The 281,272-nt window shown below is 37.0% G+C and overlaps 32 protein-coding genes, 3 long non-coding RNA genes and 4 pseudogenes across 58 annotated transcripts; 20 read left to right on the forward strand and 19 right to left on the reverse strand.

Annotated features, from left to right (window-relative positions):
• Window positions 1-36,750: 36,750 nt before the first annotated feature.
• LOC103980473 (FRIGIDA-like protein 4a) lies at window positions 36,751-39,472 on the reverse strand. The gene is made up of 3 exons (XM_065102425.1): window positions 39,289-39,472; window positions 37,548-37,720; window positions 36,751-37,369 (listed from the first exon to the last, which is right to left on the reverse strand). Exons 1-3 carry the CDS (start codon window positions 39,470-39,472, stop codon window positions 36,824-36,826), a joined length of 903 nt encoding a protein of 300 aa, XP_064958497.1. The 3' UTR covers window positions 36,751-36,823.
• A 110-nt stretch (window positions 39,473-39,582) lies between these two features.
• On the forward strand, window positions 39,583-40,431 carry LOC135608906 (squamosa promoter-binding-like protein 17). The gene is made up of 2 exons (XM_065101966.1): window positions 39,583-39,980; window positions 40,165-40,431. The coding sequence occupies exons 1-2, from the start codon at window positions 39,646-39,648 to the stop codon at window positions 40,295-40,297; spliced, it is 468 nt and encodes a 155-aa protein (XP_064958038.1). The 5' UTR covers window positions 39,583-39,645; the 3' UTR covers window positions 40,298-40,431.
• Window positions 40,432-42,774: 2,343 nt separating this feature from the next.
• On the forward strand, window positions 42,775-50,904 carry LOC103980137 (65-kDa microtubule-associated protein 1). Of its 2 annotated transcripts, none has more exons than XM_018825519.2 (11): window positions 42,775-42,857; window positions 43,786-43,853; window positions 43,942-44,030; window positions 44,126-44,329; window positions 46,371-46,628; window positions 46,706-46,921; window positions 47,625-47,780; window positions 47,907-48,218; window positions 49,063-49,150; window positions 49,950-50,098; window positions 50,198-50,904. In XM_018825519.2, exons 3-11 carry the CDS (start codon window positions 43,959-43,961, stop codon window positions 50,501-50,503), a joined length of 1,761 nt encoding a protein of 586 aa, XP_018681064.2. In that variant the 5' UTR covers window positions 42,775-42,857; window positions 43,786-43,853; window positions 43,942-43,958; the 3' UTR covers window positions 50,504-50,904. The 2 variants fall into 2 exon arrangements, with proteins under 2 accessions (XP_018681064.2, XP_009394695.2); XM_009396420.3 differs by lacking the exon at window positions 42,775-42,857 and adding an exon at window positions 42,872-43,107.
• Window positions 50,905-51,876: 972 nt separating this feature from the next.
• Window positions 51,877-56,307, reverse strand: LOC103980136 (ADP-ribosylation factor GTPase-activating protein AGD12). Of its 2 annotated transcripts, none has more exons than XM_009396418.3 (9): window positions 56,174-56,307; window positions 55,238-55,316; window positions 54,479-54,563; window positions 54,159-54,234; window positions 53,575-53,738; window positions 53,358-53,487; window positions 53,148-53,270; window positions 52,966-53,061; window positions 51,877-52,388 (listed from the first exon to the last, which is right to left on the reverse strand). In XM_009396418.3, the coding sequence occupies exons 2-9, from the start codon at window positions 55,275-55,277 to the stop codon at window positions 52,107-52,109; spliced, it is 996 nt and encodes a 331-aa protein (XP_009394693.1). In that variant the 5' UTR covers window positions 55,278-55,316; window positions 56,174-56,307; the 3' UTR covers window positions 51,877-52,106. The 2 variants fall into 2 exon arrangements, with proteins under 2 accessions (XP_009394693.1, XP_018680931.1); XM_018825386.2 differs by having other exon boundaries at window positions 55,238-55,323; window positions 56,174-56,215.
• Window positions 56,308-58,857: 2,550 nt separating this feature from the next.
• Window positions 58,858-60,018, reverse strand: LOC135609506 (nuclear transcription factor Y subunit C-6-like). Its single transcript, XM_065102846.1, has 2 exons — window positions 59,892-60,018; window positions 58,858-59,650 (listed from the first exon to the last, which is right to left on the reverse strand). The coding sequence occupies exon 2, from the start codon at window positions 59,596-59,598 to the stop codon at window positions 59,083-59,085; it is 516 nt and encodes a 171-aa protein (XP_064958918.1). The 5' UTR covers window positions 59,599-59,650; window positions 59,892-60,018; the 3' UTR covers window positions 58,858-59,082.
• Window positions 60,019-60,977: 959 nt separating this feature from the next.
• LOC135609507 (subtilisin-like protease SBT5.3) lies at window positions 60,978-66,408 on the reverse strand. Its single transcript, XM_065102847.1, has 11 exons — window positions 66,239-66,408; window positions 66,027-66,142; window positions 65,847-65,944; window positions 65,589-65,753; window positions 64,949-65,057; window positions 62,763-63,294; window positions 62,570-62,667; window positions 62,231-62,476; window positions 62,038-62,152; window positions 61,739-61,952; window positions 60,978-61,675 (listed from the first exon to the last, which is right to left on the reverse strand). Exons 1-11 carry the CDS (start codon window positions 66,338-66,340, stop codon window positions 61,116-61,118), a joined length of 2,355 nt encoding a protein of 784 aa, XP_064958919.1. The 5' UTR covers window positions 66,341-66,408; the 3' UTR covers window positions 60,978-61,115.
• Window positions 66,409-72,488: 6,080 nt separating this feature from the next.
• LOC135608907 (vacuolar protein sorting-associated protein 32 homolog 2-like) lies at window positions 72,489-75,814 on the reverse strand. Its single transcript, XM_065101968.1, has 7 exons — window positions 75,686-75,814; window positions 75,501-75,600; window positions 74,387-74,486; window positions 73,565-73,650; window positions 73,380-73,471; window positions 73,012-73,126; window positions 72,489-72,928 (listed from the first exon to the last, which is right to left on the reverse strand). Exons 2-7 carry the CDS (start codon window positions 75,570-75,572, stop codon window positions 72,737-72,739), a joined length of 657 nt encoding a protein of 218 aa, XP_064958040.1. The 5' UTR covers window positions 75,573-75,600; window positions 75,686-75,814; the 3' UTR covers window positions 72,489-72,736.
• A 1,308-nt stretch (window positions 75,815-77,122) lies between these two features.
• On the reverse strand, window positions 77,123-81,887 carry LOC135581781 (peptidyl-prolyl cis-trans isomerase FKBP16-1, chloroplastic-like). 2 transcript variants are annotated; one of them, XM_065102849.1, is made up of 8 exons: window positions 81,733-81,887; window positions 79,835-79,999; window positions 79,627-79,661; window positions 79,417-79,510; window positions 78,335-78,395; window positions 78,132-78,177; window positions 77,628-77,698; window positions 77,123-77,448 (listed from the first exon to the last, which is right to left on the reverse strand). In XM_065102849.1, exons 1-8 carry the CDS (start codon window positions 81,795-81,797, stop codon window positions 77,371-77,373), a joined length of 615 nt encoding a protein of 204 aa, XP_064958921.1. In that variant the 5' UTR covers window positions 81,798-81,887; the 3' UTR covers window positions 77,123-77,370. The 2 variants fall into 2 exon arrangements, with proteins under 2 accessions (XP_064958921.1, XP_064958922.1); XM_065102850.1 differs by having other exon boundaries at window positions 79,627-79,668; window positions 81,733-81,868.
• Window positions 81,888-82,580: 693 nt separating this feature from the next.
• On the forward strand, window positions 82,581-85,492 carry LOC135609509 (pentatricopeptide repeat-containing protein At5g64320, mitochondrial-like; annotated as a pseudogene).
• A 10,733-nt stretch (window positions 85,493-96,225) lies between these two features.
• Window positions 96,226-103,507, forward strand: LOC103980555 (plant cysteine oxidase 3). Of its 5 annotated transcripts, none has more exons than XR_010485799.1 (8): window positions 96,226-96,373; window positions 97,071-97,231; window positions 98,181-98,343; window positions 99,948-100,148; window positions 100,915-101,033; window positions 101,123-101,445; window positions 102,111-102,263; window positions 102,806-103,507. XR_010485799.1 is itself a non-coding variant. In XM_065102851.1 (6 exons), exons 1-6 carry the CDS (start codon window positions 96,253-96,255, stop codon window positions 101,210-101,212), a joined length of 855 nt encoding a protein of 284 aa, XP_064958923.1. In that variant the 5' UTR covers window positions 96,226-96,252; the 3' UTR covers window positions 101,213-101,540. The 5 variants fall into 5 exon arrangements, 3 of the variants coding, with proteins under 3 accessions (XP_064958923.1, XP_009395266.2, XP_009395267.2); XR_010485800.1 differs by having other exon boundaries at window positions 102,166-102,263; XM_065102851.1 differs by lacking the exons at window positions 102,111-102,263; window positions 102,806-103,507 and having other exon boundaries at window positions 101,123-101,540.
• Window positions 103,508-104,820: 1,313 nt separating this feature from the next.
• LOC135609510 (protein trichome birefringence-like 19) lies at window positions 104,821-107,428 on the forward strand. Its single transcript, XM_065102853.1, has 2 exons — window positions 104,821-105,662; window positions 106,430-107,428. The coding sequence occupies exons 1-2, from the start codon at window positions 105,072-105,074 to the stop codon at window positions 107,249-107,251; spliced, it is 1,413 nt and encodes a 470-aa protein (XP_064958925.1). The 5' UTR covers window positions 104,821-105,071; the 3' UTR covers window positions 107,252-107,428.
• A 551-nt stretch (window positions 107,429-107,979) lies between these two features.
• LOC135608908 (uncharacterized) lies at window positions 107,980-109,649 on the reverse strand. Of its 2 annotated transcripts, none has more exons than XR_010485641.1 (3): window positions 109,350-109,649; window positions 108,839-109,279; window positions 107,980-108,491 (listed from the first exon to the last, which is right to left on the reverse strand). It is a non-coding gene; the product is annotated as an uncharacterized LOC135608908 (long non-coding RNA). The 2 variants fall into 2 exon arrangements; XR_010485640.1 differs by having other exon boundaries at window positions 108,810-109,279.
• A 4,544-nt stretch (window positions 109,650-114,193) lies between these two features.
• On the forward strand, window positions 114,194-115,821 carry LOC135609511 (uncharacterized). The gene is made up of 3 exons (XM_065102854.1): window positions 114,194-114,405; window positions 114,513-114,579; window positions 114,755-115,821. Exons 1-3 carry the CDS (start codon window positions 114,334-114,336, stop codon window positions 115,609-115,611), a joined length of 996 nt encoding a protein of 331 aa, XP_064958926.1. The 5' UTR covers window positions 114,194-114,333; the 3' UTR covers window positions 115,612-115,821.
• A 5,409-nt stretch (window positions 115,822-121,230) lies between these two features.
• Window positions 121,231-137,240, forward strand: LOC135609512 (centromere/kinetochore protein zw10 homolog). 4 transcript variants are annotated; one of them, XM_065102856.1, is made up of 15 exons: window positions 121,231-121,893; window positions 121,980-122,117; window positions 122,549-122,722; window positions 123,514-123,672; window positions 126,046-126,279; window positions 126,390-126,506; window positions 127,584-127,676; window positions 128,074-128,169; window positions 130,622-130,750; window positions 130,828-130,905; window positions 133,503-133,661; window positions 133,742-133,898; window positions 134,020-134,102; window positions 136,208-136,335; window positions 136,843-137,240. In XM_065102856.1, exons 1-14 carry the CDS (start codon window positions 121,333-121,335, stop codon window positions 136,289-136,291), a joined length of 2,262 nt encoding a protein of 753 aa, XP_064958928.1. In that variant the 5' UTR covers window positions 121,231-121,332; the 3' UTR covers window positions 136,292-136,335; window positions 136,843-137,240. The 4 variants fall into 4 exon arrangements, with proteins under 4 accessions (XP_064958928.1, XP_064958929.1, XP_064958930.1 ...); XM_065102855.1 differs by having other exon boundaries at window positions 121,233-121,893; window positions 126,363-126,506; XM_065102857.1 differs by lacking the exon at window positions 134,020-134,102 and having other exon boundaries at window positions 121,232-121,893; window positions 126,363-126,506.
• Window positions 137,241-137,580: 340 nt separating this feature from the next.
• On the reverse strand, window positions 137,581-143,375 carry LOC103980560 (uncharacterized). Its single transcript, XM_009396999.3, has 5 exons — window positions 143,073-143,375; window positions 142,576-142,648; window positions 140,706-140,770; window positions 138,843-138,952; window positions 137,581-138,011 (listed from the first exon to the last, which is right to left on the reverse strand). Exons 1-5 carry the CDS (start codon window positions 143,241-143,243, stop codon window positions 137,813-137,815), a joined length of 618 nt encoding a protein of 205 aa, XP_009395274.2. The 5' UTR covers window positions 143,244-143,375; the 3' UTR covers window positions 137,581-137,812.
• A 1,462-nt stretch (window positions 143,376-144,837) lies between these two features.
• LOC135609514 (ethylene-responsive transcription factor 3-like) lies at window positions 144,838-149,295 on the forward strand. The gene is made up of 2 exons (XM_065102859.1): window positions 144,838-145,806; window positions 148,846-149,295. Exon 1 carries the CDS (start codon window positions 145,132-145,134, stop codon window positions 145,759-145,761), a length of 630 nt encoding a protein of 209 aa, XP_064958931.1. The 5' UTR covers window positions 144,838-145,131; the 3' UTR covers window positions 145,762-145,806; window positions 148,846-149,295.
• A 1,487-nt stretch (window positions 149,296-150,782) lies between these two features.
• Window positions 150,783-155,522, reverse strand: LOC103980563 (protein TIC 21, chloroplastic). Its single transcript, XM_009397001.3, has 4 exons — window positions 155,179-155,522; window positions 153,816-154,073; window positions 151,981-152,187; window positions 150,783-151,319 (listed from the first exon to the last, which is right to left on the reverse strand). Exons 1-4 carry the CDS (start codon window positions 155,470-155,472, stop codon window positions 151,206-151,208), a joined length of 873 nt encoding a protein of 290 aa, XP_009395276.1. The 5' UTR covers window positions 155,473-155,522; the 3' UTR covers window positions 150,783-151,205.
• Window positions 155,523-156,453: 931 nt separating this feature from the next.
• On the reverse strand, window positions 156,454-161,547 carry LOC135609515 (D-3-phosphoglycerate dehydrogenase 1, chloroplastic-like; annotated as a pseudogene).
• Window positions 161,548-162,758: 1,211 nt separating this feature from the next.
• Window positions 162,759-163,998, forward strand: LOC135609316 (peroxidase 40-like). The gene is made up of 4 exons (XM_065102426.1): window positions 162,759-163,019; window positions 163,094-163,285; window positions 163,361-163,526; window positions 163,604-163,998. Exons 1-4 carry the CDS (start codon window positions 162,759-162,761, stop codon window positions 163,996-163,998), a joined length of 1,014 nt encoding a protein of 337 aa, XP_064958498.1.
• A 1,456-nt stretch (window positions 163,999-165,454) lies between these two features.
• Window positions 165,455-170,502, forward strand: LOC135609516 (protein PHOX1-like). 2 transcript variants are annotated; one of them, XM_065102862.1, is made up of 3 exons: window positions 165,455-167,770; window positions 168,820-169,039; window positions 170,143-170,502. In XM_065102862.1, the coding sequence occupies exons 1-2, from the start codon at window positions 166,384-166,386 to the stop codon at window positions 168,966-168,968; spliced, it is 1,536 nt and encodes a 511-aa protein (XP_064958934.1). In that variant the 5' UTR covers window positions 165,455-166,383; the 3' UTR covers window positions 168,969-169,039; window positions 170,143-170,502. The 2 variants fall into 2 exon arrangements, with proteins under 2 accessions (XP_064958934.1, XP_064958935.1); XM_065102863.1 differs by lacking the exon at window positions 170,143-170,502 and adding an exon at window positions 169,854-170,126.
• Window positions 170,503-171,397: 895 nt separating this feature from the next.
• On the forward strand, window positions 171,398-186,788 carry LOC135609517 (probable adenylate kinase 5, chloroplastic). 4 transcript variants are annotated; one of them, XR_010485801.1, is made up of 20 exons: window positions 171,398-171,648; window positions 171,740-171,844; window positions 174,337-174,465; window positions 174,541-174,675; window positions 176,436-176,582; window positions 177,572-177,646; window positions 177,730-177,835; window positions 179,201-179,241; window positions 179,353-179,481; window positions 180,868-180,903; window positions 180,969-181,049; window positions 181,139-181,277; window positions 184,159-184,238; window positions 184,322-184,387; window positions 185,141-185,170; window positions 185,256-185,365; window positions 185,954-186,091; window positions 186,238-186,264; window positions 186,357-186,433; window positions 186,506-186,788. XR_010485801.1 is itself a non-coding variant. In XM_065102864.1 (19 exons), the coding sequence occupies exons 1-19, from the start codon at window positions 171,463-171,465 to the stop codon at window positions 186,379-186,381; spliced, it is 1,785 nt and encodes a 594-aa protein (XP_064958936.1). In that variant the 5' UTR covers window positions 171,398-171,462; the 3' UTR covers window positions 186,382-186,788. The 4 variants fall into 4 exon arrangements, 2 of the variants coding, with proteins under 2 accessions (XP_064958936.1, XP_064958937.1); XR_010485802.1 differs by having other exon boundaries at window positions 186,527-186,788; XM_065102864.1 differs by having other exon boundaries at window positions 186,357-186,788.
• A 3,206-nt stretch (window positions 186,789-189,994) lies between these two features.
• On the reverse strand, window positions 189,995-191,201 carry LOC135609522 (probable CCR4-associated factor 1 homolog 7). Its single transcript, XM_065102868.1, has one exon. It carries the CDS (start codon window positions 190,857-190,859, stop codon window positions 190,050-190,052), a length of 810 nt encoding a protein of 269 aa, XP_064958940.1. The 5' UTR covers window positions 190,860-191,201; the 3' UTR covers window positions 189,995-190,049.
• A 951-nt stretch (window positions 191,202-192,152) lies between these two features.
• LOC135581812 (actin-related protein 2/3 complex subunit 3) lies at window positions 192,153-196,875 on the reverse strand. 3 transcript variants are annotated; one of them, XM_065102869.1, is made up of 5 exons: window positions 196,748-196,875; window positions 196,281-196,335; window positions 193,021-193,129; window positions 192,650-192,919; window positions 192,153-192,502 (listed from the first exon to the last, which is right to left on the reverse strand). In XM_065102869.1, exons 2-5 carry the CDS (start codon window positions 196,281-196,283, stop codon window positions 192,360-192,362), a joined length of 525 nt encoding a protein of 174 aa, XP_064958941.1. In that variant the 5' UTR covers window positions 196,284-196,335; window positions 196,748-196,875; the 3' UTR covers window positions 192,153-192,359. The 3 variants fall into 3 exon arrangements, with proteins under 3 accessions (XP_064958941.1, XP_064958943.1, XP_064958944.1); XM_065102871.1 differs by having other exon boundaries at window positions 196,728-196,827; XM_065102872.1 differs by lacking the exon at window positions 196,748-196,875 and adding an exon at window positions 196,599-196,689.
• A 677-nt stretch (window positions 196,876-197,552) lies between these two features.
• Window positions 197,553-203,193, forward strand: LOC135609519 (E3 ubiquitin ligase BIG BROTHER-related-like). The gene is made up of 7 exons (XM_065102866.1): window positions 197,553-197,809; window positions 197,926-198,217; window positions 198,301-198,341; window positions 199,265-199,306; window positions 199,390-199,511; window positions 199,601-199,709; window positions 202,886-203,193. Exons 1-7 carry the CDS (start codon window positions 197,615-197,617, stop codon window positions 202,931-202,933), a joined length of 849 nt encoding a protein of 282 aa, XP_064958938.1. The 5' UTR covers window positions 197,553-197,614; the 3' UTR covers window positions 202,934-203,193.
• A 176-nt stretch (window positions 203,194-203,369) lies between these two features.
• On the reverse strand, window positions 203,370-204,885 carry LOC135609518 (aspartyl protease family protein At5g10770-like; annotated as a pseudogene).
• Window positions 204,886-205,028: 143 nt separating this feature from the next.
• On the reverse strand, window positions 205,029-206,218 carry LOC135609521 (probable CCR4-associated factor 1 homolog 7). The gene has a single exon (XM_065102867.1). It carries the CDS (start codon window positions 205,892-205,894, stop codon window positions 205,085-205,087), a length of 810 nt encoding a protein of 269 aa, XP_064958939.1. The 5' UTR covers window positions 205,895-206,218; the 3' UTR covers window positions 205,029-205,084.
• Window positions 206,219-209,946: 3,728 nt separating this feature from the next.
• Window positions 209,947-212,701, reverse strand: LOC135609523 (large ribosomal subunit protein uL14x/uL14z/uL14y-like). The gene is made up of 4 exons (XM_065102873.1): window positions 212,619-212,701; window positions 212,236-212,520; window positions 210,487-210,528; window positions 209,947-210,222 (listed from the first exon to the last, which is right to left on the reverse strand). The coding sequence occupies exons 1-4, from the start codon at window positions 212,629-212,631 to the stop codon at window positions 210,140-210,142; spliced, it is 423 nt and encodes a 140-aa protein (XP_064958945.1). The 5' UTR covers window positions 212,632-212,701; the 3' UTR covers window positions 209,947-210,139.
• Window positions 212,702-216,118: 3,417 nt separating this feature from the next.
• On the forward strand, window positions 216,119-219,824 carry LOC135581823 (reticulon-like protein B21). Of its 2 annotated transcripts, XM_065102874.1 has the most exons (13): window positions 216,119-217,013; window positions 217,099-217,161; window positions 217,239-217,301; window positions 217,382-217,444; window positions 217,524-217,586; window positions 217,661-217,723; window positions 217,817-217,919; window positions 218,013-218,087; window positions 218,172-218,316; window positions 218,418-218,487; window positions 218,568-218,633; window positions 219,110-219,232; window positions 219,312-219,824. In XM_065102874.1, the coding sequence occupies exons 1-13, from the start codon at window positions 216,353-216,355 to the stop codon at window positions 219,509-219,511; spliced, it is 1,758 nt and encodes a 585-aa protein (XP_064958946.1). In that variant the 5' UTR covers window positions 216,119-216,352; the 3' UTR covers window positions 219,512-219,824. The 2 variants fall into 2 exon arrangements, with proteins under 2 accessions (XP_064958946.1, XP_009395290.2); XM_009397015.3 differs by lacking the exon at window positions 217,239-217,301.
• A 1,223-nt stretch (window positions 219,825-221,047) lies between these two features.
• LOC103981544 (ubiquitin-NEDD8-like protein RUB2) lies at window positions 221,048-221,513 on the forward strand. The gene is made up of 2 exons (XM_065102427.1): window positions 221,048-221,316; window positions 221,372-221,513. The coding sequence occupies exons 1-2, from the start codon at window positions 221,048-221,050 to the stop codon at window positions 221,511-221,513; spliced, it is 411 nt and encodes a 136-aa protein (XP_064958499.1).
• Window positions 221,514-222,958: 1,445 nt separating this feature from the next.
• On the forward strand, window positions 222,959-225,994 carry LOC103980576 (uncharacterized). The gene is made up of 3 exons (XR_671340.3): window positions 222,959-223,118; window positions 223,224-223,353; window positions 225,787-225,994. It is a non-coding gene; the product is annotated as an uncharacterized LOC103980576 (long non-coding RNA).
• Window positions 225,995-227,433: 1,439 nt separating this feature from the next.
• On the forward strand, window positions 227,434-229,276 carry LOC135609524 (aspartyl protease family protein At5g10770-like). Its single transcript, XM_065102875.1, has 2 exons — window positions 227,434-227,913; window positions 227,994-229,276. Exons 1-2 carry the CDS (start codon window positions 227,763-227,765, stop codon window positions 229,232-229,234), a joined length of 1,392 nt encoding a protein of 463 aa, XP_064958947.1. The 5' UTR covers window positions 227,434-227,762; the 3' UTR covers window positions 229,235-229,276.
• Window positions 229,274-235,099, reverse strand: LOC135609317 (E3 ubiquitin ligase BIG BROTHER-related-like; annotated as a pseudogene).
• On the forward strand, window positions 234,937-246,686 carry LOC103980579 (coatomer subunit delta-1). Of its 2 annotated transcripts, none has more exons than XM_009397017.3 (12): window positions 234,937-235,041; window positions 235,487-235,540; window positions 237,418-237,457; window positions 238,872-239,095; window positions 239,415-239,657; window positions 240,648-240,816; window positions 241,417-241,718; window positions 242,219-242,405; window positions 242,478-242,631; window positions 244,774-244,836; window positions 244,936-245,032; window positions 246,332-246,686. In XM_009397017.3, the coding sequence occupies exons 2-12, from the start codon at window positions 235,538-235,540 to the stop codon at window positions 246,419-246,421; spliced, it is 1,572 nt and encodes a 523-aa protein (XP_009395292.1). In that variant the 5' UTR covers window positions 234,937-235,041; window positions 235,487-235,537; the 3' UTR covers window positions 246,422-246,686. The 2 variants fall into 2 exon arrangements, with proteins under 2 accessions (XP_009395292.1, XP_009395293.1); XM_009397018.3 differs by having other exon boundaries at window positions 234,953-235,061.
• A 676-nt stretch (window positions 246,687-247,362) lies between these two features.
• Window positions 247,363-250,577, forward strand: LOC135609525 (protein indeterminate-domain 5, chloroplastic-like). Of its 2 annotated transcripts, XM_065102877.1 has the most exons (5): window positions 247,363-247,498; window positions 247,615-247,636; window positions 247,742-248,072; window positions 248,228-248,624; window positions 249,297-250,577. In XM_065102877.1, exons 3-5 carry the CDS (start codon window positions 247,916-247,918, stop codon window positions 250,297-250,299), a joined length of 1,557 nt encoding a protein of 518 aa, XP_064958949.1. In that variant the 5' UTR covers window positions 247,363-247,498; window positions 247,615-247,636; window positions 247,742-247,915; the 3' UTR covers window positions 250,300-250,577. The 2 variants fall into 2 exon arrangements, with proteins under 2 accessions (XP_064958949.1, XP_064958950.1); XM_065102878.1 differs by lacking the exon at window positions 247,615-247,636.
• A 5,366-nt stretch (window positions 250,578-255,943) lies between these two features.
• On the forward strand, window positions 255,944-256,571 carry LOC135608909 (RING-H2 finger protein ATL8-like). The gene has a single exon (XM_065101969.1). The coding sequence runs from the start codon at window positions 255,968-255,970 to the stop codon at window positions 256,520-256,522; it is 555 nt and encodes a 184-aa protein (XP_064958041.1). The 5' UTR covers window positions 255,944-255,967; the 3' UTR covers window positions 256,523-256,571.
• A 1,356-nt stretch (window positions 256,572-257,927) lies between these two features.
• On the reverse strand, window positions 257,928-265,069 carry LOC135609526 (uncharacterized). The gene is made up of 11 exons (XM_065102879.1): window positions 264,810-265,069; window positions 264,689-264,732; window positions 264,526-264,606; window positions 263,423-263,530; window positions 262,703-262,794; window positions 261,286-261,360; window positions 260,998-261,067; window positions 259,475-259,576; window positions 258,703-258,814; window positions 258,543-258,605; window positions 257,928-258,240 (listed from the first exon to the last, which is right to left on the reverse strand). The coding sequence occupies exons 1-11, from the start codon at window positions 264,973-264,975 to the stop codon at window positions 258,149-258,151; spliced, it is 1,005 nt and encodes a 334-aa protein (XP_064958951.1). The 5' UTR covers window positions 264,976-265,069; the 3' UTR covers window positions 257,928-258,148.
• A 438-nt stretch (window positions 265,070-265,507) lies between these two features.
• On the reverse strand, window positions 265,508-268,294 carry LOC135609527 (uncharacterized). 3 transcript variants are annotated; one of them, XR_010485805.1, is made up of 4 exons: window positions 268,154-268,272; window positions 266,660-266,722; window positions 266,360-266,560; window positions 265,508-266,250 (listed from the first exon to the last, which is right to left on the reverse strand). It is a non-coding gene; the product is annotated as an uncharacterized LOC135609527 (long non-coding RNA). The 3 variants fall into 3 exon arrangements; XR_010485803.1 differs by lacking the exon at window positions 266,660-266,722 and having other exon boundaries at window positions 268,154-268,294; XR_010485804.1 differs by lacking the exon at window positions 266,660-266,722 and having other exon boundaries at window positions 268,066-268,278.
• Window positions 268,295-268,346: 52 nt separating this feature from the next.
• Window positions 268,347-270,668, forward strand: LOC103980585 (uncharacterized protein C24H6.02c). The gene is made up of 2 exons (XM_009397024.3): window positions 268,347-268,550; window positions 270,014-270,668. The coding sequence occupies exons 1-2, from the start codon at window positions 268,463-268,465 to the stop codon at window positions 270,490-270,492; spliced, it is 567 nt and encodes a 188-aa protein (XP_009395299.1). The 5' UTR covers window positions 268,347-268,462; the 3' UTR covers window positions 270,493-270,668.
• A 1,548-nt stretch (window positions 270,669-272,216) lies between these two features.
• Window positions 272,217-277,535, reverse strand: LOC135609528 (uncharacterized). Of its 2 annotated transcripts, XM_065102882.1 has the most exons (7): window positions 277,230-277,368; window positions 276,958-277,117; window positions 276,111-276,325; window positions 275,810-276,014; window positions 275,579-275,664; window positions 275,193-275,284; window positions 272,454-272,857 (listed from the first exon to the last, which is right to left on the reverse strand). In XM_065102882.1, exons 2-7 carry the CDS (start codon window positions 277,045-277,047, stop codon window positions 272,592-272,594), a joined length of 954 nt encoding a protein of 317 aa, XP_064958954.1. In that variant the 5' UTR covers window positions 277,048-277,117; window positions 277,230-277,368; the 3' UTR covers window positions 272,454-272,591. The 2 variants fall into 2 exon arrangements, with proteins under 2 accessions (XP_064958952.1, XP_064958954.1); XM_065102880.1 differs by having other exon boundaries at window positions 272,217-272,857; window positions 276,958-277,535.
• Between the last annotated feature and the right edge of the window lie 3,737 nt (window positions 277,536-281,272).

Consider the following 281,272-nt stretch of genomic DNA (forward strand, 5'->3'; position numbering starts at 1 on the left):
CTTGGTCTACGTGGTGATTGCTCAATCCATTATTGACTTTTATTTATCATCATAGCCTCTTCATAATTCAAAAACAAGATAGTGAGAAGGAAAGAAGAAAATAATACAGCAAAATTTTTGAAAAAAAGAGTAAATCATCAAAACTATGAAAGAAGAAAAAAAAAGGTTGGGAGAAAAGAAGCAATCCTCTTGAATGTATTATTTCTTTCCCCAATGAAAATGAACTGTATATCCCCTAAATACCTCAATTAAATAAGAACCCTAAATTGGAATAAAAAACTAAAGAATGATTTGCGTCAGACAATGACCATTTTACATCATCAAGCTTAACCGATGCTTAACCAATGGAAGGGCAACAATGTCATCAATATAATAGCAATCCCTACCACCTAAACAAGCATTTGTATAAATAGTACAAAGAATCATTTGTTGCATAGGACATAGTATTTAATTCTGAATAACAAACAAGTACAAACAGTAGCATGACAAAAAAAAAAAAAAAATATCTGAAATAACAAGAATAACCACAAAACCACATAGTTCACCCTCAATAAAGATGTACCCCAGGACAATGTAAATAAAAAGGACTTCCCATGGTAGATTCATTTTAAAAAGAAAATCGAAAAAAAAGCTGATAACGCACCCCAAAATTATACCCACACTAAGTTCTCACCATAGATGGTTTGCTGAAGGCAAACTCAGACTTACTCTTATTGGACCAACTGTCTGATTGCCATTTTTTTTTATCAAATGATTTTTAACAGTGTGATAATAATTCTTAAAATACCTAAAATTAAAATAGTGTGAAAGATAACATGTAAACGTCTCATAAAAATTGATTCAAATAAGAGGTAACAATTTATCTGACATGGCAAGAACAACCCCAATAACCACATACGCACTCCCCTAGATGCTTCATTGCTTCAAACAATAACGATTTACCTAGACATGAAAGTGTTTTGCAAGTATAAATCCATGATAATGTGAGCAAAAAGGATCTGTTCATTTTAAAAAGAAAACCTTCTAAGTTTCGAACCCCAAATTGCACCCATACAAAGTTCCCAACAAATACAGTTTGCTGTAGCAAAACTCAAAGACTTTCTTTAACTGGACCAATTATCACATTGCCATATTTTTTTCCTCAATTGATTTTTAACATCTGATAATAATTCTTAAAAGTACCAAAATTAACATAATGTTGAAGATAACATGTAAACTTCTCATAGAAGCTTAAAGTGATCCAAATCTCAGATGAACAAAAAAAAAACTTGAAACAAAATTATGAAAGCACACCAAACTTGTTAATATTTAAAAATATCATTTTGGTTGAAAAATAATTTTTTTGTGATGTCTACATCAAAACAATTCTCAGAAAAATTAACACCACTTAAGCAAATATACCATGAGTACATTTAAAATAATTGAAACAAGAAAAGAGAAAAAAGGATAAACATATATAATAACCCTTGATCAGGCATGAAATGATTTTAAACATTTAAATAGTAAATATAATCAAAAGATCCTTTAGAAAATAAGATATAGGAGGCCCAGATTCATCTTTTGTCAATCACAAGAACAGACCATAGGTCTTCCCTCTTCTTGCCCAAATCCCATCCTAAGAGATAGACATGGCTGTAGTGGTTGCCATGAAGGCCATCCAAACTGTCTCGCCATCATCCTATTAAGATTGGAAAATCGAGCATTGAAAGAGACCATAAAGCCTTTATGCTTCATACAAATGCATAAGAATTTGTGACTTGCCAACACCATCGAGAAACAATCTTGCGTTTAAAGGCCCAAATGGTGATTGGTCAAATCCATCATTGACCTTTATTGATCATCATAGCCTCTTCGTAATTGAAAAGTAAGATACCGAGAAACAAAGATAAAAACAATACAGTAAAATTTATAAAAATAAATAAATAAATCATCAAAGCTATTAAAAGATAAAAAGAAAAAAGGTTGGAAGAAAAGAAGGAATCATCTTGAATGTATTATTTCTTTCCCCACACCAAAACAAACTCCATATCCCCTAAATACCTCAGTTAAATTAGAAACCTAATTGAGAATAAAAAACTAGAGAACTATTTGTTTTTACGACAGACAATGATCATTTATTATTATTTTACATCATCTAGCTTAATCAATGCTTAACCAATGCAGGGGCAACAATGTCATCAACACAATTGCAACAACTACTACCTGAACAAGAATTTACACAAACGGTACAAAGAATCATATGCATTATGGGGCATAGGATTTAAGCCCGGAATAACAAACAAGTACAAGCAATAGTACGACAACAAACATAAGAAACAATTTATCTGACATGGCAAGAACAGCCCAAATAACCACATACGCACTCCCCTAGAAGCTTCATTGCTTCAAACAATAACGATTTACTAGACATGAAAGTGTTTTGCAAGCATAAATCCATGACAATGTGAGCAAAAAGGATCTGTTCATTTTAAAAAGAAAACCTTCTATGTTTCGAACCCCAAATTGTACTCATACAAAGTTCCCAACAAATATAGTTTGCTGTAGCAAAACTCAAAGACTTTCTTTAACTGGACCAATTATCACATTGCCATATTTTTTTTCCTCAATTGATTTTTAACATCTGATAATAATTCTTAAAAGTACCAAAATTAACATAATGTTGAAAATAACATGTAAACTTCTCATAGAAGCTTAAAGTGATCCGAATCTCATATGAACAAAAAAAAAACTTGAAACAAAATTATGAAAGCACACCAAACTTTTTAATATTTAAAAATATCATTTTGGTTGAAAAATAATTTTTCTGTGATGTCTACATCAAAACAATTCTCAGAAAAATTAACACCACTTAAGCAAATATACCATGAGTACATTTAAAATAATTGAAACAAGAAAAGAGAAAAAAGGAGAAACATATATAATAACCCTTGATCAGGCATGAAATGATTTTAAACATTTAAATAGTAAATATAATCAAAAGATCCATTACAAAATAAGATATAGGAGGCTCAGGTTCATCTTTTGTCAATCACAAGAACAGACCATAGGTCTTCCCTCTTCTTGCCCAAATCCCATCCTAAGAGATAGACATGGCTGAAGTGGTTGCCATGAAGGCCATCCAAACTGCCTCACCATCATCCTATTAAGATTGGAAAACCGAGCATTGAAAGAGACCATAAAGCCTTTATGCTTCATACAAATGCATAAGAATCTGTGACTTGCCAACACCATGGAGAAACAATCTTGCATTTAAAGGCCCAAATGGTGATTGGTCAAATCCATCATTGACTTTTATTTATCATCATAGCCTCTTCGTAATTGAAAAGTAAGATACCGAAAAACAAAAATAAAAACAATACAGTGAAATTTATAAAAATAAATAAATAAATCATCAAAGCTATTAAAAGATAAAAAGAAAAAAGGTTGGAAGAAAAGAAGGAATCATCTTAAATGTATTATTTCTTTCCCCACACCAAAACAATCTCCATATCCACTAAATACCTCAGTTAAATTAGAAACCTAATTGAGAATAAAAAAACTAGAGAACTATTTATTTTTACGGCAGACAATGATCATTTATTATTATTTTACATAATCTAGCTTAATCAATGCTTAACCAATGCAGGGGCAACAATGTCATCAACACAATTGCAACAGTTACTACCTGAACAAGAATTTGCACAAACGGTACAAAGAATCATATACATTATGGGGCATAGGATTTAAGCCCGGAATAACAAACAAGTACAAGCAATAGTACGACAATAAACATAGGAAACAATTTATCTGACATGGCAAGAACAGCCCCAATAACCACATACGCACTCCCATATATGCATCATTGCTTCAAACAATAACGATTTACCTAGACATGGAAGTGTTTTGCAAGCATAAATCCATGACAATGTGAGCAAAAAGGTTTTGTTCATTTTAAAAAGAAAACATTCTAAGTTTCGAACCCCAAATTTTACTCATACAAAGTTCCAACAAATACAGTTTGCTGTAGCAAAACTCAAAGACTTTATTTAACAGGACCAATTATCACATTGCCATTTTTTTTTTCCTCAATTGATTTTTAACATATGATAATAATTCTTAAAAGTACCAAAATTAACATAATGTTGAAGATAATAATTTTTTAATATTTAAAAATATCATTTTGGTTGAAAAATAATTTTTCTGTGATGTCTACATCAAAACAATTCGCAGAAAAATTAACACCACTTAAGCAAATATACAATGAGTACATTTAAAATAATTGAAACAAGAAAAGAGAAAAAAGGAGAAACATATATAATAACCCTTGATCACGCATGAAATGATTTTAAACATTTAAATAGTAAATATAATCAAAAAATCCTTTACAAAAAGAGATATAAGAGGCTCATATTCATCTTTTGTCAATCACAAGAACAGACCATAGGTCTTCCCTTTTCTTGCCCAAATCCCATCCTAAGAGATAGACATGGCTGCAGTGGTTGCCATGAAGGCCATCCAAACTGCCTCGCCATCATCATATTAAGATTGGAAAACCGAGCATTGAAAGAGACTATAAAGCCTTTATTCTTCATACAAATGCATAAGAATCTGTGACTTGCCAACACCATCGAGAAACAATCTTGCGTTTAAAGGCCCAAATCGTGATTGGTCAAATCCATCATTGACTTTTATTTATCATCATAGCCTCTTCGTAATTGAAAAGCAAGATACCGAGAAACAAAGATGAAAACAATACAGTGAAATTTAAAAAAATAAATAAATAAATCATCAAAGCTATTAAAAGATAAAACGAAAAAGGTTGGAAGAAAAGAAGCAATAATCTTGAATGTATTATTTCTTTCCCCACACCAAAACAAGCTCCATATCCTCTAAATACCTCACTTAAATTAGAAACCAAATTGAGAATAAAAAACTAGAGAACTATTTGTTGTTTGCGGCAAACAATGATCATTTATGATTATTTTACATCATCTAGCTTAATAAATGCTTAACCAATGCAGGGGCAACAATTTCAGCAACACAATTGCAACAGCTCCTACCTGAACAAGAATTTGCACAAACCGTACAAAGAATCATATGCATTAAGGGGCATAGGATTTAAGCCCGGAATAACAAACAAGTACAAGCAATAGTACGACAACAAACATAGGAAACAATTTATCTGACATGGCAAGAACAGCCCCAATAACCACATACGCACTCCCCTAGATGCTTCATTGCTTCAAACAATAACGATTTACCTAGACATGAAAGTGTTTTGCAAGCATAAATCCATGACAATGTGAGCAAAAAGGATATGTTCATTTTAAAAAGAAAACCTTTTGGAACCCCAAATTGTACTCATACAAAGTTCCCAGCAAAACTCAAAGACTTTCTTTAACTGGACCAATTATCACATTGCCATATTTTTTTTCCTCAATTGATTTTTAACATCTGATAATAATTCTTAAAAGTACCAAAATTAACATAATGTTGAAGATAACATGTAAACTTCTCATAGAAGCTTAAAGTGATCCGAATCTTAGATGAACAAAAAAAAAACTTGAAACAAAATTATGAAAGCACACCAAACTTTTTAATATTTAAAAATATCATTTTGGTTGAAAAATAATTTTTCTGTGATGTCTACATCAAAACAATTCTCAGAAAAATTAACACCACTTAAGCAAATATACCATGAGTACATTTAAAATAATTGAAACAAGAAAAGAGAAAAAAGGAGAAACATATATAATAACCCTTGATCAGGCATGAAATGATTTTAAACATTTAAATAGTAAATATAATCAAAAGATCCTTTACAAAATAAGATATATGAGGCTCAGATTCATCTTTTGTCAATCACAAGAACAGACCATAGGTCTTCCCTCTTTTTGCCCAAATCCCATCCTAAGAGATAGACATGGCTGCAGTGGTTGCCATGAAGGCCATCCAAACTGCCTCGCCATCATCCTATTAAGATTGGAAAACCGAGCATTGAAAGAGACCATAAAGCCTTTATGCTTCATACAAATGCATAAGAATCTGTGACTTACCAACACCATCAAGAAACAATCTTGCGTTTAAAAGCCCAAATGGTGATTGGTCAAATCCATCATTGACTTTTATTTATCATCATAGCCTCTTCGTAATTGAAAAGCAAGATACCGAGAAACAAAGATGAAAACAATACAGTGAAATTTATAAAAATAAATAAATAAATCATCAAAGCTATTAAAGGATAAAAAGAAAAAGGTTGGAAGAAAAGAAGCAATCATCTTGAATGTATTATTTCTTTCCCCACACCAAAAGAAGCTCCATATCCCCTAAATACCTCAGTTAAATTAGAAACCTAAATGAGAATAAAAAACTAGAGAACTATTTGTTGTTTGCGACAAACAATGATCATTTATGATTATTTTACATCATCTAGTTAATAAATGCTTAACCAATGCAGGGGCAACAATGTCATCAACACAATTGCAACAGCTACTACCTGAACAAGAATTTGCACAAACGGTACAAAGAATCATATGCATTATGGGGCATAGGATTTAAGCCCGGAATAACAAACAAGTACAAGCAATAGCACGACAACAAACATTGGAAACAATTTATCTGACATGGTAAGAACAGCCCCAATAACCACATACGCACTCCCCTAGATGCTTCATTGCTTCAAACAATAATGATTTACCTAGACATGAAAGTGTTTTCAAGCATAAATCCATGACAATGTGAGCAAAAAGGATCTGTTCATTTTAAAAAGAAAACCTTCTAAGTTTGGAACCCCAAATTGTACTCATACAAAGTTCCCAACAAATACAATTTGCTGTAGCAAAACTCAAAGACTTTCTTTAACTGGACCAATTATCACATTGCCATATTTTTTTTCCTCAATTGATTTTTAACATCTGATAATAATTCTTAAAAGTACCAAAATTAACATAATGTTGAAGATAACATGTAAACTTCTCATAGAAGCTTAAAGTGATCCGAATCTTAGATGAACAAAAAAAAAACTTGAAACAAAATTATGAAAGCACACCAAACTTTTTAATATTTAAAAATATCATTTTGGTTGAAAAATAATTTTTCTGTGATGTCTACATCAAAACAATTCGTAGAAAAATTAACACCACTTAAGCAAATATACAATGAGTACATTTAAAATAATTGAAACAAGAAAAGAGAAAAAAAGGAGAAACATATATAATAACCCTTGATCAGGCATGAAATGATTTTAAACATTTAAATAGTAAATATAATCAAAAGATCCTTTACAAAATAAGATATATGAGGCTCAGATTCATCTTTTGTCAATCACAAGAACAGACCATAGGTCTTCCCTCTTTTTGCCCAAATCCCATCCTAAGAGATAGACATGGCTGCAGTGGTTGCCATGAAGGCCATCCAAACTGCCTCGCCATCATCCTATTAAGATTGGAAAACCGAGCATTGAAAGAGACCATAAAGCCTTTATGCTTCATACAAATGCATAAGAATCTGTGACTTACCAACACCATCAAGAAACAATCTTGCGTTTAAAGGCCCAAATGGTGATTGGTCAAATCCATCATTGACTTTTATTTATCATCATAGCCTCTTCGTAATTGAAAAGCAAGATACCGAGAAACAAAGATGAAAACAATACAGTGAAATTTATAAAAATAAATAAATAAATCATCAAAGCTATTAAAGGATAAAAAGAAAAAGGTTGGAAGAAAAGAAGCAATCATCTTGAATGTATTATTTCTTTCCCCACACCAAAAGAAGCTCCATATCCCCTAAATACCTCAGTTAAATTAGAAACCTAAATGAGAATAAAAAACTAGAGAACTATTTGTTGTTTGCGGCAAACAATGATCATTTATGATTATTTTACATCATCTAGTTAATAAATGCTTAACCAATGCAGGGGCAACAATGTCATCAACACAATTGCAACAGCTACTACCTGAACAAGAATTTGCACAAACGGTACAAAGAATCATATGCATTATGGGGCATAGGATTTAAGCCCGGAATAACAAACAAGTACAAGCAATAGTACGACAACAAACATAGGAAACAATTTATCTGACATGGCAAGAACAGCCCCAATAACCACATACGCACTCCCCTAGATGCTTCATTGCTTCAAACAATAACGATTTACCTAGACATGAAAGTGTTTTGCAAGCATAAATCCATGACAATGTGAGCAAAAAGGATCTGTTCATTTTAAAAAGAAAACCTTCTAAGTTTGGAACCCCAAATTGTACTCATACAAAGTTCCCAACAAATACAATTTGCTGTAGCAAAACTCAAAGACTTTCTTTAACTGGACCAATTATCACATTGCCATATTTTTTTTCCTCAATTGATTTTTAACATCTGATAATAATTCTTAAAAGTACCAAAATTAACATAATGTTGAAGATAACATGTAAACTTCTCATAGAAGCTTAAAGTGATCCGAATCTTAGATGAACAAAAAAAAAACTTGAAACAAAATTATGAAAGCACACCAAACTTTTTAATATTTAAAAATATCATTTTGGTTGAAAAATAATTTTTCTGTGATGTCTACATCAAAACAATTCTCAGAAAAATTAACACCACTTAAGCAAATATACCATGAGTACATTTAAAATAATTGAAACAAGAAAAGAGAAAAAAGGAGAAACATATATAATAACCCTTGATCAGGCATGAAATGATTTTAAACATTTAAATAGTAAATATAATCAAAAGATCCTTTACAAAATAAGATATATGAGGCTCAGATTCATCTTTTGTCAATCACAAGAACAGACCATAGGTCTTCCCTCTTTTTGCCCAAATCCCATCCTAAGAGATAGACATGGCTGCAATGGTTGCCATGAAGGCCATCCAAACTGCCTCGCCATCATCCTATTAAGATTGGAAAACCGAGCATTGAAAGAGACCATAAAGCCTTTATGCTTCATACAAATGCATAAGAATCTGTGACTTACCAACACCATCAAGAAACAATCTTGCGTTTAAAAGCCCAAATGGTGATTGGTCAAATCCATCATTGACTTTTATTTATCATCATAGCCTCTTCGTAATTGAAAAGCAAGATACCGAGAAACAAAGATGAAAACAATACAGTGAAATTTATAAAAATAAATAAATAAATCATCAAAGCTATTAAAGGATAAAAAGAAAAAGGTTGGAAGAAAAGAAGCAATCATCTTGAATGTATTATTTCTTTCCCCACACCAAAAGAAGCTCCATATCCCCTAAATACCTCAGTTAAATTAGAAACCTAAATGAGAATAAAAAACTAGAGAACTATTTGTTGTTTGCGACAAACAATGATCATTTATGATTATTTTACATCATCTAGTTAATAAATGCTTAACCAATGCAGGGGCAACAATGTCATCAACACAATTGCAACAGCTACTACCTGAACAAGAATTTGCACAAACGGTACAAAGAATCATATGCATTATGGGGCATAGGATTTAAGCCCGGAATAACAAACAAGTACAAGCAATAGCACGACAACAAACATTGGAAACAATTTATCTGACATGGCAAGAACAGCCCCAATAACCACATACGCACTCCCCTAGATGCTTCATTGCTTCAAACAATAATGATTTACCTAGACATGAAAGTGTTTTCAAGCATAAATCCATGACAATGTGAGCAAAAAGGATCTGTTCATTTTAAAAAGAAAACCTTCTAAGTTTGGAACCCCAAATTGTACTCATACAAAGTTCCCAACAAATACAATTTGCTGTAGCAAAACTCAAAGACTTTCTTTAACTGGACCAATTATCACATTGCCATATTTTTTTTCCTCAATTGATTTTTAACATCTGATAATAATTCTTAAAAGTACCAAAATTAACATAATGTTGAAGATAACATGTAAACTTCTCATAGAAGCTTAAAGTGATCCGAATCTTAGATGAACAAAAAAAAAACTTGAAACAAAATTATGAAAGCACACCAAACTTTTTAATATTTAAAAATATCATTTTGGTTGAAAAATAATTTTTCTGTGATGTCTACTTTAAAACAATTCGTAGAAAAATTAACACCACTTAAGCAAATATACAATGAGTACATTTAAAATAATTGAAACAAGAAAAGAGAAAAAAAGGAGAAACATATATAATAACCCTTGATCAGGCATGAAATGATTTTAAACATTTAAATAGTAAATATAATCAAAAGATCCTTTACAAAATAAGATATATGAGGCTCAGATTCATCTTTTGTCAATCACAAGAACAGACCATAGGTCTTCCCTCTTTTTGCCCAAATCCCATCCTAAGAGATAGACATGGCTGCAGTGGTTGCCATGAAGGCCATCCAAACTGCCTCGCCATCATCCTATTAAGATTGGAAAACCGAGCATTGAAAGAGACCATAAAGCCTTTATGCTTCATACAAATGCATAAGAATCTGTGACTTACCAACACCATCAAGAAACAATCTTGCGTTTAAAGGCCCAAATGGTGATTGGTCAAATCCATCATTGACTTTTATTTATCATCATAGCCTCTTCGTAATTGAAAAGCAAGATACCGAGAAACAAAGATGAAAACAATACAGTGAAATTTATAAAAATAAATAAATAAATCATCAAAGCTATTAAAGGATAAAAAGAAAAAGGTTGGAAGAAAAGAAGCAATCATCTTGAATGTATTATTTCTTTCCCCACACCAAAAGAAGCTCCATATCCCCTAAATACCTCAGTTAAATTAGAAACCTAAATGAGAATAAAAAACTAGAGAACTATTTGTTGTTTGCGGCAAACAATGATCATTTATGATTATTTTACATCATCTAGTTAATAAATGCTTAACCAATGCAGGGGCAACAATGTCATCAACACAATTGCAACAGCTACTACCTGAACAAGAATTTGCACAAACGGTACAAAGAATCATATGCATTATGGGGCATAGGATTTAAGCCCGGAATAACAAACAAGTACAAGCAATAGTACGACAACAAACATAGGAAACAATTTATCTGACATGGCAAGAACAACCCCAATAACCACATACGCACTCCCCTAGATGCTTCATTGCTTCAAACAATAACGATTTACCTAGACATGAAAGTGTTTTGCAAGCATAAATCCATGACAATGTGAGCAAAAAGGATCTGTTCATTTTAAAAAGAAAACCTTCTAAGTTTGGAACCCCAAATTGTACTCATACAAAGTTCCCAACAAATACAACTTGCTGTAGCAAAACTCAAAGACTTTCTTTAACTGGACCAATTATCACATTGCCATATTTTTTTTCCTCAATTGATTTTTAACATCTGATAATAATTCTTAAAAGTACCAAAATTAACATAATGTTGAAGATAACATGTAAACTTCTCATAGAAGCTTAAAGTGATCCGAATCTTAGATGAACAAAAAAAAAACTTGAAACAAAATTATGAAAGCACACCAAACTTTTTAATATTTAAAAATATCATTTTGGTTGAAAAATAATTTTTCTGTGATGTCTACATCAAAACAATTCTCAGAAAAATTAACACCACTTAAGCAAATATACCATGAGTACATTTAAAATAATTGAAACAAGAAAAGAGAAAAAAGGAGAAACATATATAATAACCCTTGATCAGGCATGAAATGATTTTAAACATTTAAATAGTAAATATAATCAAAAGATCCTTTACAAAATAAGATATATGAGGCTCAGATTCATCTTTTGTCAATCACAAGAACAGACCATAGGTCTTCCCTCTTTTTGCCCAAATCCCATCCTAAGAGATAGACATGGCTGCAGTGGTTGCCATGAAGGCCATCCAAACTGCCTCGCCATCATCCTATTAAGATTGGAAAACCGAGCATTGAAAGAGACCATAAAGCCTTTATGCTTCATACAAATGCATAAGAATCTGTGACTTACCAACACCATCAAGAAACAATCTTGCGTTTAAAGGCGCAAATGGTGATTGGTCAAATCCATCATTGAGTTTTATTTATCATCATAGCCTCTTCGTAATTGAAAAGCAAGATACCGAGAAACAAAGATGAAAACAATACAGTGAAATTTATAAAAATAAATAAATAAATCATCAAAGCTATTAAAGGATAAAAAGAAAAAGGTTGGAAGAAAAGAAGCAATCATCTTGAATGTATTATTTCTTTCCCCACACCAAAAGAAGCTCCATATCCCCTAAATACCTCAGTTAAATTAGAAACCTAAATGAGAATAAAAAACTAGAGAACTATTTGTTGTTTGCGGCAAACAATGATCATTTATGATTATTTTACATCATCTAGTTAATAAATGCTTAACCAATGCAGGGGCAACAATGTCATCAACACAATTGCAACAGCTACTACCTGAACAAGAATTTGCACAAACGGTACAAAGAATCATATGCATTATGGGGCATATGATTTAAGCCCGGAATAACAAACAAGTACAAGCAATAGTACGACAACAAACATAGGAAACAATTTATCTGACATGGCAAGAACAGCCCCAATAACCACATACGCACTCCCCTAGATGCTTCATTGCTTCAAACAATAACGATTTACCTAGACATGAAAGTGTTTTGCTAGCATAAATCCATGACAATGTGAGCAAAAAGGATCTGTTCATTTTAAAAAGAAAACCTTCTAAGTTTGGAACCCCAAATTGTACTCATACAAAGTTCCCAACAAATACAATTTGCTGTAGCAAAACTCAAAGACTTTCTTTAACTGGACCAATTATCACATTGCCATATTTTTTTTCCTCAATTGATTTTTAACATCTGATAATAATTCTTAAAAGTACCAAAATTAACATAATGTTGAAGATAACATGTAAACTTCTCATAGAAGCTTAAAGTGATCCGAATCTTAGATGAACAAAAAAAAAACTTGAAACAAAATTATGAAAGCACACCAAACTTTTTAATATTTAAAAATATCATTTTGGTTGAAAAATAATTTTTCTGTGATGTCTACATCAAAACAATTCTCAGAAAAATTAACACCACTTAAGCAAATATACCATGAGTACATTTAAAATAATTGAAACAAGAAAAGAGAAAAAAGGAGAAACATATATAATAACCCTTGATCAGGCATGAAATGATTTTAAACATTTAAATAGTAAATATAATCAAAAGATCCTTTACCAAAATAAGATATATGAGGCTCAGATTCATCTTTTGTCAATCACAAGAACAGACCATAGGTCTTCCCTCTTTTTGCCCAAATCCCATCCTAAGAGATAGACATGGCTGCAGTGGTTGCCATGAAGGCCATCCAAACTGCCTCGCCATCATCCTATTAAGATTGGAAAACCGAGCATTGAAAGAGACCATAAAGCCTTTATGCTTCATACAAATGCATAAGAATCTGTGACTTACCAACACCATCAAGAAACAATCTTGCGTTTAAATGCCCAAATGGTGATTGGTCAAATCCATCATTGACTTTTATTTATCATCATAGCCTCTTCGTAATTGAAAAGCAAGATACCGAGAAACAAAGATGAAAACAATACAGTGAAATTTATAAAAATAAATAAATAAATCATCAAAGCTATTAAAGGATAAAAAGAAAAAGGTTGGAAGAAAAGAAGCAATCATCTTGAATGTATTATTTCTTTCCCCACACCAAAAGAAGCTCCATATCCCCTAAATACCTCAGTTAAATTAGAAACCTAAATGAGAATAAAAAACTAGAGAACTATTTGTTGTTTGCGGCAAACAATGATCATTTATGATTATTTTACATCATCTAGTTAATAAATGCTTAACCAATGCAGGGGCAACAATGTCATCAACACAATTGCAACAGCTACTACCTGAACAAGAATTTGCACAAACGGTACAAAGAATCATATGCATTATGGGGCATAGGATTTAAGCCCGGAATAACAAACAAGTACAAGCAATAGTACGACAACAAACATAGGAAACAATTTATCTGACATGGCAAGAACAGCCCCAATAACCACATACGCACTCCCCTAGATGCTTCATTGCTTCAAACAATAACGATTTACCTAGACATGAAAGTGTTTTGCAAGCATAAATCCATGACAATGTGAGCAAAAAGGATCTGTTCATTTTAAAAAGAAAACCTTCTAAGTTTGGAACCCCAAATTGTACTCATACAAAGTTCGCAACAAATACAACTTGCTGTAGCAAAACTCAAAGACTTTCTTTAACTGGACCAATTATCACATTGCCATATTTTTTTTCCTCAATTGATTTTTAACATCTGATAATAATTCTTAAAAGTACCAAAATTAACATAATGTTGAAGATAACATGTAAACTTCTCATAGAAGCTTAAAGTGATCCGAATCTTAGATGAACAAAAAAAAAACTTGAAACAAAATTATGAAAGCACACCAAACTTTTTAATATTTAAAAATATCATTTTGGTTGAAAAATAATTTTTCTGTGATGTCTACATCAAAACAATTCTCAGAAAAATTAACACCACTTAAGCAAATATACCATGAGTACATTTAAAATAATTGAAACAAGAAAAGAGAAAAAAGGAGAAACATATATAATAACCCTTGATCAGGCATTAAATGATTTTAAACATTTAAATAGTAAATATAATCAAAAGATCCTTTACAAAATAAGATATATGAGGCTCAGATTCATCTTTTGTCAATCACAAGAACAGACCATAGGTCTTCCCTCTTTTTGCCCAAATCCCATCCTAAGAGATAGACATGGCTGCAGTGGTTGCCATGAAGGCCATCCAAACTGCCTCGCCATCATCCTATTAAGATTGGAAAACCGAGCATTGAAAGAGACCATAAAGCCTTTATGCTTCATACAAATGCATAAGAATCTGTGACTTACCAACACCATCAAGAAACAATCTTGCGTTTAAAGGCGCAAATGGTGATTGGTCAAATCCATCATTGAGTTTTATTTATCATCATAGCCTCTTCGTAATTGAAAAGCAAGATACCGAGAAACAAAGATGAAAACAATACAGTGAAATTTATAAAAATAAATAAATAAATCATCAAAGCTATTAAAGGATAAAAAGAAAAAGGTTGGAAGAAAAGAAGCAATCATCTTGAATGTATTATTTCTTTCCCCACACCAAAAGAAGCTCCATATCCCCTAAATACCTCAGTTAAATTAGAAACCTAAATGAGAATAAAAAACTAGAGAACTATTTGTTGTTTGCGGCAAACAATGATCATTTATGATTATTTTACATCATCTAGTTAATAAATGCTTAACCAATGCAGGGGCAACAATGTCATCAACACAATTGCAACAGCTACTACCTGAACAAGAATTTGCACAAACGGTACAAAGAATCATATGCATTATGGGGCATAGGATTTAAGCCCGGAATAACAAACAAGTACAAGCAATAGTACGACAACAAACATAGGAAACAATTTATCTGACATGGCAAGAACAGCCCCAATAACCACATACGCACTCCCCTAGATGCTTCATTGCTTCAAACAATAACGATTTACCTAGACATGAAAGTGTTTTGCAAGCATAAATCCATGACAATGTGAGCAAAAAGGATCTGTTCATTTTAAAAAGAAAACCTTCTAAGTTTGGAACCCCAAATTGTACTCATACAAAGTTCCCAACAAATACAACTTGCTGTAGCAAAACTCAAAGACTTTCTTTAACTGGACCAATTATCACATTGCCATATTTTTTTTCCTCAATTGATTTTTAACATCTGATAATAATTCTTAAAAGTACCAAAATTAACATAATGTTGAAGATAACATGTAAACTTCTCATAGAAGCTTAAAGTGATCCGAATCTTAGATGAACAAAAAAAAAACTTGAAACAAAATTATGAAAGCACACCAAACTTTTTAATATTTAAAAATATCATTTTGGTTGAAAAATAATTTTTCTGTGATGTCTACATCAAAACAATTCTCAGAAAAATTAACACCACTTAAGCAAATATACCATGAGTACATTTAAAATAATTGAAACAAGAAAAGAGAAAAAAGGAGAAACATATATAATAACCCTTGATCAGGCATGAAATGATTTTAAACATTTAAATAGTAAATATAATCAAAAGATCCTTTACAAAATAAGATATATGAGGCTCAGATTCATCTTTTGTCAATCACAAGAACAGACCATAGGTCTTCCCTCTTTTTGCCCAAATCCCATCAAAAAATAAGATATATGAAGGCCATCCAAACTGCCTCGCCATCATCCTATTAAGATTGGAAAACCGAGCATTGAAAGAGACCATAAAGCCTTTATGCTTCATACAAATGCATAAGAATCTGTGACTTACCAACACCATCAAGAAACAATCTTGCGTTTAAAGGCCCAAATGGTGATTGGTCAAATCCATCATTGACTTTTATTTATCATCATAGCCTCTTCGTAATTGAAAAGCAAGATACCGAGAAACAAAGATGAAAACAATACAGTGAATTTTATAAAAATAAATAAATAAATCATCAAAGCTATTAAAGGATAAAAAGAAAAAGGTTGGAAGAAAAGAAGCAATCATCTTGAATGTATTATTTCTTTCCCCACACCAAAAGAAGCTCCATATCCCCTAAATACCTCAGTTAAATTAGAAACCTAAATGAGAATAAAAAACTAGAGAACTATTTGTTGTTTGCGGCAAACAATGATCATTTATGATTATTTTACATCATCTAGTTAATAAATGCTTAACCAATGCAGGGGCAACAATGTCATCAACACAATTGCAACAGCTACTACCTGAACAAGAATTTGCACAAACGGTACAAAGAATCATATGCATTATGGGGCATAGGATTTAAGCCCGGAATAACAAACAAGTACAAGCAATAGTACGACAACAAACATAGGAAACAATTTATCTGACATGGCAAGAACAGCCCCAATAACCACATACACACTCCCCTAGATGCTTCATTGCTTCAAACAATAACGATTTACCTAGACATGAAAGTGTTTTGCAAGCATAAATCCATGACAATGTGAGCAAAAAGGATCTGTTCATTTTAAAAAGAAAACCTTCTAAGTTTGGAACCCCAAATTGTACTCATACAAAGTTCCCAACAAATACAACTTGCTGTAGCAAAACTCAAAGACTTTCTTTAACTGGACCAATTATCACATTGCCATATTTTTTTTCCTCAATTGATTTTTAACATCTGATAATAATTCTTAAAAGTACCAAAATTAACATAATGTTGAAGATAACATGTAAACTTCTCATAGAAGCTTAAAGTGATCCGAATCTTAGATGAACAAAAAAAAAACTTGAAACAAAATTATGAAAGCACACCAAACTTTTTAATATTTAAAAATATCATTTTGGTTGAAAAATAATTTTTCTGTGATGTCTACATCAAAACAATTCTCAGAAAAATTAACACCACTTAAGCAAATATACCATGAGTACATTTAAAATAATTGAAACAAGAAAAGAGAAAAAAGGAGAAACATATATAATAACCCTTGATCAGGCATGAAATGATTCTAAACATTTAAATAGTAAATATAATCAAAAGATCCTTTACAAAATAAGATATATGAGGCTCAGATTCATCTTTTGTCAATCACAAGAACAGACCATAGGTCTTCCCTCTTTTTGCCCAAATCCCATCCTAAGAGATAGACATGGCTGCAGTGGTTGCCATGAAGGCCATCCAAACTGCCTCGCCATCATCCTATTAAGATTGGAAAACCGAGCATTGAAAGAGACCATAAAGCCTTTATGCTTCATACAAATGCATAAGAATCTGTGACTTACCAACACCATCAAGAAACAATCTTGCGTTTAAATGCCCAAATGGTGATTGGTCAAATCCATCATTGACTTTTATTTATCATCATAGCCTCTTCGTAATTGAAAAGCAAGATACCGAGAAACAAAGATGAAAACAATACAGTGAAATTTATAAAAATAAATAAATAAATCATCAAAGCTATTAAAGGATAAAAAGAAAAAGGTTGGAAGAAAAGAAGCAATCATCTTGAATGTATTATTTCTTTCCCCACACCAAAAGAAGCTCCATATCCCCTAAATACCTCAGTTAAATTAAAAACCTAAATGAGAATAAAAAACTAGAGAACTATTTGTTGTTTGCGGCAAACAATGATCATTTATGATTATTTTACATCATCTAGTTAATAAATGCTTAACCAATGCAGGGGCAACAATGTCATCAACACAATTGCAACAGCTACTACCTGAACAAGAATTTGCACAAACGGTACAAAGAATCATATGCATTATGGGGCATAGGATTTAAGCCCGGAATAACAAACAAGTACAAGCAATAGTACGACAACAAACATAGGAAACAATTTATCTGACATGGCAAGAACAGCCCCAATAACCACATACGCACTCCCCTAGATGCTTCATTGCTTCAAACAATAACGATTTACCTAGACATGAAAGTGTTTTGCAAGCATAAATCCATGACAATGTGAGCAAAAAGGATCTGTTCATTTTAAAAAGAAAACCTTCTAAGTTTGGAACCCCAAATTGTACTCATACAAAGTTCCCAACAAATACAACTTGCTGTAGCAAAACTCAAAGACTTTCTTTAACTGGACCAATTATCACATTGCCATATTTTTTTTCCTCAATTGATTTTTAACATCTGATAATAATTCTTAAAAGTACCAAAATTAACATAATGTTGAAGATAACATGTAAACTTCTCATAGAAGCTTAAAGTGATCCGAATCTTAGATGAACAAAAAAAAAACTTGAAACAAAATTATGAAAGCACACCAAACTTTTTAATATTTAAAAATATCATTTTGGTTGAAAAATAATTTTTCTGTGATGTCTACATCAAAACAATTCTTAGAAAAATTAACACCACTTAAGCAAATATACCATGAGTACATTTAAAATAATTGAAACAAGAAAAGAGAAAAAAGGAGAAACATATATAATAACCCTTGATCAGGCATGAAATGATTCTAAACATTTAAATAGTAAATATAATCAAAAGATCCTTTACAAAATAAGATATATGAGGCTCAGATTCATCTTTTGTCAATCACAAGAACAGACCATAGGTCTTCCCTCTTTTTGCCCAAATCCCATCCTAAGAGATAGACATGGCTGCAGTGGTTGCCATGAAGGCCATCCAAACTGCCTCGCCATCATCCTATTAAGATTGAAAAACCGAGCATTGAAAGAGACCATAAAGCCTTTATGCTTCATACAAATGCATAAGAATCTGTGACTTACCAACACCATCAAGAAACAATCTTGCGTTTAAATGCCCAAATGGTGATTGGTCAAATCCACCATTGACTTTTATTTATCATCATAGCCTCTTCGTAATTGAAAAACAAGATACCGAGAAACAAAGATGAAAACAATACAGTGAAATTTATAAAAATAAATAAATAAATCATCAAAGCTATTAAAGGATAAAAAGAAAAAGGTTGGAAGAAAAGAAGCAATCATCTTGAATGTATTATTTCTTTCCCCACACCAAAAGAAGCTCCATATCCCCTAAATACCTCAGTTAAATTAGAAACCTAAATGAGAATAAAAAACTAGAGAACTATTTGTTGTTTGCGGCAAACAATGATCATTTATGATTATTTTACATCATCTAGTTAATAAATGCTTAACCAATGCAGGGGCAACAATGTCATCAACACAATTGCAACAGCTACTACCTGAACAAGAATTTGCACAAACGGTACAAAGAATCATATGCATTATGGGGCATAGGATTTAAGCCCGGAATAACAAACAAGTACAAGCAATAGTACGACAACAAACATAGGAAACAATTTATCTGACATGGCAAGAACAGCCCCAATAACCACATACGCACTCCCCTAGATGCTTCATTGCTTCAAACAATAACGATTTACCTAGACATGAAAGTGTTTTGCAAGCATAAATCCATGACAATGTGAGCAAAAAGGATATGTTCATTTTAAAAAGAAAACCTTCTAAGTTTGGAACCCCAAATTGTACTCATACAAAGTTCCCAACAAATACAACTTGCTGTAGCAAAACTCAAAGACTTTCTTTAACTGGACCAATTATCACATTGCCATATTTTTTTTCCTCAATTGATTTTTAACATCTGATAATAATTCTTAAAAGTACCAAAATTAACATAATGTTGAAGATAACATGTAAACTTCTCATAGAAGCTTAAAGTGATCCGAATCTTAGATGAACAAAAAAAAAACTTGAAACAAAATTATGAAAGCACACCAAACTTTTTAATATTTAAAAATATCATTTTGGTTGAAAAATAATTTTTCTGTGATGTCTACATCAAAACAATTCTCAGAAAAATTAACACCACTTAAGCAAATATACCATGAGTACATTTAAAATAATTGAAACAAGAAAAGAGAAAAAAGGAGAAACATATATAATAACCCTTGATCAGGCATGAAATGATTCTAAACATTTAAATAGTAAATATAATCAAAAGATCCTTTACAAAATAAGATATATGAGGCTCAGATTCATCTTTTGTCAATCACAAGAACAGACCATAGGTCTTCCCTCTTTTTGCCCAAATCCCATCCTAAGAGATAGACATGGCTGCAGTGGTTGCCATGAAGGCCATCCAAACTGCCTCGCCATCATCCTATTAAGATTGGAAAACCGAGCATTGAAAGAGACCATAAAGCCTTTATGCTTCATACAAATGCATAAGAATCTGTGACTTACCAACACCATCAAGAAACAATCTTGCGTTTAAATGCCCAAATGGTGATTGGTCAAATCCATCATTGACTTTTATTTATCATCATAGCCTCTTCGTAATTGAAAAGCAAGATACCGAGAAACAAAGATGAAAACAATACAGTGAAATTTATAAAAATAAATAAATAAATCATCAAAGCTATTAAAGGATAAAAAGAAAAAGGTTGGAAGAAAAGAAGCAATCATCTTGAATGTATTATTTCTTTCCCCACACCAAAAGAAGCTCCATATCCCCTAAATACCTCAGTTAAATTAGAAACCTAAATGAGAATAAAAAACTAGAGAACTATTTGTTGTTTGCGGCAAACAATGATCATTTATGATTATTTTACATCATCTAGTTAATAAATGCTTAACCAATGCAGGGGCAACAATGTCATCAACACAATTGCAACAGCTACTACCTGAACAAGAATTTGCACAAACGGTACAAAGAATCATATGCATTATGGGGCATAGGATTTAAGCCCGGAATAACAAACAAGTACAAGCAATAGTACGACAACAAACATAGGAAACAATTTATCTGACATGGCAAGAACAGCCCCAATAACCACATACGCACTCCCCTAGATGCTTCATTGCTTCAAACAATAACGATTTACCTAGACATGAAAGTGTTTTGCAAGCATAAATCCATGACAATGTGATCAAAAAGGATCTGTTCATTTTAAAAAGAAAACCTTCTAAGTTTCGAACCCCAAATTGTACTCATACAAAGTTCCCAACAAATACAACTTGCTGTAGCAAAACTCAAAGACTTTCTTTAACTGGACCAATTATCACATTGCCATATTTTTTTTCCTCAATTGATTTTTAACATCTGATAATAATTCTTAAAAGTACCAAAATTAACATAATGTTGAAGATAACATGTAAACTTCTCATAGAAGCTTAAAGTGATCCGAATCTTAGATGAACAAAAAAAAAACTTGAAACAAAATTATGAAAGCACACCAAACTTTTTAATATTTAAAAATATCATTTTGGTTGAAAAATAATTTTTCTGTGATGTCTACATCAAAACAATTCTCAGAAAAATTAACACCACTTAAGCAAATATACCATGAGTACATTTAAAATAATTGAAACAAGAAAAGAGAAAAAAGGAGAAACATATATAATAACCCTTGATCAGGCATGAAATGATTCTAAACATTTAAATAGTAAATATAATCAAAAGATCCTTTACAAAATAAGATATATGAGGCTCAGATTCATCTTTTGTCAATCACAAGAACAGACCATAGGTCTTCCCTCTTTTTGCCCAAATCCCATCCTAAGAGATAGACATGGCTGCAGTGGTTGCCATGAAGGCCATCCAAACTGCCTCGATCATCCTATTAAGATTGGAAAACCGAGCATTGAAAGAGACCATAAAGCCTTTATGCTTCATACAAATGCATAAGAATCTGTGACTTACCAACACCATCAAGAAACAATCTTGCGTTTAAATGCCCAAATGGTGATTGGTCAAATCCATCATTGACTTTTATTTATCATCATAGCCTCTTCGTAATTGAAAAGCAAGATACCGAGAAACAAAGATGAAAACAATACAGTAAAATTTATAAAAATAAATAAATAAATCATCAAAGCTATTAAAGGATAAAAAGAAAAAGGTTGGAAGAAAAGAAGCAATCATCTTGAATGTATTATTTCTTTCCCCACACCAAAAGAAGCTCCATATCCCCTAAATACCTCAGTTAAATTAGAAACCTAAATGAGAATAAAAAACTAGAGAACTATTTGTTGTTTGCGGCAAACAATGATCATTTATGATTATTTTACATCATCTAGTTAATAAATGCTTAACCAATGCAGGGGCAACAATGTCATCAACACAATTGCAACAGCTACTACCTGAACAAGAATTTGCACAAACGGTACAAAGAATCATATGCATTATGGGGCATAGGATTTAAGCCCGGAATAACAAACAAGTACAAGCAATAGTACGACAACAAACATAGGAAACAATTTATCTGACATGGCAAGAACAGCCCCAATAACCACATACGCACTCCCCTAGATGCTTCATTGCTTCAAACAATAACGATTTACCTAGACATGAAAGTGTTTTGCAAGCATAAATCCATGACAATGTGAGCAAAAAGGATCTGTTCATTTTAAAAAGAAAACCTTCTAAGTTTGGAACCCCAAATTGTACTCATACAAAGTTCCCAACAAATACAACTTGCTGTAGCAAAACTCAAAGACTTTCTTTAACTGGACCAATTATCACATTGCCATATTTTTTTTCCTCAATTGATTTTTAACATCTGATAATAATTCTTAAAAGTACCAAAATTAACATAATGTTGAAGATAACATGTAAACTTCTCATAGAAGCTTAAAGTGATCCGAATCTTAGATGAACAAAAAAAAAACTTGAAACAAAATTATGAAAGCACACCAAACTTTTTAATATTTAAAAATATCATTTTGGTTGAAAAATAATTTTTCTGTGATGTCTACATCAAAACAATTCTCAGAAAAATTAACACCACTTAAGCAAATATACCATGAGTACATTTAAAATAATTGAAACAAGAAAAGAGAAAAAAGGAGAAACATATATAATAACCCTTGATCAGGCATGAAATGATTTTAAACATTTAAATAGTAAATATAATCAAAAGATCCTTTGCAAAATAAGATATATGAGGCTCAGATTCATCTTTTGTCAATCACAAGAACAGACCATAGGTCTTCCCTCTTTTTGCCCAAATCCCATCCTAAGAGATAGACATGGCTGCAGTGGTTGCCATGAAGGCCATCCAAACTGCCTCGCCATCATCCTATTAAGATTTGAAAACCGAGCATTGAAAGAGACCATAAAGCCTTTATGCTTCATACAAATGCATAAGAATCTGTGACTTACCAACACCATCAAGAAACAATCTTGCGTTTAAAGGCCCAAATGGTGATTGGTCAAATCCATCATTGACTTTTATTTATCATCATAGCCTCTTCGTAATTGAAAAGCAAGATACCGAGAAACAAAGATGAAAACAATACAGTGAAATTTATAAAAATAAATAAATAAATCATCAAAGCTATTAAAGGATAAAAAGAAAAAGGTTGGAAGAAAAGAAGCAATCATCTTGAATGTATTATTTCTTTCCCCACACCAAAAGAAGCTCCATATCCCCTAAATACCTCAGTTAAATTAGAAACCTAAATGAGAATAAAAAACTAGAGAACTATTTGTTGTTTGCGGCAAACAATGATCATTTATGATTATTTTACATCATCTAGTTAATAAATGCTTAACCAATGCAGGGGCAACAATGTCATCAACACAATTGCAACAGCTACTACCTGAACAAGAATTTGCACAAACGGTACAAAGAATCATATGCATTATGGGGCATAGGATTTAAGCCCGGAATAACAAACAAGTACAAGCAATAGTACGACAACAAACATAGGAAACAATTTATCTGACATGGCAAGAACAGCCCCAATAACCACATACGCACTCCCCTAGATGCTTCATTGCTTCAAACAATAACGATTTACCTAGACATGAAAGTGTTTTGCAAGCATAAATCCATGACAATGTGAGCAAAAAGGATCTGTTCATTTTAAAAAGAAAACCTTCTAAGTTTCGAACCCCAAATTGTACTCATACAAAGTTCCCAACAAATACAACTTGCTGTAGCAAAACTCAAAGACTTTCTTTAACTGGACCAATTATCACATTGCCATATTTTTTTTCCTCAATTGATTTTTAACATCTGATAATAATTCTTAAAAGTACCAAAATTAACATAATGTTGAAGATAACATGTAAACTTCTCATAGAAGCTTAAAGTGATCCGAATCTTAGATGAACAAAAAAAAAACTTGAAACAAAATTATGAAAGCACACCAAACTTTTTAATATTTAAAAATATCATTTTGGTTGAAAAATAATTTTTCTGTGATGTCTACATCAAAACAATTCTCAGAAAAATTAACACCACTTAAGCAAATATACCATGAGTACATTTAAAATAATTGAAACAAGAAAAGAGAAAAAAGGAGAAACATATATAATAACCCTTGATCAGGCATGAAATGATTTTAAACATTTAAATAGTAAATATAATCAAAAGATCCTTTACAAAATAAGATATATGAGGCTCAGATTCATCTTTTGTCAATCACAAGAACAGACCATAGGTCTTCCCTCTTTTTGCCCAAATCCCATCCTAAGAGATAGACATGGCTGCAGTGGTTGCCATGAAGGCCATCCAAACTGCCTCGCCATCATCCTATTAAGATTGGAAAACCGAGCATTGAAAGAGACCATAAAGCCTTTATGCTTCATACAAATGCATAAGAATCTGTGACTTACCAACACCATCAAGAAACAATCTTGCGTTTAAAGGCCCAAATGGTGATTGATCAAATCCATCATTGACTTTTATTTATCATCATAGCCTCTTCGTAATTGAAAAGCAAGATACCGAGAAACAAAGATGAAAACAATACAGTGAAATTTATAAAAATAAATAAATAAATCATCAAAGCTATTAAAGGATAAAAAGAAAAAGGTCGGAAGAAAAGAAGCAATCATCTTGAATGTATTATTTCTTTCCCCACACCAAAAGAAGCTCCATATCCCCTAAATACCTCAGTTAAATTAGAAACCTAAATGAGAATAAAAAACTTGAGAACTATTTGTTGTTTGCGGCAAACAATGATCATTTATGATTATTTTACATCATCTAGTTAATAAATGCTTAACCAATGCAGGGGCAACAATGTTATCAACACAATTGCAACAGCTACTACCTGAACAAGAATTTGCACAAACGGTACAAAGAATCATATGCATTATGGGGCATAGGATTTAAGCCCGGAATAACAAACAAGTACAAGCAATAGTACGACAACAAACATAGGAAACAATTTATCTGACATGGCAAGAACAGCCCCAATAACCACATACGCACTCCCCTAGATGCTTCATTGCTTCAAACAATAACGATTTACCTAGACATGAAAGTGTTTTGCAAGCATAAATCCATGACAATGTGAGCAAAAAGGATCTGTTCATTTTAAAAAGAAAACCTTCTAAGTTTGGAACCGCAAATTGTACTCATACAAAGTTCCCAACAAATACAATTTGCTGTAGCAAAACTCAAAGACTTTCTTTAACTGGACCAATTATCACATTGCCATATTTTTTTTACTCAATTGATTTTTAACATCTGATAATAATTCTTAAAAGTACCAAAATTAACATAATGTTGAAGATAACATGTAAACTTCTCATAGAAGCTTAAAGTGATCCGAATCTTAGATGAACAAAAAAAAAACTTGAAACAAAATTATGAAAGCACACCAAACTTTTTAATATTTAAAAATATCATTTTGGTTGAAAAATAATTTTTCTGTGATGTCTACATCAAAACAATTCTCAGAAAAATTAACACCACTTAAGCAAATATACCATGAGTACATTTAAAATAATTGAAACAAGAAAAGAGAAAAAAGGAGAAACATATATAATAACCCTTGATCAGGCATGAAATGATTTTAAACATTTAAATAGTAAATATAATCAAAAGATCCTTTACAAAATAAGATATATGAGGCTCAGATTCATCTTTTGTCAATCACAAGAACAAACCATAGGTCTTCCCTCTTCTTGCCCAAATCCCATCCTAAGAGATAGACATGGCTGCAGTGGTTGCCATGAAGGCCATCCAAACTGCCTCGCCATCATCCTATTAAGATTGGAAAACCGAGCATTGAAAGAGACCATAAAGCCTTTATTGTTCATACAAATGCATAAGAATATGTGACTTGCCAACACCATCGAGAATCAATCTTGCGTTTAAAGGCCCAAATGGTGATTGGTCAAATCCATCATTGACTTTTATTTATCATCATAGCCTCTTTATAATTGAAAAGTAAGATAGTGAAAAGCAAAGATGAAAACCTTACAGTTAAAATTTACAAAACAAAAAAAAATCATCAAAGCTATGAAAGGATAAAAAGAAAAAGGTTGGAAGAAATGAAGCAATCCTCTTGAATGTATTATTTCTTTCCCCACCCCAAAACAAACTTCATATCCCCTAAATACCTCTATCAAATAAAAACCCTGAATGCAAATAAAAAAAACTAGAGAACGATTTGTTGTTAGCAGCAGACATTGATCATTTCACATCATCTAGCTTAATGGATGCTTAATAAATGGATTAAAGAGGGCTACAACATCATCAACACAAGCACAATCCCGACTACCTGAAAAAGCAATTATGCAAACGGTACAAAGAATCATTTGCTATATGGGACATATAATTCAAACAAGTATAAGCAGTAGCATGACAGTGAACAACTATCATGCATTCTCCCCTGGATGTCTCATTGTTTCAAACATTAACAATGTACCTGGACATGGAAGTGCATCGCAAGCATAACTCCATGATAACATGAGAAAAAAGGACCTCTCAAGGTAGGTTCATTCAAACAAGAAATCCTACTAACGAGCTTATAATGAGCCCCAAATTCTAGAACTATCCCTTTATGGATGAGGCAAATGCAAAAGACAATAAACACTGTAAAACATCCAAACTTAACACGGTGATAGTTTGTACCATCTTTAATGCAGCATAACTGTACATGAACTTTCAAACAATAAACATTCCTAGAGAATATCCATAAAAATGTCAAAATCTTACACAGCAAGAGATCACCATTTTAACGTAGACACAAACCTTTATAATATGTTACACAACATTGCAAGCCTTAAGTACAGCAAGTGACAACCTCATATATGCTGAAAACAAATAATGATGATTGTTCAATGAAAAATGAACAAATAATTAGAAAATAAACATGGATAATAATAAAAATCTACAAAGAAATAATAAATTACAAAATCTATACCTATATTATTCATTTTTAACTTGCAGCAGACCATACAAATCTAAAATCTGGAATCCAAATTATTTTAGTTTCCTATAAAAGCAAGCAACTAAATGCTTTGGAAAAGTATACACAACACTACAAAGTCCATATTTCCAGCAACTAGTACACCTTTTGCAAACAGATTCTTGGAACACACAGTCTTCCGCTATTGTCATCATTCTGTTTAGGATTGCAATATCAGACTTCAAAGAGTCGGATGACACCGCAACATCAAGACATGGGAATAAGGTTATGAAGAAAATAAGATGTAACTACATTCAGATACACCTGCTAAGGGTATGAGTATAATCTCTACTAAGAATTTTCCAGATCACGTCACTCAAAATTACAGGTACATGATTGTAAAAAAAAATGAATGCTAATCAAAACCAAGAAACTAATAACATTGTGACCTGAGATCATTTAAGGTATTAATGACGAACATCATTATTTCTAACTAGGGTTTCATTCAGGATTAATTACTGCAATATATACATTGCAATCTCCGCCAACAAGATAGAATGCACGCCCCCAAGAATCGTGATATCAGTGACTTGGGAAGTATACGATATGCTACTCCGAAACTTACCTTCAGATGAGCTCCACATCTGTAAATACTATACTCAAATACATCTTCCAAAGGACTACTGGAAAATGCCCGACATCACCATTTAAAATTGGTAAACCGAGCATCGAAGAAAGTAAATGGAGTTTAGGGTCAGGATCAAGGTTATACATATGCATTGATAATCTGCGATTCGCCGTCACCATGATCGATCCAAACGCGCCAAAATGACAGACGATCAAATCCGTCAATAAGCTTCACAAGAAAAGAGAAAAAAGGAGAAACATATATAATAACCCTTGATCAGGCATGAAATGATTTTAAACATTTAAATAGTAAATATAATCAAAAGATCCTTTACAAAATAAGATATAGGAGGCTCAGATTCATCTTTTGTCAATCACAAGAACGGACCATAGGTCTTCCCTCTTCTTGCCCAAATCCCATCCTAAGAGATAGACATGGCTGCAGTGGTTGCCATGAAGGCCATCCAAACTGCCTCGCCATCATCCTATTAAGATTGGAAAACCGAGCATTGAAAGAGATCATAAAGCCTTTATGCTTCATACAAATGCATAAGAATCCGTGACTTGCCAACACCATCGAGAAACAATCTTGCTTTTAAAGGCCCAAATGGTGATTGGTCAAATCCATCATTGACTTTTATTTATCATCATAGCCTCTTTATAATTGAAAAGCAAGATAGTGAAAAGCAAAGATGAAAACCTTACAGTGAAAATTTACAAAACAAAAAAAAATCATCAAAGCTATGAAAGGATAAAAAGAAAAAGGTTGGAAGAAATGAAGCAATCCTCTTGAATGTATTATTTCTTTCCCCACCCCAAAACAAACTTCATATCCCCTAAATACCTCTATCAAATAAAAACCCTGAATGCGAATAAAAAAAACTAGAGAACGATTTGTTGTTAGCAGCAGACATTGATCATTTCACATCATCTAGCTTAATGGATGCTTAATAAATGGATTAAAGAGGGCTACAACATCATCAACACAAGCACAATCCTGACTACCTGAAAAAGCAATTATGCAAACGGTACAAAGAATCATTTGCCATATGGGACATATAATTCAAACAAGTATAAGCAGTAGCATGACAGTGAACAACTATCATGCATTCTCCCCTGGATGTCTCATTGTTTCAAACATTAACAATGTACCTGGACATGGAAGTGCATCGCAAGCATAACTCCATGATAACATGAGAAAAAAGGACCTCTCAAGGTGGGTTCATTCAAACAAGAAATCCTACTAAAGAGCTTATAATGAGCCCCAAATTCTAGAATTATCCCTTTATGGATGAGGCAAATGCAAAAGACAATAAACACTGTAAAACATCCAAACTTAACACGGTGATAGTTTGTACCATCTTTAATGCAGCATAACTGTACATGAACTTTCAAACAAAAAACATTCCTAGAGAATATCCATAAAAATGTCAAAATCTTACACAGCAAGAGATCACCATTTTAACGTAGACACAAACCTTTATAATATGTTACACAACATTGCAAGCCTTAAGTACAGCAAGTGACAACCTCATATATGCTGAAAACAAATAATGATGATTGTTCAATGAAAAATGAACAAATAATTAGAAAATAAACATGGATAATAATAAAAATCTACAAAGAAATAATAAATTACAAAATCTATACCTATATTATTCATTTTTAACTTGCAGCAGACCATACAAATCTAAAATCTGGAATCCAAATTATTTTAGTTTCCTATAAAAGCAAGCAACTAAATGCTTTGGAAAAGTATACACAACACTACAAAGTCCATATTTCCAGCAACTAGTACACCTTTTGCAAACAGATTCTTGGAACACACAGTCTTCCGCTATTGTCATCATTCTGTTTAGGATTGCAATATCAGACAACAAAGAGTCGGATGACACCGCAACATCAAGACATGGGAATAAGGTTATGAAGAAAATAAGATGTAACTACATTCAGATACACCTGCTAAGGGTATGAGTATAATCTCTACTAAGAATTTTCCAGATCACGTCACTCAAAATTACAGGTACATGAATGTAAAAAAAAATGAATGCTAATCAAAACCAAGAAACTAATAACATTGTGACCTGAGATCATTTAAGGTATTAATGACGAACATCATTATTTCTAACTAGGGTTTCATTCAGGATTAATTACTGCAATATATACATTGCAATCTCCGCCAACAAGATAGAATGCACGCCCCCAAGAATCGTGATATCAGTGACTTGGGAAGTATACGATATGCTACTCCGAAACTTACCTTCAGATGAGCTCCACATCTGTAAATACTATACTCAAATACATCTTCCAAAGGACTACTGGAAAATGCCCGACATCACCATTTAAAATTGGTAAACCGAGCATCGAAGAAAGTAGATGGAGTTTAGGGTTAGGATCAAGGTTATACATATGCATTGATAATCTGCGATTCGCCGTCACCATGATCGATCCAAACGCGCCAAAATGACAGACGATCAAATCCGTCAATAAGCTTCACAAGAAAAGAGAAAAAAGGAGAAACATATATAATAACCCTTGATCAGGCATGAAATGATTTTAAACATTTAAATAGTAAATATAATCAAAAGATCCTTTACAAAATAAGATATATGAGGCTCAGATTCATCTTTTGTCAATCACAAGAACAAACCATAGGTCTTCCCTCTTCTTGCCCAAATCCCATCCTAAGAGATAGACATGGCTGCAGTGGTTGCCATGAAGGCCATCCAAACTGCCTCGCCATCATCCTATTAAGATTGGAAAACCGAGCATTGAAAGAGACCATAAAGCCTTTATGCTTCATACAAATGCATAAGAATCTGTGACTTGCCAACACCATTGAGAAACAATCTTGCGTTTAAAGGCCCAAATGGTGATTGGTCAAATCCATCATTGACTTTTATTTATCATCATAGCCTCTTTATAATTGAAAAGCAAGATAGTGAAAAGCAAAGATGAAAACCTTACAGTGAAAATTTACAAAACAAAAAAAAATCATCAAAGCTATGAAAGGATAAAAAGAAAAAGGTTGGAAGAAATGAAGCAATCCTCTTGAATGTATTATTTCGTTCCCCACCCCAAAACAAACTTCATATCCCCTAAATACCTCTATCAAATAAAAACCCTGAATGCGAATAAAAAAAACTAGAGAACGATTTGTTGTTAGCAGCAGACATTGATCATTTCACATCATCTAGCTTAATGGATGCTTAATAAATGGATTAAAGAGGGCTACAACATCATCAACACAAGCACAATCCCGACTACCTGAAAAAGCAATTATGCAAACGGTACAAAGAATCATTTGCTATATGGGACATATAATTCAAACAAGTATAAGCAGTAGCATGACAGTGAACAACTATCATGCATTCTCCCCTGGATGTCTCATTGTTTCAAACATTAACAATGTACCTGGACATGGAAGTGCATCGCAAGCATAACTCCATGATAACATGAGAAAAAAGGACCTCTCAAGGTAGGTTCATTCAAACAAGAAATCCTACTAAAGAGCTTATAATGAGCCCCAAATTCTAGAACTATCCCTTTATGGATGAGGCAAATGCAAAAGACAATAAACACTGTAAAACATCCAAACTTAACACGGTGATAGTTTGTACCATCTTTAATGCAGCATAACTGTACATGAACTTTCAAACAATAAACATTCCTAGAGAATATCCATAAAAATGTCAAAATCTTACACAGCAAGAGATCACCATTTTAACGTAGACACAAACCTTTATAATATGTTACACAACATTGCAAGCCTTAAGTACAGCAAGTGACAACCTCATATATGCTGAAAACAAATAATGATGATTGTTCAATGAAAAATGAACAAATAATTAGAAAATAAACATGGATAATAATAAAAATCTACAAAGAAATAATAAATTACAAAATCTATACCTATATTATTCATTTTTAACTTGCAGCAGACCATACAAATCTAAAATCTGGAATCCAAATTATTTTAGTTTCCTATAAAAGCAAGCAACTAAATGCTTTGGAAAAGTATACACAACACTACAAAGTCCATATTTCCAGCAACTAGTACACCTTTTGCAAACAGATTCTTGGAACACACAGTCTTCCGCTATTGTCATCATTCTGTTTAGGATTGCAATATCAGACAACAAAGAGTCGGATGACACCGCAACATCAAGACATGGGAATAAGGTTATGAAGAAAATAAGATGTAACTACATTCAGATACACCTGCTAAGGGTATGAGTATAATCTCTACTAAGAATTTTCCAGATCACGTCACTCAAAATTACAGGTACATGATTGTAAAAAAAAATGAATGCTAATCAAAACCAAGAAACTAATAACATTGTGACCTGAGATCATTTAAGGTATTAATGACGAACATCATTATTTCTAACTAGGGTTTCATTCAGGATTAATTACTGCAATATATACATTGCAATCTCCGCCAACAAGATAGAATGCACGCCCCCAAGAATCGTGATATCAGTGACTTGGGAAGTATACGATATGCTACTCCGAAACTTACCTTCAGATGAGCTCCACATCTGTAAATACTATACTCAAATACATCTTCCAAAGGACTACTGGAAAATGCCCGACATCACCATTTAAAATTGGTAAACCGAGCATCGAAGAAAGTAGATGGAGTTTAGGGTCAGGATCAAGGTTATACATATGCATTGATAATCTGCGATTCGCCGTCACCATGATCGATCCAAACGCGCCAAAATGACAGACGATCAAATCCGTCAATAAGCTTCACAAGAAAAGAGAAAAAAGGAGAAACATATATAATAACCCTTGATCAGGCATGAAATGATTTTAAACATTTAAATAGTAAATATAATCAAAAGATCCTTTACAAAATAAGATATAGGAGGCTCAGATTCATCTTTTGTCAATCACAAGAACGGACCATAGGTCTTCCCTCTTCTTGCCCAAATCCCATCCTAAGAGATAGACATGGCTGCAGTGGTTGCCATGAAGGCCATCCAAACTGCCTCGTCATCATCCTATTAAGATTGGAAAACCGAGCATTGAAAGAGACCATAAAGCCTTTATGCTTCATACAAATGCATAAGAATCTGTGACTTGCCAACACCATCGAGAAACAATCTTGCGTTTAAAGGCCCAAATGGTGATTGGTCAAATCCATCATTGACTTTTATTTATCATCATAGCCTCTTTATAATTGAAAAGCAAGATAGTGAAAAGCAAAGATGAAAACCTTACAGTGAAAATTTACAAAACAAAAAAAAATCATCAAAGCTATGAAAGGATAAAAAGAAAAAGGTTGGAAGAAATGAAGCAATCCTCTTGAATGTATTATTTCTTTCCCCACCCCAAAACAAACTTCATATCCCCTAAATACCTCTATCAAATAAAAACCCTGAATGCGAATAAAAAAAACTAGAGAACGATTTGTTGTTAGCAGCAGACATTGATCATTTCACATCATCTAGCTTAATGGATGCTTAATAAATGGATTAAAGAGGGCTACAACATCATCAACACAAGCACAATCCCGACTACCTGAAAAAGCAATTATGCAAACGGTACAAAGAATCATTTGCTATATGGGACATATAATTCAAACAAGTATAAGCAGTAGCATGACAGTGAACAACTATCATGCATTCTCCCCTGGATGTCTCATTGTTTCAAACATTAACAATGTACCTGGACATGGAAGTGCATCGCAAGCATAACTCCATGATAACATGAGAAAAAAGGACCTCTCAAGGTAGGTTCATTCAAACAAGAAATCCTACTAAAGAGCTTATAATGAGCCCCAAATTCTAGAACTATCCCTTTATGGATGAGGCAAATGCAAAAGACAATAAACACTGTAAAACATCCAAACTTAACACGGTGATAGTTTGTACCATCTTTAATGCAGCATAACTGTACATGAACTTTCAAACAATAAACATTCCTAGAGAATATCCATAAAAATGTCAAAATCTTACACAGCAAGAGATCACCATTTTAACGTAGACACAAACCTTTATAATATGTTACACAACATTGCAAGCCTTAAGTACAGCAAGTGACAACCTCATATATGCTGAAAACAAATAATGATGATTGTTCAATGAAAAATGAACAAATAATTAGAAAATAAACATGGATAATAATAAAAATCTACAAAGAAATAATAAATTACAAAATCTATACCTATATTATTCATTTTTAACTTGCAGCAGACCATACAAATCTAAAATCTGGAATCCAAATTATTTTAGTTTCCTATAAAAGCAAGCAACTAAATGCTTTGGAAAAGTATACACAACACTACAAAGTCCATATTTCCAGCAACTAGTACACCTTTTGCAAACAGATTCTTGGAACACACAGTCTTCCGCTATTGTCATCATTCTGTTTAGGATTGCAATATCAGACAACAAAGAGTCGGATGACACCGCAACATCAAGACATGGGAATAAGGTTATGAAGAAAATAAGATGTAACTACATTCAGATACACCTGCTAAGGGTATGAGTATAATCTCTACTAAGAATTTTCCAGATCACGTCACTCAAAATTACAGGTACATGAATGTAAAAAAAAATGAATGCTAATCAAAACCAAGAAACTAATAACATTGTGACCTGAGATCATTTAAGGTATTAATGACGAACATCATTATTTCTAACTAGGGTTTCATTCAGGATTAATTACTGCAATATATACATTGCAATCTCCGCCAACAAGATAGAATGCACGCCCCCAAGAATCGTGATATCAGTGACTCGGGAAGTATACGATATGCTACTCCGAAACTTAACTTCAGATGAGCTCCACATCTGTAAATACTATACTCAAATACATCTTCCAAAGGACTACTGGAAAATGCCCGACATCACCATTTAAAATTGGTAAACCGAGCATCGAAGAAAGTAGATGGAGTTTAGGGTTAGGATCAAGGTTATACATATGCATTGATAATCTGCGATTCGCCGTCACCATGATCGATCCAAACGCGCCAAAATGACAGACGTTCAAATCCGTCAATAAGCTTCATGTCGCATCATCGCCGCTTCTTAGATCGAAGGCAAGAGAGAAAAGTGAAAACAAAGAAGTAGAAATGCGAGGTAGATCAGGAAAAACAAATCATCGGCATTGGAGAGGAGAAAGAGAGAAGGGAGAGGAGGCGTACCTATCTCGTTCCCCCCATTGTGCCTCGAACTAACTGGGATGGAAGTCTCTCGATCCCGGGAATTTATAGGCGAGCCGCACCAATTTTAAACGACTTGGGTCGGGTTTAAAGGCCCTCGACTTGTCTTGGTCCGTTTACCTGGCCCGGTCTATTTGCCTGCCCGTTAGCCTGTTATACTATTCGTTTTGCTGATGTGGATGTCTTTTAGTTTTATATTTAAAAAATTACAACATTATCTCTACCCACCACCCCATCCCCATCGGGTGGGTCCCACGTGTTCCCTTGCCTCGCTACCATCTCTGCACGGGTGTGAAGGACGGCAAGGCTGAGGACTTCCCTTTCTTTTTCTTCATCCCTCTCGAATAATTCGTTTTCCCTTTTTATCCCCATCTTATTAACGGCCTTTGATACATCTGCTTTTATTAAGCATTTATCATAACAAAAGTTTCAGTTCTACGGCACAGTTTTTATTTGATTTCTGCAAATCTACAATTTGATGCTTTAAAATTAACTCAAAGTTAATTTCTTTTTTACTTCCATTTAGGACCAGTTTCTGATTTAGTGTTTGATTTTCTACTTATCTGTCATCCAGAAAAAAAAAAAAAAAAAAAAAAACTAAAAAACTAAAAAACTAATTTCTCACCAAAATATCAGTCAAGATGGAGGTATAAGAATCCCACCCCAAAAATAATTTGGCTACTAGTGGTAGAAGCTGAGCACCATACTTTGTTTCTGAAAACAAGAATTGTCACCCTCAAACTAGTTGACAAGTTGAATAAAATCAGTCAAGATGGAGGTTTAAGAATCCCACCCCAAAAATAATTTGGCTACTAGTGGTAGAAGCTACCATATTTTGTTTCTGAAAACAAGAATTCTCACCCTCAAACTAGTTGACAAGTTGAATAAGATGCCATCCTATAGACTCTTCCTATCAACCATAAACTGAGCATCAAAGAACCACAAACACATAGTAGGTTCCCCTAGGAAGACCAACACAGCATCACAAATTAGAAAAAAGAGAACTAATTTACCAAGAATCTATCGTGACTGGAGGGGATCATTTATGAACCATTTGCAGGACGAAAAAAAAAAAAAGACTTAATCCACTTATCTAACATCACCAACTAAGAAAAACTAGTGTTGGATCAAGATACCATATCAACCTTCACAACATTTTGAGTAATTTGATGCAAAAGGTTTTCAATAACAAAGGATTTGAACATTTTGAAAATTGTCCTATATAATCAAGATGCCATATGGGCCTCTACAACAGTAATAAAGTAATTTGATGCAAAATTATTCAACAACAAAGGATTAAAATATTTTGAAATTTTTGTCCAATATAATTTACATACAGTAGGTGAAAGCAGAATACAGCTGATCTAAACAAGTTACTAAAAGCAAACCATCTAATAAGCGCACACATCCTACTAATAAGCAAACAAGTTATTAGTGATTATGTCATCCAGCCAGGTCAACTTGTTGAAGTCTTGATACCAACCCTACCTGTAGTAAGCCTGTTGATAGCCTGGTGCCACTCCATTGTTGTATCCTCCCAAGGGATTGTAATTTCCATAGACTGGATAACTCATAGGTGGTGAGTGGTATGGCGCACCAAGTGCGACAGGGCCTACTTCGGCTGGATATCCATAGGAGTCCCTGATGACCGGAGGGCTCCTGCTACCATAGACACCGTGCCCTGCTGGACTATCATAAGGATAAGGTGCTGCCGCAGGGTATGTGGTATGGGCAGATGGTGACCGTACAAAGGCAGGAGCAGCAGGGGAGGAGACGTGCACAGTGTTTGTTAGCCGACCAGCCTTGGCAGGAGGCATTGGTCCCCCATTATTAGCTCGTGTTCGCTTGTTGGCAGGAGCTGCAGGACCACCACCAGAAGGTTTTTTCTTCTCCACCTTGGCCTTCTCCAATTGTTCAAGTCGCTTCTGAAGGCTCTCTAATGGAAACTCGGCTTCAAGCTTGTGTTCTTGAATACATTTTATAGCAGCCCGAATAATTAATTGACTGTTCCTTGCGGCCCACGTGTAATTCTGCAATAGAACAGAATGAGCACCATTGACTTTTACATACATGTCAAACATTAGACAAACTACAGAATCACATGAAGCATTTCAAATCATTACCAAGATTAGGGATCCAAAAATGTCAGTGTAAGTTATACGATGTGACAAATTAAAAAGTAAAAAAAATCAGGAATGAGTAGGTTACCGTGGTTTGCCCACCACCGTTGTGATCCTCAAAGGTTGAAGTTGCTTTATTTGAGTCTTTCAGGAAGGATTTTAGCAGTGAAACAGGAGTAAACTTGTCCTGAAGGCCAGCCTCATAGGCAAAGTTTATTGCATCCAGCTGATGTCCCTTGCTCATTAGTTCCTCGATAACACCTGCAAATGCAAAAAGTCCTTAAGTGAAACAATAACCTTGTACAAGTGACAATAGCACTGATCCACCATAAGCAGCATTTTCTTTTCATGCAGACATTAAACAGAAAGAAAGCACAAATAGCACAGATAATGAGCAAAAACAGGAAAAGACAAAAAGTATGTGGATTTGTACAAATAAATTTTCATATAAAATATCAAAAACAAGAGGATACACGTTTCTATGTGATAACCATCAATCAAAGTCATACCAGAAAATGATGCAGAAGATAAGTATGATTATGGTCACAATATGATAAATCTGTTGAATATAGGGTCGATCCACAGACAAGAGTGCCAAGCTGAGCTAACATGACTTTCCAAGCTAGTTCATATTGTTTATAATTGTTGCTCTGCAAAAATAGCATTGGAAGTAATAACCCGTATGTAATTGTGAAAGAACAAAACCTTTTTTATCCTTTTCTTCAGAACAAAATAACATGAAACATCAACTAACCTTTTCCCCTTTACCTTTTCTTTGACAGTCCCCCATTTCAATAGAAGCAATAGTGCAACAGATGGAGCTTAAAAAATATATAAAGTCTTGCAATGTCTAGCCATTAAATCACCACTTGGAAATAATATATAAATGGTTTGACTAAAATTTATGCTACCAATGCCAGAAATGAAACGGAGCTTCTATTAATTAAAATCAAAAAATGAACATTGCAATCTATCCACAACAAACTTAATTAACACTTTCAAACATGATTTGAAATACCATTCAGTCTACACCATAGTTGACCAGTATTTATCGCTCCAAGCAAGGGCTAATGTTGGACCATATGAGACAATAGTGATCGATATTAATTTTTCAATATTTTTGTCTATACTGGGTGGTGTGGATCGATATGCTTGATATACTGGTACCATACTAGATCCAGAACAATCATTTGACCAAGATTTAAATCCATGCTTCACTCATGATAAAAACAGAGCATAGCATTTTACCAGACTATTAATATCATTGTTCTTCTAAGTGACTACATAAAATTCTTACACATAGAAAATAACAGTGGAAAGATGATACTGTTAGCTTATAGTCTCAAGTATAAGAGAAGTCATAAGATACACTATATTAATTGATTATAAATTTGATTATAAATGGTTATAAATTTGATTTCTTTTAACAAAACGAAAGAAAAAAATATTGCATTAAGCTATTGGCATTCAAGATGCCAAAGAATACATTATAGTTGGAGTCCTAATAGTTCAAAGAATTGAAAACATTGTGGATTATAGCATAATGAGCATCCTTGTTTTGGGTTCAATATAAAAAAAACATCGTTTTACATTGTTTATTTGATTGTCAACCAACAAACTGTTAAAAGGATAGTGTCTTCACGTTTGTTCAAAAATTTGATAGCTTTAAATAATCAACCCATAAATTACAATATCCAATCCTAGTTGTCATTTTAACCAGTACAGAGGATCTCCCGTGTCTGCCACCAGAAGAGGTCAGCAGACAAACCCAAAGCCTCATGCAATCTGAAAGCTCACTCCAAAAGATTCTCCAGCAGTCAGAATCCAACCTGCCCAGCACTCAATTATCATGTCAATCCTTTTCTCAGCACACTTGCGCATCCCTCGAGGGCTCAGCTCAGCTGCAACCTGTACGAAAAGCAGATAGAACTCGATGACAATATTGCTGTTAATATGACGTGTTACGAACAAAGAACTCACTGGCTGTTTCATGAAGATTTCAGACATCACCATAAGTCCCAGCAAGAAGACAACAACAATTGACAGTACTGTTTGATGATACGAGAACTAGTTAACGTCACATCGCTGCTTGTCTCTCTTCTGTGACATGACAGGCCATGGGGAGTTGCCTGTTGGCTTCTTTATACCAGGCGGGGAGAGAAGGCACTGGGAGTCTGCAGCAAGAGATGAATCCGAACTGCTCAAACGTTGCTTCCAGTGCCTGTGGCTCGAGCGATTCCACCCAGGGGCTCAAGATTGGAAGGAAGACGTACTTCGAGGATTTCTCTGTCTCATCCTCTTCGTTCCCGGTCGCACTGCCAGCACCTCAGAAGAAGGGGAAGGGGGTGGCGCAGGTGGGGAAACAGCAGCAGCCACCCAGGTGCCAGGTCGAAGGGTGTAGTGTGGATCTCACCGGGGCCAAGGCGTACCACTGCAGGCACAAGGTGTGTGGGGTGCATTCCAAGTCCCCCAAGGTGCTGGTGGCAGGGATGGAGCAGCGATTCTGTCAGCAGTGCAGCAGGTCAATCACTTTGCCCCCTTTGCCTGCTCTTCTTGTTCTTCCTCTGCTTCACCTTTTCATTTAGTACGTCAACCACTCTTTTAATTTGTTGTGTATGATATTAATCCTCATAAATTAGGTCTAATCCTTATAAATTCATGTATAATCTCACTCATTGATGTGAGACTAAATCCAAATCTTACAGGTTCCACCAATTGCCTGAGTTCGACCAAGGGAAACGCAGTTGCAGGAGACGTCTGGCCTGCCACAACGAGCGGCGAAGGAGGCGACCTCTATCAGCGCACGTCGCATGCATGCCATCAGTCTTCCATGGTTAGGTCCTGAGCTCATCTCCAAAACTTCTTCTGCACCCACTTCAAGATGTTCTTCTCTGCCTTCAGCCTTTGTTTCTTCTAACCCATGTTGTAATCTCGAAGCAGAAGGCAACAACAGGTTCAGAGGGTTTCTTGTGGACTTCACTCACCCCAAACTCCCTTCATTCCTGCAAAATGCATGGCAAATAAATCAAAGTGGCTTAGGAGTTGCATCAGCTCCAGGAATTCCACATCTTACAGCAGGTTCAGATTCAAGCCGTGCTCTCTCTCTTCTGTCAGCTCAACCATGGGGTAGCACACTAGTTGCAGACTACATGACCAGTTCTCGGGGTTGCAGCACCTCATTCGAAGTGAGATTGAATCAGGTTGGAGAACCTGATGACGGCCATTTTGCAGGTGAGATCGAGCTGGTGCCTCAGGGTAAGAGACAATGCATGGGTGTTGATCCCAGTGTGAGATGCAGGTTTTCTGATGATGCCATCCACTGGACTCTGTAGTCCCGATTCTTTTTGGGTGGTGGTCTTTTTTAGCTCTCTATCAAGCTTCCCAAGGCTGTTCCAGTGTTTTGTTAGCATGAACTTTCTTCTTTCTTTTCTTTCCTTTTTCTTTTTTTTCCTTGTCAGATCAAACTAAACCTGAAATATTCTGTTAGATGCATTAATCCCTTTTAGAACATGTCCCTAAAATAATTATTTTTTTATTGAAAAATATTAATTCTTATATATTTCTCACTGAAAATAAAAATAAGAAAATGATCTTTCTGATATAAAAGTGGATTACTTTGATGAAAATCAATTCAAGTTATATTCGATCATAGATTTAACAAAAATGATATTGTTCGAAAAAATAATATTATATATCAAAATAAAAAAAACAATAGTATATATCTTAGAATCATGTTAATACTTATTGGGATTCGTTTGATAAAAATGAATGTGAATTATACTTGAATGATCAATGATAGATTTAATAAAAAAAATATTTATTTTAAAAATTAATTATTTTTAAATTTATATAAGAAAAATATACTAAATATATTAACATCTCACCCAAAGTTTTGGATGAGTTTGGATGAAAATTCAAAAAGTGATACTTGTGTTACACATGATCACAAATTAAATTTAAAAATATATATTTTTAAATTAATTATACTAAATATATAATAATAAATATAATATTAAATATACTATTATCTCAGACTAGTTTTAAAGAAGTTTGGATGGATTTAGTAAAAAATTAATTAGTTATATTTATCATAGATTTAATCCAAAAATATTTTATTTAAATTTTTTTATTTAAAATTATATTAATTAAAAATATACTAAATATCTGATTAACTTGATGAAAATATTTTGGTTACATTCGTGTTATATTTGGATTATACTCATTCTTAGATTAATCAAACTCGATTCACGATAACTTGAATGTTATTTATTTTAAAATTAGTAATGAAAATATTATTTTTTTTACTCATCAATTATTTTTAATTATCTAAATTTGTGATCCTTTAAAACCTTTCAATCTCACTAGGAACATCATTATAATTAATATATATTTTCATCCTCTTCATAGCCTTCTTTAGGCCATTATTTCTAATTTAAAACTTTAAACATTTATTGGCAATTACTTAATGGTCTTTAACTTCGATTAATATAAACACTTAACATTTTTACGCTATTATATAATTTGAATGTGGCCCAAATAATTTTAGTTTATTACATGAGAAAAGCTGTATTTTCAACATCCTTGCTCTTACGGGATCAAAGATTCATGGAATAAATCTCATAGTATCATTTTTCCAACACCTTTTACCAAAAGCTTCTAATTGTTTTTGAAAAATAAATCTCATAGTAATAACTTTCTGTTGGATTGAAAATATTAAAAATTGATTTATTTTTCAAAAACAATTAGAAGCTTTTGGTTTATCTTAAATTAATTATTTTTAATTGTTATTTTCCTTTATGTTAAATATATCCAATATTTTCTTTTTTTAAAATATTTTATTAATTATTTGATTAAACCACTGTCGTTACTAAACGCAATTGACCGTCTCTTCCAACCGGCCTTCGAGTCCTCCGAGGACTCGGATCTCTTCCAAACACACTTGTACTTAGAATAATTCGATCCCACATGTCCACCGTGAACGTATCTGAGCTGTCGTTTTACTGGTGATTTGGACGAATCATCAAGGTTTTTTATACGGTTGACGCGAGTGCTTCTTGGAGGAGATCCTCATCGTTCTTGACCTCATCACATGCGCAGCAGCAGATAGAAGTTGGACTTAATCGGCCCCACCCGGTCTCCTCGACAGAAAAATGCTAAATCACCCCTAAGATATCGTACCCAGAAATGGCCCCTAGTGTTTTCCAATGAAAAGACAGGCATGTGAGACGAGTAAAACGCGGATAAACTTTTGGGGTGACAAATCTGGGTAGGAAAGGAACCGGTCCCGGCTGCTTCTCCTCTTGCCTTGTCCTTTGTTTCCCTCTCCCTCAGCCTCGCTGTCTTCGCACTATCCGAGTACGAGAAGGCGCAGAAACCCTAGAGCTCTGCCGCTCTTCAGGTAATAGCCTCTCGCTTCCTCTCTCGATCGCGTTCCTTGTGACTTGCAGCTGGCCCGCATACCGTGAATTCTCGGGAAATGCCACTCTTCGGGCCTCGAACGGTCTCGATTTGTTGGAGATCGAGATGCATTGGTCTCGGGGGTTTGCTGAGGGCGGTGCCACAGTGAATACTGGTTTTCTTCGATGGACTTCCTCTGATGCAGTCCAGGGTTCTTGGTCTTACGCCACTTGGTTGGAGTGAGATTATGGGTAAAGATATGTCATTTGATTGTTGTTATTGATGTCTCACTTGGATTTTGTCTTGAATGTGGGAAAGTGTTTAGGTCTTTATGGGTTATCGATTTGGGATCTCTTCGCCATTTTTGTGTTTTTGTTCTTGAAACATAATTTTCTCTTACCATTTAAAGAGGTTAGATTATGAGATTTTTTACCCCAAAGTCCGTCTTTTTTAGCTGGAAAGTGTCACTGTCTGGAGCTAGAGATGTACAGTTGGCGTGAGGAGGACTGGTGATATGATCGGCGGAAGAAAAAGCTGATCCTACTAAAAGAAGTTAGAGGTGTTTGTATTCTTTTACATGCAAAAGTTGAGCTTTGGTTTTTCAGTATGTGTGGTTCCATCTGGAGATCAATTTGGAAGATATTATTGGTTAAGATGGAGGAATTGAGTATCAAGTATATTGATCTTTAGTGACTGGACTTGTTGGAAGTAATCTCCAGGGATTCTGAGACTACTGGAGGTTACGACCTAGTATTTTCTATTGGAAAACATTAAGCAGTGGTATTAGCTGTTGCTACCAATTATTCATCGTTTTATATTTCTAATACATGATGCACAATCTTTGCTTCATCCGTTATACAGTTATTTATTTAATTTTCTGTTGTTTCTGTAACCAAGAAAAATAGCTGATCATAGCTCTATACTTGTAGAAGACTGAAGGCAATAGGTGCATGTACTATCACCATCTGCTAGAGTTCAGTCTTTTCTCGTCTACAGGGTATTCATATATGATCCAATCACTTCTTGACTCTCTTTAACCATATTGCAATGACAGAAGTGCATCTATGGACCATTTTGCATTGCAGGATCTGTTAAGCTATAAATGGCAGTTACCGGTTCTGAGAATCCATTATTAGGTGAAATAACATGTGGGTCTCTACTGCAACAGTTGCAGGTGGTTCTTTTATTTCATTTATTTTTCTTATTTATTTTTTGAAACTTGCAATGAGACGATATGAAGTGGACTGACCAATTGGCCTTCTAATTCAGATAATATGGGATGAAATCGGTGAGAGCGATGAAGAACGAGACAAGATGCTGCTTCAGCTGGAACAGGAATGTTTGGATGTTTACAAGAGAAAAGTCGACCAGGCTTCTAAGTCAAGGGCACTCCTACTCCAATCTTTGGCTGATTCGAGAGCCGAACTTGCCAGACTTCTTTTTGCACTCGGAGAGAAGTCTTTAGTTGACATAGTGAGTTCATATCCAAACTATTCAGTTTCTGTGTAATTGTTGAAAAATCTTCTCCTTCTCTGGATAGATAAGAATTCACCACTCATTTTTCTCTGCCTCTTTGAACATGTCTTTGTATACTAGTACTTTTACATTTGTTTCATTGAGCAAAGTGACTAGAACGAATTGCACATAAAATCTTTTGTACTTGAGGTGCGTTTATATGCAAGGAAAAATTAATCGTTGGAATGTTTGCCTGAGGTTGTATATCAAGTGAAGAAGATTTTGATGACTTCTATGCTTGACAGTGTTGATTGAATAATAAATTTTGCATATCGTTTGTGCCTTCGGAACTAGTTCATCCGAAGGCATTCTTGAGGTTGTTACTGAGAAGTGAGAAATACCATATAAGATAAGATTTGTAATTGACACTTTGAGAGTTTCTATGCCTAGTGGGATATTAACAATGAGTGCGCATCACAGTTCCTAGGGTGCCTCTACTCCTTTAGATCCATGATTGGGGCTCCTCATCTTGAATTATGATACTTTTGCATCCCTGATCACAATTGTACGTGATCCAGGACACTGAAGTTATGGATCTATCTCATCAATGCTATTCAATTTTATGATAACAAACCAACCAAAGAAAAATAAAATTGAAACTTATTTCTCCTCTATAAACTTTCAAAAGAAGTTTGAAACAACAAAAATGCCAAACATCAATGAAAGAAAAATAAATTTATAATCTTTTGTCATCTGCTAACATTTGTATGACCTAATTAGGTGCATAGCTATTTACTTAGTATAACCAAAATAACTTATTTTAGTGTAGCAAACAGTCTATGTTGTTAACCATCATCCGTTGATGAACAAGTCTCCATATGTAAGTTACAACATTTTTCAAATTAACTAAGCAACTAATTCTATCCCTTAAATTAAATAAAAAACTGTCTTTAGCTTATCATGAACTAAGCTAAATGGCATAGGTTGTAACTGTACTACTTATTCCATGACCCAGCAGGCTCCATGTTGTTGGTAACAACTGTGGTCCCAATGTCCATCAGAAATTTTTTTCTTGATGCATCATGATGAGCATGTATTTACCTGCATTGTACAACTGAAAATATTTTTTCCTAAATTCATAGTGGTAGCTAGTGCAATCTAGTGTCAAGAAACCTTTCAACTATTTATGTTGACGTCTTGAAAAAGGACCAGTGGTGGTAATTGTAACTGTAGGCTCAGGAATGTTTCCTATGATGAAAAATTCCCATGGCCTTTATATGAGTTGCATCTAATGTTAATTGGAGTTACTCTCTACATGTTTTGGAAGTAGCACACAAGTTTGCCTAGCCATATCAGAGATGCTGTATCTATAGGCTGGAATACAAAAGGATCTTGTATTCCAGCCATTAGGCTTGAAAGGCACCTCAACTGGGCTGGACTGTGGTCTGCAATATTTGGTCCATCTTCATTATCGAAGGAGGCCTGGACTTCTACCTATCGATGTTTTTGTATAGACGTGAAAGTGCTATGCGCGGAGACCTTTTCCACACTACTCTTGTCTTCAATGATCAGAGTGACTGCTACAACTTTTTGAAGGTCGATATACTTCCTGTTGTGAGCACCGCAAGAGGGAGCAACCATTTTAAATGCATTAGACCTCTGTACCTCAGTAGCATCTATTCCTTTTTGGAGAAAGCATTTGATAAAGTTTCCTTGATCAAATAAGATCTACTGACCTTCTGTGTTTTATACTATATAACTCTGCAATATCTAGTATCTAGTGTTTACAAGTATTTACAAGTAACAACTTGAAAAAAAATGCTACCGAGTTGCCTTTTTTTTTCCAACTTTATTGCTCTAAGTGGTTATACAGCATAGCAGAAATCCATTGTACTTTGAAGTATGGAATTTGGTCTACACTACCAAATGCCACCCATAGGTTAGAAATGCAAACACAAAAAAAAAAAGTAATTGCAAAAGTTATCTATATTCAATTAATGGCATTTGTGATACAGGTTACTTTAGCCTTTGATGCTGATTCTTATATGGTCTTCCGCAGCAAGATCGGTCCTCTGGTACAATCAAGGAGCAACTAGTAGCTATAGCACCAGTTGTGGAACAATTATGCAAGCAGAAAGAGGAGAGGATAAAAGAATTTGATAATACATTATTACAGATTCAGAAAATACGTGGGGAAATATCTGGTACTTTAAAACTTGGTGAGCAAATAGAGACACCAGTTGTTGATGAGGAAGACTTGTCACTGAAGAAGCTGGATGAGTACAAGTTACAACTTCAGGAACTTCAGAGAGAAAAGGTTCTCTGTTATATTATCTTCTGTAATATGTTTTGAGACCATGATGTGTGCTAAAATCTTTGTCGCTACCTTTGCAGAGTGATAGACTGCAAAAGGTTCTTGACTTTGTCAGCACAGTGCATGATCTCTGTGCAGTCATGGGCCTGGATTTCTTCAGTACCATAACTGAAGTTCATCCTAGCTTAAATGACTCTGTTGGAGTGCAATCGAAGAGCATTAGTGATGGTACTTTATCCAAGCTCTCGGGAATGGTCATTGGACTTAAAGAGGATAAAAAGATGCGACTACAAAAGGTAAAGCCAAGGAGTCAACAATGTTTAACACTTTAAGAACATGATTTTGAATCAAATTCATGCAGATGGTCAAATTTTGGTTTATGCTATATTGGATTTCTTGTTGTATCTTTGGTATTTATGCAGCATTCTTTTTTCTTTTTTGTTTCTTGTTAGTTGTATATACTTTAGATTAAGACAACTCCATTAATATGTAATAAATGTATTCATTTTTGTATTCTTTTGCTATGAATATTCATATACTTCATGGCTAACTGTCTATTCTATCACAACCTTCATTTAGCTATACCTTTGGTTTTTTTCCTAGTTTTTCTTTGACCTTTTAGCTAAATTTAGGTTGTCTTCTCTCTTTAATTGGCCTTCCTCAAGCAAGGGGTAAATACTATAAAGTATATGGGTTGATCTATTAGAGAATCTCAAAATGTTAAAAAGGTCTGATTTAAAATTATGCCACTGTATCATTTTTCAGACAGAGATCAGTTGAAATCTCTACACTTTTCTTTAAAAGAAATATCCAAGGCGCATGGGCCACTAAACATAGAGAATTTGATACTATGATTTGTAGACTTCAAATTGTGTATTTTTCTCCTTAACTATGCTTTTCTGAATCTATCACCCAAACATTTCTGATGGGCAGTATGGAACTATAGATATATACATATTATAAATTGACATCTGCTCACACTATCACAATGATTCTCAGCTTCAAGAGCTTGCTGCTCAGCTACATGATCTTTGGAATCTGATGGATACACCAATGGAGGAACGGAACTTGTTCAGCCATGTTACGTGTAACACTAATTGTACAGTGGATGAGGTTACTGTTCCTGGAGCTCTGACCCTTGATCTAATTGAACAGGTTAGTTAATTTCATGAGTTGAGAATTTCTGAAAATATTAAGGCAATGCTAAATTTATCTTTCTCGGGTGATAGAACACCTAGAAATTACTTGTTTTATTGTATGGCTTTATATTAATGTATGAAGGCTGAAGTTGAAGTCGAAAGATTAGACCAGCTAAAGGCAAGCAAGATGAAGGAAATAGCTTTCAAGAAACAAATTGAACTTGAAGATATTTATTCCCGTGCTCACATTGAGATAGATTCTGCAGCTGCCAGAGAAAAAATATTGGCTCTAATTGATTCCGGAAATTTTGAACCTTTGGAGTTACTAGCAGACATGGATAATCAAATATTAAAAGCCAAAGAGGAGGCCTTAAGCAGGAAAGATATATTAGAAAGGGTTGAAAAATGGATGTCAGCATGTGAAGAAGAAAGCTGGCTTGAAGACTACAACCGGGTACTTACATAATATCTTATTAAAGTCTATATAATCTTGGCATTCTGAGGCAGTCATGCATTTTTATCTTGGATGCTATGACATGGGTTTCTTTTATCTAGGATGTTGTTGTATATCATGCTCAGTGCTGCTGATTTGCAAATTATATGCCTTCTTTGCTGTTAATGGGATCCTTATTCTTCTAGTCAAAACTGGTTCACTTAACAGTGCTCACTATATGCCATGCACATTGTTGCCTGCACACACCAAATTCCTAATATTTGTATTTTTATGCTGTACTTTTATATTTCTTATATTGTTTGACATCTAGAAACCTAGTTGATATTCCTTTCTTTTCTATTTTTCGTTTGATGAGGTGAAAAATACACCAGCAACCAATCAGCCCCAGCCACCCCCCAAAAAGAGCACTATCCCTACCACATGGGATAACCAGTGGGAACTCCTTTCTGATTTCATAAACTTTACTGGCAGGCATTCTTTTTTCCTTTTTTTTTTTCCGTTGATACTAATATATGGTAATCTATTTTCTCTAGCTAATAGTGTCACTTTACAGTTCAAGTGTATGTATAATGAATAATTTGACAAATGTATAGCTTTGTTACAATTTGCTAGGGTCTAGTGTTGAGTATCAGTATACATACATGCTTTAGTCTAAAATTTTATTTTCCAGAATCCAGCCTACTATTCCATTTAGCTTTCTCCAAGAATTGAAATTGAGAAGTTAATTGGAGTAAAGAAGATTTTTTTGCAAGAAACTCATTTTCGTAGCCCAGGCAGTTCTCTTGATTCAGGCATGATATTCCACCAAATTCTGACCCCCTAATTTGTAGTTTTACTTTTCCAGGATCAGAACAGATATAATTCAAGCCGTGGTGCACACCTTAACCTCAAGCGTGCAGAAAAAGCTCGCATATTGGTTAATAAAATTCCAGGTATTTCAGCAAATATGTTCAAATAAATCACCTTTTCCTTTTTTCTACTTCCTCAAATAAGATGGCTGTGTATCAATTTTTCTGACAATAATAGTAAAATAAAGAGAGTACATGCATTTCCTGAGGCAGGGAAGACAATACATGCTTTGCTATAGTTTGATCATTGACATTAAATAATACATAAAAAGATCTTTCATGTTTAGGATCCTTTTTAATCGCAACAAACATCTCTTACAGACCAGGTGCACTATATTTCTTTATTAATTGGAATAATCTTAGTGTTGGTGAATGCTTTTTTTCATCACAGAAATGTCATATGGCTCCTTGAGTATTTATGTTTCAAACTATTCCAGCTTGGCTTTCCAATATGTCAAACTTGTATTCTGTTACCGACTGCCAAGCAAACGGATTAATTTGGAGCTGACCCCTTGTATCTTTAGTACGTTGTCTGTTCCCCTCTCCTTGCTTCTTGGCTGTCGAACCAAATAAGAGATTAGTTTTTGATGTAATAGAAAGCAGAAAACAACTGTTCCATTTGTTTAAAAAATCAATGATGATTCTGATGTTTCTTCTACAAGTTGCTAAGAACTACTGTGGTAATAGGGCAATTGTGCTGAACAGGGCTACTCTGCTTCGCAAGCAAAAGTATCCTGGTAGTTACCTAATACAAGAAACATGACATATGGTAGATATTTGTTGTGCTATAACTTTTACCTTTAACTTCTGATGTGTAGTTTAACTTTTGTCTAGCTGGTTATGTTACAGTTTTTAAATGACTGATGATGCTGTGGTTTTTTAGCTCTTGTTGACACACTAGTTGCAAAGACCAAGGCGTGGGAGCAGGATCACGACATGTCCTTTATGTATGATGGTGTTTCCCTCCTTGCAATGCTCGATGAGTATAACATGCTAAGACAGGACAGGGAGGAGGAAAAACGAAAACAGAGGGTATGATTTGGCCCATTTGATATTAGGCAATCTTCATCCCTTTCTATGTTCAGACAAAACTCATGAGGCCCCTCTTTCCTTGATGTCTATGTTTTCCAGGATCAGAAGCGTTTCCACGAGCAACTTGCCACAGAACAAGAAGCCATGTTTGGTTCAAGGCCAAGCCCTGTCCGTCCACTTGGTGCCAAGAAGGTGATCAGTCCACGTTCTAATGGAAGTGCACCAAATGGAACCGCTACACGAAGATTATCTCTCAACTCCCATCAGGGTGGCAGCAGTGGTTCTCCATCTTTAAGCAGGGATGGGAAGAGAGACAACAGTAACAGGCCATCTGCTCCGGTGAACTATGTTGCCATTGCAAAAGAAGATGCAGCCTCCCCTATCCAAGTTAACGCTTCACCATGAGGATTGTTGACTGTGAGTTCTCTGTATTTGAAATATGCAGTGGAGATCGGCTGAAGGTGGGGTTAGATTCTAATTATACTTGATAAGTATTCCCTATTATCGAGAATTTATCTGTGGAGTGGCTATGGCATCAGATCCTTTGACTACTATCATAAGTGTAAGATTGGTCTCTATTTTCGAACAAGCTATTAGATTAGTAGAAAGTCAGGTATTTTCTATTTGGCTTGATCCTTGTTCCTGAAGTTCCATCTTTGGTCTATTTGGCTTGCCCAGTAATGCGAGTTCTTATGTGGCTTTGTCTCTTCTTTGGACCTCATTCAAAGAATCTTTGTTATCATGGTAGTGTGATGTATGAACTGCAGCTTTATAGATCAATATAAGCAGCACATGTTTATTTGGAAGTTGTAGTTTGGCATGTGATATACCCACTGGCAATTTGATCAACAAACCTTCATCTTATTGGCTGGGACTTTTGATCATTCATCTTATTGATACTTTAGGCATGCATGCATGCATTAGCTCATTGTACTATGTACACATCATTTTGTTGATCTATTATCGATTAGAGTATTAAAATTTAATTAAATCTAAAAAAAAGGAGAAACAACACCACTCAATAAACTAAAACAAAAGAAACATTACATTTGGTGTAGAGTAGGATGAAGATGACCGGTGGAGATATGGTCCGAAGGATGGTGAACCGAAGATGATTAGTGAAGGAGAACGGTCCAGTGGCCATTGCACAAAGAATCGTCCAATAGGGCACGTGGCAGGTCGTCCGTGGTCCTGCCTTTGATTGGATCGCGCATTGCAATCCACGGAGGTGTGCTTCTGCGGCCGTCGAAAGTGTTGCGGACGGCAGCCGATTTGCTTCAATCCCTCGTCAAACATGTCGATTTACGTAGGTTAATGACTGCTTTAATTTTAGGAATATATATATATATATATATATATATATATATATGATCGGAAAAAAGATCGGCAATTGATGGGACATTTTAACATGAAAACTTTTCTAATGATATATTTGTATGTGATCTTTTTTTTTTCCAAGCAAGAGATAAATTTTATTTCTTCAAAATTTAAATAAAGATCTGTGAGTTGAAGTTTAATATCATGTCCAAACCAGAAGGCCAATTTTTCTTTCAGTATACATTTAGATTTTCAGGTAAAATTAGCTAAAATTGACTGACCAATTAGCTGGTCTATTCCCCTCCATAAAAGTATGTACTACTTTAAATATGATCTTTATCCAACAAAAATTAATAGGTGAATTGATGGACACAAGATTTCTTTGTTATCAATTTGGGATATGCATGGCACAATATATATAACCAGAATTGACTAAATATAGATTACCATTTGCCGGCGTATGAAATGAAGACAACATTCATGGATGGCTTATCAAGCTTATCTTTGATGGTTCTAAAATTGTTACCGACAGACAAAATATATCCAGGATGATCCAAATTGAGACAGACAGGCACAGAATTATCGGAACAGAAGAATGAATCACCATTTATGCATGTTACAGTTCACTATGCAGCAGTCGCAAAGTCAAGGAAAATGGTGATAGATTTCGGATTATGATAGTGTTAGTGATTTATTGGGCCAAGGGAATCCATTCCAGTTCTAGATCGATCCCTCCAGATTCAACATTTTGTAGCTTCAGTGACACCTCCTGTTTAACCTTCCCATCAATGATGTTGATGGTGCTATCTCTGATGAGAGCATTGTCATTTGACTGCAGCCACTTCCCAATTTGCATGTCAGCAAGCAAGTCAGGATCACCGAATGCTGTAGCGGCTGTGATCATCGGCTGGAGGTTCACATCAGCTTCACCCATTATATCATTGGAAGAGAGCACGTCTTGATCAAATACTTGCTGTTCAGTGAACAAAATGGAATCAAGAATCTATATTTGTTGAAAAAGACATCTTACTAATCCAGTCAGATGCATCACTCCATAAATCTTTATAATTTTTTGTGCTAAGCAGATTGGAATATAGCTGACTTCTGAATTAATATTAAGCAAGACAGTGTTTTGGATCAACATTAGAAACACAAACAAAAAGAAAAGCCAGTGAATTGGTGTATTTTAGCATATTATACCATGAACTTTGTGAGCTCATATTTTAGGGTGAAGATATAACATGTTAGTGGTTTTTATTTTTTGAAGAAAAACAATTGGACATCATTGGATCATGTTACACATTTCAGATTTGTTGTGGAATCAGATTCTAGTACGTAATATGATTGGTCATCTGTCAGCATTAGACTATCTTAAAGTCCTACATTGAATCATATATTGAGAAGCTCATGAATGCAAGGATGAACTCAAAAAGAGCAATATTTCCTCAAACTACTGAAATTGACATCTAAAACCTAGTAAAAAATCTGTCTGAAAATTGGAACTTGATCTGTGTGACATGATGCAGAACCGAAGCAGAGATAATTCTTACCACTTTCAGGGCTCCATAGTTTTGAGGAACTGATAGCTTAAGCTCCTCATTCCAAACTGGATTCAGGTCGCTCTTAATAACAGCCGTCTGGGCTCTCTGCAGAAATCCATCATCTAATTAACCTTAGATAAGAAAAATAACTAAACAAATAAACGTTTTCATGCTAACAATTGAAAACTCACCTGTTGTCCAAGAGTCAAAACAACATAGGGGTCACTACTTCGCACATCTCTAACTGCTAAATTAGTGCCTTTAATCACTTTAACATTCAGTATGCCAATGAACTCCACCATCCCTGCCTGAGACTAATCCAGGATCATGTTGTTAAGGTAACGTAGATAGAGGAATATATTTTTTCAATTTTATAATAGCATGATATGTTTAGATCGTACTGTTTTATTTACACTTGCAGAACCAGAAACACTGTCACTGTCCTTCCCAGAACCACAGGTTGTTGAAGTATTTTTTGAAGGAACAATACGTAGACTTGGTTTGAGAAATTCTTGCAACTCATACTTGGACCTGTTAACTCCAGAAAAGTTGTTTTGCTTGAGGGCTCAATCACTCTGTGGGAGAAACATTACAAGTCGTCCTTTTATTATCAATTACCTAATGAAATTTGCTCTTTCTTCATAATTGGAATCTGAGTTAGGCTTGGCATATCCCTCAGGAAGAAAAGCCTCATAAATTGCATTGGCACAAGAGTTTCCACCAACTTCTATCATAGAGTTGATTTGCACATCAGACCATTCATCTAATGTTACGGACAGAACCTGAGTCATGATCCCGACATAGTGGAAGAATTAAGAATGAAGCTTTAAGAAACAAAAAGCAAATTGTAGAGTCATAGAATCATCTTGATAAAGTAGTGTTGATAAACTGAGATCGAGAACATCTCCGTTGCTGATTGGAAAAGAATAATGTCAAACAACATATTTGAAGATGTACATATTTTTTAAAAGATAATAACTTTCTAGATTAGATGGATGGATTTTTACCAATAAAAGAACCAAATATGCATGCATAGTTAAAAATACAAAAAAAATCGAAAGCTTGACTATGTTGTGTCATCAGTACTCAATTAGTTGATATTAAAACATTCATGCATTTTCTGAAAAACAAAAACATTAGTTCATGGAATGTGAATGATCAACTAGTATTCAAGTATCTATGTCATCAATACTGAATGCTACCTTTGAGATATGTGTGCCCAGGTTTCTATGTACACCGCTACATTTTAGGCATATAAATACCCCAATATTGGCAGACCTGTAGACACAAGCAAAATATTATGCATAGAATGGGCTTTACTTAACTCATCAACATGCCTATGAAAGTATATTGCAAATATGTGAATACCAGCTTTTAAATCATTATTGTTTCATATATATATATATATATATATATATATATATATATAATATTAAGAATATTGAGATTTGAAAGCCCACAATAATATTGAGGTTATAAGAAAACAAGATGAATTAAGAGTAAATTTGCAGTCATGACTTACGCCCACTTCGGATCAGGGGCACCACAGTCAGCACAAATACGGTTATCACTTTTAAGCAACAACTCCTTCAATTTTTGCCTCTTACCTGTTACAAAAATAAGATTAGTCCTTCATATCTCATAAAACCAGCAGAAGACTGAAGCATAATTTTCAGACAAAACAATCTCAAAATTTGGAGCATAAAGTCCTTTGGCTCATAACAAAAGCCTTTGGTAAGAATATTCAAATATGTATTTCATATATAAAGTTGTCAAGCAGTATACTCAACCATGTGAAGAGATATCTCTTTTCCAATTCATGCCTCATGAAATAATTAAATTGTCTTTTTGTGTGTAGTGTATATATATATATAATTGAGCAAGTGTGTCCAGACAAAACTACAGATAAAAAAATAATCATATATAATTCAATATAATATTCCATTTGTAAAAGAAGCAAATATGGTGCTTAGATAATTAATTGATCCAGTATAATATGTAAATGATAAAATGAATTGAACATATAGAGAAAATAAGATGAGTTGTAAACTATCTTGTGGTCATATGATGGCTAAATCTCCTTCCAAATATCTTGAAAGAATAAATCAGTCTTATACAATTTGCATCCTGGTCTCACAAACATAATGCACTTTTTGATAACTTTGGAAACTTTATCTACATGGCATTTCCCGTCAATACAATATCCATGACAAGTATAGTTTGAAGCAATCAGAAAATTTCAATGTAAAATTGATTGATCAAAAAGAACTATTATCTTTACTCGAGGTAGATTTCCCATGATCATAGTTGTGACCGCTCATCCCTGCTTCAGCAAATTTTGATCACAGATTTCTCTTGACCTACATTCTCAAGTCATTAGAAAAGAATGAATAAGATGAGTAAGTAATTCTATTTGAGCCCGTTCATATATATGAATGTGATCTCAAAGCCATTCAAAGTCTTAAACACAACAGAAGAAAACGAAAGCATAACTGCATAATCCTAAAACATTTGTTTTCAGAGACACCACAAAGCCCGAAGAAGATGACTCTTTTTCAACAGCTGAAACAACCATCAGAAGTCAAATGAGTTCATGCAAAATGTAAGAAGATCAAACTACAATAATTTGTACTGTTATAGTCCCGGACTATACCGAACAATTTGAGCTAAATCAAAGATAACTGGAGCTAAATAAGAGATCAGATAAGCCTGAACACGATCAGGGTAGAACATTCTAATTGGTACATCATTCTCAAAACAATCTAGCACTACCTTGTCATTAATCGAAACAACCTTTTACAGGAATGATGGTCGACACAAACCGTTACGAAATAGGTAATAATTTGGTTCCAAATCGACGGTAGATGATCGACAAAGCACAAGCAACATCGAGAGCCCAAACGACAAATTCATACAGACACGAGCATATTCTGATGGTGCTTAATCCGAATCTCCAAAGGAAGGAAATGGGGCAAATTTCCTCGAAATTAGAAACAGAAAAAGGGTCAAGAATCGGAGTCTCAAAGCACAAAAACGCAATAGAAAGATCAAATCTTTACGAAATAGCAACAAAAACCCAACAAAAGTCAAGCCTTTCAACCAGCGATCAAGAGAACAAAGAGGGAAACACCGAAAGTTAATAAACGCCTCCCGAAGGTAAGCACGACATCCAAAATGCGATCGAGGGATCAGAGCATGGAACGATCTCTGTTCTCACCCCGGGTTTTCGAGGACGAACCGATCCAACGTAAGCTTCGAGCAAGCCAACGAGATCGCCGAGGCCATCGACCTTTATGGATCAGCTTGTTTCGACGGGGTAACCGGGAAGCCGAGCCGCGTCGTGAGATCGCGGACCCAAGAGGTGGGTCCCACGACGATGTGGCGGTCGATTTGTGTTTTCATATAAGTCCTCGATATTTTTCCTATTTCTTCGTATTATTTGATCTTTTGACGGCAACGATATTTTTATTCTCTCATGACTGCGTTGGATCGATGTCCACGTGGCCCGACTGGGTTTTGTCCACTCATCGTTGACTGTATTGCCATATATACTATCATATGCTGAGTCAGAAAATCGAAAAAAATAAATAAATCCTTAATCGGTTCAATTAACTAATTAGATTGAAGTCTAAAATCTATTTGCTTGGAAATAAAAATACTGTTCCGTAAGACAAATCATTCAGATTGGTTGGTTAAGAAGACTATAGAGAGCCTCTTAACACCATCAAATAACAATTTGGGTAATCTACCGATGTAATAGAATATATATACCAACAGCCAAAAACAAAAGCAAAGAAAAATGGTACCAATCCATATGCCGGATATAAGGATCAATATTGAGACCTTTGGATCTAAGCACAGGATTCAAGAACATGCTTGCCATGAGTTACACAAAAGGTCATGTCCATCACATATCATGATCAACAAGTTCAAGTCTCCATTTGGAGTTCTACTCACAAAGGGCACAAATAATGCATATCTCACCGCCGCAAGATCAAGAAAGTAGAAAGCATGCATGAATAAAAGGGTCAAACAAAAGAACCGTCGAAGCCGCAAAAGAACATATTCCAACAACAACAAGTTCAAGTCTCCATTTGGAGTTCTACTCACAAAGGGCACAAATAATGCATATCTCACCACCACAAGAACAAGAAAGTAGAAAGCTTGCATGAATAGAAGGGTCAAGCAAAAGAACCCTCGAAGCCGCAAAAGAATATATTCCGACAACAAGAAGTTCAAGTCTCCATTTGGAGTTCTACTCACAAAGGGCACAAAAGATCAAGAAAGTAGAAAGCATGCATGAATAGAAGGGTCAAACAAAAGAACCCTCGAAGCCGCAAAAGAACATACTCCGACAACAACGAGTTCAAGTCTCCATTTGGAGTTCTACTCACAAAGGGCACAAATAATGCATATCTCACCACCACAAGATCAAGAAAGTAGAAAGCATGTATAAAATAGAAGGGTCAAACATAAGAACCCTCGAAGCCGCAAAAGAACATATTCCAACAACAACAAGTTGTGTTTCAAAATGAAGTTAGCAGGAACTTTTTTGAAATTATTGACACATACTTCTCAATGAGATTAATGATATCAGTCAAACAACAACATACCAAAGAAAGTTTTGTTCCAATTACAAAAGACCAAATGACTGGTTCATTCAAACTTCATGGCATTGCTTGACGGTCGATATTACCACATCCAACTAAGCCTTGAAACATTTGAACTTCAGAACTTGAACAATTACTGCAGTCCATAACTTTAACTTCGCATCTCACGGGGACTATCCTGCATGGCCTAGTTTCCTTAATCCTCCGTATGCATTAACATTACCACAATATTCCCAGGAAAACTAATAAACCCAGTGATGTCAAGAGAAGAAACTGAAAGAAACAGTGCAAAAACTACATGACCTGTTCATAAAAGATAACATTCTCATCTACCAAAAACGAGTATACAACATAAATGACTTCAGTATAAACAAACAAGAACATGTACACCTGTACCAAACTGAGAGAGTCAATGGATCATTGGCACATCATCACCTAAGAACTGTCATTGTTTTTTTCTTTTCCATTTACTTAAAGGCAGAGCACGATCAGTTGCAGGTTTCACTTTTAAACCAAATTAGGTTCCAAAAAATCAGCTAAAACCAATAAAATTAAGAATAATGTTCCAAACCAGTGGATAATATAAAGAAAAAAAGGGCATATGCTCCAGAACACAACAACCCATAAACTCAGAACAAGGTACTGATTCTCCAATATGAAGATGCTAACAAGAGAATGAGCTTCGTTGACTAAATAGCACTATTATATCCAGTTTTCATGATTTTTAAGTTTTGAATGCGGAAACCATTCCTCCCTTACTTGAATTCAAGTGTAAATTATCCCACATTTGACACATCTGTTTCACCAGATGTCCATACCATACTTCCTACTCTATCCAAGAAAGGAACATGGACATCAACATCAGCTAAATATAGAGGATACTGAAACAAGGAAACAAATTGCTTTAGCAAAAGCAATACAAACACCACCTGAATTACATAGATCAGAAAGATAACATATCACTCATTTCATGTGTGGAAGATTATATAGAGCAGAAAGATAAGATATCAGTGACTAGCTAATTGTCATACTCGTCATGAACATATAGATAGTTCTAACACATTCGACAAAGAAAAGTAAAGAAAATGTGTAAGCAAGTTTCTAATTCATATCATTCGTGGTGTGCTTGCAAGTGCACACATCACATACACTAGTGATAATATCTCTCAAGCTCCTTATGTCAACTAATTCTTTGCTCAAAATGCTTGTGCAAGTAAATGTTCCGTTGATATCAATCTAATGATGCGATTCTAGCTAATCCACAGGTAACGAACCTAAAAGAATCAAGATCTATAGCAGCACATCAGATAATATATGCTTGTCATAAAATTACATGCAATAAAACCACCACCAAGAACTAGTCACCAGCCATGGTAAGCAAGTTCTAGTCGAAATTAGATTTCAGTTAACATCATTACAACAGGCTTAACCCCATAACCTAAGTCTATAATCACACTAATCCATTCATGCAAACGAGAATGCAGAGGGATTACTCAGATTCACATTGCCTCCGCTGCTACTTTGGGACATAGTAGTAGGAGAGGGGGTCAGAAGGTGGGGCTCCAAGAGCGTGGGCAACATCTTCCTTCCCTTCCTCCCTCGGCACGATATCGATGAGAAAATCAAACACATCAGTGCGGCTAATTGCCGCCGCAATGTCATTCTTTTGCAGCGTCCGCCGCTTGTTCTCCTCCGCGTGAGCCCACGACCTGTGGGTGAGTTCCAGGATGAACATCTCACAGGCTCGGGCGAACACCACGGGAGCCTCGGCGGCGATCATGCGCACGTCCTCGTCGGCCTTCATGATCTTCTTGATCCGGGCGAGCGGCAGGCTGTGGTTCCGGAAGTCGGTGGTCTGCTCGATCTCGCGGTACTGGTCGGCCCAGAACATCTGGAGCTGCTGCTGCTGCTGCTGTTGCTGCTGGTGGTAAAGGTTCTGGTAAGCCTGGTAGGTGCCCGATGCGGCGGCATAGGGGACCCCGGTGGCGACGCCGATCACCGGAGGGGCGGGGTGGCCAGGCTGCTGATCCATTCCCGCGGACCAAAACCCTAGCTTTGGCGCAAACCAGATGCCAAGATCTCACCTTTTCAAGAAAAAAACAAGTCAAAATCTGAACTTTCAGCAACGAAACATAGAAATCTCAAATTTTGATCCGACTGATATCAAAAGGGGGAAGAGAGGGAGGGATCTGATGGAACGTATCAAGGGAAATATTGCAGGCAATCGGCGAGTGGATCGCGAGGGGCAAGGAATGTCACAGAAGAATCATGGAACAAAATCCAAATGAGAAACATGATCTTGTGCAGAGGAGACGGAGTGATTACCTGTTGGAAGGGGAATCGAAGCGGAAAATAGAACACAATTGGGAAGACATGGCAGAATAGGTGAAGTTTTCAGGAAGAGGCCGCTTGTAATCGGGTTCGGGTTCGGGTTCAGAAATCTCCACCAATGCATTAATCTGTACCCGACCCGTAGGGTGGACTTGTTTGGCAAGACAACTCATCATGGTTGGGCCATGAAGCCATTACTAAACTTGTTTGGGTTTTAATGCGAAAAAGCCCTTTATGATAACTTAATTTTAGATCCGACGGTTTTGGTTCTACAATCTACGATTATGATTCTATCGAATTTGGAATAGAAACTGAACTGATTTTTAATATTTAATATTTAGTATTTAATTTCAATTTTAATTTTTTTTAACAAAAAATAATTTTAATTTTTTAGTTTTTTAAAATACTCTTTCGATTAACTTTTTATCATCATGTTGTTGGAAGGAGGAACAAATTTATTATTTACAGAGATGTTTGATCGATTCAAAACAGAATCAAAATTATTTGTTTGAGTTATGGTTTTATATTAGCCACCACAATAAAAACACCATCAAATCTGCTCAAAAATACTATTAAATGATCCAAATAAACTCCTATTTCCAATTATAAGTTTAAAAATATGATATCATAATAGTCCAAAGATGTATAATATGACATCACTTATAATATTTTTCAATAACATTTATAGTATATTTTAGTGTTTTCGGTACACTATAAACGCTATTGAAAAATATTATAAACGAGCCAGATGAAAATACTGTAATAATTTACAATTGATAAAAAATAAATAAATAAAAATTTAAGAGTATTTTAAACATTTTTAAATAAAAATATTGTTTGTGGAAAAAAAAATAAAAGAAGAGTACCAATCGAAGAAAAAAAAACTCAAAATACAAGCATTTTATTTAAAAAAATCAACCAAATTAAAAATTCTCTCTAAAATAACCTTTAAAGTTTAAGTAGTATTTATTATATGTATATGTTTTCATTTCTGTCTTATAAGTTTCTTTGTAATATACTTCCATTCAAATATTACATACACATCATGTGTACCAGACAGAAGAAATGGTAGAATTCGGCTAAAGCTAGATCTTGTGAAGCTTTATTCATCTTCCAATGAATCCAACCACCAGACTGGCACAAATCCAGTGCACAAGAATCACAAAACCACAAGAAAAGAATGCCAGAATCCTACTACTATCTTATCCCTTGTCGTTCTCAAGGCTCCCATGAGCCGCTGGAGCACTTCACCACCAGTGGACTTCTCACATAGTGTTTGCCATCCGACCATATCAGCCCACCAAACACATACCCTCCACCATCTGTCTTCCCTTCTTTGATCCCCGCAGTGACTTCAAATCTCTTCTCCTCACCGACCTTCTCAAACGTAAGGCTTGCCGGGCTCACGGTGACCGAGACGCCTCTCGGTTCCACCACCCGAACCACGTACGTGCCCGGTGGGCCAACGTTTTTAACCACGCGAGCCACCTTCGTGGAGGATTGCAGGTCAGGGATGGTGATCGACGGATAGTTCAGGTCTCTGATGTGAAGCGGCGTGGAGGGGCACGCGTACGGTTCGCCGTTGAACATGGCGAGCTGGGCGGTGGTGTAGCCGAGGGAGCACAGGAAGTCCAAGTAGTCGGCCGTTGTCATGTCGTAGACCAGGCCGGGATCCATGGCGTGGTTCGGCCGTACGTGGCCGGAGCCGTAGCCGAGCGGGGTGGCCTTGTTGAAGGATGAGTTCAGCATCGGCTCCTTCATGTTGTCCCGTGTTCTCGCTGCGTCGAGAGAGAGGAAATCAAGCTTGTGGCAAAGGTAGGAGGATTACGCAGAATCCTTACCGGTTGTCATAATTGCAGATTTGATCGCAGCGGGACTCCAATCTGGATGGAGAGTCTTGAGGAGGCCTGCAACTCCAGATATGTGGGGGCAGGACATGGAGGTGCCGGACTCGGCGTTGAAGGCAACACGACGACCGTCGAAGACAAGACCCGTAGGCCCGACTGCGCCAGAGTAGGCAGCAAGAACACTCACACCTGGTGCAGTGACATCAGGCTGCACGCAATGGGGAAGGTGTTCGTTCAGCTAAACAATGGAATTAACCGGACTGCATCACCAACCATGAGAAGAAGGTACAAACCTTAAGGATCTCAGGAGTGATGGTATTTGGGCCTTTGGAGGAGAATGCTGCCATGAACGGTGCTGGTTTTGCTCCGAGCTTTGTCTTCGGCCTCGTAATGTAACCCAGCGGTGACCTAATTGCAGAACATAAGTTTCCAGACCGTCAAAGTTACAAGACTATGGTTCATTGCAGAGGATGAAGGAAGGCTTACTTGGTGGATCCGAGGTAGGAGAAGAGGGTGAGGCCATCAGAGTAGGTGATGTGAGTTGCAGGGAGGACATGCGCGTCGGCTACAATTTCATTCCCGTTGTCGACATCATTTGCAAGAACCATTCCAATGCCACCAGCCTGATGAACTGCCTCTCCCTTCTCCACTCTCGCAGTGATGCCGCGGAGGCATACAACAATCTTCCCCTTCACCTTTGCTGGATCCAGAGATCCCAAGTAGCACAACCTACTGCAGAATCGAAAGAGAGAGCATGTAAATTTGTAGTTGCTACATTTTAACGATCATGTTGCATCGAGGAGGACTTTATGACTGTTCACTTACGCCTGCCGTGCTGATGCGTTGACCAGTTTGGCTTCTGCAGAGCTGATCAATGGGTAGAGCCTTTTGCCTGGCAATCCCTTGGGTGATAGGCTCTCTCCCTGTGAACACGGAAGAAAGAGTGAGACGGGTGTGCATGTCAAGGACATGTGATGATCTGGTGAACAAAAGCAGAGTCGATACGATGGAACACAACCTTAATCCTCTTGTCGTCGAAGACAATAACAGAGGGGAACTGCCTGTCCATGGTGCTTGCTCCCACAGTAAACATCCAAGGAGACAAGTTTGAGACGGTGGCAAGGTTCGGCCCCGAGTTGCCGGCGGAGGAGACCACCGTGATCCCCTTCTTCACAGCGTGGAACGACCCGATGGCCAGCCCATCCTGGAAATAGTCCACCGGGTCTCCACCCAGCGAGACGGAGATCACGTCGATGCCGTCACGGATCGCCGCGTCGAAGGCCGCCAGGATGTCGGCGTCGAAGCACTCGCTGCCGTTCACCGGCGGCCAGCATACCTTGTACGCAGCGACCCGGGCCCAGGGGGAGCCGCCCTTGGCCGTGCCGTTGCCGTAGCCGAAGATGTTGGCGCTCGGAACGAACCCGCCGCCAGCGGTGGAGAGGGTGTGCGTCCCGTGCCCGTCGTAGTCTCGCGGAGACTTGAAGGTGGCGTTGAGTGGCCCAACCAGGGCTTCATAGCCCTTGTTGAAGTACCTCGCTCCGATCAGCTTCCTGCATCCAAGAATTCGAGATTGGTAGAGATGAGAGAAGGCCTCACAAGATCGATCATGTGTTGCAACGAAGCAGAAGCTGATCCAAGTGACAGATCCATTGTTTCGATCGAAGCTGCCATGATAGTTTCTACAATGCTGCATGCGTGAATGCAGCAAACATGTAAGAGTATACATTATGTACACGTGTACGTGTACATGTATATATAGCGTATATGAGTAAGCTGATATGTAGAATTGTCTTCTTTGTCTTCTTCTTCGTAATATCTTCTTACTGGAATTACTAAAATATGTGTGATTGGATGGAGAGATCTGCCGATCTAAAGTCAAAGATATAAAGAACAATTAATGATAACTTAGAAATACTTGGATCTGGAACATGGAGTGCTGCTTTCCAAAGTAGAAAAGAATGGTATGGTGGATTGTGCAGACCCTATGGAGTTGTATTCTATTGGGAGACCAAGCTGGCTCCTGTAGACATGGACAAATGGTAAGGGTTCCTTCTTTGCTGCTATTCTTGCAGCAGGAATGGATCCACATTAAAGCAATGCCACATGAACCATATTATATGAAGGAAGACATTGAAGGTTCTTTATGGATCTCAAGTTACAGCCACCTTCCTTGGCCTCTTTGCGGACTTTGAAGAAACAGACAATTCTTAAAAGAAAGGGAAATATCATCGGAAATAGACATAGGACTTGTAAATATTCTCCAAGTGTTGGAATATTTTCACAACTGCAACAATAACTCATTGTTGCTTCACAATCTTTTTGTTTTTTGTTTTCTTATCTTCTGACATTTAGCTGGAACAATTGAACATTCATAAGTGCTAGCAGATGGATTCTAATATTGTTTCAGTGAAATAACAAGAAGAAAAAAAAGCTGAAGCATCTGAACTGGATACTAACTTTGTCATTCCTAATCATTTTTCTTTCAGTAAGGTTCTCTTGTGCCAGATATTTCCTGGAAGAAGTGCTTAGGGTTAGAGACAGATTTGGATACATTAGGATGGTATGTACTTGTAAACGAAAAGAATGATTGACTCTGATATGCTGTAGCTGACAAGAATTTAACTCACTTTGATGGCCTAATGATAGGAGTACTATATCATAAGATTCAGAAATTAAAAATGTCCAATGCAAATAGAATGCCACTTTGCTATATGAAATCTTCTCCCTCCTGATAAAGGAGATGAACATTTTAGGTTGATACGGCTAATTTGGATGACTGAGATCATGGGAATCCAGATAACTGTGCATATTCATGATGCTTTATACATTTATAGGAGCTTTCTTGCCCCACTGTCTACAAAGAACAGTAATACCTTGACAGAGGTGCAGAAACAGCAAAGCCTACTTGATTTACTACTGTTTACCTAGAAAAATATTGAACTAACAAGATCAATACAATTACTGGAAAAGACTCTTGAGTAATGTGATGCTAGTAAGACATAATGAAGAGAGGAACAAAAAGAGTTCATAAGCTGTTCATTATATAGTAGTAATATGGTTCTACTCTTTATCTCTCTACAAGATTTTAAGATGAGGAAAGACAGGGAGAAGTGGTATGCACCTACTAGAAAGGGCAGTGCCTTTACCAATTATTGGTCCAGAATAAATTCTAAAGCTGAGGAAGTAAAGACTGCAGAAATAGACCTGTTGCATGAAAAGCTTTCATCAAAGTCATTCTGGCAGATTCCTTTCCACTTTGATGGAATTGGTCCCAAGCCATCATCCTTGAAGCTTTGAGCCTCCGGCCACACACCTACACATCCAGAGTTACAATCAAATGGAGCTCAGAAGATTTAGCTTGCAGTCCATATGAGTGATGATGCCAAACCAAAACCAGTAAAAGCTTGCATTGGTAGAGCATTTAATCAGTGAGTTCTCCTTTGACAAACGCCAAGTTTTGTGAAATCGATGACCAGCATGTGGGCTTCGCATCTCAGATTGATAGAACATGGGTTAGATTCAGAATCTGGATTAAAATACTTGATGTGAAGGACTCGAAGTAGATGACAATTAATGCCCCCTCGACAAATCAAATGCTTTATCTTATCTAGTTGCAGCAAACGAAAATTCTGAGCATCTTAGACAATAAACCAGTGAATTATCTATCGTCAAAGAAGGAAATAGAAGGTAAAAGATCCCATCAATGGCACATGAGGAATGGCATTGTGATGTAGACGATGTGTAAAGGACAACGATTACAGAAGCTATGAAAGAACTAGTTATTCTGGCAGTAGGGATGAGAGCTTTTCAGCAACAAGTCAAAGCTAGAACCGAATTGTGATACCGCTATCAAGATTTGCAATGATAGTGTCCTCGCCGAACCGAGCCTTTCTCCACAGTGATTGCTTTGGAACTCTGCCATCCCTCTCGAGGCCCAGGAATTCCCACGAATGGGTGGTGTGGAGCTTGTATCCTCGATTAGGAAACACTGAAACGACTCCAGGATACTCTACGACAGGAACAAAAACCAATGTTGGAATGAAACCATATAAAGATCTGAAGAATACCGGAGAAGGAAATGGGGTAGGAAGCGAAATGCTACTCGATATCTTCAGTGCCACTTGCTCCTCAAGGTAAGCTGCAAAGCCATTAATGTTGTGGGTGTAGGAGTAAAATATTGCGTCTTGGACCTTCTCCTTGCTGTTCTCGATCAACAACATCATATTCCAATCAGAACAAAACAGACCAACCAAAATCCAAAATTTCTATTAGAATTGCTTACTCCTCCAGCACTGAACCCAACAGCTCATAGTGAGACTCGGTTGCTCTCTTGGAACCTTCCCAGGAAGACGCTGATCCGGACCCGTGCGAGTGCTCGCCGAGGTACACCACATACGCCTGCGTCAAAGATTCGTCTTCAGAAGGCGAAAGGCAAAGAACCAGAAAAATACGATCTTTCGAGGAACGAGTGGGAGAAGAGAGTCAAGAAAATGCCTTCCTGGCAGCAAAAACGGGTCTTTGCAGTAGGAGAGAGTACAGGAAGGCAAGACGAAGAAGAAGAAGCGGAGCGGAGCTCCTCCTCGCGATGATCTCCATTTCTCTGGCTCTTCTGCGATCGAGAAGACTAAAGAGCGTGCTCTGTTTCCCCTGTTCCGGTTTTATATCTCTGAGAGCGAAGCAGCTTCCGATCATACTATTTATTGGTAAACGCCACGCCCCCAAAATCTCCTCCTTTTTTATCTTTTGGGCTAAATTAAGTCGGAAAAATTCAATCGGAACCTAACACGAATCAAATTGTGCATCTCTGAAGCCTAATTCCCGATTTGAATCGGCCAATTGTGACAATTAGGTTCATAATTACGATAAAAAATCAAGGATTATGAATCCGGTTCGAGTCGAGTCAATCATACATCATTTTGGAGTTCAATCCAATCAAAACGATTCGATTCAGAATAATGTGGCGATTGAATAGGTTAAGAACAATTTTCGCATGTTGTTTTTGGTTTGTTAGGATCGAAAAAGGTGGCTACTTGATGTTGAATTCTGTTAGCCATTTAATACATTTTTATCGTCCCCAATTAAAAATGTCCATAGATAATATATATATATATATATATATATATATATATAAAGAAAATAAGTAAATATAATGGCTACAAGCAATAATCTATTTTGATCCACTACGTGTCGTTTCGCATTAAGTATATCTGATGACGACTATTAATGAATATAAATAAGTATATATAATCCACATCTCGTTTTGCATGAGAACTGAACGTATGTCATTAAAGAAGTAATATACAAACGATTGATCTGTGAGGGATTTGAGGAAGTCGATTATGTTCTAATGATGTCATTTGACACACATTATCCTTGTAATTAGAGAATACGACTATATCAAAAAAGAAAAATGCATTTCTATACCCCCCCACACACAATAAAAAGGGCTTCAAAAGGGACCCACCCTTGGTCATGTCAAACATCCCTTTCACCTTGAAGGAGGACCCCACTGCCCATGATCAATGCCACCTTTTGTGTTTTTCCTGCTCTATCCCTTTTTTGAGTGTCTAAAGTACCATTCCAATGTATAATTAGAAGAAAATAGTATATGGACTCAATCATCGAGTAGTAGGTTTTTGTGGTAAGTCAGGAACAAGATTAATGGTGGTGTGGCTGCCTGCTTATAAGAACATGAATAATCTAAGTATGAGGTCTCTATTTTTGTTTGGCAAACAATGATCGCAGAATTCCAAGAAAGCTGCACGTAAAGACTTCAAGAACCACAACAAGAGCTTTGTTGATGGCGAACGTACGTACTTCATGTTCTTCATCATGCAGCAAATGAATCAGATCAAACGCATGAGAAGTTTTCCCTCTTCTATCTGTTCTTCGTCTCTATTGTTTCTGGGTAGGACTGTCGGATCTCCCATTCGCTGGACAAAGAGCTCCTCTACTCTACGCTCTGATCTCTCCACGTCATCCCCTCGTGAACATTACGTGTATGGAAAGCTTGTCAGAGTGCGGCAATGCAAAGCAGACACACTCTCTGTCTCTCTCTCCGTGCAGTGGCCACCTACCACTGGCCACGCCCACAGTGCCATGGCTGCACAATTCCTCATGTTGTGGGCACCAGAATAATGTCGACAAGCGTTACTGTGGAGATCTGTTTACTGAAAGCAACAGTGTACAAGGAGGGCCTGTGCTTCATCTGCCTTTGTCAACAACATGCCTTAGTTGTTGGTCTGTGTGAGCAAAGGTCTAACTTAGTCAAAGTCGGAAGTGGACAAAGGTCTAACTTAGCTTTAAGTATTAATATGAGCTTAAATGTTTTTGAATGAATGATTCAGACTCATTATCTGGTAGACTCCTCCTCCTCCTCCTCAAGAGAATTTTGAGCTTGATTCGAGATACACAAATGCTAATATCTTCTTTTATTGGATATAAAGGAATATTATTTTCAATTGGTTAGTCCTTTTTGCTCATGCCACCAAAATAGTTCATACTTCGACCAGAGGTTGACCTTCTAAACTTGATTTTTGGGTGTTCGGTCATGTACGGCCGTGTGTATTTCCGTCAAAATTTAGATTTTTTTATTTAGAGAAAGAAATCTGAAACATGCAGAATGATTCAGTCCAAAAAGCTTTCTGAAATGACTTGCTGGAGAATCCGCTTGAGCTGACACAGTTGGCTCATTCATCGTCAAGTTATATAGCACCTCAAAGTTGCTTAGATTGGAACCATTCCTAACGTGCAGAAGCTTGGCAAGCTCATGCAATGGTGGGTGTTCAGAGTAGAAAATGGAAGGATAGCTAGGGTTACTTTGTATACAGGCCAAGGATAAGTCATCCAGCCATTGGGTAACTCAGATATGAAGCAGCAAAACAGCTTGTTTTACTCCGCTTCTCCTGCAGATCACATGGAAGTAAGCTCTTGCTGTAAGTTAATGGACAGATATCAATGTTGTTGAGCAAATAAATGGAAGACAAAACAATGGAGAGACAAGGTGACTTCGGGATTGGTGATAATTAACCTGCAGTAAGTGATGGATTCAGCGGGAAGCATCATCCACATGCAATGGGCACACAGAACTGTGGAGAGATTTAGAGAGAGAAGGGAAGAGCCCTTGAAGTTAGGGTTGTGAAGAGCTAGTATACATCATGAATGAATAATAATGGCCTGAGTTCATTGGATTGAGTGTTCTGCATGGGATCAGAAGAAGGATAGGTCTCTTCAACCCTAAGCAAAGTTGGCAAAGAAATGGATGTATAACGCATCAGATGGGAACTTCGATGACGGCATGTGGCAAAGAGATTGAATCCAGATGTACTTAATGGTATATCCATAAAAATATAGTGAAGTGTTTATCTTCTTTATTGCATTTGCTTAGGTAAGCGTCGATCAAGTCTGGTCCACAGCATTCAATCGGAAACTTGGAGGGTAGCTAATGCGTTAGCTCCTAGGGATGGATTCCAGTGGTACAAAACACTGAATGAGAGGAACGACACAATGCCGTGAGACTATGCTCCGATGTCTCCTTTGATGTGCAACAAATTAATCTTGAATTGTTGCCAATGGGAAGTATCACTTTCAGAAAATGAATTGTTTAGTTTCATGCACACCAAAATTTGAATTTAGAAATAAAATTGTATCCAAGGAAATTTTTTTACATAGAAATTATTAAGGAAAAAATTAACATCAATGCTACCTTAGCGTAAATTTATTGTCAGAAGAATCTTGTTGACGTGTTGGTTAGCTTGATATAGTTTAAACATGTGCGTAAGATTATCCAAGATGAAAATATTGCACTTTCGAGGATCTGCCTTCATGAAGATCGAGGTCGGGAGAGGTTTCTCGATCCGATCCCTCTGAAGTTCAAGTTAGTAATCCGATGTTCCCAAATGTGAGTTTGAATAGTTTGAAAAAAGAGAGCCTCCCCTTATTTAAAATATATTTTTATACAAATGAGAAGAAAGTTTGGGATTGTCTTTCTTGTTATAAAGAAAAATAAGGAAGTTTTTAATTACCTTCCTTATCATAATGAACGAGAAGGAAGCTTGTGTTTTCTTGTTTTAAATCTTCATCCATGTAGGCACATGGGTGGACGGTGATTTGGATCTCACATGACAACCATATGTTGGCTAACAATAGATTTTTTATCATTTGTCTCCTCCCCAAAGGTATATTGCGGAGCTCTTACGAGATGGGTTCGAAGCATGCCATTTAGTTCATATGATTAGGGATCTCATCTTATAGGTCGGATTTTCTTGATTCAAGTGTCTTGGGTATGTTGGCCCTATGTTTTTGCGATAACGAATTTCACTTCGTGTAGGTCAGATTTCTCTGACTTGTACACCTTAAACATATTTTGTCCTACGTCTTTGTCATGATGAATTTTTCTTGATGTGGGTCGGGTTTTCCCAACATATACGTCTCGGGCGCATTTGGTCTTGCGTCTCCACTGTAGCAGATTTCTTTTTACACGGGTCGAGTTTTCGGCTTATGTGTCTCGAGTGTATTTGGTTTTGTACCTTGTTATAGTGGATTTTGGGTTGAGTTTTCTCAATTCACGTATCTCGAACGCATTTGTGCCTATGTTGCCATGACGGATTTACCAAAACCCAACTCATGCATCTTTGGCTCATTTATGTCTGTGCCTTTGCCATAGCAGATTTTTCTTGGTACGGATCAAAATTTTCTAATTCACAAGTCTCAAGCCCATTTGGGCCTATGCTATCGTCATAGTGGATTTTTCTTCACGGGTTTTCTTGAGACATCATCATAGAAACAATCACTAGTAGCAACATCAAGCCGCTATTACCTAGTAGAGCATCGCATGCAGTAGCCTCTCCTATGCTGATGACAAGCTCCGGAGCTTCTGACGCCTTGTGAGCCGTTGTTGCTTCCACGATGGTGTTCCTTCCCGCTATTGATAGATATTTTAGTATTTTTAAACTTAACGTCTGTTAATTATAGGGGTTAAAATGAACTTTAATTATAAATTATATATGTTATTATATTAATGATTTATTATGAGTCAGCATACAATGTAAATAGAGTCTAACGTCTATTAACTTAGATTTAATAAAAAATACTTATATGTTATATTTTTAAAAATATATGAGTTATTTTAGACATGAGTAAACTATAAGAGCTTAAGAGATCTATAACCAAAATCAAAGGAGTTAAATTGGATCTTAACTTAAATATCTAACTTATCAACTCAGTACAAATCACGGTCGAGAATTAGTGCAGGAGTATTACACATCCCCTCACCCTTCATCCACATTTTTCTCATTATTCCTGCTAGAAATATGCCAGTTGATTGGGTTGTAATTTTTAAGGTCTCATAGGCCTTTTTGTTAAATGTCATGAATGAAAAACTTGTCTGTCCTTAAGTGAGTGATATCAGACTACAACTACAACAGGACAAATATAATCTGTTCTGCAACAATGTTGGCTGTTATTCTCTATCCACACATCCAACCTAAGCTCCAAGATGTCTGAGAACAATCATCAATCTAGGAGTGACACTACAGAAGAAATCACTATAGAGAGCTTGCAGGGCCTAATCAGGTGGGGAAATCTCCCGCAGAAGTACAGTGAAGGATGAATGTGTCATTAAATGCTACCACAGACTGCCCAAGGAAGCCAAAAACATTCATCACTGTCATCCCTGTGCACATTATTTTCTTCTATAAGAATAGGATGACATTTATGTGCATCACCAGATATCTGATTAAAAATTGATATAATTTTCTGCAAGGAAGGACCTTTTATTAGATGATGATATGAAGACCAGAAGCCTGTTTCTTTCTGCTCATCAACAGCTGAAACTTATACACTGAAAGACAAATTATCAAGGGAATATAGACACCACTATTATAGAACAACAGATCATTTTTAAAAAGTCTGATCTAAGATGTAACTCAAACTTTTTGAATGACAAAATTATCGTTAGGACAACAAACTTATTAACTCGATGAGATTAATTTAGTAAGTCTAAACAAATAACGCGAGATTAATATAACTTGGAATCAAACCGTCGTATGATGTATGTAAGGTTACTACTTCTTGTAACAATATAGTCTGATGAGCATTAACTTGACGAATCTAAACACATTGATCTAAAATGCTTAAACTTAAATCGATGATAGTAGATCCATTTAATCCTATAACATTCAACTCAAATCTTCTTCTGCCTCCAATTCGGGATTAATTTTGGGTGTTACAAAAAATAAAGTAAAGAAGGAAGAAATATCACTCTGGAAAGTAGTAATTAACATGCATGTAAGAGAAAAATGCAAGGTAAATCTTAACTCTAAATGGCATCTTAATTGTTCCTTTTCAAGAGACTTCTTTTAGAAAAATAGACACAATTGTAGAAAAGCAATTAACTGTAGTAGCAGAAGAAGTAAAAGACTTTCAGATGCCACAACAAGCCAGTAGCTTTCTCCAAACAGAAAAGCATATCTTACAGTAGTAATAATTTGTGTCCATATTTTACTTGGCTCAATAACACAAGATAAACACACACTATAAGGATAAAAAAATTACATTTTTTATCGTGTGCCAAATCTAGAAACTGCTAAGTGCAAAATGCAAAGTGCAATCTATAAAAACCCCAAGAGAGAATGTATTATGCACCCACATCCAAAGTCCACAATCAAGTTCATTGAAATAGGATTTAGCATCTGTAACATTTCAAAAATTGCTCAAAGTTTATCAACCAGTCAGACCCATGCCCTGGTGTGTAAACAAAACTAAGCATGCCAAGTACAGTGTACATTAGAAGCAAACTAAGTTGTCACTATCTACTGAAAATACTAAGATAGGCAAAGAAGAAAAAAGATTTGTCTATTTTCACAGGCTCCTCAGTTGAACATGGACTTACTATACGTTTTCCATGAGTAGATTTTCTAGAAGAGTTCCATCAAACAATTTTATCACCATGAATTGCAAAGTCTTTATCTTTTCGACATACACACATTCGTCCTACATTGCCATCTCAGCTTGTAATGTTGCAAGTTCATCTTCTTCAGTAGTATTTTTCTGGTCAGCAGGCCTAGTTGGAGATGGAGAGGCAGGAACATGCACTGGAGGAAGAGGAGCAGTTGTAGCTGGCTGAAGCAGCTGCTCTTCCAACTCAGCACCCTCCAATTCTTCAAGTTCTGCTTCCAGTTCATCCTGAATCCCAATATGATTTATAAATCATCATGCAGGACAGCAAAAAGAAGTTGTAAAATGGACATAGTTTGAAGGATGAATACTTCATCAAAGTCAGTCGCAGGTCCAACTGGAGCAGATAATGCTTCCTGAATCTGTTTCATGTTTTCAGTCTGCTCATTAATTTCACTCAGTGTCTTGTCAACATCGTCAATATTACTGTAACAGAAAGCAATATCAATTAGCTACACATTTCTTCTCAGAATTAACATGTCAGAATCACAGAGCTACAGTTCGGAGCAGAACAAATAGTGATCAAATTTAACACAGGAAAGGAGTGACATAAAAACATATGCAACAGATAAGACATGCTCCAATCTACCAAAGCAGTAATGATAGGAATCTATGCAGGAAAACATAATATGACATGTCCAGTCAACATATATTCCAGGTAAACATCATATGCACTCACGTTGCCTTCTGCAGAGCCTTCAGAGCTGCAGTTCCAACTCTCATCGCATCAACAGTCGCTGTTGTAGCTTTTGCACCTTCCAACATTATCATCTGACAAAAATCAAACCCACAAAAACAAACTATCATAAACTTTGCTTGTGAGACACTCAGGAAATGCCATCTTTAATTGGAAAAAAGAACAACCTGATCATGAATCCGCAACTGGAAGTTCCCAAGCTGCTCAACTTCTTGTTCATATAGCCTTTTCCTTTTCAAGCATTGTATAGCAGCTACGATGTACAAAATAAAGATTTTCAACAATTATGTTTACAAACATATGATTGTTTTTACAAGTTATTCTCTAAATATATTACAAAAATGTATTATGAAATACATCAACACTGCTAAAATTGATGAGAAGATGCATGTGCGGTAGCTAAATAACATATAAAAAAAATCTTTCATAGGAAACTTCTGGAAGACACACGAGCTCATTTACATCAACTTTCCATTGATAAATTCACAATATAATAAATAGCAATCGGGTTACAGTACAAATGAAAATATCAAAACTGAATCAAGTCTAAATCATCAAGATGATATAGAACCACACCTCTAGAAGTTCAAAGCATGCGCTGCATGTATTGATCAATATAATACTTTTTCAACTCATACAAAAAAGATACCTATCAGACCTTGACGAATGGAAGCAACATAAAAATGGTCATATAGTAACACACCCAGTTTCACAAAACAATGTCTATAACATCAGTTATGTAACAAACATTAACTTTAAGACTAGTAGCAGAGCAGCAGTAATATGCATGAAGATGTACACATAATATCCTGGAAATAACTTAAGAGACAACTTTTGATTTCTAAGCAACATTTCCATAATGGTTCTGGTTTCAAGGAAAGCCATAACTAGATAGATCATTCTTCCAATTTAGCACCATTAGAATCATGGACAACTAACATAAGTAAGTAACCCACATGTGAAATCCAATAGCAAGTTGTAATAGCTACCTCTCTTGTTCTTTACTTTGGTAAATTCCTTGGCCTTCTCAACCTCAGTGGCCATCTTCTTCAGAAGAACTTTCTCTTTTTTCTCTAGCATCTCAAGTGTCTGAATTATGTATAACACCAGGAAGGAAGAGGTCATGTATCGGAGCAACTAAAATAATTTATATTTTACAAGTCACAATAAATAACCAAATCTGGAAGGGAAAATGCATAAACTCATGCAAATTGATGTGACAAACTATCTCTTCTTGTTTCATGCATCTAACATACAAATCTGTGAATATAACAAAGTTGAAAACACAAAATGATGGAACTTTTACATTGGATTGCTCAAACTAGTGTTATTAGCAAAACGTACCCCTAACTCCTTTTCATCCTACAGTCATGCTTCATGCACTATAATGCTACTGCATTTGTAGATGTTATGTTCAATAAATAGCATAGTTCGCTGATTAAATTTGTATTGCTATCTTGTAGCACAAGATTAAAATAAAAGAATATTCTGAAGAACTGCTCTCTTGTCACACACGCTTAAAATAAAACACAAATAACGAAGATATTCAAAGCCAACAACAAAAGTTCAAACTTTTCCAGCAAGCCTTCTCTTGCAAGTTCATACTAAGAAATTATAACAGGATGATTAAAGGATTAATAGAGCATCCCAAGCGCTGATGAATCAGCCACAAACACAGGTTTGGCCAGTGTAGCCCTCATGAGCAGGAAAGTGGGACATCGACCATCTCCTTTTGCCTCCTAGTTTATGTAATAACAAGCCTCCCTTCTCCTTTCAGTAGCTAAAAGAAAATCTTTCTTCTTTCTAATTCATCACAGCTTCACTTGTTTCTTCTTCTTGGAAGGATCCTTGACTTGCCAGTGAATACATCTTTCTAATTTATAGGATATGATTAGGGTTGCTTCTAATTCTTTTTCATTTATCTGCATCAATCCTTACTCCCATTCAACATGGCACAGTTTATTATCTACTACGAAAAATCTACCCACGGATGAAATCCAACAAAATGACATACTACATGAAGTTAAATCCACCATCTAGCGAGCATCACTCTTCAAACAAATAATCATCGATGACCAGCCATGAAGGGCAAATTAAAAGTACCTCATTCAGTTTATCCAGCGTAGCCAACGCATTCGGCTGCTCCTTGGGCTTTCCAAATAGCCTACCAAGCATCGTCTACTTCCTCCAGAAAACCTACAATCTGTGGAAAAGACGAAAATTTTGCAGCTTCAGCCCTCAATTTCCCTCCCCAAAGATCTCACTTTGAGCGATTCGAGAGACAGTACCGCGATAAATCTTCTGCCGATCGACACGAATCGCATAAAAACGCTGTGTCGGAGCTGCTTCGTCTCCGATCATGGTTGGTTGATGGTATGACCATTAGGGAAGACCGGCCAACTACTTATCAACTCGCGTGAAGACCACCAAATATTAACTTTTCCTTTACCTTCCATTATATATTACCACTGCAATGTATTTTCTTTGGGAGGGTAAAAAAAATAGAAGTTATTTATTTAGGACAAATAATACCTTCTTTGGTTTATTATTTGGCTTGGTGATTTATCTAGAAAAAAATTGTATATTTTCAGCTTTTAAACACTTAAAATATCCTTAAAAATATATAATTAATATTTTTATTTATTTATTTATTAGTAAATGATAAGCGATAAATGTGAATCTTATGATGATTTGATAAAGTAGCTAAGTTAGTCAACATCTTATTATCTTCCTTCTATATATGTTGACTAGCTTTAACTGATAGAATTTTTGACGATTATTATAAGATTTCGTGTTTGAATCCTATTTTTATCATTTATCCTTGTAATAAAAAAAAATAACATCTTCGAAATAAATTTTTGAACCATAACTCTCATTTTTGAACCTTAATAACTATCACACCGATATTTAAGATTATTTATTTGATCTTTATCCACTTTAGCTTCTAGATTGATTCAAGAAAAGGGTGAATTTTAGTTTTTTGGAGATGTAATTAAAATTCTAAAACAAAAATAACTTGGTGTAGATATAAGCTATGTACGTTGCTTACAAGTTTATTACTAGATTTGATTCTTTTTATTGCTTTAGATATAAATGATATAATTATTATTATTATTTTTAATCTATTATAATATGTTATTTATAATTTTATCATTTTCTTTATAACTTTATTTATAATTTATCTAAGAACCCTCCATCTTAATCCTTTGAATTTGTGGTAATTGAGAAAATTATCAAAAATAACTTTAAGGTGATCATTAAGATTAAACCCATTAAAAGGAGTCTCAAAACCATTCACTTTGATAATTTGCATCACCCAAACAATTTGGGATAAGTTTCTTTCTCTTTTGTATGAAAACATTTTTTTATTTATTTCATTCCCAAATAACCCAATTCATTGTGTAGGTACAAAGCAAAAGGGAACATGTGATCAAGATAGATTTCTTATCTCTATGCCATACTGATCACACACCTCTCATTTGATTCTTGATACATCAGTCCATCTCTGCTGAATTACCAATTAGGACTAGTCATGATGAAGCAGGTGCATCAGTGATCTAAAGCAGAGTGCAATTAGGACTAGCCATTCTCTTTCTATGTATTCTTCTGGGAAACCTCTAGGTCCTTGCAATTAGAATGGGTATTTGCATTACCTTGCATGCTTTCCTTCCTGTGATTTGTTTCTTCGTATATAACTGCAAAAAAGTATGAACAAACAGCTGATCTGATCAGAGCAAGCAAACTTTTGAATAGTATGGTGGTATATTTTTGTGATAGTTCATTGTTGAGAAATGCAACCAGTTGAAGACTGATACAATCTTAACAATTTTCTTGGAGAATACGAGAGAGGATCCCCTCACAACACCTATAATTACTCCAACTTCTTCAGCAAAAGGATCAGAAAGAACAAGTAGGCCTCGGCGATGTTAGAAGTTGTTAGAAGTTTCTGGAACAGCCATCGAATGCTAGGGAATCAGAGCACCTTCAATAGCTGAACCTCAAAAACCAGTGGCTCATTCGCATGAGAAAGCAGACTCCTCCGCGGACCAAACTGCAACATGAAATATGTATGATTATTAAAGAATAATGATTGGCATCTGAGAAAAAGTGTTTTCTGTGATTCAGTTGGTTACAGATTAATGACTTAATCCTTAAATCTTATATAGTCCATGCCTACATAGATGTGAAGCTACTTTAACTAGTCAAGAGAAGACAAAGGAGAAAACATACCTCATCTGGGATCGGTTTCAGGTTCTCATTGACATATCCCACATCAGGAGGGATTAGAGCTCTCCGCTTTCCTGAAAAAAAAAAAACTCCACATAAATTTCAACATAGCAAAAAGACAGACCAGACTGATTTAGAGAAAAGGTCTAGAAAATTCCACAAGCACAGTTGTATGTTTACTATACTATTGATCAAGGACAGACAACATTTTGTATTGTGCAATTGAGCCATAATCTTTGTCAACGTCACCCAAAGTTTAAAAATCCATTCCTATATATCGTAAGAGCAGTTTTCAGTAGATGAATGCTGCAATCTGCAACCCACGTTTGTATGCACGTCACAACAGTTGTCTTTGTGTCCCTGTAGGCCTTGCCCAAGGCCACTCATGTTATGAGGGTAGGGATAAGGTTTGCACTTTCACTTCAAGGATCATGAGACCATTCAATTGGGATATACAACATAATCAAGTAAATATCTTTATCATAATTCAAAATATGAATTGCTCACCTCCAGCCTTCATGCCAACTATAACATCTTTGAGGCCTTGTATAATCTGTACAGACGGTGAGAGATATCATTCTTTCACAGAATCAAATAATAGATTTACACATGTAAATACTAATGAAAACGGTTGAAAAGTAAGTGTAAATCATACCTATAGTAATCTCATTTCAAGAAAAACAATTGGTATGACACTCAAGGAAATTAACCTGTTTTTCATCGAGAGGAAGCACCACAGGTCTGCTCTCCCCACTAAATTGGTCCACTGTGCTACAGATTGGTTTTAGACAGAGTATTAGATTGAATGTACACATAGACATGCAAACTGATATATTAATATTCCATTGCAAAAGCATTACAAATTCAATAGGCACTTTGATTTAAATTAGGTAAGACAGATGAAAAATATAAGGTTAAATAATGAGGCATGGAGGAACAGTGACATCCCCCATTTCTAGATTCTTGGGATACTGGAAAGTGTAAACCATGGTTCTCTAGACTGGCATGTACTAGATGATACATATCGGTCTGATAGCTTGTCAGGTTGGTGACACAGACAGACAAATGCCTCCCAAACACCGTGGATACTCAAATTACAAAAAAAATGCATGGCACGTTCTGGGTATAGAGACACTGGACTTGTACTGGTCTGGCCGGGGGCCAGAACGGATCCAATCCCCAAATTGTCAAACCATACTGTAAAAATGATTTTTCAACTTAAAAGAAATGTCTTCAAGAAGAAGGGAGAATGACCTAAAAAAGCCTCCCACTTCTCCTCTCTCCTGTCTTTTACAAACTGCAAATGAGGATATCTTAAAGACCGCGTATGAGAACAACAAAAGATCCAATACTATCAAGTTCTACAAAATTTCGTGTCTGCTAACTGAGATAGGATAGCAAGGTTGGTTTAACCTTGTGCTAAAATGTATATGTTCATGATCCTACGAGTAGATTAAAAAACAAACAGCTAATTCAAATATATAGTTTCAATACCATTGTAAACCGAGCACACAGCACTGATTCATTCTGATACTATTATCTGTATACCAGTATCAATTTGTTGATCGACATTAACACAACAGTCAATTATTCCTATATCTCGTATTGGTGCACTGAGGCATACAATACATACTAGTAAATGTTTACCAGTCAGATAACTATTCTGTTTATTGTTCCAATTACTATCTACCGGATAATTTTCAGAGAATGATCAATATTTAAGACCTTATAAAAAACCCATTGGACCTGGAAAATGTGCCATAGTAAGTAGAATAATCAATCCAATATTTACCTATGGACGAAATATCCGTTGGAACGTCGGCAAACATAGTTGAATTCAACCAGATCTCCTTCATGCGCTTCTGGTCCTTCCCCTTCAATGATATCTATAAATGGAGAAAAAAACATTAGTAGGCACAAACTACAAAAAGAGATGATCCAAGCATCCTGATGCTGATAACAATCCAGAAGCTACACACACACAATTATGTGGAAATACTACCTTGAATTTTCACACCACCATCTAGCTTCCGATACCTGGATACTTCAGAATAAGATATATATAATCAGTTTAAAGAAGTCAGAAATCACAATTAATAAACAAATAGTTTACTGTTTTACCTGAGTATTAAAGTATAAAAATGAAGAATCATATGATCCTTGACATATGAATTCACTGGAATAATATTCCGAATGCTACCTAATATTACCTGATTGTCTCAGAATCCTCTGCGTCTTTTGGTGGTAAAGAAAAAGCAGGATTAGCATAAACCAGAACACCAATTCCAACAAATGTCCTCCTTGATATTCTATATGATGTCTGAGGGATGAGACCTCCATATGAGTTTTTCACCCAAATTGCTCTTGCATCACATCTGTCCATATATCATTTTAACACATGATTGAATGAAGAGTACATACATTTTATACAATTGACAGTTAAGATTGCATAAACCATTTCCAAAGCAGCCCTAATTTCATAAGTTTTAAAGACATATAGTAAGTTGAATCGCTTGATCAAATTGCAGTCATGACCAGTGAATCAGCCTTTTTTATATTAGTATCTGTGAACCACCCAGCAATCCTCCCAGATTTCTGAGAAGCAATAATGACCAGAAACAAAGGGAAGTTGCAAATAAATTAACTTCAGTTAATATATGCCTTGTAATCAGAATGACGATTGTATAAATTATTGAGTTCGAGATTACTCACTATCACAAGTGGAAGTTCCAGTGAATGTAGAAGCATACGTAATCAGAAAGGCTAGGAAATGCCAAAAAGCTACAGAAAAACACATAGCAATGAGTAAACAATACTACCACCTGAATATCTGAAACTTTCACCAGAGTAAACTTCCTCCTGCTACTCCTAAGAGAAATTGGCCATGGTCCTAGAGCTCCAACTTCTTCTATGGTTTGATCCAACATCTCACACTTATTCGAGTGCCATTGTTGAGTATGTACTAGCAAGTGGATAGTCCATATGAGAAATGGAATGACCATGAGACACATGACTTATTGCGTTAATCTTTTGGGTCAATGGTGTTCCTTAGATGTGTAGAAGCCCTTTTCTATTAGGTGGTTTATGCTCGGATATTCCCCAACAAGTGGTATCAGAAACCATGATTTGAGTTGGGCTAACAAGAGGAGCTAGCTAGATATGCCGGCTTAAGATGATTTAAGTCAAATGATGTGGTTGTTACTGTCAAGTAGGAAGACGAAGATGGCCAGTCTCGAGAGACCTAAGGTGTGATGCTAGTGTAAAAGACAAAGTGTGATGTATATGTAGCAAGGTGATAATTTGGCTACTCTAACAGCAATGATGGTATATGTGTGAGGTTTGGTGCATGGATGAATCAAGGTTGCATTACCAAGTTGTTGGCAATGTGATTGAATTGATAGCATGTGATGTATAAGAAGCTTTGATCAAAGACTCACAAGCGAAAGGGAAGATGGATGGATATTCAATTGTTGATGGATGGAGCCACATATGGAGAAGAGTTCACCAGGGGAGAGGGGTGAATCTGGTTATTCATTGATGAGTGGATTGTCGAGTGGGTTATTCCCATATGGTATAGTTGCAAAATATGGTAAAAGGACATATGACATATGAAGGTACTGTGCTTGGATTGGGTGGTGTTTCTCATGCTTATCCCATTCATCCCAAACCTATTCAACTAAAAGATACCCCCTAAACCATTCCAAATAACTAACAGAACCAATTACCAGGAAGCAAAAAAAGGCAATCCATCTGAAATGACCTCTAAATCTTCAAACCAAAACTTGTTGGGCTCGCTAGCCATATTGGAATGGGCATCCACGACTCAAACACATCAGAGAATTCCCAAAGTTCACTGTATTTGGATGAACCTTTTCCAGCATAAACATGATGAATTACTTGATGCGTTCGTGTAACACCAGTGCATAGCAAAGCGAAAAGAAGAGAGAGACCCAAAGAAAGATCCCCAATTTCAAGCCCAGCTCTCGGCATCGTACCCAAAGGTCGACAGCACAAAGACTTAAAGAAAGAAAGGGAACGAGCAACAGCTGAGCAAGAAAAGGGAGACATTCCGGACGAGAAGGAAGAATCGAGAGACAGGAAATCCTACCTTGGAGTAAGAGAGGTGAAGCTCATCATCATGGAGGCCGGCATCCAAAGCGGGCAAGCTTTCATTTTTTTCCTCGGGTTTCTCCTAATTTTTCTGCTCCCTGCAACCACCAAGTGGCAGAAGAAGAACACGGGACTCGTCCCAAAAGATAGTATTGCATAGGACACCCTATTTTTCTCTTTTGTCTTTTTTTCTTTTTTATTTCTCTGGATTTTTCGTTAAGCTTCCTATACCGTAAATATAAATTAATGGGTGAATTTTTTAAAAAATATTTACATTTGTAAATTTTGTTCAGAGCACCCAACTTTAAAATAATTCTTATAAATTAATTTTTATAAATAATTATTTTTATCATTAACCTTGTTGGAGCCATCCTCGTCTCTATCCTGTGTTACCTTTGTCTTACTTGCTCATGGCTTGTAACTCTACCGTGAGAAACGAGGAGTACGAGACCCTGATAACCCTATCTTCATCGACCCTGTCAATCTCATCCTGCATGTCTCGTTCGTAACTCTTATGTAAGAAAATATAAGACACACAGGCTATTGTTATCTTTGCAGACTTCACTGATCCTCGTTGAATTTATTGTTCATAACCCTTGTGTAAGGAAAGAATGGTGGTTTTTGTCGGTCCCATGGTTGTGCATCTTGCTGATAGACATTATGCGAGGAACACCTAATTTTTTTATTTTTTATTTTTTATTTATCTTGATATACTTAGTCAAGCTTCGTATATCATAAATTATTATACAAATATAATCAGTTTCAATCCTATTGGGTCGGATCCGACCGACTTCAAATTAGAATTCCGGTCAGCTTCATAAGACACCGCTGCACATTATAATCACCGGTTCGCCATCTTATGTCCCAAACCTTCGCCATGGTCTAAAGCGCAGCAAGTCTCTACATGCCGCCGTCTTCGGTGTTTCGTTTCCCATGCCATGGATTTCCGTTTCCCCTTCCGCAGCATCCCGCTCCTCCCGTGCCCGCCGTCGCACCGTCACTCGCCCACCTGCCCTCCGCGGCCACCGCCCGTCCACCACGTCCCCCTCTGCCCAGAAGACCCTGTCTTCCTCCGACGGTAAGCTCTCCGCCTTCTGCGCCGCCGTCGCCGAGTCCGCCCGGCGCCGCATCGCCGCGCCTCTGCTCTCACCCGGCTCCAGCCCCTCCCGTCCCAGCCCATCCGCCTACAACGCTCTCATGAAATCCTTCTCCCGCTGCGGCGACGCCGACGAGGTCCTCCGCCTCTTTCACGAGCTCAGGCGCTCGCACCGCACTCCGAACGCCCTCTGCTACAATACCCTACTCAACTCCCTCGTTGTCGCCAACCGCCACGGCCATGCCGAAGCCTTGTTCGACGAAATGATAGCATCAGGTGTCGCCCCTACCACTTCCTCCTACACCATTCTTATAAAGTTGTTGTCTTTCTACCCGAACCTCATCGATTCGGCATACGAGGTCATCCGCTTCATGGTCCGGTCCGGCTGCCAACCGGACGCAATCACCTACTCGACCCTCGTAGCAGGGCTCTGCCGAGCAGGGAGAATAGAGGAGGCTTGGGGTGTTTTGGATCAAATGATGGAGGACAAGTTGCTGCCGACCGTCCAATCTTACACTTGTATCGTTCAGTGTTATTGCTCGGAAGGTAGGATCGAGGAGGCCAAAAGACTAGTTGGTGTGATGGAGAGTGTTGGATGTCAGCCAGACGTTGTAACTTATAGTGTCTTAATTGGGGCATTGTGCCAGGCTGGGAAATTTGGCGAGGTTGAGAAGGTTTTGAAGGAGAGCGAGGAGAAAGGATGGAAGCCAAATGAGTTTACCTATAATATCTATATGAATGGTCTTTGTAAGGCAGGTAAATTTGACGAAGCATTTCAGCTGTTAGAAGTCATGCGGGCAAGTGGATTGCATCCTACAATAGATACTCTCAACATACTTTTTGATTGTCTCTGCCAAGATTCTAAGGTTTGGGAGGCAAAATGTTTGTTGGAGAGGAGCTCTGAATTAGAATGGGATGTAGATGTCTTCTTCTATAACACCTTGATGAGTAGGTTTTTCGAGATAGGTGAGTTGGGTACTGTTCTGAAGCTGTTGAGCGAGATGTTAAAGAAGGGGATTGATCCTGACACTTGTACATTTACCATTGTGATCCGAAGCCTTTGCAAAGCTGGGATGCTTCAGCAAGTTAAATGCATTATCAACAATAAGGGTTTTGTTGCTGATGTTGTCGCCTTTAACACTGTGTTACATGAGTTTTACATGTTGGAAGAGTTAAATGATGTGCGGAAAGTTTATTCATATATGATAGCTGAAAATGTTACTCCAAATAAGTTCACATACTGCATCATGATTGATACTCTCTGCAGTGAGGGGAACTATTTGGATGCTATTGATCTCCTTCTTGGATCTTTGAGATTTGGGTTCTTTCCTGACCTGGTTATTCGTCTAAATAACTGGCTGGTGAAGTCTGGAAAGCTGAGAGAAATTTTAAACCTCGCTGAAGAAATATTGAGCAGAGGTCTAGTTATAAATGTTTCTATAATCACTTCGCTGGTCAGGGTATTTTGCAGGGAGGGTTATTGCAAAAGCAACAATGTTTACAGAGTTTGTCTAGTACTTGACAAAGTGCTGGGGATGAGATAGTTCATCTCAGGACTATATCACACATTTTTTATGAGTTTGCCTCATTGGACATCATTAGCTTACTGAAGGTACTGTCTTTCTGAATTGCAGAGCTCATGATATTGGACTTTGCTGTCTCTTTTATAACTTCAATTGATTTTAGCACCTTTCTTCATTCAATATTTTGTTTTATCTTGTAAATGATTACACACTAATATGATGGATTGATCTATTTTTTCAGGATCATACACTTTGCCTCAGTTTCTGTGTATTAGGTCGAGTATATAGAAAAATATAATGTCTCATGGGAAATTAAGATACAGAATTAAAAACGTAATTTAATCGTTTGTTTCGTCAAATAACCCATTCACCCTAGATGATTTTATATTATTAGCTACTCTTTAGTTACAGCATCGCCCTGCCTCATTCAAGTTTTTGGTTTTTCTCTTTTATCAGAAATAGAAACCTACAGTGAGAATACTTTTACAAGAGAATATCGTAGACAAAGTATTTGATGATGTTGTATATGCCTTAGAGGCCATAATTTAAAGCCTTAAAAATAGAGCATAAGCTCCATTGTTTTGATTAATAAAAGTCATATGTGCATAAGAAAAGATATAGATGATATGGAAATCCCAGTGAGATCTAGTACTTGGTTGGTAGTGCCTTATCAGTTGGCACAAGTGCGCAAATCTTATGTTAGAGAGGTACAAGCACTTAACATTATTGTCTTGGTGGACAAATGCCAAGGCCAATTTTTGACCTAACTAGGTTGGCACAGTATCAAGCCATGCATGAAAAGTATTGGTAAGCCCCTGGGTCAGAAAAACAACATACATTAGGTATTCAGATGTATTATCATATTCTTTAGACACTTATTGCTTAGCCTTAGATCAAGATGAGAATCGTTACGAGTAATTCATAAACAAGGTAGGAATTTGGTATATTTTCTCAATTATGATCTTAGCTCTCGATGTACATCATCCTGTTTTGTTTTGTTCTATTCTGTTCTGTTCTATCATTGTCATATATCACTCTTTCTTATACCTTTAATAACACATGATCTTCTTGTATTTTTTAAATAAAAAATGCAGGTACAAGCTTGACTTGGACTTCATACTAATTACTGAAATGTTTGTTACAAGAGAGAATTTTCAGGATTCTCAGCTTCAGGGGGTTTTTGAGATACATATTTCTTCTAGAAATAAAGGCTAGTTCTCAATTATTTGAGAAATCTTTTTTTTTTTTTTTGTATCTATCCTTATTTTGAAACAAAATTTCTCATTTTATCATCTTTCTTGTTTGTTAGAGTATTAATCCTGTTTAGTGTTTGCAGGGTATATATGATGACATTGTGGATTCCTCTTTTGTTAAATTGATTTTGCTACTGTTAAGAGGAGGTAATCTATTATTTCCTCAGTTTTTCTTTTTGAGGATGCTTCCAGCAACAATGTTCCAATTCAAATGCAGTCATCATCCATTCTGCGGCTACCTTCTGCAGGAATATGTGCCTTCTTATACAAGTTCTATTTTCCTTGCGCAGGAGATAATGGACTATTGAACCAAGAGGTTCGATCTGCTGCAGTACAAGTCTTGGTACTGATCATACTTTCCATGTAATCCATGACCAGAAGATCCTCAGTTTCCTATCTTTTATATTTGGAATGGTGTCTTCCTGAATAGGTAACTGAACTGGCATTCTCAGAGTGTGACCTGATTTTTTGCTGCAAGTTTTTAAGCATATGTTAAAATGATGATTATTATGATTATGATTATTATTGTTATTGTTTATTATTATTATATCTGAAATTAGATGGTCATGCTAGAATATATATATATATATATAAGTATGTAACACTGTGAATTGGATGATTTTAAATAATTGGAAAAGTGATTTACTAATATTTTTAGTACCTGTGGTTTGCATGCTTCATGAAGTGTATTGGATGATAAATAGTTTTTTTTTTAAATTAAATTGCTTCAGCTGGCGGTGTCAATTATTACACAGTACTGTATTCCTTAAGAGTCACCAAAGCAGATGATAGGTAATATTATCACTGCTGTTATAAAATACACATTAATCAATCAATTGCTTTTTTGCCTCCATAAAGACTGTTTGTACCTCTGCAGTTCACTTGAACTATAATCATATTTCAGGCTGCATGGAAGAATGATCAAAGCAGCATCAATCCGAAAAAACTGTGGATTTATTGTATGATACTGCTCTGATTTCTCGTGGATTCTCTCTGTAAGTCATCTTGGCTTCCTCACATTTTTTGTTTTCATAAAATTACTGCTTCTTTTTGCTTGTTCCTAACGATCAGATTTGATTTGGCCTGACAACCCTGCTGAATTGGGAAACAAGATATATGAGATGATGGTGATCAATCTCAGCGGAAGATCAGGAGATCAGAATCAGAATTAAGTGGTAGAAGGAGTTGACCAGGAGGCAAGAAGCTCTGAATCTGGATCTTCAGAGGTGACAGTGGTGGATGTGGTTTGAACCATCGGAAGTGAGGATGGAGGATGATCCATGGAACGATTAAGCATCTTCTAGTAGGGAATTAAATTTTTGAGGATTTGGTTAAAGGAGTTGACAAGGGATTTTTATGTGTAGGATGAGGGCATCAGTGTAGTCAGTAAGATGAATTCGACAGGTGACATTTATGAGAAGGATGCAGCCGCTCTTGTGCTGCATGTATTCATATTGTAGCCTACAGCTATTTACATCTCAAAACATTAGATAATCATTTTGGAAGAAAATGGTGATGGCATCTTCCAGGAATCTGACCTTGTTATTACAATTTTGAGTCCTCTGCTTCATTGCATCATACTGATAACTACTAACACCATGTATGACAAATGTCTGGTGTGATCCAAAGGCTTCTCACTGAGTTACATGTCAGTGAGTTAACAGTAAAATAGATGTATTCTTTTTTACTATGAACTTTGTAGATAATAAAATTCAGGTGGGAAATATACATAGCTGATGTTGATTTGTGGTTGCTTAATCAGTTTAGGAGTTTGATGCCTTGAGATAACAAGAAAATCTTCAGAGGATTTGACACTGAGAGTTGAATCAACTCTGACCCCATTTCAGAATCTGGAATATGAATATATATATATATATATATATATATATATATATATATATATATATATATATATATATATATATATATATATATATATATATACAACTTTTGAAAATGTGCTATATTGGCATTCTTTAAAAGGTTGTCTTCAAACAATCTTGACCTGAGGGTGTGTTGGGTGTTGGGAAGATCCCAGTGTAACTTGATTCAACTGCAGACAGATGAGACCTCAAACTGGTCAAAAATCTCCACTGTTGCAAGTCTATTGACAATGCAAAGTTTTTGGATACAACTTTTTAACTTGTACTAGAAGTGGCACTTGCATGTTAATATGGATCTTCTATGGTTCTCTATGATACCTCAACTCAACTAGCTAAAGTTGCATCTTCCTCAACTTTTTCTGTTCTATTTGTGAATTGAGAAGCAGTTCTTTTATTACTGCAACATCCTGATATTTTCCTTATTGATGTAGTTCATGTTAATTGGTGAACATCTCAGATGATAAAAGTGAACTTACACATTTGTATTATTTCTTTCTTTTTGGAACATCTGTAGTCTCATCACTTTGTGCATTTAGTTCAATAAACTGAGTCATGTTTGTAGTCATATGTTCGGTCTCAATGGTCTTTAATCTAAAACTTCTATCTTCTAAAGTTTGTCTTTATTACTCAAATTCTATCTAAACTTACATCAATCAGATCAAATATGATCAATAATAAAAGTTTCGATATCATACCCCAGATGAATAAGCTAGATGATTTTGCTAGCACATTGACGGTCAATGTAAAACTAAAACATTGCAAGGATCGATATGCGAAATGCGCTTAAGAAGATTTTAAGCTTCTAACAGAAGATTAATATTCTATTTTGTATGTAAAGAATCAGTAATAAGAAAAACAAAAGTAATACATAAGATGCTGTTGTTCACATATGAACATCTCTTTGCTCAATAAAAAATGATACATGGACAATTCTGTTGGCTGCTTATAGTTGGATTAGGCATCTCTTTTGGCAATTAATACTGAGCTTTTCTGGTATCATTCCACTGATAAAAATCTATCAGCACTAAGGATGAAACAAGTTCTTCCAAGATGAGACACTTCATTGGATTGAAGCCTATTGTTATTTCCAGGCATTTTCTCTTAACTGTAGGAGGTAACATATTGAGGAATATGTGAAGGTTAATAGGTTAATTTCTTCATCTGTGAAAATTATAGCAAGCTAATCGTACATGCATGATTTACAATTTTATGAAACCAAGCTTTCAGTAGTTTTCTTTCATTAAAGAGAAGGAACATGGTGCAAGCAATTAATATATTTTTACTACTTTTGTCTTGTTCTTTATCACATCAATCTTCAACTAGATAATGAAGTTAAAAAAATACAGGAAAAGAACCTTAATGCTTAAGAATCATGACATCAGATAAATAATTGTTCTGATGTCTTATGGAAATTTATCTCATGTAAATTAAATTGTTTGGGATGTAAGAACAAATTGTAACATTTCTACAACAATATAATTTTCTATCAGATAGAGTTATTACCTATCTTGTTCATGTCACCATAGAAGACAAGCTTGAGAGTATGGCAACAGGAAAGATTTGTGAAGGACCAGAAACAAAAGCTCATTAATCCAAGCATCAAAATTTGGTTTACCTACAGACTGTGTAGGTCAATGAACAAAGCTTTTATGTAATGGAAAACTCATGCAGATAGCAGATGAAAGATCTTTCTTTGGCGATCTCAACTCAAAGTTTACACTCAATTGGGCTTTTGCCGAGACAAAACTAAGAGGGAGTACAGAAGCAGAAAAGAGAAGGGAAAGATCAACAGTAGGGCAACAACATAAGTCATCAATGATCACGGCTCTTGGCTGAGAGAACTTGGTGGGATTGATGGCTTTGGTGCATCCCGGACCAAGGAGAAAGGCTTTGCTATAAAGCTAGGCTTGCTATCCCCAGCCATTACGACCACGAACTTTGGCTCCATGTCTAAATGCACAATCACAGGCTTCTCCGGTAGGCTCGGCGACCGCGAGTTCTGATCTCGAGACGATCTCCAGTGTGAGATTGCTAGTATGATGAGAGCAGCTGCTATAAGGATCATTGCTGCAGCAAGACCTCCAAAGAGGTAAGGAATTGGAGTATGCCACAGATTGGATGCACTCATACTTGACAAGCTTGCAGGCCTCATTCCTCTCCTTTGATCTTATCCTTCCACTTCCTTTCTGTAAGGTTTCTGGTGTAGACATTAGAAGCTGAGATGTGGGCTATTTATAGATGACAGGTGGTGGTGGTGGTGGTGGTAGTGGTAGTGGTAGACACAGTGGAAACAAGTACTTTAGCATGGAATGGATGCTTCCACTTAGTTCTTGTTTACATTTTACCTCAACCTCCAACTAATCCTTTTGTGATGTGCTCATTAATTTATCCTTTTTGTCACTGATTTGCAATATCTCTGTGAGGTCATCCTCTCTGGTGGATGCTTGCATGGACTGCAACAACATAGTGCATAATATTCTCTTCAAACAAAAGGGAAAATATCTATTGCTTGATGCAAGTCCACACCAGTGCATGTACTTGTGTAGTTAGAACACAATCTTCAGATTAGTTCCTTAAATATGCAGGTGACTGAAACCCAAAGAGAGTTCACCAAAGCATCAAAGCTTTAGGATGAGTAGCTTTGGTTTATCTTTATTGTCACTCACAAAAGCAGCTCACTAATTCAAGTCATCTTTCTCACTGCACAAACTACATTCAAGCAAACATCTGTCTGTGTGTCTGAGTTCTTGTGTACAGTTCGCAGCTCACTCATGGACTCGGTGGAGAGCAATAGTTCATTTCTCCATGGTAAGTTGGACTGTTGGAGAGTCATATCCTTGTTGTCCTGGAAGTTAGCATATAGAGGGTGCACAAAGCCATGGCTGCAACTATTTCTCTCCTTTGAAGTTAGCAGAAGACTGTTGAGGTAACGCCATTAATGCGTTCTCAACAATAATAGAAGCCACCACAGAGAAACCGGATAGCCTTATCTTGTTGCCATATCCTGGCATCATCATCACCAGAACCCCACTCTACAACTTCAAGCCTCCGCGTCCAACGACCCATATCCAGTAACTCAATCTTTCCCTTGTGAAGGATTTAGATGGTGCTAAGCTTGAGGAAAGGAATATAGAATAGGAGACTCAAGTGCAAAGATTCTTGCCTCCTGATGTCTTTTTAGCTCATGGAGGAAGGTCTTGTCTCCAAACACTCACCATATGTGACTTGCAACCCTAGTTAAACTCTTAAAATAGATTTTTGGCTGACAAATAATGAAATCACTAACAATTCATAAGCAGCATTCCTTTATATATAAAATAGTCCTACTTGGATCCATTTGGCAGTTGTTCAGTGCATTAGATGCACTAATTTGAAAGCCAAACATAACATAATACTCTAAAGATTAATGTTTTGGAGGACTAAAGATCAATCATCTGAAGATAAACAACAGGTTAAAGCATCTGCTTTTTTAGAGAAGGCACATATTCTGAAACTGTTGCACTTCAAGAAGACATGCATGCCAGGATGACAAGATCTATATATCATGGCTCTACATGAAAACTAGATTACTGGTACTTTCACTAGAATATAATACTGTCACTTCTTAAAGTAATCCCTTGAGCTTATCTCCAAGTAACAAAGGCATCAAAGCTTTAGATTATTAGAGAGTATATGTTGCTTTTCTTTTGTCTAGAATGGCTGGTAGGTGTCTTCTTTATCTCACTTCCTAAACTTACTCATGGACTTGGTGGAGAATAGTTTACTGCAGGCTGCTATTTTCCACCTTCGAAGATGGCAGGACTGTTGAGGTAGCTCCATCGATGCATCCTCACCAAGAACAGGAGTACATGCAGAGAGCACTTGTGTGCAGAGTAACATAGGGAACCAAAAAGCCTTATCTTGTTGCCATACCATCATTACCAAAGCCACTTTACAGCTTCAAGCTTCCGCGTCCAACAACCAATGTCCAATTAAGCTATCATTCTCTTGTCAAGGATTTAAAGGTGATGCTAAACTTGAGGTGGGCAATTTAGAAGAGGAGACTTGAGGAGGAAGGCTTTTGCCTTCTATAACTGGCCCTTTTATCCTGTGGAGGAAAGACTTATCATTAAGAAACTTCAAGTTCTTTAGCATATAGAAATTTTCATGGACAATAAATTTTAAGGGGCAATCCATATCCATCATAATCTTTGTTTTATAGAGGTATATTTAGTAATTATATATATGTAGTAATGAACAGATTTATGTCATATCTAGAACAGATCCACATGGATGATATTATTTTGATCATTAAAAGTTTAATTAGGATTAATTTAGATATTTTTACTGGTGCCTCTGCTATTTAATATTAACAAGTTATTAAGCATATAGGAATTTTCATGGATACAGTGTTGCCAAACTTGATCCATTATAGCCCACAGATGGTGCAATATAAAAGATTCCCAAAAGGTGATCCATATCCATTACTACATTAGTTTCATATGTAAAAGGGAAATATACTAAATAATTATATTAATTTGATAAAAGATATGTATGATATAATGATTTGTAGTGTTAGGATTGTACGTTAGTAATAAACAAATGTTCTTGTCATAGGTGGAAAATATCCCCATGATTTATATTATGTCATATTCACGATATTATTTTGATTGATAAAAAATTATTTGGACTTAATTTTAACTTTAGCTATCAAGATAATTTTTGAAAATAAATGTTTTAGGCTAAGAAGAATCATGACCAAATACATGAAATATAATCTTTGAAATACTATTAAAAAATAAGGATGTATTTTAAATAGATGAATAAAAAAATATTGTAATATTTTAGTTATCTTAGATGCATCATTCGACAAAAAAAAAAATAATAATGATGAAGATATTATTGATAGAGAAAAATTTAGATGTAAAATTTGAGAGAGGCAACAGAGATATTTTGATTTATTTATATTCCCCTTAGATTTAAAGAAAAAATATTAAATAATTAAAAGGTCAATAATTCTTTATCGATCAAAGTGCTGGGATTAAAAAAATAATATTTTTCGAAGGTTAGAAATAAGATTTAATAATATAAAAGATGGTCTCATTCAAAAATAAATAAATATTGCTCTAATAGAGAATAAAATGAAAAAATATATCATGTAACAAATTATTCAAAGAAAATTAGTATTTATTGTGGTTAGATGATGCAAGTTGATTAGGATTAATAAGGTGAGAAGAGTGAGTTCACTAGGAACAATAAAAAAAAATTATTTATATAGAGTTCAACAATTGGAAGGAAAAATAAGGTTGTTATATAGAGGTGAGGTAATAATGACGGGACTCCCATGAGTCTCTCTTGACTACTCCAACCCCAGAGTTTGGTGGAAAACTTTCAAATCATGTAGTAAATCAAGATAACTATACGCAAACAATTGAGGGTTAGTGACCAATGATTGTATTATAGGCGAATAAAATATCGAATGACTAGAAATTTTATCTTCATAATTTTAGAGCAATCATCAAATCCAAAAGTAATATACAAATCTAGGGAGTTATGGAATCTCACTAAAGCCAATGAGTATAGAGGAGATCAGTTGGAAGTCATTTATGCTTAACCCCGATCTTCAAGAAAGCATCATAGTATATGATATGTTGGCATAACTTCCCGTGTCTACTAAAATTCTTTTTATCATTACATTGGTGATCTTGAGGTGACCACCATAGCATCATTATGATGAGGATCAATGTGCTCAATCTCTTCTTCCTTAAATATAATCGGAGGATCTCCTAAAGGGCAAAATCTTTTATATGGAGGGTCCCTCACATAATTATTTTTGGATGTGGAATTGGTTCTCTAAATATAGGTCCCCACACAATGATATCCACCTAACACTCAATTGAGCTTTGTAGGGGGAAGGCTCTCGCACCCTATGTAAGTAACGATTAAGCTTCCCCTTCTAGATGAGCTCCTTGATTTATAATTTTAAATCGTAATAATCTTATGTGTCATGCTCATAATCTTGATAGGAGTAATAGTATTTTGAATGACTTAGATGAGTTGGAGGACCCCCGTAAAGAGTGGCGGGTGTGAAGCAACCTCTTCTCTTTTATCTGCACGAACACTTCGGTATGCAACGTATTCAGTGGCGTCAAATCTCTACAAGGGGGTCCCAATCAACCCTTGGTTTGTCATTGTGGGGGGCACTCCAAATTGCCCACTCATGAACTCCTCTCCTCCCTTGGGACTTTCTTAGGTTCAGAGTTTCTTTTTCTTGTAATTATGGATTATACTATGATATGACGATTGGCCTCCAGCAGGAGCTCTAGAAAAATGGTCAGCAGTCATATGATAACTAAATAAAAGAACTTCAAAAGTTGATAGTTGTCGATATAAGCGTTAATCAGAACAGATGGATTTAGGTGAGTCACCGGTCTAACTTCATCATGAAATCTTTTTATATAACTAGCAAGGGACTCTTTGTTCATTTGTTGAATTTCTAAGAGAGAGATAATTGGTTTCTCTTAGAAATAGTTAGTTTCTTTAGTATCTTATAGCAAATAAAATTTAACTAAAATTCTTTTACTAGTTATCCAAAAGATGAGATGAATTTAGGTGAAAACTTTGAAAACCATTTCCTTGCTACACCGCTAAGAGTGGTCGGAAAAGTTTAGCACATAAAAGAGTTGGCCATCTCAAATAATATCATTTGGGAAGTGAAAGCCTTGGAATAGACTCTTCCATTATGCTCTTGACAATTGAGGACTTAAGATAGGTGTAGATTTCAGGTTACTTTTCCTGTCTTATATCTCTTTTAATATCCTCGAGCCACGGACCTTAGCATCCTAGTACGGTTGAGGAGGTGGAACTTATGAGGGGTGAATTGAAGAGTAAATTTCTGGTTATGACTCGACCGTTGGTGGGCCTGACTCTACCATCATGCTAGGGGTAAGGATGGGTGGAAGCACCGGAGCAACGAAATGAGGGGTATGAGGATTTTAATGTGTTCCTTATTACAATAATTAGGTTCGTTAGGAGAGATATAGAGCAAGAGACTAGAATACCCCTATCAAGAACTAGACTTGCTAAGTTAGACTATAAAAAGTAGAATGGTGATAGTTTGGGCAAATGGAGCTGTTGGTTGGAAAAGAGGTGGGTTAATTGGTGGATCCTAGAATAGTCAGTAAAAAAGTTGGCGATTAGGAAGTTAGAGGATAGGAGCATGATCAAACCCTTGGAGAACCGAAACCAAGGGGTTTGATAGAGGAGCATTCGACACCATCGAGCTCGGCCCTCTTGGATCGTTCAGTATATTCAATTGGTTAGCCTCATCCGAGTTCGACTTTAATGGTCTCGCAAAATTTTCTCGAGACATGCTTGGCATCCCTCCTTCTAGTGCTAATATATTAAATCAAATTTTGATTGTCCAAGTTGGAGAGGTGAGTCAAATCCAACCAAGGCTTATTCCAAGATTATCTGAGTTTTTACTTAAGATTCCATAATACATCAGTCTTGCAAGACTAAGTCAGTTCCCGAGGTTAAAAAGCCTGAGACTATTCGGATCAGACGGATTAGGCAAATTAATCAACAAGACCAAGAAGGTGAATCTCCAAAATATATATCTTGGGAGTCTCTTTTATAAGTGGTTTGAGAACCATTGCATTCAACATCATTGGGCATTAAGAGGGGACGTGCGACATTTTGGATGAGGGCATGGTATAACGTTCATCCCTCCTACGATTCACGTTGCTTAATTGTGCTTTTCTTAGGATTGAATAGTCAAGTATTCGACCACGTATGATTAATTAAGTTTATATGTCTTTCAATTCGACTATCACTCGTCAAGAGAACATAACTGACAAGTTATTACGAGGATTCACTTGTCAACTAGGTTTTAACTTATATGTTTGTCATGTCAATGTCTTCCAAACATAATTAACATGTACCCTAATCTATATTAAGTGGATTGGGTTGATTTAAGAGTTCAGTAATGCTTAAATTCAGGTATATCATATTAAAATTAGATTAGACTCAAATTTGGTTCATTATCCCAACACTAAAATGCTTTAGCAGCTTAAATCATTTTCAATCATATCGTTAGAACACACTGCATCGTCTCTTTATAGTGTAATAAAAATAATAACCAAAATTCTGATCCAAAATAATTTTCTTACAGGGGACATCATTGCACCAATAGAAAATAAAAATAAGAAATAGCTTATCCCAGCATGTAACAACTGCTTCAATGCAAGTGCGGGGCTTTATATATATATACATACATATATACATATATATATACATATATATACACACATATATATATACATGTATATATATATACATATATATGTATAAATATATATGTGTATATATATATATATATATATATATATATGTGTGTGTGTGTGTGTATATATATATATATGTGTATATATATATATATGTATATATATATATATATGTATATATACATATATATATACATATATTTTTTTATATATGTATATATACATATATATATATATACATATATATATATACATATACATATATATATATATATACATATACATATACATATATATATATATACATATACATATACATATACATATACATATATATATACATATACATATATATATATATATATATATATATATATATATATATATATATATATATATATATATATATATATATATATATATATATATATGTATATGTATATATATATATATATAGATGACATCCATAGAAAAGAAGAGGCGGGCGTTTTGGGGATTCATGGCGAGGGGCTCGTCAGTGCAGGCGCTCTACGAGCTCTGCAAAAAGACCTTCTCGCCTTCGGCCGCCGCTTCCTCTCCTCCTCCCACCTCCGCCATCCGAAAGATAGCTGCCCTCTTGGGTAAGCCTCTCTCTCCGCATTGTTCCTCTCTTAATGCATTTCATTTCTTTCCGTGCTTGTGCCGTGTTGCTTCTCTACTGTTTTCCTCTCAATTTCAATTGGATTTCTCTATTGCGAAGATTTTTCTCATCGAGTCTACTCAATTTGAGGACTTTGATGTTTTTTTCTCCGACTAGCATCAGAAACCCTAGTCCACAATCATATCATGTATAAAGGAAAATTAAAAGAAAATTTCGGAATACTTGGATCTCAATCGACGTTTAGGGTACCTGGATGGCGTCAGTAGTTTCAATCTCGATCATTTTACCAATGCATGTCTTTGTGTTTGTATTACCGTGTTCTTTGAAATTTGCGATAGGAGTTTTTTCTTTTGGATATTTAACTAAAGGAAATGAAACACCATACAAGTAGGTTTTGTTGTTTGTGTTTGTATACGATGCATGTGTTTGTATCCATGATCTCTTTTTATGTCAAAACTGTTGTCCTACTTGGTGGTCTACATATTTTTGTGCACCAGTTTTGATCGACTCAAGGCTTGAATGGCCAAAAACATAAATAATCATTGAGGTTATTTCTAGCAGCTTCCGTTTGTGAACCTTAGACACTGTTCTCTTACGTTAAGATAAACCGAAAAGAAGTCATTTCTGTTTTATCATTTTTTAATCACTGGTTCTTGAATGGTATTTATGCTGTTCAGATACAATCAGTCCAGTGGAAGTCGGACTCAAAGCTGATGATCTGGAGGATGATAGGGGTCATGGCTTTTTTGGCTCAAGCATATATAAACATTCAACCAGGGTAGCTCGATGGGCTCAACCGATAACATACTTGCACATATATGAGTGCAATAGTTTTTCGGTAAGTTTCAATCGACCAGTCATGTTTGTCTCTGACTTGAAATTATTTTTATATCTGAGATTACAGTTTCATTTGCTTAAAATTTATATTCTTGATCATGATGAAGACATTGAGATTCTTGCAATAAACATTTGACTAGGTGTAAGGCAACCAATTATTGATGAGCTGTGCAGTAATATTATCATTATTGTGAGAGGCAAGAGGAAATTGCTTTATTTTTATCAGATAACCGTTGCAGACCCTCGCTGGCAAGAGCCTTTTGCACTGAGCTTGTCTATTTTTATGACTATCCTTTTCAGTTGAATATCAAATTTTGATAACCTAAGGTTTGTACCATTTTGACATGGAGCAGGGTTCTTAAAGTCAGAAAATAACTTTTATGAATTGGTCACCTTTCCTTTCCTAAAAGGACATTTAAGTGATATGATTGTCTGTCTATAATGGAAACGAGCAGAAATCTGATACTTACCAAATTAAGGGCTGGAATTAATCAATTTTATGGCTATCCTTTTCAGCTGTATATCTAATTTTGAATAAAATAAGGCCTGCTACTATTTTGACATGGTGTAGGTTTCTCAAAATTGGAAAATAACTTTGATGAAATGGTCAGCTATCCTTTTCTGAATGAACATTTAGATGATGTAATTGGTTGAGTATTAAGGCAAACAAGCAGAAATATGATACTTATCAAATCAAGGAATGGGATTAGCCATCATTTGTTACCTAATTAGAATATTTTTTTTAGTACTCCTTTAAATATATTGGGAAATAATGTCAGATGAATGAAATTTCTAGAAAATAAGAAAACAAGACCAAGATCTTATTTGATGAAATAGTGAATAGTCCGATAGATTAAAACTTGATAAAGTTATTTACCTATCTGATGGTCTTCATTTCTCCATTTCTTTTGTATAATACTAGGCCCTTGATCTTTTATCTGTTGATGCAGATTGGTATATTCTGCTTGCCCACTTCATCTGTTATTCCACTTCATGACCATCCTGGGATGACTGTGTTAAGTAAGGTTCTATATGGTTCTATGCATGTGAAGTCATATGATTGGATAGAGCCTGCCTGCTCGACGCGAAGTAACAAGCCAGATGACTTTCCTGGTCTGCTTTTAAGTTTTTAATAAATATTGCATTTCTATCATAATCCTGGATACTGTTGATGTTGGTTAAATTGTTTGATGTTTCTTGAGCCAGAAAAGGGTCTGATATTCTGAAGGGATTTTGACTTTTTTTTGTTGAATTGTTGACGAACAGACTTTAACAGACGTGTATGGTATGATAATGACTGAAACATAAAGAGTCCAGTTTTCACATGTCAAACCTTTACTTTCAATCTTTATGGAGGTAATATATTGGTTGCTATTTTGACTTTTTTTGTTGAATTGTCGACGAACAGACTTTAACAGACATGTGGATGGTATGATAATGACTGAAACATAAAGAGTCCAGTTTTCACATGTCAAATCTTTATTTTCAATCTTTATGGAGGTAATACACTGGTTGCTAATGCAGTTTTTCAGAGTTATATTTGTGTTGGCTTCCCCTTGTTTATTCTGTAGCAGTTTTGGTTTTAGTATATCTGAATACAGATATGTTTCTGTCTGTTGACATGTGTGTGAATCCATGGAATATATGTACTTGAATCTGTACATGAACATTTTACCAAACTTAGTTATGTGGTTCTTAGTATGACAACACATTATCACTCCTTTTATAACTTTGTTAGATTTTGATTTATGAACAAAGTGAGAGGATATTGATGTAAGCCTTGATATTAGTTCCCATCTCAAACTATGTGCTCAACCATCCTCCTGCAGTTTACAGACACATACATCACAATCCCAATTCCTAATGGGCTCAGTTGGAGTTGGATTCCTTCACTCTAATAGTATTGGTTAAATCAAGCTTCTAGGGTGTATTTCTAAATTTTTCCGGCTTAAATCTAGTATAATCTAACTAGACTATTCAGCAGAATTAAGAGGTCTGAGGACACTGCAAGCTTGAATAATTTTGTCATCTGTAGCTGGTCTTTATATATATGTATGTATGTATATGTATACATACATATTATATATATGCATACATATTATATATATATATATATATACATATATATATATATATACATATATATATATATATACATATATATATATACATACATATATATATATATACATACATATATATACATATACATATATATATACATATACATATATATATACATATACATATATATATACATATACATATATATATACATATATATATATATATATATACATATACATATATATATATACATATACATATATATATATATACATATATATATATATATATATATATATATATATATATATATATATATGACACAGGGCTGGAATTGCTAATTTTATTTCTTGTTTCTTTTTCATGCACTTTTTTTTGTTGGGTGGGGGATGGTGGAAGGATTAATACCAGGAAATAAGAGCTGCATCTTGGTATTAAAAGACAAAACAAAGAGTAATCTGAACTGCCTGCATTCTTTTCTGCAGCTTTCTATGATACTAGGTTTGCTTGTAGAAGCTTGCTTTTGTATATTGGAGATCTTTGTAGTTCCATTTTATTTTTCCGGGCAAATTGTGTGTGTTTTCACATCATGGTTTAAAACATAATCTTTAGTTCCCAAAAATGTGTTTCAACTTTTCTTGTTTGTGCAGTAACATTGGCAAAATTACACATGGACACTGTTCTGACAGCACCATGTCCAACCACTGTTCTATTCCCAAGAAGTGGTGGCAACTTGCATTGTTTCACTGCAGTGACTTCTTGTGCTGTTCTTGATGTCTTGGCTCCACCATATTCTGAGGAAGCAGGACGGTGTTGTACCTATTACCATGATTACCCATACTCCACTTTCAGTAAGTAAAGATAGCCAATCTTCACCAGTGTCTGCTTTACCAACTCTATACTATAGTTGATATTTTGTCATTTGAAATAAATAAGCGCAACGTTCGCTGATCTACAAACAGATTTTTTTGTTTAAAGTATTTGTAGAGATTATGATTATGAATACATGAATCTATGCATATTGAAATTATGATCATGAATACATTATGGTGCAAAGATCTCTGTGCTTTCATATGATCATAATGCTCAGCCAATCCCTGCCTGAAGGATGAAATAAGGGGAAAAGAATATAATTCTAACCTGAAGCTGTGTAGCCCCCTCCGATCGACTTGTGCTTGTGCACATGTACACCTGATGAAAAGGCATGGGAAAAAAATTAACCAGTTATATATTATAAATGCTAGACAAAATCCTCTTTATCACCAAAAAGGTGTTCAACAGTAACACTTTTGAAGAAACAATTGGCTTTGTGCTGATAGTTTATCAATTTTTATATGAACGAGTTAGTTCTAATATGAAGCATGTTGGCCTTTATGTATTCATGACTATTGTAAATATATACTCTGAAAAAGAAACTTTTGCTACTATCAAGGCTATGGAGCTTTCTTACTTGATTTTAGAAGTAGTTGAATGATGTCACATGGAGGAAATTCTTGACCGAACAACTTGGTTGAATTGACCGGAGGCTTCCATTTTAATTGTTTATGAAACAATTTGTGAAAATTGTCCTTTGTTTCTTCGGAGAATCGATAGTATGTGACAAGTTTAATTTGACAGCTCCTGTGAGTAGAATTTTAGTGAATGAGAATGAAGATGAATATGCATGGCTTGAGGCTATAGAAGCTCCAGATGATCTTCACATGCGTTCAGGCAGATATACTGGACCAGCTGTACAGGTATAGATTCAGTGCTCCTGAGATATATGAATACTCAAGCAATGGCCTTATTAATCTTGTGATGTGTGTTTGTATGCTGTTGGATTGAGTTCCTAACAACAGGAAGAGTCATGGTTTCCAGGATCATGCACTGTAGTCTGAAGTATTATCCCTTCTTGGTGCACATCAAGCTACAGTGAGAGCAACTCCTCCAGCATGAAAGAGAAGATGACAGCTCAATCTACAGGCCTAATCTGAGTTGAAGAACATTGGTCCGATATAACAACCTTATGCATGCTATGGTTTTGTTTTGCTACCACCGAATGAAAGTTTCTTATTAATTTTGAACTGGAAAGCAAAACGACTGTGTTATCTTTGCATGTTGCAGTTCAAGTTCCCTTGGTCCAGAATCAGACTGCTAAGTTAGCTTCAGGTTGTTTCTAACTTTATGTTCGCAGACGCATGTAAAAGATCTAGGACACTATTTTTATCTTGCAAATAAATCGGTGAAAGAACTTTGAGCCACAATGGCAACTCTTCTAAGCTCACATTATGGATGTTAATTTATTCATTTTGTCGGAAATTTATTTCTGACACACTGATAATTTTACTTAACCATGTGGATGCTCTTAAATTTGTCATTCGTCTTAAATTTCTTCACTGATTGGAAGCTGGAGGAATGTAAGGAGCACTAAATCCCTCCAAAATATTTATAGTGACTACTGATTAGTTTTGCTGGGCAAAGCTAGTACTTAACTGTTCAAGTGTATTTATTTATGACCTCTTGCTAAATTCTGATGAGAGATACTGAGTAGATCAAACCAGCTGACTGGAAACTCTCAGGACTTTTGATTGTTGTATTAGATTTTTATTGGTTTAGGATCTTCTTTAGTGCAGAATTTGGTTGTTTGCTGTTCCACCGGGTCATTGTGCATGCTATTCCAGCTTTGTGCCTGCCCCTTTTTGGCTTCATGCCACTTGCAATCCTTTAAATAGATGTTGGCCATTTCACATAATTGTTCTACAGATGCTTCAGCTTAACATCCAACATGTGCAGGAGGCTATTTTGATTGCTTAGATACTTTTTGTTGTCATTAGGTCAGATTGCAGCATTTGGATCTGACTTGAAGTGTATCATTCATGTAACCCACAGAAGCATATGAAAGAAGAAAAATCATGGTGGTATTTTGAAGTAGTGATCAATTACATGGAAGGAAAAAAAGACCACCCATTGCAGAGAACATACTAAATGTAAGTATGATCTTCGAGCTGCTTTTTAGGTCTGATGCAGACATGGGTTTTTGTTTTTTTGACAAAAAGGGATTGAAAATTTAACACAAGATCCCTGACTTTGTTGACCAAATCTTCTGATCTTTATTATACTTTAAAATCTCTATGACTTAATAATATATATTGGTGTCTTTATTAAATAGCTAATATGCTTCGATTATGAAGTTTGTACCTCATAAAATAATATTGATCATCCTAAAATCTCTTATATTATTTCCTGTTATGTGCATATATCTCATAACTTGATATGGACATAGTTTTAAAAGACATGCATGCCAGATTTCATATGTCAATTTCATATTTGTTCGCCAATATATATTGTTCTATGTGTTACTCATTTACAATTTCATATATCCTTCCAAAACCACAAAGGTTATGAATATATATATGTGAAACAATTCAGAAATTACAAAACCATCATGTTAGACACTTTAACTACTGCAACTTGAAAGTAAACAATCCTTTAATATTATTTTTCCTCCTTGTTGTTTTCTTGACCGCAGATCAGAAGAAGCATCACTTAAGCACACAAGGGAAGTGGGTTGGAATCGGTCCAGTTGTTGCAGCTAGCATGACAGATTCTTGTTTGGTTCGAAGCTCATTGTCACCTTTAATCATGCTTGGTCTTTTCTCTCCATCGCACCGGTGGCAATGGGACTTTGACAGAGGTGATGACATGCAAGGTGCACCAAACACCAGTGATATCTACTGCCTACCTGTACAAGACGCACACCTTGTACCTAATTTCTTCATCATTCATTGATGCTGAGACCATCATGTTGCATGGATTCATCTTGAGATGGGACCTCGGTATCAGCAGTGCTGTCGGCAGCCGCCAAAATATTCTCACGTCTCTTCGTCCAAAAATGCACCGGTGGAGCGAAATGGAGGAGGCATTGTTCATGTGGTTTTGAACTGTGACAAGGTAATCTCCCTGGAAAAGTCATGAACGCTATAATCCTCAGGGAGTGTGATGGATGAGTGCTTCTCCTTGTCATGGCACAAAGTCTCTCAGAAAAATAATGCAGGAATTAAAATGATCGATCACTGTCGATTCAAAGCTTAAGCTCTACGAGTCATGAAAGGTATGGATTTGTAATATTAGAGTAGATCTTGGTGAATCTTGCATTTGACCTCTGTCTCATCAGCAATATTTGCTTGTGGTTGGACACATACTAAATCGTATAGATCAAAGGCTGTTGGCATGTGTGGTGTTCCTTTTTCTTATATCCCACCTTTGTTTTTAGCCAAACGGACGGGAATCTAATTCTCCCCTCCCAACTTATAAGTGAACTATCTTTTGTTTATGTCCTTTCTTTTTATCCCTATTCTCTTGGTTTAGCTCACCCACCTCCTAGACTCTTATTATGACACCTTAGAACCCTAAATTATGACCATTACATATGCTTTGTGACACAGAAAAAATTATACCTTTTTTTTGTACACAAACTATCCTTGCACTCTTATTTCTATTCTCTTTTTAATCAACAATCTTAGAACTAAAATTATGCTTCACCCAACACAGTATGTGCTTTTATATGATCCTCAACTCTCTCTTCTCTAACACTCATTCCTATTGCAACAGAGGATGAAAAATATGTCAGATGAAGAGCCTAAATAAGGGTGTTTTATCATATAATGACTCTCCTATCAAAGACAATTTTGTCAAATTATTTATGGTTGGATCGCAAAGTATGATTTTTCAAGGAGTAATATCATAATAAATCAAGGGTTGTATATAAATTTAACTGAGCAGGGAATTCAACTCCTTCAAGCACTTGTAGAAAGAAAAAGAAAGAAAAAACTTGATAGCTATGCTACCAGAAGTAGGGGCATAAAGAATTAAGCCACACTAAACTATGTCCTCCATTTGGTGGAAAGCAAGGAATCAAATATGATATGTCCTCCCTGATTGATAGATGAATTATTTAGCATTATTAATCAATTAATAGGCCCTGGTGAATTCTTAAAATAATTATATGTTTTGTGGCATTATCATACAAAAGAGACTGATGTAACTCAAAAACTTCTATTATCATATGGTTAATCTTCATTAATTGACCATTAGCATAACAACATTGAGACTTGAATTGATATTAGTACTCCTCTCAAAATATTGAGAAACATTAATGGTGAAATAACTGGTGGAGATATTAGTACTCCTCTCAAATTCAGTAATAAACTTGAGTTTATTGGATGGAAGATGACAGAAATGGAATGCATGCAATATTAAATCTTGAAGGGTCAAATATACAATGTGTGAGAACACATGTTTCTGGATTAAATACCCTTCAAATAGGGTTGGTATCTTATCATCTTTCTACTTGTATGTGGTGACATGGACATGATTAATGTATGAGCCTACACTCTTAGAAAGTTTTCATTGTTTATGGATTCCCCCACCAAATATTTCATCCGTAATCAAACCTGCGTCTATAATAAGATATTGACTCCTTTTGCATGCTTTACTTTCCTCAACTTGTTCTTATTATGTATTCTTCAGTACCTTTCAGAAACTCTCTTTCTCTCTCTCTCTCTCTCTCTCTCTCTTTCTGTTTTGAGTCTGTGGAAGGAGTAGGTGCTTTGGCAACTTCATGACTGAACATTCTAACAACAGCTTAATTTTTTTTTGTTTCTGTACCATACCATCCTGATTAGTTCCTGTACATGCAAATTATTTGGGCAGGAGAATAGGTTTCTTCTTCTCTCTCAAGCTAGCCACTGTGGTCTTTTGCAGCATGGACAACTATAAATGGAGAGCTGCAGCATATGAGGTGGGAGAACCTTCTTCTTACACCATATCATATCATGAAGCCTTATTCTCCAGAGCTTCAGAATGGGAGCAGCAGAACAAGCCTGCAGAACACCCCCAGGATAGTCCTCCTCCTCACTGCCACCTTGTTCCTCCTCACCATCATTCCTCTCTATCTCTTCCCTTTGCTAGCCACATCGTTCGCATGGAGAAACTTATCCTCTCCACCTTCCTCCCCTTCTCCTTCTCTTTCTTCTTCCTCTTCCTTTTCATCTTCTTCTTCTCGTGACATGAGCCGTGACGCCATGGCTGGTGTGACGATGGCCAAGAGCTCATGTGATATCTTTAGGGGGGAGTGGGTGCCCAACCCTAACGCGCCTTACTACACCAACGAGACGTGCTGGGCCATCCATGAGCACCAGAACTGCATGAAGTTTGGGAGGCCGGACACGGAGTTCCTGAAGTGGAGGTGGAAGCCGAACGACTGCGATCTGCCCATCTTTAACCCGGCGCAGTTCTTGGAGCTCGTCAGAGGGAAGTCACTGGCCTTCGTTGGAGACTCGGTGGGGAGGAACCAAATGCAATCCCTCATCTGCCTCCTGCTCAGAGTAAGCCCCTCTCTAATCTTTGTTCTCTCACCTTCCACTCGAAGAAGGAAGCTGTATTATGTTCATAGGCATCGATGGCCAGAATGACTCACCACCCTTAAGCTGAGCTGAACCAATCAGCACACTGCACAAAGAACTTCACAGCTACAGTGGAAGGTTGACATGAGAGGGGAGAGGGCATAGATGTCATGTGCTCTATTCACTTTTTGTAGGATAGTATCCTATGGAATTTTTGTCAGTGATGATAACTAGTCCTCAACTCTCAGTAGCATACTTTCATCTATATATATATACATATATATATATTGCAAGGTTATCTTGTAGCAAGTATACAACTTTAAGATCATTCTTTGTGCCAATAAGCAGTCAGTTGGTGGAAGGTAAAAGCTCAAATCTTTTGCTAGAAAAATATTTCACATTTATATTAACTCAATCTATTGGGTTTGGTAGGAGGAGGACAAAAGAGTTGTGTATCTTTTCAGCTTATAAATAGGAAGGTTAAGCATTTTAACTTCAGACTAGCCAGCAATGGACTTTTGTAGTGTTCCATAGATATATCTGTCCTTTGTTCTTTTATTTCTACTTGGTTAGAGCCTAACCATCCTTTGTGCATAGAGCAATATTATTTCTTGGCCTGTAGGGGTGGAGTGGGTACCCTTTCCCTGTCCTAACATTTCTGGTGTCTTACATGCATACACTAAAATGTAGAGCCAATCACATATCATCTTTTCGAAAGGATTTCCATATATGCTTCGTTAAATTTATAGGTCACATATGCGGTGGATGCGTCGGTCACTGAAGATGAGAAGTTCCGGCGGTATCACTTCCCGACCCACAACTTCACGGTGGCCAGCTTCTGGTCTCCGTTCCTGGTGAGGGCACACGAAGCCGACCCCAATGGCCCAACCCTCACCGGCCTCTTCAACCTCCACCTGGACCAAGTGGACACCAACTGGACCACCCAGATGACGCCGTTCGACTACGTCATCGTCTCCGCCGGCCACTGGTTCTTCCGCCCCACCATGTTCTTCGAGGCCGACCAGCTCGTCGGCTGCCACTACTGCCTCCACCCCAACGTCACCGACCTGACCATGTACTACAGCTACCGGAGGGCCTTCAGGGCCGCGCTCCGGGCCTTCAACGACCTCCCGGGCTTCAGGGGCACGGTGTTCCTCCGGACCTTCGCGCCGTCGCACTTCGAGAACGGCGAGTGGAACAAGGGGGGCAACTGCGTGCGGCAGCGGCCGTTCCGGGGCAACGAGACAAGGATGGACGGCTACAACCTGGAGATGTACATGGCGCAGCTGGAGGAGTACCGGGCGGCGGAGGGCGAGGGGAAGGAGAAGGGCGTCAGGTTCCGGTTGCTGGACACCACGGAGGCGATGCTACTAAGGCCGGACGGTCACCCGGGCCGGTTCGGCCACCGCCCCGACGAGAACGTGACTCTCTACAATGACTGCGTCCACTGGTGCTTGCCGGGGCCGATCGACAACTGGAACGATTTCCTGCTCCATATGCTGAAGAACGAGGGTGGCAGATCAGCCGCCGGCCGACGATCCAGGAACGACAGGAAGTCCACGATCAAATAGGTGATCAACATTGCTTCTCTTTTTGTTCTTAGAGCACGTAATTTGTATTTTAATTAGTATACCATACTGTGGTCTACATGAATTTTGGTTTGTTCTTTCTCCATGCATCAAAAGGTTGTAGAAAGCTGTGTGATAAGGCATTACCGTGAGACCAATGTCAATAATTGTTGTGCTGAAGCTACTGCTGCCTTATCACCATTAAATAAGCCTACTTCATCATTGCTTGAAGACTAAGCTTTCATCAAACATGTCCTTACAAGACTGCTTTAAACACCACAGCTCTTTAACTTTACAGGACTCCTGAGATCACATTGCTAAAAGACTGCTTTAAACACCACTAAGCTTCTTAGTTCTTAACATTACTCACTACAAGAAAAACTGGGTTTACATCTCTCAAAAAGCTTCATCTTTGATTCATAAATAAACTTGTAGTTACTAATCAATCACAACAACTCAATTTTCACATAATAACTAGGAAAAAATTAGAACGGGCTGTACTGAAAAGAATAGCTTACTAAGCAAATTTGCTCATTTAAAGATGCTTCAGATCTGAAGCACTAATAATAATATAAAAGAACTTGATGACCAGTATAATCAATCAGGCTCTCTGTGCCCCCACAATGTCCTAAAGATAGATAGGAATGGCATGAAAGCCCCAAGAAAAATTCCTCTCAAAGAATAATCATCAAGACTCATAAAATCATACAGGAAGATAATAAGGAAAAATAAGAGGAAACTTACTTTTGAATTAAGTGGAAGATGTTTTACTTGCAAACCAATAATACATTGCCCTCAAGTGTTAAACAACCAGTGCAGTGTACCAGTTATCCAACTAATACATAGTCAACACTCAAAGAATACAAAGTTGAACTGGTGTTGAGAGTAAATAATATAGTTAGCTATGCTTGGCATCCAACTACATTTCTTACATTCAGAAAAGATAGAAAGAAAACTATCAAATATGATAATAAAAAACCAGCTTTTCATCCTGGCTGTCTGGCATCAATGCATGAGACCATTTCAGCTGCATATGGGGTCAAGTTGAATCTTACATGAAATAATCATGACTTAACCAATGGCTGGCTAAACTTCAGAGCATTATTTGCTCTCAGTCATAGATGTAATTAACCTCCAGATTGTTGTGTGCTCTCTCTGACCATGCACATTACAGTCATCTAGTGTGTATCAAGGATATCTCCTGTCTTGCCCAAAAAATTCAGAGGCTGGCACAGAGTCAACACTGCAATAAACCCAATTCACAAAGTCAACAATTTCTGATGACAGGAATTTTCTGCATACACGACTTCTAATGATGCAGTATGAGATTTCACAAATCATGAAGAGCAACAAGAGATCTTCCAAGACAGGTGAAGTTGACACCCAAATCAGCAAAATAAGAATTCTCGTGGAATTTTTACCAGCAACATCATCAGTAGGGATTTCGTTATCTAAGAGTCGTACGCTACCATAACTGGAGAAAATTTTCCAGTGTCCCGAGTCTTTTCACCCAGAATTTGGGAGAAGTAACGAGAAACATAATCATGTAGCTAAGTCAAACCTTCAAATCACGGAAGACATCTCAATCACCTTCATAGGAAACCACGCCCTTCTGTCCATTAGTATGATCAGCTTTACTTCGTTTTCCCCACTTATTCCTCCCGAAGCCATGTTAAATCCATCTCACAATATCTGCCGCTTGCCCGTTCTTGACGACTTACAAAACAGATCCAGCTTCCTAGCTAAAATTGATATTTTAATTCATCATCTGGATAGAACAGCAAACTGATAATATCCCAATTAGCAAGATTTAGTACGAGAACTAAACCAAATTGGAACATACGTACATAGTTAAAGATGTCTATTTGACAACTACAGGCATCCAAACAGAATGGGAACAGTTTATTGCGCAGAAAGAAAATTACTTTCCTCATCCATCAATCATCAAGCTCGAGCCCTCCATCACTCCGTACCGATCTTTATGTTTATGGCACTATTATTGCCGACTCAAAAATAGCCATCACCTCAGATCTGCAGAAGTCAATCAAGATCTGCAGCATCAACTGGGTCACATCAATCAACGCTACCATCAAATTTGTACCTTTTTTCTCCCAGTCTCTGGTGCAAAGAATAGAGCTAAAGGAGAGATCCCAACGAATGGACGGCGAAGGGGGGTCGGGAGACGGGTCGATGTGGAAGTCCGGATGCTGACGTTCATCGACCTACTCCCCCTTCGAACGCATAGAAAAGCAAGAAAATGAACGGACCTGACCACCGCCACGAGAGAGACTAACAGGGCCAGTAAGAGATCGATGAACCGCTGCCCCCAGAGATCAATAGACTCGAGAGGACGAGGAGGAGGAAGAGGGGATCGGAGATTGGAGACGTGCGTCGATCGGGTCAAGCAGAGCCGTCGGATCCAGGTTCCGGTTCGGATCAGTGGCTCTCGCCCGCCAGTTTGGACATCGAGATTCGGTCACGCGAGTCTTGCGTTGATGGCGAGTTCAGTCGAAAAAGACGCGAACGGTTCGGACCGGCCTGGTTTACCAGGTAATTCCACAATCTCGACGTGCGTCGATCGGGTCAAGCAGAGCCGTCAGATCCAGGTTCCGGTTCGGATCAGTGGCTCTCGCCCGTCAGTTTGGACATGATCTTATTTATTTTTTTGATATAATTTAACATTATATGATCTTATTTAATTAAATAAATATATTATAGATCTGATTGGATTCTAATTATGATTATCGATCAATAGGAAAAAAAATATTTATGATATACTTCCTTAAGAGATGTATTTGATGAGAAAACTAATCACTTATTCTAGATTTTTTACTCTCGACTATAAAAAGACAAAACCTCTTAGGGGTATACCTTGCATGACACATGATTAAAAATATTGATTTATTCTTGTCTCTTTTTATTTATTATTTTATTATTTAAAATAGTCTTATGATGGATATGAGACTGAAGCAAATTCTTGATATTTTCTATATTTTATAGATTCATTCTATAAATACTATTCATAAATAGTGTTTAAGTGTATAGATGCCTTCGAATTTTTTATGATCTGATTTATAAATTCTATTTTAGGGTACATGTGATATTGATAGGCTCCATAACCTAGAGGATTAATTTTGATCATGGCTTCAAAAACATTTTGATTTCAAAATTGACGGACAATTTCAATTCAAATTACTAATTTTTTTATTATAGTTTAATTAAAATTTTAAAACATAAAAAAAATTAAAATAAAAAATAAAAAAATAAAAAAATTGATAGCTTTAATTAGAACCGAAACCAGCTATTTCAGAATCTTTCATGATCGATTTCGATTTAATTTGAAATCGACGAAAGATTGATTTGGTTTCGATTTTAACCCAATTCGAATTCCGATTCGAACCAAACAATTATGAGCTTCATCATAATCATAGTTTCTCATGAACTTAGTTTGAAACAAAATCAAATAGTAACACCCAAATGCTTCTTCTAAACTTACCAAATTGTCTTGATGGACTTGACAAATATAGGCCATAGATTGGTAGCATAAATGTTGCTCATAAAAAGTTGCATGTCTGAGTAGTAACACACCAAACCTTTATATTTGGTTTTCTTCTTATTTTCAATATTTACAAATAGATGATGTGAAAAATAGGATATATATATATATATATTAAGAGAAAACCCCTTTAAAGTTTCAGGGATTGTTTGGTAAATTCAGTCACTCTCGGCCCTAAAAGGAGGAGAAACGAATGAAAGCGGAAACCGCAATCTTTTTGGTTATCCGTTTCGCTTCGCTCTGCGTCCCTCCGCCTCTTCCTCATCCTCTGTTGCTTCCGTCGTCGATTCTTCTCTCTCTCGTTCTTCAAGGAAGAGAAGGTGGCCGGGCCTTCGGGAAGCGTTGGTCGGGATTCGGACCGGTTGACAGCTCCTCGCTGTGGGGTGGATGGCGTCCTCGGGTTGAATCGCTCGGCTCTCGCGGGTGATTGTCCGCATGCAAAAAAAAAAAAAAAAAAAAAAAAAAAAAAAAAACCCTCGTCGTGTGGTCCCGGCCATGGCCCCTCCGACGAGCAAGTCAGTCCCGAGAAGGATTGTTAAGAGTTGTCCTCCTTTTTTTTTTCTCCCCTCGGTGCGGAGGGCGGCCCGAGGTTTTTATACTGTTGCAAGGGGGTCGATCGTACACGGGTTAGCGTAATGGACACACCAGATAGTGCCTCGATACAGATTCTGTTTTGGCGTGTGGGGATGGTGCCGTCCCGGGTTTATCGGGACGAGACGTGTCAAGCGACGCCTTGGGGTATGGATTCTGACGTGGCGCGTCGCATCGGCTGTGACGTGTCCGGGGGGCAAAATATACCTTATCACTTCTACCCCCGTCAAGACGCGTCGTGGGGTCCTCAAAGGGTCGGGAAGCGTGTCTGGGTCAGAATGTTACGATTGTGTTGTGAGTGGGACCGGGGTCGGCTCGTTGTGGGGCGGACTAGAGGGGCAACGCCTCGCGCCTTGAGAAGGGTCGAGACTGCTGATCGGGCGGTCGAGCCAAACGAGGAGAGGTCGTCGTGCCGTAGGTCGTGTAATTAGTTTGGTGCGACTCGGAGTTACGGACGACGAGTTGCAAGTCGGAGACCGAGATGGAGCGGCTCGGGCAAGGGGCTAGCAGCGTCGGATGTGGCCGAGATGTGAGTCAGGAATAAATCTGAAGCGACACGGGTGAGGAATCGACTGGCGAGTTGTTAGTCGGTAATCGATCTGGAGCGACTTGGGCGAGGACTGGGCCGACGAGTCGCCAATCGAGAATCGATCTGGAGTGACTCGGGCGAGGACTGGGATATGCATGTGATGCACATGTGGAGTGGAATCATTTGTAAAGCAAGAAATGACTACGAGCAATTCATATCTTATCAATGTTACTATGCGATGCAAATAGTTGTGGATTTTTGGCCTACAAATCATCTCTAGTGTCGACCAAAAGAAAAAATAACTCATATCTTTACGTCACGTAGAGATGCATGCATGCATTTGAAATTTGGCTTTCAGATGCATGCATTCAATTCTAACACTCATTTGGCTTTCAGATGCATGCATTCAATTCTAACACTCAAAAGAAGAGACTATGATTAATCATACCAATTGTAAACCAAAAAAAAGGAAATACTCTGATTATGTATTGTTGGAATTATTTTAAGAGGAGATGTTAGTGTATTGTTGGAATAAGCTAACACTAATCTTCATTAACGAATCAAAAGGGAAGCTTTCCGTAAGTACGTGCATGCATGCATAAGGTTGATTGACACCATGTAATATACTAATCGTTTGACTTGAGATAAAAAAAGGGGAGGGATTAAATAACATGGTTTATGTCTCCTCTCAGATGGCCTCGTCGACGCAATAATCAAAGTAATAATGCATCTCAATATCATGTTCGATTTCTCCATTATTGACTGCACCAACACTCAAACATTATGAATCTTATCTATACCTCTCTCTTACAACTCATGCTTCATCGTATATACACAACTTAATTTGTCTCAGACCCAATTTCCCAGTCAAGATGAAAAGGAGTTGTCAGCAAAGATGCTAATTTTTTCATCGTTAATATGCTTGTAATTCCACAATCTGGTTTATAATTTTATCATCGTTAATATGCTTGTAAGAGATGCTAATTTTCCCACCATAACTACAATGCCACTCCAAATACATGTCATGATCATATCAAAACAACACTACTTATAATAAAATTGGAAATATTTTGTACCATTGTGTAGATGTAAAGATGATTCTTCTAGTGGATTGTTATTCTCCTAATATTATAAAAAGAGAAGCTGAATGACTGAACCTTCTTTGAGTCATGACGTCTCTCAAATGTTATGAGCTTTTCCTTTTATCGAATACACTGTGACTTGAGTATCAAGAAAGAGGTTTTATCAAACAAATGCTTTAAAAGTTTTCACTTTTTTTTTGTTATCTTTCTTATTTTTATAATTTTATAATTTTTTATCTTTCTTTTTTATTTGATATAATATAATATTATATGATCTTATTTAATTAAATAAGTATATTATAGATTTGATTGGATTATCAATAGAAAATAAAATTTATTTATGATATACTTCCTTAGGAGATGACTTTGATAAGAAAACTAATCATTTATCTTAGACCTCTTGCTTTCGTCTATAAAAAAATAAAACCTCATAGGGATATACAATGCATGGCACACGATCAAAATTATTAATTTATTTTTATCTTTTTTTTCATTATTTTATTATTTAAAATAGTCTTACGATGGATATGAATGATGGACATGGACCGAAGCTTATATGAAGCAACTTTTTGATATTTTCCAAAACCAAAGGACAATTTCTAATTTTTTTTATTATAGTTTAATTAAAAATTTTAAAACATAAAAAAATTTAAATTTATTTTTAAATAATAAAAAAAATAAATTGATAGTTTTAATTAGAACCGAAACCAGCTATTTCAGAATCTTTCATGATCGATTTTGATTTAATTTGAAATCAATAGAAGATTGATTTGATTTCGATTGTAACTCTATTCGATTCGAACCAAACAATTATGAGCTTCATCATAATGATAGTTTCTCATGAACCTAGTTTGAAATAAAATCAAATAGTAACACCTACATTCACTTGCAATAGAAACACCCAAATACTTCTTCTAAACTTACCAAATTGTCTTGATGGACTTGACAAATAGAGGCCATAGATTGGTAGCATAAATGTTGCTCATAAAAAGTTGCATGTCCGAGTAGTAACACACCAAACCTTAACCTTTATATTTGGTTTTCTTATTATTTTCAATATTTACAATTAGATGATGTGAAAAATAGGATATATATATATATATATATATATATAAAGAGAAAACCCCTTTAAAGTTTCAGGGATTGTTTGGTAAATTCAGTCACTCTCGGCCCTAAAAGGAGGAGAAACGAATGAAAGCGGAAACCGCAATCTTTTTGGTTATCCGTTTCGCTTCGCTCTGCGTCCCTCCGCCTCTTCCTCATCCTCTGTTGCTTCCGTCGTCGATTCTTCTCTCTCTCGTTCTTCAAGGAAGAGAAGGAGGAAGAGATGGGTTCCGACGCCGCGGCCTACGATGCCTCCGTTGCCGCCATCTCTCGCGACATCGCCAGGAAAAAGAGGGTACAAATTCACGAATTCTTTTCTTCCTCCTCCTCTGCCTCCTCATCCTTAATTCGTGTGATTCGATCCCAATTACACGTCTAATTTCGTGTCTTTTTTTCGATCAGGTCAACAGGTCCGCAAAATTGAAGCAGTGCAAGCTCGATGCAAGGCGCGAGCAGTGGCTCTCCCAAGGTATTCATCCGATTTGTTTCGTTGCTCGGCGATTAGTTTGTGGATTTTTTTGGGGGAATGAGCGTGAATTTAGTTTAGTAACTTTTGAGGATCTATTTATCTCTCTTCCTTGGGGATCTTTTGATGTTTTTGTCTCAAAATTCGATTTTGTTGAGATTTCTTTTTCGATCTGCAGTGAGGAACAAGGATTGCATGGTGACGAGCAGGGGAGCGCCTGCTGCCTCTTCTCCCCCTCATGTTGCTCTTTCTAAGAAGTTGGATCGCACATCGAAGGAGGAGGAGGAGGAGAAGCATCGGGTTGAGGTGGAGCCGGATGGGTTGAGTTTCCACGAAAGTGAGGAAGGTTCCCCGACTCACTGCAGCCACATGAATGGATGTGCTAACAATAGCATCAGCAGCGAAAGCAGCTTCGGATCCTCTTCCAGAAGCTTTAGCAATGCCGAAGTGGAGGAAGATATTTGCGAGGAGAGAGGGGAAGAGAAAGAGGGAATAGACGATTGGGAGGCCTTAGCTGATGCATTGCCCATCGCTCATGACCGCAATCAACCCAATCTGAATCCCCTAGCTTCCATCCCAGATTCTACTGCAAGAGCCGTTGGAACGAACAAAGATTGCCATGAGGGCTTCGCAAAACCACATGACAAGCCAATGGTTCCTAGAGCTTGGAGGGCAGATGATGCTTTTCGCCCACAGAGCCTGCCCAACCTCTCAAAGCAGTGGAGTTTCCCTGTGAGCAGAGAAAGGCACTATGCAGCAGCTAGGTGGGCTCACCATGACATCCTTTCCGCGCCATCAACATGTCCCATCTGCTGTGAGGACTTGGATCCAACGGACTCAAGCTTCCTCCCCTGTAACTGTGGCTTCCGCCTCTGCCTCTTCTGCCACAAGCGGATTCTCGAAGCAGATGGTCGCTGCCCTGGGTGCAGGAAGCATTATGATCCTATGGCTGGTGGTGAGATGGGCAATGGGGGAGGAATGCAACCAGTAACTCTCCGCCTCTCTCATGCCTGTAGCATGATTTCACGAACCTAGGGTGAGAGGATCAGCTACTTTGTTTCCCTTTTTGGGTCTTTCCAGTGAGTGTTCTCATCTGCGAGATCTGAGGGTTGTTTGTGTTTTCATCATTATAGATCATATGTTGGATCTTCTTACAAGGAAGGCCATGTGAATATGGGCATAGGGTTTGGGTGTATAAGGACTAATTTTGGTAAATTTAATGCAGCGAATGTTATGTTTTATTCATTTAGATGTGTTCATGTGCATGTACAGGAAAAATATCAATCTATAAAGTTGATGCAATATGTTAATTTAAGTTTTGAATTTCCATAAACTGTATGATCAGGGACAATTACTTCTGTATATACTTGTATTGGGTTCTTTATTCATCGACCAGGTTCTTGTATGACAATTACGTGGAAAGTACCTTTTACATAGCATGTTACATATTCATACATGGTGGAGTTTGATTATTTTCCTACTTTGATATAGCGAATGATGTATAATTGTCGTCCCATCATCTAATGCTTTTGTGGATAGAGCATGTCAATCATAATATACATTGGATTTAGATAGGTGAGAAAAAGTCATGGAAGTTCCTGAGATGCATCTTTGACTTCCAAAAGGTATGTATTTTAATTTTTTTATTAATTGGTACTTCTTTTTTCTTATATTTATTTATTGAATTTTGCTAATTCTGTAACTTCATGATGCAGGTTAAACTGATCTAATTATTACTACACTGCTGGTCTAGTTGTATGATCGTCCTTCATGAATCTTCATTATGCTTTTTTATCACATATTGGTTAGTCTTTTGGTTTGGAGAAAAAAAAATATTGATGTTTGCAATGTTGTCCTTTATGTTACATCTAAATTTATTTTTCTCTATGAATTTATTACTTCTGACATCAAATGAGTTTGTTTTGCTAACTTTTGAAGATTATTTATCATTTGGTGAAATCTTAGTTTGAAAAGTAGCTTTATTGTTTCTTGAGGTTGCAAGTACTATTCATCATTTATTTCTTTACGCATTTCTATGACATTAAATTCCTTTTGGTAACTGGAAAAAGGTATTGATACTTGAGAAGCTGTTGGTCAAGGTATATACACTTGAGTTTTGCTTTATAAAACCATCAAATTTATAGTCAAATTAACTTGTGTAGGTTGCAAAGAGGCACAGTTGCATAATTCAAAATCTCGATATTGGACCTGTACTGGTCCCTGGGCAGACTAGTGTTCTTCTAATATGAACCAGTGTACTGATAAATGGTACACAGCTAGAAGGAGGAGGAGGAGGAGAAGGCGAAGAGAGGAGGCTGAGGAGTGGGGAGGCCATCAACAGCAGATTGGAGATAAAAAAAATTTGAACAGGACCAAGCAAATATCTTGGTCCAGGTGCTGGTTCCTAGTTGGACTGGTGAATACCAATCGGTATTACTGGTCCGACCAGCTTTTTGAACTGAGTTGTGGATGTTACAAAGAAGATAAATTATTGACATATTTGTCTTCTATGTTGCCAAGCATGCTTTTGTGTGACCTAGATGAATCCTATCTGATAAAGACAAGCTATGAATATTACCAATGAGTTCGTGTCAGTAGGTGTTGTAGTAAGCTAAATTAATTACGCAAGATTGTTGCAAGGAACAACTGCAAAATTCAGGATTCTTAAATAAAAAAAAAAGTAAGTTGAAGAAAGCAAATTTAAAAAATAGAGGCATTTACAAGATTGCAAGTAGTCTAAAGCTAGATAAAGGAATGGAGTGGAAGACTGATGTTGAGTTTCACAAAATCTTCTCCAAAATTTAAGATGAGGATTTAAAAGATTGACAAATTGGTGCTTTCTTGTATTTGTGACTACTGAATAGGTTATTTCTGAATAAAGTTTGAAATAGTATATAGTTTTATCTGAAAATTAACAAAGGAACATGTTTTGACAATTGTAAAATATTTGGTAACCTAAAACGGATACTGTTTATAAATACAATCTACAAGGATGTCACTTATCACCATGGTTATCATTTATCAACTCATTACTGGAGTTTTGGCTATTGAAAGATAATGGTTTGCTTACCCCTTGTCATGCCCTTGTTAAATGATAGACACAGTTATTAGGTAGTTAAATTTGACGAATTCTTAATAGTATCCATGCATGAAGCTAGGTGCATCCGATTTAAAGATCCTATGGAGATGAGATTTTTACTCCATTGCTTCTGAAAATAAATCTCTCTTACTGCAGCAGCTTTTCTTTTCCATTATTAGATAAACAAAGAATTCAGCATATCTGATGTCAATTGGTTTGAGCTTCAGAGTTACTACCCCTCTATTCTTCTGAATCAGTTTGATTTGTTTTAAATGCTTGGTTTCTTTAATGTGTCAGATACCATATGCTTGAAGGACATGTATACGGTTTATGGTTCAAGTGTTCTTGCAGTTCTTCCTGAAAACAGGATTTTGCTAGTCTTGGAGAAACATGTAAATATCATCATCCACATGACAAACATGACATATGACTAGTTCAGTTGAATGTTTTGAGTCTACCTGTTTGAAAGATTTCTACTGCTTGTTGGCCTCCACTTGCAAATGAAACTTCTGTATTCTTTCTAGTATCCACCACCTTCACTTATGGATGTTATAATATTTTTCTTCTATCCTGTAGCAAATTATGAAATTACTGTGCAATGTTAACTTAATGTGGATTCCAGAATGAAAAATCATGTGCTACTACGTGAGAACTGGAACAAGAAGATCTGGAGTTGCGTACAAGTTCAATCATCCGCAGCCTGCCACCCCTGGAATAATATTTTCTCCTACAAGATCATCAGCCCATGGATTTTCTAGTTTCATTATACCCCTATCTGGGAATCAACTAACTAGTGCCCTTGTTATTCGTCTCACCCATATAACCATGCACATGCAACAGAATTGGAGTACTTACATGGTTAGTAGATCTGTGCTTTACAAAGTGTGGGTGAGCTAAATGATAGATATTCCTTTGTCTTTTATAAACCATAACATCCTTAGTTGTTTGGTATGTTACAAGATGCCTTTTCTTCTACTGTGATCTTTGTGATACATTTGCCTGTTTTATATAAATATCATCTCTTAACTGATATTTGTGAAGCACTAATGTGTCAGAAATTAAATGTTTGTTTACAGAATTCAATTTGCAGGTGTTAATATTATTTTGCGAGCATCCTTTCCTTGCATTTGCAAGTCTCAAGTTATTTGCATCTTCATGCAACTGTTGCTCCATTATTAGGGGACAGAGTGGCATATGATTTTGTATGAGGTCAAGTTTATCTGTTAATTAAGTTAATCACTCTATAAACAAATGCGATGATATTGTCAGTTTGATCTTCTATTTGGAAGCATCGTTAACTATCTCATTTACTCCCTCTTAACTATTCCATCTTATATTTAACTATTCGAGGATGCCAGTTAAGCTAGTGTAATTGGTTTGGTAGTTAAGGCCCAGGGATCAAATCACAGTCTCTCCACATACCATTTGCAGCAAAAATAAAAAAAAAACCTTAAAATGATTCTTCTATACATGTTAACATAAGTACAATTTAATATTTTACAATAGTCATTGCTAGTTTACAGTTTAGAATCCAGTTTCCAATTTAAATTAAGAATCTGATTTACATGTTTACTAACTGCAATATACTTTTATTATATCTATTTTCCTTGGTTCCTTGATGATGATAATGGCTTCTCAATATATTCATGTTGTTAGAGTGGCCATGCTCTCATATTGGTACTAAATGTATAGTTTTGGTTTCATATTTTTCGTAAACCTGATACACTTCTTTAGTTTCATTTAGGATTCTGAAGCTTTTAAAATCTTCATGGCTCATTAGTGTCAATGGACTTTAGTTAATTAGCCAATAACCATGATTGGCCAATACATGGTTTAATGTGTTTTCTTTTCTGCCTTGCTATGATTCTCTATCGTACTCATTTTGTAGTTTTGTTCTGAAAGCTAAATTGCCCATGTTCGTCACTCGTTTATTCATCGTGTCATATTCTGTAGTTTGTGAAAGCTTTGATTCTCTATCACGCTCATGTTGTAGTTTTGTTCTGAAAGCTGAACTGCCTATGTTCGTCACTTGTTTATTCATCATGCCATATTCTGTGGTTTGTGAAAGCTATGATTGTCTATCGTACTCATGTTGTAGTTTTGTTCTGAAAGCTAAATTGCCTATGTTCGTCACTCGTTTATTCATCTTGTGTCATATTCTGTAGTTTGTGAAACATTATGCTGACACCTGAAGCAAGCTTTTAATGCATGCCAGGGCAACATGAACCATATTTCTTATGCCGATATGCTTCCACCCAATCAACTCCAGGCATAAAACACAGCCAGGTTGCGGCATGCTGCTAAGTTTATTTGAGAGGCCTGATCAACCAGATTGTCAATATTACATTAAAACTGGGATCTGAAAATATGTGGAGCCTCTTTTAAGAATCTTCACCCAAATGAGAGGAACCAAGCAGCCACAGTAGGACTCTTGCAGCTTCCTCTAGGACCAGTAATGTTGATTCTCTCTCTTTATCTCTATACTATTCTTCCAGTTCTTCTGCCTTTGGAAGTTTCTAACTGCACTCTTCATTTCTTGTCCCTGTTGATTATTATCAGAGTGTCTGCCTATGTGTGCTCCTTCTATGCTGCCTATGGAAGCCAAATGTATTATGATGGTACAGCCTGCAAATCTGATCATCCATTCTCAAGACATTATAGTTATATTCTGCTTTCATTTTCTCACGAGAAACCTTCACTGTTTTTTTGCAACCAAACGATTTTACAAGTTATGTGGTCATCAGCTGAAAATCCATCTTTGAAGTCATCAAAGTTTACTGATCTTCTCATGAAGTCTGAAACAAACAGTGCACAGTAGAATCCTCAAAGCAAATGAAGATGTGAATCTTTCAACACATACATCTCCATGCAATGGAGATTAGGCATCTCTGTTTCCTATCTCACTAGTTTTGCCTGTCCTATTGTGTTTTGGCTATACAATATCTGTATTGTAGTTGATGATGAGAGAGGGGTATGGTCTTCTCTGATGTGTTGCAGGCAATGTTGCAAGTTAAATGGTAGTCTTCCACTTACAAGGAAATATCAAGCCTGTTGTTGAGGGGTGAGAACCATTTCATGTTCCCATTTTCTGCTTTGTGAAGCTGGTTTGTCAGAATAAATGATCACAAAATTGGAGTTACTGTTTCTGCAGTGAGCAGTTTCTTGTCAAAAAAAATCCAATACAAGTCATTTTTTTCTTCTCTATTTTAATAGAGGACAAAGAAAAATGATAAAAGGAGGTGTCACACTACATACCTACTCTCAAACATAGTTAGAAAAATGATATCTGATTGAGAAGAGAGAGAACAAAAAACACTCAGATAGCATCAAATACCCCATTCAATTTTAGTAATAATCCTTTATATTTAGGAGATTCATTTAATTGAGGTTCAGAAGATTAAAGCATTTATAACACTAGATTTTTTTTTGTCTTTATTATTAAGGAAGAATGCAAAGAATTTTCATGGTTTGACTGGAAGTCAACGTCATGAAGGGGATTAATCGAGACCACATCGAAACGGGGTAAATATTTTAACGGGTCGGATTGTTGTAAGTACCCGATGGATCCGACTCGTGGCCGCTCTAGTAAAAGTAAAACCGACGCCGCCTCCGTCCGACTCCGACCTCTTCTTCGCTTCCTTCCCCGAGAGGTCTTCGGGTAAACGACCGTCGACGCCATGGACGTCCTCTCGGGCTCCATCGACGTTCGCGACCTCCTCCCGAGCGGCGAGCTCGACGAGTCCTCCCCTCTTTCCGCCCCCGACCTCCGCCTCCTGGTCGACCGCCTCCAGATCCGCTCCCTGCGCATCAAGGACAAGGTGCGGTCCTACGTCCTCGCCCACCGCGCCGAATTCGCCGACCTCTTTTCCCGCTGCTCCCTCGCCGCCGCCTCCGCTGACGACCTGACCCGCTCCCTGTCCGGCGCCCTCCGCCTCCTCTCCGACCGCCCTCTCGACCTCGAGATCCAGGACCTCGTCTCCGAAATTAGGGCGAAGAGACGGGAGCTCGAGGAGCGCCGGGAGGCGCTGGAGGTGGTGCGGGCCGTCTCCGCCCTGCACCGCCGTCTCGCTTCGGCCAGGGAGGACCTCAGGGCCATGAGATTGGTCGCGGCTGCTGAAGCCGTCAGGGATCTCAAGAAAGGGCTATCCGTCGCGGACGTGGAGGAGGGGGGCAGCGTAGAGAACGAGCCGGCAGTGTTTGGGTTCTTGAGGAAGGAGTGGGCTGAGTGCCTCGATGAGGTAGTTGCGATTTCAGTTCTTGGTGCAAAATCCATATCTTTTTCACGGAATAACTGAAATTTACTATTTCTTCTTCTTCTTGATAGCTTCAAGAGGTGCTTGCCAAAAATGTACTGAACTGTTTCCATTTTGAACCGGAGAACAATAGACTGATTGTGAGATCTGTATCTAAAGTCGAAGATGTTCACTATATCAAGCTCCACCAGATGTTGGAGGCAATGGAGGTGATCTGATGCTTATTTTTACTTTTTAGCATTACGAGTACATTTTATGCTAAGAAAGATAACATGTTCGGGACCGTGCTTATCTTGGCTTCAAAACCATACAGTTTATAAGAACTATAACCAACAGTTATGAGTGATTAACTAGTTAGGCATGAAGCTTATTGGTTTCTCCCCTTTTATGTTTTATTGTTGTTTCAGTTAACACACTTTAATGCCATAGAACTTGTAGTGAACTTGTTTAGTTAACATTTTTTTTTTTACCAAAAGATGCTTATGATAGATGTGTCCAGCCATAAGTAGTGGATATTAGTATATATATATAGATTTTTGAAGGTTCTGTGAGCCTTGTGTTTCCTATTCCAAACTTGTAACTGACCTCCAGTTTTTTAATATGTTCCCTCTTTCTAATGAAAATTTTACCCTGAATGCAGATTGTTGGTGTTCTTGATTATGGGCTGGCAAGAGTGGCAGATTTGTTGATCAAACGGGTCATTATTACTTCCATAACAAACAAATCCATCAATGTTTTAGTTGAAGTGCATGATGAGGGCTCTCTTGCAAGTTGTGAAACAATTCTTGGCATAGTTCCATCATCTGAATTGCAGGTAATTTTGCACTGAATCCTTGAGCTATTGCTGCTTTGTGCTACTGCATGAAGGCATGCTAACTAAACCAAACAGTTTCTTGGGTAAACACAAGTGTTTTCGATACCAAAATCTGCACCATAAATGATAAGGAAATCAGACAGTAATTTTTATCTTGATCTTGGATTTCATAGAATCATGAGACTTCTTGATAGAATGCTACTGGAGTTCTTTTTTAAATTTTATTTTAGATGGTCACCCATATGTTAAATAAAGTCAACTAGCAACTTATGAGTTAACCATATGCTATTTGGGTCGAAGGTCTAGCATTTGCATCCCTATGCATCGATGTGGTAACTATAGATGTCTTAGAAAGAAAAGACATATCTGACCATGATTCCTACCCTTTAATAGGAGAAGAAAATAAAATTTGGGCTTTAACTTGATTTTTGCTTATGTGACTTGTTTTGCACTTCATTTTGAGAACCTGATATTAATTGGTTGCTAGTGAAGTTGTATATACCGATTATCTGGCCATGTTTTCTTCCAGTGTTAAGAAGTGTAAATGTTATCAAAATTTTAATTTGCTTCCCAACCTTATTGGACAATAGATTATTAAATTCGTTCCCTTTTGATTAATCCCTTAGATTTATTCCTTTGATTTAATTTCTCTGCACAATGGACTAGCAATAATAAGTTTTTTTAATTTCTTACTTCTCCTTGAAGGATTGATTTCAGGTAATTCGAAATGTTTTTCTTTTGCTGTAAATAACTTGTTTTCTGTTAACATTTTTCATTTTTTTATTTTGTAGGAAGATCTTGATGGAACTTGTCTTTACTCAAGGCTTAGTCAAATAGTAAAGTTCATATACAAATTCATTTGCTTCGAGAATGCTATATGGATGCAATGTTTTGGAAGATTGACTTGGCCAAGAATGGCAGATCTAATTATAACTCATTTTCTTTCCAAGGTGTGTGCACCATTTTTTAAATCTTGATCAAGCTATTAGTCTAGCATACAATAGAATTCTGGTCAGATAGTTAGAATTGCCTGTATTCCTGTATTATATCTTGACATCAGGTTAAAAAGCTTAGTTCCTCAAGTTTTCTATCATTGTTCTCGATTTAATTGGATTCAAATTGGGTTTTTAGTTGGATGGCTTTCAAGTCTTCTAGTACTGTTATGAATCTAATTAGATTCATATTGATTTTTTAGTTAGATGATATCCTATCTGATATAGCAAGCAACCTAAGTGGTACAATATGTACCATGACCCAAAATAATGAACCAGAAAATTCTTATCCCATGTACCATGAACCATGCTACATGACATAACCAGTACCCATGTTTGTCCCATGACCTGAATGTTCCACATTCCAGGTGATATGTTCTGTTATCATAAAGCCAATTATAGACTAACTAAAATGACCTCCATTCTTTTTTGTTTTTTGATAGCATTTTGGTGCTAGCTAACTAACCAAGATGCTTAAACTAGAGTTGATAGTAGTACACTTATCAAACCCTTATAAGCCAATCTTAGTCTTATTCACTTCCGATGTGGGATTAATCGGGGGTGTTATAATTGTATCACGACTCGGCCCTGATGGGCTAATTGACCTATCAACTGTATTTGGCCCAAATCACTAGCCAAGATGCTTAAATTAGAGTTGATAGTAGTACACTCATTAGACCCTTATAAGTCAATTTTAGTCTTACTTACTTCCGATGTGGGACTAATCAGGGGTGTTACAATTGTGTTGCTTGCCCCCCACAAAAAAAAAACAAAAAAATCACTTGATACACTATCAAACTTGCTAACGTTTTGTTCTAAACCTCTTGAAACTTTATTAAGATTTGTTGGTCATTTTCTTTTGACATGTGTTTCTTTGCTTGTTACTAATAAAAAGGTATATTATTTCTAGATGTTGATCTTTCACCATTCCATCATATACAAGTCTTAACAATTACATAGATGTTGTAATTGTAAATGGCATGAAATGTGGTGGCATTTGTCATTCATGTTGTGAGCTCAAAAATGGTCCTAGAATGTCCATGAAGTTCTTACCAGTTGAGTTCTTTGTCAAAATGTTGTTCTCTTCATTTAAATGAGTATACTATTATCTATTGTCCAACAAGAGGAGTCATGGACTGTCCTAATCTGTAAATATTTGTCTTCATTTGTTTCCTTTGTTTTGTGAGTCCCACTTGTTGGTACTTATTCATTTTGAATATAACCTTGTCGGATCATTGATCAAGATATTGTGCCCCTTTGTTTTTTTGTTCGTATTATATGCACATGTTATCAGACATTGTGTAGGTACAATGCAACATTGTTTCCATGTTGGGATTGTGTTATTAAAGAGAACAATGCAATAGAAAATATTATCTGTACCCTTATTAGGATCTCATCATACTGGTTGTACTGATTGGTATGTTGTTCGGCATATGGGTACACAATTAAAATATATGAGAACTTTGTTTAATATGTTTGTATTAACCCATATGGGGTGCATTGATATACTAAACAGTATGGTAAGTTGGGTATGTGACAATGTTTGAAATCAATGTTCAGTTTTGATTAACTTAATTGGGTTGTGGAGTTGCTATTTTATTATTTCCTTTTAAATCCATTAAAAATCTATTTGTATGAACTGGGATTGGCTACTAATTTTGCTGGAACTTGTTGGACCATGGGAATGGGAATGAAGCAAGCTCAGATGATTGATGGGTCAGCTTGTCATTGCCTGCCTTCCACTGATTCTTAGCTGTTTTGATAATCCACTTGGAAAATGAGGGTCTTGGAATTAGACATAGTTGGTCAAACAAACCATGACGCTAGATTATACCACTTCCATGAGAAGTGTTTACTGTGACGTTCATTTTTTTTTTCCTAGTGTTATTTAATCTGGCACATGGAGTTATGAATTTCCATTTGAACACATGAAGAATTATGATCAAATTGTATTTTTCTAGCCTTGTTATGATATTGCATCTTAACTATTGACTCAGTGGAGATCAAGAAGCTTGACAGTGCCACTAAATGCTTTTTGTTTGATTCTCAAGAATGCTTTGTTTCTCAATTGTATCTTCATTTGACATCTTGGTTTACACATTTTGCAACAAATGATGGCAGTTCATATCAAATGCTATCATAACAGCTTGATTCTTGCTGGTAGTCAAATAACATTTTGGTGTAGAATTCTCCTCCTGAAATTCATCTCATCTACATGATACACCAAAGTTATTAAGTTGCCATTTTCTAAAATCATGCCGGTATTGGATTTATAATTATCAGCATAAGTACAAAATTTGAATAATACAAGCTCAAAACTGTCTTTTCTAGGCTGTGCCTGATGATGCTTCGAAGATCGCTGGCTTCCAAAATGTCATCAAACGTACTGCTGATTTTGAGACCTTTTTGAAGGAAATGAAATTGATTTCATCAACTGACAGGAATGAAGAGAAGTTGAGTTATTTTGCTCATGATGTTGAAGTTCATTTTGCTTCCAGGAAGAGGAATGAGATTTTGGCAAGTGCTAGAAATTATCTTCTACAGTTCAACTATGATCTGCCTCCCGTGAGTCCATCAAAATAGATTTTTCTGATGCTTGACCATCTTGTGTGTTGCATTCTTTATGTCTATTGCCATAAATGTTGCAGGCAAATATGTCAAGTGTTTCCTTACAGGCTTCTGATGGTGGAGAAAATTGTGTGTCTGTTGTTGGTTTGCTTTTCCAGTCTGATAAGTGTCTTGTTTCTAAGGCAGTCTTTCACCTAATGGATCTAGTGCACAGAGCACTTAAGGTATGTTGGCTTTACTATTACAAAACTATATTGTTTTCTCTACACAAAGAAACACGGTCTATCATCTTAGCAAATTATTAGTATGCTTGAAAATAAATTTTAACATGCCCTGTCAATTACACACCTTAAGTATTTGCATACTTCCAGCTAACTTGACCGATCTTACATGACCTGTAGAATGTATTTTGTTAGGACAAATGTGAGAACTAAGAAGCCACATTATTAAACATTATGTGCAATATAATGCAAATCTTTGTAGCTTTCTTTTCATTCTTCTCTTTTGTATTTTTTACTTGCATTTGTTGTGTCCGTTTAGCATGTGTATCCGACTGTCTGATTTGTTTTTATATATAATGGAGATATGGAATTCACCAGGAATAAACTACTTAATAGATCATATTTGATACTTGTGTCTCCATAATGAAAACGAAAAATTTTAGAGGTTGGACATATAAGAAGTCTATAAGAAGAAAGCCTCTAATTGTCAAGTTACTTGGTAAGTGTGCAGCCATAAATTTGTATTTGACATGCAGAGTTAGAAACATATCCGACACATTTCCTAGAGTTGACTCAGGTCTGGGTAACAATTGTAAATTGAAGATCGATGGGAATTTGAGTTTGTGATTTAGCAGTCTCCTTTTTCTAATGAAATAATCTTTTCTCTATAGAGTTTGAACTAATGATCACTTTACATGTAATTGGTATGTCAAAGGGAATATTTTTTGTGCAATTTCCAGACAAACCAGTTGTTTTGCCTTGTTCATACTTGAGAACAAGTATGCTTGCTAGGATTTCATGTGCTAGGTGGTGTGACCCAATGCCCAACCATTTCAATGGCAGATCTGTGTTGTGTGTTGATGTATATTCTTGTTGCCAATGTGTAGAACTTTCATTGATGAATTGCCTCTCTCTCCTATTCTGCAAGGTGAAAATCCTTGCATGGTGATCTCAGCTACGATAAATTCTGTCATTTATCTCCTTTGCTTATTAGTATGCTTTATTTTTGCTTGCATTTTGTTCTCTGACTAGCAGATAATATCTTTGAATGTAATTTTGATTAATGAACAACCAGTGCAGGATGCTTGTTTGTCCCCTACAAGAGTGGCAAAGGAGTTTTATCATGCTGCAAGGGATGCTCTACTTTTATACAGAGCTGTTATACCCATTAAGGTCTGTGTAATCGTTGCAAATACCATATGGATTTCTTTAGCTGAATTCTTTGAACCTTTGAAGTTTGAATGATTCTATGTAAAATTGCAGCTTCTTGGTTTTGCACAAAATATAATTGTTTGGTATAAATAGCATTGACATTATACTTTTTTAAAATAAATTTGCTATTTTTTGGAGAAAAATAAGCTTTAGGTTGATGCATTTATGCTAGTAATCTATCCTCCTTGAAAGACAACAAAGATTTCCAGTTCTCCATATTACATTTTGTAATTCAGCCATATTCAAGAATTAATAGAAGTATTAACACATCATATTTATTCTGGATTTTGTAGTGCAGAATTCATATGCATCTCTATTATGACAAGTTATGCTTACTACTCTATGTTTGTTCGTGAAGTTAGGGAAGAAGTTGGAGAGTATTAGTCAAGTGGCAATTATTATCCACAATGAATGTCAATATTTGTCCCAGGAGAATCTTGGACTTGCCTTTGAGGTTTGTGTCAATTTGCATTCTGCAATATTGTTCTTTATATAGCTTTAACATCAAGGTGTTTGATTAAAATATTTTTGTTTTTCATGTGACTAGTTTGTCAAATATTTTCAACACATGGCACCAGCAACATTAATATTTGGTGTTGCAGTAAGAATATTGAAGTCTCTCTCAAAGGCAAACTGTATAATCAAGGAAAAAATGTGCAGTTTATATTATAAATTCAGTTTTACAATGTTCCAATTCCGTAGGGAATTTTGTTCTTCATTAGGTTGGACATATATAATCATTTTTCTTTTTGGGTTCTTCTTAAACAAGTAGATTTTCTTAATAGTTGCTTAAGTAGAATTATGTATAGATTTGGTCTTTCCTATTTTATGCATGCCTTAGAGGTTGATGCTGTTGCCTATTAGAAGCCTCAGTTTAGAGCAACCATAAAGTTGTTATCTTTCTTTGTGTCAATGTAAGTTGCAATACTGCAAGGACCTATCTTTCAGTTTGGCATCATGTTATATAGTGAGCCTGCCCCCTGGTCAACATTTCTTTGCTAGGAACGTAGGATCTTTGCTTATGAACCACATTGAGTTGTCTCGTGTGTAAAAAAAGTTCTAGACCATTTCTTGATGTTTAAATCTTAACACCGCAAGAAAAAATGATGATAATACATTTACGTATATGTTTGCGTGTACAAAATTTTTATTGGGAGGACTGAGGCCTCATTTCTATCAACTCAAAATTAGTTGGCTCTAGTGTGTAAAAAAAGGTTCTAGACCATTTCTTGATGTTTAAATCTTAACATCACAAGAAAAAATGATGAGAATACATATATGAACCACATTGAATTGGCTCTAGTGTGTAAAAAAAGTTCTAGACCATTTCTTGATGTTTAAATCTTAACCACAAGAAAAAATGATGAGAATACATCTATGTATATGTCTGTGTGTACAAAAATTTTATTGGGAGGACTGAGGACTCACTTCTATCAACTTAAAATTAGTAATGGAGACTAATCTCATATCAGCTTCATCTAACAACCTATAATATATTTTGTCTAACATTAGTAGAGACTTATTTGAACTAGTTGAATTTTGATGTCATTTAACAATATTTAAATGAGGGTCAATCATTTTAATCATTAAGGTAATCTAGATTGTGGTTTTTAACTTTTATGCATAAATTATTTTATACATTTTATTTTTGGTTTTTTAATATTATGAATGTCATAGATGATGTCTAGTAAATCTAATCATCAGTTTAAAGCCTCCATGATTGATTTTGAGGTGATATGATTAAGTCTTAATCCTGCCAGTAGGGTATGTATACACACATGTACTCGTTTATGTATGTCTGGACAGACATATATATTCATTTATGCATACATGTATATATATGGAAGAACTGTTTTTGGAATTTTACATTTTCACTCTTTCCATTCAAACATGTGCACCAGACATTTGCAGCATGATTCAAACTCTTGACATCATGACTGAGCATGATGTGCCTTAACTAGTAGGATGACTCCAAGATTATATGGAAGACATTTTTCTTGCTTCTGTTGGAGCAACCATAACTCCTAACAACTCCTGACCTCTGGACCACTGGTTGGTAATCTTGTGCATGCATAGTAAGTCCAACTTATTATATCACATCTGCACCTTTTCATGTCACTTTTTAATTCATATGCATCCAAAGACAAACTCATGATCCAACATTTGGTACATGATGCTAGCATGTGCACTGAATTTGTATTATCATGGTCTCAGTGCAAGCTGTTAAGATGCCTAAATGTTGACCCATCTAGTTTGGTCTAGGCCAAATGCTGGTTGCACAGGCAGGAGCCTGGAAAAAGTACGGATAAAGTAATATAAATTCTACATAAAATTAAGTAAGTTTTAACAGTTAAATAAAATCTTAATTTGAAAATAAATTATACATCATACGCAATTCTCCCAAATTGACTTTCCAATGGAGACCACGTAAGGAGCTTTTCATCCATTGTTTCATGTTGAACACTTCAATTATAATCCCAGGACTTATTCACTTCAATCTCTTTTGCATGTGGTTTGATGAAGGTTATCACTTAAAATATTAACATAAATAGGTGCAGAAGAAAAAAAGGGAAAACATATCATAATAATCACTATAAGGTACGAATCATGGTTGAAAAGGCAGGCATACTAGAAGATTTAACAAGTTGGCATTGTTCTTATTGTATGTCACACAAATATGTAAAACAATTATTTTGACATTGTAGCTTGTTCCAAAAAACACTATATTGCACATGTTTACTCACAATTATAACTATCTGTATTTTTTATCTATATTTTGATTCATATCCTATATTAATATTTATTTGATATTATTATGTGCCGAGTAAGATATTGTTCTTCGAAGGAGTTACTGTCATTTGTTGTTGCATTAACCATCATGTATGCTATGAATTCTTGATTTTCAGTACCGTGCAGATTTTCCAAGTGGCTTGCAGAAACATGCAGTGTTTGTTGACATTGCACTAAGTTTTCATCAGATGGCAGAAAATATTCTTCAAAAACAAGTTCAATTAGTTGTTAGTAGTTTGAGAGAGGTATGGTTTCACAGTTTATTGATTTCACTCCCATATCTTGATTGCATCTTTTTTACCTGATCCTTCATGGTCTTCAGGCTATTGATGGAGCTGATGGTTTTCAGAATACCCATCAACCACAGCATTATGAATCAGCAAAATTTGGTCTAGAGCAGGTATATCAGTTCAATATTCTGTGTTATGCGACATGCTGTTCCTTCATACTTGGCCAGGTTATATGATATCACAAAAATCTTTTGATGCCAGAACTTTCATAATCTTATTGAATTTCCTAATCTTATGAACTTTCATAATCTTTTGATGCATTTTCAGTGCTAACAATTTTCTTTGTTTTTATAAATTTTATTTATATAATATCTTAGACTATTCAAATGCACATCGCCTGTCATATAATATAAATGTGGATATCCTGTATTTTGTACTATTTCAAAACATTGGATGAGGGCAGGATGTGCAAAATAAGTTTACTTCCATTTTTAGCTAGGTTTCATGGGTTCTATGTGGAGTTAATCTTCATTCTTTTTTTTCCCTTTTTAATTGGCAAACAGGGAGGAGAGATGAGGGGGCTTGAAGGGTTGGAACAATTATGAACGTCTGACCCTTCACAACCATAACTGAGGTAATCTTGAGTTCCATGCCACGATGTGGAAGAGAGCTCTTTTCTAGAAATATCTATAGAGAATTACTTGAGGTCTAATAATTATTATAAATATTAGGAAAAAATCAAGAATGTCGTTTGGTCAACCTAGAAGCATGGGTAATACCAAATTTACGTTGTACTGGTGAACAATAATGCATCAACTAAGCAACTGTACTTACCAGTAGCACTTGATGTTAAGGTTGAGCATACACCAGGAAATAGCCTAATTTAAGTAGGACATTTACTGGTTGTCAACAGCAGTTGTGGTGTTCTTTATAGGCACATGAAGCATGCCAAAGCATGGACATGAGGTGCAATAGTACAATCAGATTTTCATATCCCATAGGCAAAACAGTTCTACGTAAGTGTATGACTCATGCGCTCAAGTGCGAGTCATTTTCATAAACACATTTATGAAAATGAGTAAGTAGCTAGATATTTCATTTATGAAATTTAGTCATTTTCATAATAAAATGTCTCAGTTCTACTTATTCATTTTCATAAACAGCTCTAATGAACAGTTCCACTTAAGTCTATTTATTTTGCTATTAACATAACCACATTTTCATGGTTGAAAAGATAGTTCGTAAGGTTCATATTGGCTTGTTCTTAACTGGCTACAATTGATTTCTCAGCCATATGACAAGATCACTAGCAGTCTTGCTGGAAGTCAGCAGGGATCAAAGAGGAGTGCAGATGGAAAAATAACAGAGCTTTTGTCAACACAAAACCTTGGGGTCACACCAAGTTCACTGTCACTATCATTAGTTGACGCCTTGCAAGTTGCTGCCAAGCATGGTTGCCAATCTCAAGGTCAAGGATGAGTCTTGAGAGAATATGAGAGAGTAGGAAAGAATAAATTAGGAGTCTTAATCACCAATTACCCATATGGTGATCGCACAACCACAACGGGACCACCGTGCATGCTGTTGGAAACTTTGGATAGAGAATTACTAATAATGGGAAAACTAATCTTAATGTAGAATTGTAGATACATATAGTTAAATCTTTAATTATTTGGAAATTTTGATATATATTATACACCATCAAATACTATTCTTTTACCTTTGAAAAAAGCCTTCAATATCATCATTTTTTAGATATCTTTTAGTATATATCTTTTTTAATTGTTCTTTTTAATCTTTTAGATTTTTTATTATGTTAATAGCAAAATAAATGGGTAAGTAGCTAGTAAACAGAAGTCATTTTATCAAAAAAATAATTTTAAATAAATCTGAGCCCAAAAGATGTGTTTATAATTTATATGTCATTAAAATGTTTCAAACTTAAAAATTTTAATTTAAACTTGTAAATGCATTCTAAAAATCATTTTTAGCAAAATAACATTAGATTTTGAAATTTTGTTATTTTTGACAATATGATGGTTCAATAATGTGTCAACCACGAGAACCTATCGATATAATTAATTATTTCTGAAAGAAAATGTTATAAACATTGAAAAGGAAAAAAATTTACATTATTTTTGAAAAACTGGTGCCTTGTTTTGCTCAGGCAAACACTTCTTCTGTGCTTCTCACTTCAGGTGATTATGAGATTTTGAGCCTTGAGAGTGCTCTTTGCCTTTGGCCAACATGAAAAGTCTTAATTAACTTGGAAAAATCTCATTTTCATGTACTAGATGTTATATATCTTGTAAATGTGAACGAACTCCTATTGGAAAGGTAAATTAAGATTATGAAGAACATCAATTGAGCGTTGATAACTTAGGTAGCCATAGAATAAGAACTCTTCCAGTTATTGGGGATATAAATCATATTTAACCTTTATTTTTAGAGAAGAACTCGAGCCTTCATTTCTTGTTCTGTTGCGTGTTTATTTTCACATTATCATGTCACTAATTATGCTTATTTCCAAATTTGTGCTAACATTTTCGTTTTGATATTTGACAAATTTTGTGCATTGAATACAGAAGCCTCTAGGCCTCGTAAAGTTTTAGTCTTAATTATTTGCTTTGATAATTTTAGTCGGATGTTCTATTGGTTATGCTTTTCAACCACATTATTTTGACCTTTTGTATCACTATTAAGAAAATTTTGTCAGTATGTTTTTACTGGAACTACACTTTGTACTTATATTTTCTTGTGCCAATAGGTTATTTTTATTATAGAGAAAGCACATATTATGTGGGAGCCACTCATGCCAGCTTCAACTTACAAGAGAGCTATGTGCTCAGTAATGGATTATGTCTTTTCTGGAATCACCAGAGATATGCTGCTTTTAGATGATTTGGCAGCTGAGGAGACTTTACAGGTTCTCTTGCTAGCCTCTGTCTATATCAATGTAAGCTGTGTTAATATTATATATCACTAAATTTCTTCACTTGGTTCAAGCTACAAAGACTGATCCAGATGACGCTAGAGAATCTCTCTTCTTTGTTTGAGTCACTTATTGCTGATGTGGATGAAAAGGAAAGGTTCTTGAATCAGAATACGTGGAGTCAGTTAGACAAGATGATGTCATCTTTACCTAAATTCCGCAAGCTTGCAGGTATCGGGTCAGATGTAAATGTGATTATATGCTGACAAATTTTATGTGACACATGATGAATGTGAAGTCTCTGTACCTATGTGATGTTCTGTTTCTCAACTAATGCAATTTATCTTGCTAGAACTGTATGATATGCCATTAAAATCAATCACCGCAACATGGGAAAGTGGAGAGCTTCTCAGTTGTGGCTTTACATCATCTGAGGTATATCTAGTATAGCATTCTGTGTTAATAAGTTTAAAGTTATGTGTCTTGAAAGTCATTCGCGGATGATTCTTCTAAAATTTTTTATATTTCACATATGAATTTATCATGATCGCTTGACATGATAAATCATGGTTGTCCTGGCATATAAATTTTATATCTGGGCATGAGATTCTGTCATTTAAACATTTCTTCCTGGCTTTAGTTGATTGAGGGAGCACATCCAGTTTACCGGATCTGAACTAAAGAGACTGTGTTGTATATGATACAGTTGATTCTTTTAAATAATTTCTAGTTGTATTGGACAGAACTCTTTTCCATTCTAAACTTAAAGTATGCTTCCCTTATATTCACCTAAACTCCAGAAAAGTAATTTACATGACAATGACTCATGGCACGAAAAGAATTATGATGTTCAGAGTCCAATATTAACAAGTTGTGGTCAAAGTATTTTTCGTTGTAATTTCTATCAGGTGGAAGTTAGATGAATACATGCTATCTATTGACTGGTAAGAGAGACAACCCATTGCCCTACCAATTAAGGACATCTATTTACTGCTGAAAGATGTCCAGATAATCTTAAATTTAAGGCTTTTTATAGGTTGACTATGACATGTAATATCTGTTGCACATACTGTAACACCAGTTTGATATGTGGTTCTCCTTATAGTTCTTCCTGAGGCTGATATTAAAAACAAAAAGCATGGGCATGTGTGAGTTACTTTGCTTCATCTTGAGGGCGAACTTAGGCAAGAGAGAGACTTGTGCAAAATCCTAAAAGTTGATGATAGGCAGGTAGACATCCTTACCTGACTGGTTGCATTTTAAAGTTTGTGCAACCAAGGGTTAACCATTTGAAGTTTTTCTAGACTTGGAAAAAGTCAATGGGAAGAGCAGATAGCAAGCTTTGACATTAGGATCTAAAATTCATGCCAAAGACAAAAAAATCAAGCCAATGAGCCAATGAAGCAGAAATCCATTCTAAGTATATTATATGACTTGAATTTAAGATATTTACAGTGACAAGTATTTCATTTAGTGAATTGGTTTCTTGTTTCATTTTCGTTTTTCTATCTAACAGATAAGTTGGTCCTTTTTGAGTGACTATATAGCTTAGTATTGTTTGGTGTACACATCGACTTGTATTTACCAATCTGATCAGGCACTGGTGATGGACTATATAACTCGGTATTGCTTGGTGTACTTTTCATGTTTATTATCTTTCCAGTGATGTCATGAAGTATACAATGATATACTGCTTGATGAATCGGTACCATATTTATAAATTGGGACTAGTATTTGAAATCTTGCAATGAAATTTCAGTTATTTTGGTATGTCTTCACGGGGAAATTAGGAAAAATAGTGGAATCTGAAGCTAAGGTGATCACTCAGGATATATAGATGATGTCCAATATTGTAAGGCTGACTTGAAATTTTTTAAACAAATATGACACTTGAGAAATTTCACGGATTGGTAATATTCTTGAGATTGGAAAATATAAGCATCTCAGTTAGATCAAACTTGAAAAATATTTTTGTGATACTTGGGTTATGCAGAGTTTGAACCCCTCCAATGTGAGAGAATGTCATGATCCATATGGTGAAGCAAGATTTTTATTTGTGGATACCATGTGAGAGAATACCATGCGTGTAGAAACGCTAGCAGAAAAAGTGCAAACTCTAATGTTAACTCAGTATATGATTTCTGGAGAGTGAATTGTTGTGACATTTCACATTGCCTATATATGTTGGCATTGTGGAGTTGCCTATCTAATGGTTTAATTTACATCTTATTGGAATGATTTCAACATCATTTACCCCTGTAGTCAGTTTTCAAAATGTATGATGATGCTTACAGTGACATGCATCTACATAAACCAGAAATTACATAATTGGCCTTGAAATGACCCATGAATTGGCTTCCTTCTATTTTAAGCTAAAAAATAGTGAAAATATGCTATTAGTTGGATGGATGTTTCTCACGCAACATGAAGTAGCTCCAACTGACTTGGTTTGAAGATGAATTTTGAAGATGAATTTTTATGCTTGTACTCTCATTTGGGAGAAAATTATTGTAAAATATAATATTCTCTGGCTTTTGCAGGTGGAAACTTTTATCAAAGCAATCTTTGCAGATTCCCCCTTGAGAAAGGAATGTTTGCAGAGAATAAAAAGTGCAAGTGATTAGCTGATTCTTATTTTCCACCAAGACTTAACCAGACTGTTTTAAAGGTCAGTCTTCTTTTTCTTGGCAGAACTTATCTTGATCAGTGTGTTCTTTATGGTTATAGTTAATGTACAGGAGCACATATCTGCTAATGGGGCATTTGAATTGATGCATGAGTATTTGGTAACTCATGCATGAACAAGTGCCTGATCTACAAATGCTAGATGGCTTCTTTGGATGCCTCATTTGCAAATGTTGCAATTGTTGATGTCTGAACTCTTGCATTTGGGGGTTGTTCATGTTGTTAGGAAAATTGAGTGAAGTTAAGAAAAACGTTTTCTTTTGGTGGCAGATTTTTATTTTTGACAATGTTCAAATGCTTAAGTATAAAAAAGCATAGGAATATTTTTTATTTCAGTATCTTTTGGGTAACACAGTGCTCAAGTATAAATATATTATTATTATTATTATTATTATTATTATTATTATAAGTATCAGTGCATTCCTTTAATATTTTTCCTTTGCTTGACGAAATGCTTGATGTGTTAACATGTGTGGATACATGCATCCAGGGATAATGCAGCAGGAAAGCAAACACGCCATGCATTGTGGATCCTTTGGTATGCTTCTAACTTGGGCACTAAAACGAGGCAACCACCAACCAGCAGGGCTCAGTGAAAAATTGATGGTTTACACTCTGGTCGATAGCCAAAATATAAGGATCTTAAGATTACTAGGTTTCCTAATGCTGTGTATTATTATTATAGGATGTAGCCATCAAGTGTGACGAGTTTTGTGCGATGCACATGCTGCCCAATTTCTTGTGTTTCCATTGCTGCAGATGTTCAGTCATGCCATCTTTTTTGTTGGCACAAATATTAGTATTATCTGTTTATTTCTTTGGCTGTACTTGAATTAAACAAGCAATTATATTGCTGGAGTACCAAATATATACGTAATTGATTGATCACATCTCATATGACTCTTTAAATTGAGCAACCTAACTGTGTTTTTGTTCTCAGTTAAAATAGCTGCTGCAGGTGGTTCTGTTTATGTTTGAGAGGAGCCCTATTTCAGTGCATATTAGGTATTTAGTTTGACATACACATCATATCAAACCAAGCTAATTGCTACAAGACTTGTAGGCAAAGTTCATATTATGTACCTTTGATTCTTTGTATTAGTAATGACCGATCAGTCGCAGGTTTCACCCGCAGCAAACAAAAAGAGTGATCAGCTTCATTGCAGACACAAACATCACCATAAACACTTATTTCTCCTGCTTGGCACATTCAATGGACACAAGAATCTGAACAAGAACGAGAATAAAATTATATCACAAACGACTGCCCACAAACATCACCATAAACACTTATTTCTCCTGCTTGGCACATTCAATGGACACAAGAATCTGAACAAGAACGAGAATAAAATTATATCACAAACGACTGCCGCCAAGTAGCAGTTGGTATTTTTGCTTCGATAGCTATTGACAGTAATCTAAAAGTATGCCTCATCTGTGGAAAGTTGATGAAGGTTTGTTTACTTGTTCGATGCAAGCGAACCAGTATCAGCTATAGTGGGAATCTCTGCAGATTTATGGACAGGAGTTCTAAATCGTACAAGGGATTTTCTCAAAAGCTGCCATCTGTTTGGTTTGAATTGACCCATCAACTTGAGCTGCTCTCGGCGAAATTTTCGATTGGCATACCATGATCCACTGCGCCAACCAAGTCCGTAGCTGCATTTGAGCAATTGCAAAGACAAGATGTTTAATATGTGCACAGTATTCCGACATAGCAACAAGCCATACAGCCCACTTATTTACTTCTGGACAGAAAGAAATGTGTTCTGCCGTTGGCATCTGTTAACGACAAGCAGAAAAGAAAAGAAAAAGCAAGTTCATTCATAGAGAAGAACTACACAACCAAAACCATTTGCTACAGTACAAGTTTATCGAAAGAAACATACTGCCACAGTGGGATTGCTCCACTGCATCCTAGTGGACCAAGATTCAGATCATAAGAACAGTCTTTGCTTGCAGGAGTAATACATTATATATTGGCCCTCAAAAACTGCACCTGTAGGTGCCTCACTTGCCAGGCCACAAGGTTCTATTGCCATAACAAATATAATGTTTCACGTGTTGCCAAAAGAGTAGGACACTGTGGATTTGGATCACAATGAGAACGTTATTTTTCAGGTTTCTAGAAACTAAGATAGACATAAAGATAGACCATGTTAAAAGAACATGCTGCTTATATTTCCAGGGTTATGGTTTTCATGCCTCTCTGATTGCAGGACTGCATTTGAATAGCTTCCTGAGGCTATTTTGCCTAGGACATTAATGTTGAGGTAATTTGGATCAAGTGAGAAAAGCTTTGTTGGGGATCAAATAATTAGTAAGCGTAGATGCTCCAAGAGGAATACAATGACATTTCTCAGAGATCATGTTAATGCAATCTGGAACCAACCACTAATGTTCATTATTTTTGACAATGAAGTAATACTGAGTGTCAGGCATCAGGTAGAATATTAAAAATAGCATACAAGAAGATAATTAGGAACAAACCCGATGACAAGAGAAGTTCCAGCTACTGCAACGCAAGCTGAAGTGCTGATGTTTCCAGAACTTGCAATTTTTTTAATCTCCTCATGCTCAATCTTATAGCTATTTTTCAACTGAATAACAAGAACACTTTCCAGTTTAGAAGATCCTTAAAATTCATTCAGTAAAAGCTTAAAACATAAATGATAAAGGTTTTCACAGAGCTACATGACATTTATTGAACATTATGACCAAGCACAAAGAAAAAATGAGATAAATACTGTTAATTTGTGATCAGACTAATTTAAGCCATAGATGCACACAAGAATAACCTCAGCATATATATGTTAAGGCACAATACATATCAGAGTATGTGGTCATGTGGAGATCTAGAGATCAATGTCAATATTTTACTGATTATACCGACAGGAGCAAATGGAAAACATGATATTGAAAAAGGAAATGGCTCTCATACTAGAACTTGAAGCAGATGGAAAAAGAGGACTGCAGAGCTACATGACATTTACTGACTTGAATAGAATAAACCCATTCAATCATTATCTCACTCCCCTTGCTCCTAGTATTAGTAATATCAGACTTACTAGGGTTATCTTATTCTGCTCAATTGTGCCTGCCATTACACATTATGGAAGATAAACTGGATCAAGGTTTTAAATGCCACATTCATTCTGCCCATGCTGATCAGAGAATGTTATATCAAGTGGACCCAACCCAACCATGAAGTACCTCATATATCTGCCAATGCATATATATTGGCATATCACAAGTAAGGTATGCAATTTCGTACCGTACCAGAGTTTCGACGTTCGCTCAGTACGGTACGAAACCATATACCGCTTGGTATATATATATATATGGCAACGTCGGCTTTTCCTTCTCCCACGCGATGTGACGTCGCCTCGGCGACGTCGTCGAAAAAGGCATCGCGACGTCGCCTTTTATAAAATATTTATATATAAATAAATATATATATATATATATATATATATATATATTTATTTATTTATCGTTTTGTCCGATAAGGGAAGGTCCGTGTACCGGTAAACTGATGGACCGCTACGTACCGCCCGTACCGGACAGTATTATTCGAAATTGGTTACCTTAATCACAAGTACCACAACATATATGACAATGTGAGATATGGAACATTAGCAAATACCATTATTTCAAGTTGTCTCAAATGGAAAGCTAGTTATGATGTTTGAAGAATCATTGAAGGTATAACAACATAAGTCAAGAATGAGAACATTAAATTTTCAAGAGACATATTAAAGATGTGGAACCGTTAGACTAAATAATTAAGCAAGATTTGGATAAGATTTTATCAATGTTGCTGCAACTATAAGAAAAACATGGTCTTCTTAGCATTTAATTAATTGTAATATTGAATTACAAAAACATCAGAAAGATGTTAAATTTTAAAAATGGCAAAATGCTGGGGTAATGATGGTTAATAACTGAGTGATACAAAGTTGGAGATAAATCAGTGATCAGGGAATTGCTAGCATTTATATTGGAAAAAATACAGATGGAACTAACATATAACTTTTCATCTATCACAAGTACAATCCATTTAGAGTTGAAGTATTCTAACAAAATTTTCTATTGCAATAAACACATTAGCTAAGCAATTTTAAGCTAGTAATAATACTGGTAGCCTACTCTTTTGAGGAAGCTATTGATGTGCAAATGAACATCTAACAACTTGAAAGAACAAACAATGTTCAGCAATCATTTAAAAAAAAGGGGTAACTACATCAGATATTTTCAACACTTAACATAAATAAGAAATAAAATCATAAAAAAACTTCGATCTACAATAACTGACAATAGCTTTTAGATTAATGACAAAACATAAAAACTTACAGCTTGTTCCAATGATTCAAGTTTTTTCTCAACATTTGATTGATGGATCTGACGTAGAGTATAGCCTGCAACATCATTGGAGAAAATTTCAGGATACTGAATTGAGAGATAGACAAAATACATAATCAACTAACTTGGCTGGTAATAAAAGATACAGAAATTAACACCATTTACAGTTTCCAAGGACAAGTAGCATGTGTGTGCCTTCATAAATAGACCAAGATGACCTAGATGGAAGCGTATACCTATTTCCATCAAGAATAAAACATTTTAATCACTACAAGGTGACACCAACTTATATAACTAGAACAACTCTTATGCTGACACCAAATCCACAAATCATAACCAATTACAACAACCATCAAGGTAGCTGCGAATCCTAGCTGAGTACCTGTTTAGAAAATTTTCATTTTCCTATCATTAAGAAGATGCCAAAGCCATACTTCTAAATGTCGAACAACATTGGGTATCACAACTAGTGATACAAAATGTACCAGTCACTACAAAATATACAGACTAGTGTCTAAAACCCAAAACAAAATTTTCAAGATGCTTCTTGAGTGTATAACCATGTTAAGGAATTGTCCCATCCATTTCCAGAACCCTTCATAAAGCATCCTCATGATGTTGTCAGTAGGCTGTATATCTTGATTCTCTTTCACCTTGTCCTTGATTATGCATATTGCTAATCCTCTCAGAAAACATTCATTTAAATTTTCCAATTGTATGTGCATCCTTCTAAACATTCTATTCATGTCAAATTGTGCTACTTGCTTCACATTAAACATCAGGGACAAGGTTGCCATTCTATAGGTTAAGTAAAAGTTGTGAACTATCTTATCAGTCAAAAAAAGCCAAAATTTTAGAATTTAGACAATTAAATCAAAACCATTAGTCCACTGATTTGTGAAAGGGATCCTGAAAAAAAATCTAGGAAACCAATAATCAACTCTTAAACCACACATTTATGTTCTCTTCTATATGATTAACAATGTGTTACATAATCCTTTATTTTCTCTTGCTTACTTGGAGACACTTATCCCTTGAATTTAATCTCATTACCTCGTGAATGAATGTTCTGTCCTCCGCACCAGTGGAACAATAGTTTTTTCATTTTTCTTCTACATGATGTGTTTTAGTTCCAAGAGAAGGATGATGATACAATAAAATAATCAACGTGAATCAGACAATGCAAAACACAAGACAAGAAAAGATTTGTGTGTGTGTGCATGTCACACCTGTTGATAAGTCAGTAACTTTAACATCAATATTATTTTTTTACAAGGGTAAATTTAACTCAGAGGATATTTTAGATCTCACAACTAATAATCCTTACAGCGTACAATGCAATCATACATAACATACACTTGCTTCACATCAATTCCATTTGTCCCAGTCAATTTACAATCCTCCAATCCTTTTAAAATTATTTCCTGATTTATAGCTCTGTTTATATTGAAATCTATTCTTATATTAAAATATTTAATTTTTTTTTATTTATGAGAACATATATTACTTGAATGACCAAAAATACTAAGTTCTACTTTTGAGAAAAAGAAATTTAGAACATTGAAATCACATCCATGGCATCAATTAATTTTATGGAAATGCTATGACATTATAACCAAAGAAGAGTTGATAGGTAACGATAGCATTAAATATGATGGCCCTTCGTAGGTTATCAGAACCCAACTTGATCATCCATATAGCTAATCAACTAATCAGTTTGTCCCGTGCAATAGATTCAATATATTTAGGACCTCTTGAAGAAGAAATTAGAGGGAATGCATTTTGCTTCCACACAAGTTTCACATACAAGAAAATTTACATAACTAAAATAAAATTACAGCAACGAAAGAATGAATTTTACCTCCCCATGCAGTAAGAATGGAGGCAATAGACGTTCCAATAGTGAAGACCACTCTATGAGTCTCAAAAACTTCCTGTATAATTCATCCCACCAAAACAGAGATATTAGGGAGGAACTTTATATAAACTCAATATAAACGTGATGTCAGACAATATTTCGACAACTCCAAACACCAAAATGATACTGACAATTTACGCACCAAAAAAGAAGGCCAAATTACCACATAACTTTCACAAAAAGGCGCAGGAGAAAGTAATCCAGAACGCAAATTTTAAGGCTAATTCAGCTATTTCAAGTTTTATCAACCAATTAATCCTGGACCCAAAAAACCATCCTCACATATTGAACAATCGATAACCCATTACTAAACAACCCCCATTCAATTGACAACCAAAAGGAAAATACAAAGAAACTTGATTCAACAAAGCAATCAAAACTGGAACCAAAACGCTGAAGAAAGACACTAAGGAACCAGAATTAAGAAAAAGAGTAGCCACCTTGGTGGAGAGATAGGTGTCCTGAACCGCCGACCAGGTATTCGACGTCTTCCTCTTTAGATTGGGGAAGGCCAGGCGCTTGAAGGCGGAACCCTCGTCGCCGCCCCAGATCCGCGGGCTCACCGTCCGAAAGATGGCCCTACCAGAGCTCCGCAGCCGCTGCGGCAACATCTCCTCCTCTCGCCGCTACCGATAGATAGTCGCCGCAAGATTGGGCGAGGATCACAGAAGGCGGAAGGAAGAGGCGACACCGTCCCACGCCCTTTTCGCAATTTGCTCCAAATTGGCCCTCGAGATTGCAAGCGTTATATTCTAGTCGGAACGATGGCTCGCTCCGCGGCCTCGATAGCACCAACGAGTCGGTTTGGATCGGGATTACGGCTCGGTGATTTGGGCACCGTTGTGGTTTTCGGTTTTGGATGATTGCGCATAACGGGTTGATACGATTAACCCGATTAGAAAATGGGTCGGGTTCAAATACACTAATTTCTGATAAATACTAATGGAATCAATATATATATATATATATATATATATAGATATTTCAAGGGATATATATTACATTAAAATTGATCAGCCCCCTTACTGCGATCGGTGGCCTCATGTGACGCGCAGTCACTGGACCGGACCCGGCCCGACGGACGGTGTCTCCTCGGCCCACGAGAAAGGCGCGAGATGAGAGCGCCAGGATCAACGTCTCTGGCGGGGACCACGTGGAGTTGCGGCGGGACATCGGGCGGCTATCGTTCCCCGACCTGTCCCCGTGTCGCGATCCCGCACAAAGATACGCTACGGAGGCGCTGCCAAAGTTTGCAATTCCAGTCGCCGGTCGACACCGCATCGAGGAGCGCCCCCCGAGGGCACAAGCCCATTCAAACGTCTTCGCGTACTTTGAGGGGCGCGGGCGGGGAGGCGCGGAGCAGGTGTTGTCAGCTTTTGGTTGGGTAGGTGCGCGTGTCTGGGGCCCACAACGAGTCGGATCCAAACACGTACCGATCAGAGACGCGATGGGATGCGACGTGATTTGGTGGGTCGTTGGCTGCCCGTTCGAACCCATCCAATCCGCGACACGGACGCCGTATCAGCCACTGCTGCTCCTCGAGTCTTCTCGCTCGAGTTCTCTTCTTTCTGTTGTCGTCCTTCCTCTTGTTTCAAACGTGACAAGTGATGGGGTTCTGCACGAGCCCAGAAGGGTGATTTCGTCATTATAGTGATGTGAACAGGCGTAGCCGCGTGGGGTTGGAGGGTGCGGGATAAGGACGTGTCATCAGGGCGTCCGTATAAAGTTTATTGGTGCACACGAAAGATCCACCGTCCGTTTCGCCCCCCACACCTCATCGTGCCACGTGACGGGCAGATGGAATCCCGTGTTGTGTCAGCAACGTGTTCGTCAGCCGTGATGCAGATCGAGCCGGACGTTTACATGCCCGTCCTCCACAAACGCGCCAAGCTACCACGGCGATGATTGGAGATTTAACGTGGGGCACGGTGGGGACCCGCGTGAAGCGCGTCAAGAATACAGCGGACTGGATTAAGAAGTCGCTTCCTGAGGAGTAATGTGCGTGTATACACGTGACATGTTAGCTGGTTTAATTGCTTATGGTATTCCAATGAGTCGCATGTGATGATACCACCATCCATGAGAGATGATGATGGATAATAATAATAAATAAGGCTTATCTCATGGATAAGCACGAGGGTAGGATGGTCATTTAATATACGTCAAAAAGGAAATGGAAAAAATTAAAACAAATGCCCCGAAATGGGCAAGAGTACGGGGTAGGGTAGGGGGAGGGGGGAGAAGGGAGGAGAAGAAGGGGGGTGGGTAGCGGAAGCGGAGGTGACCGATCGTAGCGGAAACAAGCAAAGCGGTCAAGTCTTCCACTTTATCGCTTGGCGATCGCTCGCTCGCTCGCAACCGAGGAAAGGAAGATAGGAGAACAAGGTTGAGATGCTGAATTTTTTGTGCCCTTCCAGTGGTCGATCTCCTTTCTCTTGCCTTCCCTCTGTTCTTCCTCGTCCTTGGTGAGAAGATTATTGCGTTTGATTTGTGGAAGACATGCGGAAGGGCCGAGTTCCGGCGGCGGCGGCGGCGGCGGCGGTAGAGACGCGGTTCCGTGGCGTCCGGAAGCGGCCGTGGGGACGGTTCGCTGCAGAGATCCGGGACCCGTGGAAGAAGGCCCGTGTGTGGCTCGGCACCTTCGACTCCGCCGAGGACGCCGCCCGGGCATACGACGCCGCTGCCTGCGCCCTCCGCGGTCCCAAAGCCAAGACCAACTTCCCCCTCTCCACCTCCTCCTCTCCCACTCCCCAGCACCTCCCTCCCTTCCGCCCCTCCGCCACGCGGTTCCCCTTGGGCCACCGCGGCCACCAGCCCCCGCCGCCGACGCGGCCCACGTCCAGTAGCCACAGCAGCACCGTGGAGTCCTGCAACGGGCCCCGTCTGCCCGCGGCGGCGGCGGCCACGCCGATCCACCTCCGGACGGCGCACCTCGGGAGGCAGGCCAACCCGCCGCCCCCGCGTGTGCTCGCAGGCGAAAACGACTGCCACAGCGATTGCGGGTCGTCGTGCTCCGTGGTCGACGACGATGCCGACATCGCATCGGCGTACAGGCAGCCGCTGCCCTTCGATCTCAACCTGCATCCCCCGCCCGAGGATGATCTCCACGTTACGGTTCTTCGCCTCTGATGCTGCGATCCCACATCTGAGAGGAGAAAAAGGGTCCTTTTAAGAGTTGCGTTTTTCCTTCTCTCATCACCACTATTTAACGATGTGTTCTTTCCGTTCTATATTTATGGCATGGATTGATTTAGGATCTATTACTAATATGATTAAGAGTTTTAAGTATTTCAATGTATCAGAGTAGGTAAAAAGGTTTTGTCTGGAATCTCCGTGTCTCATTCTCTACAAAAGAGCTCTGATACGTCTGAGTTAGATCTCCTATCTAATTTATCTATCTATCTAATTGTTATGATCTTAGTATTCTATGGATCTCCTACCTTGTAACATTTAGCGTGTGTTCACAAGGCAAGATAAAGATTTTTAAGCATAAATTAGAGAAAGAAATGAGAAGAACCAGGTGGGGTTTTAAGCATTTGCCGCCGCTTGAGTAGTAGATGATTGAAAATGATCATGATACACTGGAAAGATCGGAGTTGCAAATGAGAACGTTGATAATTTGTTTTTGTGGATCAGGTTCTTGCTGGTGATGCTTTATTTGCTTAATTTCTCTTGTTAATGGAAACACACCAAGGATTGTTTCTTGTGGATTTGCTGCTATCTAGTTTATACCTACATTTTAGTTATTTATGCAAATGTGATCGGCGATTCGGTTAATGGACATTATTGGACATGTTATATCGAAACCTGATTTCCCTGTAGATCCAAGTTTTGTGTGTTAGTATTGCTTATTGTTATTGTGTGGCTTGAATATGTGCCTTTCATTTCTTCTATTGTGCATAATAATCTTTGGACCGCAGAGTTTTTTTTGGATTGCTAGCTTGAGTTGATTTATTTTAAAGTTGACTTTAGATTATAAGTTGCCAAATCTGGTGCATTGTTATGTGTACATTTATCTGGTATTTTCACATGAGATCTGTATGCTTTATTGCAAGCTCTAGTGTGAGAGTTAATAAAACTGGGGATATTTCATGGTTCAACTGCTTATGAATTTAGCTGAGATATCCATATATATATATATATATATATATATAACCAGTGATTTAAAAAGCGCTAGGCGCCAAAAGGCGCCAAGGTCCAAAAACGCCCGAGGCGCTAGGCGCTCGCCCAGGCGCTCGCCCGAGCGAAGCGAGGCGCTAAAATATAAAAATATAAAATATAATTAATAAATATATTTATTTAAAATTTTAAATAAAAATATAAAAATATATAATATAATTAATAAATATAATCACATTAACAGTATAAACCTGCTGACGGAGAATCGAGGAAGCAGCGGCGACCGGCGGCAGCAGCGACGGCGAGCGACGGCAGCAGCAGCGGCAGCCGGAAAGGGAAAGGGAGCGGAAGGCGCGAGCAGCGGGAAGGCTCGCGGGAGGGCTCGCAGGAGGTGAGAGGGCTCGCGAGAGGCGCGAGCAGCGGGAGGGCTCGCGGGAGGCGTGAGCAGCGGGAGGGCTCGAGGGAGGCGCGAGCAGCGGGAAGGCTCGCGGGAGGGCTCGCAGGAGACGCGAGCAGCGAGAGGGCTCGCGGGAGGCGAGAGCAGCAGGAGGGCTCGCAGGAGGCGCGAGCAGCGAGAGGGCTCGCGGGAGGCGCGAGCAGCGGCAGCGGGAGCAGCGGTAGCGAGCGACGAGATCGGGACAGGGATCGGGATCGGCAGCGGCAGCAGGTTAGTGTTTGGTTAGGGTTGGGGTTATATCGGTTTAGTTGGTTCGATTGAACCAACTAACAACCGAACCAGGACCGAACCAGACCTAAAATTCTGGTTCGGTTTACCCAGGCGCTCGCCCGAAGCGCCCAGCGCCTGGGCTCGGGCGAGCGCCCAGGCGGCGCCTGATTGAAGCGCGCCGCCTGGGACATTAGCGAGGCGCTCGGGCCTCGCCTCGCCTCGCCCGAGAGCCTAGGCGAGCGCCCGAGCGCCTTTTGCAATCACTGTATATAACTTTCAGAATGTCATGTGCCCAAGTCATGTGTTCTTAAGATACACATTACATTGCCTATCTATTATTTGTTTTGCACTTTGTTCATCCATTTGGGTCAGATTCATTGTTTAGTTTTACATGATGATATTAGTAGTTTCATTAATCCTTATGGTCAGCACACTTTTATTGAGCCATTATTTTTTAATGTTCTAATTCAGGTGGATTTAACCACTCTTCTGGGTGTTGCCTCTTAGGACTTGATTTTGCTTACCATAGTGTAAGCCTTGTGTGGATTTAACAACTACTAGAGATTTTTTTGATTTGTTGGCTATCGTATCATATCATCAAGAGCCCGTGGAATGGCAGGCAAAAGTGATTTAAGTTTTAGGATTTGCAAGATGGTGTCTCCTTAAAATGAATCATGTCATTTTAAGTGTGGTGAGAACCCTGATTTAAGTGGCTTTCGGCAGGAGCAAAAGACAAAAAGCTTGCTTACTGGTTGAATATGGTTGTAGGTTGACAAATATACCATAGATTCTGGTGAGAATTGCCGAATGGTCATGCTATATCCATCCCAATAACAAGTACTGGCCGGTGGTTTTCCTTTGCAAACCTACAATACAATGTTATGTAGAACACCTGTGCCTAAACATCCTTTAACTAATTGCAGACAACATTTACTTGAACTAGAAACCGAAGCCTAGTTTATGACAATTACCTGAATTGGACATATGGCTGCTAGCTGAGATTTCAACATGAAACTCAATCTAATCGGAATTACTGCCTTTATGTTGATAGTTATCTCTTTAACGGTTTTAGCTTCAATCTTAATCGATTATACTATTTCTTAGATTTTTATTTTCTGTTCTTCAAATTCTAGAAGGAACTGTGCTGAGGATATTATGATGATATCTGATTTGTATGGAGATCGGTGAGAAGTTATATCGAATTGTGTACAGAGTAGTTCTCATAATGGTTGCAGTGTTTTCTACCTTGCTGTATAATACAATCATTCATTTGCTAACTGTTTGGCCTCAATAAAATCATGTAAAAGACGATATTTCTTGGAAATTCTAATCTAATCTCTCCAGTATTTTTCAAATCTTCTTCTATCCAATTGTTTCTTTGGTTGGTTGTTAATGGTATTCAGCAATGTTGTTGACTTGATCTCCAGCTCTCACGCCCTTGAAGAAGATGATGATGCTGTAGACCATACTGAGAAGAAGAGGAAATAAGAGAGAGAGAGAGAGACATAAAAGACCAGATACAGAGAGAGAATGAGAATGAAGATGGAAGAGCACGAGGAGAAAAAGGAGAACAAAGTCAGCGATGTCTTTTGACTTCGACAGAGAGAGCTGCGAGTGTTGAGGAACAATGGAAAGGATTGAAGCTGCAACCAAAGGCAATAAAAATGTGGAGAACGTCATGATACTTTGTACCCTTCGTCGTTTGCTCGTCACCGTTGTGGTCTAACTTGGAATGAGGATGTGGTCAATGCCTATGCCTATCCTGCTTGTGATGTAACAATCATGATGGACACTGTTTGTGATGCTTCAGATTTCAAATGTGTTGTGGACTAATGCTGATCTGATTAACGATAGATAATGAATCATATACTTTGGTACTGATTCGATTTTTCTCTGCTAACTATAAATGTTGAATGGTAGGATGGATATGGGGAAGGTTCAAAGGGTGTCTGTGTACTGTTACATTCCCAAATCCGTAAGTCTTAAAAGGGCCCCTACTTTCTCACTCTAAACTAAGGTTCGTAATATCGTACCATATCGATATTTCGATTTGGGCTCGGTACCGGTACGATACAATATATCGAGCGGTACACTCAAGTGTGTCGAGTACCGTAGCACTGTTACAGTGCACTCTATCGGGCGGTACAGTTCAGTACTGCGGACCTTGCTCTAAACAAACTCTTAACGAAGTAATATGCTGCGGACCTTACAGTGCACTCTATCGGGCGGTACAGTTCAGTACTGCGGACCTTGCTCTAAACAAACTCTTAACGAAGTAATATGCTGCGTGGTATGATTCGAATTTTATCTTAATCATTAATCTATTTAATATGTTTGGATCATTCAATTTAAATTACATCCAAATTTAATTATAGATTTTATATGTTAAATTTAAATCTATCATGAATTATAAATATTATTTAAAAAATGATATTTAGTAAATTAATATCTGAAGCACAGAAATAAAGTGTCTATAATTGTATAATAATTCTTGTTAAGGTATTTAGTTGCATAATATTTATCTATCATATTGATGGGAGTCTTGTGTATGATAATGTATTTATTTCCTAATATTTGTTTTAGGAGTCTACTAGTCTTCACCCTCTGTATCGTTGGCGCGGTCAAAGCGGATCTCCTCCATGACTTTGCGTGGCTCATATCAACCCAAACCTCTGTCTCTCTCTCCCCCTCCTTTTAAACCCCTTCCCTCCCTCCTTCCCTTCTCGCTCTGCACTTCCCCTCCCTCGTCTTAGTCTTAACCATCGAACAACCACCATGGCTTCTCTTCGTGCATGGATCATTCTCGCCGCTCTCACCTGCATGCTTCTGACGAGGCCGGCCGCCGCCCAGTCCGGCTCCGTTGCTGCGACCACCGCCGAGGCTGCTGCTTCTCACCCCTGTGACCCCACCACCGGGAGATGCCGCCCCGGCGACCCGCGGGCGCCGGAGAACCAAGAGGAGGAGGCACCGAACAACTTGCCGCCCGGGACCGAGAAGGCTGAAATGGGAGGCCCCGCCGACATGGAGGACTTCCAAGGCTTTGCGCAGGAACTGGTCGTGCTGGGTCACTGAGGACGCCACCCTACCAGGTTTCGTTTGATGTCATGGCTTCTCTTCGAGTCATTGCTTTGTTGCATTCCAGCGTTGCTCCCATGCTTGTCCGTCTTCTTCTTCTTCTGTCAACTAGATTGCGTGATCTAAATTAGTACCACAGCGACATGTATAAGCAGTTGATCGAATCAACGAATTAATTGCAGTGTCGTTTTGCTTTCGCAAATAATTATTTGAGGTTGAATGTTCGAAATATTATCATATAAATTTCCAATGTCAAGAAACCAGAGAAACAAATCAACAAGCTTAACCGTGAGATAAAATTCTATCTTCGTCACTTATTCTTTATCAAAAAATAATGATAATAATATAAAGCCCCAACTATTTCTGCCTTTGATCACATGGGATAATATTTCTTCTGATATTTTGGAAGAATCACAATATTTGATCTACAAAGTAATCAGCCTTTTTTATCACATCCATGCGAGCACCAGAGATCCCTCCATAATAGCTGAGCTTCTTGGACATGGTTAAATCATCAAGAGGCGAAAATTATGATCTCTAGAACTTGATTATACTCTTCCAAGCATCAACACACTCGACGAGTTGCAAATGCATAATGTGGCAGTTGAGCCGTCTACTTCAAAGTTTTCAACTTAATTGGCACATAAGCAGCATGAACCGAAAGGAGTGGCTACGGCAAAGAAGCGGCGAAGAAGCACGTTGTATTGAGAGCCTATGCAGCTTTGAGGGCAGGAACAGATTCTGAGTGTGGCAATGTGACTGAGCGCAGCAGTTCTAATGAGAAAACAAGACCCAAGAAATGTGACAGGATCATATTGGCAGAAGCCTGTAGATAAGTTGGCAACATGAGCAACCAATATATGCAAATCGAGAGATATAATCATGAATACATTGTCTCAGTGTACCAAATAATCTTGTGTTTCATGCGATAGGCATTTGTACGACGATGATACTCTTAGAGAAGCATAAAACAGGCATGACATGGCTATTGTCAACCGGGAATCATTTGGCACAACATTGCATATATATCACTCTAAGTACTATAAAATGATATATATATATATATATATATATATATATATAAACTTACCAAATGAAATTCAAATGATTGGCGGACACACATAAAGCAGGCATATTGTGCCAAATATTAATAAGAAAACTACAGCTAAAAACAGAGATCAAATGAAAAATTTCCTCTTCTTTTTTCCTCTATCGGCAAAAAAAAGAAGAGTGTAGGGCGGCAAAAAGAAGGGAAGAAAATTCTATAGACAAACACCAACCTATAAGCATGAAGACAATCATTTTCGATTTACTCATTCATTATACTATAAATCAGGAAAAGCTATGCTGGTTTATTTCTATCCTATATAAAATAAATTAAACTATCATTTAGATAACTAAGGCTTGTACAAGCAGAGGTGATAAGCAATAGAAGGAAGGACAAGTAAAATAGGGTTTCAGGAAATATGTCTAATCCACAACATTACCTGCACTAGGAACACATCCAAGGGCAACACAGGATTCTGACCAGGGGATATTATCCCCTGGTAGTTTGGAAGTGCCGATGTAGTAAGTACTTTTGCGAACAATAGCCCAACAGTTGCTTGCATGCCAAGAATTGCAGCACCCATTCCCAGAAGATTTAACCCTACACCATTTTTCAAACTTTTTACTACATCAGCTCGTGGAGGTGCCTGAAAACAGCCATAAGATGAGGCTTCATAAATTCAACCAAAGAACAAATAAAATTTATTGAAGAACTTCACCAGTTTAAATTGTGATATAATCATGCAAAATGACAAGAGCAATGCTCTGTGCCAACAACAATAGCATGAATGATGTAAGAAAGGTGCTCAACACTCCTCTTTTGCCTTGTGCTCCTAAATTTTGTTATTAACAGCCTAGGTATGTTCCAATTATTAGACAACTACAATTTTCTATTCTTTTTTACCTCACACACGACATAAATGTTTTGGAGCTTCATAATGTGAAAATGTCGAAAAAGAATGTCCAACAAAATATTCTGGGCAAAATAAGTTTATAAGATTAAGGTCTCAGCTAGGTTTGCATCAATAACATCAAAAAACCATAAATTTAATCGATTGCTCTTTTATATATATATATACATGTATCTAAGGATCCTGAACATTTTAATATGTACAAAAAAATAACTTATTTTCTTCACCTTCTAATTTATTTTACTTTTCATTCTTTTTCTTGGACTTTTTTTTTGGGGCCTGAACTGCAGAAACCAAGCTCAGAACAAGTGGAATCACCAGACAATGGTAATGCAGTCTGGCTTAAACCAAATTCAATTGGAAATTTTAGTCACTATAGAAAAACTGCAGGGTTTTCCGACAAATTGGGTGACAAAGGTGTAGCTCTTACCAAATCCACCCAGTTGAAAAAAATTCAATAGGACTTACCCAACATTTTCAGGTTTGGACTGCCATCGAGAGAGATACTTTCATGCTTAGCCAGATGCTTTAAAGATCAAGCAATCCATTCAAATGTTAAACACAAGCCTTATTCCTGTAACAGGGAATCCAACTGGTCACAATCATATTACTCAAGGGCATCATCCAAGTATCCGTAATGGCACCAGGCTAGTTATTCAGTAGAACTCCAAGGTTAAAAAGACTCTTGAATATTATAAGTAGGAATAGATGTCTATGCTCAATCTAGTGTCAACTCAAACTCATAGCAAAAGCAAACTTTTGAAAGGGTTTACCACAGAACCAAGAAGGTAATACAGTAGTTGAGTGATCTAATTATTATCAAGATGAGAGTTATTTTGAAATTCCCATTGAAGAGGGTAGGCAAATAGCAACAGCTAAACTTTAATGTGTCTTCTTCATCTCCAAGGATCGCATGCACCGACTTGGAGCAAGCATTGGTGACACGTGGCCATGCCAATCTTGTCCATGCCAAAAGGCACACGAGCTGACTCGAAAGGCATGTACGTAAGGCAATGATTATCTCCTCAAGTAATTCCTTATCGTGATTCATGATTAGTGTTTTAAAATAAATCCAACAAGATAACTTCTAGAAATAGTTCAACAAAATATGACCCATATGCCATCAATTGCTTCAAAGCAGGTGCTGTGTCCAGTTACCCTTGGAAGGTTCTTTTCTCAAGCTAAATTCAGGTTAGAATCTAAAATTAACATGACTTGAATTGGTGTTGTATTCATTGAACATCAAATAAAGCTAAATGACTACCAGTTTGTTGATTGGCATGTTTACTCTGAGAGAGAGAGAGAGAGAGAGAGAGAGAGAGAGAGAGAGAGAGAGAGAGAGAGCGAGAGAGAGAGGGGTTCACCTTTGAAGGTTCATTTGCTGTTCTTCGCAGCCTTTCTGATAGTCGTATGTAACCAAATGACCAAAAGACTGAAATAAATGCAGCTGCAACACTAAAAGCAGTGGTATAAAATGTAACCGGTGACTTGATATTTCCAGTGACAACTGTGGAGAATGATAAAATAACAGCAGCCACCACAGTGCACACTAGCTGCCACCAGAATCCTAGACTTCCCAACCGCTCAAAGTGTCTTGACATGTTCCCTAATTTTTTGGAGGCCTGCTCAAGAATAAGCAATGACCAAAAACAGATAAAGGTCTTTAAATAACAAAATATTGTTAATTTTATCAAATCAAAAAAATTACAGATGGGCACAAATCAAATTTTGTAAGTGTCGTCCATGAAAATCATTACCAGACGAAGATCCAACACCAACATCTTGAAGACAACAACACAACTATTTTGTGTCAATTGCATCGATGATTTACTACAACTGAGCTCTGTCAAGGAAGATGTGGACCCTAATGCCCTTTTCATCTTTTTCAAACCAAATTTTACTATGTTTCCTCTCTATGACTCCAGCACTGCTAACCTACATCAGCTCACCTAGTTTCATAGTTAATTTAGGTGCATGAAAAGCACCCTAATGGGAGTGTATGCATGGGTCCTCTAATCGACCAACAAAAGGAATTAGCATATAACCCATCAAGGACAAGGACTGCTCCGATCTCTCAACATGCTGCCCTTAACCACAACACCACCATGAACCATCAACATGCTTTTGCACCACACATTTGAATGCATAAAACTAGGCCAATCTAGATCATCTTGGCTATAGCAAAACCTGCAAAACTTAGGCCAAAACGCAAATGAATATCTCATATCACACTCTGACAGAAATAATTTTCTTTTTCCTTCTGCATACTCAACAACCCCTACATAGCCTGAATTTCGCATTAACAAAACCATTTCAACATAGACAATTACATATTATCAGCTATAAACAAATCCATCCAAATTTTGGTGCTCAACAAGCTAGCCATGTTCCATTTTATACTTAGTTCGTCATTGCCCACTTCATTCCAAGGATCTAATCAACGCATTCAGTGTGAGAAGAAAAAAAATTATCTTTTGTAGATCTGACCTCATTTTCTACGGCTCTAATCGACAAATTCCAACAACAATCGCACATTCTTCGCCACCTTATCCTCTATCAAACTGACAAACCTAATAAATATGATAAATCGATATTCAACTCAATAATCAAAACTGAGACAATGCCAGAGAAAAGGGACATCGACGCCTTCCTAATCCAAGCAACGTCGCTCTTCCGGGAAGACTCAACAAAACAATAACAGGAACGAAAAAGAAACCCGGGAAGGACCTGGGCAAGCTTGGCCCTCTCGGACTTTCCTCCAGAAGATGCGAAGCTCGCGGCCGCGTTGACCGAAATTCTGCGCTTAGGCCCGAGGAGCGGGGATGGGTAACCGGGGAAGAAGCCGGTAAGGGAAGGGGACAGGGCTTCGCTCGAAGTCGAGAGATATGGGCGGCGAAGGAATAGAGGAGTTATGGTGCATGGCGTGCTGGGGAGGTGAGGCAGCAGCAAGGAGGTAGAGGAGGCCGGCCGGAGCAAAGGGGCGGCGGTGGACCGAGACGTAGGTCGCAACAGCGCCTGCATTTTGGAGCTGCTGCTTTCTGTGAGTTTGGGTCAGAGCGAAGTCGATTGCCGGCCCTCTTTGCCTTTGCCTATATATATATATATTAGACCAATATATATATATATATATATATATATATATATATATATATATATATATATATATATATATATATATATATATATATATATATATATATTCCAAGTGCATATCTATATTTTCTAAAACCTAAAAAACCTGACATATAGAAATATATTTTTTATTTTTATTTTTATACATATTTTTAACTTAAGTAAACTAATGTTAATTTTTTAATTAATTGTATGATGATAAATTCTGAAAAGCCTTTGTTAAGAAATGACCCAATATATACTATGACAACAAACATGATGAATCTCATATATGATGAAGATGATTATTTAATACAATATTAAACTTCAACTATCTTTATTGGATGAGCGTTGACCTTTCCTGCCTTAATAAGATCATTATGCTTTCTTAATCAAAGTCCTATAGCAAGCTCTTCATACATCTAAGCCATAATTTTTAGGGGTGTTTAAAGAGGTTCAAATGGAACAAGGTCAAATTGCATCCAACTAAAAAATGGATTCGGTTTAGTTAAAACAAAATACTTCAAATCGAAACCGATTAATTGATTTTTAATTTTAAATAATAATAAGTTTGAGAAGAGATTTTAAGGTTTTGGGGATTTTTAAGTTAAATTGGTATATTTTAAAGCAAAATCGAATCAATTCGATCTGAACAGATTAATTGAATGGAAGAAAAATACTCTTCCAATCAAATTATTGATAAATCAATTAATCAATTTAGACTGAACCGATTCGGTTTAGAATTGATTTAATTTTCCAGTTATATTAGAACACCCCTAATAATTTTATTGCTGGCCTGACATAAAATCAACACATTTAATATTGAAATAGAAATTACAATTATTGTGATTAAAGGGGAAAAAACTTTTTTCCTGTAGGAGTTCTTAAAACTTGTAAAAGATTCTTCTTCACACTGTAATTATTCTCAGCCAAAAACCCTTGCAAACTCAAGTACAGGATCAAAATCGTCAATAGGAAGAATAAAAGGAAAACATATAATAACAACATAAAATATCCAATAGAAAGAACATTTAGTTCATCAAAAAGGGTGCATTGACATGTAAATAGAAGACTCGTGCATGCTCAGATAGACTGTAGTTCGCAGCTCCTGATGACTTTGATATCTGCTACAGTTTGAGGAAAACAAACTCTTCTATGGCAGGTATGTCCCCAATTTTCTTGAGAGCTGCTTTGGTGGGTTCCTCGTCGACACCGATAGCCATGACTGCATGCTTTCGAGGAGCGATCCTGCCAACACTCATGTAGCTCACATTCACATTCTGCTCACCCAAAATGCTGCCGACAGTGCCGATCATCCCTGGCTGATCAACCTGCCTGCACAGGATTAGACTTCCTTCCATGCTAGCATCCACTTGAAATGATCCAATCTTAGTCAGATGGGGTATGCCATCCTTTACCCTGCCTTCCACTGTTATTTCTCCCAGTCCTGAGACAGCTGTGGGAAATTTAGACTCCGCATTGGCAATGTGGACCTGTATGGATTCGATAGGATCCTCCGGTGACCCATCCAAGGGGATTCTCTCCTCCGTGATACGAATACCTCTCTTTTTGGCAGTATAATCAGCATTGACGAGATTGATGTGAACATCTGATATTGGCTCAATAAGACCCTTGGTAATCATAGCTCGCAGCAATCTAGTGTCGAGATCCACAGAAGTCCTTGCCGATGCATAGGTCACCTTCACTGATTTCACGCCACTGCCTCCTGCCACAAGTTGGACAGCTAACCTACCAAGCTTCTCAGCTAGGACCACAAATGGTGCAAGCTCAGTCAGGACCTGGATGGGAAACAGAAGAAAAAATTCATATTAACTATCATACACAGAATAATAATAATAAGATTTTAAGAAAGTTGCATAGTTGAGATCATGATTTGCATCGTATGAACTCAAGGTTTGAAGGCAATGCTTCTCAGAAAAACAGCAGATATGGAAATGGTTTATGTAAACTTCACAGAGAAGGAAAAAGCATAATGAGGAATCCTGATCATGCCAATAAATGATAAACTTATGCCAATATTGGCTAAACCAAGGTCAAAAACCAGTCAAATGCTCAAACAACCATTGTTGTCTGAGCCTCAGCATGATTTCTTGTTGACTCCCTGATGATGGTGATAGTTGTGGTGATGTTAATATCAAGAGTTTGGAGCTTATATCTTTAGATATGCTTCTCTTGATTCCTTTAAGATATATGATGCACAATGGACCAAATGAAAATAGAAAGGCACTCATACCTCAGGAGGAACCATCGGTGCATTTACTGCAGTAGCAGCAAGCTCCCCTTGAGAGCTCCAATAACAGCTTCAGCTATTTCAATTGCCACCTCTTCCTGCATATTGATTCCGACATGAGAACCAAATATAAACACCTTAAAGTTTCATTTACATGAAGAATTCTAATTTTCTTACAGTGTGAGAATATGAGCATGTTAATCTTCATACCTGTGCTTCAACAGTGCTGGCACCAAGATGTGGTGTAGCTATAACTTTCTCATGCAGAACCAACTTACTGTCTGCAGATGGAGGTTCTTTCGTGAAGACATCTAAAGCAGCCTGAATGAACCAGGACATGTTAAACTATCAGCTTTCTACTACTCCATTTGACTTCCAACACAAAGCCTGATGGACAAAAAAAAAAAAAAAAGAAGAGCACCTGTGCTACCACCCAGAATCCAATGCCTTCACTAAAGCTTCTTCATCTATCACACCACCACGTGCAACATTTATAACTCTTACTCCTTTTTTCATCTTTGCAAAAGCTTCATCATTGAGAATTTTGGAAGTTGAAGGAGTTAGAGGCATATGCAATGAGATAAAATCTGCACTTGCTATAGCTTCATCAAAGGTTACCAACTCCACCCCCATAGCATGAGCACGATCAGCAGCAGCGTATGGTCATGTGCAATGACATGCATCCCCAGTCCTTTGGCACGGCGTGCAACCTCTGATCCAACTTTCCCAAACCCAAAATTGCAAGTATCTTACCAACAAGTGATACACCAACATACTTGTTGCGTTCCCATTTACCTGGAAATAGTAGAGCAGCATATGCCATAAGCAAGTAGCTTGAACGGGTGTTATGCCTTTAGCTCAAATCCATGCAGGTACAGCATTTACAAATTGATTCATAACCATGCAGGTGCAGCATCTACGAGATATAGCCACTGCTGGAAGTTCATTAGTAATAATCCTTCATGTATAGATTTTCATAATGTGAAATACATAATTACAACTTACAAATATTCATGGTGCATCAAAGACACAATCATGTTACTTTATGACTTTAAGTCACTAAGAGCAGAGATATCATTGGTGAAGTTGTAGCTTCATAGATTTGCAAAACCTATGCAAAATTTCTTTTTCCAGTATAATTGGAACCTATGGAATAATAAGAATGATGTTAATTCAGGGATAGACTTCCCAAAATGTTCAATAATACAGCAAGATATCCAACTCAAGCTGCAGAACTTTAAGAAAACACAAGTACACATAGTTTTTCATTCTGAGTCATTTATAATCTTCGCTTCATGTAGTTGTCTGTGTAAATATTTTTAATTTACTTAAGAATAAGTTCTACATATATCCTCCTTTGATCCCATTTATATACAACTTTTGTAGACTTCATAGTATGTCATTATGAGTTCAACAAATGTTTTGAACTTGTGCAGTTGAAGGCCCAGCATAAAGGTGATTAGTTGACCATCCTCTTGGTAATTTCAGTTACACTACTTTCTCATGCAGAAAGGGTTAAGTACATGCATGATGATATTAATAATTCTAAGAACACCAACATAGTAATTCAATTTAAATAAACTAGTACCATAACTACCCACACAATTTCAAATACTTGGGAATGCATCTTTAAAAATATTAATCACATTTGTAGAAGAAGAAAAGACCATAAATACTTATTAACAATTATTAACAATCCACTTTCTAATAGCACAGACCTATTAATGACTTGCAATTGATGGTAGTAAAAGAGGTGGAGAAATAAAGAAAATTCACATATCCAAGCAGAACAAGTAACGCTAGTATACAGTAACCTACATAAGAAGGTGAGATGACTAAACTAAGGATGAAACAGTTTAATTCTACTTTACAAATGAACATTGTCACTGTTGAGATGATTACTATCAATAGACAATGAACATTAACTGTCAGAACTGAGATGATTACCATACAAAGACAACAAATTATTGACAACATACGGTGAACTATTGTTGATCACCCTTTTCTTTTTTTGTAAAGAACTACTGATCACTTGATTAGATAACTGAGAATAATCAAAGAGCAATATATCATAGACATGTGTATAAATAACTTGACCCATAAATAGCTTAGCTTTTGTCACCATTTTGATGAGAAAATAAGTTACAGAGTGAAAATACAAGAAACAAGTAATGAACTAAGTTTTAGTTGTTTCAACTTTCAACCAAGGAGAAGTCTAGGAGTACTTTAATTAAAATATATTGATTAGCTTAATTCATATTTGAAATAGATGAAAAATAAAACATTCAATTTCATAACTAGATTGACATGAATTTGGTATGCTGATAGATGTTGCTATGAACAGAACTATAACAAACCAACAGAAGTGGCATTCTCCATCATTTGTTTCCTTTCTTTTTTATAATTAAATTAAACAGAGCATAACAAGACAGTGCAAGAAACAGAAATCTAATAATAACTTAAATTATGCAATGTGTTGTATACATCAGCATGGTGAAAGAAAATCATGTACCTCGATATAAGCCCAAATAACATGACCCACATATTTCCAATAATGATGATGGACTTGGTTTCTATTATGTTTCATCATTTTTCTCCATTGACAGCAGGATTTTGTAGCAATGTTATCTTTGAAGCATTTACTTTAACAGCTAGAAGGATAAGTACTTAAAGTTTTCATGCGGAAAGCATCGCTATTGTTTCTAACAAGAAAGATGACTGATTCTCCGAAAAGTAGATCATACAGTTCTGCCTGATCCTAAAGACCTTGCACAATCTAAACTCATTTTTAAACACTTAGTAATCCCTTCATTCCCTTCATACACTTAGTAATCCCTTCATTCTCTGAAAACTAGATCATACAGTTCTGCCTGATCCTAAAGATCTTGCACAATTTAAACTCATTTTTACACACTTAGTAATCCTTTCATTCCCTTCATATATTTCTCAACAATCGGTGAAGGAGAAAAAGAAAGAATCCGTGATCACGAACTACCATAGTGGTCAGCCAAAGATCAGATGGAATCGGCAACATTTCCTTTTTGTCATGAGCTAAACGATTAAAGAGAGAGAGAGGCAAGTGGAACCAGAAAAGTTGTCTTTTTCCTCTATCGAAACTATCAAAAGGAAAGAAAGGTTCGACCAGCTTTCATGGAAGCATCAGATCTCGCGATGTTGCGGGCCATAGCGGTGAGCAGGGCGATCCCATGCTCGGCTGCAGCAACCGTATTCGCGGTGGGCGCATTGACCACGAGGCAGCCATGCTCGGTGGCGGCGGCGAGATCCACATTGTCGATCCCGACCCCAGCGCGCCCGACCACCCTGAGCTTGCCACCGGAGGACTCGAAAACATCTCGGCCGACCTTGGTGCCGCTCCGCACGATAAGGGCATCGCAGAGCGCGATCTTGGCGCGGAGCTCCTCGGGGGAGAGGTTATAGGAGCAGTCAACGTCGGCCAAGCCCTTGAGAAGGGCCAGCCCGGCCTCACCGAGCTTTTCGGCGACAAGGACCCTGGGTTTGGAGTTCGCGCCGCCGGTCTCGACGGCCATAGCCACGACTCGCGGGCGGCGGTGTGGGAAGAGGGAGGTAGCGGGGAGGCGAGAAGGGACGAGGAGGCGGCGGGAAAGGGAGGAGGGGTGGTGAATGCGGAGGGAGGGGGCGGCGAGGCGGTCGGCGGGGGCCAAGGTGGCCGCCATTTCGAGTAGGTCGGGAGAAGGGGAGATCGAAGTGTGGGGGGGGGGGGCCCGAAGGATCGAGTCGATGGAGCGTAGCGTCGTCGAGTACAAGGCTTCGGACTTTATGCGGATGTCACGTCGTTCATGTTGTGCTCGAATCGGGTCGGATTCTTATCTCTACTGGATCCGTTATCTTCAATCGTCAGACGAACAGCGAGTCAACGGTATGTGCACGTGCATGACACGTGACATAAAAGTATAGAACATGACATGTGCACTGCACGTGTCTCAAGGATATGCAGTGGAGGCCCACGAAGACAACAAGTTTCTTGCCTCTGGTCATGGCTGATGAGTCTGAGTCTCCACGATTGCAAGAAAAGGTCGTATCTTGTAGAAGTTGGATTCATTAAGATCCATAGAGAAAAGAAGTATCAGTTGCATAATCTTGTGATGCATTTAAGTACACTGGTAAATAGTTTGGGAGATCATTAATGCTATGACATCAAGCATTATTGAACAAAGATGTCATTCTCGAATCTATTAGCTGCCATCTCATATCCTAAAGCCACAGTTATCATCGCATTCAAAGTAGTTCATGTTTTGCATGCAGCCTCTCTCTCTCTCTCTCCCCTCCCATGGCCTATAGTTGTTGAAGTTTCTGCCACATTGAGCTCACCATATCTGCTACTCACATGCCACTTTTCCCTTTGATATGTCAACAGAGGACGAGACGGTTTCACCGACTGCACTACTTCGCTAATCAGAAGTTGAAGGAGTCAACCTTTCGTTCACCATGGCAGAGAAAAGGTGGATTCAGGTACCAATACACAAACACATTATTATAAGGTGCTTCAAGTTCATTGATGGATTGATCGTTAATGGATGTTGCAGCAAAATCAAAAGCTTTCAGCTACTGTGCAGAATACAGAGGCAGACGTGAAATGATGGTCTGTGGGGAGCAGATGCTTTCTTCTGATGGCTCACCTAATGTGCAGTCCCGCTTCCTGCAAGCTCCTTTGTTAAGTGCATCACTTGAGATTACCCTCGTCAGCCACTAGCATGAACCGAATGACTTGTTCGACGTTGTTTCTATTCCTCGCCATTCCTACTTCCATCGATGGTCCTGCGTGACCTACTCACGTCAAAGACAACATACTTGCATCTCTCTCTCTCTCTCTCTCTCTGGTTTGTCTTTATATAAGCAGAAGCTATGGGTGTCTTCTACTTCACAAGTCGCAACAATATCCAAGGCTTCTCACTCATAAGAAGCGATGGTTACCATCATAGTTTGTGCTATTCTTGTACTTGTTGTAGCCGGCCAGCTCAATGCCTTGTCCAAAGACTGCATAGGTGTCGGCGGCGGTGGTGGTACCGGTAGTTTTGACGGTGGTTCCCTAAACTTCGACTTTTATATCAGTAGTTGTCCGCAGGCAGAAGCCATTATCTTCTCCGGAGTGCAACAAGCCATGGCGAGTGACCCCCGCATGGCCGCCTCCCTTCTCCGCCTTCACTTCCACGACTGCTTTGTTAACGTGAGTGTAACCTCGTCCTGAAACCAAACAGAAAGCCCGAAACTAACATGCTTTGTCTATGATTTCTTTCCAAGGGTTGTGATGCCTCGGTGCTTCTCGATGACACCCCAAATCTTGTGGGGGAGAAGACCGCCGGCCCGAACTTGAACTCGCTGAGGGGATTCGATGTCGTCGACGGAATCAAGACCGAGCTAGAGATGGCGTGTCCTGATACTGTCTCCTGTGCTGATGTCCTCGCCATTGCGGCTCGAGACTCCGTCGTGCTGGTTTCTTCTGCTTCCCAAAACTCGATGAGTCTTAGCTAAGCCAAGGTCACAATCTCATTGCACTCCGTGTTGCAGTCAGGAGGACCAACATGGGTGGTGGAGGTGGGACGGAGGGACGGCGTTACTGCCAGCCTTTCGATGGCTACCGCCAACATCCCGGCTCCGACTTCCGACGTTGCCACCCTCGTCCACAAGTTCCAAAACCTCGGCCTCTCCACGAAGGACATGGTCGTTCTCTCAGGTACACGCCCCCCACCGACTTCTACTGCCTTCGTCTCCCACAGCCCAACTTCTGATCTCGAAGCTGTCAATGTCCAGGTGCTCACACGATAGGAAAGGCACGGTGCTCGTCGTTCATATCTCGGCTCAACGGGGGAGGCATCGCCGACGCCGCCGCCGACCGTATCTTCCTCCAGTCACTGCAGCAGCTCTGCGCGGGTTCCAACGGGACACTAGCCCACCTCGACTTGGCCACGCCGGCCACCTTCGACAACCAGTACTACGTGAACCTGCTGTCGGGGGAGGGGCTCCTGCCGTCGGACCAGGTGCTGGTGAACGGGGGCGGGGAGGTCGGCAGCCTCGTTCAGGCCTATGCGATGGACCCGGTGCTATTCTACGAGGACTTTGCGGTCTCCATGGTGAGGATGGGGAGGCTGGCGCCGCCACCAGGGAGCGAGGCCGAGGTCCGCAGGTGCTGCAGGGTCGTGAATTAGCTACTGAGAGTAAGTAGTGTGTCAAGAATAAGTGTGTGTTTGTGTTCAGGAAATGGTCTGTAGTTGAGGATGCAGTCACAGTAAGGTTGATTTAGTTTGGTGTTGTAGCTTTAATCGTGAGTGCAGTATTGTGGGAATGGATGTGTTCTTCCCTTTCTTACAATAAAATAAGTCAACCTAAATAAGCACCATTTGTCAAACATTTGGTCTTCATTATTTCCAGTAAAATTAAGCCCATAGGCAAACATTTTAGATTAATAGTACATCCGAATCGGGGATGGACATATTTGGTCAACTCGTTTCTTTCATCGAGAAGACGTAGGGTTGGATAAGACTTTGAAGTCAAATACATTATCCACAATCAAAGTGAACTTGTTAGTAAGAGATCATCGCTATATGTAAAGAAGGGATATCAATGAGTCGGATGTGTATGTAAAGGAATAGAAGTCTTGAGTAGGAGTTTATTATGAGTCTTGAGTAGGAGTCTTTTCTTTTGTAATATGAGAAACCGAATAAAAGAAACTCACAAAGGTAAAAAAAAACCAGAAAAGAAACAAATGGAGTTGAAGATTTTCTCTTCTCACTTCTCTTTCTTCCTCTCTTTGTCATTCTATATTTTGATGCCTTAGGCACGAGAGGGGAAAACTATCTTATCACTTCTCTCTTTCTTCTTCTTCTTTCTTCATTTCTTTCTTTAATATTTTCACAGGTCTTCCTATAGTGGTTATGTTTGAAAATATATATATTTTTAATTTATAATTAGAAAAAATTTAAATGAATACATAGTTATGGAAAAAAAATATTTTAAAGATGTATCGATGTATCGTTTAATAAAATTATATTTTAAAAGTTCATTAAGTATTTTATGACAAATTAATATTTTTATTTTTTATTCAAAAGTAAATATTTTTTATTTAAATTAATAAAGTAAATAAATAAAAAAATGAATGTATGTAATCATAAAAGTATTTGTATGGTCCAAATATATTATAAATAAAAATATAATTATACAGATAAATATAAAAAATATTTTTTATTTTTTATTAAAAAATATTAATTTCTCACTAAATTATTTTTGACAATCTTATAATTTTAGATAAAGTCATAAAGTAATTTTAGAAATTAAAAAAATTATATTAACATATCATAAATACTAAAATACTAACACAAAATATTATTAATATTTAAATATTTTAATATATCAAATATGATTTAAAAAAAAACTTATTTTCCCATATTGGTTGACTTGGTCGACACAAGAACAGTCAAAGGCATGGTTTCTTTTCCTCGAAGTGTTCTTCGGAAAAGAAAGTTTCAAAAGTGCACATGCCGTTACTCTTCTTCAACACGAATTCTTCCGGCACACACCAACGGGTCAATGCTCGAGAGAAGCGTTCAATTGAATAATGGGAAACCCACTTCTCGCTTTCCATTTGTCTCCACTTGGTTGGCTCTTCCGTATCGATCCCCAGAAGTCATGGGAGCACGAGGATACCACCGCCCGCTTGGATTCGTTATCCCGAGACCACGAAATAGCGAGGCGGTTGGGAAGAACCTTTTGATGCCGTCTTCTCCAAGTCTCCTCTCTATGCCACACGGCGAAGAAGCGATTGCTTTGCGTGTGCCGAAGTTGGTAGGTGGAGATTCTGGTTCGCAGGAGTAGAGGCGGTTGTTCGATAAGGGAAAGGCGGGATTTTTATTTCGTCCTGGGTGGTTTCTTCTTGGCGTCGATTTCCTCGGAGAAAACCGCTCGCTCTAGCCGAAAGATTCAGTCCTCGCGGAGAAGGAAGACGAAAAATCGAAGATAAGTTTTGATCCCGCACTTGCCCGAAGCTCTTTTCTAAATTTCTGTAGGAATAGTTTGGTTTCTAGGTGCAAGTTTAGGTTTTCATTGGCGGGTAGGGAGTTTGAAGCAAATCTTATTGAGGGCTGTTATATTAGTTGGAGAATCTTTGAGGGCTGTTCTAGTGAATTAGAGAGAGAAAGATGAGATCTTTGATGCGGGATTAAGGTTTCATAGCTATTCGATTGTGGAAAACTAGCTGTTGTAACCAAGTCCCTTTTTTTCTGCTTTCTCAGAGTACTCTCTTTATCCTTGATCTTGATTTGTTTGTTCTCCGAAACTTTTGCGCCTCACTGATCATCGATTTGGAGTCGAAAAAAAGATCTTTGATTCCACTGGTGAACAAGTCTCAGAGGTTGCCTTTCTTTCCGAGATAGGGGAATGTAATCTTGCCGTCGAGGCATCTCCCAAGTATAGTAAATCCCTTCCGAGAGAAGCTAGGTAGTTTGAAGTCTTGAATAAATTGGAGTTGGCTTGTAATTCTGAATTTGGAGCCCAACATCCTCACAGCCTAGGAGATTTCTGACAGGGTAAGGAAGGCGATGGAGAAGAAAGACATCATATCGGATGACAGTGCCGTTGCTTCACTGCAGGAAGTTGTGATTCTGAAAGAAAGGTCAAAGAAGAAGAAGAAGAAGAGCCGGAAGGCACAGGAGAAGGCGATGACAGAGAAGTATGTTGAAGTTAAGGAAGAACCTATAAGGGTAGTGAAGTTAGTCTTAGGGGATGATATAAGATGGGCCCAAATACCAGCTAATTGCAGCATGATACATCTGAGAGAGACTGTTGGTAAAAAATTCCCTAATTTAAAGGCCATCCTTATCAAGTACAAGGACAAAGAGGATGACTTGGTCACGATCACTACATCTGAAGAGCTAAGGTGGGCTGAAGAATCTGCAGATCCTCAGGGTTCACTCAGGCTTTATCTAACAGAAGTTAGTCCTGAGAATGAACCATGGCTTGCAGACATAGAAACTAGTTCTTCATTGAAAGGGCAGGGAAGAAATTATGTTGACATTTCAGAAAATGGAAGCGGAAATTCTGACGAGAAGAGCTTGTCAACTTACATTGATGACTGGATCGTGCAATTTGCTCAGTTATTCAAGAACCAGTTGGGTTTCAGTTCTGATGCATATCTGAACCTTCATGAGCTTGGTATCAAGCTGTACTCTGAGGCAATAGAAGATACTGTCACGAGCGAAGAAGCCCAAGAAATTCTTAAACTCGCTGAGGGGAAATTTCAAGAGATGGTGGCTCTTGCATTGTTTAATTGGGGAAATGTTCATATGTCTCGAGCAAGGAAAAGGTTGTTCTTGTCAGAAGATGCCTCCAAGGAATCTGTACTTGAAAGGGTCAAAGAGGCATACAAGTGGGCTCATGCTGAATATATTAAGGCAGGCAAGAGATATGAAGAAGCCTTGAAAACTAATCCTGACTTCTATGAAGGGAATTTTGCACTAGCTCAGCAACAGTTTGAGCAAGCAAAGCTTTCTTGGTATTATGCTATTGGAAGCAACATAGACTTAGATGTTTGGCCTTCAGCAGAAGTCTTTGGGTTATTCAATGATGCCGAGTATAACATGGAAAAGGGCACGGAGATGTGGGAAAAGATGGAAGAGCAGCAATTGAAGGAATTGACCCAGCCTAGAGAATTAAAAGGCCTCTTGGAGAAGATGGGTATGAATGGTTATTTCAAAGAGCTGCCAACAGAAGCAGCAACGGAAAAGACATCTAACATGAGATCTCAGATAAACATGCTATGGGGCTCTATGCTCTCTGAGCGTTCTGCTGTGGAATTCAAACTAGGCCTTCCCACGTGGGAAGAGTGTCTCATGGCAGCTGTGGAAAAATTGAAACTTGCAGGAGTTTCCTCAGCTAATGTTGCTGTTATTATAAGAAACCACTGTGCCAATGCAACTGCCCAAGAAGGTAAAAAGTATCTCTTATTAATATTGTTCCTTGATTTTATTTTTCCAAAGTATGATGAAGCATTTATTCGACACCTCAAATCTGCAGGTGCAAGTCTTGAAAGACTAGTCCCATCTTTTAGAATATATCTCAGTTCATTATGTATCATGTTATGGTACTACAGCACACCTCAATTTAAATTCTCTAAACATGGTTTTCCATGTTCTTCTACTGCTTTATGATTTACACAAACAACCAATAAGCCAAGGTATTAATACCATTGCTTGTTCGATCAAATCATAAGAGAATACGTAAATCAGGAATATCAAATCACATCTATAGAGATCACGTAAATATTTCATTCATGATATTATGAAGGATTATTTATATATTAATTGGTGATTCTTTATATTTGTTCTTGATTGTAATCATCTCATATATCTTACCATGTATGATCCATTAGTTTTTTCTATATGTCTTATCTTTTACTGTTGAATTTGATTCCTATATAAGTGTATAGTCATGTAACACAAAATATATGAGTGAATAACAATTCTCATGTTCTTGACAACCGTTTTATATTCCCCTAGTTCTTTTAAATTGCTCTGATACTGGGAAGGAACAAGAGGTACTATTCACTCATGTTTTATGTTATATGACTATACACTTATATAGAAACCAAATTCAACCAAATTGGCAAATTCAACAATCAAATGTAAGACCTATAGAAACAGTTAATTGATTGTACATGATAAGAACATGGGATGATTACAATAAAAAATAAATATAAAGAATCACCAACTAATATCCACAATATCATTAACGAGTGTCTTTAATATTTGTGTTCTGATTTTGCAGATGTGATTTGATATTCCATAATTTCTGTTCGTATGATTTGATCTAGCACTGCTCATGTGAAACCTTAAAAGAGTAATGACTCATTAGCCTTTTGGACAACTTGCATTTTTGTGTTCTTGTATCATTAAGCAATCACAAATGCCAAATAGGCACTCACGTGTCTGCTCACTGCAGTATTGATCAAATTGCTAAGTGCCTTTTCATGATTGCAGGGTTTTCCTTTAAGATTGATGAGGTGGTTCAGGCATGGAATGAGATGTATGATGCTAAAAGGGGGATGGATGGTTTGCCATCTTTTCGACTTGAGCCATTGTTTCACCAGAAGGCTCCAAATTTGTATCATATGATGGAAAATATATGATATATATCTACCAGCATCTGTCAAAAAATACATGAGATCAATGAAAGCCTTTTGTCTTTCTGTCATCTAAGGTGCATATAAGTAAAACTTTTGCCTCTGTTTTGATAGCTAATTTGTTTATTTATTTTGTTGAGTTAATTATTTTGTTATATCTGTTATTTACAATCTATATACATAATCTGCTATTACTAAATCAATTCTCTTTTCTAATATCTGCTATCAACCTTATACAATTGATCCATGTTTAAATTATTCTTTGACATTTCACAAAAGAACTAAAACCTATAAAGTAATTATTTGGCATGTATTTCCTAGGCTCATTTGTCAAAAATTAGTAGTCTTCTCTTGGAGAGCATATCTGTAGGCCCTCTACTTCAGACATACATTCTGTAAGTGCTTCTACAGATGCTTGATATGCTAGAATGAGCTTTTTTTCAGTGGTCTTGGGGTGGGATTTTTTTTTATTGGCTTATAAGACTGGAGAGATCAAGTTATTGGAATTCATTATCCTCAAGTTATTCTAATTCAAAAATATGCTAAAACTAAAGAAGCAGATTTATGCACTTAGCATGTGCATGAAACAGTTTGGTACTGACCAGTATATAGAGGAAAAACAGTGTCTGAAGTCAAGAATGGCTCATCAAATCTTGAATGCTGAAGTATGGCTTTTATGGATCCCTTTCTTTCTAGTGAGGCCATCTTGATCCTTCTCATCAGGCAGCTAATTTAGCCCTTCGATTAGTTCTACTAACAAATATGGCCAGAGTTATGAATCTTATGATACATATAAGTAAAGCTGTATGTGAACTTCAAGCTGTTTAATTATGTGCAATATAGATTATATAGTCACTCATCCTGTAAACCAATTATTGGCTGTATTGACAGGTTTTGGCAATGCTTAGTGCTTCGGTTTGATGCAGTCTCATAACTTGCACCACTATTGGTTCAGAGGCATTGATTTGTGTACCTTGTTATTTCCCTTCAAATGCATTTCTACATTACTACTAATTAGGCAGTGCCTTCTTTCCTGGTTGCATAATAAATTGCACTCTTCTGTTTTAGCTATTTTCTGGAATCAACAAAAGTATTTTTATACAAAATTCTTTCTTAAATGTTAATGTCTTGTTTTCTACCTAAATCTCTCTTTAACAAGAGCTGGTTGCTGTCTCTACAGATTTTTTCTGCATGGATGGAGATCATAATTTGGAGGACACAATTGACTCGATACTTTTTGGTCACACAAAAATTACATCATTGATTGTATTTGTTGCAACCATCATTTGTTCTTTGGATATGTTATAGAAAGTTCTTTCCTTTTGGCCTTCGAAGGACAGTGTGTGTGATAGTTTTTGTCAATGGAAGCTTATGCCTTGTACTTAAACAAGTTCTGGTATGATCATCTGTAATTGTTTGAGAGTTGAATAGCAGATTGTTTTTTGTCAATGGAAGCTTATGCCTTGTACTTAAACAAGTTCTGGTATGATCATCTGTAATTGTTTGAGAGTTGAATAGCCGATTGTTTTTTGTGGCATTAGTATGCTCTTGCTATGATGAACATTAAATTTATCATTCATTTTCTAACAATTCTTTTGTAATAGTAAAAATTAATAAGATTAAAAGGATGGGAGATTATAAAATATGGAGTTGGATTTATATTTGTAGAATATGATACCAAAATGATCCTAGTTGTGCAATACTATTAGAGAAAGTATTAGTGGCTGAAAGTATTCTTCTCTTCATAGCCGTATTGATATGAAAATAAAAATAATAAAAATAGCTTTGATATCTTAAAAACAAATCGTAAGTTAATTTGTTGATGTTTTAGTTTTTATTTTTTTATAATTAATTATTGGATCCTAATCTCATAAAATAAATAAATATAATACCTTAAATATTGATTTGGTGACGATATATCGGATTCATTTATAATAACATACTCATTTATCAAAGAGTAAAGGTTCGAAATCTCGTCCGATTTGATTATAGTGTATCAAACTTATTTAGTTTAGTCGGTAAATATTTAACAGTTTAAATATCATTTATAATAACATACTCGTTTATCAAAGAGTAAAGGTTCGAAATCTCGCCCGATTTGATTATAGTGTATCAAACTCATTTAGTTTAATCGGTAAATATTTGACAGTTTAAATGTTATAGACATGCATTCTACCTTTGTCACTTACATTTTATTAAAAAATAAATAATTATCTTATAAAAAAAGAAAACCATTGTAAGTAGAATAATTAGTGGGATTAAGTTGGGTTTACAGAGTTGAATTATTCTCGATCCGACGGTATCAAATCAGTAGAAACCGTGTCTTGTATGCCGACTTTACTGTAAGCTTTGTAGCAGATCCAAGTGGATGCAAAGGAAGTAGTGGTTCAAAGCTGCTCGTTATCATCTATCCTCCACATTCCCTCCCGTCTCAGCCATATAAAGAAGCCCTCGGAAACCGCCGAGGAAGGGTGAGGGACGGAGAGAGCAAAGTAACGCAATGGCCACCGCCACAGCCACCGGGATCGCCATAAACCACCGCCGTCGACCCTCCGCCCCGGCTCTCGCCACTCTTCCTCCCTCCTCTTCCTCCGCCTTATCTCCTATTCGCCCTTCTCTTGGCCTCTCTCATTCGCTCTGTTTCCTGTCCGGGAACCGTTATTCGAAGCGAAATCCTAAGACGAGGGTCTGTTATTTAGGCGTCTCTGATGCTTCCTAACTGTTTTGGAGATCTTTGCTGCGGGTGTTGATGTTGCTGTCGCTTGTTACTTGGGCAGGGTTTAGGGGTGGTAGTTTGTGCTGCGACGGAGCCGCTGAAGGTGATGATCTCTGGGGCTCCCGCGTCCGGGAAAGGAACTCAGTGTCAGATGCTCGTAGAGAAGGTCGGTTCTTTTATCTTTTTGTTATCCATCATTGTTATTTATTTGCTTGATCGGTGATTGTTTTTCATTATGACCGTTTACGGAGGTGACCCAGTTTGAATGAGAGCAAAAATATTGATTATGCATGTTACAATGGAACTAACATGAGAAGGAAGCAAAAGACTAAATCTGGAGACCAATCGGATGGAGGAAGCAGAGAGAACCACACAAATAAGAATCACTTTTGGTCCTGCTATAACCAAAGCTTTATTTATTTTTTGATGAACGAAATAAAGATCAACTATTAGTTTCATCAGTGGAACCACGATGCTGAGTTTTAAATGATCTCCTAATTTGGATAGGCGATGTGGTACATTTTGGCTGTGGGCGACCTGTTTGTACAAAATACAAAATAGGCATTTTTTATTAAATGAACTAATTAATTGTTTTCCTCTCCTTAATTCCTAGCACAACCCATGTAGGAGCTTGAACTACTAGACATGGTAGGATTTGATTATATTTCTAACTCCATAACCTTCTGCAGGTTCAAGCCTAGAAGAAATATTCAATGTTCATACATGCAAGTTAATGTTAAGAACCATTTGTTTTTTAGTTTCTTGGTGATCCTGGCTCATTTTTCCTTTTCTTTTGGCAATCTTTCTCTTTTGTCTTTGTATTACATTTGAAATATTTCTGTAATACACCATTCGTTTGCATAACCCATAAACGAAAGCATTGCGACATTACATATATAACTAATGATGATTAAATTTGTGCAACACGCATTATGTTTTTTGTTCATGTTTAGATCAATTATTGTTGGGTGTACATGAATATGGGTGTTTAATGAAGCTAAGCCTAGTGAGTTGTGTGACATTGCTACCTTAAAGAGCAGTTCCACCCCTTCTCATAGGGCTATCTGTCTAAAAGTGCTCCAACAGTTTAATCGTACACTCATGTTGATGTGGAACCAATTAGTTTATCTTTTTTTTACATAAATTTAATTAGTTTAGGGATCTTTTAAATTATCATATGACAACATTTACTCAACAGGGAGACAAAGGAAGCAAATGCAAAAACATGAAAGAAATTAAATTTATTTTTGATTGAATATTGTGAATCTTGACTAAAGATTTATCTCTAGTCTCTACAAATATAAAAATCTATCAATTAAGAATATCATCAGGAGAGGATGATTATTTTTCAAACCAAGTTAGAATTATTACATTCTTCAATTGGAACATATTATATATTTGACTTAATACAATTGTAATCTTTCTTATTTCTGTATTTTCCTTTTTATTCTTGTACTTGAGCCTATAAAAAGGGGCTAGAACATTGTAATGCATCAATAAGAAAACAAATCAATGAATTGAGTTCTTTTTCCATGTTGTGTATGAGTGGTGCGAGGCCACAACTTGCTTTCTTGATAGAATAATTCTATTGTCCATGTGTGGCATGTGCAGAGGTGTGAGGCCTTTATCTTAGGAGTATTCTCCTTGAGCCAAAACGAGTCTGGTAGTATCCTTTTATTTTTCTATTGTCTTTCGGTTCCTAACTTTTTTTCCCTCTTTCTATTCCTCTACTATCAAGAAAAAAAATTTGCTGGTACTCATACTACATCACATTTATTTTTGGAATAAAATAAGCTTCATTAGCACTGCTTTAAAGAGACAATCAATTCATAATACAAAAAAAATATGTAAGTCTGCTTCCCAGGAGTGAGCCAACTCATGTAAGCATCCAGAATTAGCAAAACACATTCACATTTTACTAAGATGATAAAATTTGACAACCTTGCATTCCCAGCGACAAAGTGCCTTGCAGGATTTATCTTAAGCTCCAAGACACCTGAGCTTTTTTATTAAGATAATCGATAATTTCCAAAGCATCTGATCTGATAATGATATTTCTTCAACTCTCTAGTGTTCACCTTGAAACTGCAACATGTTCACCTTTAAGAAATTGCTTCTCCATTGATATTCAGTCCAGTTGTATTCATCTTGAAAATTGCAGCACGTTTGTTGCTACCATAGATATAATGAAACTACAACCCAGTCTAATGTTACCATAGGAAACATATTTCCGGATTTTGTAGTTGTCACAATTTTAAGCAAAATGTAAAATAAGAAATAAAACATTTCATGATTTTAGGTGCAACCCTGACTAGGAATATAAAGGGCATAATTATTTGTCTTGAGAAGCTAGACTGCAAAAGTGGGTTCAAGTTTTGGTTCATTTGAAGACAATCTACCTTGCAATCTCACTCCTAATACATATATGTGCCATGTTTTACATTTTTTTGTTGTGAAACTATTTTTGGGAGTTGAAATTCAGATTTGTTCGTATATTTGTTCCGTATAATTCTTTCACTGGCATCCTAAATGTATGTGCTCAGTTGTAATGTTAAATAAGGTCAGATTCTTGTTCTTGGAACTCATGGAAACAAGTTTTGTGGTTAATAGTTTGTGGCTTTTCAAGACATTTCCTTTTTCATGTTATCCATATTCCAGTATGGTTTGGTGCACATCTCTACTGGAGATCTTTTGCGAGCGGAAGTATCATCAGGAACAGAAATTGGAAAGAAAGCAAAAGAATACATGGACACTGGCATGCTTGTCCCGGATGAAATCGTTACTGATGTATGGTACACCACAAGCATGTTGCACTCTCTAAATGTCATTCCAGTAACTTCTAACTGATCTGATCTATGACAGATGGTTGTTTCACGGTTATCACAAAAAGATGTGAAAGAGAAAGGATGGCTCCTTGATGGATATCCAAGAAGTTCTTCACAAGCAGGGAGTCTTGAAAGGATGAAAATAAGACCAGACATATTCATTGTCCTTGAAGTATGTCAAGTATAGTTGCAAAGAAATTATTTATTTTTGTTAGATAAAATTGATTCATTTTATTGGTAAAATTTAAGTTTCCCATGCTAGAGAAGTGTGTCAACAAATGTCCATATTGCTAGTCAGTATGTAAAAGATCTTAACTGCTCGTCTGTTAAGCTTTTCAACCAAATAACAATACAGCTATGGAATGATTATTTGAGTTGTCTGAGTTTGGAAATCTTGTAGTTCCTGATCAAGGTGATAGTATCTGGATGCTATTAAATGTTTGTTATGAAATCTTATGTTTTACATAGCTGAATTCCATCTTTCATTTTTTTCATTCTGATTCATGGTACATATCTAGAGTATAATTCTTTTAATATTTTCCTCTAGAGCTAAAAGATTCTTAAATAATTAAAGTTCAAGCTTCTTCAGTTCTTAAATTGTGAGAGTTCTTATGTATAAGGTCTATGCATGCAGAAATACATGAGTTGATATGAATAACAGAGAATCGTTTAGGAAAAATACACATTAATGCACATTACATCAGAATTGCAAGGGTTGCTTATCATGTTTAAAACAGTTGTACTATCTAATAGTGTTAGGCTAGTTTGCATAGTTGAGCTAATGTACATTACAAGGCTTCAAGTCTTGGTCCGAGACTTGTGCCCATCATTGGTTAGACCGTTATGGATCTGGTATGTACCAGTTGCTGGTTGGAACAGTATAAATTTGGTATATACCATTGGACCGGCACATGGTATGGTGGGCATACCAAAGAGAAAGAGGAAGGAGGAAGATGAGGAGGAGGTGGAGGAGGAAGAGGAGGAGAAGGCAAAGGAGGAAGTGGCAGAAAAGGAGTACTTGAGGAGGAGTAGGAAGTGATGATCTGCCAACACACTGTGGTAGTGGTGGCGGGGTGACAAGTAGGACAATGAAGAGCAAAGGAGTAGGGAATAGAGGGATTTTGGGAGAAATAAATGGGAAGAGAGGGTTTTTGGGAGACATAAATGGAAAGAGAGAGGAGCTTCTACGAAAAAAGAAAAAAGAGAAAATCGAAAAAGGGGACAATTGTAAGAAGTCAAAAAAGAAAAGATAGGGGTATCGGGCAGTAGGCTTATCCTTTGTACCTCCAATTTTTATCATTGAAACAGGCTGGTAAGCCCGGTACCCTAAGGTTACTGCATGGTAATCTCTGTTTCAGACTGCAAAATTGCCTGGTCCACCTACCTACTGGTCTGACTGGTTTTTTAATTGGTACACAGCACATAGAATACTGTGAGTAGGAATAAGTGAAGAACAGATGAATTAGCATGCCATGTAATGTAGTTTGAAGATGAATGGTTATGCTGCTTAGCCGGAAATCTGAGCAAATGATTGAATGAAAGAAGGGCATGTGGTTTACATGTTATCATCATTATTCACCATTTACATGTAAGCAAATTTAAAGGAGAAGAAATCACCATGTATTCATCTTCTTTTGAAAATTACCCCGTAACTTGATAAACACAAGATTTACATATGTAAAATCAAATCTTCCTTGTTGAATTACTCTGGAATCTATTGAATAGTGAACATTTGTGCTTAGTTTTTCAGTTATATTGTAGAGTTAGACCAAAGTAATTTAACATATGTTTACGGTATGATAGGTATCTTAGAAGTCTGACAAGGTAACTGTGTATACTCCGAATTAAATTAATTTCAGATTTAGTTGATCTGCCTCGCTGACCCATGACCTTGGCATTTTGACTTTTCATAGTTTACCTGTTAACATTCAGGTTCCTGATGAAATTCTAATCGACAGATGTGTTGGAAGAAGGATGGACCCAGTTAGTGGCAAGATTTACCATCTTAAGAACTTTCCTCCTGAGACAGAAGAAATTTCTGCACGATTGATTACTCGAACTGATGATACTCAGGAAAAGGTCAACCTTTCTTTTTTCACTGTTTTTCATGCTACGTATTGCTATTTGCTTTTTTTCCAAAGGAAACTAGTTGAAACCAGTGGCAAAATATTTAACTTAATTTAAATTAGGGTTTAGATACAAGACCATACTGGCTGTCTTCAATGGATTCACCAGTCTGACCTTATAATGGTACACAGTATGCTGCCATACCAAAGTAGTGCCAGCAAATGAAGCATATTTTTATTATTTTCTTGGTGGTACACCAAATTATACCAGTGTACCATACAGCTTCATTGATGAATTGGTTAAATCAGTGATTGTTATTATATATAATGACTATCAAAAGTGTTATTTAAATGAAATGACAACCAGAACAAGTTGTTTCCTTTCCAACAATATTTAAGACATTTTCCTATGCTTCATTATAACATATATGATTGTTTGGTGATAAGTTGATGGCTTTTCTGGTTCTTTCATGTCTTTTTTATTCCTACCATTTAACTTATTTTTATAAGTTTTTTTCTTCTCATGATGTGCTTTTATCCACTATGCTTTACATTAATCATATGTAGAGTTTCCCTATTGGTGGTAGATCGCTTGTCGGAAATTTTTTTCTCAAGTCTTAGTGCTCCTGGGTTGCTGTTGCAAATTTCATGTCAGCTTACTAATTCTACATCGACATAATTGCTGTAAAAAAATCCAAAGGTGGTGTCATTTGAAAAGAATAATTTCTCTATCTCTTTTTAAAACATTTTTTGTTGGTTATTCATGTTGCAATTGTTTCCCTTCAAACATTCTCTAGATATTGCAAGCCTCTTCATCCTGTAACTTTGAGTATTTTATGTATGATGCATTAGGCTTTATGAGTCCTCCAGGCACATGAGTTAAAATTGTCGTCGAGAAATTTATGCATTCCTAGAATTTTGGATATCATTGTACATCAGAAGTTTATTTCACTATTTCTTTAAAACCAAGTCATCTAAGTGTAGATTCTTTTATATGGCCAGGTTAGATCACGTCTTGAGACATATAAACAGAATTCTGATGCTATCTTGCCGACATACTTTGACTTGCTGCAGAAGGTGTTTGTTACTTCAGGTGGTGTATAAATTTTATAAGAAATTTGAGCAAAAAAATCTTATATAAAAAAATTCCAATAATATAGGTTGATGGAAATCGTCCGAGAGAGATTGTATTTCAAGAAATTGATGCCCTGCTGCAGAAGATTCGTACTGATGCTGTAAAGTTCAAGACCTTGGAGGTAACTAATGGTAAATACATAACTTACAAGGCCACAAGCAAATACTACTAGTCAGTTGCAGCTTCATCATCTGAAGCAATACAATGAAACTTTAATTACATAAGTATATCATCAGAAAACCATTATAACCTGTGGATATTAAATTTTATTTTAATGAAGGGATAAGATGGTTGCACTTGATATTGATATTGGCTTAAACCAACAAATATCTGTGAATGGTCTTAAATTATTAATATCATTTGTCTACTTCTGAAACTATAGGGCATGACAGTTTACACCTATGTTTTCTTATAGGATGGGAGTTGATCATGAGCTTGTAGTTTTATAAGGCCTTTACAGAATCTTATGTACTTCACTATATTTTACCTCGGAAGAATGGTGTATTTCTTTTAAAACAATTCAGTTATGCTATTTCTTCATATCTTTGTAGAATTTTACATCTATAAGTTAGGGGCAGCAGGTTTAAGCATGAGAAAAAAAATTGCATCAGGGATAATGAAATACAAGGCAGAAAAATGACATTCAAAAACACCAAGATGGTACTCATTATGTAAATAGCTAATTGGAATCCATTTGGCCTTTCATTTAGCCTCACATTATAAAATCCCTTATTTCCTGGGTCCATTTTATTTAGTAGCAATTTTAAGAGAGAATCAGCAGTAATCATTTGGGTTTGAAATATGGCAATGTTGTTCCTTAACTGCATTTATTGCAACAGAAGAATTATCCTTTCTATATATGGTTGTCTCTCTTAGTTCTTCTCGAAGTCCTACTTTGTATCCTGGGTTTAGAGAAGGAACAAATAGATCAACTTTATTATTAATGGTTTGCAGAATTCTAGTTATTAGGATTTATAGAACTTTCTGTAAATGAACAGATTACTACTTATTATATCACTGGATGACATAAGTTTACGTTAACTTTTCACAAAAAAGACCTACTGGGCCCTTTACTTCGCTTTTAGGAATAAAAGAGAACTTCCTAAACACGAACACATAATAGATGATATATGCATAGTCAAGGTTAGATTAAAGCCAGTCAAGCACCTGAAACATAAAGTAATTATTGTCCTTTATTTGCAGAACTAGACTTCTTATGTAAAAGATATCAAATATCCTTTATAGTTTATAGTGCCTAAGGATGAAGACTTTTACATGCTAAGCAACTTACATTTTGCTTGATTAAATTATATGCTTGTCTTTTACCCTAAAACTCTCAAGCAAAGATTGTTTTGTTTATGCTTTAATAAGACAATTATGTTCCTTATTGTCCCATATTTTTTATTGTCTAGAAATATAAAATACTTTTAATTCTCATTTATGTTTGGAACAATCACAAATTATGATCTCTTGTTGCATTTTTTTTTCCTTTCTAGGAAACTCAAAGAGCAATCTGAAACTGGCAGCTTCAAGCAGGGTACATATAAATTTGTTAATTTAGTAAACTCTACAATTGTTGGCAACTGGTTCATAATAATGTGTTAACTGATTGCATAAATTTCTTTTTTGCTTCAAATGCTCCCCCCAGGATAACTGGCGAGGTATTCCTACAAGGTTGAATAATATTCCTCATTCCAAGGAGATAAGGAAATATTTCTATGATGATGTTCTGCAAGCTACTCAAAATGCTATAGAAGACAAAATACGTAGATTGAAGGTCAGCTATTTGTAACTATTTCTTCTTGTTAAAGTTTAGAATATTTGATCCAGTTTATAACAAATCAAGATATTCTTTACTTGTCTTGTCTATTTGCTTGTGCAATCTGAAATTTTGGCCTTGTTTTCCGTCACAAGTTAAGACCTATAATTTAATGTTGAGATCTATTCATGGTTTAACTTGCCTCTGATTTATGCTCCTGACTTGGGAATGATTATAGCTCCCTAGAGGAGGTCTTGCTTTACTTTGTTTAGATATTTTTCAATAGGTGAACTTGTTTCTTGGTTCCATTAGCTTGGGTGGCATAATGTGCTGACTTCTAACCATGCTGTCTTCGATTATTCATGCCTCTCAGTCCTACCCTTGCCATTGATACACCTGTATGATGCTTCAATTGCTAATGCTCTATGATGCAATTCATCTTTCGATTTTTATCATTAGAGACTACCATTCAGGACACTGGCTGGTTCATAGCTGAAACATGTGTATAAGTTGAGTGATTAATCTCTCTTTTACTAAGTGTCTTAGATCTTTTATCTTCTTTTAGGAAAGTTCTTCTCATATTCTCATCTCTACAAAATCAGTTCCAATCCTCAAGGAAATTTTACCTTTTTTAAATCATACAAAATATGTTCTAAATATTCCTGTATCTATGCTGACTCTCCAATTACTTCATATTCTTCTTTTAATTTGTTCTTGGTGCACTCAATTTTGGCATAAGGTACTCTGATGCTTAAATGATTATAGGTGTCATAGTTTCATTAGTGCTCATGATTTTTTGAAAAGGTTCGCCCAATAGAGACAGGGAAAGAAGGGAGTTGGTTCTTTTCTGGTAAAGAGTAGCATTTAAGAATTGATATATAATCGTCATTGGACTTTGAAGAGCCTCTCCACAACAGATTATAAAATTCTTCTTCACACCAAATGCTTTCATTCATGAACAACCTAATTTTCACATAAAAGGTTGATATCTTATTATTCTATACTATTTTTAATTTTTTATAGTCACTATATTATATATATCAATATGAAAATGAGATCATAGGAGGGAACTTTCTCTTTGTGCCAGATTTAGCATGTCAGCTGAATTTCTTTAGGATTCCTTCTTCATTCTTTCATCATTCATCCGTATTCCTGATTAGGCTCTCATTCAGATAAGTACCACTAGTAAACCAATCAGTTACCTATCCTAAGTTTGTGGTTTAGTTTGATCTCCTTACTGGCTAACAGAATTACATATGTGGAATCCTCCTAGTTTAGTTTAGCTATTTACTTTCATAGTTATTAGTTATTACCTTGTTTCGTCCTTGCCATTCTCATGTGGGTTATTTTGTTGAAACTAGTATTTCTTCTGGTATATATTTTATTGATCTGCTGGTGTCGCAGGTGGAGATCAACATTCCAGAACTTAACCCAGAAACGGTAAGAATATTGGTAATTCTTATATATAGTTGTTTCGAAGATGACAAAGCCCTTTTCCCACACAGGATGTTTATCGAATAGGAACCCTTTTGGAACTTGTACGAACTCTTGCTCTTTCATTTGCTGATGATGGAAAGCGTGTAAAAGTAGGCCATCAATTCTGGACTAACACAATTTAAATTTGAAGTTTTCGTTTAGTTGTGGAATAATGGTTGATTGTATTCATGTTTAATAGGTTTGTGTTCAAGGTTCAATGGGAGAAGGAGCACTTTCAGGAATGCCATTGCAACTTGCTGGAAGCCGGAAGATTATGGAATTTATGGATTGGGGTGAATATGGTGCTCTGGGAACCTTCATTAATATTGGGTCCATAGGTCTGAAATAAAACTAATTTTTTTTTAATACTAGAATTACTTCTTGTTAAGATGCTTCAACTTTTATTCCTTACAAGTTCATCAACTGTGTTGGGCACGACTATTAGAAGCCAAAATTTCAAATATAAGTCTAGTACTGATACCGGCTCTTTAGTGTACTGGTACTGGTACTGTTGGGCACATCTGCCCTCATTTCAATCTATACAGATTGAAACCCCATTGATCTATACAGATTTAGTTGGAGGAGGTGGAGATGGAGGAGAGAGAGAAAGAGAAGATGGGTAACAGAAAATATGAACTGTCATTATTATTTTCTTAGAAAAGGACATGGATATCAGGTGTTAGGTTGTTGTCTAGTACTTTTGTGTACCAACCTATTTACTGCTCATTAATTTCGGTATGATGATCTTATACTGAACTGAACAAGATGAAATCACCAGGTTTGGTTAAATATTTGCTTTATCGACTAGGACAGTGATTTAAAATTTTGAATCTGGTTAAAGACAACAAACAAAAAATAATGTTGCAACTATTTGGGGTTTGCTCTGTGGATTTTTTTTTCCACCACCAAGCTCTATTGGACGCAATATCTTTAGTTAAACAAGAGTATTTAATTTTTTTTCTTATAGTTTTAGTCAAGATTCGTCATACTGTAACATATCGCTTAATATTGATGGTATGTACTGGTCCAATAGGGGACCGATATGGGTGGTACAATGGTATGCCCTCATGTATCATATATTGGTACACTCGGTATGATTCGATATAGCTCAGTACATATTATACTGACAACTGATCGGTATACCGATACGTACCATACCGACAACTGATTGGTATACCGGTATGGATTGGTAAAGCGAACCATGGTTTTAGACTTTTGGTTTTAGTAAAGTTTTTTAAGATCTCTACTTTTTGCACCACTAATGTTAATTATCTCACCGGAACTATTCACAGCATCTATAGTTAATTATCTCTAGTACATGTCTATACAATCTTAGATGATTCTCATCATCTTTTTCTCATTCAATGCTACTTCTGATTGTTCATGAATGAAATATTATCTTTCATACTAATTCCATACATCAACCTCAACATTCTTATTCCATTTGCACATACTTCGGTAAATATTGTTCTCAACAGTTTAGTACTCAAATCCATAAAGCATGACTGACCTAAAACCTGTCAAATAAAATTTTCCTTCAAGATAAAAGATGGTCACACAATTGATGCCCCTCCCCACTTTAATTGCCTAACTTATTCTCTAAGATAAAAGATAAAAGTAATTGGAATCTCACTATCCTTTTAAATATTGGAACTTTTGCAGGATAGACCACACAAATTTGGAATCATTATGCTAAGTAAAAAAGAATACTACAGCTATAGACCACTTTAGGCATTTAACAGACCTAAAACATATCATTTTCAAGCCTGCATAATTTCTCTTTTTGCAGTATTTTCCTGTTTCATGATGATTGACCTGATTTCTAGAAGAATATTTTCTGGAGAACGGATCTAATCTTAAACCTTGTTCACCATTCTCCTTCTATCTCACTGCTTCTAGACCCTTGAAATCTATGTGGTCACAAATATACCTTCTGCAGATTGAATTTTAAATAATCTAGAAGATCAGTAAACTCAATAATTGTCATATATGCTTCCAGAAAATTTAGAGAACAGTATTCTTGTTAAGTTTATGATTCTTCAGCAGCTTGGTGAGCATTCATTCTTTTGTTTTTGCTTTTTGCCTTTCATTTCATTTTGTAAAAAGCAAAAAGTTAACATTTGCAATTGAAGATTTTCCATTCAATTTATATCTCTTAGACATGCCCTAACTTTCCTTTATAGTATTTTTCAAATAAAGAGGTTTTTTTTATTTATCTATTAATATTTTTTCTCATTTAGTAGTGTAAGGATGTTAGTTGCTATCCTATATGGTCCATAGCTATTTTGTAACCACCTAATTCTGCAGTTATAAGAAGCATATATATTAATGCTGTCCCCCTCATACAACTTGAAGCATCTGCTATGTACGATTTCTAATTGAAATCCTATGCATCCCAGATGGGACCGAACCTGTAAATACTTATTAGAAACAGCCAGATTTAAACATCATACTTATTGAAAATATAAACTTTATTTTGAAATACCACAACACTACTTGTTCTATTAAACAGATGTATTTGATCTTGATTTTCTATGACCATAACCTTGAAACATATAGAAAATAGACACTGGAGTTGTTAGTGAAATGAAGAAAAGATTACGTGTAAATAAGGAAGATCAGATGGCAACAACCATGAGAAAGTTATTCTGACACACCATGGTTTATTCAATAACAATTGGATGAAAGTCAAAGAACATAATCTGATCCGGATGATGCATCTTAATTTCCACTGCCTGTCTTGAAACCAGCCTTTTACCCAAGTACCAGTGTAAATTTTTGGTGATTACTTGGACAAACTTGAGCTCATTAAACTTATTGATAGGCATACATTTGTCTGTCGTTGAACTTTACTGGTTGTATCTATCTTGTTGTCTACTATTTCAAATTACAGTTAGCAATTCAAATTTATCAAGAACTGATAAATTTCTCAAATGAGAAGATAAATTATTCCACAGATATAAAGTCAAAACATGATTACTTGTTATAAGCTACAATACAGTTGAAGCACATCAGTACTAATATGCATTGATGTACACCTTCACAAGAAACCTTTTGATAATGTCATGGCTCATATTTTTTTGCTTATGTAATCATGCAGGAATTTACAGCTGTCAGGCACTTATCTGATTTTCATTTAGGAACTTCATAACCAACATGTGTGTGATATAATATATAAATTTTTCCATTTCGATTTGTAAATTTTTTATGAAATTCTAGGGGCCAGAGAGGTTGAAGAACAGGATGATCTATTTATTCTTATGGCTCCCCAGAATGCTGTCGGGAACTGTATAATTGACGTGAGTAACTGGTCAGAAAACTTTCTCTGTTCAGAGTACATTCAGTTAATATTTGGCTGACTAACCATTAATTGTATGTTTAGGATATGAAAGCTATGACAGATGCAGCTGGTAACCGTCCTGTGATTCTCGTCAATCCTCGCCTTAAGGTTGTACAAATGTTTCTTTGTCTTCCTCATATTTCTACAACAAAGGGATGTAAAATTCTATTATCATCTAAGATGAAATCAGATGTAGGGGATTCACTCTCTTCCTCAGTGTACCCAGTTGAACCACTTGATCTACTGTGGTGTCCCAAACACATTGCAAGAAAGATGCTTAAGAACAAAGTTTATTTGCTATATAGCATTCTCAAAAAAATAAACCTTAATTGATAAAATCATGGCAATAATTTCAGCACATATTTATATTTCAGACAAGTGCACTAGAACATTGTTAGGCTTGTAGCTTGTTTATTAGCTCACCCTAACTTCTTAAGATGCCTTATGTGCTCATAAACAAGGCTAAGTAGGGTATTACACTGCCTTGATAGGGATTGCATTTAATAAGATACTTCATCTCCATGTAGTCTATCTATTTTCTATCTTTCTTTGTTCTTGTTTAGACAAGAACATTGAGCCGTGTTAGTAACTTTCTCTGGTACTGATCTTTTGTAAACCGATGGCTTTAGTTCATACTGCCAATTGCTGTCAATTGTTTTACTCTCTATTCTACCTTTTTTTTTTTAAGAGCGATCAGCTTCAATTGCTTGTGTGTTCATGAACATGATTATGCTGTGCCTATATAGTAGTTACATTGCTCTTGCTTGTTTGATGATCTTGAAGTTTTCTTAGACCAGACTTACATGGAGATTTTTGTCTCGTCTTTCTCCTAACTTTCCTTGCCCCACATGATATTTACAGGATATGCCAGCATCAAGTGGCATAATGCAAGTAAGCGAAACTTTTCACACAGTCACTTGCTCTTCAAAGACTCATCTCTAACTGTTGTTTCTAATCAATGCCTCAAATATTGAAGACAATGGGAAGAGAAAAGAGATTAGAATATGCTGCATCATTCGAGAACTGTTACTTCTTTCGGCTACTATATTATGCAGGAACACAGTATCCAATCATGGGCGCTTTAAGGTTAGCTCCCAGAAATTTGAGTTCTTTTGTGCTCGATAAGTCTCAAGTCACATGCAGTATGTACTTGGTAATAACTCTTGAAGGTTTTTTTTTTTTTTTCTGTAAACATAGACAACAACACCAGTCTAGCTGAAGTGAAAACTAAAGGAAAATGCCATATCCTCTGAAACATTTGTTCCTTTATGATTATGGATTCTCTTGGATAGCCGTGTTTATGGAAACCAAAATAATCTGTGTAGGGTTCCAACCTTTTCAGTTTTCTATTTGTTTGCAATTGTTGCTGAGGACATACAATTTCTTAAGCATTTGTAACCTTGTTTATTACACAGGAAGTACTATATATTCAATGTAGATGTTAGTACAACACAGAACAGTTTTATTATCATTTTTGGTTTAAGATGGACCACTGTAGACCATCAGCTCCTATTTGGGATTCAATAAGACAAGTTTACTTGTGTTCTCAATTTCTCATCATGCTATTCTTTTCGTCCCTATTCTTTATCTTTTACTAGATCAAATGGTCCTTTATGTAGCTGGAATCTTATGGTACACACATTTAATTTAACATCATCAACCTCCTTGGTGCAGGATGTCTTACCCACATGGGTATGAACTTTACAGGAGGATTGATGAATCATATGGAAAGGAGAAGTATAAGCTGATAGCCACATTTCCTAAAAGGCCAACCAGTGAGGAGATCAATGCTGCTTTTGAAGGAAAACCGAGGCAAGCAATCGAGTCTCCTTGTTTGATCCCTATCTTTATTCCAAGAAAAAGAAAGGATAATATAGTTAGTGAGGAAATTATTGTGTTGACAAAAATCCGACTTCTATTTTTCTCCTTAAACTTAATTTGCTGTGTCATTAATGCAGAGATAGAGAGAGAGCTACCGGGATCTGGTATGGTACATCACTTACCACGAGAATTCAGTATCAGATGCTTTTTAAACTGAAATAAAAGATAATGTAGAACAATCTGACACCCTGTTTAGGGGTTTCTTGAGTGGTATACTATGAGCTGGAGAGAGCATCGGGAAAAGCAGGAGGGCGATCTGGCATTCAGTAAAACGTGAGTCCCCCTTTACTTTTACGTAATAATTCGAAAGGCATCATACCAGTTTCATCTTTCTCATTTCACCAGTCTGATATGGAACTGCTGCAGGAGAATGAAGTTTAATCATCTTCCAATACTTTTTTTTTTGTGTGTGTAATTATTGCCATTGTAAATCCTTATATATTGAGGGGTTAGAGGGTGAGAGTAATGATTAGATGGCAACCACTCGAAGCCTTCCTTTGCTAGTTTTTGTCTCACATGTTTCCTCTGCTGCACTAGCCATTCTTGTTCTACTGCTACAGTCGGAGTAAATGGATGGTTTTAAGTATTACTGTTCGTGAATGCAAAATTACCATCTATAATTGCATCATGCTTTTGTCAATTTATGAGGTAGTTTATAAGCATTTTATATTAGTTAACAGATAATTTTGTAGTGCAAAGAAGTCTTATTGCTGTCCATATGAGAATAGAGCAATTGACATGTAAGTTTCCTATGAAAATTATCTTCCACAATCATCTGTGGGAAAAATTTAGACCTTACGACGATTTCAGTTTAATTATAGTGTGATGAACTGCAATTTATGTCCGAATGACTTTACATCTACGGAGAAAACATATTTCCTGTATTCTGCTAAAGCTCAGCATTGATCTCCATGTATGTCCAGCATTGACCTCATCATGTAGTTTTCACAATTTTATGCAAAATATCAAATAAAAAAAAAAAAGAGACCGGAAGGAATTAGAGAAACCTTTGAAACATCAATCGTTTTCTTGAACATACATCAAAATATGCATGGGTATCAATGATTGATGGTGTGGATATCGATGATGCTAGTTCGATGATGGATATAACTGATATGGGTGGGTTTAGACATTTGTCCTGTGGCCGATCTATATAAAGATATGATCAGATGAGATTTCATAATTTTAATCTAACCTTGGCGTCGTAACGTAGCAACAGACATTCTTTCTAACTATAAATTGTTTATAATCATAATTTGCAGTTTTCTTACTGATCTTTATTCTAGTTAAAGTAACATCTTCAAAGAAATGATCTTCTCCACTCCCAAGGCAGAGATACAAAACCATGCATGTTCCACATGATATCAAGAAATAAGCAAAACAAAAGATCTTTAGGTGCTAACTTAGCCAGCTGAGACAGCATGTTCCACATGCACATCCAACAATTTAAGCAACTGGAACACTCATGAGCAAAAGAATTATATTGCATCGAACTTAAGGGGGACAAAGGGAAAAATCTAGAGAAGAAAACAAAAAATGATGATAAGATCAAAGTGGATAAATAACACACTTTAAATTCAAAGACATTCCTGAATATAATGTTTACTACTCGATGTAGCATACAAACTTACCTCTATGATTCAGAAAAGATGGTGCAGCAGATGGGTACATTATACCAGCAGATCCCTAATCATATGATCAGTAGCAAACTCTGTATGTGTGCATTGCAAACTTGTTCATATCAGGAAGCTCACTTTTCCCCAATTTCTTAAATGTGTCTTTCTCCTATAGAATCTCAGAAACTCACTTTGTATAGTTGACAGCATAGATTGCAGTTATAAACCTGTTAAGCTGTTAGTCGAACTTACCTTTCAACAACATACTCTTGGATCTTCTTTCTGCAGACCTCCATGTTCTATAATCAAGTAAGTCATAAGAAGAAAAAATATTAAATTTTGTTCACGGATTCTCAAGTATTGGATCAAGGCAGATATCCAGATCAATAAATGTATTTAGACATAGATTGATGGATGCTCCTCATTCAGCAAACAGTCATAAACATCTGAGACACAATTTACCATATACAGAGAGGCCATACACAACAGGCTTTAGAACACTACAAGAAACTAATTGCATCTCCAATGACCATACTAGAAACTAAATCATAAAAACCGAAAAAAGAAGAAGAAATATATTAGGAACTACATGAGTATCAAAAAGTCAAAACCGGATATGTTGGATGATAATTCTAGGTAAGTCAACTTATATAACACACATTTGTTCATCGGTGGTGTTATCCTCAAAGTCGATCACGATGCTAGAGGACCACCTGACTTGGTTCCAACTCGAGATGGTCAAAGCTTATCTTACTTGGATGTTGAAAGAATGACAAGGATGGTTCGCCGATGTGGGTCTGAGTAGTCGCTACATTTCATATTACCTCCTGTACTTGGACCCTATTAGCATCGCGATCTCTATACTTAAAAAATTTATATTGGGATCCCTATAGCTCTGAAATTGAAACAAATAATCTCATTTGCCCTGATGTCGTCAGCTGTATTAATGGAAAACACAACAAGTTACACTACATGCTGGATCGATATGAAAGTGATGGAAAAAAAGATAATTTCAACATCTTTTTCGTTTCCAACGACTTTACTTGTAAAAAGATAATTTCAACATCCCACGTGTTAGATTCAGAAGGGATATTGAAATTATCCTTTTGTCCATCACTTTCGCGTCGATCCTCTGTCGATGCAGCTAAAGATGTTAGGACAAATGAGGTTATTTGTTTCACTTTCAGAATTATAAAGATCCCAATGTAAATTTTTTATGTATAGGAATTACGAATGCTAATATGATCCAAGTAAAGGGGGTAATATATAATTAGCCGGAGACCATTCATGATAAGGACCGTTGGAGTTGGAGAAGTTATTATGGAGGCCTTAAGATATGGCCTAACTGCTCTGAGGTGACATAACTACTCAGGTGGTGGATGACATGATCTAACTACTCATGGGGTGATCATCCAATCATTAAGATGACATAATTGTTACCAAAGTGACAGATGACATTTGTTGCAACATCTTGGGCTCAAATCCTGCCTACACTACTTATCCTTTCTAGAAAAAGATAAAAAGGTGACAAATGACATGGCCTAACCACGTCTAGGGTGGTGGTTCAACCAAGGAGGTGGCATAACCAAAGTGGTGAGTGACATGGCATTATGACCCCAAAGGTAGTGATTGTAGCCGACAACATGGTTGATGATGCATGCAACAAGTGCCGCAACTTGTACCGATGTCCATGTGTCAATGTCACATGGTCAATTTTGTCATCTATCAAGTGGAACATCAATATGAATTTCCAGTTGAGGCAAGCCCAACTCTATTTTATTTGAAATAGCCACAAGTTGCACAAATTCACTTCAAAAAGTCAACTAACCTCATCAGAATATGATAAACTATGCAATGATTTCAATCATTCGTAAACAGATAACCGATTAGTCTAAATTTTATATTACATGCATCATCCATTTATCTAAAAATTGAAACAAGAACATATGGGATAAAGAAAGACAAAAGGATCCAGATTATGTACCATAATTGCCATGGAAAAATCTACCTGCCTATAAAAGATACAAGAACCAATAAATTGGCATGCTCAACAAATGATATCACTCTTAAAAGCTATTGCAGCATTTTGTTCACTGACAGAGCACGCAATATAAATGCAGAATCTCAGGAAAGCAAAGAAGTCATAGTAGATGATGATGATGATGATGGTGAGGATGATATATAGAGTAAAAAGGATAGGCAAGAAAACACGAACGCATATCAAACAAAGTTTTTTATTTTTCCTTTGTCGAATTCATTAGAGACTTCGATCCTTATTCGATATCGAGACCATACATAACCCCAGCATATCGGTCAATTGATCCATCAAAGTGCTTCTCCATCAGCTTCCTAAATGCCCGAGCAGTAAGCAAGCTATCTGACCCAGCCTGGTGGCAAGTCCCCACCCTGTCGACCTCCAACTGCTCGGCTAGCTTGTTGAGCCCCCCGTGGAGGCTGTTTGAGAACCTCATCAGGTGCTTGATGTCGTACATGACCGGGAAGAACGTCCTGATGAGCTCCGAGAACCCCTCTCGGGTCTCAGGAAGCCTACGGCAAGTTAGGATTTTTAGAAGGTACCCGAAGTCGTAAGCACAATGGAAGGTCACCCAGCGGACGGAATCATTGAGGACCACGCCGGACGCCATGAGGAGCTCGGCGAACCGGTTGGCATCCACCCCGTGCTCCCGATTCCTCTTGAAATCGATGTCGGACTTCCTGAGGAGGTCGATGGAGTCGGGGTTGCTGATGTCACGGTCAACGTCGAACTCCCTGAAGTTGAACTGCCACACGATGGGGCGGCCGCCGGTGGCGGAGGCCGGGAGGTTACCTTCGGCGTCGGAGAAGGTGAGGCCTAGCTGGATGAGGTGGAGGAGGTCGACGTTGGCGCGGAGGATGTGGTAGTTGCTGTCGGCGACGGTCTTGAAGTCGCCGAGGGGGCGGATGGCGACGCCCGGAAACTCGGTGTCCATGGCAACGAAAGGGAAGTCGTCGACGACCTCGCGGATCACGGCGAACTCGGCTTCGAGGTTGTCGGCCCAGACGTCGCGGAACTCGACGCCGGCGGCATCTTCGCTCTTCGACATAGGTTAGGGATCGGGTGGGTTGCGGGACGGAAGAGGTGGTGCATAAGAAATCCTAGATCTCGGTGAGGAAGCGGATCGAAACCTAAATTGGCAGAGGGGAACGAGATCTGAGACCGAGACGAAGCTATTTGTAGATCGAATTAGGATCGGAAGGAAGAGAGAACGGGGACGATTAGGGTTCTTGAACGCGATCGATGTAGCAGAAGGGGAAAGGGCAGAAAGAGGAAACTTTTCCTCACAGTTTCAGTTTCGTGTCGGTGACGAAAAGAGGGGAAACGACTGTGGAAGAGCGAGCAACAACAAACGTGCATTCCCCATCCTCTTCGGATTACACGGCTCGCTGGGAATACCACGGCACTGCTTTAAAGAGGAGAGAGCGAGTGGAGGAATGGGCGTGCCGTGTCCCGCCGGAACTGGTTAACTGGTACAAGCCCGACGTAGTTATTTTTTTTCCCACCCACAATGTATACAACCATTGTGATTGGTGGGAGAACCGGGCCCCACAGTAACTCATGTGGCGGAACTTTCTGCTTAATCATATGGCTGGTAGCACGAAGCGGTACAACTGCATGCGTAACTAAAGTAAGTTTCGTTCGTGAGCAATAATTTGCCAACCAGCCAGGGGGGCCCACTCTTAATAAGAAGCGAAACAGGCCACGGATGTTAATGGGTGCGTGCATGTGACATGGCGCGCATCTGCGCTTTGTACGCGTCGAAGAGGAAGAAGGCGGCGTTTGGTCCGACGCATGTGCGAGTTAACTTCATTCATCAACACACCGAAGGTTTGCGTTTGGTGGCATTCTGGTGCAGTATACAACCTGCAGAAGGCACAAACGCACCCAAGAAATGCATTACTCCAACCATAATCCACTACCATACATGGATCAAGTTTTTTTGAGTAAGAAAAAGGATTGATCTAAGTTACTAGGCATGGTAGACATTATATCGTTACACAGGTCATAGGTCTTACTGCAATGTGATGAAGATTTCTTCAATTACAAAAAAAAAGTTTACCTGTGCATAAAATGAGCATGAAGACTGTTGTACACTTTGGTCGTGAAGTATAAGACCACGTAGCGGATCATCCTATATCACAAGTCAAAATTGAAAAAAAAGTCAACCCAACCAGAGAAAGCAAACACATCAACATAATGCGTACCTAGGCTGAGGTGTAGAAGTCTCGGTTGTCGTTGGACACTCCATATGTTGTCAATATCGACACGAGTCTTGCTCATTGAGCCATCCTTTTCCAGTTGATCTGAGACAATTTGGACAAAATGGAAATATAAAGAATGACCAAACAAAGACATTAAGGACCTCTTTTACAAGACTTGTTTGCATACAGCGTTCTTATTCCAGTACTATACTCTGCTTGTTCACTCAACAATTTGGATATCATCAAGTTTGCAGTCCCCAGTTGAATTGTGGGAGGATCAAAAGCAGGTTAATGGCTTTACAGTTCACATGCTACATTCACAAATTCCATTTGAAGCCAAAACACTAGAGAACAACTATATTCATGAACTTCCTCTTTGCGAAAGCTAGCCACCACTTGTTAGGGGTGCCATTAGGCCTATAAGCACAGTTAAGCAGCCTTCCACTTGTCTCCTCCCTTATCTGCTTCAAATAGTTCCTGAATAGTTCTGCAGTTCCACAAATTGATTTTGATGTTAAATAATATGGTTAAGCAAGTTCCATATGCACATTTATGTATTTAGATAAAAGAGAGCCTAAGTTAGTTGTTTTAAGCCAATTGCTATTTAGTATCAGATGATGACAAGAAATAATACCTGCTTCATCCTGAGACTGTGGAACGGAAAAAAGACCAGGAAAAGGAAAACCTGGCTCTCCAGGCACAGGAACCTTCTCTAGGCCCAAATTAATGATAGCTTTGGTCCCCACAGCAAGAGTTCTGCAACCCTCCAGCCGTTTCAGAGCCACATTGATGTAAAATGTCAAGTAGATAAGGAGCTTGTCAGCTGGACTCTTGATGTCAAAATTTTTAAAGAAAACATTTGCTCGAAAGAAAGTTATTGCCTCATCAACAATGTCGATTTTGTCTGGAAAGATGTAAATACCAAATGAGTGAAAACTCACATACTAGATATTTGGTCTGGAACAAAATTTGGATATTACAAACAACTAAGGGACATGAGACAACCTTGATCTGAGACAGGAGCAGGACCCTTAATATGAGTTTTCAACGGAAGAAGGGGGCAACCACAGGCTTTCGTTATCCCTTCTTCATCAACAAAACTAGAATGATAAACCTGCCACAGCAGGATAACCTTAAATATTATGGTGATTACTAGCAACAAAAGAACAACTTGTTCATTAAACAAGATTCAAAGATCCAATATAAAGAAAATTAGCGATCTCCCATGAGGATGAATCTGAAAAATAAAAGAGCTTATCCCCGTGACAAAGTTCAGTGCTAGTTTTTATGGTAAAAGAAGCTACCTAAGTTTCTTTTGTCACAAATTGTGGTCTTGCTACTTGTAAACTAAAGTTCTACTTGAGTAGTTTCTACTTTATACCTCTTCGCCCCTAACTACAGGATCATCATGTTGTACGACCATGTAACCCTTACAAGACATTCAAGTGTTCACATCAATTGTTTCTCCATCCAAAGGATTTTATTAAAGAGTCAAATATCATTTTATCACAACACTATGAGTACTGTACATATTACACTTCCAGTTTGTGTTAACTAATCAAGATTCCAGGGACATGGAAACCTAAAAACAACTAAAATCTTTCAAAGTTGTTAGTGAATCTGTGACTTTTATATTTCAAACTCACGTTACCTTAACACAGGTACATCCATGAGTTTGACACCCCCGAAGATGTCAACACAGAAAAAGTTTTCCATCTCAGCCAACACATATACTGCCTACTGTCTGTCTCACAATGTTAAAAAACTAATAAATAGTTTCTGCATTGGCAAGGAATTTTCTGTACCACCATTTTATGTGTTTGAACTAGCGAGATACACTCTCAGGCATTGCCTGTTTCACACTCATGGAAAGTAATCTTGAAGGTGATAATCTCAATTCATTGTTTTTTAACTCGTTGCAATACATAAAATAACAACAGTTCTTAATGTAATAATTCTTTGACACTTCAGATTCCTGGTTAAGGAAGTTTCTTTTGAAAAAATCAAACAAATTTAGTATTTAGTATTTACTTCCATGAAACTCACATTCCAATATGATTTGGTAAATGTATGTGCAGATTCAGAAACTACACTTTATTTTTCATAACAAGTCCTTGAGGTAAGAACCTTTCTATTCCAAAACACCCAAAGCAAGGCAGTGTTTTTCTACACCATTATTTAGCAACAATATCACAATAGTTGCAAAACCTAAGGGGGATAAAACTCATTCACTCCATCCAAGAGTAAAACTCGTATATATGGAAATGATTTTCTTCTTATTTAATAACCAAATCACAGCCCAGCCTAAATATTCAGCTCTAACTTCCAAAAATTCCTTAAATCATTACAATCAAATAATCACACAAATCCAAGAAAGGCTTATAAAGTTGGTTCCTTGGGTCTTCCTCTTGGCAGAACTACAAAAAGAAGTAGGAACCTTTTACATTTTAAAATAAACCACATCTATGCATATGCATTTTTAAAATTTCTGACTTGTTGTTTTGCACGATAGATAGCACCTTTTATTGTCTTATCACCAAACATACAAGAAACGACACTGGGATCCTTTGTGTCCTTGAAATATTTATACTTCCATGTAGGACCCTTTTCTGAGTTTCTTACTGACAATTCATCTGAAATGCTACCTATTGTAACCATGATTCAAGATTTCAAAGCTGCAGCGACAATCCAAAACACTAAAAGGTAGCACTAATCACTATAGCAATAACAATAATAATCGACATTTTACTACTGATTCTCTATAGCAGGCAACTGCTGTTCTCACAAACATAGACAAACAGCAAAGCAGGCAGCTGTTCTAAGTTTAAATTGACAAACAGCAATGAAGTGGCAGCAGTGAACGGGGAAGAAGGCAGCGATGAAGGAGGAAGAGGGAAGAGGTAAGAGGCTGTAGTGAATGTAGGAGGGCTGCGGTGAATGGGGAAGAAGGCAGCGATGAACAGGGAAGAGAGAAGAAGCTGCGGTGAACGGGAAAGAAGGGAGCGACGAACAGGGAAGAGGGAAGAGGGAAGTGGTTGTGGTGAACAAAGGAGGGCTGCGGTGAACAGGGTAGAGGTAGGAGGGAGGAGGGAGGAGGGAGGAGGAGAAAGAGAGAGATATTCCGAGAGGGAGGGGAAGAAGTCGTTGACGCTACCGTCAGAAGAAGATGTCGTCGGAGGAAGACGCTGCCCTCGGGCACTGCCGTTGCTGCTGGAGGAAGACATCGTCGCTGCCGCTGCTACCGTCGTTCACCGATGGGAGGAACTCCGCCACTGTCCATAAACACAGTGGGAAAAGGGTCTTCTGCGTTAGGGCACAGCTCGTGCGTGGTTTCAATCAAACTTCGCTGTCGTTGACTCAGGCTTGATAGATTAACTGGTTCAATTGAACCAAATAGGATTGTTTAGTTCGACTCAGGCTCGACTTGGCCTGAGTTGAACTAGGCGATCAAGCACCTAGGCCGCGCATGAGTGAAGTCACACCTGCCCAACCCAATAGGCAGGCACTCAAGCCTAAGCTTCACCTCACTCGGACACCTAGGTGGGCACCCGGTGACTTCACTGGCTAATGTAACAACTTTAAACACATAATCCAAAATCAAATTCTCTAGAAAAGCATAAATTTACAGAACCAGTCCTCCTCATGCAGTCCTGGCCATCAGATGAGCCACAGAAACAAATAATTTAATGGAAGGAGATTAAACAATAAGTATTTATGATCAACATCATCAAAAATTTTCTGACATCATAAAGAAAGATAGTAGAGGACAGACAAGAGATCAACAAGGCTCAAGTAATTACACTCCTATCATCATTATTTTAGATATTTATTATAAGCCAGTGTTTCAATGCCCAGTTCCTCTCAACCAGAAGATGTACATCATTCCTGGATCGATGAATAATTGCAACAACAAAAAAAAACATCAATGGAGAATTTTGCTGACTCAGGGTAGCTTGGTTGTAATTGACTCAATCTAGACAGTATAACAAATCAAAGATGATATGTTATTGAAGTAAATCAAATCTAGTTGATTCAAAAGATCATTTTTGTTATTGAAGTAAGCAGTCCAAAAAGTGGTTTGAAATGTTTTACCAGCTAATGGTTAAGATCAAGTTGCAAAAATCAATCCATGTAATAAAATTATATTCCAGATGTTGCTTAAATACATGGTAGCACAACAAAGACAGAGCAACACAAGCGTTACCTTGCATCAATAGATCATAAGATCTAAAAAGAAAATTCAAGAGCAAGACTAAAGTACATACCATTTTGTACCAGTCTGAACTCCAGCCAAACTAGAACTAGTCCGATTAACACAGTCTGTCAAAAGAAAAATGTAACATGATGTTAAACCATTATAAACGCAGAATGAAATCTTGGAAAAACATGTACATCAGAAAAATGAGAAAGATCACACAGGGAACATCTGAACTTTCATTTCACATCCCATATTTTCACTTCTTTACAAGCTGACAACAAGCCAATTTACTGATTTTACATATCGCAATCGAGAATGGTAGCAGATCTAACAAAGAGACGAAATTTTGGATCTAATCATGATATTTCCGACATAAACTAGTTACCAGTATGCATCGACCCAAGCGATATAACATGAGATCTAACTGCGGCCGCCAGATCCACACACAAAAACGACACATTCAAGAGAACACTCATGACGGACGCCAAAAGATGAATAGAGATCAAGAACGAACGCGAAAGAGGGAGAAGTGACCTGGGCTTCAGATCTGAATCTAGGGTTCCAGCGGCATTCGGTCGAAGGATAGAAGAACAGGGGCGGAAAGAGGGGAATCGAGGGGCGGAAAGAGGGGAATCGAACGCCGCGAGGACGAGAGAAACGGATCAGCATACCGGATCTATAGGACGAGAGGAAAACGGGTCGGATCTTGGGATCTTATCCGACCCACACTCTGAACTGATCGCATCACTTTAACGGATACATTCGATCCAATCCGGTCCAGCCCGTCACGAGAAGACATAAATGTAAGTAAGCTATGGGACATGTAAACTTATTATTTTATATGTACATATATTCATATAATATTGTTTGATTGATTGGTAATTACGACATCAACTTAGTTGTGCTCTATATATGGGTTTGGATTACTGCCTTTTTAAGAGAAAAGTTAGTTCATATTATTTGAGTCAGGACCTTATGATGATGGCAAGATTTTTGTTAGTTAGTATTTTTATTAATATTATATATATATATATTATATTTATTAATCATATAATTATATAATTTAATTCTGCTTATGTATTCTCTGAGATACGTGGAAATTATCTATTTATTAAATCTTCATGAAAGATAATTAATTTTTTTTATACATGACACCTCCAAGTTTGTATTACCCATATATTTACCTGTCTCTTCAACTACGTGCTTCGTGAAACTTACGGTGCAACCCTTCATACTACCAATCAAAATGTGGGTAATCGAGACAAGTACAGTTAAACGAGTGGAAAAGTATTTACATAATAAAATTTTATAATGACTTCCACCGCAGCTGAACCGCGTCTCACGACACGCCTCTTATTTAGTCTCTCTCCGCTCTCCCTTCGTTTCTTCGGCGGCGTCATAATGGCCGGAGGTAAACACGACACGGACGAAGGGAACCCTAACCCGATTCCGACTCCTCCACCGCTCGCCGGGGACGCACCGCTATCCGGGGAGGCGACGTCGCCACCGCTTCCGCCGCCTTCCGCCCGCAGGCCCTTCACCAGCCTCAGCCAGGTCGATGCTGACCTAGCTCTTGCCCGCGCGCTTCAAGAACAGGCACCTCATCACTGGACCTCCTCCTCCTCCTCCTCCTGCTCCTCTATGCTCGAATCGTGTTATGGGGTCGGGAATGAGGGTTTAGGCGTTCTTTTGATGTTGGCGGTTGGGTGCAGGAGAGGGCCTACGCATTGCTGAGGATGAACGGTGTCGACGGCAGTGATTACGAGAGCTCCGACGCCGATAGCTACGATTATGAGGAGGAGGAAGTCGAGGAGGGCGTGGGAGACGAGCCGGACCATGTGATCGAGGAGGACGCGGGGAACATCGAGGGGAGCGACTACGACCATGATGCTTTCGATGCTAATGATCCTGATGTTGACGATGAGGCATTCACAATGGCGCTGCAGGATTCTGAGGAGCAGGAGGTGGCTGTTCGGTTGATGGCCCTCGCAGGATTAAATGAATGTTAGAGAATGCTGCTTTGAGTCATTACTATCTGTTGGATTTCGGTATATTGGATCTTGAATTGACTGTTTGTTTCTTTTCAGGGGTGTCAGATGATCATGATGATTATGGCAACAACTCTCAAGTGAGATATCAATTTTTCCTATACCACTGTTTCATCACTCTCATAAATTCATTAACTTGATTATGAAGTGCAAATTAGACTTCCATATGCTGTCGTTTGAATAACAAACATGCCTTGTAGTTTTCCCCACTATTTTGTTTCTACCTCATCTTTTTTTGGATACTTAAGCAATCTTTGTTTTAATTCATTCTACTATTTCTCACTGTTTTGCAATGCTTTCTATGTATAGTTGTATTTCTGTTAGATGTTTTTCATTTAAATTGCTAATAAATTGCTAAATTTTAGACGTCTAGCTTCTTTATAAGAGAAACCGTGACCCCTTGAGTTGGTTTGCCATGAGAAATTGTGTTTAATTACTTTAAACATTTGATTTGAACTTTGGTTGTCTTTGATTGCTTGGTCTGTAAAATTGAATAAAATTTATGAGGTTGGATCCTGCGATTTTGGTGTTTGAACATTGTGAGCTGCAACAGCTGCTTCTGGATATAATTCAAGCTGACTAAAACTCAAGTTTTATGCCCATCACACTCCATCAGTAAATCTTAATTGATTGTTTTTAACTGGCTTTTGATAAGAGAAAACCAGCCCTGAATAAGGATGTGGCGCAAAGAAAAACATACCTGTGACATGCGTATTTTTTGTGCTCAATATGTAAGGATGGATGTGAAATCATATGTTTTTGCCCTGTTTCACAAACCACAATTACGGATGTTTATACTTACCACACTAATTACTTGAATTTTTTATTTTCTCATCAAAATTTATCATTGTACAACATAAACAGCCAAACTCTAATTCAAATTAGATTTTTATAAGAAACGAAAGAAATGATTTAATCAAATTTTGCTTTTTTAGTGGAAAGATGCTTGTAATTTAATAAAAGACTTATGAAATTGTCTTACATATTACATATTCTATCTCAGGATGCCTGGCAAGAGGTTGATCCAGATGAATACTCATATGAGGCAAGTGATCTTTTGCCTCCAAAAACTTTGCCCCTCTTATAAAACTTCATTTAAGTTGGACTTTGATTTTTCTTCTTCTTCAGGAACTAATTGCACTAGGCGAGGTAGTTGGAACTGAAAATAGAGGCCTTTCGGTTGACAAAATATCCGCTTTGCCTTTAGTAAGTTACACGGCAAACAATGTCCAAGACAGCAATGCTGAACAGTATGCATACATATATCTCAGGCTTCTAGCATTATTCATTTATATAAGACTTGAAATTTGTCTACGCAACAATTGAATGAAAACCACAGATGTGTCATATGCCGGCTGGAGTATGAGGATGGTGATTCCTTGATGCTGCTTTCTTGCAAGCACAGATATCACTTTGAATGCATAAACAAGTGGCTACAAATAAACAAGGTAACACTCTAGAAAAATGATAGGGCTTTGTTGTGTGTTCAGCAATGTTTGAAGTTATTTACTGATGAATCAGGCTTGCATTAGAATCTGCATAAATAACAAAACCAGGGTGGTCACTTTCTTATGTACCATGTGTTTTTATTTGAGTCTGGATTATTTGATAATAATTCGTCATATTCTGGAGGAAATTTGAAGTTTCTGATGTCTGAGATTCAATTTTGGTAATTAGTTTTGTATCTAGCTATAAATAGACATATAGGTTCATTAGAATGTATAGTTTTGTTCTTAGATTGGTTCCACTTATCTGCTTATTATTGGGAGCATAATTTTTCTAACAATACAGGATTCTTCTAATAGGCTATGTATGGTTACAGAATCCTTGACAATTTGTAAAATTTCTATTAGTTACATATGAGTTCATTGCTGATGTGTACACCTTATTGTACCTTATATAATGTTTAGACTCATATTTTGCAATAAGTTCAAGGAATGATGTTTTCAAATATTATATTTCATATATTGTTACATTTCTTGCTCTGCCAAAATCTGAAGTCTTCTTGGAACAAGACATCTAACTAGCTTCTTTAAATATTATTTTAGATCGAGCCTGACAAGCCTTCTCTTAAATTTCGACATTCTTTAGTTTAGTTACTGCCTTTACCATAATCTAGCTTAGCTTTTGTTTAAAAATTATATTAAGGATCTAGTGAGTTTCCTATTAGCATAGAATTATATTAAGGATCTGCAATAAATTCCTACCTTATTACATTGATACTATATGAACTTATTAGTTACTTAGATGATAGACCTCTTTGGTGTATGTTCTTTATTAATGATATTGTCGTAGTTAATGAAAGCATAAGTGGAATTAATTATAAAGTTGATATATAGAGACAAGCCTTAGAAACTAAATGTTTTAAATTAAGTAGAACTAAAACTGAATATATAAAATGTAATTTTAGTGATTCTATGAATATAAAAGAGAATATAGTTAAGTTGGATGCACAAGAAATCTCTTTTAGTAAAAGTTTTATGTATCTTACATCAATTATTTAATAAGATGCAGAGATCGATGAAAATATTATTCATAGAGTAAAAACGGAATTGTTAAAATGGCGATAGGCATTAGGAGTCTTGTGTGATCATTGGATACCTTTAAGATTTAAAAAAAAATTATAAGGCAATTGTGAGACTAATAATGGTTTATAAATTTGAGTGTTGGGTAGTAAGAAGCAACATATATAAAAAGTTCATTGTCAATATGAGAATGTTGAAATGAATGTGTGGAGTTCTTAGAAAAGATAGGAAAAGAAATACGTATCGCTTTAATAGTGGATAAGATAAGAGAAAATCGTTTAAGACGATATGGGCATGTGCTTAAGAGATATCCAGATGCTGTAGTTAGAAGAGGTAAAATGATTAATGTCAATGATACAAGGAGAGGTAGAAGAAGACCTAAAAGGACTTTAATAGAAATTATACATAAAGATTTAAGCATTTTGAACTTAGCTAAACGTATAATTTTTTCATAAAAGATCAATGTAGTTGACCCAAAATAGTTGGGGCTTATGAGTTTGTTGTTGTTTAATAATCAATTTGGCAATCATAATTTTAATTACCTGTAATATATGGAATAATCAATTTCTTCAATGAGATGTTTGACTACTCATATCATATATATCAGAAATAATTTAGGCTTTTGATTGGTTTTGGTTTTGTTAAATTTTCATAGAGACAAGTAATTTAGGATAAAACATTACTGAGTTTTAGCCTTGGTAGAGACTTATGATGACTGAAACAGGCAATCACCACAACAATAAGGAATTGGCATAACTGTAGGTTTTGTCAGAACAATACATCTTGGAAACAACTGTAGGTTACAAGCTACAACATTTGGATGATCAATCATTATTTTTATGTTTGACAGTAAAGAAATTGAGGAGAGAAGTTTTATGAACAACCTTTCTATAACCAATTAATTTCAAGCAGACTATTGTTTTGGTTATTCTAAAACAAAAAATCTCTCGAAACTGATACTCTTAACACAGAAAAGTCATTTCTGAACAAATGCCGTGTTATATAAACAACATTTAAAATTGGAGTTCCATTTTACAGCTTTTTTTTTCACTGTGATTATTGATCTGCACTGTGTACCATAATATACTGCCAGAGTCAGCTTGATGCTTTTCATTTTTGAGTTTACACCACTACATTATGTTGGATCATTGTTTTCCTTAAACTTGTCTTGCATGCTCTTTTCCCCTGCTCTTTTTTGTTTCATTAAATCGTCAGCCTAGTTTTATTGCATTTTGTGTACATGGTGGCCCTCTTTTGGGTCCATGAAGGGCTACGGCTTAGTTCAGACTTTATATTTAGTGAGTTATGAATTCGTATCTTTCTCAATTTAAGAGGAGCTTCCCCCTTTCTCTTTTCTGCATTTTGTTTGGTTTTAAATCTAGTATCATTCTTGGATCTTCAGAGTTATTTTAATTAACAGAAGCATGAATTAACTACACATTAGAGCCAGTACAGGTTACAGTAAAGATGGAGCATTGGACGAAATTTTATTTCCTATTCGTGGATAGATTCCAAGTAGTTTTTTAAAGAGGATGGAGATCTTGAGTAAAGAAAGGGCATGAATGTATTTGTCACACTCAATCTGCCTAACATTGTGGGGGATCAGTTTTGGTAACTTTTTTTTCCATTTTGGTGCTGGCTTGAACTTCTTAGTGTTTTTGTTGGCTTTAATATACTAGACCATGTATATAGATGGAGTAATATTAGTACCAAGGTAGCCGCTTGATTCAAGAGTTGTTAGATAATGCTATATATCTTCATTTGAACTTCTAGTGTGGATAGTTCAATAGTATACTTTCATTTAAAGTTGGGATAGCTTGTAGTTTGTGCCACAAGACCTACCACCTACCATTGCTTATGATGGGAGGGTCGCCTCTGTGCCAGTTATATTATTGTACTCTTAGCTCGTTTTCTGGTATTCGATTGATACAATGTTGCTCGTACTATTTTTCTTTTTTACAAAAGGATGAGTGAGATCTCACCAATTTTATTACTATACTCTTGGCTCTTGGTCTGGTATTTTATTGATACAATGATGCTTGTACTATTTTTCCTAACAAAAGATAATTGAAATCTCACCAATGTATTTTCTCCTGTAGGTATGTCCTGCCTGTAACGCCGAGGTATCAACATCAGAGAACAAGTAGAGATCTGCATAACCTGATGAAGAGACCATCGTCTTCTGGAGATGCTTTTAAGGAGATTACTTCTATAGAAAAACACCATAAAGATGTCCCACCTATCAATGCATCGCAGTTGGTGCGACTTCCATATATGTTACAGTATAATGGAACCCGTTATCATCTTTAATGTGGTAAAACCTTTTCCTTGTTTGATGTTCTAATCAACACACCACAAAATTGTACGATTATTGTTATCCATAATTGTAACTGGAATTCTGAGTTCAGTGACCATCAAACTCGAGATGTGGATGCCAGGTATTATCATATTTTTTTCACAAATCGAAAACTCAAAATTAATGGCTTGCTCCATCTATTTTTGTAATTTTGTTTTCCTAAAATCTTTGTGTAATTGGAAGGCTTCGCAACATGGAAGACATGGGAGGGGAGAATGGCTTTGCCATGCAGAAGAAGAGCTTCATCCACGGAACAATACCAAGGTACTTACAATCCCAGATTACATTAGAACAGCAGTCACAATAGTCTCCTTTCTCAATGTCAATGCACACACGACTGGAACTAATTCAAATGTGTCCCACTCATGAGCTTTTCATGTCATCAACAATCCAGAGATCAACTATAAGCCTCTTCAGCACAGCCTATTCTGGACGCCACAGTATCTTCATACACCACTCTCTGATTCTTCTGCTGATAGTTCCCGATGATGCCGACTTGGCCGTCGAACTGAAGACTAGCGATCGCCAAACAAACCTGAGAAGCGTCCTTCTTCACCAAGTAGAAGATGCCGGTGACGTCCACGTTAATCTCCGCGCCGCCCTCGAATCCAAACCTCACCTTGGGGAACCTTCACCTCCTCGTATGCCGACAGGTTGAAGCAGGTATCCAAGATTGAGAAGCTCGGCGCCGGCGGATAGCCTGAGAACTGCCTCACGAACTCGGCCTTCAGCGTCTGGTGATCACCGTGCCCGAATCGATGAGGGTTCTGCCGTTGGAGAAACCGGCGGCATCGAGTGGCACACCGCCGATGCTCGCGCCGGTGCGGTTGAGGAAGTAGAATGGCGCTTGCCGAGATATGATACCATTCGAGTGTCCGAGACCGGCGTGGAGTTCTTGTAGAGAGCAGGATCTTGATGAGTTGAGGATTCTTGTGGGGAGGCAGTAGGAGAAGAATCGGCCGAATTGAGAGGTGGTTTGGGAGACCAGAGAGAGCTGAGTCCTGCCGAGCCCCATGAGACCGAAGGTTCCGGAGGCCGCAGCCGAAGATGAAGCCCCCGATGCTCGTCCCACCGATGTCGATCCTCTCGCGGCCCAGCACGCCGTGAGTGTAGGAGCCATCTCTGCAGCTGAGGGCGTAGTTGCAGGTCGACCGGTCGGCGCCACAGACGCCGGCCTTCCCGGTGGCCGCCTGAAGCAGGGAGTAGCCGGTGGTGGAGTTGCAGGTGATGCTGTGGTACGAAGGCGAGGCGGAGGTGTTGAAGAGGCGTCCTGTTGGCTGTAGCAGGAGGGAGCAAGGCTTGCATTGGACCCGGGTGAGGTCGTCGCCAGAGTCGACGACTGTCATTTGCTAATCAATTTAATTATTAATTGATTTACTTCATATGAATTTTACATAGTGAATTTTAAACATTTCATTTTTATGTGTGCATCATGATAAAATAAAGATTATATTTTTAATACATAATTTAATCCTAATAAGATACGATCTAATCTATGTAACTTGACATGATCTAGCTCATGTAGTCACAAATAATCCAACTCATGTAGTCATATAGCAATCAGTCTATATTGTAAGGTACGATCAAACTCATATAATCGAGTATGATCTGACTCATATGAGTTAAGCATAATTAAGTTTAATGATAAGACTTAGTATAGCCCGTTATACCTCAATCGAATACATTATTTTTATAAACTAATATTACTCTTACTCACTTTGTATGTAAAACAAATTGAGATGTTATATAATCACATGTTGACACTTATCTGATTTTAGCAACTTCATATATATATATATATATATATCCATTTTATTTTATGAAGCCATAGGATGATGATGACGATATATAGAGCTAAAAAGGATAGGGAAGAAAACACAAACGCATACCAAACAGAGTTCTTTATTTTTTCCTTTGTCAGATTCATTAGAGACTTCGATCGTCATTCGATATCGAGACCATACATAACCCCAGCATATCTGTCTATTGATCCATCAAAGTGCTTCTCCATCAGCTTCCTAAACGCCCGAGCAGTAAGCAAGCTATCTGACCCAGCCTGGTGGCAAGTCCCCACCCTGTCGACCTCCAACTGCTCGGCTACCTTGTTTAGCCCCCCGTGGAGGCTGTTTGAGAACCTCATCAGGTGCTTGATGTCGTACATGACCGGGAAGAACGTCCTGATGAGCTCCGAGAACCCTTCTCGGGTCTCAGGAAGCCTACGGCAAGTTAGGATTTTTAGGAGGTACCCGAAGTCGTAAGCACAGTGGAAGGTCACCCAGCGGACGGAATCATTGAGGACAACGCCGGACGCCATGAAGAGCTCGGCGAACCGGTTGGCATCCACCCCGTGCTCCCGATTCCTCTTGAAATCGATGTCGGACTTCCTGAGGAGGTCGATGGAGTCGGGGTTGCTGATGTCACGGTCAACGTCGAACTCCCTGAAGTTGAACTGCCACACGATGGGGCGGCCGCCGGTGGCGGTGGCCGGGAGGTTACCTTCGGCGTCGGAGAAGGTGAGGCCGAGCTGGATGAGGTGGAGGAGGTCGACGTTGGCGCGGAGGATGTGGTAGTTGCTGTCGGCTACGGTCTTGAAGTCGCCAAGGGGGCGGATGGCGACGCCCGGAAACTCGGTGTCCATGGCAACGAAAGGGAAGTCGTCGACGACCTCGCGGATCACGGCGAACTCGGCTTCGAGGTTGTCGGCCCAGACGTCGCGGATCTCGACGCCGGCGTCATCGTCGCTCTTCGACATAGGTTAGGGATCGGGTGGGTTGCGGGACGGAAGAGGTGGTGCATAAGAAATCCTAGATCTCGGTAAGGAAGCGGATCGAAACCTAAATTGGCAGAGGGGAACGAGATCTGAGACCAAGACGAAGCTATTTGTAGATCGAATTACGATCGGAAGGAAGAGGGAACGAGGACGATTAGGGTTCTTGAAGGCGATCGATGTTGCTGAAGGGGAAAGGGCAGAAAGAGAAAAACTGTTCCTCACAGTTCTCGTGTCGGTGACGAAAAGAGGGGAACCGTTTCCGCCCACAAGAACCGCGTTTCCGCCATCCTCTTCGGATTACACGGCTCGCTGGGATGCCACGGTGTGGCTTTAAGGAGAGAGCGAGCGGAGGAATGGGCGTGCCGTGTCCCGCCGGAACTGGTTAACTGGTACAAGCCCGACGTAGTTATTTTCTTCCCACCCACAAAATATGCAACCCTCGTGATTGGTGATAGGATCGGGCCCCATTGGTAACTCATGTGGGGCAAGATTCTGCGTATATATATATATATATACCTGCGCATAAACTGAGCATGAAGACTGTCGTATGCTTTGGTCATGAAGAATAAGGCCACGTAGCCGATCATCCTATATCACAAGTCAAAATTAAAAAAAAAAAAGTCAACCCAATGGGAGAAAGCAAACACATCAACATAATACGTACCTATTTCAAATCAACGAGAAGGATACAAGGCTTAAGAATGATCGAACAAAGACCAACGAGAGAAAGCAAACAGTCAACCCAATTAGAGAAAGCAAACACGTCAACATAATACGCACCTATTTTAAATCAATGAGAAGGATACAAGGCATAAGAATGATCAAACGAAGACCAACGAGAGAAAGCAAACAGTCAACCCAATTAGAGAAAGCAAACACGTCAACATAATACGCATCTATATCAAATCAATGAGAAGGACACAAGGCTGAGGTGTAGAAGTCTCGGTTGTCCTTGGAATATCTTGTCAATATCATCAAGAGTCTTGCCCATTGAGTCATCCTTTTCTAGTTGATCTGAGACAATTTGGACAAAATGGAAATAGAAAGAATGATCAAACAAAGACCAATTCAGACTAACACCAAAGACATTAAGGACCTCTTTTACAAGACTTGTTTGCTCATTCCAGCGTTCTTATTCCACTACTATACTGCTTGTTCACTCAACAATTCAGATATCATCAAGTGTGTAGTCCCCATTCGAATTGTGGGAGGCTGAAAAGCAGGTTAATGGCTTTACAGTTCACATGCTACATTCACAAATTGCATTCGAAGCCGAAACACTAGAGAACAACTATATTCATTAACTTCATCTTTGCGAAAGCTAGCCACCACTTGTTAGGGGTGCCATTAGGCCGTTAAGCACAGTTAGGCAGCCTTCCACTTGTCTCCTCTCTTATCTGCTTCGAATAGTTCCTGAATAGCTCTGCAGTTCCACAAATTGATGTTGATGTTAAATAATATAGTTAAGAACGTTCCATATGCACATTTATGTATTTAGATAAAAAAAGAACTCGAGTTAGTTGTTTTAAGCCAATTGCTATGTAGTATCAGATGATGACACGAAATAATGATAGCTTTGTTTTAACCCAAATTAATGATAGCTTTGGTCCCCGCAGCAAGATTTCTGCAACCCTCAAGCCGTTTCAGAGCCACAATGATTGGAAGACATTTGCTCGAAAATTTTAAAGAAGACATTTGCTCGAAAGAAAGTTATTGCCTCATCAACAATGTTGATTTTGTCTGGAAAGATGTAAATGCTAAATGAGTGAAAACTCACGGAACAAAATTCAGATATTACAAACAACTAAGGGACATGAGCCAACCTTGATCTGAGACAGGAGCCGGACCCTTAATATGAGTTTTCAATGGAAGAAGGGGGCAACCGCAGGCTTTCGTTATCCCGTCTTCATCAACAAAACTAGAATGATAAACCTGCCACAGCAGTATAACATTAAATATTATGGTGATTACCAGCAACAAAAGAACAACTTGTTCATTAAACAAGATTCAAAGATCCAAAATGGAGAAACTTAGCCATCTCCCATGAGGATGAATCTGAAAAATAAAAGAGCTTATCACCATGACAAAGTTCAGTGCTAGTTGTTATGGTAAAAGAAGCTACCTATGTTTCTTTTGTCACGAAAATTGTGTTCTTGCTACTTCTAAACTGAAGTTCCCCTTCAGTAATTTATACCTCTTCTTCTCTAACTGTAGGATCATCATGTTGTCTGACCGTGTAACCCTTACAACACTTTCAAGTGTTCACATCAATTGTTTCTCCATCCAAAGGGTTTTATTAAAGAGTCAAATATCATTTTATCACAACACTATGAGTACTGTACATATTACACTTCCAGTATGCATTAACTAATCAAGATTCCAGGGACACGGAAACCTAAAAACAACTAAAATCTTTCAAAGTTGTTAGTGAATCTGTGACTTTTATATTTCAAACTCAAGTTACCTTAACACAGGTACATCCACACATATACTGCCTACTGTCTGTCTCACAATGTTAAAAAAATAATAAATAGTTTCTGCATTGGCAAGGAATTTTCTGTACCACCATTTTATGTGTTTGAACTAGAATGATACACTCTCAGGCATTGCCTGTTTCACACTCATGTAAAGTAACCTTGAAGTTGATAATCTCAATTCACTGTTTTTTAACTCATTGCAATACATAAAATAACATCAGTTCTTAATGTAATCATTCTTTGACACTTCAGATTCTTGGTTAAGGAGGTTTCTTTTGAAAAAATCAAACAAATTTAGTATTTAGTTCCATGAAACTCACATTCCAATATGATTTGGTAAACAAATTTAACATTTTTTAATCTATCAGTGTCTAAACACAAAGTGCCAAAATCTACAACTATTATTGTCAGAACAAGAGTTTTCCGCTGCTAATTCGCCCAACAAGCTATTTCAATCCATCTCTTGACATGCCCAAAGGCATCGCCTTACATTTACAATTGATGCATTTACTGACTATCCTTTAAAAGTCACATAAAAATCACATAAATAATCTGGATAAGCAAATCTCTCTCATTGTCAAAAGCATGGATCCAAGCCTGGTTCTGTCTCCGAATACAATTCTGAAAAAAGAAAAAAATCTATATGCAACATCATCATATTTCCTCTTGGGCATCTCTTTTGCTTTCCCTTTTGCTCTTCATTTCAAGGCACAAACATAAGCAAGAGCAAGAAATCTAGGCATAGGACAAATCCTCTAACCAAATGTGTACCAATCTATGAACAGATAATTATTAAGCGAAAAAAAAATCAATTATCACATGATCCAGAGATATAATTGAGATAGGAGGATCAGAAGCAGATCTAACAAGAGCAAGATCGAACGAAACACCCCAATAGATAATCTTATATGAAAATTTTCGATCGAGCAGAGGGAGAAACAAGAGGTACCGTTTCCTTCTTCGATCGAGTTCGGGCTTACGAGATCAAGCGACGACAGAAGAGATATCGACGGGCAGGAAGCGGGAACAAGAACTTCGGGAACGTTCGGAGCGCCGTTCCTTTACTTGGTGGAGAAGGTGGAAAGGTAATTTTGCTCCGACACCCTTCAACTCTTGACAAATCATATACTGTATGTGCTCGCTTTTTGCTTGACCTGTAAACGGATCGGGTCAGAGTAGCCCCGATTGGATCCGATAAATAAACGATGTAACCTTCGTTTAACACCACGGCCTGTATCAGATTATATTTTGGTTGAATTGACTCAGACCAGACTCGAACCCATCTAAGTTTGATTCAATTATCGTATATACTTGTGGAAACGTGCATGTTTCACGAACCGTGTTGATAACTTGAGTGCTAAATTGACTATAATTTGAACAAAGATAATGAATAAAGATGAAAGCAATAGGATGTGCACTCAAATCAATCTTAAGTCTAGAATTAGAATATAGTTGGAGAAACTATGAGAAATGACACTATAGAATTCTACAAAACAAAATGTTATCTTGCCTATGAAAGCAACCAATACCCATCACAAGATCATTTCAAGAGTATAATTCGGGTGAATTGGTTTCACTTGCAATGAATAATAGAAGAGGATGGTTCATAATTTAAAATGGGTCTGAAGAAATTCTCGTTGACATCGGCCAACTAATAACCAAACCATTCGATATGTGTACCAAACTATTTCTGGAACAAATATGATGCAATCTAAAACATCTGTTGCTCATCTCAAGCACCATTAAGTCGTTACACGATAGCATTTGCTGCACTAGCAATTCTTGGCCACAGATCGGCACATTCCTTCCCGATGGGTCCCGTGATAGCAGATCCTGTAATAGTCAAGATGATTAACAAAGTGTTTATGTTCCAATACTCAAAACAAAGATCATATGTGAGCGAGATCCTGAAAATACTATAGATTAAATTGATATCGCAGTTTGACTAACCATATATCGGTTTTTTTATAACATTACCGCTTATAGATTTTCACAAAAAAGATTTAAGAATACACGAGGCTTATTTTTAATTATGTACTTAGATTTGTCATGTTTTAACTTTTAAAGTGAAAAGATTACCCACAATATGATACATACCTTTCATTTCTCCCTTCGGATTAACAATGACTCCAGCATTATCTGTATCATTCAAAGGGTAAAAGCATAAGATACCTTGAAGTGTGCAAAACTAAGTAGGATCGCATATAAAACAACTACAAAAATCCCTCAAGTTACTGCTATCTCAGTAGAATATTAAGAAAATTCAAGAAAGATAATGTCAATTGTCAAACTTATTTAGTAACAATTCGATTTTGAGATGAAATGGTCTATTGTAGAGAACAGGGATTACAATAAATGCAAAATCATTATCACCCAGCGACGTTAATAGGTGGTTCACGCTCGCCTAGGCGCTCGAGTGAGACGAAGCATGAGTTCCTCGATGGACCCTAGGTGAGATGCCTCAACTTGGTGTCGCAGAGACAAGCACTGTAGTTGAAGCACTGGACATTCTAGGTGCTCATCTCGGTTAAGCCAAGTGATCCAAACTCCTCTAATGAATCCAAACCTAATTTCCCCCTCATCCCCTCCTCTCCAAATCCAATTCTGACCCAATCTAAACCTAATCCCCCTACACGATCCAATTAATTCTCCCACCCATCCATCCCTAAAAATTATGCTCTACCCTACTATTGACTTTCCACGGCCACCGCATCTCCCCTCTTCGTCCGCTGTATTTCTCCTAGTCCCTCTCTTCCATCCTGTTCTCCCTGCCCCTCCCCTCCCAATGAAATCTGCCACGGCTGACCTCTTGACTCTTGGTTTCCCTCTCCCTCTTCTTCTGAGGGAGAGAACATGAAACATGATTTACTCGAGTGAGTGCCACAAGCAATAAGGGATCTTGGAGCTTTACAGCACCTAGCGCTTTTGACAACTCTATTATAACAATTATAGAAAATGACTTGGCAAAACCAAACCAACAATATCCCAAATGACTTAGTACTTAAGCATATGATATATACATAAACAACATCACAATGATCAAACATTGCAGACTCAAAGATAAGAGAAGCTTTCAAGGAATTGAAACCAGGATTTCTAAAGACTTGCAAGGGAGAGTGTCATCAGCAGATACAAGAAAGAACCTTGAGAGCACCAGACACCTACTGATGAAGTCTACTTTACTCATCCATCACAAAGGAATTCCAATATCACCTTGAACAGATGTCACTTGGAGGCTCATTTACATGAACCTACGCAATTGCAGTTTAGACAAGTATCTCAAAATTCTAGAGCATTAAGACTTGAAAACTTGATAATTTATTTCAAATCCAAGAACCAGAATAAGATTGACCCTCTTTGCTCAAGAGCACTTCTGTGCATTTTTAGTTGTCAACCATCTTAAGTGCCCTAAGAAAAACCAGCCAGTTCCTTCAGAACACGATCAGAGAATTCTTATTCTCCAACATAAGATGAATTTTCGACCAATTAAAGACCCAAAATTTTGCACTATTGCCAATTTTACGGGTAATGATCAAACTTAATTGAGAATGAATCATAAGATTGAACTAAACTTTTCAAGTAAACCAACAATGAGATGTGCTTAGCACCTCTAGCTGAACTATGCTTCTATGATCTCAAATTTCTCGATCGATCCATAACAGGAGACAAGAGTTCCTATATACTAAAAGAGATGTTCGATGGAAATAGCTCAATACCATCCATCCTACTACATGTAATCATCAAAAGGCATTCTCAATTCACCATATTATCAGACAAGTTAATATGTGCAATAGGCCAAGAGCATTGAAAGGGTCACAGATTGCAAACCGAGAGCAACCAACGCACCTTCGAAGTACATATAGACGCCGTCCTTTCGGCGCCAGGGCTTGCGCTGGCGGACGATGACAGCGGGCATGACCTTCTTCCGGAGATCAGGCTTCCCCTTCTTGACGGTGGCCATGACCATGTCTCCGACGCAGGCCGAGGGCAGGCGGTTGAGGCGGCCCTTGATCCCCTTGACGGAGATGATGTAGAGGTTCTTCGCCCCCGTGTTATCGGCGCAGTTCACCGTCGCCGCCACCGGCAGAGCCAGCGACATCCGGAACTTGTTCCCCGCCGTCCCTCCACGTCCTGCAAATCCCAATCAAACATCTCACACCGCCACAGATTCTGGATCGCGAAGGGTCCATTGATGGATCTAGCAGTAGTGGTGGAGACGGAGAGGTTACCTCGCTTCGACATCTTGGAAGAGCTCGCGGGACGGCACCGCAGAGACCACTTGGTAAAGCAAACTTGGAACCCTAGGGTTTTCGGTGACGATAATAACCTTGGGAAAGGAGTAAGTGGGCCGGTGGGCTTTGTTCATTGGCCCGTTACAGTGGGGCCCAATGGAATGGATTGTTCTCCATTTGCTAAAATAGCAACAAATGTCATTGTTTTATTTAGATTTTTGTTGGTAATAAACAATGATTCATCTTTATTTTTTCTTTAATCTTTACTGTAAAATCAATTCTTTGATGTGTTCTTGAAATTTTACATGTCATCTTAGTAAATGTATAAGCTTTTCAAATATGAAGTGGATTATATTTATTCTTTTGTTTAATAGTTTAAGGATTATTAGATAAATATTAATTACATGAAATTCTTATTTTCTTAGATTGTTATATATTATTACAAGTAAGAAATAATCAAAATCATTTTGAAGTTAAATTCATAAGATAGAATTAATAGTGATATAGAAAAATGATATTTGACATATTATCGACACCTCAATATCATTTGATCGACACTATATTGTTATATTAAAGAAGGATATTTGAACTAATGAAAGAATCAAAATTTGATAAATAATTAAATTCATAATAATATATGGATAGCTCGACTAATTGATCTACGTTTATAAGAGAAAAAATAACTTGATCGAGAGAATTTCAATTAAGGATAGAAAATGTCAGTATTTTGCATCTTATATCTTATTTCAATCAAATAATTATAATGACAAAAAAAATACTCATATCTTTTATATATTTTGTTTATTTCAGTCAAGTTATTTTTAATTTATTAATTTATTAATTATAGACAAATATTTTAAATTTAAATTTTAAATGAAGAAATATATTAAAAAATTATTTTATATAATATAAATTTTATAATTATCAACTTAAGACAAAATATTCCTATTGTGTGGTATACTGTACCATCATGTGCTAATTAATATGACATCTCCGATAGATAAATATGGATTTATAATTTGTCAAAAAATAATAACCATATGAGTAGATAACTAATTGGCTTCTTTGTTTGCTATCATATTTATAATCATAAAGAGCAAATAATTAATTGGCCATAGGTGGCACACAATTGCAAAAGCCTTATTTTTCTCCATACCATTAAATTGAGTGTCCCTCTCTCTAATTATGGTTCACCTTTTGCTTGTCCCTTTCCTTTGCACCCACCCCCAGCTTGCTTTTTTGATGAACTAGGAAGATAGATACCATGGCCACTACAGTTCATCAGTCATGGAGATTGACTCAAAACAAGCATTATCATGGTCATGTCTACACCAACACTGAATGGTCAGAATAAGAATTAAGAATTGCCTAATACTCCAGCTGGAGAACTTGCATTATTGTATGACAGTGGCTGCTCTATAGAAATAAATTGACATGTGATTCATCATTGGTTGATATAATATTATATCAGCACAGCTGCTCATCTCAATGTTATCAAGATTTGTGTAATGAAAAAGTTTATTGATCACTAAAACACCAAAAGAAGAGCTCATGGATCATCATCCCATGTTCAGCATTTCATGTGTAATAATTAAAATTTATGTTTGTTTTCTTGGCAAAGGACAGCCACTCAACAAACATTATGAGAACATTTCAAGCAGGCCCACTGATGAGATGGTCCTGAGTTAGAACAAAGATGAGCTCTTGGACATGGGTTCAATCATGACTGACCCTCCCAAGGTAAAATATAGAGGGAGGGATAACACCAAAGCAGAATCTCCTAAGCCACAGTGGTCTAATTCTTTTTCTCCTAGTAAAAATTACGAGGGACATCATAAACCATGGTTAGAGCATATGGTAAAATTCTTCTCGTGTGAAACTCTATTTCTATGATTGTCTAGGAATTATCTTTCTATCCTCAATGTATGTACGATGTTGTAGAAATTATGACCTCTCTATTATATATACTAGCATTTGTGTGTGGCTCGTTAGAATCTCTTTGGCTTCTATGGAACTGTGTAATATTTTTTAGTGCATACTTGGTGATATTAATTATATTTTTCAAGGCCGTAATAAAATAGAGGGATCTCTTTTTGTTGGTAATGCATTTTGTTGGACATTTTGGTGCATACTTGGTGATTTTAATTATTATTTTTAGTCCTATGATAAAAGAGAGGAATATCCTTTTGTTGTTAATATACCTATTCGATATTATTTAGAATTTATTGCTACTTCTAGGTGGACTAATCTTGTATTTATTGGATCTCATTTTACATGGACTAAAAGTATTAATATTAGATTTGATCGTGTATTTTCAATAATTATTTGTTGAATCTATTTGATAGGTTTTTCATTAAGCATATAGTTTGTTTAAATCATTATCCTTTATTCTTTTCAGTGGTTTTTAATTGGCGTTCTAAATATCAAAAATTTTATTTTTAAAAGTTTTTGATGGATTTCATAAGATTGTTAGATCCGATTAATCATAACAACACTATGTAATGTTAATTACTATTGTCATTGAATCATAGTTTTGTCATTGAATCCCATCGACGATGTTGGAAAATTTATTGTAGATGATCTACAATCACTTTTACGAGTCTTGTATCCTTCATACGTCAAAAAAATTTAATATTTTTATTTTAAAATATCAAAATTCAATTACAATTGTTGGTTTCAGATTGATTTTGCTACGTAATGTTAATTACTATATTCTTTCTAAGGTTACTTGTTTGAAATAGTTCCTTTTGTTCTGAATATACTTCGTCACTTATAGCTCACTTCGTTGTTATATAAAATCTTTCAAATTAGCTTGTTACTCTTTGAGATATTTGAATTGGGCTGAGATAGTGGAGAGCTATTCAGAATTATGGGCAAGTCTTGTTGGTTATTATGTTATTATTGTATAAGCATATTTTATATGTAATGAAATATTATCGATGAATCGAAATTGATATATCTTGTAAAAGTGTTAGAAAATCTCTCTTATTTGAAATTTTGGAATGTTAAGTCTAGTTTACGATGATATGAACTTGTGGTAATGATTAAAGTTCTAATTGTATAAATTACTTAACTTATGGATCTATAAATGTTGTTCATGTTTGTTAAGTTGGCTTGGGTTATCATAAATATGAATTATCGAGCGATGTGATATATGATTATAAACTGTACATGTTTTATAGATGTGAATTTGATAAAATATTTTTCGATGGCCTCAAATATTAGTTTGGATCCTGGATTGGTTTGTGATGAAAATTTTAATATCATCGATTTTTTTTTAAGGGCATGACACGAACTGTCAACATTTTATTATTATTATTATTATTATTATTATTATTATTATTATTATTATTATTATTATTATTATTATTATAGATTTCAGATTTAATTTGGTGTAAGAGTTGAGTATATTGCATATAATTTAATAGTATGAAAGAAAATTATTTAAACAAAGTAATAATAAAAAACAATGAAATATGGCTCTTAAGCAGCCACCTGCCATGTGAACCTTCTTGGCTGGATTCAGCAGTTTCTCTTAGCTTCCTCTTCCCCGTGTCTCCTGACCTCACAGTACTCGATCTCCCACCGAATTGAGAGAGAGAAGATAAAGAATACAGAGCAGAGGAGGCAGAGGGCAGCAAAAGAGAAGCCTTCCGACACAATCCTTTCTTCTCCATAATCATTGCCGCATTTCTTCCACTCCAAGGCAAGAAAACAGAGTGGCAGTGGGGATGCAGGGCAGCGCCAGGAGGAGGAGCTTCACCAGGAATGGAGTGGTCGCGGGCTCCGTTTGGGAGGCGCGGATGAGGGTGGACGCCGTGAACGGCGGGATCAAGGTCTTCAACGGCGAGGAGAGCCGCGACGGCGACGGCAACGCCGACGAGGAAGGAATGCGAGTCTACCGCAGGCTGCGGAGGAACCAGAGCGACAGCATCGCCGCCGGGCGGCGGAGGAGGATCTGGACGCCGCCTCCGTCATCGGCGTCCTCGATGAATGGATCGATCGGCGGAAGTCCGATCCCGCTGCACAAGGCGCGGTCGGAATTGGCCGAGGATTCTCGGGAGTTGGGAGGGGTAGGGCGGGTGCGGGTGCTGGCGATCGGCGACGGTAGTGAGGGTGTCGGTGGAGATGATGGGGAGGTGGAGATGGAGGATGAGGTGGGAAGGGAAAGCTTTGATGACAAGGAGATGGATCTGCCGGTGGAGAAAGGGAAGAGCGTGGAGGAGGAGGAGAAGACAATTAACCAGGTCCACGAAATTCCTGCGTCGTCGCCGCCGGTTGTCGAGAAGAAGCAGAATTGTGCTGAGATTGCGACCTCACCAGCTGCAGAAAAGCAAGAGCAGCAGCAGAGTCAGAGGGCAATCGATCCAGATCCTATCGAACCACCTCCTTGTAAGTTGTTTATTTCCTCAAGGATTCACGTAATTCCTTCAAAAAATACAGGAAAATAAGTAGAATTATACTGTCTCGTCATCAGATTCAGAAAAGAAGAAGATGAATCACAGGATAGTTGACCCAGATCCTGTCGAACCACCTCCTCGTAAGTTCTTCTTTGTGCATTTCTGAAACCAGACGTAGGAAACAAGCAGGGTTTTACTGAGATTGCATCATCTTCAGATGCAGAAAAGAAGAGGATTAATCACAAGATAATCGATCCAGATCCTGTCGAACCACATCCTCGTAAGTTGTTCTTCGTTATGCATATCTGAAACCAGATGTAGGAAACAAGCAGGATAGAACTGAGATTGTCTCATCATCAGATTCGGAAAAGAAGAAGATGAATCACAGGATAATCGATTCAGATGCTGTCGAACTACGTCCTTGTAAGTCCTTCTTCTTTATGCATTTCAGAAACCAGATGTAGAAACAATCAGGGTTGGACTGAGATTGTATCATCTTCAGATGCAGAAAAGAAGAAGATGAATCACAGGACAATCGACACAGATCCCGTTGAACCGCCTTCTTGTAAATTGCCTTTCTTCCTTGTTGCTCTTTTTTCTTCTTGATCTGACTCTTTCTTGGATTTTGCTGCTGACCAGTTGAAGGGGCAAAGAGAATGTTTGACAGCAAATCTGGGCACCACAATAGGATGCAGAGCATTGGTGAGTTGCTACATCATCCCTAACAATCTGATACTTTTGTACAGATTTCTCATTTCCCTACAAAAGATCATACCAACATGCTGAATTTTTCAGTGGATTTGGTTATGTGGCGAGAGATTCCGAAGTCGGCATTTGTTTTCGGTCTCGGAACATTCATTCTCATGTCATCTTCCTATGCCAAGGATCTCAATTTCAGGTGAGGATTCGACTGTCTCAAATCAGCATTTCTCAGGGATTTCTTGAAGAACCAGATGATGTAGCTAACTTCATCAAGGTGTTCATGCTGCAGCTTAATATCAGCAACTTCCTATCTTGGTCTCATCTATCTCGCACTAATTTTCGTTTACAAGTCCATCTTGCACAGGTAATTCCTCCCCATGAGACCTTCCATAGATCATCGCTTTTCCTCTTCTTGTGTTTTGGTCACAAATTATACGTTCTGAAGCAGAGGAGAGAGTGTGGAGTACGATGAAAGCTACATGGTGGGTGAAGAAGAGGCCATCTGGCTTCTAAGGCTGCTCCTCCCTTACATAAATGAACTACTGCTTAAGATAAGGGCCCTTTTCTCTGGAGACCCTGCAACTACCATGAAGGCAAGAAAGAGTTTGGCTTCCTCGCTCTGTGTTTTTAGCCACCTGTTTTCTTACCACCCATGCAGCTTTCTAACACCGGTAAATTCATGTCGCTCTGGCAGCTGGCTGTGCTACTTTTCGTCATGGCCAGGTGTGGAAACTCCATCACCATTTGGACCCTCTCGAGACTGTGTAAGTTTCTGGATTTCGACAGAAGGATTCAAGTTCCAAGTTACCATGCAGTAGATTGATATGCTTGTAATCTTCTGCAGCGTTCTTTGGCGTCTTCACTGTACCAAAGATCTGCTCTTCCTATTCCACCCAGCTGGCGAAATATGGTGAGCGACAAGCGTTCTTTTTGTTACATACAAAGCTCAGAGAGTGAGTAATGGCTCTCTGCATTTGGTTCCTAGATTGCAACCCATGGTCAGCTTTGTGCTGCATTCGATGAATTCGAGACGTAGCCTCAAAGTTACTCCTTTGTCCTTTTTCCACGTGCACTGGGGTTAACGAGGAAGCATATTAGCTGTGTGATTCAGACTCGGGATCAGATCTGCTAATGCATGTGTTAGGACAGTGCATGTGTCTTCCTGAGTCTTCCAAGAAATTACTGCTTGTTGGTTGATATGGTAGTTCTTGAGGAAATTACCCTCAAACTATAATAGGAATCATTTACGACTTTTTAGTCAGCTAAAGACCACCAACTTTCTAATTCTTGAATGATATGCCAAGTTTATTTTTGTTTGTTTCCATCATATCAATTATGATCCTACACATGAAGCTAAGCTAAATGATGAAACTGCATTACATGCAGGTAACTTCTGGGTGGAGAGGATTAGAGATGGGTGGGAGTCATGCAGCCACAAGAAGGCGGTGGCAGCCGCCATCTTCACCCTCATTTGGAACATCTCCTCCACTGTTGCTCGCATCTGGGCTGGTAAGGCTCCTCCTCTAACAACACCATCACCAGTTGTTGCCTCGTGATCTATACTCCTTAATGCAATGTTCTCGGGCAGTGTTCATGCTGGTTGTGGCTGTAAAGTACTACCAACAATGTGTAGCCGAGGAGTGGCCTGGGCGAGAAGAGGTGGTGGTGGTGGAGGAGGTACAAGAAGTTTCCAAGCCGGCACAGAGCCTGGTGCAGCCGCCCGGGCTGCACCACCGACACAGAGGTGGGACAGCAGTGAGAGAGAGAAAGCAAAAGAAGGGGATGTAGGAAGAGGTGGACAATTGTGAGTGCGTGGGTCCCCCCGAAAGCAGTAGAGTAGGACAGCGTAAAAGAGACTCATAGGAGCGAGAGAAAGAGACGACGAGGGAGGAGGGAGGAGGGTGGAGGGTGGAAGGAGACTGGAACGTTGTGGTGTTTGGAAAGCATCTTTAGCGAGGAGATCGATTCTATGTGCGTTGTGCGTTTCCATCTGGCTTTTGTCAGGGGGAAACGGTAATAAACGTAGCCTCACAGCACATGGCGTCTCTCTCTGCTGTTCCCTTTGTTTCTTGGGATGAACGTATTTTGTTCTCTTGGACCACTGACGTCATGAGCCATCTTTTGGACCACTGATGCCACCAACCATCTGATCTGATGCAGTGTCAACGATCGATCGATTAATTTTATTGGTTTGCACCGCCCATTCTGATCCTATAAATTAATATAATGGTTAACATTGCCTAATAATTTATATTAAAGAAAGAAAACAGATACGAAGAAAGATAATTAATTATCTTAGAATTATTATAAAGATTAAAATTCTTTATGGCTAACGGCCTAGTCATCAAACGGTCGTAATCGATGATCAAAGTCTATTAAAATGATATTGGTCGAACCCATCAAAGTTGATCTACAAGTTTATACATGCAGTGAGTTAACTCATCAATCCTATTCGATTAATTGATGTGTGCACTAATCAACAGAACAGGGCCAACATGACCTTTACGACCAATGCATCTCTCATCACTCAACTCAATGTTTCCTTAACAGGGAAAACGTAAGAGATGCTTGATGTGACTTTTAATATCTTCTTATACTTAATGCTCCCTAACCTAATTTGATGAATTGTGTGATGCATTTAGCATAGCGTTTGTGGCCTGAAACATCCCCTTTATATGGGGTTCTTTTGATGAGGACAAAGAAATATTTAAAGAAAATATTTAAGTACCCAACATCACCCAAAGTATTTCTCTTATGTACGATGCATTCAAAACATTTAACACATCTAAAAATATATTAATCAATCCCTTTCGGTACGGTATACTCATCCAAGATTTAAACATCAAAATATTTAATGTGTCTTAACCAAATAAAGTTGATCCTTATAATCTTCTTGTATGATACATTTGTTCAAGACAAACGTGTGAATCTAGCGTTCTTTTGATGTCGCATAGGAGCCCATCGGTTATCTCGACTATGGTGTTGCTGTTTTCCATGCATGGCCGTCGATGTTATTATTGCTCCATCATCTTACTGTGCTTCCGTATCGTGTCGCCTTGATACTTGATATTACAGCTGATCTTTATAACTGTTTCTCCGGTGAAACCTTCAATTGCTGAAGCTTATGGTTTCCGCTTACCGTGTGTGTGATTCTTGCTGTGCCTCTTTTAATCCTTTAGATTCATCTGACACTATTTAATGGATTAGTTTCAATATTATGCATTGGGTTTTTGATATAGGTGATGTATCAGCTTCATTTTCTCAACTCATGAATGGCGGAGACCATGACAAGTTCTAATTCTTTGATTGAATGACTACTTGGAGATGCTGCAGGACAAGGAGGGAATCGCCCCGAACCAGCAGAGATTGATTTTTGCTGGGAAGCAATTGGAAGATGGCAGAACTCTTGCAGACTACAACATCCAGAAAGAGTCGACACTTCATCTGGTTCTGAGGCTTCGGGGTGGAATGATGATCAAGGTCAAGACACTCACAGGCAAAGAAATCGAGATCGACTTCGATCCCACCGATACAATAGATAGGATCAAGGAACGGATCGAAGAGAAAGAAGGGATTCCATCTCCGCAGCAAAGGTTTGTGACCAACACCTGTGTGGCCATCGGACTGTCATCTCATGAACTCTTCCAGGATTCTGACAAATCGGTGTGGTTTCTCGTTGAGGCTTATCTACTTAGGGAAGGAACTCGCTGATGACAAGACTGCCCGGGAATCCAACATCGAGGATGGTTCTGTTCTTCACCTTGTGCTTGCTCTGAGGGGTGGCACTTAGTGAGGACGTCAAGAATGTGTTCTGTAACCATTATGTGATGAGCACATGATTTAAGCGTCAAAAAACATTGTTTGTATTTGCTTTACAGTGTTCATTTTCCTTTTTGTGTCATTTTCTCTTTGTATTCTTTTCCCTACTTCAATTAGAAGATAAAACGAAGTTGAAAACGTGGCTCCAAGTCAAACACCATATCATTCTCTCAACCAAAAGTAGTACAGAGATCCTACTTGTGGCTCGCCCCACGGTTGTCACCGGCGGTAGCCTTTGCGACGTCGGAGGCTGTGGTGCCGGGCCGGGACTTGTGGTACAGGGTGAAGTAGCCGATGGCGGCGACGATCAAGAACCCCCCGGCGGCCATGGTCATGAGGCTGAATGGCATGTTCCGCCGCTGGTGCAGCACGCCGCGAGCGTTGGCCTCCGGCGCCGCCCTCCTCGACGCGTTCCCGTTGGTGTTGCTCATTGCTCAGTCACTCTCCCTTCTCTCTATCACTCTGACGGAGAGGGAGAGGAGGGGGTTTTGAGGCCGGTGGGGCAACGGCAGCCATGCATGCGTGCGTGGTGGAGGGGACACGTCGCCGTCGAACGGTCCTTCACTTGTGAGACGTGGGAGCATGCATGGCTTCCTCTTGTACGCGCTCAATATATAGGATTTGGTTCAGCATCCGTCCTCCGACCCGCTAATGCTTCCCTCTGAATCATCCCTTCCTCATCTCTTATCTTACCGGATCATTTGGTTCAGCATCCGTCCTCCGACCCGCTAATGCTTCCCTCTAAATCATCCCGTCCTCATCACTTATCTTACCGGATCATTTGGTTCAGCATCCGTCCTCCGACCCGCCAATGCTTCCCTCAAAACCATCCCTTCCTCATCTCTTATCTTATTGGATTAGTCGGACATGTCACATGCCATGTGTTCCTTCTTGACATGCCATGTAAATATTATAATTAGTGGTGGAGCCTCTCTAATATGGGGATGACAGATGCTACATCATTAATGATGGCCTTCCTTGTGTGTCTGTATCGCATTGATGGAATCGGTCAATTGCCAGCACATGACCCCGGCGACAAATGCAGGCCCATCCACGTGTCGTGATCCATCTCACCACATCCGGAGCATGCCTCCAGCCTTCAAACGCCGTACAATGGCCAATCAGGAAATGATGCGGATGTGTCTGGTCACGTGATCATGATATCGGCCGGCCGCATTTTGCTCCTGGTGTCTCGGTCAAGACAGCTCATCCTGACCTCATGTTTGATAACCAAAAATAAATACTTTCCCTGCGCTTTTTCTTTCCACCCTACCACCCGCGTCATTGGACAACTAGGTGGAGCCCAGAAACATAATCTTTAGGGCCATGTTTTCTTCCAATGACAAAGCAGGTAGACCGATTCCGTAGGAGTTGATCTTAATCAACGCCAGTTGGGGTCATCCCCGCGTTCATATTTGCCACGGAAACGTCAAAAGAACAGCATTCGAAGAGGGCGGAGAAGGATTGAGCGAGAGCGAGAGAAATGGCTTCGGAGCGTTGCTGCTTGTTCCTCGAGATCCTCATCTCGATCATCCTCCCTCCCCTTGGCGTATTCCTTCACTACGGCTGCTGCAGCGTACTGATTCCCATCCCAATCTCTCGTCTTTCTTCTTCGTTTCGCCCCTTCTCGCTATTCTTCGGATGTTGATTTGTTTTTTTCCTCTTTTTGTTTCATCCGAAGCTGGAATTCTGCATCTGTTTGCTGCTGACGATTTTGGGGTACATCCCTGGGATCATCTATGCCATCTACGTGCTCGTGGCGGTCGATCACCAACCCTACCGGACGAGCTACTATGAGCCCCTTGCTTAGGGTATGCATCTCGACTCTTTGGGTCGGTCAACTTTATTGTTGCATTGCTCTATTAGTTTATTATATGATTCTGCTTAGGATTTGGGTGTGTTTAATGTCATTATGCTTAGATTTCCGAGTTTCGCAGTTACATTCACATCATACTTCTATTTCCACGTCAAAGATCAATTCTTGTTGCCGCATTCTAAAACTTGTTGATAGCCATCGCCGATGATTTGTAATTTGTGGTACACTAATTGCTATAATAGTGCACATATTCTTCTTTATTGCTGCAAATACCAATCACATATATCGGTTTCATACTGGAAGGACAATTGAAAGGGAGAAAGATTGTTTTCGTGAGGTCAGGCTCGTACTGGTGATCCTTGTCTCATGATGCCTACATTCTGTAAACCTCAATGGGTATCCACTACAGGGTTGTGTTTTCTCTAGCGTGTTCAACCCCACAAGTAGCCAATGCATACTTACCTCTTATGGATTTCAGAACAATGATTCTGCTCTAATGGAAGACAAGACCAGATTATTTGAGTTACTTGACTTGCTATCAGATGTTTTTCATACTAATATGTACCACGCAAGTTAATTAAATCTGGCGACTTCAGCATTTATCCATATGCTTTGCCAATTTGACTACATGTCTTACAACTGAAAATAAATATTGTGAATAATCATATTCTAATATATACATAGAACAGAGAGATGATTAACTTTGTCTGCAGAATTCTGTTATAATATTTATTTCTACTATAAACCATAAGAGTTTATACATTCGTGTAACGAAGGAGTAATTATGAAAAAAGGAATTGGTCTTTTTCTTACCCTTCCTCGTTTAGGCCATCAGTCACATTTACTACATGTCGGAAAATTTTGAAGCTAATAACGTGGAAATCGTTGTTTCATTTTGAAATTGACTTTATTTCATAGCTTAGTATATTTGGACACTTTATACTTATGTATGTTATCATCAGGGTACTCATCAAAATAGATTTTCCAAAGACTATAGCTTGCTAATTCTTTTTTAACCTGCCTGCTTCATTATACACTATAAGGTTTATTAGCCATCTTTCAGTGTTTCTTATTTTCTTTTAACCTTTCAAAAGAGTTAATGTTATGATCTGTATCGTATTCACACTTGTAATGGTAAATCATAAAGAACTCTTATGTTTCATATCTTGGTAGCTGTTTTGTTACACTAGGTGCCTAGTTGGATTGTATTTTTATGTTGTGTTGTTGGATACTGCGTTTTTATGCTATCCATGGCATAACATGTGTGTCTTTTACCTGCGTTTCCTGTTGAAGATATGTGATAATTACAAAGAATTTGTGAGAGTCTTTGTGCATTTGACTCCATCAAGCTGTATTATGGTATTCATCGGTTAATACACCTTTAAAAGACACTCCTGGATAGATACCAGGCAATGAAATTATTAGGCTTGCTTTCAAGTTGTTCCTGGTGAATAAGATTCTTAGTTTCTGTGGGAGAACCAGTTAATTGGAATTCTTGCATGTTGATTGTTGAGACAATTATCTAACAACTAGTTGCACTGTAACAATCATCTAAATGACATGCTTTAAAAGTACTTTATAGAATAGGAAGTAGCATTGTAACAGTCCCATTCTTTTGCCATTTTAAAATTGAACTTATGCATACTGTAGGAGACCACCGCTTTTCTTCCAAAGATTGCTCATCTTTTTAGACAGAATCTAGCATTCATCAGTCTTCTTTTCCTCTCACAGACTGCAATATTACAGCTAGGAAGCATATAATTCACTGCTGTTAATTCACATTTGCGATCTGTGCATGCCTATAAATTCATGTATTAGGTGGGACAGCTGTAAAAGATTATTATAAGTTCTGTTTGATTGTTGTCACACTTCACGGAGGGTTCTTGTCAATTTAGCAATTCAATACCAATAGAATTCACAAGACAACAAATTTACTGCTCAATGACTAATTCTACACAATTCTAATCATTCCTTTTGAATGTCATTGTGGTTATGTCCTACATAGTCATGTGGTTTCTGTCATTTGATATTTGTCTTCTGTAGGAGAGTCAACCACGTAAAATCTATTAATATTTGACATTTTATAGGTTAATGATTTTTATGTTTTCTGATCATAGTTCATGTTGATACTCTGGTGCACGGAGATAACTGATTATAATTTTTTTTTAATGACCAAAGTAGATGCCTTAGGGAAAAATAATGTTTCTTCTGCTTGACTCTACTTGGCATGCAGAAGGAGAGCTAGTGTCTAAATGATTGCTGGTCATAAAACTTGAAGCTAAATGAGGACAAACCTATTGCACAAGTAATTGTTGTTTGCATAGATGTGATCATGTCATATTCAAGTAATTCAGATATTGAATATAATTTTGCTAAATGTTACAAAGTTCACATACTCTTGGCTGATGTCTTTTATCTCTACATGTAGGATGTTCCTTTGACGATGGAGTATTGCTCAAAAGAATTGTGAGTTCCAGGCCTGTGTGATTTTCAAAACTCTTGCAAATGCTTAGTATTATTGATGTCAATCATGTGTATGGTCTTTCTTATTATCTATTGGTAATATGTGAAACTTTCTTGTGAAAATTTCAGTGGTTTTCAAATAAAATTTTGTGGAATCCATTATATTTTCTTGACATGATTTTGCAATTATGTATGGTTAATTATCAATTTTAGTTTGTGATCATAATTAAATTATATTGTTTCTATCATATTATATTCCATCACAACATTGATCTCTTAAGGTGCCAACACATCAATGAATTTAGGTTGCCTATTGATTGGTATGTGGCTAATTACCTTTACATGTCATGTGTTGAAAATTACAAATATCATAAATGTTCTTACAAATATCTTAGATCATGAAAACAATTCTTTTGGCAAAATTGCATGTAAATTTCTGAAGGTTAGTGACTTTTATATTTATTTATCATAATACACATTTAGCATATATATCCTTTCAAAAATTTTAAACTTACATATATATCATTGTAATTAATCTTTGTTAGTTATTATAAGATAATTGTTAGCTAAAATTCTCATTTCATTAATACTCTTTAAAAACTCATTAGGATACTAGAAAATGATAAGATGATTTTCCTTGAAAATATCTACATTTTAGGTATTTTTTAATAAGTACTCCCCATTTTGGTTTTTCTTAAATAATTCCTCAAACTCAAAAATATTCAAACTATCTCTCTTCCATCATTGCCTCTGTCATTGTCCATTCGTGTATCGTCGCTCGTTGTCCATCGCTCGTCATCTTTTCTTGAGATCTTTTAAAGAAAGAAAAGAAGAATATAATGCTTAAACTAGAAACTTAAAAAAAATGAATAATCAATCATTCTCAAGAAAAAGAATATAGTGCCTAACTAGAAACTTGAAAAAGGAAAAGATAATCAATCATTGAAAATGAAAGGATAATCAATGTTATTTAAAAGGACAGAATAACTAATGTTATTTGAAAGGAAGGGATAATCAGTCATTTCTCTTGTATAACATTAGCACCCTGAAACTTCTCATGTATAACATTAGCACCTTTCGAAAGATACCTTTCTTCTCCCAACAAGGGGCAAGAGAAGGGGGAAGGGAGAAGGGAGAAGGGTGGGCAACGAGGAAGGATGGGAGAGGAGGAGATATTACAAAAAGAAAGAGGATGAAGAAGGACGGGTGAGCATCAAGAAAGGAGAGAAAAAGGATGAGTGATGATAGAGGAAGAGGAGGAGAGTGATAGGAGAAGGGTGAAAGGTGGGCAACGGGGAAAGAGGGGGAGAGAAGGAGATGGCAAGAGAGATTCACCCAAAATCATCCATGTAGACATGCTTGTATATTTAGGATAAATTCACCCAAAATCAAGATATATTTTGGGTAACAAATATACAAAGTCAATTTATTTTGTTGAAGAAAATGTTTCGTTGTGGGAAATTAGGGACTTTGTTTGTACAAATTTACTACGTATATAAAGTCTCTAATCATAGTTAGATGAAATATGCGTCCTATAGCAACAATACGCAACGCGTTTCTATTCCTTCGGTTCTGAAGAGGCCAAAGAATAAAGCCTCGGCTGCATCGAGCGACAAGACCTTCTTCACCTTGCAGTCTACCCTCGCCTCGACCAAGACTCACGGGCGGTGTTTAACCCCATGCATGCACAACGTACGACCAAGGAACCGGAGACGACGACAGCAGCTAATATGAATCTGACTCCTTAGCTTCAGTCACCCACCCGTGAATCTCCAATAATTCCCCGTCGTGAGCTAATGCCTCCAAATTGCCCACGCGTCCTCTTCTGTTCCCTTTCCAAGTCTCTACAATTCCCCAGAAACCCTCCTTCCTCTTCCCCCTCGCTGCTACTGTAGTCGCACACACCACACTCTTCTTCACCATCCTTCCACGCTCTCTTCAATGGCGGGCCTTCCCATCTCTCTCCGCCATCGCATCTTTCTTCTCCTTCTCGTCGGTAGCAGCGTTCATTGTTCCAGAGAGACGTACTCCATACATGAACTGCAATGGGGGGAGACAAGCGCTTCTCACTCTACCTCCGGGAGGCGAGCACGTAATCATCTTGAAAGCTATTAGACTTGTTAGTACTATACCACTACTTCCACTGATCTTGTTCTGCTGCTGAATTCTCAGGAAGCGCTGCTGGCGCAACGATACTAGAAATGAGGCAACACCTACAGTCTCCAAGGTCAAATCTGAAGCTCCTGATCGATGACGAGGCTCGAGTCGAATCACTCCAGTCCAGAATCAAAGATCCGATGGAGATGGAGGAGTCTACATCCGAAGCGCAAGTGCCTCTCGTCTCAGGTATCAAACTACAGACCCTCAACTACGTGGTGACCATGGGAGTGGGCGGCAAGAACATGACGGTCATCGTCGACACCGGCAGCGACCTCACCTGGGTCCAATGCAAGCCTTGCTCCTACTGCTACAGCCAAAAGGACCCCCTCTTCGACGCCTCCGCCTCGCCTTCGTACCACAACATCACCTGCAACTCCACCACCTGCTACTCCCTGCTTCGGGCGGCCACCGGGAAGGCCGGCGTCTGTGGCGCCGACCGGTCGACCTGCAACTACGCCCTCAGCTACGGAGATGGCTCCTACACCCGCGGCGTGCTGGGCCGCGAGAGGATCGACATCGGTGGGACGAGCATCGAGGGCTTCATCTTCGGCTGCGGCCTCCGGAACCACGGCCTCTTCGGTGGAACCTCCGGTCTCATGGGGCTCGGCAGGACCCAGCTCTCTCTGGTCTCCCAAACCACCTCTCAGTTCGGCGGATTCTTCTCCTACTGCCTCCCCACAAGAATCCTCAACTCATCTGGCTCTCTGGTTCTTGGCGATGATCCTGCTCTCTACAAGAACTCCACGCCGGTCTCGTACACTCGAATGGTATCAGATCCTCGGCAAGCGCCATTCTACTTCCTCAACCTCACCGGCGCGAGAATCGGCGGTGTGCCACTTGATGTCGCCAGCTTCTCCAACGGCAGAACCCTCATCGATTCGGGCACGGTGATCACCCGGCTTCCGCCCTCGGTCTACCAGACGCTGAAGGCCGAGTTCGTGAGGCAGTTCTCAGGCTATCCGCCGGCGCCGAGCTTCTCGATCTTGGACACCTGCTTCAACCTGTCGGCATACGAGGAGGTGAAGGTCCCCAAGGTGAGGTTTGAATTCGAGGGCGGCGCGGAGATGAACGTGGACGTCACCGGCATCTTGTACTTGGTGAAGAAGGACGCTTCTCAGGTTTGTTTGGCGATCGCCAGTCTTCAGTTCGATGGCCAAGTCGGCATCATCGGGAACTATCAGCAGAAGAATCAGAGAGTGGTGTATGATACAGTAGCGTCCAGAATAGGATTTGCTGAAGAGGCTTGTAGTTGATCTCCGGATTGTCGATGACATGAAAAGCTCAGATTTGAATAATTGATGTTGAGAATGTGACTGCCGTTCTTACGTAATTCTGGTATTGTAAGTAGCTTGGAATCGTTCCGTGGACGAAGCTCTTCTTCTGCATAGCAAAGCCCTTCTCCCCTCCCATGTCCTCCGTGATGAGACCCCTTCCAATTACACAAAGATATTAGGAAAAATAAGAATAGATAGAGAACAGACATTTATAATTAATTTTGCATTATACTGTAACATATATGCAAGTCACACCAAGTGCTTCATTTACAATATTTTCCTTATCAGGTTAACTGATGTAAAATCTAATCTTGTTCTCTGATGTTGATACCTCCACGTTGCAGACAGAAGGAAATAAATTGGTGTGATTTCACTTGTCCTTATGCTAGGAGAAATAGGACGAGCATCATTGTGTCAATAGAATACCAGAACAAGAGCCGAGAGTACAGAAATAAAATTGGTGACATCTCACTTATCCTTTTGTTAGGAAAAATAGTACAAGCATCAATGTATCAATAGAAAAACCAGCACAAGTGGTAACGAGTATAAATAATTATAATTGGCACAGAAGCGACCCTCTCGTCATAAGCAGTGGTAGGTGGTGGATCTTGTGGAACAACTGCCAACCTATCGCAACTTTAAATGAAAGAAAGTATACTGATGAACTTACTATCCACACTACTACAAGTTCAAATGATATATATCATTATCTAAGAACTCGTGAATCAATTCTATAGACATGGTCTAGTATTTTAAAGCCAACAAAAACACTCCCCCGAAAAGAAAGAAGTTACCAAAATTGAGTCCCCATGATTTTAGGCAGATCTTGTGACAAATACAATTATGTCCTTTCTTTACTCAGGATCTCCATCCACTTCGGAAAACTATTTGGAATCCATGTAAGTGTACAAAATAAAATTTAGTCCAGCGCCATCTTTAATGTAACCTGTACTGGCTCTAATGTGTAGTTAATTCATGTATCTGTCAATTAAAATAGCTCTGAAGATCCAAATAAAGGTCTGTTATGAACAGAAGATACAAGAATGATAACTGGATTGAAAACTAAATGTAATGCAGAAAAGAGAAAGGGGAATGAATGATCCTACTGAGTTGAGAAAGATAAGAATTCAAAATTCACTGAATATTAAGTCTGAAGTAAGCCCTAGTCAAGTTCATGAACCCAAAAGAGGGCCATCAAGTACACACAATGCCAAATAACTAGGCTGAGGATTCAAGGGAACAAAAAAGAGCAGGGGAGAATAACATGCAATACAAGATCAAGGAAAAACAGCGATCCAACATACACAGTTGTAATGGTGTAAATTCAAAAATGAAAAGCAGCAGGCTGACTCTGGCAGTGAAATATGGTACACAGTGCAGATAAATATTCACAGTGACAAAAAAGCAGTAAAATGAAACTCCAATTTTAAATGCTGTTTATATAATGTGGCATTTGTTAAAAAATAATTTTTCTGTTTTTAAGAGTAGCAGTTTCAAGAGATTTTTTTGATTTAGAATAACCAAAACAACAGTCTGCTTGAAATTGATTGGTTACAGAAAAGTTGTTCAGCAAATGTTTCTCCTAAATTTCTTCAACTGTCGAATGGGAAATAATGATCTATGTTCGAATGTTGCAGCATGTAACCTACAGTTGTTTCCAAGATGTATTGTTCCGACAAAACCTATAGTTATATGCCAATTCCTTGTTGTTGTGCAACTTAGTCTGCTTCAGTCATCATTAGTCTCCACCAAAGATAAAACTCAGTAATGTTTTATCCTAAATTACTTGTCTCTATGGAAATTTAACAAAACCAATCAAAAGCCTAAGCCTCTTATAAATCATTCTCCTCAAGATCACTACTTTTCAGTTATGATAATTACTTCTATCTGATATCAAAAGCCTAAATTATTTATGGTATTTATGATATAAGCAGTCAAGCATCTCACTGAAGAAATTGATTATTCTATATATTACAAGTAATTGAAATTCTGCTTCCCAAATTGATTATCAAAATAGACCCAAATTTGATGAGATACTGGAAAAGGATTAATCAAAACCCAAGCCAGATTATGGTAAAGGCAGTAAACAAAAGAGTGTCGAAGTCCAAGAGAAGGCCGGTCAGGCTCTATCTAAAATAATATTTAAAGAAGCAAGTTAGATGTCTTGTTCCAAGAAGTCTCGAGATTTTAGCACAGCGAGAAATGTAATAGGATATGAAATATAATCTTTAAAACATCATATCTTGAACACAACGCAAAAGATGAGTATAAACATTATATAAGGGACAATAAGGTATAACATCAACAATGATCTCATATATAACTAATGGAAATTTTACAAATTGTCATTCGAAGGATTCTGTGACCATAAAATTGTAAAAAGTCTCACACAGCCTATTAGAAGAATCCCACGTTGTTAGAGAAATTATGCTCCCATTAATATGCAGCTAAGTGGAACTAACCTTAGAACAATAATATACACTCAATGATCTTATATGTCTCTTTATAGTTAGGTACAAAGCTAGTTACCAAAAATGGATCTCAAATGTCAGTAACTTCAAATTTCCCCAAGAATATGACCACTTATTATCAAATAATCCAGGCTCAAATAAAAACAAATGGTACATAAGAAAGTGACTGCTCAAGTTTTCTTATTTATGCATGCTAATGCAACCCTGATTCATCAGTAAATAACTTCAACTATAAATTTCGCTACAGATACAAACAAAAATAAACAAACTATGGATACGTAAAGAACACACAACAAAGCCCTATCATTTTCACTAGAGTGTCACCTTGTTTATTTGGAGCCACGTGTTTATGCATTCAAGGTGATATCTGTGCTTGCAAGAAAGCAGCACCAAAGAATCTCCATCCTCATACTCCAGGCAGCAAATGACGAATCTGTGGTTTTCATTCAATTGTTACATAGATGAATGTCAAGTCTTATATTAATAAATAATGCTAGAAGTCTGACCGAGATGTATGTATACTGTTCAGAATTGCTGTCTTGGACATTGTTTGCCTTGTAACTTACTGAAGGCAAAGTGGATATCGCGTCAGCCGAAAGGCCTCTACTTTCAGTTCCAACTACCTTGCCCAGTGCATTTAGTTCCTGAAGGAGAAGAAAAATCAAAGTCCAACTTAAATGGAAGTTTTATAAGAGAGGCTAAATTTTCTGGGGAAAAAAATCTTTTGCCTCATATGAGTACTCATCTGGATCAACCTCTTGCCAGGCATCCTGATAATATGTAATATATGAGGCAATTTTATAACTATATTATTAAATTCTAAGCATCTTTCCATTAAATAAGAAAATTTTGAATCAATGAATTAGAGTTTGGCTGTTTATGATGTACAATGATAAATGTTGATGAGAACATGAAAAATTCAAGTAATTAGTGTGGTAATTATAAACATCCATAAATGTGGTTTGCGAAACAGGGTAAAAACATATGATCCATCCATCCTTACATATTGAGCACATGAAATTATATAAAAAACAGGCATGTCACAGGTATGTTTTTCTTTGCGCCACATCCTTATCCATGACTGATTTTTTCTTATCAATGGCCAGTTACAATCATTCAATTAAGATTTTACTAATTGAGTGTGATGGGCATAACACTTGAGTTTTAGATCAGCTTGAATTATGACCAGAAGCAGCTGTTTCAGCTCACAATGTTCAAACACCAAAATCGCAGGATCCAATGTCTAAAATTTTACAACCAAGCAATCAAAGACAACCAAAATTCAAATCAAATGTTCAAAGTAACTAAACGCAATTTCTCATGACAAACCAACTCAAGGGGTTACGGTTTCTCTTATAAAGAAGCCAGACATCTAAGATTTAGCAATTTATTAGCAACTTAAAGGAAAAATATCTAACAGAAATATAACTATACATAGAAAGCATTGCAACACAATGAGAGATAATAGAATGAAACTAAAACAAAGATTGCTTAAGTATCAGAAAAAAGATGAGGTAGAAACAAAATAATGGGGAAAACTACAAGGCATGTTTGCTATTCAAATGACAGCATATGGTCTAAAGTCTAATCACTATCAAGTGAATAATTTTATGAGAGTGATGAAACAGTGGAATAGGAAAACTTGATATGTCACTTGAGAGTTGTCGTCATGGTCATCATGATCATCTGATACCCCTGAAAAGAAACAAAGTAACAGTCAGTTCAAGATCCAATCAACCGAAAGCCAACAGAAAGTAATGAACTCAAAGCAGCATTCTCCCACACACATTCAAACCTGCGACGGCCATCAACCGAACAGCCACCTCCTGCTCCTCAGAATCCTGAAGCGCCATTGCGAATGTCTCATCGTCAACATCAGGATCATTGGCATCGAAAGCGTCCTCGTGTAATCGCTCCCCTCGATGTTCCCCGAGTCGTCCTCGATCACATGGTCCGGCTCGTCTCCCACGCCCTCCTCATAATCGTAGCTACCGGCGTCGGAGATTTCGTAATAGCTGCAATCGACGCCGTTCATCCTCAGCATTGCGTACGCCCTCTCCTGCACCCAATCGCCAACATCAAAACAACGCCCAAAACCCTCACTCCCGACCCCCACAACACGATTCCGACATAGAGGAGCAGGAGGGAGAGGTCGAAGGATCAGGTGCCTGTTCTTGGAGTGCGCGGGCGAGAGCTAGGTCAGCATCGACCTGGCTAAGCCTGGTGAAGGGCCTGCGGGCGGAAGTCGGCGAAGGGGGTGGCGACGTCACCTCCCCGGCGGGCGGTAGAGGGGTTGGAATCGGGTTAGGGTTAGCGTTCCTTTCGTCGGTGTCGTGTTTCTTCCGGCGCCGCTTGCTTCACCGTTCTCCATTACGGCGCCGTGTTTGCAGATACTGTTCATCCGCGGTGGAACTTATTATTACATTTTATTATGTAAATAACCTTTCTACTTAAATAAGGTTACTCGTCTGGATTACCTATATTTTGATTGGTACTAAGAAAGATTGCACGGTAAGAAGCCTGTAGTTTTAGAGACAGGTAAGCGAAAGGGTAACACAAATTAGAATCGGAGGATCCGTAGATAGACAAATTAATTATCTCTCATGAAGATCAATAAATGGGTAAAAATTAATTGTATATGTTAATTTATTAAAATGATGGGGAGAGAAGAAATCAACTTTTAAGGGGAGAGAGAAATAATAGTTTTTTAAGAAAAAAGATAAAAATTGTTGGAAAGTTACTGTCGCTATTTTGAAAATTTTATAAAAAAAATCCAAAAACATTTGTGATGAAATAATATGTGGATTAAGATGGCTCATATACTATTAACTTTTTTCTTAAAAAAGCAGTAATCCAAACCCTATATATATATAGCCCAATTAAGTTGATGTCGTAAATATCAATCAATCAAACAATGTATATATAATATATATATATACGTATATATAAGTATAAATAAATAAAATAAATAAATAAATAAATAAATATGTATATATATATACACACACATAAAAGTTTTGAGGTTTTACATGTCTATAGCTAAGTTCAATTTATAGTGGTGGGCTGGGCCGGATTGGATCGAATGTTCACGTTAAGAGACTGTACATTGTTTCATATTATTAGATTGGATTTGTTTCATAGTGTGGGTCGGATATGATAGTCAGATCCGACCCGCTTACCGCTTGTCCTATAGATCCGGTTTGCCGTGCCGTTTTTCTCTCGTCCTCGCGGAGTACGATTCCCCTCTTTCCGCCTCTAGCATTCTCTCCTTCGATAGATCTCCGCTTGAACCCTAGATTCAGATCTGAAGGCCAGGTCACTTCTTCCTCTTCCGCGTTCGTTTCTTGATCTCTATTCCTCTTTTTGCGTCCATCTCGAGTATTTCTCTTGAATGTATCGTTTTTGTGTGTGGATCTGGCCGCCGCAGTTAGATCTGGCAGACTGGTAATTAGTTCATGTGGGAAATAGCATGACTAGATCCAAACTTTCGTTTCTTTGTTAGATCTGCTACCATTCTCGATTGCGATATGTAAAATCAGTAAATTGGCTTGTTGTCAGCTTGTAAAGAAGTGAAAATATGCTGTTTCTGTTTGTTTTTCCGTTGGGTTTCTATTACCTGCTCGTACGGTTTATGGGATGGGAATTGAAAGTTCAGATGTTCCTATGTGATCTTGCTCATTTTTCTGATGTACATGTTTTTCCAAGGCTTCATCCTGGGTTTATAACGGTTTAACATCATGTTACTGCTTTATTTTGCCAGATAGTGTAATCGGACTAGTTGTAGTTTGGCTGGAATACAGAGTCGTACAAAATGGTATGTACTTGAGTCTTGCTCTGGAATTTTCTTTTTACATCTTATGATCTGTTGTTGCAAGTTAATGCCTGTGTTGTTTTGTCTTCGTTGTGCTGCCATGTATTGAACAACACCTGGAATATAATTTTATTACATGTATTGATTTTTGCACCTTGATCTTAACCATTAGCTGGTAAAACATTTCAAACCAGTATTTGGGCTGCTTACTTCAATAACAAAAATAATCTTTTGAATTAACTAGACTTGATTAAGTTTGGATTCATATCATCTTTGATTTGTTATACTGTCTAAATTGATTCAATTACAACCAAGCTACCCTGAGTCGGTCAAATTCTCCACTGATTTTTTTTTTCAATTGTTTACCAATCCAGGAATAATATATTTCTTCTGGTTGAGAGGAACTGGCTATTGAAATACTGGCTTATAAAATAAATATCTAAAATAATGATGATAGGCATTGGAGCATAATTACTTGAACCTCGTTGATATCTTGTCTGTCCTCCACTATCTTGCTTTCTGATGTCAGACAATGTTTGATGATGTTGATCATAGTTACTCTTTGTTTAATCTCCTTCCATTAAATTATTTGTTTCTGTGGACCATCTGATGGTTAGGAATGCAGGAGGATGACTGGTTCTGTAAATTTGTGCTATTTAGAGAATTTGATTTTGGATGTGTTTAAAAGTTGTTACATTAACATGATCAAGTGTTGTGTTTTCCTACCATAGATGCTGCAATATCAAATAACATGGTCTAGACAATGATAGTTCATCTATGTGGCCTGAAGTGCTCGGCATCAGTATCAATGTGAATTTCAACATGTATTTTTTTGAAGTACATGCTGCTTTGTCATATAGAATTTCCTTATTAAAGAAAATTACTGTGATCAAAGTGGATTATCCCTTTTTTTACATGGAAGTTTGTAAATTTCCTGGTTAACTGTTTATACTGTTTGGAAGGCAATTAATTATATAACTATGTTCATTGTTCCTAGTGGAGCTACTAAAGACAGCCATCACTAGATTGTGTGCCGTTAACTAACTAAAAAGCAAATTCTTTCATATTGATCATATCTCGAGAATTGGTAATCAAATTGTTTAAGTACTTGCATTGCAATGATAGAGCAATATCAGTTGTCCCTGTAAATATGATGTCCATCTTAAAGTGAAAATTATCATAGACATCATTTCAGTGCTTCATGCAAAAAATCTTAAAAAAGAAAACTTTCATATATAACCCTGAAAGTGGTATGCAATATTTCATGAGACTTTGAGGACATTCTCTATATTTTCATTCATCAATAGGTAAATCCAAAAGTAAGGCTTGTTTTAGGGGTACATGTGAATTCTTTCTTCATGGGCATGTAGGAGTATCTTATCACGTATGGTCATTAAATGGAATCTACATGGATGCGATAGATAAGTTGGAGAAATTACATACGTGACATACTTGATATCATGATTACTGTCATGTGCTAGTTCAATACGAAATAATGGATTAATTAATTTTTTTCTATTTTTGTGTAGATTAGAATCTCACCCCCTTTCATCACTTTCTCTCATTATTACTATCTTTCTTTGTTCACTCTTTGGTTTTATTTGTTGGTAGCACAATGCCAAAAATGATAATGAATATCAGTAGATGGCAGGGTATCAGCAATATTGAGCTAAAATAGTTCAATATGGTGTTCGTTCCCACTGCTGAATAGGAAATCTTTATGCATGGACTTGTAGTTTTGTTTAAATTCAGGTGTATGGTCTTTATAGTTTATAATATGTTGCTAATTCAACCTTCAATATTTTATCTTACCCTATGCCAGATTGAAATTATCTTACAGATCCTCCCCTGCTAAACCCTTTTTTTTTATGTCTGATCAGGTTGTTCTTGCAGCTTCTATCATAACTAAGTCTGGAAAAGGTGAGTTCCTATTCCTTTATTTGTTTCTTTTTTCCAATTCTTCTACATCAAACTATGATAAGCTGATCTCAATTAGAGATTCTCCACCACAAGTAACGTAGGAATATATTCTTTGTTTAAACTTATCTTCCTGAAAGAATTTATATTGATAGTATAAGATCTGATGTTGCAGATCATGACTTTGGATACATAATTCTAAAATAGTCGCAGTTGTTTTTCAAGCCACTCATATAGTTTCAACATTTTGATTCTGGACAATGAATATGTTCCTGAACTTTCTTGCTATTAAATGAAATATTTTCTAAACTCAGAGCTTCATGTTTTGTCAAATTACATTTTCTACCTTGATTTAATCAGGTCTTGGTTGCTTGCCATCATTTTTGAAAATCCTAAGAAGCTCAAACATTTGTCGTAGTAATTCCTAGCATGTTTTATCTTGTTCAACTATAGCACCTCATCGTATGATTCATTGTTAGTTGAAAAGGTTTTAAATACTGGTCAAATGGCAGATTTGATTTACTATTAGACCTGCATGACACTGAGATACTGAGCTGCCTGTTAACTTGGAAAAAATTGGAAAAAAAAGGGTGTACCTAGCAGTATCAAATTATATCGGAGTAGTATTTTAAACCATGCTCAGATGAATTTCGACCTTTGACTTCTTCCATTGAGGTTTGTGGCCAACATTTGTAGTATTCAAACAGACCAACCGGTTATGGACTCAGTGGTCTCGTGTGGAAACAAATGATTGCCTTTCTACTAAATTTTAATATAAATATTTTTTTTAAAAAATATTTCTGAAGTTCTTTGAGGCATAGTTCGATTTATTTTTGTTGTTTTAGATATATTGGTCTCCAGTGTTTATTTTAACCTTTTGAAGTATCAGTTTTACATATATCACAAGGGATCCTAGTCTCATAAGTTTTGCTTAGTTACAGACTTCACATGTTTTCTGATGAATGGATTTCTTCCAATATACTCGTGTTTGTTATAAATAGTTCACATTTTACTTGCTTGAATATATATGGAATTGAGAATTTTGTATAATTAGGGTACTTAAATAACTGTTTGATTAGCACCCTTTCATTGCATTTTTCACTTACAGGTGCATCTCTGGTTTATCTCATTTTTGGTTTTTATACTGCTCAAGTAACTGGAAACAATGTTAAACATAATTTTGCAAACTTAGTGTTTTGATAATTATGAAGTAGAAAGTTTGCTTAGATATTTTACATAAATCTCAGGTTTCATTAAAATCCAAACTTGCTTGCTGCAACTTGATTTCATGGTTGTAATATTATCTAAAAAGCAGCCAAGTGGGTGAGACATCCACCAATGTAGTAGTGTCTGAGAAGGGATCGTGATATGCAATCTTATTTAACAATTATTTTTTTCATTTTGACTTGTGTTGCAGTGTTGGTTTCAAGGCAATTTGTGGACATGTCTCGAATTAGGATAGAAGGATTGCTTGCTGCATTTCCAAAGTTGGTGGGAACTGGAAAGCAGCATACATATGTTGAGACTGAGAATGTTCGCTATGTGTACCAACCAATAGAAGCACTTTATCTGCTGCTTGTTACAAACAAACAGAGTAATATTCTTGAAGATCTGGACACACTGAGACTTCTGTCCAAACTTGTATCCTTTTTACACCAGATTGTGAATTTATACCAGTTTTGCTATTAACGCTAGATGATTGCTTTTCACTCAGCAGAGTGAATTTTCTTTGCTATCATGGAATTACATCTTTTATGATTTCATGTACTGAACATGTGTTGGTTGTTCTTTCCCTCTATTTGGTCATAATTACACTGCTTAGCCTTATGTTAATGCAAATATTGCTACATTAGTTGCTTGGAGAGTTAACTAAATTATCTTTTCTGTTCATGTTCACGGTTTTTGGAAATTTTTTTATAATTAAAAGCTGGACAAATTTGTTTCCTTAAATGGTATATAGGTGCCTGAATATTCACCCTCTTTAGATGAAGAGGGCATATGTAAGATGGCTTTTGAATTGATTTTTGCTTTTGATGAAGCCATCTCACTAGGGAACAAAGAAAATTTGACTGTTGCTCAAGTTAAACAGTACTGTGAGATGGAGAGCCATGAGGAAAGATTGCACAAGTTGGTCATGCAAAGTAAAATTAATGAGACTAAGGATGTCATGAAGCGGAAAGCTAGTGAGATAGACAAAAGCAAGGTATGTATGAACATTTGCTGCCTCTTTATTAATTAGTTAACTTCTTTCATATGCATGATGAAAATACATGTGAAAGAGAACCTCTGCTGTCTGTGCATACAGTGGAATTGTCTTTTTTTACATTTGATGATGGAAAAACGATCATGTTTATACAACAGCTCTTCTCATTTGATTATCATATTTCAATGGTTCTATGGTATCAGTTTGAGTTACGCTAAGTAATATTCTATTTTGAGATCAGAATGGTTCAAAATTGCACCTTGTATCTTCTGTGCACAATTAATTATACATATGAACATCATTGCAACTACAATTTGTTTTTATCTGAAAAAGATTGTCATAATTGGTAGGTTCTTTAATATATTATCCAACCCTTATATGAATTAATGCTGGAGACTAGGCTTCACAATCTAGTATAATTATTTAAATAATGTCAGATTCTGGGTCTATATGCAAATTGAGGGTTGTTTATACATGGAAGATATCTTTTCCAAGTATATATACAAATTATGATCATAGTCAATGTTTTCAATGTCAGCAAGTGGATTATATCTATTCTTAGCTTATCTATATGCAATTTGTTGAACTTTGTTCCACATGTCAAGCAATGACGCTGTCATGTCATGCCTTTCGTGCCATATAGCACATGCATTAGTTGTATACAATATTATTTGTAGCATGTACATGACTGGGCACTGTTCATAGTGTGTATACTAATTCTAATGTTTTTAAAAGTTCTGCTTATGGTTTTTTAGAAGTTTTCTAACCTTGGATAAAGTATCAGCTTCCTCCCCTCCCCCCCCCTCTCCTTCTTTTAGAATTACAGTATCTAGCAAGAATATTGATGTTAAGTGTTGCAAGAAAACTTGCATAGATGATTTTTCTTGATTAAAAATTCTTCATTTCTGTATATTTGTAGCTTAATTTGACTAATATTAAATTGCAGTTGTTATGATCACCACATCTCATATCTGTACTTTGTTTTGACAGATTGAAAAGAACAGAGGCGATAAAGGAGGGTTTATGTCTTTATCTGGCCCTCGAAGAATTGAGAGTAGCTTTAGTGATATGAGTATTTCGAGTTCTGGAAGTGGCTTTGGCAGTGGTTCTGGATTTGGATTGGGTGCTGATGTTGAATCCTTCTCTAGCAAGCCCAAAGGTATGCACCAATAGCATGCTTCTCAAATTAGTGTCTTTATCTTGGTTTACAACTATCTTCATTTATATTTTGAATGATAGGACAACTTATTTTAGTCATAATTTAGATTTAGTGTATTACTTATGTTTTGTTTCTTCTATTCTTAGTGGAATGTTGTAGTACTGTTTTTGCACCTCAACTCATCTTTCATATTTCCTTCACAGTATCTCTTGTTTGTTCTCTTGCTTCTCTCTAATATAATTCACTGTGAAATAAATGTTTCATCATCTCTAAGACAACCTCAACCTGTACTTGAATTGCAATTATGCATTCATCATTGAATATTATATTCCGCATGCAAAAGTTTATTGCAATATAAAAACTTGAGTTATCACCAGTAGAAGAGCCTATATTGGATTACTGAAGTCCCTAATTTCCATTTTAATATAAGTTGGAAGGACTTTTACTAGCTTTTATTTCTTTAGATCTTGTGTCCAGTTTTAAAAAGTCAAGTTGGTTATTGGTTAAATGATACTTTTACTATTGTTAGCTAACTTGTGTTAGTATGGGGATGGAGTGTTTTGATGATTCATTTGTCTGCTGAACACTCTGCTGCTTCAGGTCGCCCACCTGCATCGGCTAATGCCCCCCCCAAAGGACTTGGTATGAAGCTAGGCAAAACACAAAGGACAAACCAGTTTTTGGAATCACTAAAGGCTGAAGGGGAAGTAATTCTTGAGGATGTGCAGCCCACTGCTGCTCTGTCAAAGTCATCTCTTCCGCCAACTGATCCGGTCACATTAACCATTGAAGAGAGATTAAATGTTGTAATCAGGAGAGATGGTGGTCTTAATAACTTCGATATTCAAGGAACACTTTCTCTCCAAATTCTTAATCAGGAAGATGGATTTGTCCAGTTGCAGGTTCTCTTCCTCATTCATATCCTTACACAATAATCATATTGCCTATGCTGCAACTGTCACACTTTTATTGTGCTTTAAAATAGTCTATGTGGATTACATGTGATATTGCTCTGCCTGGTGAATATTCAGGAAAAAACTTCAGTCATGCTACTACTGTGGTGTTTTTCTTTAGAATAATTGCACATTTTTGGTGGACCAATCATGTGATCTCAGTTTAAATTTTCTTAGTTTCGTGAACCACACATTGAGTTTGCCAAGAGATGATAAGAAGTAGGTGGATAGAGTTAAATTTGTTGCTATGACATATATGCTGCTAGTGTAGGAGAAAACTTGCAGAAAGAGTTTTCTGCAGTTCTATGGTACTTCATGCATGTAAGAAAACTTCTACTGATGATATGTCCTGGTAGCTTTATGCGTGAAATTCAAGTAAATATATTTCCCTTTTCCTAAGAAATCTTAGACAAAAGTCTACTCAATTGTGTGCTGTATCTTGTTTACAGATTGAAAACCAAGATGTTCCTGGCCTTAGCTTCAAAACCCATCCTAACATCAATAAAGAGTTATTCAACAGCAAGCACATTATAGGCTTGAAAGATTCCAACAGGCCATTTCCTACTGGTCAAAATGATGTTGGCCTTATGAAGTGGAGAATTCAAGGAATGGATGAAGCTGCTTTGCCTTTAACTGGTGGGTACTATTTTCTAACTCAAATATTTGTCGACAAAGTGGAGAATCTAATTATTCCTCATTAATCTGCAGTAAACTGCTGGCCCTCTGTGTCTGGCGGTGAAACTTATGTTAACATAGAGTATGAAGCATCTGAGTTGTTTGACTTACAAAATGTTGTTATCTCCATACCTCTCCCTGCACTTAGGGAGCCACCAAGTGTGAGGCAGATAGATGGAGAATGGAAGTAAGTATTTGAGTTTCTTTTCCTTTTTTCTTTTAGGTGGATCTTGTTTATGTAAAACTTTGAATAGTGTTCATTCAGAAATTTGTCAAGGATTTTATTCTTTTCAGTACACAGTTAATCCTGATTCTGTTTTCCATATTCAGTAGAACCAATAGTTAAATCTGATGTCAAATCGGTAAATATATCTAAGCTTCTAGCATTGCTTTGACTCGTCTTACAGTTTCTTGATTTAAGAATGGCTGAGACTGTTGAAGAATTTTTCTAATGCCTTACTTTGAAATAGATCAAACAGTAAATAGCAAATAAGGCATTCCGGCAGAAATTGTATTCCACACTGTATTCATATATTTTGGTCTCTGACACAGGAATGCAGAACTAAAAATTGTGTGTATCTTTTGAGATCTTTTGACTTCAATGGCATGTTGAGGAAATTAATAGGACATGTGAAAGCAAACATGTATCGCTGGGCTAAAGTGGGAATCAAGCTCTTCTTTAAATGACTTCATAGAAGGAATTTTGAAAGTTCTACAAATTTTGCTGCACTCTGGAATCACTCAATTCAAGAAATAAATTCTTTTGTTGTGCAGCTGTAAGAATGTCTTTTTTCATCATAAACACAATTCTCTCAAGAAAGCTTCCAAATTTGCTGGTGACTTCTCGAATTTGTAATGGAAGTACAAAGATTTTTTTTACATAAGTAGTGGATAAAAAAGGTACCATCAAATCTGACCAACAAATTGCTAAAGAAAAAAACCTTGGCCTTTGTAATGTGGCCATGTGATATGTCAAATACATGGTTGAGCTCATGGAGAAACAACACACATGGCATTTGTAAAGGTGCACGGAATGCATGGAAACAATATATATGCCTTTCCTGAAGGTTTACAGCACAGTATTGATAAAAGAAAATAGTATGGCTGTATATGGCATCCAAAAGCAAGTATTTCCTTTTGGCTATTATGGAACAATCTTGTGCCAATTGACATTTTGATTTCAATCAAAAATATACAACAGCACACACTCATAACAGCTCAAGTGGTAGGAGCCATACTGTTCAATTTCAATAGGTCTAACTGTTCAGACTTTAAAGTTCTGACCTTATCATTTGAGACCAACTAGGCTTGAACCTGTAACTATAGATGATATGCTTCTCGCAATGGTTTTGGATTCTGTAAACTGGACCAAAATTTGGTAATAAACTTAAGAACCTTAGAATGATTTTGTGAGTACTTAGTATAGTTCATCATAATACCTACTTGATATTTTTAATATTTCTTTGTCAACATATACTAACAAAAGTATACTGAATATGTTTTCGATTAGGTCTTAGTAAAAAAAAAAAAGTCATGTATAGAAATTTTTTGAACAATTATCTTTAACTATTTAGAGTTACAAAAAAGAGTTATAGATACTTGAATTTTAAGCCTTAGAATCAGCAACACTTCACTTGTCATAGAGCGTTTTAGGGCATAAGTTAGGGAAATATTTTGGAAGAATCTGTTAAGAATAATTTGTAATTGAAGTTGATTCAAATGTGAAATAAACTTAATAATAAAAGGCTAACTAGTAATACATAATTTCTTTGTTTTTGAGAGGAAATGTCTTGGACTTTGAGGATTTTACTTCAAAGGACTCTCATATAGGGAGGTTAAGAATCTAATATTTGTAGTAATAGTTGTTTTGTTGCACTTACATAAGAGGCTGAAGACATGCTGTTACAAAAATGGAGATAAACAACAGGAGTACATATACTTGCTCTAAGGATTCAAATGACCTGTGAATTTGTTGCCTTTTCAATGGCCATAATGCTGATATCCATGAAGACAATTGGAGACCAGGCGTAGCAATGAAGAAGTAACAAAATTTGAGTAGGGTGAATAGAGTAGGAAATAAGTCAAATGTATATTGGCTAAAAGTTGAGCAAATAGAGTAAATCTAGAGGTTTTGCAATTTTTTAGAGATTTCTTGAAGAATTCAGTGAGTGTAAGATGAAGCTATCTGTTTGCAACGAGTGTTAACACCAAGGAAAGCTTGCTTGTTATCTTAGAATTGTGTTTTTCCTCTTGCTGTTGACTTTGAATTACTACTTTTGAGATACTTTCATTCTTGGTGTTGTTTAATTGATTTGTTAATCATCTTCAGGTATGACTCAAGAAATTCCACATTAGACTGGTCTATTCTTCTTATTGACCATTCCAACCGCAGGTATGATAAATATGTACATGCATGTAAATCCGCTTGATATTAGAAAATCCTACATCTATTAGTGTTAATCACTTCCTCTCTAATTTTATCTGTTGTCAGTGGATCAATGGAGTTTGTTGTGCCTCCAGCTGATTCATCAGTATTCTTCCCTATTACCATCAGATTTACTGCTGCAAGCACATATAGTGATGTTAAGGTGAGTGATCAATGGTTGCAAGTCTTTTAAGTTGCTCTTTGTAGGTTCTATCGCAATTTTAACCTAGTCATTGGGTGAATTATTCCCCTTTTAGGAAAAATTAACTGGTTAATATTAAAATTTTACACATCTTGAAGAATATGAGCCAAATCTGTAGATGTGCCATATATGTATAAATATCTATTGAATACAATGAATATCTGTTAGCTTACTATACTCGCCCATTAAATTGGAGTGTTCAAACATGGTGGTGAAGGCAAGAATTAAGTTTTCATTTGCATGCCTTGAATGTGCTCGCACAGTATATCATGCTTGGATTAAATGAGCCAGCAACATGAAAAGAAGAGTATTTTTCCTACCAAACGGGCTATAGGAAATGTCTTTTGCTTTCTTTGTTCATGCCAAACGGGCCATGTATCATTGACCTCCCTATTCTTGATTGCACTTTGAGATAAGAACAATTTCAGATATAAATGTTGACAATCGTTGCAGCATCCTTTGAAGTGGCAATTAAAACATAAAATCTGAGGAAATTTTCTTTATATACTTTGGCTAGTTTCCCGAAGATTACAACTTAGACCTTTTCTTGTTTGAGACATTGGATTCTTATTTCAGTTCTGTTACTCTTCATGATATATGTGTCTGCCTCAATATCTTTATTGTGACTGAGGCCAATCATAAATTGATTTTTGTAATAACAAAAATCTATTCATCTACAAAAGAGTTTGATTTTGCAGATACCTTTGAGAGCTTATTTTCTCCCTATTGTTACTCACTAGGCACTTAAAATTTGAATTGTGTTTAATTAGTTTTATTTTATTCCAATATGATACATCTTCAACCGCATCCATTTACCTGTCACAACACTCGTGAAATTTGTCATGTATGAGACAGTTTTTATTCCTTTTAGTGTATTTTTTCTTGTCTTGTAGGCCTAGAAATTCACACTTTTCGATACATTTGTTATGTTCTAATCAATTGCTCTTTGATTATTTCCCTTTTGCATGTTGATTATTATGTATATAGTTTCGATTTATTAAGATAATCTGGTAAATACATAACACAATCCAGACACCTTGTTGAAGAATAATAGAATAATATTTTTTTATCAATATGGCAGATTGAACTGCAATATCTTCCTTTTTTAAGTTTTAATTATAGTGGTGTATTTGTGTGTATCCACTTTTATCCTGTTTTGGGAATTGATTATAAGAAATCTATTTGCGATTTGTTTTACGAGATGGCTAGAGCACACCTCTTTTAACAGTTTTACTCACAAGCTTTGCAAATTTGCCACAGGTTGTAAATCTCATGCCACTCAGAAGCAATGCTGCTCCAAAGTACTCGCAGAGGATTCAGTTGATCACAGACACTTACCAAGTTATCTAAATTACGATGGAAATGATAAGTGTGATGAAATAAACTTGGATTTGCTCGACTCGGTATCCACAGTAGGGACCCATTTTGTTTAGTCATGCATCGACTTTTGATTATACAACTGTTCTCATCGTTGCACTCGGTTTTCGATACCGTTATGTTTTATCGAAGAACCATTTGGAAAAAGTATACGTTCATGTGTGTTGCTGTAACAAGCATTGTGAAGTTTGGATTTGTTAAGAGGACCATTGGCCCCAAGAACATGTTGCAGGTTTTACCTAGCGCTGCCACGCTCTTTTAATGGTACTCCTCTGTGACCTGGTGATAATGATTTGAATTGAGCATTGATGGAAGGCTGTGTATGGAGTACGTAGTATTTCTTGGAGAAGGTTACATGCATACAAACTTGTACATACTGAACTAAATCGCTGAATTAAAATTATTTTATTACATAAAATGACGGTATCTATCAACTGTGCATTAGATGATTAAAAGAGATAATAGATAGCTGAATTAGTTATAGTTTGAAATCAGATAGAAGGTAATAATAATTAAAGGAGGATATTGATACAATTAAAAACTTGGGTAAAAAAGACGCCTTCCGTATTTATGTATGTATACAAATGTGTATCTCATTCGTTTCTCGTTTTGCCTCGGAGTAAGATAAGTGCAGTGCGTTACTCGTTCCTCGTCTTTTACCGTCATGGATTGAGATGGTTGCATAGAGAGGCTGGCTTTTGTCCTCACGTTTACGGGAATATCCACATCAAGCGATAGGAGGATGTGGGAGACGGTGAGGACTGCAGGTGTTGTGGGCCCCTTGCCACATAGCGACACTTTTTTGCCTGTGTGAGACTGCTTCAACAAAACCTTTACTGTCTTTGTTCGTTTTCGGTGTCCAACTGAGAGAGGAATAACAGAGGTGGAATATAAAAATGAGACCCATCCATATATAGGAGAAGAAGAAGGAGAGGAGAAAGAGAATGGAGAAGGAACCCTAAAGAATAATTACACACACAACTCTTTGTTCTCTCCCTCCTCCACCAGCAAGTAGCAGCAGCAGAAGAACAAAGAGAAGGGAAGAAACAGGTCCTCTTTTAATTTTGCCTGTGCTCTCCTTTACTTCCCCCTCTTTATTCTCTCATCCCTTCCTTTCTGTCTCTTTATATTTGGCTTTCACTGAAACTGCCTGTTTGGATTGCCAGCTTTCCGTGTTCTACAATCGAGGTATGAAGAGTTAAAGAGCTTGGAGCTTTTTGCTTAGGGCTTTCTGTGGGCGTTTTGATTCTTGCTTTCTTCATCCCTCTCTTTGAATCTTCTCTTGTGTTGCAGATCTAAAAGAGGGCGGGGGGTTTGAAGAAAATTCAAGCAGATAGTTACCGAAGGAGAGATCATGGTTGCATGTTGGGTACTCTGATTTGGACTCATCGGTGATCCTTACAGAAACCAAAACCAGAAAAAGAACACCATAGAGAACGGTGCTGTGTTGCTGCTTTGATTCGGGAGATGGAAGCAGCTTCATTCTCAGGTCCTTTATTCGGAACCAGAGAGGTAGATCAGTACACCACCAATCAGCAGCAACAGCCGCAGCAGTCATCATCACCACCGAGCTCATCGGCCGCTCCTCGGAAGAAAAAGAGGAACCTTCCTGGAAATTCTTCAAGCAAGTATCCCCGCTTCCAAACATCCCTTGATCTCTCTCTCTCTCTCTCTCTCTCGGTTCTCTGTTCATACACACCCCAATCTTCCCACTGACATCATCATAGCATGCCATGTAGAAGATTTGATTGTGGGCTTCATGATTCGTTGAATCCACAGATGCCGAGGCCGTAGTGATTGCTTTGTCACCCAAGTCGCTTCTGGCAACGAATCGATTCATCTGCGAAGTGTGCAACAAGGGATTCCAGCGGGAGCAGAATCTGCAGCTCCACCGGCGCGGCCACAACCTGCCATGGAAGCTGAAGCAGAAGAACCCCAAGGAGGTGTGCCGCAAGGTCTACATCTGCCCGGAGACCACCTGCGTCCACCACGACCCCTCCCGCGCCCTCGGCGACCTCACCGGCATCAAGAAGCACTACAGTCGCAAGCACGGCGAGAAGAAGTGGAAGTGCGACAAGTGCTCCAAGCGCTACGCCGTCCCCTCCGATCTGAAAGCCCATTCCAAGATCTGCGGCACTCGCGAGTACCGATGTGACTGTGGAACCCTCTTTTCCAGGTACTACCATCCCTCGATGCATCCGATCCATCACAATCTAATCCATGCTTGGATCACCACAAGCTGCACTCCTTACACAACGGACCTGCTGCACACACTGTTCTTGGTTTCAGTGATTAGGGTTTCTTCAAACGGAGATAGAGTTTAAAAGGTTAGGGTTAGGGTTGTTAGGGATGGATGGATGGATGGATTCCCCGGTGCAAGGAAACCGATACTGCTCCCACGTGAACTGTCGTCCCTATGGAACTGAACTGTAATGGGACTCACCCACCTTTCTCCTTGTATCCAACGCTGGGCTCGTTTCTCTCTCCTACTCACGTGGAGACATGGAGGCAAGGCTTAGCAGGCCAGCTTTGTTGTCTTGCGAGTTGGAGATATGTGGGCAGCTGGGCATGGCCGTGCTCTTCTGGTCCACCATTTCATGAGAAACACCCTTGGCTGTGAGCAAATTATGCTTGTCCGCAGCTGCGACATCACTTGGTATGTATGTGAAGCGTACTCTTTAACTCCTTTCGGCTGGAACGAGTCGATGTGAAGGAGGAGGCGTCCATTTGACCGCATGCAGTAGCCAATTACTTTCCATTACTTTCTGCTTCCTTAGCATTTGCTTGCAGCAACAGAGTTAAGACGGATTTGATTCACGTAGCGTTGTTCTGACTGTAATTAATGCAGGCGTGATAGCTTCATAACCCACAGAGCTTTCTGCGACGCATTAGCACAAGAGGGTGGAAGGATTCCGACCGCCATGAACACCATCGGAAGCTACTTATACGGCAACGCCGGAACAAATCTGGGCCTTCCTCATCTGAACGCGCAACTCTCCTTAGAGGACCGAGCTCATGTTGTACCGCCCGACCCTCTCCGGCTTGCTGGGAACGGTGGTGCAACACGGTTCAACCATCTCACGGTGCCGGCCTTGCAGCCGATTCACCCATCTCGGTCTGCTCCGTTCTACCTTGGTGGTGGCTCGAGCCGAGACTTGGGCGATGACCCTCTACTGCTCCAGAGCAAACCATTCAATGGCTTAATGCAGCTCCAACAACTCCATTCATCCGTCGCTACTGCTACTGATCCCTTCAATCTTGGCATCTTATCTGATAGCGGCAACAGGAGCATCGCCATTAAACCAAATGCTCACCCGCTGATCTCTGATAGATTAAACAGCACTGCTGGTGGGAGCAACGAGCCGCCCACACTGTTTGCAGGAAATCTCTTGAGCAACCACGTTCATCCGAACATGTCTTCTTCCACGTACGACCAATCGGTGAAAAGTGACTCAGCACCACCTCATATGTCGGCAACTGCTCTTCTTCAGAAGGCGGCGCAAATGGGTGTGACTCCTAATCGCGGCAGCGGAAGCTCCTTACTCAAAGGTCTGGGAAGCTCGTATTCTAGCGGCAAATACACAAGTTTTGGTGCTGGTTTCGATGGTGCCGAAGGGAGCTCAGCAGCAGCTCAACTGCAAGACGTCATGAACTCCCTCGCTAATGGAAACCATATGTGCAGCAGCACGAACGAGAGCGAGTTGCAGCAGAACCAATCGGGCAGTGGCATGGGAGCACCAGACAGTTTGACCAGAGACTTTCTCGGGGTTGGAGGCATGATGAGGAGCATGGGGGGAGGAATGACACAAAGAGAACAGCACCTCTCTGGATCTTATGGGAGTCTGCATTGAGTGGTCGCAGTGAGGACAAAGATCTTATGGGTAGAAGCTATCGGTTGTTCTTACTGTGCTTGCTGTCACCCTTGAATCAGAGAAATAGGATCCAAATTCTGCATCTCTGTTGGCAAATTGTGATCTTTCTAGTCCCGACTTGAAGCTAGAAGACTATGTCATAGACTATCTTCTTCCTTCTTTGAGTACCTCAAAGTTTCTCTATTCGCCTCGGATTTTTCACTTGTAACCGAGAAGTCTGCCTTCCTTCCATGAAGCTAATAAAAACTCTTTATTTATGTGCATGGGGTACACCTCTAATTCTTCTAATATGAGAATATCATGTTAGCATGCAGCCCACATATCCTTAGATCTCCACACTTTAACCTTGTTTCCTCGTATATCCCTCCCCAATCTCCATCTCTCTATCTCTCTACACATGCGCACGCATGTACCCATCTTACGTGTTTGTGTAAGGCAAACACACTCTCACACACACACACATATATATAGCGAGAGAGAGAAGTAATTAATATGATCCAAATTAGGTGAAATAGAATGTCTTGAAATTGATACTTCCCATCACGTCTCGTTCTAACTACTGTTGCTTCTGAGCTTCTCCCACAGGCAACCACACGTTGACCACCAGTCGAGCCCCACAAGATAGACTACACTGACGACTTCACCGTCGACCTGACCACATCGCGTTCTACCTCAAGTCTAAGCTCTCTTGGTGGCATTTTCGCATATTCCATATTCTTTACTGTGGTGATGATAAGGTCGTTTCTGTAAGGGGTTATAGGCAGTGGTATTTGTACTGCTGTGACATATATAAGATTATTAGGTACACACAATCATTATCCGTATGTGTATATATGTATATATGTATATATATATATATATGATAGATTGGTCTTCATTGCAAGGAGGCTCATGGGAGTACTTAATTTCTCTTCCGGAAATCCTCCTTCTTCCCCTGTCATCTCTCGAACGTCAGGTCGCCAAATCGGAGGTGACTCCACCTGAGAGATCGGCAAGAAGACTAAACACATTACAACACATTTCCAACATTTTATGGTTCCATTTATGAAGTTAGAACATTGTGATTCGGATGATGATAAGCAACCGAGAACAATGATGTTTAGAGCAGCAACTAAACAAGTCATAGATCCACGAAGACGGTCCTCATGAGACCAACACGACCCTCGTGCCACGAACATGTAGTGCAGGTGAGAGGATTCGTGGTTACGTACATGGCCCCAAAAAAGCATGCAGGATGAGAGGAGTTTTGTCTCGAGTGTTGTCTTGATGCTGTTGGCTTGGTTGGTCTGAAGCATGTCGTCTGTCACCGAGCTACATGCCCTCTCGAGGTCTTCAAATTCCAATTGAAAGCCAAATGATAGCGTGTTAGGGAGAAGAAAGCTGCATGCCGAATGAGGCACTCTGAAAAGAGGTTCCAAAGGTCGAGGAAGTAAACATCTATTGAAAGACATCAAATCAATCATGGGAAAGGATTATGATCTTATGATCTCACTACTTGGCATATCCACACACACATACACACCAAAAATCATGGGAAAGCCAATTATTCTCTCTACTTTTACTAAAGATTATTGATATCAATAATCTACTTATCAAAAGTAGAGAGTTTGAAATCTTGATTTTGAGAATGTCAACTAGTTAAAATTATTATTTTTGACTATTATTAACAAATTCTTGAGATCGAATCCCGTCTTCATGATTTATTTTTTATAAAAAGAATAAAAAAATTATAAGGATCTAAACCATTTCAAGTGGTTAACCTCTCATGCTATGATACAACTACAGATTGAAATGGTAACCATTTCAAGTGGTTACCATTTACCTTTTAAGAAAGAATTAAAAAAAATTATAAGAACAACAATCTTGCGCTCAATCCCTTATTAATCATCCAATATTCAGAACAAGTCGACTAGACTCGACATAACATACGAAGAAAACCCGAGTGTTTAGTGCAAATGTAGATGAAGAAGAACGATTCGAACTCATGATACCAACAAAAAACATATGGTTGAGTTATTACAAATCCAAGAAAATTTAAGCTATTAAGAAAAGACCCAATATGCTTTAACAGTGTCTAAGATAAAAAGGATAGAGGAGGGTGGAGGCTAAGAAGATTTAGCTAATATCATCACATGAAATGCAAAGTGCCGAGCACCCATGCGTAGACAAATGTTATGTACACAACAAATCGATTGTATTCAATCTAAATCTTACATGTACCTTAAATCTATAGAATAAGATTCTAGAGTTTTTAGGTAGAATGCCATCTTTTATTGTTATTAAAAGATTAAAATGCATCTTTGAGATGAAAGTCAGGGAGAAAATGTAAGAAAGAAAGCCACAAGAAGATCCTTCTTTTCATTCAAATGGAAGTAGAATTCGCATAATATATAAATTAGATGAAATGGAAAAGATTTAAGGGAATCGAAAGGAATATGATGGAGCATTAATTTTACTTTCACATTAAAAGACATAGACTGGTTTATGAAGATTCTTATGTTCATGTGTAACAAGATAATTGGGAAAGCCATAATAAAGAAGAGAAAGATTAAGGCGTTTTCCTGTTTTGTTGAGAGGAAAGAAACTTTAATTGTGTTTAAATGTAGAAAGGTAAAGAAAGTATGCATATATATATATATATATATATATATATATATATATATATATATATATATATATATATATATATATATATATATATATATCTCCAATATAATAAGTTAATTTTGTATTTATTTCTATATATATACACACACACACACACATAAGTCACTCCAATGCTGATTTTTATCACCTATAAATTGACTATTGATATTTTTAACAATTTATTATGATTATGATAATATTATCGATTTTTTTAATTCATATATTACAACTAAAACTATTATTTAAATATGATATATTTAGTAAAAAAAATTGAGTTTTTTACGTCAATATTAATAGAAGGAATATAAAAGAAAAAAAGATTTAGTATTTGGAGGGGTAAAAATATATGCTATATTGAGAAGACAAATAATGATGGGTTAGGGTTAGTTGGATTGAGCTCAAATGCCTTAACAACGAGCCAAACTTGATCTCTTTGTATAAACCACGCTATATCTTTCACTATCAGTTGAATTACTATGCCCTTAAAATGCTTTTTCTTGCACCATTAATTATAATCCATGCAGTTAAGGGATCATTATTAATTCATATACCTTTGAAAAGCAAGGAAAAATTAAGAGAACACATATATTATTATAAATCAAATAATGATGAGTCTAAGTATATACCATATCAAACACTAACTCAACCCAATCCTTACCCCATTTAACCAAACTCTTTCTTTCCTTTCTTAGCAATGTGAGAATATTCTCTTAGATAATCCTTAAAATATTCTATTAATTTATGCTCTTAAGAAAAACAACTATTATTATCCAACTAATCTAAAAGATAAACCATGTGGTGGTGTTGATTGCTTCCTTTAGAGTCATCCATCATATGAGGAAAAGTTTGGTGCATAAAACATCATCCCACTTTAGCACATTAATTAAGAAACTAAATTAGCATGAGAAGATTTGGATTTCGATTGGGCGACTTCGATTCAATGGTCAACCCATTTAGATGTGGCGGCGGAATCTTCCATGGTTGATGCTTGAGCCGTCATGGCCAATACATATATATATATATATATATATATATATATATATATATATATATATATATATATATATATATATATATATATATATATATATATATATATATATATATATATATATATATATATATATATGATCACCCAATTAAACTTTTAGGTTGTCATCAAATCATGAGTTTAAATACTATAGCTAATCATATTATCATCTTATGTCATTCTAGTGCTACTGAGGCTACTAATACTTGAGATCTTTATTTACTATTATAACAATATAATTTTAATTAACTTTTTATTATATTAAATGATATAGAAAACGAGAATTCGGATATGAGACATATCACTTATACAATAATATATTAATCATTGAAATGTCTAGACTAATTTCAATCAATTGAAGTTAATATGATCATGAATTTATATAGGTTATGGTTTTCTAAGAAATCATAGTAGAATATGTGAATGAAATTAGATGGAGACGAGCTAAGAGAAGCTGATCCGAAGTCTTCTTCGTGGAGAGAGCATATTGTTCTAAGTTGGTATGGGATGGTATCTCCTCGACGCTTTGGAATAAGTTATTGATGGATCAAAGAGGTCACTTGAAGTTTCTACGCACAAAGTATGCATGCAATCATGTTGGTCGACATCATCGATCACCATTGTGCACTCCCCACAATGGCCACTAGTTGATGCTGCAAAGCCCATAGTGGCAGTTTAATGGAGATGGCATGGCAATAGCGTGGAAGTTGCTCCTACTCCCAACTCTTTTTTTTTGTCTTTATTATCACAACATATCAATGTGATAATGATAATGAGAATAGCATTCTATAATTGAAATTAAAAGAATTTAAAAAATGATTATCTTCAATCTTGTAAAGTACATGTCACAATGAAGATTAGATCTTTTATCCAAACACGTGCTACAAGCTATGTCTTAAACTTGATTGTGTTGAGTTCTTAATTTGGGGGAATCATATAGGTCTAAGTTCCTCTCATATTGATATTTTATTTTTCTTACCGTGTGTGTGTGAGTGGTGATGATGAAAATGAGATTTGATCCCAAAATCTTGATAGCGATAATCGGTATTTATCGACTAAGCTACTTGATATCTTCAATACTTCATTCTTGCTTTACTGTTATTTTTAATGTTAAATATCTTCTTATCATGAAAGTATTGGAGTGAACCTATCCGATTTATCAAAAACAAAAAAAAATAATATAGAGAGTTTTATGAAATTTATAATGTTAATGATCATTTGGATTTCGATATTTATAGTATAGACAATCTATCATACCTATCATCATAAATATTGTAATGTCATATAATATTATTTTGATCCAATTATAACATAAATTCAACTTCTTGGTCATTTCAATTATATTCTCTATGGGCGTTAACATCGTTTTGCTTAACCGCTAATATTTTGATTTCCCAATAAAAGCCTCAAATTTTTTATTATGTTTTTTTATTATGATGACTAAAATTTAGAAATATGTTAAAACCTTTATAAATTCGTTATCTTTTATATTGAAATATATAGACCTAAATCAAATTTAAGTGTTTATTTTTAAATTATTTAAAGTATATCAAAATACTCCCAATCTTTATCCAAAGCTCTCAAACGAATTAATTATTTTATGAAATATGAAAATATACAATAAGATTGATAACTAAAATTGGTGACATTTTAACCTACAACAATTATAATATTTTTAATTATTTCGGCTTAATACTATTTTGTTCGGTCTAACTTAAATAATAATAATAATATTATTATTATTATTATCATTAAATAATAATAGATTTTAGACTGCCACCTGTCTCTGAGGATAATTATATTATTTTAAGAAATTGAAGTTGAAATATAAGAATAAGGGATGTAATTTCGGAAAAGGTAAAATCTTGGGGACTTTTCCGACAAATCGCCCTTCCTCAGTATATATAAACGAGTGCCCGCTCTACACATTCCTCGAAGCTCCCCGCTCTTTCGCTCGCGACTCACTCCGGGATGATGTTGCCTTCTCTGTCGAGGTTTCTACAGTCCTCCGACAACCTCCACGCCGCGGGGCAGCCCGACCCCCTCCCTGTCGACACCGACCTCATCGTCATCCTCGCGGCGCTCCTCTGCGCCCTCATCTGCGTCCTCGGCCTCGCCCTCGTCGCTCGCTGCGCCTGGCTCCGCCCCTCTCCCGCCGCCGCCGCCGCCTCCTCCGTCTTTCGACCGACCGGTAAGGGTCTCAAGAAGAAGGCCCTCCGCTCCCTCCCGACGCTCTCCTTCGACTCCTCCGCCGCTCCGGGTGGCAGCGGGAAGCTCTCCGATTGCCCCATCTGCCTCGCCGAGTTCGCTGACGGGGACCAGGTCCGGGTCCTGCCGCAGTGCGGCCACGGCTTCCACGTCGTCTGCGTTGACACCTGGCTTGGGTCCCACTCATCCTGCCCCTCCTGCCGTCGGATCCTGGTGGTCCCCGCCGCCGCCCTCGCCACCTCCCCATCGAGGTCAGTGCCGGCGGGGCGCGGGCCGAAGACGGCACAGGATGCGGAACCAAGTAATCCGCAGCCCTAAAAATCCAATTTTTATGGAAGTAAAGGTACACATACAGTTCCTGTTTTCTAATAAGGTGTGTATTTTACATTTTACTTGCAAGAAGAAGTAATTAAACAATCAATGTAAATTTTACGAATAAATATTGGGAACAAATGTTGACCAAAGTTATTGAAGCACTGTAATATTCTACACTAAAAAACATTTTAATTTCCACATATTAACTTTTAGTTTTAAGTAAATTGAAGAAGGATTGGGAGCTACAAATCTGAAGCTTGTAGATGAAGTCATGCATCAAAACAACTCAAGTAGATGAAACTTGTTGGCAGATGGGGCAGAGCTGCATGCTTCATTCGACTGGAACATATTGTAGGCAATAATAGAGATTAGTTGCCTCAATATTGGATCCATGGCCTCTCTCGCCTGGACAATGTCATCAATAAACAAGAATCACAGAATTGTACTTTAAGTAGACATTGGAAAAGCCAGTCAAGTATGGTCAAACAGTTCACAGACCAACATAGAAGAACATTCCAGGCAGCTCCAAAAGCATATGCTAGTTAGGGGTTCAGTGGGCAGGTTTGGTGCATTTGTGATGACTTCTATAGACTTCCTGCATCTGGCATACTTCAAACCTACCCAATGGGTCCCTCCTAAGCTTCTGAGTGCCATGATGTTGTCCATGTTTATTAGCTTTTAGTGTGCCTTGCCACTTCAAACTTACTCTCCCCCTTGAGAGAATAATAAACCTTATCTAAGGAGACATTCTAATGATTAAGAAATAGTATGTGTTGAAGGCCTTAATGCGTTTTTTCTACAAATTAACTTTCTCACCTATAGTCTGTAAGCTCATGCAATTTAGAAAAGCTTATGATAATTTTATTTTAGTGTTTTTTATATATCTTTTCAAACGGTGAGATATTTGCTCATAGAGAATCTTAATAGAGCATATATGTTATTAACCATGATTATTTATATTTAAGTAAAATAAAAAAGATGAATTCTTAGAGAAAAGTCTTATCTTTGATAAATTCTCATAGAATATCTCAACTTTAAATTTTTTTAACAAAATACTCTTTTTTCCATAAATGATAATTTCCACCTCTACCCTGCACTGCCTCCTCCTTTAAAACATAATTAGAGTTTTCAGCATTATAATTGGTTCAAAAGGTATTTTTCATTTATATTATCATCAATAATTATTATAATAAATATACTTAAAAGTTTGATGAAGCATAATTATAATGACGTTCATGTAAGTTCTTTAAGTTTATATATATATATATATATATATATATATATATATATATATATATATATATATATATATATATATATATATATATATTCTAGTTGATAAGATGCGGTGCTCACGATACAACACATATTGTGTAATAATTGAATAAATTTAATAAAAATCACTATGTACCAGAAAATATTCTTAGATCCTCGCTAAATCATCATCGTTCACAAAGATATGTCATACAAATAATAAGCATGTCAAATGCTTTATCTCATTTTCAAATGTTCATAGCATGTAGTGCCATTTAGTGGAACTTATGTTAATGTACTAAACATGCAGACTCAAACATCTGAAGAAAATTATGCTGAATATATAATACATTATATATACAAAAACATCTAATGTTATGCATATAATGGCTCTTGCCTGGCAAGGAAAGCTTCTAAAGCTGAATTTTTCTCTTGATTGTCTCTAAATGTCACCCTCCGGCCATGACCTGAAAATGATAGTAGCTAATTGGTCAACAAACGATGAAAGATTATTAGAAAATGCATGAAGAAAGAACATGATAGTTCCAAGGATGTTGCAGTGAGGCTCCATCACAGATGCTGTTGGGGGCTTATACTCCTTCCATCATTTCATATTTATAGAACTGTTCTAGAACAGTCATATGATGGTTGTTTTAGTATGATATTAGATATTAGTAACAGGTTTCCTAGCTCGTCCCCAAATTTCACATTGACTAGAAGAATAATCAAGTGCAAGTCAGCTGATTTAGTTAGTCAACAGAACATCTACCTGGTAAGATCCACTCGAAGTCAAAGTCCAACAGTTTCCTGATACTCTTCAGTTGCAAGCTCACTGCCACGGGATAATTTCATTTAGATTAAAAAAATGAAGAGAAAGCATTTATCTGTACGTCAACATACCAGTAATCATTTCTTTGCTGATTTTGTACCTGATTGCTGGTTGTATATTACAGAAAATGCTAGATCTGATTCTTCTGATCCATAGAGATGGTCCCCGGTGAACAACACCTTCAGTGGCTTGTAGTACAAACAAACAGAACCCTGTGTGGTATAAAAGGCATGTGAAATCAATAAAACAAGCACTACTTAGGTCTAGTTAGGTCATTTCTGTATGAATGGCATAATCAAGCACCAAGTCGATTGTCAGACAAACCTAAAACCAAGTTCCACCTGGATACTGCTAATCTTGAAAATCAACTAGTAATTTCTGATAAAATAACTAGATATACTCCGTGCAAGTAAGCCAAGATTATATCAATTTACAATAATTGCAGTGACGACCTACCGTGAAAACCTCTGAAAATGGGAGAGCTTCAAAGTTCTAAGTATAAAACAATTACTTACAGACTTGTGTTTCTAGCTTGGTTCAAATATTCTTATGATTATTTTATCTTTCTAACTCTACCTTAGCTACTAAAAAACATAGAAATGAAAAGGCCAAATATCATGTCACTTCGTAGATTACTTGAAAATGTAAGAATTCATTACATAAATGAACAGAACAAACCACATCAGAAGCAGGAGCACCATATCCTGAGTATGCAATATCTGTGAAGACAAGGGATCATTTTTATGCAGTGAACCATACAGATTCATGTGTGGCAACATATGGTTTGATTATGTTCTTGCATGGCACTTAAACATTCTGAAAGTACAGTAAGTGTAAATATAGATTCTACATATTACGTTTCAGGGTCTTACTTCAGTATGGCCTGGAGTGTAAATGAGCTTAAGATCAGTTGCAATATCCCAGGGGCCTTCCCCACAAAGTTTATTTTCTACATCAGCAGTAGAAATCTCAACCTGATGCAATTACAAAATAGAGATAGTTTGTACATCATAAATTCTGATACAATACAAGAAGCTGAACATCAAAATCCTAATAGTGCAAAAATAAAATGAGTATCTGTATCACCAGCTATAATGCAAATCACATACAAACATGCTGACACAGCTAATCTTCGAGGAGCAAAATAGACGCAACAGTTAAGAGGCCTATGCCTCTTATACTTTGATAATTATTTCACATATTATATGTAAAGTGCAGTTCAGACAATTTATTCATTATATAATCAGAACAATCATTCACAAAAATACTTCAAATTCATATTCAAAACATTAAGGAGATAATCTCATTCATAACAAGTATAAACATGGCATCTAAATCAAACATGTCAAGACGACTCATGTCCTAATGAAGTAATGTGTTCGGAAGTATCTGACCAATCTCACAAACTAAAAAATGTATTTGACTGAAAAGGAAACAGTACATGCATGATGTATCCACACTTCAAAATTGTTAGCAATGAATTGTGCACTTAAAGATTACAGAACCTTTTTTTTCATTCTGTGTAACCATGTAGTGATATAAGAACATTCACACATAGGTGTAGCGCATTGATGCTCCATTGTCTCATGACAAACTGTAAGCCAATAGAAAGACACTAGCTATAAATCTAAAACAGTAGTAGCTGCTGCAACATCAAGGACCATAGATAGGAAACTGTTTTATTCTGAAAAAAACAGTTTACTCCCTAGTGCCACTATCTTGGATGTGCATAGTAACACTAATTTGTCTACAATCACTTCATTTTCATCAGTCTACTATAAACATATAGCACATACACATGGACAGTTGTAAATTTGGAATGTCCAAAGCATCAGGAGCTTTAATGACCAAGTTTTTAAATAAGGCTATAATAGTGAGGAGATTCACCTTGTAGACACATCCTCAGTGACCAGGTTTGAGACAAAAATAAGATCTCTATCACAGAACTAAGGCTGAGCCTCCTCCAAATCCACACACCTATTTTACCTCAATTCATGGACACCAACACTCTGACTCCTGGATCTTGTGCTATTATTTATCGAACTAGACCGGATAAGCATTATTTTCTTCGGCCAGCCAAATGCACAAAATAAGAAAGCAAATGACAAACAAAACTGTCCCTAGTAGACACTGTAGCTGCTTTTTAATTATCTTATCTGCAACCTTAGCAGTGAAAGCCTTCAGTTCCAGTTTTTAATTTTATATCTTTTGTTTCTTTCATTTAAACTTTCTGAAGAGCTATTAATATCATCCTCTATACCTCATCATCATAGACACATCCAGAAAATGTTGCTTATGCATAGTTGATAATGAGATTACAAGTGTAGTCAGCTGAAACTAATGGAATTTACAATATCAACTACAATGAAAGAACTGTGTAGGTGTAACTTCTTACATCGCCTGAATGGAGAATTCTTTCACATCGCATCCTCTTGCTCCACTTCTCATGATCTCCTACATCATCCCTGTTATTATAAATTGGTAACAGTCCCTGCTCTTCAATGCTAATTATTCTGAACAAAAATTTAGGAATAATATAACCGAGGCAGAAATGACAATGCCAGTGCCCAACAGGCAGGAGGAATACAGCTCACCCAAATGCAGCCGTACTATATATTGGGCACTGATTGACATTTGTCAAACCTCAATAATGCTCTGTACTTGAAGATTTCCAATAACATACTTGTGAGTCAAAAACATGTAGCGAACGCCTCCAAGCATCTCTATGTTGCAGGCTAATCTCTCTGTGAATCTTGGGCTGCAGAATAACCATGTCTTCTGATTAGCTTACTTTCTATACAAGTAGCAAGATTTGTCGGTAGATTAATTAGCTCTGTAAATTGCATCAAAAGTCAAAAATGAAAAATATGAATGAGTGACAAATTAGAATGCTACAAGCTAAATGCAACTATAAAAATCTATAAATTATAAAATTTCATCAAATTTTCCTCAATTTATACCACAGCAGCTTGTAACAAGACACTTTAGGTGAAGTGGAAATTGTTTGGTATTGGAAAGGATATTTGCTCACCATCAACAAAATTTCTGCACAATAAAATTAAATACAAGGCTAACTTGGATTAAGACCTTGGGGTATCAATTAAAATTAAGTGAGAAAGAAACTGCATCTCAGTTTGTGGGTCTTAAAATGCCAGATAATGAAAAAGCCTGCATTAGAAAAAAAATCATTTTATTCCTCAAGCTTGTTCAATTTCTGATCTCTTATATTGTTATTCTGCAGTATCTGCTGTGAGTTGGTAGTAAATATTAGCGAATTTTATCATTATTAGACATCTGAGTAACCTTCTTAACACTTGATTTCCTTTCTGTGGTTAAATATTCTATGTTGATGTTTCTATTTATATGCTGCAATAAAAATAGAAAAAATATCCTCTCCCATGTACAGAGCCTGGATTGGCACATAAAATGAAGGAATGAGGGCCAGAAAGAAACAGCTTCCTTTTATTATGTATCTATGGTCAATATTATTCAAAGTGACTCATAACTTCATAAAAAAATAGCAATTAAAATAATTAAAAGAATCCTTATCTATTTCCTGATACCTCAAGATCTTAATTATTGTGAGATAGGAAGTGACAAAATCTTTTTGGTCAGGTATATTGTCCAGAAGGACCTTGAGAAATTCAAAATCAGATATTGTAAATTTGAGTGGATGGTCCGTGACCCAAATGAAAATTAGAGAAATAACTTTTTTATTTTTGGCAAGTAATTAAGAATTAACTTAGCATTGAGACATTGCAAACTTTAATATTGTAATATACATCCAGTTAAAAGGTCACATAAAATATAAGATTGGTCAAAAACATAGAAAAACTATTATAATGCCTCTATTCATCAGAAGAACTGTGGTTAACACACATGTGATTCCACATTTTATGAGACAGGCACTAGATAAAGGGTGTTGTTTTTTCTTTATATTAGGTTTATTTTGTTTGTTGCATTCTTTCTTATTTTCTTTTTTCTGTTGGACAGGTTGGGAAGGTGGGAAGCATGATCTATGTATTAAGGAAGTGGTTGCATTAGCATTAGTTACTATCATCCAGGAACATTTTATTTGGTTCTGCAATGAGATTAATTACCTATCAACAAGTATGTTCCCTTCAGGGTGAGTGACAAAGTAGGAAGTTGCACCATAAGATCTCTCAGAGTGATAACCACAATGATAGACACCCTGCACATTAGTGAGTAATTATACAAAAATGCAATAATAAATGTTGAAAAGAGGTGCAGTTATCTTAACTTTCTCTCCTATTGGTTATTCTAATTTCTAGAAAAAGTATCTCAACTCATCAGATATTGAATCAAGTAGAAAGTTGATAGAAGCAGATGGTAAAAATTGAATTTTCCAATGATAGTGGAAACAGAATTTTCAAAGGCAACTTTTTACTCAAGAAATCAAATCACATTATATATATATATAATGGTTTGTAATTTGAGTGTGGTATCTAGGATTACAAGATTAACCATGTATTTTGTGTATTATATAATTTCCTTCCCTCCTCTAAAATCATTTGCTATTTCATAACTGAATAAAAAATGCAGACAAAGGTTCGAGGCTTCAATCTAGACTTTGAGTTGTTGAATGGTAAAAGGTATTGAGCAAGTTTTTGACAATATCAAGCCAAGTATAAAGTAGCTCCCATCTTTGCTGACTTGGTTGGTTGGAGAGAGGATTTATAGAGGAAAATAACAACAAAAGTTTCACATTTGAACTTTGCACCAGAAATTCATATTACATTACAGCATAAGATCAATGCATTAATTAAGCAGATAACAAGAAAATCAAAGCAGCAACATACAGGGATGTTCTGCTCATCTATTGGAAGAGGAAACATCTTCTGAACTTCGAGAATCTTGTTGTTGGGCCTCTCAGTGTGTATTGAGCTGGTTGGACAAGAAAGCAATGCCTGCAATTGAATATAATGATTAAAGTTAGAGGAGCATGCCTCCATGCATAAAAATCTTCGGTGCTACTTTTTCCGAAAGTCTGCTACTTGAATGGTCTTAAGCTTCCAGAATCTTATGTAGCAGAGTAGAATATTCTTTGCCATATTCTTAGGTCAATGACCAAGAAATGTTCCCAAAAGGCACATAAATTGACTGGGGAAGATTTTGTGGCACAACTTAAATTATATCTAAGATCATTAGTTCATGCCCATCTATGTGAAACTATTTCAGGGTTATAATGCCTGGATTTAGCAAAGAAAAAAGAAAATTTGCAAACCATAAAATGTTAACCAAAATTTGTATAATTTTTTTATTTCTTCCTCCTTTGATAGATAAAGGCATTTAAGATTGCACATCACCACCAAAGAGCAAAGATCTGTTTTTCTCTGACTTCCGAAAGTCTATAAGTAGTGGAAGTGCCTTTATTACTTGACCAGAAAATAAGTTTAACTATTTAACTACTTCTTTTAGTGTGCATTAATGAAATCCAAACTGACACAACTATCTGAAATATCTGAGTTCATTTATCATCAAAATATCATAACTCTATCGTGTTGGTTCACAAATTGTAGCAAGATTTTATCACACAACACCAAAATTGTTGAGGACCAGCCCTAGCGAGTTAAGAGACTCTATTTTATGTTAAATGAACTCAAGAATTTCAGTACAGTTCACTTATCACAACGAATTAGATGATCAATTATATCCAGTACTCAAGTTCATTATTGTCAAAATCTCACAACTCTCTAATGTAGGTCCTCAACAAATTTTACCTTCAAGACAATTCTGAGGAACAGATATAAAAGGTGAAAAGAAAGGATGCCTTAATTATCCAATCCTTTGATTTTCCCTCAGAAAACAAGTTTACTAATTAGTTGCCTAAAATCTACCTGATTAATTACCAGGATCACAAGAAACTTTATTTATTTGCAGCAAGGAGTTAACAATTACTTACCTGGAGGGCTTTAATCCTTTCTTCCTCGCTACTCGGCTGTCTGGTCACGGCAGACATGTCATCTACCCGCGTAAAAACCTCCTGCATACAAATAACCCCACATAAACACCAAAACTATCAAATACTACAGGTTCAGCAAAGAGTCATCAACTCGATCACTCACCGGAGCCATCCAACGGCAGGTATCGCAATCGATGCACAGGTGATCTACGGACGAACAAACAAAGATTAAAAAACAAGTCATGAGTCCCAAATTACCCGCCAACGATCAAATTCCAACTTACCTACAAAGAATTCCCCCTCCACGTTCTGTGACCGCTTCCGACGACCGGCGACGGTGGCCGTGGCGCTCTCGGCAAAGCGTCGGCCAGCATCTCGGCTCCTGCTGGTGAAAGAGAATGGATTTGGGAGCCGATATGTAGGGCACAGGAAGCCACCTCGAAGAGCCATTTCCAGAATTACACTCGCACCCACTTCCTTCCCCTCTCGGTGGCGGTAAAATGAAAACTAAAACCTAGTTCTCCATTTTTTGGGGCCGCGAAGTCTTTGTGGATAAAATAAAAGAAACATATATATATATATATATATATATATATATATATATATATATATATATATATACACACACAAAAGATAAATGATGATTTTTCACTAAGATAAGTGAGGAAGACGTACACAAATATAAATATAAATATAAACATATAAATATATAAATAGTAATCTTATTTAAATTCCTATCCAGCACTGTGTAAGAAGAAAGAGTGCACCAATAATTACCTCAAAATATCCATCTCATTGTCACATTTGGTGAAATGCTGATCGACACGTGACAATCGTGCAGGCTCTTTGATTAATACTTGAGACACACGTGACTTCAATTTTATATCGCACAAGACACACGTGTCCCAACGACAACCACAGACGTGGTTTCCAAGCAACCGATTCAGAACCATGTGGCTGTAAATTGCACATACAAATCATGTGGGCATAAATTAGTATAAGCGCTCGGATCTCTTCCTGCTGCTGATTTAAATACATTGCACAGACGTGGTTTCCAAGCAAACGACTCAGAATCATGTGGCTGTAGATTGCACATACAAATCATGTGGGCATAAATTAGTATAAGCGCTCGGATCTCTTCCTGCTGCTGATTTAAATACATTGCAGGTGGGTAATTGGAGAGCACCACAAGGATATCAAGACTTCGGTGTTCTTCCTTCCTTGAAATCCTCTCTGTTCAGCTTTTGATCTTGCGGCGTTCGATCCTTGCTTCAGAGATGGTGAGAGGCTGTGGCTTCCACTTCGTCACAGAGGTTGCGCCACCGAAGCTGATCGCAGTTGTCAAGCACAAGGCTCCGCAGATGTTGGACACCATTGAGGAGGAGGAAGAGGAGCTGGATTCACAGGAAACACTCGCAGTGCCACGGGAAAGCAGTCCAAACAAATGGCTACAGAACTAGAAGAGAAGAAGATGTGTACCATGGGAATATGCTGATGCAGCTCCAAGTTTTGAGTGGAAGGCTATTTGTCTTCACTGGATTTAGCTCACCTTTGTCTGAGAACAGATGTTCTTTGAAGTTTTTTTCTTCATTTAGCTTAGGCAATAGTTCCATGAGAATGATGTGTAGTGTGATGTTGCATATGTAATCCATAATGCCTAAAGATACTGGTCTGATTGCATCCATCATCTTCTGAGCAATTTCTGTTGGATGCTTTTTCTGAAGCCTGGATGAGAGAGTGCCACTGGGTTAAATTAGATCACTGAATTCCAAACATCAACAAAGCCATGAGAGAAGCCAAGCGCCTCCCCTACTTGACAACAACCTGTTTTTACCTCCACTTATCTTGACCCCCACCAGCAATCAAGCCAGCCGTCCTTTTGCCCATTCTTGAAGCCTTCCTGGCTTGGAATTTTAGCGAGAAGCATCACGGGTTCATGCCAGTCACCAGCAATTCCAGGTTTTTGTTTCATAATGGTGACAGTTTGGTTTAAGGGATGGAGGAACTTAGTAGATGCTCAGCAATGTCACCTAACCTGTCCAAAAAGATTGGAAGTAAAAAATATAATTAGAAGGAGAACATACCAAATTTCTAGATATATATTTGATGTGTTAGTTTGAAAAGTTAATACAACCAGACTACACCATAGAGTTGATCCTAGCAGGAAATAGTGATCCCAGCGTAGAAAAAGAATATTCTGGTACCAAAGGAACAAGAAAGAGAAACAACAAAATATAATACAAATATAGAAATAGCACAAAAAAGATTTGTATGGTTCATCACCTTTACTTACATCCATGGAGAATAAAATTTGATTATTTCATATGAGAATAATAAAATATTGGAAGAAAAACACTCTATCTTGACTTAACTCATACTCAACTTTTTGTATGAATACATAAACCTTGAAGACAAATTTTTATCATAACTTTTCTGGATCAACTAGAGAAAGTTCCAAGATTATACCTGATAAAATCCTTGAGATTCATAAGGTATTTATAGGGCAACAAGTCCCTGACCACGAAAGGATTTTTTTTTTTAAGTAAAAAATCTTTTCAAACTTGAATTCATTATCATATAACTTATATTGAAAGAAACATATTTTCCAGTAATGAATCCGTTTAACATAATAGTCATTATCTTGGTGATAATACTTTATCAACTTTGTGTCTCTTGTAGCAAAACATGAAAAATTGACCGACTTGAAAAATACATCATAATTACACACACAAATTAATTCATGGTTCACCGTCATTTTTCTCTTCTGTTAACCTCATGTTTTGTGGGGTTATATCGTAATTACACACATGAATTAGTTCATGGTTCACCATCATTTTACACTTCCATTAACCTTGAGTTTTGTCGGGTCCTTTTAGATGGGCAAGACAAGGATAGCCTCTTCTCAACCTTAGCTTGTCTTGAGAAAAAAAAAAAAAAGAGAAAAACACTTGGTTCAACACTTATACAAATAAATAACCAATTCATCATGTATGGCGGGAAGTGAACCAATGATGACATTTAATTTTGTAGAGAAGCATTCATTTCTTTGTCTTTCTATCAAAAAAGAACTTTTTTTCTTTACAATTGTCTATATCTCAAAATCATTCACCTCACTTTTTCTTTTTTCAGAACAAAACTTCGCGTTGTAGGCTTGTGGATAACTATATTTCCCTACATGTGTAACCTAATTTCAGCTTTCGATGCAATCATTCTTTTATCAGGATGATGAACCATTAAAATAACTTTTAAAACTCCATCTTCAATCATCACCTCATAAACAAAAAATATTCAAAAAAATCTTATGTCATTCAAATATCTTATGCGATTATAGGCAAACCCCCCAAGTCACTACTTTTTTTTTGCAGTATAAAATATCTCAATTTAGGGTTTTTACATGTCTGTCATTCAAATCTTATACCATTAAAAAATCAAATATTAATTCATATATGCTATCAAGTTGAATTAATAAGCCATATCCCGTGAATATTATACTAAGAGGATGCTAACTAATTATCTAGCTAAATTAAACATACAATTTACCTCAGGAAACAGCCCAAAAGAACGATGTATATGACCACACGATGATGTCCTACTTGGAAAGAGATTTATAGAATTCGAGAAATCATACAATCCATCGACTGCTGCCCCGCCATGCTGTGGCGCATGGCCGCCCCAAGAGCCCTCAGCGTCTCGCTGCTGGCTTTGCTCTTCCTTGGTTGCCGCAGGATCTCTGGGGTTTTGGTGTTCGCTCGGATTTGGGAGGAGACGAAAAGGACACCTCCTGAAGCATTTAAATAGTTGAGCCGGGTCGGGCCGTTGTCGGCTTAAAATTGGGAGTCGGACCGGTGTCGGCTTGGTTTAATCCATGGCGGTCTATTAGATCTGGCGAGGACCGAAAGAATCGATCTTTGCTCTCTCCCTCCCTCTGCCTTTGCCCATGGCGGCTTCGACTGCTCGGTTGGTTGAGAGGCGGCTCACCTCTCTATTGGATCGAAGTCTTCGATCCCAAAACCTTCTTCCCCAAGGTACCTCTTTTAATCCAAGAATCTCTCTTCCAGATTTGCATCAAATGTTTTTTCGAACTTTTGTCGCAATTCTTTCGGCCCTCTTGTAATTATTTTCAGCCAAAGATCTTTAATGTTTTGTAGATCAATTTGGAAGTACATGAAGGCGCTTTATGGGTCGTCGTTTTCCTTGTTCAACTTCTTAAGTAATTGTAGGAGATAGTAGTATGTAGACTCTGTCGAGAGATTTTGGTGCTTGAGAATGACGATTAGACGGGAATATTGACTATTTATTCTATCTTTTTCTGTATCGTGAATGCTCGCCTCTTGGTTTATTATAGCAACTCTTCAAGAAATTTGATGATGCTTCCTTTGTTGGAGCTAAAGCTCGTTTAAGACAGATAAGAATGAATTGAAGTGTGGAATTAAGTTTTCGTGGGGTTGCTTAGTTTATGAGTGTTAGAAACAGCTTCTGTCGGGATAGTGGTAACATAATCAAAATCCTTATCAATTTAGGTTGTCATGAACATTTGAATTGGATTACCCCAGGAACAAAGCATTAGTTTGCCCCCATCCTGAAGTGTGAAATATGAAGGGTTTATTTGGTAGGATTAGTTTCTTTTTCCAGGTTCCAGGTGATGGTTGGTTGATCTGATATTTCTGTCAGGGGTAGAATACAAAGTTGGCCATTTGTGAATAAAGCATAAGGAGGGTTCTACCTATTGACAACAAATGCAGCTTTGAAGGCCTAGTGTTGTTCATCACAAAGTGTCAACATCAAAGAAAATAAAAACTTGAGAAATAGCAGTGAAAGAAAGAGAACATACATCACTGAAGTTGTTCAATGAGTATGATGTTCTTGCACGAGTTTCTCATGAGTTGCAAAATAAAGAAACATCAAATTTAAGTTTATGTTTGATGTGGTAATCCATATTCAGTGGATGAGGAGGCCACAAAGCTATTGCTGCAAAGAGATGTTTTTATTTTTTTCTGTTGTTCCTAAAATATTATCTGCTTATTAGGGACATTACGGTACAGAGCTCAATGGGCACAAAGGATTCATGTAGCCAATCTCAAAGAGTTGGGACATTATGGTTTGTTGTTATTTTCATAGTACTGTGATTATCTTCAAAGGAACACTAAAAGATGTTATTGCAAAATTATAGATATTCTATATGATACTTTGATGTCAGTGTTCCTTCACATAGGCTTCTTTTTAAGGTTTTACATCATAATATTTTTTGATATATGAATTTAGATAAAATATTGTACTTTCTTGTGAAAGACTAATTGTGCATGTATATTTTCTGCATTGGCTACTAATAAGCCATCCCTTGGGATGGCCTAGATAATTCTACAACCTTTCTAGTTCGTCAACTTTTATCATGTTTCCTGGTGTTTCCTGTTAAATGTCAGAAATTTTACATTCTGCGATGAAGTTGATTATTCATAATACTAAACATAAAAATTATTTGTTGATGCAGGATATGCATGTTGTTCCTGTTTAGCTAAGGGCATAAGAGGTGTCCAAACAAAGACAGAAACACCTAATATAGTCAATAAAGATGACAAGAATTCTAAATCTTGTCAGGATGATTCAAAACCAGTTTCCAACTCAATCAAAACAGTTAGTGCAATTGATGAGGAGAACAACATTAAGTATAGAGCTTTCTCTAGCCTAAAAGCATCCACGAGACATGATCTTGCCATGATCTTTACATGCAAGGTCTGTGAGACTAGATCAGTGAAGACAGTCTGCCGTGAATCATATGAAAAGGGAGTGGTGGTGGCTCGCTGTGGTGGATGCAATAATCTTCACCTAATTGCAGATCGACTCGGTTGGTTTGGCGAACCGGGTAGTGTCGAGGATTTTTTGGCGGCACAAGGAGAGGAGGTGAAGAAAGGTTCAGTTGACACTCTGAACCTAACGTTGGAGGACTTGGCTGGGACTAAATCATCATGATCCTGAAACTTCAAACGGTTTTATGCTTGTGTTACAAAATCAACTATAATGTTGTACGAGTTAATAGGAGCTGCTTATTGGCTTTATTGTTTTATGTAATCAGAAACAGCATAGTCTTCGATACTCGTATTCAGAGTGATTTGAACAAAGGAATTGTTCCTGGCCTTTTTTGCTGATTTTGCTCCCCTGATTCATATAACAGGAGTGGTCAGATGGTCAAGATGTTTGAAATATTTTGGTCTGTTAGATCTTATTATAACAAATCATTGCTGTTGTGTATGTTTGATGCTCTTGGAAGAAGTCTTTTCTACCACTCTGCTGTGGTTCAAAAACTCCATCCCAAAACTTTATAGATCATATAAAAAATACACTATAATCATAGAAAACAGGATTGCCACAAATTGCTGCTGTGGAGATATCTACATGACACGACTTTTGTGAAGTAGCTGTTTGTGAACTTATATATGAGCTTTCCTTGCATGTTTGTCTCCTGTTGTGGCCTACCATCCATCATGTGTTGTCGATGGATATGCTTCATTCTCTTTGCTCGAATGTGAGCCCTCCTTGTGCATTTCATCTTTTGTTCTCACTCATCAATTGTTGTGTCATTCTTCTTTCTCTTGCGTCTCCTCTTCCTTTCCTTTTTCTCTTCCTTATACTTGATCTTCTTTTCTCTTAGTTTCTCTTTCTTCAATATTCTTCCTCTTGCTCTTCCTCCATGACCCCTTCCTCTTCTTATTCTTTCTCTTTGAGTCGCTAATATCAACTTGAGTCACCAGTACCGACCGATATATATCAACTAAGGATCGATAGGGTACCCAAAATAATATTTTTTAATTTAAGATTTTTATTCAACACCACCTTCTTACTTAGTTTACAAAGTCCAAGCTACATATTTTATCAAGACTTCTAGTCCTAACCAAATTTCTCTAAAGATAATCTTATCTCGACTCAACTCTCAAATTTTAGATATTATTATAGCTCAAAAGTATATTTATGTTCCAAGATCCTCTCCTAAATTAATTTTTTAGAAAAAAAATAAAAAATCTTAAATAATTCATGTGATCTCCTTTTATGTTATTTCCATGCATAATAATCCTTGCAAGCTTTGACATTTTATATTATTCTCATACGGTCTATCTCATCATCCCGATGTACAAAATAAAACACATTATTTTCATGACAAAAGATTATCATTTATCTTGTCATAAAACCATATTGGGAAATAGTTTGAAAGGTATGAAACTTGAATATTCATAGCAAAGGGAGAAAATAGAGAGACAATAATAGGAGTTCCAAATTAAATCTTTTATTCACCAGCTGCATCTCAATAAATTTACAAACCATAAGCCATGTATATCCCATGCACATACCAATTTTAGTAGGACATTATAGTCCTCGTCAAATTCCTGTAATAATAATCTTATCTATAATCACCATATATCCTGATACTCTGTGGAAAGCTTCCTAACCACAACACAAATATTTGCTATGATGTAGCTTGACATCTGTTGCTGAATAAGCTGCAAGAAATATAAAGTAGAATCTGCCTAAAGATGAAGCTCACCATTGAGCAGAACTTTAAATTCACCCCACTAAACAATTGTGGCAGCTGCTTCAAGACCATTTGACAGAGAAAGAAATAGAAAGAGCATTCTAGTGGTGTATCTAATGCCACCTTTGATGGATTAACCGACATGCCAAAGATGATCATCAAGAGACAATGAAAGCACAAATGTGATTTTGAAGAGCATATATAGAGACCAAATGTAGCTGAAATGTACTTTTTCTGTTCTGGGCTCAGGTAGAAACTCTATAGTAGTGTAAACCAAAATGTCCAAATCCAAAATGGTCTACTTTTACAACCAAATCCTACAATCAAGTTTGGTGTGTCATCAGCTCCTTAACGAAAAAGAACCGATGATTCCACAACCTTCTTTAACCAGAGTTTTCAGTGTACCATCGGCTCCTTAGCGAAAAAGAACCGATGATTCCACCATAACCTGTCAACGTTATTTGAAGACAGAATTTTCAGTAATACAGTCTTTTCAGCCCAGTGATGCTATGGTGACATCCAAAAACTTACAAGGGGGAACTATTTACATTGAGTGAGTGGTGAAGAAGTCAAAGTCATGATGTTTAACTCTAAGCTGGTTTAACCAGGATTGTGCGGCATTGTAGAGGGTCCCTATCATTTCGTTGTCTGAAGTTCCTGAGTTTCTCCATAGGCTCCCCTGCATTCTGTAAGTGGAGAGACCAAATGGAGACAGAGTAATTGAGTTGTTCCCTATCTTTTGCTCCCTTCGGTTTGTTCTCGATATTGTAGAACAGAAGTCCTTTGCACTTTCCACATGTCCAACATTATCTGCAAGGGTGTCACATTACAAGAATATAGTGAGACTAGATGATATTAGTAAAACTGTCACAGCAGCATAACAGCTACAAAGAACTGTTGGAACAAAATTGTTGGCACTTTTAAGAGGTAGTCTTCCAAATATAAGGACATCAAGCATGCTTGGTACCTTAATCCATCTTTGAAGTCTAAATCCATATATTTTAAGAGATGGCATAATAACAGGTACCTTGCCACTACTCTACTGCATACACGTCAAACATGATCAAATATATATGTAACATAAGAAAAATATTACACGAGTTATATTATCAATTCTAGGAACCCATGCTTAAAAATGTGAAATGAATGCAAATGAACAATAGAGACTAGGAATTCTTGGAAAACATTCTTAAAAAACATGAGATGAATTGTAGAACATAAGAATAAAAAAGAACGAAAATGTACTAACATCAACACAATGGAACATCCAATTTTGAAAATGCATCTGAAAATTTTCCAGTAATGTTTTAACTGCTGTAACAGGCAGATGTCACATAATTTTCTAATACAAGTTATAGCTACTCATTTCAGGTTTTGCTACTGACATGATATAAATAACCATAAAGGTATATCTGGTACCTCTGAGGAAATGCACCTTAGTTAATAGGACAGAGTATTCAATCATCTGCAGTTCTTGATAAAGCAATGGAGTCATGTTCTCACCAACAGCAAATGTTTTGCAACATTCATATTGATTTTCTATATGAGCCAATTCAGTAATTTATTCACTAAATACATATTGCTTGGAAAAGGTATCCATACCATCTATCTCTTTCTTGATTTCTATCTAAGAAAACATGGACCAAATGTATAGCAAGGATTTAAGTGCCAACAGCACCACTTTAATGGCTAACAATGACACATAACTTACTATTTGTTCTTCTATGTAAATAATGGACAAAACATGCCAAGCATTTAAGTGCCATTGGTTAAAAATAACCTGTTGCATGTCAATGCCATTGGCAAGCATGGCTTAAAATTGAAATACAAGCATTAGTGTTGGCACCAGTGCTTGACCAGGTCAGTACGGTCAAGCATTAATACCAGCCGATCACCATAAAATTTTTATTATGTTGACTTAATTATGTGCCTCTTACATTTTAAACAATAAAAACATAAGTAAAATGTCCAAAATGCAAAATAAAACAATTAATTAACAACATATGAGCATTAAAAATATGTTCAATAACATGTCATTATGTAATGTCTTCCTATACTAGTACCAAAATGAATATCATGGTGCCACGGGAGGTATATGTAGCTGGTGATCAAGTTTATAATTTTTTAGATCCCATGAATGATACTACCACAACAACCAAAGTTTTCATGGAAAAGGGGTCAATACTGCTCCAAAAGTCTGCGACTCTTTCTAATTCACTTCAAGTACGACCTGTTTCAAATGGCCATGAGAACATCATCAACGAGTTGTATAGACTAATTTCAATCTACAACTGTCTTATATTAGGGATGATGACCTTCAACATGCTTAGTACAGTTAGATTTTTGGTACTACTATTCACTGGACATTTATGGTTTTGATTATTTACTCAAAATCGACTTCCTCACTCCAGCATCCTTACAAGATTTTTGCACACATTTTCTTGATATGACTTATCATAGGGCTCAAAAGCATATATGATTCATTTCTAAGAATTTTTCTAAAAAAATATTTTAAATTAAAATCAATAGAGTCGTAATTACTTGAACTGGTAGTGCCTGGTCCAGCACACACTAATCAGTACCGACCTGTAGCAATACGTGGGATGGGTGCGTATAGTAGTATTCATGCTGGTGCATCCAAATCAAATTTGTGCAGGGGCAAGAGAAATTGTTTTCTGTCTGAATAGCCCTAATCTTCTGGATGAACTTATGGATAGACAGTACTTACTTGATCCTCTTAATTGTTTATCAAGTGAGAAAGTCTTGAACAAGTTTTAACTCAATATAACACCTTCTTTCATTGTAATTTATGTGGTATCCGTGTCAATTTCAACTAGTATTCAGGAAAAAGCTTCTTAACCCTAATAACTGTACAAAGCAATAGATGCAGCTTTTTCTTCCTATTTGTGTCATGTTTTCTTATCGGGTGTTATCTTCACCATGACATGTTTGGAGAACTTATGCTAGCATATCAAGATACTGATACACAACCATTTCCTAGCAAATAATTTTAGAAGAGAAGTAATATATTTGCAAGGCACGTTCCAAACGACTTCTAAACAACTATTATAAAATAACATATTTACAGAACAAAGGGATGAAGTGCTTTGATCATCTAATGGCTTCATAAGAAAAAAATGCATACCTTGGAATGATGCAGATATAGTATGGTAAGTCAGGAAACATGCCGATAAATCCTTAGCATTTCTACATATCGGAATATGATAAATTGGATACCTGATTATGCAAAGTATATAGTAGGAATTAGAAATAGAAATGGCCATCTCTTTGTGGTGAAAGAGATGTCAGTAAATTGCAACTCAATCAGAAACCTCCAGATGTCAGTAAATTCCTAGTAAATACATAATTGACTAAAATGAAAGACTCATGTGCTATGCAATCATCATCCTATGGACTAAAGAAGTCTATACCACTGCTAACTCAGCCATGGGATCCGAAGTGAACCCAATAACCCAGGATTTTTAAAGACCCCCAATGTTTCCAAATATCAAAGGAAAGAAATGGACATACCAGGCAACAGACATCCAGCTAGCTGGTGACATTTCCACACTCTTGAATGACATCAAACCAGGAAAATGTTCTGCCAATTCATTTACCTATATAGCAGCAATTAAGGGAAAATGAATGAAGATAACAAATAGACATGCAGGTTTAAAAATAATTTAGTTTCAACTCATCAAAATAGAATGAACCATGATAAAGCAATGAGCGTACAAGAATCATTGGCACAAAAATCTATACCTTGTCCACGAGGGGTATCCTTCTATAAGGAGAACCATATTCTATATAGTGAAGGTAAAGCTGCCCCAGGGTTTCTTTTGAATGCAATGAACTCTCCTGGCTAACATCAGAATCTTCTGACAAAGCATCTGATGATGACTTGGACATCTTTTCACTCTCACTGTCATCACTAAACGATTCACTCTCGCTTTCTTCCAGCGAAATCCTGCAAAAGAAAATTAAAATGCAGCGTATATTAGATTTCCTAGGATTGGAATCATATGCAGCATCACTGTTCCATAACAGTGGTTTAATCACTGACCTTGAACAAGGAAGAGACTTGTTAGTGTATATTTGGATAGCAGATAGGTATGGAACGTAGTATTGGACTACATTCTCATAGTTGTCAGGGACGATTGGAACACCAGCACCGTAGGCGCTCCACTCACTATACTGGTCCCAGAGGTCTCCAAGGGTGAAATACTCCGACCTGTCCTTGCCAGTTGGTTGCCAAAAGTTATTGTCTCGTGTATTCGGCTGCGTTGTTATACCAGAACTTTTCAGAAGTGATAAAAGTAATAGCCATTAATTAACCAAACAATCACAAGAAATACAAAGAAGCTGTTTCAGGAATGGAAGTCAGATAAAGGCATCCGAATTTGCTAATTGATCTGCAACAAGAGAAGAAAATACAATTCCAACATCGGTCCCATAACAATAAAAAAAACTAGAATTGTCATCTTTTGATATTAACACTGTTCATGTCTGCCAATCTCTTCTTTAAGACTACAGAGACCTATGAAAATGTTGGCTTCATTATAAATCAGAGAATCAAAACTATGAAATAGCCTAATTTATTCAATAGAAACGCAAGCAAAGACAAGAATCAAACGCCCAAATATCGATCCATCCACCATACAATCTTTTCATATCCATTTAAATTTTATGCATAGAAAGGTCCATTGAGATGAAACGACATATTTTGATCTGAAGGCAAGAAGATTATATTGAAGCATAGATTTTTCAAAGAAAACTTGCCAGATCAATACAAGTAAATATGGTAGTCGCCAAAGAACAGCAAAAGAGAAAAGGAACCTCGTGACTTTGCTGAAATGACAACAGGAGATCTTTACATAACCGAAAATCGAAAAAAAAAAAAAAAGAGGCACCTTTGAGAGAGAATAAACAGGCACTGAAGGCGTGGTATGAGCGAGGAAAGACTGCAGATTCGATGAGTGCTTTCGCGCAGTAATCTCCATCGTTTCCTTTCCCTATGCCTCACTATTCTAACAGGCCTCCCTTTCTTACCTCTCTACTCCTCTTCTCCATCTTGTGTTCCACAAATAAACACCATAAACACGACACAAATAAGAAGAAGCACGACTAGAGACCAAACAAGAACAGCAATTGCGGCACAAGAAGAAGAAAGGAGATTTCCCACTCTATAAATATTTATGATCTCCTTATCTCCCACTCTCCAAACGCTAAAGAAGGAAAGAGGCAGCCTTCCGGTTTCGATTATCTATTAATGCATTAAAATTGACAAATCCGAATAAATATTTTCCTTAAACCCCGTCAATCCTGTCCAATCACCAAGATTCAGTTCATCCGAATCAACTTGACCTCCCAAATCACCACCACCGGGAACAAACCGAGACCAAACCCGAATGGGAGGAGGAGAGGGAGAGGAGGAACGAGGAGAGATCGGCTTAGGTCGAGGCCGATGGGATGCCTGCTTTCCACCGCTACCGCTGCCACCGTTGTTGCTGCTATTATAATTGCGATGCTGGGTTGTGGCGGTGATTGCGGGTCGTCTCGTTTCGTATCGGGTCCACGTTACGAGCGGTGGTCGACAGCCGCCACCGTTCGCTTCGCCGCGTGCGCTTCGCTTCTCGTTCCTTCCCGCTTCGTGGTTTCGCTCGTGGTCGGGACGCGGGACCCACTCATCCGTATCTCGTGGGCCATCTTTTTTCCTTTCTGATAAGGTCCCGACGGCGTGGCTTCGACGTGCCACTAGCAACCCACACGTGTGAATGCAAGGAGGAATTTTCAGAAAAAAAAAATTATAATTTTGCAAAATTCTACCATAGAAATTTAAATTTTGAGAGAATTTTTCATAAATAATAATTTTATCCGATCGTTGATTGTCTTCGTCTTTATCACTGGCTTCGATGAGTCAAAGGTGTGACCAAACGCGTAAGCCAACTTGGATGTAAAGGCGTAAACAACTAAGGGTTCACGTCTACTCGTAACCTCCCATTCATCGTAATCCTTGATAAAGAGGGAAGGTAAGATGACGGTCCAACGAAAACTTGGATAAAATGATCTTTTTATATATTATTAAAAATTTTAAAAATTGAGATGTCATGTAAAAATCTCTCAAAATTAGAAGTTCTTTTTCGAAAATTCGTCCAACGATATTTAACATAGTTATAAACAAAATCCTACTATAACTCATTTTATTTTTAATCTCTTTTCTATCCATTTTTAGATAGTAATCTTAAAAGAAAATATTACTAGCTAAATCATTGAGAAAAAAAACAATTAAAGATTTCTCGATATCTCTTCTTGTCCATCATGCATGCCAATAGATCATGATACACAATTCGGATCGACGAACGAGCTTTCGTATGGTGGACAAGAAACAGTCCATTAATAGTAGTTTAAAGATTCATATTCAGGAAATCAAAAGCAATGTGACTCCATTTGATTGATTTCGATCTCAATCACGATGCTACGTAAAATTCATAGACCATGGCGAAGGCATATCTTATGGAGCAATTACGTACCATAAATAAAAATAAAAATCAGAGAAAATCTAACATGATGGATTCAAAGAATCTGTACTTGGTGGGGCCCGTACTTAAAAATACGAGACAAGAATCTACCGATTAGGATTGAGACGAGCACAAGAACCACATTCTTGTAATCCACGACGTCCATAGATTTGCTCTCATCTTTTCCATGCACGGAATGAGACTTCCGATATTGCCATTCGACTCCCACAGTAGCTATGGATTACATGTCACGAATATTGACACTAATAAATCATGTCTTTACTATTTACCATTTAAAAAGAAAGAAATACGTCAAATGATTTGGAGTATTATGAAGTGTATCTCGTGGTGTAAGATTATTGATCAATGAAATTTTATCTTTACTTACTATTTATCATTTAAAAGGAAAGAAATACGACAAATGATTTAGAGTATTATGAAGTGTATCTCAATGTATAAGATTATTGATCGATGAAATTTCATCCTTACTATTTACCATTTAAAAAGAAAGAAATACGTCGAATGATCGAGAGGTTTATAAAGTGTATCTCGATGAGTATGAAAGATTGTGATACGATGAAATATGAATCTTTTGGTTAATCAAACTATTCATGTATTGAAATATGCTTAAAGATAAGTGACAAAAATAGGATTAAACTTGCCTTTGTTCGAGAATTAAAATAAATCAATGTAACTAATGGATGAAATAAGAGTCAAGTTGATACAACTACAATTTTGATTGGAATTGCATCCACATTAGTCTCTAATGAGTACACTAACAAGCCAAGATTGTATATGTAGGATGACTAACATTGCTTGCTTCTAAGGAAATTAAATTGAAATAAGATGCTAGTAAACATTAATGCATCTCAATAATTGAGTGGATATAGACTCACATTAATGCATCAAACACATAATAAATACATTCCATAAATAGATAAAACTTTTTATGGTCCAACATTTGGTTTTATATAAGATATCAAGCTTATTCAACCTTGATATAACAAATACCACAAATGAGGCTATTTCATATTTCACAACCATACAAACCCTTCTTAGTGATATATTTGCCATTGTTCCGATAAAGTAGCATTAACTCAATATATGCCTATATACAAAGATCATGATATAAGTTATATCATAACTAATAGTACATTACACATCAAAATAATTGTCTCAACAATCATAATCATATGGTTAAGTTATACCAAGATTTAAAAAAAAAATACTTTTTGAAAAATATAATCATCTTAACTCTTATCGATAAAATTCATATTATAGTCGTTGAATAGATTAAAATTTATCAAATCCATATTTTTTAATAGGTATCGCTTGTCATCGAAGATAAAAGATGATAATAAACATGTAAGATATTGAACAATGATTCGGACCCTCGACTATACTAATCGGGTGATGTCCAAATCTATTTCATAATCTCATATACTTAAGAATTAGATAAATCATGATAGAAGTAATTATGGTTAGAAAGTGTTTGCAATATATAGTCAAATCCTCTATTCAAATTGAGATAATTGTCAAATAAAAGTTGTTGAAAATTGACCATACTTCAAACTTTGACCAGAGATTTTTTCTCCTCCCTTTTTGCATTCTATTACTTGAAGCTGTAGGATTCCTTTTTCTACTAACAGATTCAAGATCTTTTCCTTCTACTTTTTAAGACCCATCATAGACATGAATGGATGAGCAGCATATGCTGAAGAATCTACAAATGAAAAAGTTTTCATCAAAGCTCACAATGATTTCTGATGATGATAACTAAAAAAAGCTTCTGAAGATGAAATCTCTAGAAGAATTAACATCCAATTTTTCTTTTCTTTGTACCAAAGTGTCTGTGTTTGTCACATGATGCTAATAATAATCTTGATCTATCTGGTATACAAAAAATATCAGCAACCAGAGAGTGAAGAGAAGGTCAAGATAATTTGCAATGTACTTCAAAACTCCATTTGATATACTTGGTAGACTATCCAAATGTCAAGATCAAAATCCAGGTAAGCATGGAAATATGTTGGCCAGTCTGCAGTGGATCAGATCCATTTAGTTTTCTGAAGCCAACAAAATTGTGGAAGAAAAGTTTCATGGAGAGATTCTACCTAACTATGTCATCTTCTTGGTCATGTCTTCTTGTGGGCGCAAAACTCCACACCAGAAGTTAAGTGTCAAGGAGGATATCATGGAGTTGAGATAACAATGTTGTCATGCAGAAGAAAACTTCTGACTTAGCCCTTTCATCACATGGAAGACAAGATTGTGTGGAGGAATAAGATGGCATGTTGTTTTCATTCATAAGCATTGGGTTCTTTCTCCAAGAAACAAATGTTTGAGAGCTCCACTTCACCACCTTTACTTTCCACTTCATTTAGGTTGCAATCATTCTGTGGTACCAAAGAACATTAGTTCTTACTTTACCAAATTTATCAGCATAATTCACCTACCAACATATCCTTCTTATTCTTTTTCATTTATGATACTAATAATCCAATTATTTTAGTCTGTCATACATAATCATTATTAGATCCATAATTTTACGATGATCAAGAAATAACATATACAAAATGTATAGATTACTGAGATGAGAATATTCGTGAATAACTATGTATAATGATACAAATTTAGACTTGGAAGATCTATAGGTGATATAATCGGAAAGCCGGCGTGAAACAATTATTAGGAGCGCTATGATGGG

Source organism: Musa acuminata, chromosome BXJ2-4, assembly GCF_036884655.1.
Source record: "Musa acuminata AAA Group cultivar baxijiao chromosome BXJ2-4, Cavendish_Baxijiao_AAA, whole genome shotgun sequence".
Lineage (NCBI taxonomy): Eukaryota > Viridiplantae > Streptophyta > Magnoliopsida > Zingiberales > Musaceae > Musa > Musa acuminata.

Bases quoted from the DNA above. Each gene is read 5' to 3' on its own strand.
- LOC135609519 (XM_065102866.1), top strand. From the start codon at position 197,615: ATGGCCGGAGGTAAACACGACACGGACGAAGGGAACCCTAACCCGATT. The intron at 199,512-199,600 runs GTATGCATACAT...TGAAAACCACAG, and splicing joins CAAGACAGCAATGCTGAACA to ATGTGTCATATGCCGGCTGG. The intron at 199,710-202,885 runs GTAACACTCTAG...TTTCTCCTGTAG, and splicing joins AGTGGCTACAAATAAACAAG to GTATGTCCTGCCTGTAACGC.
- LOC135609506 (XM_065102846.1), bottom strand. From the start codon at position 59,598: ATGGATCAGCAGCCTGGCCACCCCGCCCCTCCGGTGATCGGCGTCGCC.
- LOC135581812 (XM_065102869.1), bottom strand. The intron at 192,920-193,020 runs GTTGTCTCATGT...ACATCTTTCCAG, and splicing joins TGCTCCTGTCTCAGATCAAG to ACAAAATCGACATTGTTGAT. The intron at 192,503-192,649 runs GTATTATTTCTT...GTGGAACTGCAG, and splicing joins ACAGTCTCAGGATGAAGCAG to AACTATTCAGGAACTATTTG.
- LOC103980137 (XM_018825519.2), top strand. From the start codon at position 43,959: ATGGCAGTTACCGGTTCTGAGAATCCATTATTAGGTGAAATAACATGT. The intron at 44,330-46,370 runs GTGAGTTCATAT...GGTCTTCCGCAG, and splicing joins AGAAGTCTTTAGTTGACATA to CAAGATCGGTCCTCTGGTAC. The intron at 48,219-49,062 runs GTACTTACATAA...TTACTTTTCCAG, and splicing joins GGCTTGAAGACTACAACCGG to GATCAGAACAGATATAATTC.
- LOC135609524 (XM_065102875.1), top strand. From the start codon at position 227,763: ATGGCGGGCCTTCCCATCTCTCTCCGCCATCGCATCTTTCTTCTCCTT. The intron at 227,914-227,993 runs GTAATCATCTTG...CTGAATTCTCAG, and splicing joins TACCTCCGGGAGGCGAGCAC to GAAGCGCTGCTGGCGCAACG.
- LOC135609512 (XM_065102855.1), top strand. From the start codon at position 121,333: ATGGACGTCCTCTCGGGCTCCATCGACGTTCGCGACCTCCTCCCGAGC. The intron at 121,894-121,979 runs GTAGTTGCGATT...TCTTCTTGATAG, and splicing joins GGGCTGAGTGCCTCGATGAG to CTTCAAGAGGTGCTTGCCAA. The intron at 126,280-126,362 runs GTGAGTCCATCA...TAAATGTTGCAG, and splicing joins TCAACTATGATCTGCCTCCC to GCAAATATGTCAAGTGTTTC.
- LOC135609526 (XM_065102879.1), bottom strand. From the start codon at position 264,975: ATGGCTCTTCGAGGTGGCTTCCTGTGCCCTACATATCGGCTCCCAAAT. The intron at 263,531-264,525 runs GTAAGTAATTGT...ATTCAATTGCAG, and splicing joins AAAGGATTAAAGCCCTCCAG to GCATTGCTTTCTTGTCCAAC. The intron at 262,795-263,422 runs GTATGTTGCTGC...ACTAATGTGCAG, and splicing joins TAGATGAGCAGAACATCCCT to GGTGTCTATCATTGTGGTTA.
- LOC103980473 (XM_065102425.1), bottom strand. From the start codon at position 39,472: ATGGTGATGTCTGAAATCTTCATGAAACAGCCAGTGAGTTCTTTGTTC. The intron at 37,721-39,288 runs GTTGGATTCTGA...TTGCATTTGCAG, and splicing joins GATAATTGAGTGCTGGGCAG to GTGTTATCGAGGAACTAATG. The intron at 37,370-37,547 runs GTAACCTACTCA...GTTCTATTGCAG, and splicing joins ACGGTGGTGGGCAAACCACG to AATTACACGTGGGCCGCAAG.
- LOC135608907 (XM_065101968.1), bottom strand. From the start codon at position 75,572: ATGCTTGGTAGGCTATTTGGAAAGCCCAAGGAGCAGCCGAATGCGTTG. The intron at 73,472-73,564 runs GTTGTTCTTTTT...GATTTTTGTCAG, and splicing joins AGTTGCGGATTCATGATCAG to ATGATAATGTTGGAAGGTGC. The intron at 72,929-73,011 runs GTATTCATCCTT...ATTGGGATTCAG, and splicing joins CTGCGACTGACTTTGATGAA to GATGAACTGGAAGCAGAACT.
- LOC103980136 (XM_009396418.3), bottom strand. From the start codon at position 55,277: ATGAGCGGTCACAACTATGATCATGGGAAATCTACCTCGA. The intron at 53,739-54,158 runs GTAGCATTCAGT...ATCATGACTCAG, and splicing joins TGGGCACACATATCTCAAAG to GTTCTGTCCGTAACATTAGA. The intron at 53,271-53,357 runs GTACGATCTAAA...ATCCTGGATTAG, and splicing joins CTGCAAGTGTAAATAAAACA to TCTCAGGCAGGGATGGTGGA.
- LOC135609525 (XM_065102877.1), top strand. From the start codon at position 247,916: ATGGAAGCAGCTTCATTCTCAGGTCCTTTATTCGGAACCAGAGAGGTA. The intron at 248,073-248,227 runs GCAAGTATCCCC...TTGAATCCACAG, and splicing joins CCTTCCTGGAAATTCTTCAA to ATGCCGAGGCCGTAGTGATT. The intron at 248,625-249,296 runs GTACTACCATCC...TAATTAATGCAG, and splicing joins TGTGGAACCCTCTTTTCCAG to GCGTGATAGCTTCATAACCC.
- LOC135609528 (XM_065102880.1), bottom strand. From the start codon at position 277,047: ATGGAGATTACTGCGCGAAAGCACTCATCGAATCTGCAGTCTTTCCTC. The intron at 276,015-276,110 runs GTCAGTGATTAA...TTTCTTTTGCAG, and splicing joins AAGTCTCTTCCTTGTTCAAG to GATTTCGCTGGAAGAAAGCG. The intron at 275,285-275,578 runs GTATGTCCATTT...TTGCATAATCAG, and splicing joins AGCTGGATGTCTGTTGCCTG to GTATCCAATTTATCATATTC.
- LOC103980560 (XM_009396999.3), bottom strand. From the start codon at position 143,243: ATGTTGCCGCAGCGGCTGCGGAGCTCTGGTAGGGCCATCTTTCGGACG. The intron at 140,771-142,575 runs GTAAAATTCATT...ATGATGTTGCAG, and splicing joins CATTCTTACTGCATGGGGAG to GCTATACTCTACGTCAGATC. The intron at 138,012-138,842 runs GTTTGTTCCTAA...GCTCAAATGCAG, and splicing joins GGAACTTCTCTTGTCATCGG to CTACGGACTTGGTTGGCGCA.
- LOC135609516 (XM_065102862.1), top strand. From the start codon at position 166,384: ATGGAGAAGAAAGACATCATATCGGATGACAGTGCCGTTGCTTCACTG. The intron at 167,771-168,819 runs GTAAAAAGTATC...TCATGATTGCAG, and splicing joins CAATGCAACTGCCCAAGAAG to GGTTTTCCTTTAAGATTGAT.
- LOC135609511 (XM_065102854.1), top strand. From the start codon at position 114,334: ATGGGTTCCGACGCCGCGGCCTACGATGCCTCCGTTGCCGCCATCTCT. The intron at 114,406-114,512 runs GTACAAATTCAC...TTTTTCGATCAG, and splicing joins ACATCGCCAGGAAAAAGAGG to GTCAACAGGTCCGCAAAATT. The intron at 114,580-114,754 runs GTATTCATCCGA...TTCGATCTGCAG, and splicing joins CGAGCAGTGGCTCTCCCAAG to TGAGGAACAAGGATTGCATG.
- LOC135581823 (XM_065102874.1), top strand. From the start codon at position 216,353: ATGCAGGGCAGCGCCAGGAGGAGGAGCTTCACCAGGAATGGAGTGGTC. The intron at 217,302-217,381 runs GTAAGTTGTTCT...TCTCATCATCAG, and splicing joins TCCTGTCGAACCACATCCTC to ATTCGGAAAAGAAGAAGATG. The intron at 217,445-217,523 runs GTAAGTCCTTCT...TATCATCTTCAG, and splicing joins TGCTGTCGAACTACGTCCTT to ATGCAGAAAAGAAGAAGATG.
- LOC135608909 (XM_065101969.1), top strand. From the start codon at position 255,968: ATGATGTTGCCTTCTCTGTCGAGGTTTCTACAGTCCTCCGACAACCTC.
- LOC135609507 (XM_065102847.1), bottom strand. From the start codon at position 66,340: ATGGAGATCATCGCGAGGAGGAGCTCCGCTCCGCTTCTTCTTCTTCGT. The intron at 66,143-66,238 runs GCATTTTCTTGA...TCTTTGACGCAG, and splicing joins CCGTTTTTGCTGCCAGGAAG to GCGTATGTGGTGTACCTCGG. The intron at 65,754-65,846 runs GTAGCATTTCGC...TTCCTGTCGTAG, and splicing joins AGTGGCACTGAAGATATCGA to AGTATCCTGGAGTCGTTTCA.
- LOC135609514 (XM_065102859.1), top strand. From the start codon at position 145,132: ATGCGGAAGGGCCGAGTTCCGGCGGCGGCGGCGGCGGCGGCGGTAGAG.
- LOC103980555 (XM_065102851.1), top strand. From the start codon at position 96,253: ATGGCGAGGGGCTCGTCAGTGCAGGCGCTCTACGAGCTCTGCAAAAAG. The intron at 98,344-99,947 runs GTCTGCTTTTAA...TTGTTTGTGCAG, and splicing joins CAAGCCAGATGACTTTCCTG to TAACATTGGCAAAATTACAC. The intron at 100,149-100,914 runs GTAAGTAAAGAT...TTAATTTGACAG, and splicing joins TTACCCATACTCCACTTTCA to CTCCTGTGAGTAGAATTTTA.
- LOC135609517 (XM_065102864.1), top strand. From the start codon at position 171,463: ATGGCCACCGCCACAGCCACCGGGATCGCCATAAACCACCGCCGTCGA. The intron at 180,904-180,968 runs GTAAGAATATTG...TTTCCCACACAG, and splicing joins CAGAACTTAACCCAGAAACG to GATGTTTATCGAATAGGAAC. The intron at 181,278-184,158 runs GTCTGAAATAAA...ATGAAATTCTAG, and splicing joins CATTAATATTGGGTCCATAG to GGGCCAGAGAGGTTGAAGAA.
- LOC135609523 (XM_065102873.1), bottom strand. The intron at 210,529-212,235 runs GTGCGTTGGTTG...TGAATGATACAG, and splicing joins CGTCTATATGTACTTCGAAG to ATAATGCTGGAGTCATTGTT. The intron at 210,223-210,486 runs GTATGTATCATA...TGACTATTACAG, and splicing joins TCCGAAGGGAGAAATGAAAG to GATCTGCTATCACGGGACCC.
- LOC103980585 (XM_009397024.3), top strand. From the start codon at position 268,463: ATGGCGGCTTCGACTGCTCGGTTGGTTGAGAGGCGGCTCACCTCTCTA. The intron at 268,551-270,013 runs GTACCTCTTTTA...TTGTTGATGCAG, and splicing joins CCAAAACCTTCTTCCCCAAG to GATATGCATGTTGTTCCTGT.
- LOC135608906 (XM_065101966.1), top strand. From the start codon at position 39,646: ATGAATCCGAACTGCTCAAACGTTGCTTCCAGTGCCTGTGGCTCGAGC. The intron at 39,981-40,164 runs GTCAATCACTTT...CAAATCTTACAG, and splicing joins TTCTGTCAGCAGTGCAGCAG to GTTCCACCAATTGCCTGAGT.
- LOC135609510 (XM_065102853.1), top strand. From the start codon at position 105,072: ATGAGGTGGGAGAACCTTCTTCTTACACCATATCATATCATGAAGCCT. The intron at 105,663-106,429 runs GTAAGCCCCTCT...TTAAATTTATAG, and splicing joins TCATCTGCCTCCTGCTCAGA to GTCACATATGCGGTGGATGC.
- LOC135609316 (XM_065102426.1), top strand. From the start codon at position 162,759: ATGGTTACCATCATAGTTTGTGCTATTCTTGTACTTGTTGTAGCCGGC. The intron at 163,020-163,093 runs GTGAGTGTAACC...TTTCTTTCCAAG, and splicing joins TCCACGACTGCTTTGTTAAC to GGTTGTGATGCCTCGGTGCT. The intron at 163,527-163,603 runs GTACACGCCCCC...GTCAATGTCCAG, and splicing joins GGACATGGTCGTTCTCTCAG to GTGCTCACACGATAGGAAAG.
- LOC103980563 (XM_009397001.3), bottom strand. From the start codon at position 155,472: ATGCAGGCGCTGTTGCGACCTACGTCTCGGTCCACCGCCGCCCCTTTG. The intron at 154,074-155,178 runs GTCCTTCCCGGG...ATTCTTGAGCAG, and splicing joins AGAGGGCCAAGCTTGCCCAG to GCCTCCAAAAAATTAGGGAA. The intron at 152,188-153,815 runs GTGAACCCCTCT...GGCTGTTTTCAG, and splicing joins CAGCAAATGAACCTTCAAAG to GCACCTCCACGAGCTGATGT.
- LOC135609522 (XM_065102868.1), bottom strand. From the start codon at position 190,859: ATGTCGAAGAGCGAAGATGCCGCCGGCGTCGAGTTCCGCGACGTCTGG.
- LOC103981544 (XM_065102427.1), top strand. From the start codon at position 221,048: ATGCTGCAGGACAAGGAGGGAATCGCCCCGAACCAGCAGAGATTGATT. The intron at 221,317-221,371 runs GTTTGTGACCAA...GAACTCTTCCAG, and splicing joins ATTCCATCTCCGCAGCAAAG to GATTCTGACAAATCGGTGTG.
- LOC135609521 (XM_065102867.1), bottom strand. From the start codon at position 205,894: ATGTCGAAGAGCGACGATGACGCCGGCGTCGAGATCCGCGACGTCTGG.
- LOC135581781 (XM_065102849.1), bottom strand. From the start codon at position 81,797: ATGAAAGCTTGCCCGCTTTGGATGCCGGCCTCCATGATGATGAGCTTC. The intron at 80,000-81,732 runs GTAGGATTTCCT...ATATATGGACAG, and splicing joins TTCACCTCTCTTACTCCAAG to ATGTGATGCAAGAGCAATTT. The intron at 78,178-78,334 runs GTTAATTTCCTT...CCGTCTGTACAG, and splicing joins TTCCTCTCGATGAAAAACAG to ATTATACAAGGCCTCAAAGA.
- LOC103980579 (XM_009397017.3), top strand. The intron at 239,096-239,414 runs GTATCCTTTTTA...AATGGTATATAG, and splicing joins TGAGACTTCTGTCCAAACTT to GTGCCTGAATATTCACCCTC. The intron at 241,719-242,218 runs GTTCTCTTCCTC...TCTTGTTTACAG, and splicing joins ATGGATTTGTCCAGTTGCAG to ATTGAAAACCAAGATGTTCC.